Source organism: Arctopsyche grandis, chromosome 4 (assembly GCF_051622035.1).
Source record: "Arctopsyche grandis isolate Sample6627 chromosome 4, ASM5162203v2, whole genome shotgun sequence".
Taxonomy (NCBI): domain Eukaryota; kingdom Metazoa; phylum Arthropoda; class Insecta; order Trichoptera; family Hydropsychidae; genus Arctopsyche; species Arctopsyche grandis.
This window is the reverse complement of record NC_135358.1, coordinates 36,534,163-36,822,520: the sequence shown is the minus strand read 5'-3', so window position 1 is coordinate 36,822,520 and position 288,358 is coordinate 36,534,163. Positions and strand designations below refer to the sequence as shown.

General features: G+C 34.5%; 4 protein-coding genes and 2 non-coding genes across 6 annotated transcripts; 4 read left to right on the top strand and 2 right to left on the bottom strand.

Annotated features, from left to right (window-relative positions):
* Window positions 1–47,832: 47,832 nt before the first annotated feature.
* LOC143910680 (ATP-binding cassette sub-family G member 1-like) lies at window positions 47,833–55,736 on the bottom strand. The gene is made up of 12 exons (XM_077429261.1): window positions 55,486–55,736; window positions 51,232–51,371; window positions 50,770–50,893; window positions 50,475–50,664; window positions 50,255–50,400; window positions 49,933–50,171; window positions 49,726–49,839; window positions 49,453–49,649; window positions 49,033–49,201; window positions 48,840–48,940; window positions 48,599–48,754; window positions 47,833–48,512 (listed from the first exon to the last, which is right to left on the bottom strand). The coding sequence occupies exons 2-12, from the start codon at window positions 51,338–51,340 to the stop codon at window positions 48,168–48,170; spliced, it is 1,890 nt and encodes a 629-aa protein (XP_077285387.1). The 5' UTR covers window positions 51,341–51,371; window positions 55,486–55,736; the 3' UTR covers window positions 47,833–48,167.
* A 5,775-nt stretch (window positions 55,737–61,511) lies between these two features.
* On the bottom strand, window positions 61,512–96,198 carry LOC143910679 (ATP-binding cassette subfamily G member 4-like). The gene is made up of 9 exons (XM_077429259.1): window positions 95,778–96,198; window positions 75,778–75,895; window positions 66,807–66,993; window positions 66,177–66,328; window positions 65,467–65,705; window positions 65,258–65,389; window positions 64,763–65,152; window positions 64,413–64,669; window positions 61,512–64,319 (listed from the first exon to the last, which is right to left on the bottom strand). Exons 1-9 carry the CDS (start codon window positions 96,010–96,012, stop codon window positions 63,975–63,977), a joined length of 2,055 nt encoding a protein of 684 aa, XP_077285385.1. The 5' UTR covers window positions 96,013–96,198; the 3' UTR covers window positions 61,512–63,974.
* A 4,073-nt stretch (window positions 96,199–100,271) lies between these two features.
* Window positions 100,272–106,093, top strand: Pex6 (peroxisomal biogenesis factor 6). Its single transcript, XM_077428509.1, has 10 exons — window positions 100,272–100,328; window positions 100,626–101,630; window positions 101,734–101,978; window positions 102,047–102,659; window positions 102,737–102,904; window positions 103,972–104,118; window positions 104,200–104,373; window positions 104,456–104,603; window positions 104,678–104,817; window positions 104,892–106,093. The coding sequence occupies exons 2-10, from the start codon at window positions 100,676–100,678 to the stop codon at window positions 105,032–105,034; spliced, it is 2,733 nt and encodes a 910-aa protein (XP_077284635.1). The 5' UTR covers window positions 100,272–100,328; window positions 100,626–100,675; the 3' UTR covers window positions 105,035–106,093.
* Window positions 106,094–106,268: 175 nt separating this feature from the next.
* Window positions 106,269–106,346, top strand: TRNAD-AUC (transfer RNA aspartic acid (anticodon AUC)). Its single transcript has one exon. It is a non-coding gene; the product is annotated as a tRNA-Asp (tRNA).
* An 811-nt stretch (window positions 106,347–107,157) lies between these two features.
* On the top strand, window positions 107,158–107,235 carry TRNAV-UAC (transfer RNA valine (anticodon UAC)). The gene is given in 2 exon segments: window positions 107,158–107,195; window positions 107,200–107,235. It is a non-coding gene; the product is annotated as a tRNA-Val (tRNA).
* A 39,072-nt stretch (window positions 107,236–146,307) lies between these two features.
* Window positions 146,308–288,104, top strand: LOC143910840 (uncharacterized). The gene is made up of 7 exons (XM_077429438.1): window positions 146,308–146,508; window positions 214,536–214,818; window positions 216,978–217,256; window positions 217,705–217,874; window positions 235,117–235,282; window positions 280,787–280,870; window positions 287,947–288,104. The coding sequence occupies exons 1-7, from the start codon at window positions 146,308–146,310 to the stop codon at window positions 288,102–288,104; spliced, it is 1,341 nt and encodes a 446-aa protein (XP_077285564.1).
* The last annotated feature ends 254 nt before the right edge of the window (window positions 288,105–288,358 follow it).

Here is a 288,358-nt window from a genome sequence, read left to right as displayed (position 1 = left end):
TAACCTAACCTAACCTAACCTAACCTAACCCAACCTAACCTAACCATCACCGAAATCAAAGAATTCGACAATTCAAAAATATACACAAAACTCGCTTACCTCACCAAACCTAACCCAGCCTAGCCTAACCATCACCGAAATCAAAGAATTCGACATTGCAAAAATATACACAAATTTCGCAGACCTCACAAAACCTAACCCAACCTAGCCAAACTATCACCGAAATCAAAGAATTCGACAATGCAAAAATATACACAAAACTCGCTAACCTCACCAAACCTAACCCAGCCTAGCCTAACTATCACCGAAATCAAATAATTCGACAATGCAGAAATATACACAAATCCCGCTTACCTCACCAAACCTAACCCAACCTAACCTAACCATCACCGAAATCAAAGAATTCGAGATTTTAAAATTTAAACAAAACTCGCTAACCTCACCAAAACTAACCCAACCTAACCTAACCATCACCGATATCAAAGAATTCGCGATTGTAAGATGTACACAAAACTCGTTAACCTCACAAAACCTAACCCAACCTAGGCTAACTATCACCGAAATCAAAGAAATCGACAATGCAAAAATATACACAAAACTCGCTAACCTCACCAAACCTAACCCAACCAAGTCCAACTATCACCGAAATCAAAGAATTCGACAATGCAAAAATATACACAAAACTCGCTTACCTTACCAAACCTAACCCAACCTAACCTAACCATCACCGAAAACAAAGAATTCGACATTGCAAAAATATACACAAATTTCGCTTACCTCACCAAACCTAACCCAACCTAGCCTTACTATCACCGAAATCAAAGAATTCGACAATGCAAAAATATACACAAAACTTGCTTACCTCACCAAATTTAACCCAACCTAACCTAAACATCACCGAAATCAAAGAATTCGAGTTTTTAAAATTTAAACAAAACAAGCTTACCTCACTTAAACTAACCCAACCTAACCTAGCCATCACCGAAATCAAAGAATTCGAGATTTTAAAATATACACAAAACTCGCTAACCTCACCAAACCTAACCCAACCTAACCTAACCATTATTGAAATCAAAGAATTCGACAATGCAAAAATATACTCAAAACTCGCTTACCTCACCATACCTTACCAAACCCAACCTAACCGTCACCGAAATCAAAAAATTCGACAATGGAAAAATATACACAAAACCCGCTTACCTCATTAAACCTAACCCAACCTAACCTAACCATCACCGAAATCAAAGAATTCGACAATTCAAAAATATACACAAAACTCGCTTACCTCACCAAACCAAACCCAGCCTAGCCTAACCATCACCGAAATCAAAGAATTCGACATTGCAAAAATATACACAAATTTCGCTTACCTCACCAAACCTTACCCAAATCAGCCTAACTATCACCGAAGTCAAAGAATTCGACATTGCAAAAATATACACAAAACTCGCTAACCTCACCAAACCTAACCCAACCTAACCTAACCATCACCGAAATCAAAGAATTCGACATTGCAAAAATATACACAAAACTCGCTAACCTCACCAAACCTTACCCAACCTAGCCTAACTATCACCGAAATAAAAGAATTCGACAATGCAGAAATATACACAAAACTCGCTAACCTCACCAAACCTAACCCAACCTAGCCTAACTATCACCGAAATCAAAGAAATCGACAATGCAAAAATATACACAATACTCGCTTACCTTACCAAACCTAGCCCAACCTAACCTAACCATCACCGAAATTAAGAATTCGAGATTTTAAATTTTAAACAAAACTCGCTAAACTCCAAAACTAACCCAACCTAACCTAACTATCACCAAAATCAAAGAATTCGAGATTTTAAAATATACACGAAACTCGCTAACCTCACCAAACCTTATCCAACCTAACCTAACCATCACCGAAATCAAAGAATTCGACATTGCAAAAATAAACACAAATTTCGCAGACCTCACAAAACCTAACCCAACCTAGCCAAACTATCACCGAAATCAAAGAATTCGACAATGCAAAAATATACACAAAACTCGCTAACCTCACCAAACCTAACCCAGCCTAGCCTAACTATCACCGAAATCAAATAATTCGACAATGCAGAAATATACACAAATCCCGCTTACCTCACCAAACCTAACCCAACCAAGCCTAACTTTCACCGAAATCAAAGAATTCGACAATGCAAAAATATACACAAAACTCGCTTACCTTACCAAACCTAACCCAACCTAACCTTACCATCACCGAAATCAAAGAATTCGACATTGCAAAAATATACACAAATTTCGCTAACCTCACCAAACCTAACCCAACCTAGCCTAACTATCACCGAAATCAAAGAATTCGACAATGCAAAAATATACACAAAACTTGCTTACCTTAACAAACCTAACCCAACCCAACCTAACCGTCACCGAAATCAATAAACTCGACAATGAAAAAATATACAAAAAACCCGCTTACCTCATTAAACCTAACCCAACCTAACCTAACCATCACCGAAATCAAAGAATTCGACAATGCAAAAATATACACAAAACTTGCTAACCTTAAAAAACCTAACCCAACCCAACCTAACCGTCACCGAAATCAATAAACTGGACAATGGAAAAATATACACAAAACCCGCTTACCTCATTAAACTTAACCCAACCTAACCTAACCATCACCGAAATCAAAGAATTCGACAATTTAAAAATATACACAAAACTCGCTAACCTCACCAAACCTAACCCAACCTAGCCAAACAATCACCAAAATCAAATAACTCGAGTTTTTAAGATTTACACAAATCTCGCTTACCTCACCAAACCTAACCCAACCTAACCTAACCATCACCGAAATCAAAGAATTCGACATTGCAAAAATATACACAAAACTCGCTAACCTCACCAAACCTTACCCAACCTAGCCTTACTATCACCGAAATAAAAGAATTCGACAATGCCGAAATATACACAAAACTCGCTTACCTCACCAAACCTAACCCAACCTAGCCTAACTATCACCGAAATCAACGAAATCGACAATGCAAAAATATACACAAAACTCGCTAACCTCACCAAACCTAACCCAACCAAGCCTAACTATCACTGAAATCAAAGAATTCGACAATGCAAAAATATACACAAAACTTGCTAACCTTAAAAAACCTAACCCAACCCAACCTAACCTTCACCGAAATCAATAAACTGGACAATGGAAAAATATACACAAAACCCGCTTACCTCATTAAACTTAACCCAACCTAACCTAACCATCACCGAAATCAAAGAATTCGACAATGCAAAAATATACACAAAACTCGCTAACCTCACCAAACCTAACCCAACCTAGCCACTAATCACCGAAATCAAAAAACTCGAGTTTTTAAGATTTACACAAATCTCGCTTACCTCACCAAACCTAACCCAACCTAACCTAACCATCACCGAAATCAAAGAATTCGACATTGCAAAAATATACATAAAACTCGCTAACCTCACCAATCCTTACCCAACCTAGCCTAACTATCACCGAAATAAAAGAATTCAACAATGCCGAAATATACACAAAACTCGCTTACCTCACCAAACCTAACCCAACCTAGCCTTACTATCACCGAAATCAAAGAAATCGACAATGCAAAAATATACACAAAACTCGCAAACCTTTCCAAACCTAACCTAACCTAACCTTACCATCACCGAAATCAGAGAATTCGAGTATTTAAAATATACACAAAACTCGCTAACCTCACCAAACCTAACCCAACCCAACCTAACCGTTACCGAAATCAAAGAATTCGACATTGCAAAAATATAAACAAAACTCGCTAACCTTACCAAACCTAATCCAACCTAACCTAACTATCTCCGAAAGCAAAGAATTCGAGATTTTAAAATTTAAACAAAACAAGCTTACCTCACTTAAACTAACCCAACCTAACCTTACCATCACCGAAATCAAAGAATTCGAGATTTTAAAATATACACAAAACTCGCTAACCTCACCATACCTTACCCAACCCAACCTAACCGTCACCGAAATTAATAAATTCGACAATAGAAAAATATACACAAAACCCGCTTACCTCATTAAACCTAACCCAACCTAACCAAACCATCACCGAAATCAAAGAATTCGACTATGCAAAAATATACACAAAACTCGCTAACCTCACCAAACCTAACCCAGCCTAGCCTAACTATCACCGAAATCAAAGAATTCGACATTGCAAAAATATACTCAAAACTCGCTAACCTCACCATACCTAACCCAACCTAGCCTTACTATCACCGAAATCAAAGAATTTGACAATGCAAAAATATACACAAAACTCGCTAACCTTACCAAACCTAACCCAACCTAACCTATCCATCACCGAAATCAAAGAATTCGAGATTTTAAAATTTAAACAAAACTCGCTTAACTCACCAAACCTAACCCAACCTAGCCTAACTATCACCGAAATCAAAGAAATCGACAATGCAAAAATATACACAAAACTCGCAAACCTTTCCAAACCTAACCTAACCCAACCTTACCATCACCGAAATCAGAGAATTCGAGTATTTAAAATATACACAAAACTCGCTTACCTCACCAAACCTAACCCAACCTAACCTAACCATCACCGAAATCAAAGAATTCGACATTGCAAAAATATACACAAAACTCGCTTACCTCACCAAACCTTACCCAACCTAGCCTAACTATCACCGAAATAAAAGAATTCGACAATGCCGAAATATACACAAAACTCGCTTACCTCACCAAACCTAACCCAACCTAGCCTAACTATCACCGAAATCAAAGATTTTGACAATGCAAAAATATACACAAAACTCGCTAACCTTTCCAAACCTAACCTAACCTAACCTTACCATCACCGAAATCAGAGAATTCGAGTATTTAAAATATACACAAAACTCGCTAACCTCACCAAACCTGACCCAACCCAACCTAACCGTTACCGAAATCAAAGAATTCGACATTGCAAAAATATACACGAAACTCGCTAAACTCACCAAACCTAACCCAACCTAGCCTAAATATCACCCAAATCAAAGAATTCGACAATGCAAAAATATACACAAAACTCGCTAACCTCACCAACCCTAACCCAGCCTAGCCTAACTATCACCGAAATCAAAGAATTCGACAATGCAAAAATATACACAAATCCCGCTTACCTCACCAAACCTAACCCAACCTAACCTAACCATCACCGAAATCAAAGAATTCGAGATTTTAAAATTTAAACAAAACTCGCTAACCTCACCAAAACTAACCCAACCTAACCTAACCATCACCGAAATCAAAGAATTCGACATTGCAAAAATATACACAAATTTCGCTAACCTCACCAAACCTAACCCAACCTAGCCTAACTATCACCGAAATCAAAGAATCCGACAATGCAAAAATATACACAAAACTCGCTAACCTTTCCAAACCTAACCTAACCTAACCTTACCATCACCGAAATCAGAGAATTCGAGTATTTAAAATATACACAAAACTCGCTAACCTCACCAAACCTGACCCAACCCAACCTAACCGTTACCGAAATCAAAGAATTCGACATTGCAAAAATATACACGAAACTCGCTAAACTCACCAAACCTAACCCAACCTAGCCTAAATATCACCCAAATCAAAGAATTCGACAATGCAAAAATATACACAAAACTCGCTAACCTCACCAACCCTAACCCAGCCTAGCCTAACTATCACCGAAATCAAAGAATTCGACAATGCAAAAATATACACAAATCCCGCTTACCTCACCAAACCTAACCCAACCTAACCTAACCATCACCGAAATCAAAGAATTCGAGATTCTAAGATTTACACAAAACTCGCTAAACTCACCAAAACTAACCCAAACTAACCTAACTATCACCGAAATCAAAGAATTCGAGATTCTAAGATTTACACAAACTCGCTAAACTCACCAAAACTAACCCAACCTAACCTAACCATCACCGAAATCAAAGAATTCGACAATGCAAAAATATACACAAAACTCGCTAACCTCACCAAACCTAACCCAGCCTAGCCTAACTATCACCGAAATCAAAGAATTCGACAATGCAAAAATATACTCAAAACTCGCTTACCTCACCATACCTTACCCAACCCAACCTAACCGTCACCGAAATCAAAAAATTCGACAATGGAAAAATATACACAAAACTCGCTAACCTCACCAAACCTAACCCAGCCTAGCCTAACTATCACCGAAATCAAAGAATTCGACAATGCAAAAATATACACAAATCCCGCTTACCTCACCAAACCTAACCCAACCTAACCTAACCATCACCGAAATCAAAGAATTCGTGATTGTAAGATGTACACAAAACTCGTTAACCTCACCAAACCTAATCCAACCTAGCCTAACTATCACCGAAATCAAAGAAATCGACAAGGCAAAAATATACACAAAACTCGCTAGCCTCACCAAACCTAACCCAACCTAGCCTAACTATCACCGAAATCAAAGAATTCGACATTGCAAAAAAATACACAAATTTCGATTACCTCACCAAACCTATCCCAACCTAGCCTTACTATCACCGAAAACAAAGAATTCGACAATGCAAAAATATTCACAAAACTTGCTAACCTAACCAAACCTAACCCAACCCAACCTGACCGTCACCGAAATCAATAAATTCGACAACGGAAAAATGTACACGAAACCCGCTTACATCATTAAACCTAACCCAACCTAACCTAACCATCACCAAAATCAAGGAATTCGACAATGCAAAAATATACACAAAACTCGCTAACCTCACCAAACCTAACCCAGCCTAGCCTAACTATCACCGAAATCAAAGAATTCGACAATGCAAAAATATACACAAATCCCGCTTACCTCACCAAACCTAACCCAACCTAACCTAACCATCACCGAAATCAAAGAATTCGACAATGCAAAAATATACACAAAACTCGCTAACCTCACCAAACCTAACCCAGCCTAGCCTAACTATCACCGAAATCAACGAATTCGACAATGCAAAAATATACACAAATCCCGCTTACCTCACCAAACCTAACCCAACCTAACCTAACCATCACCGAAATCAAAGAATTCGACATTGCAAAAATATACACAAATTTCGCAGACCTCACAAAACCTAACCCAACCTAGCCAAACTATCACCGAAATCAAAGAATTCGACAATGCAAAAATATACACAAAACTCGCTAACCTCACCAAACCTAACCCAGCCTAGCCTAACTATCACCGAAATCAAATAATTCGACAATGCAGAAATATACACAAATCCCGCTTACCTCACCAAACCTAACCCAACCAAGCCTAACTTTCACCGAAATCAAAGAATTCGACAATGCAAAAATATACACAAAACTCGCTTACCTTACCAAACCTAACCCAACCTAACCTTACCATCACCGAAATCAAAGAATTCGACATTGCAAAAATATACACAAATTTCGCTAACCTCACCAAACCTAACCCAACCTAGCCTAACTATCACCGAAATCAAAGAATTCGACAATGCAAAAATATACACAAAACTTGCTTACCTTAACAAACCTAACCCAACCCAACCTAACCGTCACCGAAATCAATAAACTCGACAATGAAAAAATATACAAAAAACCCGCTTACCTCATTAAACCTAACCCAACCTAACCTAACCATCACCGAAATCAAAGAATTCGACAATGCAAAAATATACACAAAACTTGCTAACCTTAAAAAACCTAACCCAACCCAACCTAACCGTCACCGAAATCAATAAACTGGACAATGGAAAAATATACACAAAACCCGCTTACCTCATTAAACTTAACCCAACCTAACCTAACCATCACCGAAATCAAAGAATTCGACAATTTAAAAATATACACAAAACTCGCTAACCTCACCAAACCTAACCCAACCTAGCCAAACAATCACCAAAATCAAATAACTCGAGTTTTTAAGATTTACACAAATCTCGCTTACCTCACCAAACCTAACCCAACCTAACCTAACCATCACCGAAATCAAAGAATTCGACATTGCAAAAATATACACAAAACTCGCTAACCTCACCAAACCTTACCCAACCTAGCCTTACTATCACCGAAATAAAAGAATTCGACAATGCCGAAATATACACAAAACTCGCTTACCTCACCAAACCTAACCCAACCTAGCCTAACTATCACCGAAATCAACGAAATCGACAATGCAAAAATATACACAAAACTCGCTAACCTCACCAAACCTAACCCAACCAAGCCTAACTATCACTGAAATCAAAGAATTCGACAATGCAAAAATATACACAAAACTTGCTAACCTTAAAAAACCTAACCCAACCCAACCTAACCTTCACCGAAATCAATAAACTGGACAATGGAAAAATATACACAAAACCCGCTTACCTCATTAAACTTAACCCAACCTAACCTAACCATCACCGAAATCAAAGAATTCGACAATGCAAAAATATACACAAAACTCGCTAACCTCACCAAACCTAACCCAACCTAGCCACTAATCACCGAAATCAAAAAACTCGAGTTTTTAAGATTTACACAAATCTCGCTTACCTCACCAAACCTAAACCAACCTAACCTAACCATCACCGAAATCAAAGAATTCGACATTGCAAAAATATACATAAAACTCGCTAACCTCACCAATCCTTACCCAACCTAGCCTAACCATCACCGAAATAAAAGAATTCAACAATGCCGAAATATACACAAAACTCGCTTACCTCACCAAACCTAACCCAACCTAGCCTAACTATCACCGAAATCAAAGAAATCGACAATGCAAAAATATACACAAAACTCGCAAACCTTTCCAAACCTAACCTAACCTAACCTTACCATCACCGAAATCAGAGAATTCGAGTATTTAAAATATACACAAAACTCGCTAACCTCACCAAACCTAACCCAACCCAACCTAACCGTTACCGAAATCAAAGAATTCGACATTGCAAAAATATACACAAAACTCGCTAACCTTACCAAACCTAATCCAACCTAACCTAACTATCTCCGAAAGCAAAGAATTCGAGATTTTTAAATTTAAACAAAACAAGCTTACCTCACTTAAACTAACCCAACCTAACCTTACCATCACCGAAATCAAAGAATTCGAGATTTTAAAATATACACAAAACTCGCTAACCTCACCATACCTTACCCAACCCAACCTAACCGTCACCGAAATTAATAAATTCGACAATAGAAAAATATACACAAAACCCGCTTACCTCATTAAACCTAACCCAACCTAACCAAACCATCACCGAAATCAAAGAATTCGACTATGCAAAAATATACACAAAACTCGCTAACCTCACCAAACCTAACCCAGCCTAGCCTAACTATCACCGAAATCAAAGAATTCGACATTGCAAAAATATACTCAAAACTCGCTAACCTCACCATACCTAACCCAACCTAGCCTTACTATCACCGAAATCAAAGAATTTGACAATGCAAAAATATACACAAAACTCGCTAACCTTACCAAACCTAACCCAACCTAACCTATCCATCACCGAAATCAAAGAATTCGAGATTTTAAAATTTAAACAAAACTCGCTAAACTCACCAAAAATAACCCAACCTAACCTAACTATCACCGAAATCAAAGGATTCGAGATTTTAAAATATACACGAAACTGGCTAACCTCACCAAACCTTATCCAACCTAACCTTACCATCACCGAAATCAAAGAATTCGACAATGCAAAAATATACACAAAACTCGCTAACCTCACCAAACCTAACCCAACCTAGCCACTAATCACCGAAATCAAAAAACTCGAGTTTTTAAGATTTACACAAATCTCGCTTACCTCACCAAACCTAACCCAACCTAACCTAACCATCACCGAAATCAAAGAATTCGACATTGCAAAAACATACATAAAACTCGCTAACCTCACCAATCCTTACCCAACCTAGCCTAACTATCACCGAAATAAAAGAATTCAACAATGCCGAAATATACACAAAACTCGCTTACCTCACCAAACCTAACCCAACCTAGCCTAACTATCACCGAAATCAAAGAAATCGACAATGCAAAAATATACACAAAACTCGCAAACCTTTCCAAACCTAACCTAACCCAACCTTACCATCACCGAAATCAGAGAATTCGAGTATTTAAAATATACACAAAACTCGCTAACCTCACCAAACCTAACCCAACCTAGCCACTAATCACCGAAATCAAAAAACTCGAGTTTTTAAGATTTACACAAATCTCGCTTACCTCACCAAACCTAACCCAACCTAACCTAACCATCACCGAAATCAAAGAATTCGACATTGCAAAAATATACACAAAACTCGCTTACCTCACCAAACCTTACCCAACCTAGCCTAACTATCACCGAAATAAAAGAATTCGACAATGCCGAAATATACACAAAACTCGCTTACCTCACCAAACCTAACCCAACCTAGCCTAACTATCACCGAAATCAAAGATTTTGACAATCCAAAAATATACACAAAACTCGCTAACCTTTCCAAACCTAACCTAACCTAACCTTACCATCACCGAAATCAGAGAATTCGAGTATTTAAAATATACACAAAACTCGCTAACCTCACCAAACCTGACCCAACCCAACCTAACCGTTACCGAAATCAAAGAATTCGACATTGCAAAAATATACACGAAACTCGCTAAACTCACCAAACCTAACCCAACCTAGCCTAAATATCACCCAAATCAAAGAATTCGACAATGCAAAAATATACACAAAACTCGCTAACCTCACCAACCCTAACCCAGCCTAGCCTAACTATCACCGAAATCAAAGAATTCGACAATGCAAAAATATACACAAATCCCGCTTACCTCACCAAACCTAACCCAACCTAACCTAACCATCACCGAAATCAAAGAATTCGAGATTTTAAAATTTAAACAAAACTCGCTAACCTCACCAAAACTAACCCAACCTAACCTAACCATCACCGAAATCAAAGAATTCGACATTGCAAAAATATACACAAATTTCGCTAACCTCACCAAACCTAACCCAACCTAGCCTAACTATCACCGAAATCAAAGAATCCGACAATGCAAAAATATACACAAAACTCGCTAACCTTTCCAAACCTAACCTAACCTAACCTTACCATCACCGAAATCAGAGAATTCGAGTATTTAAAATATACACAAAACTCGCTAACCTCACCAAACCTGACCCAACCCAACCTAACCGTTACCGAAATCAAAGAATTCGACATTGCAAAAATATACACGAAACTCGCTAAACTCACCAAACCTAACCCAACCTAGCCTAAATATCACCCAAATCAAAGAATTCGACAATGCAAAAATATACACAAAACTCGCTAACCTCACCAACCCTAACCCAGCCTAGCCTAACTATCACCGAAATCAAAGAATTCGACAATGCAAAAATATACACAAATCCCGCTTACCTCACCAAACCTAACCCAACCTAACCTAACCATCACCGAAATCAAAGAATTCGAGATTCTAAGATTTACACAAAACTCGCTAAACTCACCAAAACTAACCCAAACTAACCTAACTATCACCGAAATCAAAGAATTCGAGATTCTAAGATTTACACAAAACTCGCTAAACTCACCAAAACTAACCCAACCTAACCTAACCATCACCGAAATCAAAGAATTCGACAATGCAAAAATATACACAAAACTCGCTAACCTCACCAAACCTAACCCAGCCTAGCCTAACTATCACCGAAATCAAAGAATTCGACAATGCAAAAATATACTCAAAACTCGCTTACCTCACCATACCTTACCCAACCCAACCTAACCGTCACCGAAATCAAAAAATTCGACAATGGAAAAATATACACAAAACTCGCTAACCTCACCAAACCAAACCCAGCCTAGCCTAACCATCACCGAAATCAAAGAATTCGACATTGCAAAAATATACACAAAATTCGCTAACCTCACCAAACCTAACCCAGCCTAGCCTAACTATCACCGAAATCAAAGAATTCGACAATGCAAAAATATACACAAATCCCGCTTACCTCACCAAACCTAACCCAACCTTACCTAACCATCACCGAAATCAAAGAATTCGAGATTTTAAAATTTAAACAAAACTCGCTAACCTCACCAAAACTAACCCAACCTAACCTAAAGATCACCGAAATCAAAGAATTCGACATTGCAAAAATATACACAAATTTCGCTAACCTCACCAAACCTAACCCAACCTAGCCTAACTATCACCGAAATCAAAGAATCCGACAATGCAAAAATATACACAAAACTTGCTAACCTTTCCAAACCTAACCCAACCTCACCTTACCATCACCGAATACAGAGAATTCGAGTTTTTAAAATATACACGAAACTCGCTTACCTCACCAAACCTAATCCAACCTTACCTTTCCATCACCGAAATCAAAGAATTCGAGATTCTAAGATTTACACAAAACTCGCTAAACTCACCAAAACTAACCCAAACTAACCTAACTATCACCGAAATAAAGGAATTCGAGATTTTAAAATATACACGAAACTCGCTAACCTCACCAAACCTTATTCAACCTAACCTAACCATCACCGAAATCAAAGAATTCGAGATTGTAAGATGTACACAAAACTCGTTAACTTCACTAAACCTAACCCAACCTAGCCTAACTATCACCAAAATCAAAAAAATCGACAATGCAAAAGTATACACAAAACTCGCTAACCTCACCAAACCTTACCCAACAAGCCTTACTATCACCGAAATCAAAGAATTCGACAAAGCAAAAATATACACAAAACTCGCTTACTTTACCAAACCTAACCCAACCTAACCTAACCATCACCGAAATCAAAGAATTCGACAATGCAAAAATATACACAAAACTCGCTATCCTCACCAAACCTAACCCAGCCTAGCCTTACTATCACCGAAATCAAAGAATTCGACAATGCAAAAATATACTCAAAACTCGCTTACCTCACAATACCTTACCCAACCCAGCCTAACCGTCACCGAAATCAAAAAATTCGACAATGGAAAAATATACACAAAACCCGCTTACCTCATTAAACCTAACCCAACCTAACCTAACCATCACCGAAATCAAAGAATTCGACAATTCAAAAATATACACAAAACTCGCTAACCTCACCAAACCTAACCCAGCCTAGCCTAACCATCACCGAAATCAAAGAATTCGACATTGCAAAAATATACACAAATCTCGCTAACCTCACCAAACCTTACCCAACCTAACCTAACCATCACCGAAATCAAAGAATTCGACATTGCAAAAATATACACAAAACTCGCTTACCTCACCAAACCTAACCCACCCTAGCCAAACTATCACCGAAATCAAAGAACTCGAGTTTTTAAGATTTACACAAATCTCGCTAACCTCACCAAACCTAACCCAACCTAGCCTAGCTATCACCGAAATCAAAGAATTCGACAATGCAAAAATATACACAAAACTCGCTTACCTTTCCACACCTAACCCAACCTAACCTTACCATCACCGAAATCAGAGAATTCGAGTTTTTAAAATATACACGAATTTTGCTAACCTCACCAAACCTTACCCAACCTAACCTAACCATCACCGAAATCAAAGAAATCGACATTGCAAAAATATACTCAAAACTCGCTAACCTCACCATACCTAACCCAACCTAGCCTAACTATCACCGAAATCAAAGAATTTGACAATGCAAAAATATACACAAATCTCGCTTAACTTACCAAACCTAACCCAACCTAACCTAACTATCACCGAAATCAAAGAATTCGAGATTTTAAAATATACACGAAACTGGCTCACCTCACCAAACCTTATCTAACCTAACCTAACCATCACCGAAATCAAAGAATTCGTGATTGTAAGATGTACACAAAACTCGTTAACCTCACCAAACCGAATCCAACCTAGCCTAACTATCACCGAAATCAAAGAAATCGACAAGGCAAAAATATACACAAAACTCGCTAGCCTCACCAAACCTAACCCAACCTAGCCTAACTATCACAGAAATCAAAGAATTCGACATTGCAAAAAAATACACAAATTTCGATAACCTCACCAAACCTATCCCAACCTAGCCTTACTATCACCGAAATCAAAGAATTCGACAATGCAAAAATATTCACAAAACTTGCTAACCTTACCAAACCTAACCCAACCCAACCTGACCGTCACCGAAATCAATAAATTCGACAACGGAAAAATATACACAAAACCCGCTTACATCATTAAACCTAACCCAACCTAACCTAACCATCACCAAAATCAAAGAATTCGACAATGCAAAAATATACACAAAACTCGCTAACCTCACCAAACCTAACCCAGCCTAGCCTAACTATCACCGAAATCAAAGAATTCGACAATGCAAAAATATACACAAATCCCGCTTACCTCACCAAACCTAACCCAACCTAACCTTACCATCACCAAAATCAAAGAATTCGACAATGCAAAAATATACACAAAACTCGCTAACCTCACCAAACCTAACCCAGCCTAGCCTAACTATCACCGAAATCAAAGAATTCGACAATGCAAAAATATACACAAATCCCGCTTACCTCACCAAACCTAACCCAACCTAACCTAACCATCACTGAAATCAAAGAATTCGAGATTTTTAAATTAAAATAAAACTCGCTTACCTCACCAAAACTAACCCAACCTAACATTACCATCATCGAAATCAAAGAATTCGACATTGCAAAAATATACACAAATTTCGCTTACCTCACCAAACCTAACCCAACCTAGCCTAACTTTCACCGAAATCAAAGAATTCGACAATGCAAAAATATACACAAAACTTGCTCACCTTACCAAACCTAACCCAACCCAACCTAACCGTCACCGAAGTCAAAGAATTCGACATTGCAAAAATATACACAAAACTTGCTCACCTTACCAAACCTAACCCAACCTAACCTAACCATCACCGAAATCAAAGAATTCGACATTGCAAAAATATACACAAAACTTGCTTACCTCACCAAACCTTACCCAACCTAGCCTAACTATCACCGAAATAAAAGAATTCGACAATGCCGAAATATACACAAAACTCGCTTACCTCACCAAACCTAACCCAACCTAGCCTAACTATCACCGAAATCAAAGATTTCGACAATGCAAAAATATACACAAAACTCGCTAACCTTTCCAAACCTAACCTAACCTAACCTTACCATCACCGAAATCAGAGAATTCGAGTATTTAAAATATACACAAAACTCGCTAACCTCACCAAACCTTACCCAACAAGCCTTACTATCACCGAAATCAAAGAATTGGACAAAGCAAAAATATACACAAAACTCGCTCACTTTACCAAACCTAACCCAACCTAACCTAACCATCACCGAAATCAAAGAATTCGACAATGCAAAAATATACACAAAACTCGCTAACCTCACCAAACCTAACCCAGCCTTGCCTAAATATCACCGAAATCAAAGAATTCGACAATGCAAAAATATACTCAAAACTCGCTTACCTCACCATACCTTACCCAACCCAACCTAACCGTCACCGAAATCAAAAAATTCGACAATGGAAAAATATACACAAAACCCGCTTACCTCATTAAACCTAACCCAACCTAACCTAACCATCACCGAAATCAAAGAATTCGACAATTCAAAAATATACACAAAACTCGCTAACCTCACCAAACCTAACCCAGCCTAGCCTAACCATCACCGAAATCAAAGAATTCGACATTGCAAAAATATACACAAATTTCGCTTACCTCACCAAACCTTACCCAAATTAGCCTAACTATCACCGAAGTCAAAGAATTCGACATTGCAAAAATATACACAAAACTCGCTTACCTCACCAAACCTAACCCAACCTAACCTAACCATCACCGAAATCAAAGAATTCGACATTGCAAAAATATACACAAAACTCGCTAACCTCACCAAACCTTACCCAACCTAGCCTAACTATCACCGAAATCAAAGAAATCGACAATGCAAAAATATACACAAAACTCGCTAACCTCACCAAACCTTACCCAACAAGCCTTACTATCACCGAAATCAAAGAATTGGACAAAGCAAAAATATACACAAAACTCGCTCACTTTACCAAACCTAACCCAACCTAACCTAACCATCACCGAAATCAAAGAATTCGACAATGCAAAAATATACACAAAACTCGCTTACCTCACCAAACCTAACCCAACCTAGCCTAACTATCACCGAAATCAAAGATTTCGACAATGCAAAAATATACACAAAACTCGCTAACCTTTCCAAACCTAACCTAACCTAACCTTACCATCACCGAAATCAGAGAATTCGAGTATTTAAAATATACACAAAACTCGCTAACCTCACCAAACCTGACCCAACCCAACCTAACCGTTACCGAAATCAAAGAATTCGACATTGCAAAAATATACACGAAACTCGCTAAACTCACCAAACCTAACCCAACCTAGCCTAAATATCACCTAAATCAAAGAATTCGACAATGCAAAAATATACACAAAACTCGCTAACCTCACCAAACCTAACCCAGCCTAGCCTAACTATCACCGAAATCAAAGAATTCGACAATGCAAAAATAAACACAAATCCCGCTTACCTCACCAAACTTAACCCAACCTAACCTAACCATCACCGAAATCAAAGAATTCGAGATTTTAAAATTTAAACAAAACTCGCTAACCTCACCAAAACTAACCCAACCTAACCTTACCATCACCAAAATCAAAGAATTCGCCATTGCAAAAATATACACAAATTTCGCTAACCTCACCTAACCCAACCTAACCGTCACCGAAATCAAAAAATTCGACAATGGAAAAATATACACAAAACCCGCTTACCTCATTAAACCTAACCCAACCTAACCTAACCATCACCGAAATCAAAGAATTCGACAATTCAAAAATATACACAAAACTCGCTAACCTCACCAAACCTAACCCAGCTTAGCCTAACCATCACCGAAATCAAAGAATTCGACATTGCAAAAATATACACAAATTTCGCTTACCTCACCAAACCTTACCCAAATTAGCCTAACTATCACCGAAGTCAAAGAATTCGACATTGCAAAAATATACACAAAACTCGCTTACCTCACCAAACCTAACCCAACCTAACCTAACCATCACCGAAATCAAAGAATTCGACATTGCAAAAATATACACAAAACTCGCTAACCTCACCAAACCTTACCCAACCTAGCCTAACTATCACCGAAATCAAAGAAATCGACAATGCAAAAATATACACAATACTCGCTTACCTTTCCAAACCTAACCCAACCTAACCTTACCATCACCGAAATCAGAGAATTCGAGTTTTTAAAATAAACACGAAACTCGCTTACCTCACCAAACCTAATCCAACCTTACCTTTCCATCACCGAAATCAAAGAATTCGAGATTCTAAGATTAACACAAAACTCGCTAACCTTACCAAACCTAACCCATCCCAACCTAACCGTCACCGAAGTCAAAGAATTCGACATTGCAAAAATATACACAAAACTCGCTAATCTCACAAAACCTTATCCAACCTAACCTAACCATCACCGAAATCAAAGAATTCGAGATTGTAAGATGTACACAAAACTCGTTAACCTCACTAAACCTAACCCAACCTAGCCTAACTATCACCGAAATCAAAGAAATCGACAATGCAAAAATATAAACAAAACTCGCTAACCTCACCAAACCTAACCCAACCTAGCCTAACTATCACCGAAATCAAAGAATCCGACAATGCAAAAATATACACAAAACTCGCTTACCTTACCAAACCTAACCCAACCTAACCTAACCATCACCGAAATTAAGAATTCGAGATTTTAAATTTTAAACAAAACTCGCTAAACTCACCAAAACTAACCCAACCTAACCTAACTATCACCAAAATCAAAGAATTCGAGATTTTAAAATATACACGAAACTCGCTAACCTCACCAAACCTTATCCAACCTAGCCTAACTATCACCGAAATCAAAGAATTCGAAAATGCAAAAATATACACAAAACTCGCTAACCTCACCAAACCTAGCCCAACCTAGCCTAACTATCACCGAAATTAAAGAATACGACAATGCAAAATTATACACAAAACTCGCTTACCTCACCAAACCTAACTCAACCCAACCTTACCGTCACCGAAATCAAAGAATTCGAGATAGTTAGATTTTCATATAACTCGCTAACTTCACAAAACCAAACCCAACTTGCCTTACTATCACCGAAATCAAAGAATTCGACATTGCAAAAATATACACGAAACTCGCTTACCTCACCAATTTTTTCTAAACCCAACCTAACCGTCACCGAAATCAAAGAATTCGACATTGCAAAAATATACACAAAACTCGCTAACTTCACCAAACCTAACCCAACCTAGCCTTACTATCACAGAAATCAAAGAATTTGACATTGCAAAAATATACATTAAATTCGCTTACCTCACCAATTCTAACCCAACCTAACCTAACCATCACCGAAATCAAAGAACTCGAGTTTTTAAGATTTACACAAATCTCGCTTACTTCACCAAACCTAACCCATTCCAACCTAACCGTCACTGAAGTCAATGAATTCGACAATGCTTAAATATACACAAAACTCGCTAACCTCACCAAACCTAACCCAACCTAGTCTGACTATCACCGAAATCAAAGAATTCGACAATGCAAAAATATACACGAAACTCGCTTACCTCACCAAACCTAACCCAACCTAGCCTGACTATCACCGAAATCAAAGAATTCGAAAACGCGAAAATATACACAAAACTCGCTAACCCAACACAACCCAACCTATCCAACACCGAAATCAAAGAATTCAAGATTGTAAGATTTTCACGAAATTCGCTAACCTTTCCAAAGCTAACCCAACCTAACATAACCATCACCGAAATCAAAGAACTCGAGTTTTTAAGATTAACACAAATCTCGCGAACTTCACCAAACCTAACCCATTCCAACCTAACCGTCACCGAAGTCGAAGAATTCGACAATGCAAAAATATACACAAAACTCGCTAACCTTACCAAACCTAACCCAACCTAGCCTAACTATCACCGAAATCAAAGAACTCGAGTTTTTAAGATTTACACAAATTTTGCTAACCACAGCAAACCTAACCCAACCCAACCTAACCGTCACCGAAGTCAAAGAATTCGACAATGCAAAAATATACACAAAACTCGCTAGCCTCATTAAACCTCACCCAACCTAACCTAACCATCACCGAAATCAAAAAATTCGACATTGCAAAAATATACACAAAACTCGCTAACCTCACCAAACCGAACCCAACCTAGCCTAACTATCACCGAAATCAAAGAATTAGACAATGCAAAAATATACACGAAACTCGCTTACCTCACCAAACCTATCCCAACCTAGCCTGACTATCACCGAAATCAAAGAATTCGAAAATGCAAAAATATACACAAAACTCGCTTACCTCACCAAACCTAGCCCAACCTAGCCTAACTATCACCGAAATCGAAGAAATCTACAATGCAAAAATTTACACAAAACAAGCTTACCTCACCAAACCTAACTAAACCTAGCCTAGCTATCACCGAAATTAAAGAATTCGACAATGCAAAATTATACACAAAACTCGCTTTCCTCACCAAACCTAACCCAACCTTACCTAACTATCACCAAAATTAAAAAATTCGACAATGCAAAAATATACACAAAACTCGCTTACCTCACCAAACCTAGCCCAACCTAGCCTTACTATCACCGAAATCGAAGAAATCTACAATGCAAAAATTTACACAAAACAAGCTTACCTCACCAAACCTAACCCAACCTAGCCTAACTATCACCGAAATCAAAGAATTCGAAAATGCAAAAATATACACAAAACTCGCTTACCTCACCAAACCTAGCCCAACCTAGCCTAACTATCACCGAAATCGAAGAAATCTACAATGCAAAAATTTACACAAAACAAGCTTACCTCACCAAACCTAACTAAACCTAGCCTAGCTATCACCGAAATTAAAGAATTCGACAATGCAAAATTATACACAAAACTCGCTTACCTCACCAAACCTAACCCAACCTTACCTAACTATCACCAAAATTAAAGAATTCGACAATGCAAAAATATACACAAAACTCGCTTACCTCACCAAACCTAGCCCAACCTAGCCTAACTATCACCGAAATCGAAGAAATCTACAATGCAAAAATTTACACAAAACAAGCTTACCTCACCAAACCTAACCCAACCTAGCCTAACTATCACCGAAATTAAAGAATTCGACAACGCAAAAATATACACAAAACTTGTTTACCTCACCAAACCCAACCCAACCTAGCCTAACTATCACCGAAATCAAAGAATTCGACATTGCAAAAATATACACGAAACTCGCTTACCTCACCAAATTTTACTCAACCCAACCTAACCGTCACCGAAATCAAAGAATTCGACATTGCAAAATAAAAAAACACAAAACTCGCTTACCTCACCATACCAAACCCAACCTAACCTATCCAACTCCGAAATCAAAGAATTCGTTAGTGCAAAAATATACACAAAACTCGCTAACCTCACTAAACCTAACCCAACCTAGCCTTACTTTCACCGAAATCAAAGAATTCGACAATGCAAAAATATACACGAAACTCGCTCACCTCACCAAACTTAACCCAACCCAACCTAACCGTCACCGAAGTCAAAGAATTCGACAATGCAAAAATATTTACAAAACTCGCTAACCTCACCAAACCTAACCCAACCTAGCCTAACTATCACCGAAATCAAAGAATTCGAAAATGCAAAAATATACACAAAACTCGCTAACCTCACCAAACCTAGCCCAACCTAGCCTAACTATCACCGAAATCAAAGAAATCTACAATGCAAAAATTTACACAAAACAAGCATACCTCACCAAACCTAACCCAACCTAGCCTAACTATCACCGAAATTAAAGAATTCGACAATGCAAGTTATACACAAAACTCGCTTACTTCACCAAACCTAACCCAACCTAACCTAACTTTCACCGAAATCAAAGAATTCGACATTGCAAAAATATACACAAGACTCGCTTACCTCACCAAACCTTACCAAACCTAGCCTAACTTTCACCGAAATTAAAGAATTCGACAATGCAAAAATATACACCAAACTCGCTTACCTCACCAAACCTAGCCCAACCTAGCCTAACTATCACCGAAATGAAAGAAATCTACATTGCAAAAATTTACACAAAACAAGCTAACCTCACCAAACCTAACCCAACCTAGCCTAACTATCACCGAAATTAAAGAATTCGACAGTGCAAAAATATACACAAAACCCGCTAACCTCAATAAACCTCACCCAACCTAACCTAACCATCACCGAAATCAAAGAATTCGACAAAAATATACACAAAACTCGCTTACTTCAATAAACCTAACCCAACCTTACCTAACCATCACCGAAATCAAAGAATTCGACATTGCAAAAATATACACAAGACTCGCTAACCTCACCAAACCTTACCAAACCTAGCCTAACTTTCACCGAAATTAAAGAATTCGACAATGCAAAAATATACACCAAACTCGCTTACCTCACCAAACCTAGCCCAACCTAGCCTTACTATCACCGAAATGAAAGAAATCTACAATGCAAAAATTTACACAAAACAAGCTAACCTCATCAAACCTAACCCAACCTAGCCTAACTATCACCGAAATTAAAGAATTTGACAGTGCAAAAATATACACAAAACCCGCTAACCTCATTAAACCTCACCCAACCTAACCTAACCATCACCGAAATCAAAGAATTCGACATTGCAAAAATATACACAAAACTCGCTAACCTCACCAAACCGAACCCAACCTAGCCTAACTATCACCGAAATCAAAGAATTCGACAATGCAAAAATATACACGAAACTCGCTTACCTCACCAAACCTAACCCAACCTAGCCTGACTATCACCGAAATCAAAGAATTCGAAAACGCGAAAATATACACAAAACTCGCTAACCCAACACAACCTAACCTATCCAACACCGAAATCAAAGAATTCAAGATTGTAAGATTTTCACGAAATTCGCTAACCTCTCCAAAGCTAACCCAACCTAACATAACCATCACCGAAATCAAAGAATTCGAGATTTTAAAATTTAAACAAAACTCGCTAACCTCACCAAAACTATCCCAACCTTACCTAACCATCACCGAAATCAAAGAATTCGACATTGCAAAAATATACACAAAACTCGCTAACCTCACCAAACCGAACCCAACCTAGCCTAACTATCACCGAAATCAAAGAATTCGACAATGCAAAAATATACACGAAACTCGCTTACCTCACCAAACCTAACCCAACCTAGCCTGACTATCACCGAAATCAAAGAATTCGAAAACGCGAAAATATACACAAAACTCGCTAACCCAACACAACCCAACCTATCCAACACCGAAATCAAAGAATTCAAGATTGTAAGATTTTCACGAAATTCGCTAACCTTTCCAAAGCTAACCCAACCTAACATAACCATCACCGAAATCAAAGAACTCGAGTTTTTAAGATTAACACAAATCTCGCGAACTTCACCAAACCTAACCCATTCCAACCTAACCGTCACCGAAGTCGAAGAATTCGACAATGCAAAAATATACACAAAACTCGCTAACCTCACCAAACCGAACCCAACCTAGCCTAACTATCACCGAAATCAAAGAATTCGACAATGCAAAAATATACACGAAACTCGCTTACCTCACCAAACCTAACCCAACCTAGCCTGACTATCACCGAAATCAAAGAATTCGAAAACGCGAAAATATACACAAAACTCGCTAACCCAACACAACCTAACCTATCCAACACCGAAATCAAAGAATTCAAGATTGTAAGATTTTCACGAAATTCGCTAACCTCTCCAAAGCTAACCCAACCTAACATAACCATCACCGAAATCAAAGAATTCGAGATTTTAAAATTTAAACAAAACTCGCTAACCTCACCAAAACTATCCCAACCTTACCTAACCATCACCGAAATCAAAGAATTCGACATTGCAAAAATATACACAAAACTCGCTAACCTCACCAAACCGAACCCAACCTAGCCTAACTATCACCGAAATCAAAGAATTCGACAATGCAAAAATATACACGAAACTCGCTTACCTCACCAAACCTAACCCAACCTAGCCTGACTATCACCGAAATCAAAGAATTCGAAAACGCGAAAATATACACAAAACTCGCTAACCCAACACAACCTAACCTATCCAACACCGAAATCAAAGAATTCAAGATTGTAAGATTTTCACGAAATTCGCTAACCTCTCCAAAGCTAACCCAACCTAACATAACCATCACCGAAATCAAAGAATTCGAGATTTTAAAATTTAAACAAAACTCGCTAACCTCACCAAAACTAACCCAACCTTACCTAACCATCACCGAAATCAAAGAATTCGAGTTTTTAAAATATACACGAAACTCGCTAACCTCAACAAACCTAATCCAACCTTACCTCACCATCACCGAAATCAAAGAATTTGAGATTGTTAGATTTACACAAAACTCGCTATCTTCACCAAACCTAACCCAACCCAACCTCACCGTCACCGAAATCAAAAAATTCGACATTGCAAAAATATACACGAAACTCGCTTAACTCAACCAAACCTAACCCAACCTAACCTAACCATCACCGAAATCAAAGAACCCGAGTTTTTAAGATTTACACAAATCTCGCTAACCTCACCAAACCTTACCCAACCTAACCTAACCGTCACCGAAGTCAAAGAATTCGACAACGCAAAAATATACACAAAACTCGTTTACCTCACCAAACCCAACCCAACCTAGCCTAACTATCACCGAAATCAAAGAATTCGACATTGCAAAAATATACACGAAACTCGCTTACCTCACCAAATTTTACTCAACCCAACCTAACCGTCACCGAAATCAAAGAATTCGACATTGCAAAATAAAAAAAACACAAAACTCGCTTACCTCACCATACCAAACCCAACCTAACCTATCCAACACCGAAATCAAAGAATTCGACAGTGCAAAAATATACACAAAACTCGCTAACCTCACCAAACCTAACCCAACCTAGCCTTACTTTCACCGAAATCAAAGAATTCGACAATGCAAAAATATACACGAAACTCGCTCACCTCACCAAACCTAACCCAATCCAACCTAACCGTCACCGAAGTCAAAGAATTCGACAATGCAAAAATATACACAAAACTCGCTTACCTCCCCAAACCTAACCCAACCTAGCCTAACTATCACCGAAATCAAAGAATTCGAAAATGCAAAAATATACACAAAACTCGCTAACCTCACCAAACCTAGCCCAACCTAGCCTAACTATCACCGAAATCAAAGAAATCTACAATGCAAAAATTTACACAAAACAAGCTTACCTCACCAAACCTAACCCAATCTAGCCTAACTATCACCGAAATTAAAGAATTCGACAATGCAAAATTATACACAAAACTCGCTTACCTCACCAAACCTAACCCAACCTAACCTCACTATCACCGAAATTAAAGAATTCGACAATGCAAAAATATACACAAAACTCGCTTACCTTACCAAACCTATCCCAACCAAACATAGCCATCACCGAAATCAAAGAATTCGACATTGCAAAAATATACACAAAACTCGCTAACCTCACCAAATCTAACCCAACCCAACTAACCGTCACCGAAATCAAATAATTCGACATTGCAAAAATATACACGAAACTCGCTTACCGCACCAAACCTTATCCAACCCATCCCAACCGTCACCGAAATCAAAGAATTCGATAATGTTAGATGTACACAAAACTCGTTAACCTCACCATACCTAACCCAACCTCGCCTAACTATCACCGAAATTAAGGAATTCGACATTTCAAAAATATACACAAAACTCGTTTACCTCACCAAACCTAACTCAACCCAACCTTACCATCACCGAAGTCAAAGAATTCGAGATTGTAAGATTTTTACGAAAATCGCTTACCTCACAAAACCTTACCCTACCTAGCTTAACTATAACCGAAATCAAAGAATTCGACAATGCAAAAATATACACAAAACTCGCTAACCTCACCAAACCTAACCCAACCTAACCTAACCATCACCAAAATCAAAGAATTTGAGATTTTAAGATTTATACAAAACTCCCTAACCTCACCAAACCTAACCCAACCCAACCTAACCGTCACCGGAATCAAAAAATTCGAAATTGCAAAAATATACACAAAACTCGCTTACCTCACCAAACCTTACCCAACCTAGCCTAACTATCACCGAAATCAAAGAATTCGACAATGCAAAAATATACACAAAACTCGCTTACCTCACCGAACCAAACCCAACCTAACCTTACCATCACCGAAATCAAAGAATTCGAGATTTTAAAATTTACACAAAACTCGCTAACCTCACCAAATCTAACCCAACCCAACCTAACCGTCACCGATATCAAAGAATTCGACATTGCAAAAATATACACGAAACTCGCTAAACTCACCAAACCTAACCCAACCTTACCTAACCATCACCGAAATCAAAGATTTCGAGTTTTTAAAATTTAAACAAAACTCGCTTACCGCACCAAACCTAACCCAACCTATCCTTACCCTCACCGAAATCAAAGAATTCGACATTGCAAAAATATACACGAAACTCGCTAACCGCACCAAACCTAATCCAACCCATCCTAACCGTCACCGAAATCAAAGAATTCCAAATTGTTAGATGTACACAAAACTCGTTTACCTCACCAAACCTTACCCAACCTAGCCTAACTATCACCGAAATTAAGGAATTCGACATTTCAAAAATATACACAAAACTCGTTTACCTCACCAAACCTAACTCAACCCAACCTTACCATCACAGAAGTCAAAGAATTCGAGATTGTAAGATTTTTACAAAAATCGCTTACCTCACAAAACCTTACCCTACCTAGCCTAACTATAACCGAAATCAAAGAATTCGACAATGCAAAAATATACACAAAACTCGCTTACCTCACCAAACCAAACCCAACCTAATCTAACCACCACCGAAATCAAAGAATTCGAGATTTTAAAATTTACACAAAACTCGCTATCCTCACCAAACCTAACCCAACCTATCCTAACCATCACCGAAATCAAAGAATTTGAGATTTTAAGATTTATACAAAACTCCCTTACCTCACCAAACCTAACCCAACCCAACCTAACCGTCACCGGAATCAAAGAATTCGAAATTGCAAAAATATACACAAAACTCGCTTACCTCACCAAACCTAACCCAACCTAGCCTAACTATCACCGAAATCAAAGAATTCGACAATGCAAAAATATACACAAAACTCGCTAACCTCACCAAATCTAACCCAACCTAACCTTACCGTCACCGAAATCAAAGAATTCGACATTGCAAAAATATACACGAAACTCGCTTACCGCACCAACCCATCCTAACCGTCACCGAAATCAAAGAATTCGAAATTGTTAGATGTACACAAAACTCGCTTACCTCACCAAACCTAACCCAACCTAACCTAACTATCACCGAAATCAAAGAATTCGACATTGCAAAAATATACACAAAACTCGCTAACCTCACCGAACCAAACCCAACCTAACCTAACCATCACCGAAATCAAAGAATTCGAGATTTTAAGATTTACACAAAACTCGCTAACCTCACCAAACCTAACCCAACCCAACCTAACCGTCACCGAAATCAAAGAATTTGAGATTTTAAGATTTATACAAAACTCCCTTACCTCACCAAACCTAACCCAACCCAACCTAACCGTCACCGGAATCAAAGAATTCGAAATTGCAAAAATATACACAAAACTCGCTTACCTCACCAAACCTAACCCAACCTAGCCTAACTATCACCGAAATCAAAGAATTCGACAATGCAAAAATATACACAAAACTCGCTAACCTCACCAAATCTAACCCAACCTAACCTTACCGTCACCGAAATCAAAGAATTCGACATTGCAAAAATATACACGAAACTCGCTTACCGCACCAACCCATCCTAACCGTCACCGAAATCAAAGAATTCGAAATTGTTAGATGTACACAAAACTCGCTTACCTCACCAAACCTAACCCAACCTAACCTAACTATCACCGAAATCAAAGAATTCGACATTGCAAAAATATACACAAAACTCGCTAACCTCACCGAACCAAACCCAACCTAACCTAACCATCACCGAAATCAAAGAATTCGAGATTTTAAGATTTACACAAAACTCGCTAACCTCACCAAACCTAACCCAACCCAACCTAACCGTCACCGAAATCAAAGAATTTGAGATTTTAAGATTTATACAAAACTCCCTAACCTCACCAAACCTAACCCAACCCAACCTAACCGTCACCGGAATCAAAGAATTCGACATTGCAAAAATATACACAAAACTCGCTAACCCCACCAAACCTAACCCAACCTAACCTAACTATCACCGAAATCAAAGAATTCGACCATGCAAAAATATACACAAAACTCGCTAACCTCACCGAACCAAACCCAACCTAACCTAACCATCACCGAAATCAAAGAATTCGAGATTTTAAAATTTACACAAAACTCGCTAACCTCACCAAATCTAACCCAACCCAACCTAGCCGTCACCGAAATCAAAGAATTCGACATTGCAAAAATATACACGAAACTCGCTTAACTCACCAAACCTAACCCAACCTTACCTAACCATCACCGAAATCAAAGAATTTGAGTTTTTAAAATTTAAACAAAACTCGCTTACCTCACCAAACCTAACCCAACCTAACCTAACTATCACCGAAATTAAAGAATTCGACATTGCAAAAATATACACAAAACTCGCTAACCTCACCGAACCAAACCCAACCTAACCTAACCATCACCGAAATCAAAGAATTCGAGATTTTAAGATTTACACAAAACTCGCTAACCTCACCAAACCTAACCCAACCCAACCTAACCGTCACCGAAATCAAAGAATTCGACATTGCAAAAATATACCCGAAACTCGCTAACCTCACCAAATCTAACCCAACCTAACCTAACCATCACCGAAATCAAAGAATTCGAGATTTTAAAATTTAGACAAAACTCGCTTACCTCACCTAACCGTCACCGAAATCAAAGAATTTGACCGAACCTAACCTAACCATAACCGAAATCAAAGAATTCGAGATTGGTGAGGTAAGCGAGTTTTGTGAAATTTTTTTGATTTTTTGATTTTAAAATGCTTTTTATTATTCCGAAATTATGTTCACAATACATTTTATATCTATTTTAATAGCTACTGATCTACTGATCGTTTTCTATTTTACAATTTTAATTTAATTTGGTTAGTAATCACAGTATTATATTATTCTAATGTTAATCTAAAGCATAAGAGGAAAAAGAGCTCAAAAACCTATTTTCAATCCTTATAAATGTTCATAATACATCTAATACATAATATTAATTAAAGACTATCTAAAGTCGATGACCTAAAGCAGATTGTGTTTAGGTAATCTGTGTTTATACCTGAAGGGTATAGACATTTTGTTGTAATCACCGAGACTCTTCACAAGTGTGTAAGTATGGTTATTAGTGATTCTTTCATAGAATCTACTGGTTAGTTTGTTAGTAATGTCTGTAACAAACGGAATATTATATATAGCATGCAGTTTTTTCAGGTATACTAACCTGTGTGTATTATAAATTATTTTAAGGGATTTATTTTGTATTACTCGGAGCTTGGAAAGGTTAGTATTCGAGGCGTTATTCCATACAGGTGAAGCATAGGTTAATAATGGTAATATGATCGCGCGATATAATTTTATTTTCTTTAGCGTTGATAAAGAACTATTGCGATTAAATATTGGATATATTGAGGATATACCCCGCATCGCCTTGCATTTCGCTGCCTCAATGTGAGGTGCCCATCTCATTCTTTTATCAAATGTTACTCCTAAATATTTTATTACTGACTGCCATTTCAGACTTTCTCCAGAGGGGATTTTCAGATCTGAACTTGGCTTATGTTTTCTAACACTAAAAAATATGGCGTCTGTTTTGGTTTGATTAATTTGAATTTTCCACTTAGTGAAGTGTTCAGTCATTGTTTTAATTGCAAATTCAAGATTTTTAAGAATAGTGTCTGGTTTTTTGCTACTTGTGAAGCAAGCTGTATCATCTGCATATAGGGCTATGTGACAGTTTTTTGGAATAGGTATGTCATTTATATATATGGAGAACAAGAGTGAGCCAAGCAAGCTCCCCTGCGGAACGCCAGCTGCGATTATTTTTGGAGACGATAATTCATTATTTACGCTAGCCACTAGCTTTCTACGAGTTAAGTACGATTTGATGATGAGAATTAGGTAGTTTGGTATTTTGTTAATAAGGAGCTTATGAATGAGTCCATCGTGCCAAACCGTGTCGAAGGCCTTTTCTTTGTCGAGACATAGCATTCCGGTACTTCTCTTCATATTAAAGTTCTTCGTCACGTGTTCAGTTAGTCTTGTTAGTTGTTGGGTCGTGGAATGTCAGTTATCTCTAATTTGTGTTCAATGTATTGTGTCTTAGGTATGTGAAGGTGTTCGGATCAAGTTATTGATTCCGTTAGGTGTATTATGGAGCTGTCGATTTCGGTTTTGTTTGTGAGTGTGGTAGAAGTTAGAATGGTTTGGTCATTTATGTACGATTTGAACTCTCGCCAGTTAGCTCTCCCGTAATCCCAACTATGCTTGATGATTTCCTCGGGTTTCCCGTCGATTGAGAATATTATCGGGAGATGATCAGACGACAGGGTTTGAAGGGCATTTGGTGTCGATATTTTTGGGCAGTTCTTGACGAGGACAAGATCTAGTGTGGATGGTTGTGAGTTATTTGTGGGATAGTGTGTGTATGTATCCGGATGAAGTAAGATTGTATCTGTTAGTTGAATGTATTTAAAAAGAGTTGTGCCTTGTTGGTCAGTGTTTACGCAACTCCATATCGGATGTTTGGCATTAAAGTCACCAGCTACCACTACCGAACTACCAATGTTAAATATTTTGTTAAGATCGGATGCCAATAATCGTTTTTGGGGAGGATTGTAAGTGGATGCTACTATGAGACGGGTGTTGTTAATTGTTAGTTCGATGGCGGTTAGTTCTAAATTTTTTAGTGGCGGAGTTATTACGCGACAATGTTTAATTGAGGATTTTATAAAAATGGCAACTCCCCCTCCATGCTGTTCTCGGTCTTCGCGATAGCAGTTAAAGTTAGGTAGGTTAATACGGATATGAGGTTTTAAGAAGGTCTCGGAGATTAAAACTATGTCAACACAGTACTCACCGATCGCCGACTCTAGTTCGTCAATCTTATTCTCAAGTCCACGAGCATTCCAAGCTAGAATGTTCAGGCGCCTCCCGTTAATCAAAGACATCGAGATATTCGATAAGCATGAGTGCCAGCTCTAGTTTGTCGGTGCAACCGCTGGCCTTGGCACGAATCTCCTGGAGGATCTTCAACATCTTCGTCATAGACGCCATGGAAGTTAGGTCTGTTGTTGGTTGAATGTTGGAATTGGTTGGTTGGTGGGGTTTTTTAGGGATATTTGGGATATTTGGTGAAGGAGTTTTAATGGTCGGTAGCTTTGGGAAGTTATGATCGTTAACGACCGGGATATTTTGTGGCTGCGCCACTGGGAGTTTCCAAGGGTTGGCTTTGAAAATTGATGCTCGATTCTTCCTCGATTCCAGCATTTTCAGATAGCTCTGTCTTTTTGGACAGTCTTTGAAGTTAGTGGGTGAGATCCTGAACAGCCTGAGCAGACAGCAGGGGTAACTATTCCTTGATTGCATTGTGCGGTGAGGTGAGTGCCAGCACATTTGACGCACTTGGCCTGCCGATTGCAGTTTTTCGCAGCGTGTCCATATTCTTGGCATCTGAAACATTGAGTAATATTTTGTGATTTACTAGTATATTTAACGACACTGACCTTTGTGTAACAGATGTACCGGATTTCTTTAATCTTCTTTGCCGATACCGATGGCTCAAAGAACACCAAGTATAGCTCGGTGGCGTTGCTCCTAGGCTCCTTCGTCTTCATCTGTATGACTTTGGTTACAGGGAATCCCTGTCTGATGATGTCATCTTTAATATCAGCTTCCGGCAATTTCGGCAAGCCACGTACGACACTTTTTATTTCCTTTTCCTCCTTCCTGGAAAAGGTATGGAATTGTCGGTCTGGTGTCAATCCATCCCGAAGTTTTTTAAAGTCTTCAAGACTTTTACATTGTATCTTGACATTATTTTGACCAATGTAAGTCATTGTGAAGTCTTTTATAAACTTCTTGATCGACTCGATCATGCTGCCGTGAGTGCCAGTTGCTGTCATGATGATTCATGCGGGATTCTTCCACCGCTTCTGGGGACATCGGAAACTTCCAAGAGCCCTTCAAATTTGTTTTTCTCCTGAATTTTAAATTCAGGAGCAACATCTTTCAAGTTCTTAGCCGTATATTTTGGAAACTGCCACTCGGTCTCCATCTGAGGGGTCTGAAAGCAGCCTGGTTGAGGAGCTTCGGTTGTAGTTATCAAAGCCTTCTTAATTCGCTTTTTCAGGTTGGATCCTCGCATGGTGCCAACATGTGTTCTTTTGGTGTTCGTTTTGTGGGGGGTGTTTGTTGTGTATGTTAGAAGGTGTGGGTTTTTTGACGGTATGGCGTATCGCTGTGTTATGAGCGCTCACAAAGAGAGTACGTCTTCGGCACGTCCGTTCTCACGGAGCGTCGAGAGACGAGAATTTAACAATCTCTAATTCTTTGATTTCGGTGACGGTTAGGTTGGGTTGGGTTAGGTTTGGTGCGGTTAGCGAGATTTGTGTAAATCTTACATTCTTGAATTTTTCGATTTCGGTGACGGTTAGGTTAGGTTAGGTAAGGTTAGGTTTGGTGAGGTTAGCGAGTTTTATGAAAATTTAACAATCTCGAATTCTTCTATTTCGGTGTTGGTTAGGTAAGGTTGGGTTAGGTTTGGTGAGGTTATCGAGTTTTGTGTAAATCTTAAAATCTCGAATTCTTTGATTTCGGTGATGGTAAAGTTAGGTTGGGTTAGGTTTGGTGAGGTAAGCGAGTTGTGTGTAAATCTTACAATGTCGAATTCCTTAATTTCGGTGACGGTTAGGTTAGGTTGGGCTAGGTTTGGTGAGGTTAGCGGGTTTTGTTTGAATCTAACAATCTCGAATTCTTCGATTTCGGTGACGGTGAGGTTAGGTTGGGTTAGGTTTGGTGAGGTTAGCGAGTTATTTGTAAATCTTACAATCTCGAATTCTTTGATTTCGGTGATGGTTAGGTTAGCTTGGGTTTGGTTTGGTGAGGTAAGCACGTTTTGTGTATATTTTTGAAATGTCGAATTCATTGATTTCGGTGATGGTTAGGTTAGGTTTGGTGAGGTTAGCGAGTTTTGTGTATATTTTTGCCATGTAGAATTCTTTGATTTCGGTTATAGTAAGGCTAGGTTGGGTAAGGTTTGGTGAGGTTAGCGAATTTTGTGTAAATCTTACACTCTCAAATTCTTTGATTTCGGTGATGGTTAGGTTAGGTTGGGTTAGGTTTGGTGAGATTAGCGAGTTTTGTGTAAATCTGTCAAACTGGAATTTTTTGATTCCGGTGTTGGTTAGGTTATGTTGGATAAGGTTTGGTGAGGATAGCATGGTTTGTGTATATTTTAGCAATGTCGAATTATTTGATTTCGGTGACGATTAGTTTAGGTTGGGTTAGGTTTGGTGAGGTAAGCGAGTTTTGTGTATATTTTTGCAATGTCGAATTCTTTGATTTCGGTGATTGTAAGGCTAGGTTGGGTTAGGTTTGGTAAGGTAAGCGAGTTTTGTGTAAATTTTACAATCTGGAATTCTTTGATTTCGGTGATGCTAAGTTTAGGTTGGGTTAGGTTTGGTGAGGTAAGCGAGTTTTGAGTATATTTTTGCAATGTCGAATTCTTTGATTTTGGTGATAGTTAGGCTAGGTTGGGTTATGTTTGGTGAGGTAAGCGAGTTTTTTTAATATTTTTGCAATGTCGAATTCTCTGATTTCGGTGATGGTTAGGTTAGGTTGGGTAAGGTTTGGTGAGGTAAGCGAGATTTGTGTAAATCTTGCAATCTCGAATTCTTTGATTTCGGTGATGTTTAGGTTAGGTTGGGTTAGGTTTGGTGAGGTTAGCGAGTTTTTTGTAAATCTTACAATCTCGAATTCTTTGATTTCGGTGAGGGTAAGGTTAGCTTGGGTTTGGTTTGGTGAGGTAAGCACGTTTTGTGTATATTTTTGCAATGTCGAATTCATTGATTTCGGTGATGGTTAGGTTAGGTTGGGTTAGGTTTGGTGAGTTAAGCGAGTTTTTTTATATTTTTGCAATGTCGAGTTCTTTGATTTCGGTGATGGTTAGGTTAGGTTGGGTTAGGTTTGGTGAGTTAAGCGAGTTTTTTTATATTTTTGCAATGTCGAGTTCTTTGATTTCGGTGATGGTAAGGATAGGTTGGGTTAGGTTTGGTGAGATTAGCGAGTTTTGTGTAAATCTGTCAAACTGGAATTTTTTGATTCCGGTGTTGTTTAGGTTATGTTGGATAAGGTTTGGTGAGGATAGCATGGTTTGTGTATATTTTAGCAATGTCGAATTCTTTGATTTCGGTGACGGTTAGGTTGGGTTGGGTTAGATTTGGTGAGGTTAGCGAGTTTTGTGTAAATTTTAAAATCTCGAATTCTTTGATTTTCGTGATGGTTAGGTTAGGTTGTGTTAGGTTTAGTGAGGTTAGCGAGTTTTGTGAAAATTTTAAAATCTCGAATTCTTTGATTTCGGTGATGGTTTGGTTAGGTTGGGTAAGGTTTGTTGAGGTTAGCGAAATTTGTGTAAATCTAAAAATCTCGAATTCTTTGATTCCGGTGATGGGTAGGTTAGGTTGGGTTAGGTTTGGTGAGTTAAGCGAGTTTTTTTATATTTTTGCAATGTCGAGTTCTTTGATTTCGGTGATGGTAAGGTTAGGTTGGGTTAGGTTTGGTGAGGTAAGCGAGTTTTGTGTATAATTTTGCAAAGTCGAATTCTTTGATTTCGGTGATGGTTTGGTTAGGTTGGGTAAGGTTTGGTGAGGTTAGCGAAATTTGAGTAAATCTAAAAATTTCGAATTCTTTGATTCCGGTGATGGGTAGGTTAGGTTGGGTTAGGTTTGGTGCGGTAAGCGAGTTTCGTGTATATTTTCGCAATGTCGAATTCTTTGATTTCGGTGATGGTTAGGTTAGGTTGGGTTAGGTTTTGTGAGGTTAGCGAGTTTTGTGTATATTTTTGCATTGTCGAATTCTTTGATTTCGGTGATGGTTAGGTTAGGTTGGTTTAGGTTTGGTGAGGTAAGCGAGTTTTGTGTAAATCTAAAAATCTCGAATTCTTTGATTTTCGTGATGGTTAGGTTAGGTTGTGTTAGGTTTGGTGAGGTTAGCGAGTTTTGTGAAAATTTTACAATCTCGAATTCTTTGATTTCGGTGATGGTTTGGTTAGGTTGGGTAAGGTTTGTTGAGGTAAGCGAAATTTGTGTAAATCTAAAAATCTCGAATTCTTTGATTCCGGTGATGGGTAGGTTAGGTTGGGTTAGGTTTCGTGCGGTAAGCGAGTTTCGTGTATATTTTTGCAATGTCGAATTCTTTGATTTCGGTGATGGTTAGGTTAGGTTGGGTTAGGTTTTGTGAGGTTAGCGAGTTTTGTGAATATTTTTGCATTGTCGAATTCTTTGATATCGGTGATAGTTTGGCTAGGTTGGGTTAAGTTTTGTGAGGTTAGCAAGTTTTGTGAAAATCTAAAAATCCTGAATTCTTTGATTTCGGTGTTGCATAGGTTAGGTTGGGTTAGGTTTGGTGAGGTAAGCGAGATTTGTGTATATTTTTGCAATTGTCGAATTCTTTGATTTCGGTGACGGTTAGGTTGGGTTGGGTTAGGTTTGGCGTGGTAAGCGAGTTTCGTGTATATTTTTGCAATGTCGAATTTTTTGATTTCGGTGATAGTTAGGTAAGGTTGGGTTAGAATTGGTGAGGTAAGCGAATTTTTTGTATATTTTTGCAATGTCCAATTCTTTGATTTCGGTGATGGTGAGGTTAGGTTGGCGTAAGTTTGGTGAGGTAAGCACGTTTTGTGGATATTTTGGCAATGTCGAATTCTTTGATATCGGTGATGGTTCGGTTAGGTTGGGTTAAGTTTGATGAGATTAGCACGTTTTGTGTATATTTTTGCAATTACGAATTAATTGATTTCGGTGATGGTTAGGTTAGGTTGGGTTAGGTTTCTTGAATTTAGCACGTTTTGTGTATTTTTTGGCAATCTCGAATTCTTTGATTTCGGTGATGTTTAGGTTAGGTTGGGTTAGGTTTGGTGAGGTTAGCGAGTTTTTTGTAAATCTTACAATCTCGAATTCTTTGATTCCGGTTATGGGTAGGTTAGGTTGGGTTAGGTTTGGTGCGGTAAGCGAGTTTCGTGTATATTTTTGCATTGTCGAATTCTTTGATTTCGGTGATGGTTAGGTTAGGTTGGTTTAGGTTTGGTGAGGTAAGCGAGTTTTGTATACATCTAAAAATCTCGAATTCTTTGATTTTCGTGATGGTTAGGTTAGTTTGTGTTAGGTTTAGTGAGGTTAGCGAGTTTTGTGAAAATTTTAAAATCTCGAATTCTTTGATTTCGGTGATGGTTTGGTTAGGTTGGGTAAGGTTTGTTGAGGTTAGCGAAATTTGTGTAAATCTAAAAATCTCGAATTCTTTGATTCCGGTGATGGGTAGGTTAGGTTGGGTTAGGTTTGGTGAGTTAAGCGAGTTTTTTTATATTTTTGCAATGTCGAGTTCTTTGATTTCGGTGATGGTAAGGTTAGGTTGGGTTAGGTTTGGTGAGATGAGCGAGTTTTGTGTGAATCTGTCAAACTGGAATTTTTTGATTCCGGTGTCGGTTAGGTTATGTTGGATAAGGTTTGGTGAGGATAGCATGGTTTGTGTATATTTTAGCAATGTCGAATTCTTTGATTTCGGTGATGATAAGTTTAGGTTGGGTTAGGTTTGGTGAGGTAAGCGAGTTTTGTGTATAATTTTGCAAAGTCGAATTCTTTGATTTCGGTGATGGTTTGGTTAGGTTGGGTAAGGTTTGGTGAGGTTAGCGAAATTTGAGTAAATCTAAAAATTTCGAATTCTTTGATTCCGGTGATGGGTAGGTTAGGTTGGGTTAGGTTTGGTGCGGTAAGCGAGTTTCGTGTATATTTTCGCAATGTCGAATTCTTTGATTTCGGTGATGGTTAGGTTAGGTTGGGTTAGGTTTTGTGAGGTTAGCGAGTTTTGTGTATATTTTTGCATTGTCGAATTCTTTGATTTCGGTGATGGTTAGGTTAGGTTGGTTTAGGTTTGGTGAGGTAAGCGAGTTTTGTGTAAATCTAAAAATCTCGAATTCTTTGATTTTCGTGATGGTTAGGTTAGGTTGTGTTAGGTTTGGTGAGGTTAGCGAGTTTTGTGAAAATTTTACAATCTCGAATTCTTTGATTTCGGTGATGGTTTGGTTAGGTTGGGTAAGGTTTGTTGAGGTAAGCGAAATTTGTGTAAATCTAAAAATCTCGAATTCTTTGATTCCGGTGATGGGTAGGTTAGGTTGGGTTAGGTTTCGTGCGGTAAGCGAGTTTCGTGTATATTTTTGCAATGTCGAATTCTTTGATTTCGGTGATGGTTAGGTTAGGTTGGGTTAGGTTTTGTGAGGTTAGCGAGTTTTGTGAATATTTTTGCATTGTCGAATTCTTTGATATCGGTGATAGTTTGGCTAGGTTGGGTTAAGTTTTGTGAGGTTAGCAAGTTTTGTGAAAATCTAAAAATCCTGAATTCTTTGATTTCGGTGTTGCATAGGTTAGGTTGGGTTAGGTTTGGTGAGGTAAGCGAGATTTGTGTATATTTTTGCAATTGTCGAATTCTTTGATTTCGGTGACGGTTAGGTTGGGTTGGGTTAGGTTTGGCGTGGTAAGCGAGTTTCGTGTATATTTTTGCAATGTCGAATTTTTTGATTTCGGTGATAGTTAGGTAAGGTTGGGTTAGAATTGGTGAGGTAAGCGAATTTTTTGTATATTTTTGCAATGTCCAATTCTTTGATTTCGGTGATGGTGAGGTTAGGTTGGCGTAAGTTTGGTGAGGTAAGCACGTTTTGTGGATATTTTGGCAATGTCGAATTCTTTGATATCGGTGATGGTTCGGTTAGGTTGGGTTAAGTTTGATGAGATTAGCACGTTTTGTGTATATTTTTGCAATTACGAATTAATTGATTTCGGTGATGGTTAGGTTAGGTTTGGTGAGGTTAGCGAGTTTTGTGTATATTTTTGCCATGTAGAATTCTTTGATTTCGGTTATAGTAAGGCTAGGTTGGGTTAGGTTTGGTGAGGTTAGCGAATTTTGTGTAAATCTTACACTCTCAAATTCTTTGATTTCGGTGATGGTTAGGTTAGGTTGGGTTAGGTTTGGTGAGATTAGCGAGTTTTGTGTAAATCTGTCAAACTGGAATTTTTTGATTCCGGTGTTGGTTAGGTTATGTTGGATAAGGTTTGGTGAGGATAGCATGGTTTGTGTATATTTTAGCAATGTCGAATTATTTGATTTCGGTGACGATTAGTTTAGGTTGGGTTAGGTTTGGTGAGGTAAGCGAGTTTTGTGTATATTTTTGCAATGTCGAATTCTTTGATTTCGGTGATTGTAAGGCTAGGTTGGGTTAGGTTTGGTAAGGTAAGCGAGTTTTGTGTAAATTTTACAATCTGGAATTCTTTGATTTCGGTGATGCTAAGTTTAGGTTGGGTTAGGTTTGGTGAGGTAAGCGAGTTTTGAGTATATTTTTGCAATGTCGAATTCTTTGATTTCGGTGATAGTTAGGCTAGGTTGGGTTATGTTTGGTGAGGTAAGCGAGTTTTTTTAATATTTTTGCAATGTCGAATTCTCTGATTTCGGTGATGGTTAGGTTAGGTTGGGTAAGGTTTGGTGAGGTAAGCGAGATTTGTGTAAATCTTGCAATCTCGAATTCTTTGATTTCGGTGATGTTTAGGTTAGGTTGGGTTAGGTTTGGTGAGGTTAGCGAGTTTTTTGTAAATCTTACAATCTCGAATTCTTTGATTTCGGTGATGGTTAGGTTAGCTTGGGTTTGGTTTGGTGAGGTAAGCACGTTTTGTGTATATTTTTGCAATGTCGAATTCATTGATTTCGGTGATGGTTAGGTTAGGTTTGGTGAGGTTAGCGAGTTTTGTGTATATTTTTGCCATGTAGAATTCTTTGATTTCGGTGATAGTAAGGCTAGGTTGGGTTAGGTTTGGTGAGGTTAGGGAATTTTGTGTAAATCTTACACTCTCAAATTCTTTGATTTCGGTGATGGTTAGGTTAGGTTGGGTTAGGTTTGGTGAGTTAAGCGAGTTTTTTTATATTTTTGCAATGTCGAGTTCTTTGATTTCGGTGATGGTAAGGTTAGGTTGGGTTAGGTTTGGTGAGATTGGCGAGTTTTGTGTAAATCTGTCAAACTGGAATTTTTTGATTCCGGTGTTGGTTAGGTTATGTTGGATAAGGTTTGGTGAGGATAGCATGGTTTGTGTATATTTTAGCAATGTCGAATTCTTTGATTTCGGTGATGATTAGTTTAGGTTGGGTTAGGTTTGGTGAGGTAAGCGAGTTTTGTGTAAATCTTACAATCTCAAATTCTTTAACCCATTTGAACCCACGCGGTCAGTTATGAACTTACACGATGTATGCCAGCGCGGTCATTCACGGCATTTTACAATTTTGCGTCGTAAAATAAAGGGATCACTCAGGCCGGCCGTAAAACCTTTCGTTACGCTTGGTTAGATGTTGGTGATGAATTTTAAGAAAGTCACACGAAATTAAATCAGTTCCTTTTGGAGTTTTGAGGGAATAACATCGAGCGCTTTTCGACTTGCAGATATGTCGAAGAGAAAACATACGTAAGTTTTTTATTTTTACATATTTTTTATTTATCTTTATGTTTCTAATACAGTAGGACTTATTGTATAATATGCATAAGAGAAATTGCGTTTATATATCTCATATTCCTGAAAAAAAAAATCAAAAGTCGACGGAGTCGTATATGACTCTTTGGGATAATGACACATATTTTTTTCCAGAGAATGCAATTTTACTACTGCAGAGATACGGGAAGAAATTGATAATTGGGACGAGTCTCAACTTCCGGATTCCACATAAATACATATTACCACCCCTGGAAAATGATATTCGGTTAAAGAAAAAAGTAGGGTGGAAATCAATCAACCATTTAGTATAAATATGTATAATAAATATATGGGTGGGGTTGATCAATTGGATAACCATATTTCTAACTATAATATAAGTATTAGAGGGAAAAAATGGTACATGCCTATTCTGTTTTGGAACATCAATGTAGCTGTGAATAACGCTTGGATTCTAAGCAAAAGTTTTGGTTGTAAATTTGATAAATTAGGATTTATCAGACAGGTAACAGAGACGTTGTGCAAGTGTTGTGGTCAAAAACGAAAACAATTGGTCCCATTCAGACCCGGCAAAGTTAATCAAAATCAAAAGGAAGTTGGAAGACATTTGATATTGGTCAAACAGAAAAGGAGAAATTGTAGACACTGTAAAAATAAAACGTTTTCCGCTTGTGGTAACTGTGAAATTCCATTGCATGACAAATGTTTTGTACCGTATCATAATAATTAATTATTTTGTCTTCATGTATTTTGTTTTTACGACTTTTGAACCCAAAATCTCGTTTATGACATTTCTTCTTTTAAAAGGGTGCACCCCTTTTTTTTGTTGATGATGTGTATATGTCACAATATATGTACCCACGTGTGTTATGTTATGCGATTTGAAAATATCATTTTATCGAAGAGATGCGTGTTTGTTATTTTTAAATTTAATTTTATAAATTTCTTAACAATAAAATTACAAATAACCAGTGAGAGAGTATTATAACTGATTGTGTGACTCCATTGTGATTTTTGTTTTATTTTAAAAAACATATTTCATTAGCCCCAAAGGTCGTTCACGACACCACCTTGAAAAAAATTAAAAATGTTGAAAAATCAATTAATTATCTATCCCTATCCTATAAAAAATATTTCCCATGAAATAACTCAAAGATTTTGGAAAATAAACGAAAAAATAGTCCTAGGCACATGGGACATGTGTTTTCACGCGAGCTCTGGGTTCAAATGGGTTAATTTCAGTAATGGTTAGGTTAGGTTTGGTTAGGTTTGGTGAGGTTAGATAGTTTTTATTATATTTTTGCAATGTCGAATTCTTTGATTTTGGTGATAGTTAGGTTAGGTTGGGTTAGGATTGGTGAGGTATGCGAGTTTTGTGTAAATTTTACAATCTCGAATTCTTTGATTTCGGTGATGGTAAGGTTAGGTTGGGTTAGGTTTGGTGATGTAAGCGAGTTTTGTGTATATTTTTGGAATACGGAAACATACGGAAACTATCGGAGCTGAAGAGGTTGATTTTCAACTCATCAGAAAATATCACTTGTCGCCAATGCGATGTCGTCCAACTTTTGTGATATTTCGACCACTCTAATGGATTTTTCACCATTTTCTTCGTAAGTAATGACTTTTTCGCAGGTTTCCGAGCTTACAGTCCAGCTTCTCTTAGTCGTCTTCTTAAGGTTACATCACTAATTTCAATTGAAAATTGATCCGAGATCTCTTTTCTTATCTCTACATCAGTTTAGAACCGTTTCCGTAAAGATTATTGAGTTGTCAGGCGATCTTGTCTCTCGGATGACGTCTTTTCGGTCCTGTCCCCTTCTTACGATCAAAAGTTCCAAAATCCGTTTTCTTTTTCATTATTCTTGACACAGTAGATACAGAACGTTCTATTTGTTGAGAAATTGATTGTTATGAATTTCCATAGTCTTCCACAGGCGCGATTTTTATATTCTCCTCCAATGATAGTTGAGTGTATTTTTGCATGATATTTTTATTTTCAACGATTTCGATCCGTTAACTTCGAAAGCTCACACTAAACTGAACTCAAATCGTAGAAAACAATCATATGTAAAAGACCCGATCGTTAAAAACCGCACACCTAAAGGGACAATATTTTTATTGCCCAAAAATCGTAAAATCACAAGTGTTCCGGTTTCCGAAACCGCGACGGTACATAAAATCGTGATTTAAAGGGTCGATTAAAATAGTGGAAGAAAAATCCGGTAAACTGCCAACAGGAGTAAACTGCCACTTTCGGTTAACGGGTTTTCACGAAATTTTATATATAACTTGGCATTAGGTTTATAATTATACATATATATGAAATGTCAGTTCAATACGTCGAAAAAATTCCGATAAAAAAATAAAAAAAACCTCGATCTTATAGGGTAAAAGTACTACTTCCGGTTGAGATTAAAATAATTTATATATACATATACATATATAAAATAATAAAAAGACACACACTTATACACACAGAGCCGCACACATTTTTCTATAGTATGTAAACGTGATCAGTGATCGATTCTGAGTTCGAATTTTTGCATGACCACAAAACTTTATTTATTGTTATTACGTACATACATATGTATGCAGTGGCGGACTGGCCATATAAGCGAACATGCCCGATGGCATGTGGGCCCCACTATCTATTAGAAAATAGGGGCCCTCAGTAAAATTAAATAACTTTTTAACTATTTCACGTGTGTAAATAGACCTAAAGTTTGGGTATTTCAACAAAACAAATTTCTTACGATATACAAAAACAACTAATACCTGCTTTAACAGCCCAAGGATCGGTTTACTTTTTTTATTAGGCTCAAAATGTAAGTTTCAACACTTGCGTGGGCCCTTTTGCCGGGCCCATTTCCAACGTCAATATTATGTATATACCAATACCTATGTAACAACTACCTACTGAAATAAAAATGGTAATAAACAAATTTCCGTGAATAATATAAACTGAATTGCTTATAACAATTTTGATAGGACGATTCATCATCAACCAGCGGTTTAAATTTACTTTATACTTTCAAAATAACATTTGATTATACTTCGACGATATAATAAGATTTAAATACACAATTTTAAACAGTTTCCGAATATAAAATCTATTCCTAATCTAGACACATCCATGTAAATAGAAATATAGGATAGGGGCCCCCTCCCCAAAATCCCGATTTTCGAGTAACATTAATTGAAAATATTATGCATTTTTTTCAGGGACGTAATTTGGGGGGAGGGCATACGGGGGTTAGGGGGAAAGGTCCCCTTTACTTTATTTTGTCTCAAAAACAAATGTGTAACGCTTATTTTTCCGAAAGTTCGTATATTTATTGTTTTCAAGAAAAGTTTTAAATTAATATTTTACGGAATCGGTTCAATCACAAATGGTTTTATTTCTTGTATTTTTATTTTATTTACAGACGTCCATTCTCTCATAAAACAACGAATGAGATGGATTTAAACTTCATGTATAACGAATTCGGTCCAAAAAATTAGTTATTTAATAAAATTGCTTCCTGACCAAAACCTTATCAAATTTAGTACATAAAGAATACAAATATAAATTTTCAGCTTGATACGTTCATGGGTGGAGTAAAAATTTTTTAGCTTTTTTTAAAAAAAAAAACACATTTTTCTACATTATGTAAATGTGATCAGTGATCGATTCTGAGTTCGAATTTTCGCATGATCACAAAACTTTATCTATTGTTATTACGTACACATGTATGTACATAGATAAAGTGAAAAGACAGTCGGTAGAAATTAAGTTAATTGAGAGTTTTTTGGTGACTCAGTTTGATGGTAGATTTTTGTCGGCCATGTGAAGATTTGTAGAAAAAAATTTTTGCCTGCGGCGCTTTTTTCCCTTTTTATATAATATTTTTTATAATGTTTTTCAAAAATAAGCTTATTTTTTTCATATTTTATAACTCAATAAGGTGTATGCAAAGAATATTTTCCATTTTTATTCCGATATAAAAAAGATTTTTTGAAAAAAAATTCAATTTGACCAATCTTTGCCTGCCCCCCCAAGAAAAAGCTGAAATGACGTCCCTGATTGTTTTCTACCGAAAGTAAAAGCCACTTTTATGCCGAATTCTTTTATGATGCATTTTATTTACCTGGGACAAGGGTTAAAACGAAATATACAATGTAATTTATGGATCTATTTTGCTTTTGCCATTTTTCTTGTACCTAAATTTGTATATTCCGATTTTTGAAAATTCTATTTATTTTTTAGCGTGATGGAAAGAAGAAAATTTTGTTATATGGGGGGGGGGGGGGAATTTTTTTAAACATTGGGGGGCCCCCTTTGACTCCTGGCATGCACTGATTTTAGTCCCAGTCCGCCACTGTATGTATGTACATAGATAAAGTGAAAAGACAGTCGGTAGAAATTAAGTTAATTGATAGTTTTTTTGTGACTCAGTTTGATGGTCGATTTTTGTTGACCATGCGAAGATTTTTGAAAAAAAAATTTCACCTGCGGCGCATTTTTCGGCGCGGCTTTTATTTTATAACTCAATAAGGTGTATACAAAGAATATTTTCCATTTTTATTCCGATATAAAAAAGATTTTTTGAAAAAAATTCAATTTGACCAATTTTTGCCTGCCCCCCCCCCCCAAGAAAAAGCTGAAATGACGTCCCTGATTGTTTTCTACCGAAAGTAAAAGCCGCTTTTATGCCGCATTTTTTTATGATGCATTCTATTTACCTAGGAGAAGGGTTTAAACGAAATATACAATGTGATTAATGGATCTACTTTGCTTTTGCCATTTTTCTTGTACTTAAATTTGATTATTCCCATTTTTTTTACCCTTAATTTTTAGCGTGATGGAAAGAAGAAAATTTTGTTATATGGGGGGGGGACAATTTTTTTTAACCCTGGGTGGGCCCCCTTTGACTCCTGGCATGCACTTATTTCAGTTCCAGTCCTCCACTGTATATATAAAGTGTTAATAATGAATGTTATCGATGTCGTTGTCGATCGATATTGGTGTTAGGGCCAAACGTCACTTTGACATGATTGCATACCCGGTTGACGATTCTTCAATCGACTGGCAAATCGACTGGCATCCCGTGGCTCGCATACTTTTTTCAGACTGAATCCAATACATCTAACTGAAGTCTGAGATCTAACCTAGATAAGTTTTCAATAATAAGTGATGTTGTATATAATTGTTAACATAATTTAAATTAGATGTGATTGTACAGGAGTAGGGTTGTCAGATTTCATGCAAGTCAAACCGGGACACTCCCCTCACCCCCAAAAATCAGATCTTTCACTTTTCTGTAGATATATTTTCAATCGAAGTGATAATATTTAGAATACATATACATAATTGATTTTTTTTCCTTCTATTATTAATACATGTAAATGAAAAGTGTTACAATTACAATTAAGAAACCAAAGATAAATAGACTTCACTGAGAGGATTAGTGAAAAAATCTAATAAGGTTTTTGGTGCTTTTTATTCAGCTTTTTATATTCAAATAACAGAAATGTTTTAGTCTTTCTGTTCTGACAGTGTCTATTCCGCGTCTGCGCGTGATGAATCATTCTGAGTGTGAGAAAATTATCGATTCAAGATAAATTGATACACATTTTTTGTCTCCCTTCTACACATAGTTCTCCAGAAAGTATAAGACAGACAAATAGTTCATTGTTGCAGTGTTTACCAGATTGTCTGGTCCAGACATCGACTTTTTGTTTATAGTTTATGTTAATTCTGAGTTAAAAAACTTCTGTAGGAATTTAAAAAGTAGTAAACCGGGACATTTGAGCGTCCCGAAAGGTTTGTTGACATGAGACTTGAGCGTCCCGAAAGGTTTGTTTGGGATACCGGGACATGAGACTTAAAACTGGTGACAATTCCGATTAATCGGGACGCCTGAAAACCCCTGATAAAGTCATATTGATAAAATTTTCTAAACTTTTGAGCAATTTATATACTAACACACTCAATACGAATATAATTGAGTCCTACTATTTATACTAAGTTTCAGAACATTTTGATGCTGGGCTAGCCTCGTTAACACATGTTATCTGCAATTGTGAATGTAGTTTATCAATAAATCACAAACGTATTTACCCAAAATACGTATGAACATACATATACATATAGACATACATGTGTACAAAACTTACAGTTTTTTTGTGTTCGACGGTGATTAAGTCATATTGATAAAATTTTCTAAACTTTTGAGCAATTTATTTATTTAATATAATATTAAGTAGATTGTAGTTTTTATATCATCACATACGTACTTACGCGGCCCAAACCTCTTAGTAATATATTTAATTACATTAGTTGAAGCCGGGATCATAATTTTGATTGAAGTCCCAATCATTGAAAACTCTTTGATCGAAATATTAATCATTAAATCCCACATATTTGTACATTTGTTGTTGAAATATTGTTTAAATTGCCTTTTTATTTTATTTAATAATTATATTTTATATTTTAGTACATGAGGTTTTTTTACTATTTTTTTTATTTTATAATTATTTTTTTATATTTTAGTACATTAGGTTTTTTTATATATATTTATTTTTAGTGTTCCAGAATTTAATTTTTAAATACATTTTTTTTTATTGAATTTTATTTAATTATTTATATATTGTAATAATTTTATATATGTAAGAGGTGTTTTTAAAAAAACGTTTTTTTATTACTGAGCTAGGTCTTTTAGAAATTGAGGTATAATAAAAACTAGTTTTAGCAATTTGAAGGCATTAGCTTCCGATATTAGTACCAATTAAAGTTTTATTTTTATAGCAAAAACGATTTAATGCTAATTGCGATTCAGGTTTATGACTCGCAATATTGAATTTGTTTAAGCTAATTTAAACATGAGCTAATTATTATTTAATTCCCACTGTTTTAAACGGTTATGTCGACTAAATAGTGATTTATCAATACAATACAACATTTTCTAGGTTGAATATATATAACAGAAACGTAAATCCCTAACTGTGGTAAATACATCCTCAAAGATAATCTGAATTGTGAGTGAAAAATTCTATTGATGAATTTCGAAACATTGCTCAATTTACATATTTACAAATAAATATGTATATGTATGTACATTCTATACATCACCTTTTCCACTATTGGGGTTAGAAAAATATATGTTTAATACTTGTATCACAAAATAAACATTTACGTGTAGAATTTTACAAATAAATTGCATATTGGAGCGAAATAACGATAATTTACTGATCGTTGTTTATTTCTTTAATTTTCATATCATTTTTTACATAGTACGTAAGTACATATTTATGTACATACATATATAATATAAATTAGATAATAGATAACTAATTATATAATTATATTACGGGAATTTGAACTCGCTTAATCTATTGTCATCGTATAACAGCTGAGCGATTTAAACTAAATTAAATCGAATATCACAAGTTTCAATAGATTTTATCAGAGATTAGAAATGAAACACTTTTCGTGTGTTTCTGATTAAAACGAAAAAGATATGTTTTGTTTAAGTTTTCGTGAACCGAAATAAAATTAGTAGGTAAAAGTATACAAAAAAGAGATAACTTTCAATACGAATATGAATAAAACCCATTTTTTTTAATTCTCAATTCTGGTATTTTTTTTACTTCAAATATTTTTATTTAAAATAGATAAGAGATTTACATGGATACTTTAAACTTAGCGCCAAAAGTAATTAAAATTTTAGGGAGCGTTCACAGGAGTTATTAACCCAATTGATATCAATCCCTCCAAAATGAAAAGATACTCGGTTCTAACCAAAGGAACATTTTTGTTGAATTTTTGGTAATGATAGTGGTCATCATGGGAAGGTCTTAACTCTATTTTGAAGATTGAAAACAATACATATGTATGTATATGTATGTACACGTGTGGATTTCATAAATTTATAATATTTTCGAAAGACTCATATGTTTTTCTTGAAATGCACATAGACAAATATTAAGAGGCGAATATTAACGAATCGAATCCCACGAGACCAGTGGACACAGATTATTTTATAGTTTGTAGAAATATTTTTTATAATAATATCTCACACATATTTCATAGTAATATTTTATTTTAGAAGTTGATAAATAAAAGTTTTTGATAAATGTATGTAACTTCAATTTAATACTCCTTTATTTTTAAACATTTTTTATGAGCTCTTCTTTATAAATTATTTTTCGGCATGAAATCATATTTATGTTATATGGCACATAAATCAAAAAGGCTAAGAACACCTGTATTAGAAATATTGTTAATATTCTCCATGTATGTATGTACAAACATATATAATATGTATAATACACAAGTAGTGTGCCCGATGAAATATCATCGCATGGGTGTTGACATATTAAGTTATTAAATTAAAAGGAATGTGTCGGTCCTGTGTTCAATCCGCACGCGGTCGAATTTTTTTCAAATATATTTAATTTAATATTTATATTTAATTGTTTAATATGAAGAAAAAATGGTAAAAACTACCTACATATACATAAATAATATAAAACACAAATAGAAAAATTAATTAAATAAATTTTCAATAGATGGCGCTAAATGGTCAGAGACTTGCCTAGAGGAATGTATATAGAAGTTATTTTCTTTCGTTATTTTATTCGTACATTTTATTGGCAGTGTTTTAGCTGTGACGTATGTATATGCGTACATATGTATGTCGAATCGAAACGACTATTATAGTATGGCGGGCGTTATCGCAGATACACACACAGACACACGGAAACACAGCCACACAGAATAGCGATATTATATACATGATATGATATGTATTTGTATTAAAAAAAAACATCAATTATATTTATGGATATATTAAGTCAAATAAAATATTATCTATACGAATACACATAAAATATCTTAGTAAATTATAAAAAATTACATTAATAGTTATAAAATTATCGGTGCTTATGTATATACATATGTAGTTATTAGTATTCCATTAATATTTAGTTAAATAATTAATTTCTCATTAACTAACTATGCTTAATATATATGTATAAATGAAACTTTTTTCATCTAATCCGGAACATCCACCCGTAGATTTATAGTGAATTGATTTATTAATTCAATAATTAATGAATTGATTAATACTGGAGCAAGTTTATTTTTTAATACCAGGCACTGGACTATTTAGTTGTTTATCTAGAATTCCACGCTCTATATTTTAATACTCCAAGTAATATAATTTGTAATAAAACAATGAAGCCGAAAAGAATTCCAACGTCTGTCCAATAATTTCCCTCTTTAGCGTCCATCTCCTTTAAGAATTTCTTTGGTGATTTAAAATAGCAATATTCGACGGAACAATTCAACGGCGGCCTATCATAATCGTACACTGATAATAACAAGCCTTCGAAACCATATCCAAAGTACGAAATACAACTGAATGGCTTCATGTAGTGAGGGATTTCATCAAACCTCAAAAAGAAACCAGAAAATATCAGCATTGGGATAGACATCGCTGGTAGTGAAAATATTCCCATCTGAAAAGATTAATTGACTCAGTAACCATATTAATTCATTATATGTAAACACACACACACACCTATTCATCCAATTAGTGACTGACCTGGACACTGAAAGCTACCCCCATAATAAGGCCAATCGTTTGCGCTATAACTGTGAATATAATACAAATACCCCAAACCATTGAAATTCGGAAATCGTCTCTTGGTTGATTCGTCATGTAATATGTGGTGACTACGAAAATAGTCGGACAAAGTACCTGAAAGCAGTCGTAAAACATTATTATATTAATTTCAGCTCACGAAATTTTTCCCCAATATTTCTGTTTGACTGTTTTATTTTACCTGTAGCGGAAAATCAGCCATCAATTTCGAGGTGAAATAGGCATAAACAGAATACCAGTTGTTTTGTTGTTCTCTCTCAAACACAGCGGCTTCTAATGGAACTTAAACGAGTAAAATAAGATTAACAATTTGTTAATATATGTATTTATTTATATAATATATTATAATATTGAAAATTCAAGAAGGAGCTTACACGTTAATACAGTCGGCATGGCATTTGAAAAGAAAATAAACATGATCAAGAAGAACATCAATGATGCATTGCTCATTATTTTTGACGCATCATCTCCAATATCATAGTATATAAAACCAAGAATAATCCCAACTACTAAATGAGCCAAAACTCTCATTTTCGCCAATTGCTAAATCCAAAAATTTATAATTTAGCATCAATTTTAGTATAGTATGAAAACTTATTGGTCAATTTACACTTTTTATACATGTGAGATCGTTTTATAATTGCTTAGTGGTAAATAGTTCACAAAATTTTAGAAATTTTTTATAACGACCAATCAGTAGTATTAAATTAAACATGGCCAGTGACAAAACATACAACCTCAGGCATAAATAGCATACGGATAGATTGATAAGGACTAAAATATTAAAAACTTACGAGGTCACGAAATGAACAAAGTAAAGACCGTTTCAATAGAACCCAAAACTGCTTGATATAAGAAGCAGCATAAGTTTTTTTCAGATTAGATTTCTGAATAGCTTTGTTATGCAATATGTCTGTGTCATTCTGATCATCTGATGGAACTATATGATATGACGAAGGTGTCGGTAAACTTTTGGTGCTCGAGTCGCTTGCTACAAATATAAACATTCATCAAATCATAAATCTAGTCCATTGGAACGTTAATTCGATAAACTGAAATATTTTTACCTATTTCTTCTATTGTGTTTGATATTGATGATTCCAATTCTTGACTTTTCGCTATTGATTTTAACCTAAGAGATTCTAAGTTGCCTTTTGGTTCTGTACTAGCAATTTCAAGTGCTAAAATTGAATAATGTATTAATGTAATAATGTTCATTTCAAATGATTATATGTACATAAGTGTCCATTTCAATTGCCTGGATAATATATTACCAAAATCTGCTCTATTGTAATACGGCGGACAATTGTATCCGGCAGATTCAAAAACTCCAACCATCTCATTTATATGGCCTCCATATATTATTGTTCCGTCGGCAACAACCAATACATCATCGAACATACTAAATAGCTTGGATGAAGGTTGATGTATAACACAAATGATTGTGTGACCATTTTTGGCTAATGTTTGTAAGTGTGACACCACTTGACATGAAGATACGCTATCTAATCCACTGAAAGAGTTTAATAAGTTTATGTTAAAATTTTATATTAAAAAGAAAATTAATACACAATACATATGTATTGATAATATTACCTAGTAGGTTCATCAAAAAACATTATTGGAGGGTTTGTTACTAATTCGACGCCTATAGATAAACGTTTCATTTCACCGCCAGATAAGCTACCGACTCTGGTACTCATGGCTTTTTGGAGACCTAACAACTCTGCTATTTGAGAGATCTGAAATCATTTATTGCATTTTTTTTATATTTTTTTCAATGTATGATTATGTCAATTAGTAAAAATTATTTTACAATCTCTGTTTTTTCATTTCTAGTGAAAGAGTTTGGTAATTTAAGTTCTGTTGCTATGGCTAATGTTTCTTCAGTCGTTAAAGATAAAAGTAGGGCCGATTCTTGTCCAATATATGATGATTGCCATTGAAATTCATTTGGGTTTATCTCTTGTTCATTTATCAATATTTGACCTGACACATTTTTTTTCCTATAATGTACACATTTAAATTGTAGTTAACAAATACGTAAATAAATAAATTTGAGACGTAAAAAGAAATAGGTACAGTATATACATAATTATCGATAGACTAACTTGTTGCCAGCTAAAATATTGAGAAGTGAAGTCTTTCCAGCACCAGAAGGACCTAAAATAGCCGTTAGTCTTCCAGCATAGAATGATCCAGACATATTGTCCAAAATGACTTTTTGTTCTTTTTCTGAAAAAAATATCATATACATTAAGACCAGCCATTTTAGGTAAACTTAATTTTATTAATTTATTTATATTCATTATTAATTTTAAATAATATTAAAATATATCAAATGAATAAGAGAATTTAATAATTTATTTATGTTTTGGGAATACAAACAAAAGTATGAAAAATTATTTTTAAAAAAGTATGCTTAAAAAATAATTGGTAAAAATATTTTTTGATTTTTAAATCTTACATATATACATGCAAAAATGCAAATTATGTGAGTCAGGAAATGGAGTACAAAAACCTGTCTTTTGGACATGCAATACATATTTCTAATATAACATAATAAAATGTACTTCTTTTGCAAGCCACTTTATATTGGATGCTGTTGAATCTCAGATTTATTGGCTCTGGATTGAAATTCCTCATATTTACGGCGGTAAAGTTTTCCCTTTCTTCGTTCATTGCACTGTTATATGTAGAATTTTTCAAAATTCTATAAAATGACAAAAATGTTTTGAATTATGTATACATATGTACACACATATAATACTATCTTAGTTGTTACATAATTCCTAAATTAAATATTAAATTATAGTACTGTTACATCACATTCACAACAAATATGTATATGTAAATGATGGTAGCGTATACATATATTTAGCAAACTGCTGGTTAGATTTGGGAGCTTTGTGACTCCAAATCGATCGTTTATCTATCAGAGTATGCCAATTTTATCTGATCATTGTTTAAACGTTTCCTGAAAATTGGTAATAGATCCTTTCCTGTTGTCACAAAAAATCTTTGTGTATAATTTGTAGAAATTATGCACAGAAATCTGAAATCTCTTTATAGATGTATCTATAATCTTGTGTATAAAAGTTGTAATAATAATTGTGCACAAAATCTAAAAATAATCCATAGATGTCTCTATGATTATTATTTCTGTACTTGATTAATTATTAGTATTGTATTCGATGTTTATTGAACGTATTGTATACGTTGTCTGACTGGTGGCACGACAAATCAGCGCAAACCAACTTAGCGCCGACCTTTCGGCGCAGACAACTCAGCGCACGGACTATTCAGCGCAACGACAATTCAGCGCAAAATCAATTTTTTCAATAAGTTTTAAATGCGTTTTCGAAAATAATTACTGTTTTGAAATTGTCGGCCATATCTACATGATAATTTCATAAATGCGAATAAATTTATTTGATACTCTTTGTGCCTTGAAATATTACGCAAGCAGCGTTTCTCAACTAAGGCCGCAAAAATTTATATTTAAGCAGGGTTTCTACACCAGGCAGCAATTTTTTTTTTCAAATTTTTTTTTTAGCTATCCAAACTTTTACGTATGCAGGGTTTCTAAACTAAGGTTTGCAAATCGTCATTATGAATTTTGCTTTTGATAAAAAATGGGAGAATCTTTGGTTTTGGATTTTTCCCCAAAAATTTCGATGTTTTCAAATTTTTCATACGTATTCTGGGTTTCTCAACTGAGTTCCGCAAAAACTATTTCTTAAAAAGAGTAAAATCTTACGTATGAACGGATTCTAGACGAAGGTTCGCAAGCCCGTCTTCATGGGTTCTGCTATTCATATCTAAAATGTGCGCGTATAATTAATTCGACGACTGGCTTGTAACACGCTCGCGAGCATGTTGTCGAAAAAAAACTTTGTTTGACCACTGCATTAAGTAATTTTAAATTTAAATTTAAACTTATTACTTTTTGACGAAATGAACATTGAATAATATATTTAGTATAAAATTAATTCTGTTTTATTTGGATTTTATACCGAATATGTAATATGTCTACATAAATTTGTTTACTGATATTGCGCAAAATGTTATTATATCCGTCTTATATTATAAATATAGAAATTTGCATAACATTATTCATAGCATGCAAATGTAAAAATAATAAAATAAAAAATACATATGTACATATGTGAGAGTATGTGAATACGTTTTTGAATGTATTCATTATATGTATGTGTGCAAGGCTTTTTTTTGAAAAAATAGGTGTCGGAACTCACTTATTGTCAAGTTTTTTATTAGATAAGATTTTATTAAAATTATGATATTTATATATCGGTGTTAATTGTCATGCATATTAAGTTATTCAATAAAAAATATTCAAATAAATTTTTTTCAAATACCTTTTAAATATATTTATATTTAATTGTTTAATATGATAAAAAAGGTAAAAACTACCTATCTACTTACATTTAAACAATATAAAACACCGATAGAAAAATTAATTAATTGATCAAATAAATTTTGAATAGATGGCGGTAAATTCTCTGCCAAGGGGAATCATTGGTAGCAAAAAGTATATATAGAAGTTTTTTTCTTTTGTATTCGTATATACGTTTTGTTGGATGTGTTTTAGCTGTGACGTACATATGTATGTCGAATAGAGACGAGTATTAAAGTATGGCAAGCGTTATCTCAGACAGACACACAGAATAGCGATATTACATATATGATAAAATATTTGTTTGAAACGTAAAAAAGGTGCCGGAACTCCGTTCCACCGCGTTACATGACCCTGTATGCATGTACAATATACAAGTTTTTGTTAAATATAATAATCTAATTTTCAATATTTAGTTTCTGTATCTCTTGTGAATGTGCATTTACTGGAGACTTTCACTCTCCATCAAGTAAATGAATACAGGTTATTAACCTCCATAGAACTCGGTGGCTCTACATATAATATATCTTGTTCCACAAGGTTGATTACTTTCGAATGTGTTGATTTTTCTTTAAGCCAGTTTTATTGTATGTATGTATGTGCCTACATTATACATGCATCTACATACATACATACATACTTTTATTTCCCTGGTATGTTTTTTTTATAAACCATAGCAACAAATAAAAATAGTGAAAGCAAGTTCACTTAGTTAATTTTCTACGTCAAAATATTCCAGATTTAAACATTTTAAAACATCAATAAATTAAATTGGCCGTTAAGTAAAGCCTCATTCGTATGTGGTTGGAATATCCTATGTTATAAATAATACATATATCACATGTATTACATACATACATACATACATACATTCACATGTACAAAATAACAGTTTTTATTATATTTTTTAGATTATCAAAAATATAGAAATAATTCGGAAAGTACAAAATTACAATATTACAACAACTATAATATTACAATAATAATATATGTGTGTTCCGGCAAATTTTTTATTCTGCAAACGAATATTCTATATAATATTATTTGCATATAATTTTTTCCAATAAAAAACTTGATTCACTTGAAGAAGTGAGTCGGTCACCTTTTTTTCAAAAAAAAGCCCTGTGTATGTGTATACACATGTGTAAAGGTCTGTTCATATCTAGTCGGCACGTATCGGTAGCAGCAGGCAACCTGCAAGTACGGACAGTATTTTTTGGTACATTCTACATATATGCACGTATTCATACTCCATTTACGCATTCATCCGCGTCATTTAGAATGTAGTAAAGAATACTCTCCGTACTCTCCGCAGGTTGCCTGCTGCTGCCGATACGTGCCGACTAGGTATGAACAGACCTTAAATCGTTTAGTTTTACTTTCAAAACAATTTTTTGCAAATAGTTAGTTTTTCAGAATCTATGAGGATATACAAGGTTGATAAAAACTACTACTAAATTCTAAGAAATAATTGCATATCTAATGTAATTAAAATTTAATGTAAATTCGGCATTGATATGCAATAGGAACCATCTTTATTAATAGTGAGCTATGAATACTAATGCTTCATTCGAATTTTGTATACATATATACATATATAATTACATTTTGTATGACCTTTGGTGCACGTAAAGCAAACTAACGCAGATTTTTTTATAACGCATACAAACGTACAAGATTTGTATCTGAGGATATTTACAATATTTGGAATTTTTATCGAAATTTGAATCTGCTAACACAAATTTTCTCAAATAAATATTTATTTTATTTCTAAGAACGTTTTGAAATTTGATTAAGTACCTTTACCCAGAGAAATGTTTATTATAACATTTCTCTGCCTTTACCTATATATTCTTCATGTTATCAACAGTTTTTAAGTGTTATAATACAATTACACATATGCAATTTAATCAAAGCTTATGATTATGTGCAATAAAAATTATATTATATTTTTGAAATCAGATAGAGATAATAAATACAGCGTGTATAATATTATTCATTGGAAATCGATTTAATAATAGACATGAGCAAATAAATATGACCTACGATCAGAGCAAGGATTGTAGTACTCACCATTAGAATATTAACAGATCACAATTGGTATTGTCATTTATTTGATTTTTGATACACATGATAATATAGTATAATTTTTTTGTTATTTAGTTTAATTTTATTTTAAATTCAATTATAAGATGAACAATGAAAAAGAATACATTTAAACACGTCTATTAGCTAAAATCTTATCAATTTCGCACCGACCCAACAACTATAACCATGAACTTTCAACCCATTAAACTATGTTTTAAAAATATATACACATGCCTGAAATGATTATATAGGAACAATGTACGATAATTCTAACTTCACATTATATTCATCAAAACAATTCGATTTTGTTATTTATATTTACCTGAATTTTTAAAATGTTTTTATATGAACCATTCCTTGTCGAAACGCCTCGTAAATACGACAATCAAAATCAATTGAATTTATCAATGTTGACCCTCACATTTAGATGTAGATAATCTTTCATATATGCTAATAATTAGCTACATTAATTTAAATCGAAATTCCGAGCACGTTAAGTGATTGTTTACGATTGAATTGTGTTAAAAATAAAAGTTGAGTACGTCCACCACCATCGAAGTGATGTTTCATACTGATGGAATCAACTATTAGCTTTCTCGATTGAGATGACGCCCACCACAATAAAAGATAATAGTTGCACTTAAACGACCTCCTCCCAAAGATCACAATATACATACATCAGTGGAGTCAATGTCAAGAGAAATTAAAATAAAAATAAAACGGTCAGAGGCATCTAGGCTGTTTAATGTTTAGGTACTGAGGTTCAAGTGCATACACACAATATTGCAATGTCCTTGATTATAATGTAATACAATACAAGTCGCTGGTTTCAGCCAATTGTATTAAACTTGCATTTTATAATCTAATATGTATATAATTTCGAAATAGACTTTGTATGTAAGTTTTGGGTCGTAGAATCCGTGACGTTATCGAAATAATACAATTTTCTATAACGACGATATCGATATCGAATTCGATGCCGTTTTCGATTTAGATTCCGGTTCCGGATTCCTTTTTCAGGTCCGGTTCCGGATTCCTGTTTCAGTCCCGGATCCCGATTCATTTTTCAGTTCTGAATCCGGATTCCTTTTTCAGTACCGGATCAGGATTCCTGTTTCAGTTCCGGATCCCGATTCATTTTTCAGTTCTGAATCCGGATTCCTTTTTCAGTACCGGATCAGGATTCCTGTTTCAGTTCTGGGTCCGGATTGCTGTTTCACAGGAGCATCATTTGAGGGGAAGGCTGGGGTTTTCAGCCGCTCCCCCTAAATTTGAACGGGACTATCCACGTTGTTTAATGTATTATTATCAATTTGAATTAAAATACTAAACCAATAAAAATCGACCATTGAAATCCTTTAGAACACTGTCAGGTATAAACACGTCGATTTTTCCCAGAAAATAAACTCCCAAATATATTTTCTTTTGTTGTTTGTCTTGCTTTGAAAGATATTTTTTAAACTCGTTTATCCTACGAAAAAAATTGTTGAATAGAATTGCCTTTCTATTACTGAACAAATTATTAAAATAAATAGTTAAAATTCATTTATTTAAATATAATACATACCCCACTCCCATCTAGAAAATCATTCCTTACTGGTCAAAAATTTTACCCGCCCCTGGGAAAAGCCGAAATGACGCCCCTGCTGTTTCAGTTCCGATTCCCTTATATGTACATACATACATACATAAATAAAAAAAAACCATTCGTTTCTGATTGGCTGTCGTATATTATTATATTATTTTTTTGCGATTCAAATATATTTAACTAGCTATATTATCCGGCTTCGTTCGGTATTTGTAATATAAATCGCTTAAACATGACTAATCTAATAGTAAACATTTTATTAAATTTATTTGAAATCACGAACAAACAAAACATATATATTTATTTATTTATTTAATAGGAAAATCTAGTTTTTTTTATATTAAAAAAATACAAAATTGTTAACAAAAAATAATAATTATAAAAAAAAACCATTATAAAATTTTCACATATAGGTGAGAGAAAAAGAATAATTTAAACATTAAGAAATAAGAAATAAAAATAACAATAAAGTAAGATAATTACAAAAACCAAAAAATAAAAATAAAATAAATATATTAAGTCTCTTTCGAAATTAGATATATGTACATATATACCAGAATACGGTGACTGCACCCCCGGCGGCGTCCCATGGGGCTGCGCCCCCTGCGGCAGCGCCCCCATCGGCGTCCCTTGCGGGAACTTCGAGTCATTTGATTCGAAAAAAATCGAAAAAAAAATAAATCGAATGATTTGTTCGATGACGTCATGGATTTACGAACGAACGAAGGTTACAGATATACAAAGTCTATTTCCAAACTATACATATATTATATAAAAAAACAAATGAATGTTTACTATTAGATAAAGCGGTTTATATTACAAGTACCGAGCGAAGCCGGGTAAAACCACTAGTATAATATATTTACTACACATTGCAATTAGTATGTATTTACGTTGTGAGCGATTGTGAAATTCGAAATATTCAGCCTTTAGAATTCATCTAATATGACATTTATTTAAATCAAGGTTATTGTTTCTTTAAAAAACGTTTCGCATAATGATACAGAATCCGGTTATTTGGAACTATTTGTGAAAAACTCGTACTACCTGAGAAGTTATCTTTTCGCCAAGGTTGCTTGGTTAAAATTAACCACTGAATGTACATACATAGGTGAGCGAATATAATTTGAACACAATTGAAGCCATCTTACCTAATAAAAACTAATTATAACAATTTGCCGACCTTGACTATAGACAAAGTACAGATCTTGCCAGACGAGAGGGGAGCTACCAGCCGACGCTAATAACCAGGTTTGTTTACATACATAACTTGACATACAAAATTGTTTATATGTACATATGCGTAATGAAAAAAAAAGGGAGCGATTTCCAATTTCCGATTCAGATTCCGATACGTTCAATTGCATTTTGCTAACTCTCCCGATGTTTCACGCAAAAAATACTCCCATATTGGCGTACTATGTAATTTTGAGAGTTTGGCTACATTCTTTAAATTTTCGGTTCGCATCCATAAATTTCTAAGATTGAATAAAACACATCCGAAAATGTAATAAAACAAACTAAAAAACATTGCTTTGATTCATTGATTCGTTTTTTACAAATAGTTTGTACCGTCTAGTAATTATTCATCGAAAAAATCCACCTAATATAAAAAAAACTCCAATTACATTTACATACATTATGTCAAAAATTCGGATGTGACAGGCCTACGACTTTATCTATGTATTTGAGGAATATAAGAAGGATAAAAACAAAATTCGATAATCGAACATATGTATGTATCTACTATTCTACTTCCGGCTTACGAATTCCGACCAAAACCTATGTTAAATCAAAATCAACTCTATGTTAGTACAAAAAGAATACACATTTTTGACATTTCTAAGAGGAAAATATCCCGCTACCGATTTATTATATTTAGTGATTTTTTTTATTTTCATCACACTTAATTATACTTGAATTTTTACGTGAAGAACACACATGTTAAAGGTGTCGAAAAAAGTAGTGGAAGAAAAATTTTTACAAGAGTACACTGCCACTTCTGGTTGACGGATGCTGACCAACTTTTATACATAACGCTATAATCAGTGATTATAGCTAAAGATTTAGCAGCGGAATTACAAATAGAGTCAGTATTTAACCAATTTAATAGAATGACGCGTGAAACCGCAATTTGACGAAAATACGCAAGACGAGCCCTTTATTTATCCCGAGAAACAGTTAGAGGTCGAGTTTTTAATCCTCTCTTGATGCGGTGATTGATTTTCGCTGATCGCGCAAATTGATTTTGCGTCCAAGTTCGGCGCTAAGTTGGTTTGCGCTGATTTGTCGTGCCACCAATAAATGCAATTAAAAATATAATATTCCATGAACAGTGAGCACCACATAGTAATATAAGAAAACAAAAAGGTAAAATTATAGAAACATATCAGAAATTAAAAAGAAAGACAATGAAGGTGAAAAAGCAAATCAACCACAGATTAGCTTCTTCACCTTAGATATCGCTATGGATATGCTGAAGGAAAGACTCGAAAAGTTAACTTCTGAAATATATATATTTTTAATCAATTAATTTATTAATCAATTAATTTTTAATTAATTTATTCATTCATTTATTTATTAATTAGTTTATTTATTTATTAATTTATTTATTTTTAACTCCGCAAAGTGGGGTTGGGGAACCGTGTTAACCACTTAACTGCCGGTCCCATACCCGGAAAAGGGGGGGGAAACCTATTTTCGATATTTTTTTCTAGGGGCGCCTAGAGGAAAATTGCCCGAGGGCGCCATAGGGTGTAACGCCGGCACTGTCCCGAATCTAATGAAAATTTTAAAAATTCTACGAAAAACTCGGCAATCTCTTTTTAGCATACAACATCGTTGATACGTTCAAATATATGTATTTTCTGATGATGTAAGTTCGAATTCCTCTCAGGATTCGGTAATCCTAGAAACATTAGAAAATTCATCAAATTCAGAGCTGAAGCAAAAATTACAAAGTGCTATTTAATATGTTGTGACGAATAAAAGCCCGAAAAGCCAAGTACTTGGATAACTTTAAAAAACGAACCGAAGCTTTAGATATCCTTCTAAAAACTTTATTAACAATTAGGAGCAGCATCCTACAACGTCTGAAGAACAGACCCCTGAAAGTACTGAAGAATAGTTTTCTGAAAAAGTAAACGAGGAAGAAAATAAAGGTAAAAATGATGTAATGGCTCCCAATGATTATCCTATGGATTTAGCATTGTGGCCAGAGCATATATGTATATATCTGAAAAAAATATTCTACATATGAATCAAATTTAATTGTGTAAAAGCAAATGGTAATAAAGGACTCCGACACAGGTTGATATTTTCAGAAAAAAGCAAATCCATTTATTGTTATGTATGTAAACTATTTTCACAAGCTAAAACTAAATTGTTAACATGATTTAACGATTGGAAAAACATAACACGTAGTTTAAAAGAACACAAATCTTCGCCAGCTCTTTACAAATAGATGTTAACTATCCAAAAACAGTTATCAATTAATGGGCGTAGTTTTACAAAAAGTAAATTAAAACCCAGTTTTACAAAAACTTGAATAAAATTTTTATTTTACATAATAGGCATTAAGGCTCAAATGATATCAAATCATCGAAAATATATTTATTTAACACTTGTCATTCAAAATTGTTGCATAGACATTATTTAAAAATCCGCATTTTTAAGGTGGACACTTTTTCCTTGACCGTTACGGTACATATATAAAATATAAAACAGCAATAGAAAAATTAATAAAATTAATTTTCAATAGATGGCGCTAAATGCTCTGAGACTACTTTCCTAAAGGAAACATTGGTATCAAACAGTATATACATACATATATAGAAGGTTTTTCTTGATCTGTTATAGTGTTTGTATTATATGCGAACATTTTGTTGTGCAGGGTTTTAGCTATGACGTACATATGTCGAATCGACAGACACACAAATACACAGACCCAAATATATAATTTTCAAATATAATAATTCAAAAACAGATTACTGGAACATGAAAGTTTATCTACATATGAAGCATTTGGAACGATGGGTTTCCAAATCTCCTTGGAAACTCACTGGAAAATGGCATTGTGTTTGCTAGGTATAATTTAGCGAAATTTAACTATATAAAAAAATTATAGGAGTTCGTTCAAATAAAAAAGGATAGTTTTTATTAAATATCAAATAATAAGACATATGAGTGTATATGTACATATATAATGGGGCCTATGCAGTTTTAACGTAGAGCCTTCCCCACCTTAGTAAATATGTACATAGGTATATGTAGACTTAAAAAAATTAGTGTGAATGTGAACAAATCTAGTGACAAATTTCGAACCTAGCTGTATGTATTTCCTAACATATGTGTTTATGTATGTATTATAGATATAAATACATCTTACATTTTTTTCACCTTACTTTTCACTCTCGGGTTAAAAAATAAATTTGTATCACAAAATACACGAGCAGTGTAGATTTAGAATTCACAAAAATGCATTTATCATATTGAACTTACAGTAACCTTGTTGATTGATGTTCATTTTGGTATTTCCAGATAAAATTTTGGCAGGAATATTATAATGGTTCACTAATTAATTACATATGTAACGACAACTTGTACTTGTTTAATTTATTGCAATACTATTATATTATATTACAATGCAGTTGGTAGGTAATTGAAAATGTACAAAATTTAATAGATTTTATAATGACACTGGACTTGAATATGTACATATTTCAATTTTTTAAAGTTATTTATATATTATTTTTAATGATTTAATTCAGACATATTCAGACATAATTCACGTCTCGATTGCGTGATACATCTACACATACTAAAAATGGCAGATAAGTTTTGATTTTTACAACAATCAATCATATTCAACGTGTCATACAATTAAAAAATAAAATGCAATTGAAAACGAATCTCGATCAGAAAAATATAACAATGTGTTTCAACTATTTATTTCGCATGAGTAATACAGAAAAATGTGTTAAAGGGCATGTGCATTGAAAAGATTTTATGTTGAATAGTAAGTACACTTTATTTGAAATTTGTGATTCTTATTATTTAATATTGGGAACATTAACAATGTACATTATTACATAAAGATAATTAACTGAACACTGTGTAATAAAATGGAGAAGTAGATTTCGAATTATTCAATTGAAATGTTTGATGTCTTTGGTATAAACAGTAGCGTCACTAGGCCCGTGCAGGGAGTGCAGTCTGCACTGGGTGACTTCATTTTTGAGGTGACACCAAATTGTTCAAATTGAAAAACGCTAATTCGACATATTCGCTGTATAACGGTCCGCGAGCGGCTACAAGTCTCATTGCAATTTCTGTATATATACAGCTTTCTGTATTTATACAGTTACCGTGAAATCCGTCTGGTGCAGCTATATATAGCATCAAATATCAAAATTCCTGAGAAATCAGTGTATGTACCTAAAGGTAAGGTAAACTGATTCAGTCAGACGGAAACGCAATCGAGAAACAACGTGTGAACTTAGCTTCTCTTTTGGCAATTCTCTCTCGTAAATATAAGCCCACTTTAGAGGTCAATCAACCAATAAAGCCCTCTACACGAGGCCGACTTTTTAAAGTATTATGAAAATTATTTTCTGTCTGAGAGACTCTTTTGTTGGATAACGAGACGGTTGTCCAGCAATATAGCACTAGAACAACCGCACATCACTGTTCTATTAAAAAAAGCGTAATTAATTCATAACAATTAACAAATATATTGATAATAAGTAAAAAATATTTTTAGGTGACACCACCCCTAGCGACGCCACTGGGAATAAATACTGATCATTTTAAACGATAATACATCAATGTAAATTTATTTTTACATAATTAAAAAAAAAATACATAATGTATGTCGATCTGTACCTATTATAATATAATAATGTATTGTCACGGTCATTTAATACTCCAAATGCAGAGATTTTGGCCAAAATTAGTCATTGATCTCTATCTGCCATAAATGTATTCAAAAGTGATATGATTTGTATTTACATATGTATATGTATATCTTATCTGATATTATTAAAGTATTTTCTTATTTCGACAGAACCAACGACATGTCTTAGTCGTCTCTATCATATTTTTTCTTTAAATGGTAGGTACATGAGAGATATCAAATATGCAAGTGATTGCACGTGTCTTCATAGATCATTTGTTTTATATAAAAAAAAATTTAATGGCAAATCTTTAATAGTATACATATATAAATGTATAAAAAATATATTTACAAAACTTAATTGCATTATACAAAATTACATACACACTACGTAATACAATCAGTACACGTTTACACTCATAAAGTAATCATAAGATATTTTTAAAATAAGTTGAAACATTAACCTTAATGTAAGATACCCATTTGTTCTATGCCTCCTCAAAAATAAAATAATAATAAAAAATAGTGTATCCCACATCTATCACAGTAAACTAAATTTAATTTTACATCAAATCAATTGTAAGTTCATAAATAATAGCATTATTGCTGTGTTATTACATGAGAATATTATCCTCATATATGTAAATGATTAAAAACTGGAAACGAGCAAATTATTTATTTAGGATTTCATATGTGAATATGTTCATGATATATACAATACATATATTTATCCAGTTTAATCAATAAGAAATACTGAAATATATAATTTAAACGATTATCACAATTTATGTACTCCACAACAATTACAATTTGTTTCAGTGATCAGCTTTAATCATACATATGTACATATGCATCACTATCTTGCTTTTGGAAAACATACAATTTTTTGGTCCATTTATCAGTTCATAAAATATATAATATAGTTAAAATAATTATCCAACAACCAAATCAGTGGAAAAACTTGTATATGTACTAAAAAAAAAATATGTTTATAAAAACACATTAAAAACATTCAAGTTAATGTATGTATGTACAATACGTTTCATATACAAATAATGCAATATAAATTATAATAATTACACGTACATTTTATATACAATACAAGTCACAAAACGTGATCACAAAGTAGTATAAAATGGCACAAATTACACTTACAGATAAACACGAAATATATACATACATGTACATAAGATTTATATTGAAAATATTTCGTTAAATTGTTCAAATAAATAAATCACATCAACCATACTATACATTTTTATTGTATGACATAAGAGAACGTAGATTCGCATTTCATTAAAAAAATATATCTATGTAACTAAATCCAATATCATCGTCTACTTCTAATTCGGTAATACAAAACGTAGTATGTTAACAATCTAACAGCTATGCACAGAGATGAGAGAGCAATTATGGAATAGGAGTAGTTGGCTTCTTCCATATCAACTTCGACCAAGAATTTCGAAGGGTATTTATAGTGACAATATGTACTATTACACTCTAATTTAGTTCTATTGTATCCAAATATGCTTAGCATGGCACCTTCGAGCCCATATTTAAGATACGAAACGTGGAACAGCCACTGAAGAGATGGATGAGCGTCATGTAGATGAACGAAAAATCCCGAGAAAATCGTAAATGGTAACATAAAAAGCGGCCCAATAATTACTCCATTCTGAAAATTAAAGTTATCAAATTATTTTATTTAATTGTATCTACGTATGTACATATAAGTGAAAATGTAGCAAATCCATATATTTTTACTTACTTGTATACTAAATATGGCACCATTTAAAAGGCCAATTCCTTGAGCTACAAGTGAGATCAAAATACATATCACAGTAAAGTAAAATAGGCGGAATAGTTCAAATGGTTGGCCAGTTAAGAAAAACGTTATGACAGCATAAACTAGTGTTGAAACCAACTGTATTGGAGCGTCTGTTAGTGTTACGGCAATGTAGTAAGCTTTCAGAGAATACCATCGGTTAAAATGCTCCCTTTTGATTATCGGTATTTCCATTGGAACTAAAAACAAATATAAATTACACTCACATCCAGCAGTACATACATGGCGATTTAGAATTAGAATTACTCCAACGGTATACCGTAAATACTTACATGAAAGCGCCATTGAGTTGAATGCCGTAAACATCAAAAACATAATAGAGAAGAATATAAAATTGAAATTGTCTCTCATATATTGGGCTTCCATACCAATTTGGAAGTATAAAATTCCCATTAGTATAGCTATACTCATATGTATGAAAAATCTCATATATGTGAGAACTCGATCTCGAGTCAACATTCGAATGTTTCTCAATATCAAAATGGACACTTGACTGAAGAATCTTGTAGGATATAAATGGCGTGATTTGAAAGAGTATTTAGTTTTCGGCGATTTTTCTTCCTTTGACTGATTCGGTGCAATTAGGGTCACCGGAGAAAATGGCGTTATTGGAATGTTAGGAGCGTTCACAGGAGTAATTAATCCATTAGACATCAATCCATCTAAAATGAACGAAAAATATGAAAAATGAAATAAAATCCTAGTACATATAATAATAATAAACGTGTAATATTACAATACCATACATAATTTGTAAACGTACTTACTTATATGAACTGTCGCACTAAAACTAGCCGTATCTCTTTGGTTCCTCCGCCAGTCTTTATTTTTGCCATTTTCTGATTTAATAACTAAATTGTCTATATATAATCCATATTCACCCGTTGAAACTTCTAAAACTGATCCGAAAGTAAAAATGTAAGCATAGGAAAAAGGTAATACGTTGGTTTATTTAATTAAATGATTGTTTACTTACAGAAATCGGCTGGATTATGATATGGTGGACAGTGGAGATTCAATTCCCCAAGATAAGGCACGAGTCCTTTAATGCTACCTTGATATATACATTTTCCATCGGCTACGGCGTACAAGTGATCGAACATCTCCAATAGTAGAGCAGAAGGCTGATGAATAGTGCATACGATTGTTCTTCCTTCACGTGCTAGCTTTTGCAAAAGAGCAATGCATTGTTTTGATGACGAACTATCTAAGCCACTGAAATAAAAGCGATTGCACCACTAATTATTAGTCCAACAGTTAAAAATATGCAATAAAAATTAATTAGTATAGGAATCAATAATAATTTTTGTATTACATATATTAATTTTGTATTTGTATTTTTACACACTATTCTACTAAAATTTTTAAAGTTTATCAAGAATAATTAGCCTATACATTGAATAAATTAGTGGGTATTTAAAAAAATATATATATTAGCGAAACATTACTTTATTTCAAGCAAGGCAATTTATTTTAAAATCTAATTTTTGAAAAAACGTTAAAAGAAGACTATTACAAGCAACTGTAGTTTGAGTTAATAAAAAAATACAGAGACCCATTAGAATTTGTACCTTGAACTATGCATGTACATAGTACATATGTATGTATGTATAAACTTGCGAGTCCAACACCCTACTAAGTACAATATAATCACATATAACTAGAAAAAAACATCCTCTAAATTACCTCGTGGGTTCATCGAAAAACATAACTGGTGGATTACTAACTAGCTCTAAAGCTATTGCCAAACGCTTTTTTTGACCACCCGACAAATTGCCAGTTCTGGTTTTTTTCACAGATTCATATCCCAGTCCAATGGCATTGAGAATTTGACTAATCTGAAACAATACAATGATAAATCTATTAACCACTATGTATAATGTGACAGATATTAGTGACATATGAGATAGATACACATCACTATTAATTCAGTGTACGTATGATAAAACAATGAAATTTCAGGTGTGAGTACATGACATCAGAGGTGAACAAGATGAACGAAAGATATGGGATCTAGTGAGTTATCAGAAGAAAAAAATTAATACAACAGGTGTCAAAGAATCTGATAAAAGATCAGTATAGCAACAATCATATACATATGTAGTGTGCAAGAGTACCTAATACATTTTGATCATATTGTCATTACATATATGTATGACTGAAGAAATACTCCATCAAATTTGATGGATCTATTGTAGTTATTTAAAAAAAATGTATCTATGACAAGAATTTAGTTTAAGTTACATATTATATTTAAAATGAAATCGGTGTTAATCGAAATATTCTAAAAATATGCTTATCACTACAAAGACATACTCGACATTGTTTTTCTTTAAGGTTCATATCGGGAGACAGTTTCAGATTGGCAGCAACGTTCATTGCTTCTTGGACAGTAAGTAAAGGCTGAAGATGGTCATCTTGCATAATATAGCAAGATTGCTGTCTAAATTTGCTGTGGTCTCTTTCATAGCCGTTTACAGTAATCGATCCAGTCCAAGCCGATCTGTAACAAATAAAGCGACATGTTTAGAAATCACTCAATACAAAGCGTTTGTTTTTATTACACATCTAATTAGAATTGTGACGATGAATTTAATTACGATCACAATCCAGGAAGTGGTAATCGCTGTTTTTTCCCCATTTTTTTGTTATGGAATATCATAGCATCCTTTGTTCGATTGCTCATACTATGTATGTAGTTCCGAAGTCCATATATGTACTTGGAGGAGATCAAGTGCTTGTAGTATAATATTATGCGGAATAGTACATAATTATTTAATTAGGGATTCGTTATAAACGTGATTGTGAGGGATTTTATGATAAAAATTCATGGTTTTTCACATTAACACGTGACTATTTGGATTCCAGTTGGACTTTACTGATAAAATTGTTATAATAGTTTTATGGTGAAAAAAATTATTTACAGTGAACACCTATTTTGTTTTGGCTTAGATAAAGAATCAATTTCAACCTTATAAAGGCAAACAAAGAGGATGTACATAATAAGTTTCGAAAAACTTCCTTTGTGCTTATACATAAAGTAGGAGTTTCCACCAGAGGAGGATGGTGGAACTATTTTCATTTCCATCTGGGCTATTTTTATGTAGTTGTAATTCTAAATTCAGGTACACTTTGAGAAGACTGACGCTTTCTTTAGCGAAAAGTTAACAAACAGTCATTGTTAACAATCAGCATATAATATATTATTTGCATATTAAAACTACACGCATGCAATGTACATATAATTTACTATTGTTTCTTGGAAACAAATATCAACACAATAAAAAACACAAAGCGTCAAAAAATGTGTTTTCTATCAATACATCTTTAAAATCTTTTAAGAATGTTAAATCTTTCTTACATTATATATTATATACGAGTATGTCCATATAATAAAGTGAAAAGAACTAAGGTTTCGAGAATTTAGATTGTCATTTTATTAACATTGAATTTTTTTTTCTACCGCTACTTGAATATCTTATCACACCAAAATACCCGACTAATTTGCAAATTTTATCGCTATCTACATTATCTTTAAGTTAATAGTTAACTATTGTAATAAGTTGGGGTAGCCATACGTCCATACGTCACAAGGAAATTTTACCGCCTTTAAACATACTTTGGAACATAGAAATATGTAAATGTATTTTTTTACGTGACGTGTAATTTTGGTCGGAGATCTTGTCTTCACTAACTGAGGGGTGCGGGGGGTTTAACTAGCGGGGAAGTTGTTGGAAAAAATGGTTTTTTTTCCCTACGACGCAGCGGTACCTACCTACCTACTAAGAGAAACTGTGCATGCGCCATGTATTTTGCATGCGCCAAAAGGGAGACCAGTATAATAGTGCGTACGCACCAAGCCAACGAACGGCCCACAGGCCAACTTTTAAAACCAGTAGCGTACAAAATATCGAAATAAAAATTAAATTTAAAAATTGAAATTAAATATCAAAATTAAAACTATTATTATTATATTAAAATTAAATTCAAGTATCAAAATAAAATTATAATCATTATATTAAAATTAAAATTAAATATTGAAAGTTAAAACAGAACATGCACAATTTAAATAAATTTTCGAGATTGACCTAAAATTAGATCATCAACAATCACATACAGGTAATCCTCGACTTTTGTTTGTCGAAGATGTTTTGACTTACGAAGATACGCACTAAGATCGAAAAAAAATCAAAGAATTATTATTTTTACTTCCCCGTAATGCGCAGTTACTGAGAATATATCATGTATTAGTATGGGTGATCCAACGATTTTTGCTAACCCGGGGTGTTGTCGGTCACATCAAACGGATTTTTTTATTCTTCAATTGTTTCTCTCGTCGAAATAAATCAAGTAATTAAATCATTTCAGAGGTAAAATTTATCGGATAATGTGTGATTATTAATTTTATTTCGACGAAAGAAAAAAAACACTTTGACAAATCACCGACATCCGACACCGCCTTTTTTTATGAATTGTTTTTTTTTTTATCAATCATCCACGTGGAAATACAGTAACATCTCGTGACGACTTTAACAATATTTTTTTTTCGCTCGTAATCAGAGAAATTATAATATTTCTCTGGTTTTAAATGCGGTATCGTCGTAATTCAAAACATTGTTGTAATTCAAAACATCAACGATGATCTAATTTTAGCTCAATCTCGCTCTTTAGCTTGATTTTGATATTTAATTTCAATTTTAAAATTTAATTTTTATTTCGATATTTTGTACGCTACTGCTGGTTAAAAAGTTGGCCCAAAATCGTCGTTGGTTTAGTCCGTAAGCACCATAAGACGTGAGGGCGGATCTAGTGTATTATACATCAATGGATGTACCCCTTTTCTAAATCATACAAAATCTATTAAAATAAATTTCTTGTTGTTCATTCTAGGAATACAAGAGATATGTACCTATAGAGTGTATAGCTTCGAAAACCACATAGTTATTACGAAAAACACTTGCATACCCCACTTCGGTGAGGGAGGGTTAACCAGTCCAGTCCAGAACAACGAAATTGTCCTACAAAGAATGAGGCATGGCATACCTATGCTGACTTAACTATTTAGAACTTGGACGCATCTAGCATACATTTGAAAGTCGATTCCAAGTATTTAGCGAACGAGCAAAACGAAATGAATAAACCGGTTGCATCTGATCGTTTTCCTTTGTGTCACAGGTGCATTTTGAGTGCAGTCGCACCGAACAGGCGGCCTTCGGTGCACGCGCACTCGTACAGGGGGTTAACGCTTGGTGCGACAATGCACATGAGTGCGAGCGAGATGACGCTCGATTGTTTTCTTTGCGTCCTTGTCGCACAGTACAAGCGCACTGGAAAACACTAATTGGTCATTCAAGGCAGACACACACACACACACACACAGACGTTCCACAGCGACTCTAAAACTGTACAAACTATAGGTACTCCTCAAAATAACACTCAAGAGATCGATCAAAAGATTCTATTCAACTACGACTCATTCTTTTCAAGTGCAAAGTTCCACATTTTATATGTATTAAATTAAATAAATGATCATGTTGTAATCGTGTGTCAGAATATTCAATATCAGAATAATACAATGGATGGCAAATGGTCGAGCAAACTGAATATATGCACAAAGCTCCAAGTCTAATGTAAACAACTAGCATTAACTAGGCATATCCATTAAGATTAGATATGGATATCGTGTGCCTATTGATTAAATCTTGGTTTTCTATTACACTCCACCAATGTTTGGTCATTCGAAATACACAGGAACGCTCTTATCACCATTTTGTAAATACCTTCATTACAAATGTGTGGGAATTTACATAAGTCAAAGGTTTGTTTTGTTCTGAGTAATTAATAAAATTATATTTACTACTCGGAAGAGTTCTTCTTGATAATAATGTTCATCCAAATCATTCATAAATTCAGTTATATGTTATATATATATATATATATATATATATATATATATATATATATATATATATATATATATATATATATATATATATATATATATATATATATATATATATATATATATATTACTGCCAGTGATAGTCAATTTATGACTTATATTCAATCATTATTATCAAAAAAGAGGTTCCTGATTTAAGATTATGTTAAATCTTTCATATTTAGTTCGTTAATATGCAACATACATACATTATATATCGCAGTAGGTGATCTATTATATGTTGATTAATTGTTAGATGAAAGTGTCTTCAATTACACTGAGCAACAAAAAAAATCACGTTTTTTTCTTACCGGAGCGGAGACTAATTAATCGTTACTAAATTTGACTCACTTAATTCGAATATGAAATGATTTTGGTTGGCTTCTTCTCGTTTGTAAGAATATTTATATAAAAAGCGCAATTTTTACAGATTTTTGGCTTTTGTAGTCTATAACTCAAAATCTATGTAGTATTGCTCTGCCAAAAGTGAGCATTATAATCAATAGTCAGATGTTTTCCATTGATTGTAACTTTTTATTGCTTTAAAATACGTATAATTAATTATCTAGCGAATTTTAAAACCCAAAATTATTTTTTTTATACAGCTTTTTTCCTATTTTGCATTAAACACTGACATAAAAATAAGATAACATTAGAAATACTATCACGAGTATTGAGTAATACCATAAGTATAGAATAATTATTCTATATCTATGGGTAATACATAAATAATGAACAATCAAAAGCTTTTTAAAATCAAAAATTCAAAATGTTCTCATATAGAATCTAGATATTTTCTCTTTCATATGTATGTACAATGGAGTGAATGTCAAATAAACTGTATGTAAGTGAGAAAACTAAATGAATCAATATTCAAAATGTGTAGAACCGAAAGATTGTTTCGTAAACTTTTATATATGTACATTGAATAAAGTTTGACAAAAATTAAAAATAAGACGATTCGGATTTAATTTATACGATATTTCATTTATACAAGGTTTTATACCAATTTCGCAAATTGAAGATTTACAATAAATTTAGTGGATTCTACCCGTGTCTTATATTTAGCAGATTGCGTTGTTTGATTTGTTTTGCATACGTACATACATTATAAAAAAAGTTTCGGAAACTGCGAGCAGTGTTGGCATAAACGTGTATGTATATTTTATGAGTCAGAGTGTATTCACAGAGGTGGGGGAAAAACGTATACAAACTCGATTCGAAAGAGCGTTTGCGGAACAAAGGTTTTGTAACAGTTTATTTTCTTATAAAAATATATTTCATCTTACGAATGAATATTCGATCAACTCGAATCTCTTACGAATGGAAACGAGCATAATTCAATATTTGTCTCGTTTTTATAAGAATTTCGCACGTTTTTTCGAAGGCATACAATATCTACATATAATATGTATTTGTTTTGTTTGGACCTCTTCAACTCGTCGCCCTTCAAATGTCTCCCTTTCCATTTGACTTGGGTTTATCTTCAACATCGGTGGCAATTTCTGTTCAAATAAATTTTTGAGTAGGAAATTGACTTTTTGTACAGTATATGTACATGTGTATGTATGTACATGCATATCTCTGTTGCACAAATGTTTTACAAAGAAATAAAGAGGGGTAAAACATTCAACCAATGCATCAGGTAAAACTAGACAACAAAGATTATGTAGTCGACATAAATACAATAAATAATAATATGTCAAAATAATAGCAGGTATGCATTTTAATTAAATAATAAATCAGTTATGTGTATAAATCATGGATGTGCTCAAGCTTACTTTCACTCACACATCACTTTCATACTTGATAAAAAGACGCATATGCCATTTTGGAATTAAGAAAATATTATATATTTATAAATTTATTCAAATATATTTATAAAGAGGGCAAATATGGAAACGACAACTCTTGTCCTATGAATTTCGTAAAATTTTGACATACTTTGACATGTCAAAAAGATTGAAGGCGCAGACACGGTACGTGCTTTTTATGTACGTGCTTTTATACTTTTGCACATGTAAAAAACCGCCAGCACGCCTGATCTATGCTATTAGGAACCTAGGCCAAAAATATTTCTAAAGGTGTTTTTTTTTTTAGAGGTATAGAACCAGAGAAATGTTATAATAATAGAAGCGCCCTTTCGCGTAAAAAGGGCGTTAATTAAAAATTGGTCGCATTTTTGGGTGTGACCAGTTTTTTCGTGACTGATTTTCGGGTGTGACCAATTTTTGGGTGTGACGAGTTTTCTTGCGACCAGTTTTAGTGTGACAGGTGATGACATGTGACCTGTCACACTATGAAGACATAGTGTGACCGGTCACACGTCGAAGATTAGAAGACACTTTCATTTAATTTAGAGCGACCGGTTATCCTGTTACCGATTCACATTTGACTAGTAATACCGAATCAAAATAGACGTAGCACACAGCAAGTTTCACGAACTGAACCACGATTTTTGAAATGGTCTATTAATGGTGAAATGGCAAACTAAACTGAGCACCAATCAGCTGTCAACTGTCAAATTGGCTGTCACTGAAAAAAGTCTTGCCCATTCGAAAAAAAACCTCTAAAAAAGCACACCTTATTAACATATGTAGGTTTGAAAGTGATCGATAACGGTGATTCCCATATTTGAAGAAATGTAGGAGAAATTTAACGATAAAACCTCCTGTGGTGTGAGATACGATTTTTCACCACATGGGGTCAAGAACGCGCCCGTTCCATACTATGCAGTGTGTTTTCGTTCTAAACACCGTGGCACGCAGCACGTGCCTTTTTTATTTTAGATAATTTTGCACAGGCAAAAATTTATATTTTTTTTTTATAAAATTTATAACTTATATTTTTTACAATTGTACTTCTTAATCTTTTTAGCAGACTCGTCGCTTTGGAGCAATCTGTTAGACGAGTGTGCTTGATTAATTGATTTTTGTAAAATAAATAAATGCTTACATGCCTAGTCTGTACCGTCGCGATCCTTCCCAAAAGTCACCCCTGGAGTGATTTCGGTGATATTTTATCCTTGTGTTGACATATGTAGGTTTAAAAGTGATCGGTAAGATTGATTCCCATATTTGAAGAAATATTAGAGAAACTTGTCGAAATAATAAGATCGTACGAATTAACAATGATATGAAGACACGCCAATCACAGTTGAAGAATACCTAGGCGTGCCGTGCCGCATTTTTTAATGTGTTCTTACCATTAAAGTAGTTCTTAAAAATACTCATTTCAATAACATTATGCAGTTTTTTAAGAAGTAGAAATCACGAAAATAACCAATCAATTCAAATAACAATCCCAAAACCGAACAGTAGCTACGACAGGTAAGGCAACGGTAAGATACATACATATGTACATATATTAATATATGTATGTATATGTTTGAAAACACATTCAATTTTGGCCTTACGAAATTCGTGTATGTACAGTAACGGTCAATGAAAAAGTGTCCACTTTAAAATTACGGTAAATGCAGGTATACTTTTTTTTGGGGGCTGGGGATTTATGCAAAGTCCTTTTATATTATGAATATGATCCTTTGCTTTTATTTAAGTTAGCTTAGCCGTGACTTATGCCAAAATTATGCCAAATTATCCTAAACTGACCGCGGCGCAAAAAACTCGAAATTTCGGCTTTGGCTTTCAAACAAGTCAGCTCCCGATCTATAGCTAGTCAATTTGGATGCAACAAGACATCAGTGCTCAAATACATATATCAAGATGAAATCAAATCCTACACCTCCAGAACGAAAAAAACGTCCAGGAAGACCACAATTGCTGAAGATCAACTTTTGAAGTGTTCCTGTCTTCAGAACGCTTCAAAACTACCGTGGATATCAGATCGGAGTTTATAGCGGCTAGTGATTCTGAAATAAGTCTAGAAATAACGTGACATCACCTTCGTGAATGGGGTTTTTTTGCAAGAAGACCAACAACAAATCCATTTTTCACCAAAAAAATGCGCCTGCAGCGTCTGGAATGGGCCAAAAAATATGAAAATTGGACCCTAAGTAATTGGCAGAATATGATCTTCTCGGATGAGACTTCTGGTCCGATTAAATACGGTGTGTGAGATGCAGAACTGGGGAACGTCTAGGTGACGAATGCTTTTTGCTAACGATGAAGTATTCTGCAGGATAGATGGTCTGGGGTCTTTCTTTTACTTTTGGGTGGGCCAGTTGGCTTTTATTGACGGAACGGTAAACGCAGAAGTTTACAAAAATATATTAAAAATGAACCTGTTCCCATCTATTGAAATGCATTGTGCGTATGAAACACCGAGCATTTTCCAGGACGATTCTGCACCGTGTCATCGCGCTAAATCCGTATGTTTATATATTTTTTAAATACTTTATATCCTAGGCAATATTTTAAATGCAAAAATATTGTACAGATTAAATGTTATGATATTTAGGTGAAAGACTTTATTAAAAAACATGGAATTTTGACGCTGGAGTGGCTGACTTAAACCCGATTGAGAACTTATGGGGCAAAATGGGGTTAAAAGTGAATAACAATAAGCCTATTTGTAAATACCAGCTTATACAAATATTAGAAAAAGAGTGGTATGACGACATTACAGGCGATTGTTTAAAAATATTGGTGAAATCGATACCTTCGAGAATGAGAGAAGTGATATAAAATAAAGGAAGGGTTTCACAATATTATATTAAGTGTTTGTAATGAGTATTATATATGTAGATATAATTTAAGTAAAAAAAAATAATAAATACAGAGATTTTATGCCAAAAAACATTTTTTTCTATAGACAACAAATTTTTTTAAAAAACCCAGTTTTACATAAACTTGAATAAAAAATTTATTTTACATAATATTAAGGCTCAAATGATATCAAATCATTGAAAATATATTTATCTAACACTTGTCATTCAAAATTGTTGGATAGAAATTATTTAGAGCAAATAAATTTAAAAAATACGCATTTTTAAGGTGGACACTTTTTCATTGACCGTTACGGTATGTACATAATAAACTCACATGTCAATTTTGATTTGACAATTGTATAAGAAAATATTTTAAATATATATATTTTTAATTGGGAATCTGTGGTAATAAGCGATTATTAATTTACGCTCAAGGTCCTACATTGATTTTGAATTATAAATTGATATACATAAGTTTGCACTCGACAATATTTCAATATGGGTCAAGACTATTGTCATATCGGAGACTTTATCCATATTGCGACTTCTATTTTTATAATATGTGTATTATGAAACTGATATCACAAATACGTGTTTAATATTATTCAATTTGATAGGTCTTTCACATAATAAAGCAATAAATATCATCTTTATTCAAAAATATAATAATGTATTACGTGTATCCTGTGAGGATGTCCATCAGAGTGCTTTTCCCGGCTCCCGAAGGACCCATGATAGCCGTGAGTTCGCCAGCTTTAAACTCTCCCGATATGTTTTGCAGAATATTTCTTGTTCCTGAAATCAAATAATTGACAGTTGGATTAAATAATCAAACGTACAGATTGATTTCAACATAAACAAATGCTAGGTCAAAAAACAACCTATTAATTAGCAATCGATGAGATTCTATCTGCATAATTAATCAGACGTGTTGATACAAAGTATGGGTCAAAGTGCAAGTTTTTTGCGCACGAGTGCATATATACTAGTCGAACATCTACCAAATAAACCGGATAATAATGTAGAGTTCGAAGATATAGGGAGGATTGCGGGAGAGATAATCAAAGACGATGTTGGTCCATCAATGTACGTTTATTGTACATTAAGTATACACACGTGCGCGTACGCACCTACCGGTGGCCGTCCGGCCAGCGGCTCGACTCCCAACTTTCAGTTGGCGTCACACTTAATTTTACACTCAATTTTAATAAGACTCATGACTCAATGACTCAATGACTCAATGTTACACTCAATTTTAATAAGAATGTATGTATGTGCAAATTCCTCGGATGAATAAAAAATTGATTTCATTCAAAATCATCTATATACATATGTATGTATGTATGTAATACACATGTTGTATCTGAATGCAATTTGGCAGTAAGACAAGATCAATAGATTTTAATCAATTCTATGCGTATTTGAAGCACAAAGAATTATTCAGATACGGCTTCCTAAGATTCTTTGTATAGGATGGGATTAATCATACGACAAGCTTCACTTATGAGAGTGTCATCAGCACGAGAGTTTATTTATACAATTATCACGCAGAAAAGTTCATAAAACTTACACGTACTATCTCAGAGCAGAAGTAAGAAGAATGATTCTAAAAAAATACATTTTAATAATCCTGTTAATTTATTAAGTCTTTTCTGAAAATGTCGACCTTAACATCGAATCCGTATCACCTTGAGGTCTATCGACAACGCTGGTCTATCGACACTGACCATGAAGATCGAGTGACACATTCGTATGCGGACTTCGTTCACGGTGAACGATGGTCGACCATATTCAAGTGCACGTGTCCTTAGTAATTCTCTAATTGTGTTAGATAACCGAGCAACAGTTTTAAATAGTCAAGACATTGATTTTCAAAAAAGGTATTATTGCTTATTAATATATTGTATATGTACATACATATGCATGTTACAGTGGGAGTATATCTTCCAGTTGTAACTTTTTGACTAGTATATATAATATATCCCATATAACCTGGCACTAACTACCGTTATAGTTTAAGTGTATTTTCAATTCTAACATATTTTGACTAGTTGGAATGTATTCCGTCTAACCCACGCAAAATATATTACAACTGAAAATATTTACAGTTCAACTGAGTACATATATGTTGGTACCAGGTGAGATGCAGAGGTTAGGTTTTCGTGAAAACGTCACTCGGCTAGTAAATTGAGTTGGAGAGTCACATTTTTGTTTTGAACACATTCATAAAGTTATCGTAATACGGTATTCATTATCTTTATTCGTAATATCTAGCAAATATCAACGCATTCTTGAATTCTAAAGCATTCGTAAAAACAGTAAAGCTGTCAAAACTGAACTGTTATATTAGAACTGGCGCACATTTTGAAAGTGTATTTGCGCTTGTAGAGTATACTTTACTAGTTGAATTGTATTCGAATATGAATGACCAGTTGGAATATACATATGTACATATTACTAAAGAGCGGACCCAGAGCGCGCTGTTCATTGTTCACATGTTGTAAATGCATTGTTGAAGGTTTGCCGAACCTTTTATACAAAGCAATTACAATAATGGAACAATAGACGGCGCGCTTCCGGTCCTATCTCTACATATTACAACTGAAAATACACTTCGACTGTAACATATATAATAATTTTCCTTGAATTTACAGATCTGTTTATGATTGACATACTGTATGTGTACAATTACAATTAGTGTAGAAATGTATAGGCTGATTATTATTTATGATTACAAAGCAGATGCGATTATACAAGTGAATGAAATTGCAGCTCAGGTTGACTTTCTCCAAGTATTCGCAATGACATGGGCATTAATTATATGCAATTGTACAACATTTTAAAATTCATTTCTAACTAGAGAAACTGTGCAATGTGTTCAAATTCAGACGTAATTATTATTTGGACGTAGAAAAAGTTATCTCGAATGTGAATAAATGGGATATATGTACAGCATAGCACATCAGTGCACGGAAAAGACTACTTCTACTCATACTATACAACAGCGCACGATTAGACAAGTTTTCGTTGAATGCAAGGCAAAATCAGCTAGCGTTTTTTTTTTTGGCCACTGTGGAAATATTCACGCATGACGTGACGTCATAGTGGCGAGTGCACGCGAACTAGCGAATACGCGCATGCGAAAATGAATATTTTCGGAAACGTCATATTGTGACAATATTGACTCGACGATATCGACGCAAGCAATATTACACCGTATCGTCGCGCTCTGTAATGTAAATGTACGCCGATTTTTCCTTAGGGCAAAAACATACAGCGATGAATGGCACATCGCATGCATGGCTCCTCACCGTGGGTGGTTTCCTACATTTCTTCAAATATGGGATACACCGTTAGCTGATTTTGATCACTGGCAAGCAAGAATAAATACAAGCATACAATTTGACCGAAAAAGGTCCACTGACCGAAAGGGTCATTGTGTCATGGAAGGGTCATGAATGGCCGGCACGGCACTGAATGGCACGCATAATTTTTTTCGCATGTTTAAAAGTATCTAAAAAAAACCACGTGCCACATTCACCGCTGTGTGATTTCGCCCTAACACTCGGCCAAAAATTGTCTTAACGTGTCGGAACCGCGAGGTGCTGAATAGTTTAAATAGGAACTGTCGTTTACGTAAGCTGCTGTGCTGTGCTGTAGCCGTGAACTGCTGGGTTGTATGAATAGACTTTAATAAATAAAAAGTGAATATATGTAAAATTGAAATATTAAAAATATATATTTTTTCATTAACGCATTCCTTATCAATTTGACTCACTACAAATATCTATGTACTGTAAACTAGAAAATTACATGTTTGTAGTATTTGATGAACTCATGCATATGATTAATTATATTATGATTCAATAATTCACACAGATATTAAAACGAATGCATATGCACTTAACATACGCTTCCAGGACGCATAAGGAAATTATTTCATAATTACGTACAAATACTGATAGGTTTCTAAAACTTCAAGCAAAATATTTAGAAAATAAACAAAAATCAACATATGTATATGAGCCGATATAATTGAAAGTGGCATAAGTCCACTTTTCTTCATTCCGAGAAATATCTCACTAAACATGAAATTTTGCTTTTAACAATATTTAAAAATACTGGTGGCCTGTAATACGTTTATTCTTCTTTTCCGAGATTCTGGACATATCGAATTAAAAGAATGCGATACCAATTTGTGAATTAAGCCAAACAGAAATAGTGTTTTTGGAACTGAAAATTAGACTTCCCCACTTTGAAATATAATGGCTCAAATGCCTATTCTATAATAGTTCCTAGAAGTGTTTTAAAACAATATAATATAATTGAAAATTATTAAACAAGTGAATAATGAGTTTCGAAAGATTATTTCGTGCTACAAAAAATTAACATTTTTGAAAAGTTATAGATTAAATTGAATATAAATTAGATAAAAGTTAATCTTATGATTCAACCTTCACATCCGACGAGAGGAAGTATCCAAAAATCTTATTAATCTGTTTTCAAATACCTTTGTTAAGACAAAGCACAATACACTATGTACATAGTATAGAACGACCTAAATTCGTACTTCCAAAATTAATCAATACACTGTATCGACTATAATTGATAAGATAAAATTATATTAAAATATGTAACATTCTTACAACATTAGCCGCTATTATTATACGAAACAACCTTTAGCCGTACATATTACACAACTATTCTGCAACTCTCAAACAATCAATCAATGCTATCAAAATTTGCTTCAAATTTCAATACAAAATTACATTTACATATGTACTACATATGTAGTAGAAGTAGTAAATACATAATTATTTATATTTAGGTCAAATAATAGATATGTCTGGTAGTAAATAAGAAGAAATAAAGACGGATAGAGTGAATGATTTGGACGAATGAATGCGGTTTTTAAATCAAAAATGCCACCTTGCCTGAAGAAAAAGAACTTTGATCAATGTGTTTTGCCAGTGATGACGTATGGATGTGAAACTTGGACATTAAACGCCAAGTTGCGAAACACGTATGGAACGTTGTATATTTGGCATAACGAGGAAAGACAGGAAACGGAATACGTTTGTGAGAAGTATGAGAAGGGTGATGGATAGTGGATAGAGTGAAGATATTGAAATGGTAATGGGCGGGCCACGTGGCTAGAAGAATGGACGAAAGGTGGACAAAAAAAGTGCTAGAATGGTACCCGAGAGAATGCAAAAGGGTACGAAATTAGGAAAATGTGTGGGGTGAGATGGATGAGAGCACTTTACGCAAAACAGAGACGAGTGGAAGCGTGTTGGAGATGGCGAATGGCTGTAGATGATGATGATGTACATGAATTTGTCGATATTATAAAATGAACTATGTAACAATAACTATGTCAATTTCTTTTATGTTTCACACAAAGCTAAAGATTATGACAAAGAACTATTCCATATATTGTTGATAGATGCGCTAGCAACAGTGTGTCATATTGATGCATCGTTGCACTTAAAATTTCAAAGGTCAATCTCGCAGATGCTTGTGAATGACATACACGCGCTACTTTTTTTCTACAATTCAATAATTGCTTTCAAAAATAAATATAAAAGTTAAACAATTGGCACCAATTTGTGCAAAAGCCGTATGGATTCCTATAGGATGTTAGAGGTTTTATATGATATATAGACGAGACACTTCAACTGATCTAATATCTGATGACCTTAGGCGGTTCAAATTTAACACGTGCGATACGAGACAGATTATCACAGTGATAAGAAATAGATAACATAAATAAAACATAGACCAGGTCGTTTAATTGAATTCATAGATTGTTTTATTATAATAGGGGAACATTATCTGCTATATTGAAATGTCATGTTATAAGTTTAATAGGTGTCTAGGTGTCTGTATTTCATTGATATTGAAAACATCCAGTGTATCAAATTTTGTAAGTAAATATCATGCGAGTGACTGACTAATTAATTATGCCAAATTGAATTATCCGGTCGGTTCATTATTCATGACGTATCGCACAAAATTCACACAGACAATAGTCTTTGTATTAATACATATATATTATAATAATAATAAAATCCTTTGTCTGATACTGTTCTATAGAAACAAAATTGTGTTAGAATGCTCATAGATCAAATAATATACATAAAAGACATGTACATAGCTAAAAAAAATCACACAGAACTGGTAATATTAATACATAACTGGTTCTATTTACGGCGATAATTAGCAGTGTGTTAGTTCTTTTTATCACACTTTCAAAGATAAAAAGTCGGATTACATACATACATACATATTGAGCTCGGAAAATCTGTCATTCTTTATTTTATTTTACAATAAAAATTAGTTTCACTAGCTGTATTTCAGTTGCGCAGTATTTGTAAGCTGGTTTTAAACCACTTCCACTCTTCCAATCGCTTTGATATTTTACCGACATACGGGAGTTAGCTCTCATTAAATTAATAAGCAAATTTCTCCAACATTAAGCTCGCCGCCCCTACGTAACTTTATTACTTTTTTCACACTATCTCATATTATTTTATATTTATGGTATGATGGATTTATACTACAATAACGCATACAATTCCCGTTCCCGTTCCCGTTCTCATTTGTCGGAAAAACGCAGGCAGCGAACACGTTGGTCGCGACAAGAAAACATTTGAAATTATAGCGTTGCAATGACACTCATTCCCGTTTTTGGGCGATTTTTCTTTCACAGTAATCTTTCCTGAAATCTAATCCTGAAAGTTCCATCGTAATCGGTTCAGTAGTTTAGGAGCTTATTCGAGGCACATAGACAGACAGACATTCATTTTTATTATATGTATGTACATACATATATACAATATGTAGATTGTACTACAGAAAGATATGAGAATTGTTCATATGCGATTTGTTTCATAGTTTTTAATTGAACAAGAACAAACAAGGGCATTGACATCAATTGATTTTGATAGTGTCAGGAACGAACCGTTTTGTCATGATACATACGAGTACGTACATGTTGCACAATGCACATTGATGAGTAACGAGATTTAAGGACATTTGAAAACACATTGCACTCAGCATTTACTATCAAAAACTTCGTAGTTATCTTTGTGGAATCAATGAAATACAATTCTCCAGACTAGACTCATACTATGTAGTTATTTAAAGCCACACAATGAAACACTTACAAACCCATAAACACTGATAAAACTCGTTTATAAACTGTTGAAGAATAAATAGTATATGTATAGCTAGGAATTAGTGGTGTGCCGCGACTTTTAAAACTAGGTATTGCCAAAGTAATATATAAAAATATATTGTTTTAATTATAGTAATCTGTCTTGAAGCGATCAGTATATTTTTTATTTATTTTTGTGCTAACAGAAATATCCTTAGTAGCATACTTTTCTTAACAACATCTTGTTTGTCTTCAAAACTTAATCTTCTGAATGATTTTCAACAATCGATCGAGAATGCAACATTCCAAGGCCACGTTATTTATTTTTGTTTTGAGGGAATCGGGTCCCTTGCTATATTTGTATTCAAGAAGTTTTGTGAAAATTTGTGTTATTTTAACAACAAATAAATATTTCAGAATGATGATTGATAGACACTAATCAGAATATTCTTAGTGAAAATTCCAAACATGCTTGAGCGACGAATAAATTAAAAAATAATATCTTCGACGAAACCTCTATACATAACAATTCGCCAGTACCGCGAAGGGAACAGAATTGAGACGGCGAGTCCGTACAAGCGAACAACGCGGCGGACCCATACCATAACAATCCACTACCACAACGACTGCTTCAAGTAGGATCGATTATAGTATCTAAAGTTCGCTCATTCGAGTGAACAATATAAATATGGACAACGATTTGAATTTATTGTAATTGAATTGATTTCTAAATGAAAATTAAAGATTTTAGGGGACTAGTCTAGGTCCTCTAGTCCAATGACGACACACATATGAATAGTTTGATAATTATTTGGTAAAATTTGAGGTACGTAAACGGCATTGAAACTTTTTACCTATTGCAATAACAAATGTGCATCTTTTTAATATTTGTGTCTGATTCATATTATGTGCAATCATCAATTACAGCTGTTTTTGGTATACTTACATATATTATAAGCGTTATCAATATCGTATAAAAAGACACTGACATTGAGCTATTTGGTGAAATATTTTATGTATGTATATATTTTTTTTTTTACAAAAATATAAAAACTTAACGTCTTTAGATAAGATTATCAGACACAGTTCATAGAAAAATATGTATATATATATATAAAAATATGTATAATATGTAAATAAAACACACTTGACGTCAATTACGTCGGGAAAATGTTTGCCACAGCAATGTTTCAAAATTGGTGTTATTATTATTGCTCGAATATTATCGATTAATTCATATATGAATGCGATTACATTCCGAAAAACTATGAAAATATGCATAGTAAAATTGTTCACAGTTCAAATATGTACGTGCAAATATACTTAAAGAATTTTTTTGCTGGTTTATTAATTGAAATATTTGTTTACTTGGATGATCATAATGATTGGGTGGAATTTTTATGCAGATTTCGAAGGTTTCAAATCTCGATTGGTTTTATTGAATGAGCTGCTCATTAGGCGAGACTGCGTTTAACGCACTGACAATTGGAGGATTTCCTTAAAAACGAACGATTTCTTTTTGCTCTTGAAGGTTAAACATCGGACATTCGAATTTTAATTTCATATTTTATGAAGACGAGAATGTAAATACGCTTGCAAGTTGCGGAATTTTGATGGATTTTCGCGAAAAGCGTATAATGTACATACATATTATAATAATAATATCAAAGACGCGTGTAGCATTTGAACGTATTTGCGATACATGGTATGTATTTTTCATTTTTTTATTGCGCACATGTCAATGTAAGATCACTTCAATGATACTTTCTTGTGGATGAATCGAAATCCCAACATATTTTACGTTATACATATATGTATGGAGTTCGGTCTTTCGTGTCATGCGGGGAAGACGTGCTTCCGCGTTCTCCCCGCTATTACTCGCTTAAACCCGGCTATTGCACGAAATTTAATCTAAAAACTTAACCATTTACTCACTTATTTTACTAATTGCATCCTAGTATAATTTAAGTGTAAAAATAAACAGCAAATCGGTCGTAAAAAGCGGTTTTATATCAGTTATTTCGAAAAATTTTGTGCTAATTTTTGTGTCGAATTTGAGCAAAAGCATATACGAACGAGATACATCTCCTTACCTGAATACAAAAAAAAGGGTCCTTCGTCAGGCAAGGTTCGGTCCCACAGAAGCAATAAATCTTCCACATAATTGCTTCCAGCCAAAAAATCTTTAACGAACTTTACTTAATAGAATAATAGCAAACAGAAACGGTGTTTCCCAACTGTCTATCAGTTCTTTTCATATTTAAATTATATTAAAGTAATTCGTGTAATTTTATATTCTTTACTAAAGTTATTATTAAAATATTAAATTGCAAACCGCATTCACATATATAAATCCGTTGTCTCCAAAGAGGCGTCTCACGATAAAGATCTGTAAAAAAGTAGTATAACAATTGCTAATCTATTATTATCATAACTAACTACTTTTACTTACAAAGTAACCCTGTTAAATGGCATGTAATACCTCGTAAGTGATCCAAGTGATACCTAGGATGACTATCTGTCAAAGCTGACCACAGAGAAGAGTCTATGGCGGTAAGAACTCACTCCTTGAATGGAAATCTCTCTCAAGTACCGCCTTTTTCTCAACACATCTTGGATAAATGCGAGAAAAATAATATCCAAACCTCCAACAAGGTAAGAGTGACGATGGATGATAGCTTAGCTAATAGAAACCTGTATTTAGCCACGTACAATGTAAGAACGTTATCGAGTGAAGGAAGTGTGCTTGCATTAGAGAATGAATTAGAAAATATCAAATGGGATATAGTAGGACGAAAACAGCAAAACCAAATAATCCTAAAAAGTGGTAACTGTCTCTACTGGAGAGGGCTACCAAATGGTAGAATAGGAGGAGTAGGGTTTCTTATCAATAAGAGAATAGAAAGAAATATTATAGAAATAAGCGACATATCGGAACGTATATGCTATATAGTATTAAGAATCTCGAGCAGGTACACTTGCCAAATCTTCCAAGTGTACGCCCCCACATCTAGCCACCCAGACGAGGAAATAGAAGACTTCTACGAAAAAATACAGGGCGCATACGATAATAGCCGTCACCACTTTAAAATAATCATGGGAGACTTTAACGCAAAAATAGGACAAAAGGCAAATACAGAAAGAGCAGTAGGCAATTTTGGTACCGGCCAAAGAAACGACAGAGGCGATCGCCTCATAGAATTCGCAGAACACAACAGGCTCTTTATCACTAATTCATTTTTCAGGAAAAACACCAACAATAAGTGGACTTGGGAAAGTCCTAAAGGAGACAGAAACGAGATCGATTTCATCCTAACAAATGCCCTGCACTCCGTTAAAGACGTTAGTGTTTTAAGTAAAGTAGATATAGGTAGCGATCACAGATTAGTCCGTGCCAAGATGGCCATTAATATAAATTGCGAACGTAGGAAATTAATAAAAGGATGCAGTAACTCTCCAGATTTCGCTCAACTAAGGTCTAGGAAAAAGGAATTCGAACTCGAACTTGGAAATCGATACGGGAAATTAAACCCAGAAGCAGACATCGAGGAATTGAACACTGTAATTAGTTCGGTTCTAACCTCAACAGGTAAGAAATTAGGTGGATCCAGGAAACAGATTAAATTAAGCAAAATTTCAGCGGAAACAAAAAACCTAATTAAGCATAAAAGGAATTTAGATAGGGATAATAATAAGCAAGAATACAATCTAGTAAATAAGGAAATTAAAAAGAGAATAGTCAGGGATGTCAGGGATTTTAGCAGCAAGCTAATAGAAAATACCATTAAGAATAACCGTAGCCTGAAAAAGTGCAAACAGGATCTTTTCTTAGGCAAAAACCAAATGATCGCAATCAGATCAGAGAGCGGAGTAATAATTAGGAATAGAGAAGAAATCATAGACAGAGTTTACACGTTCTATGCAAAACTATACGAGAACGACAACGGCCAATTCCCCGCTCTGGAATCGACACACGGCCAAAGGGTTCCTGCAGTATTGCCTAGCGAAGTAGAGGCCGCGCTAAAAACTGCAAAGAACGGTAAAACCCCAGGGGAAGATAATATTCCCATTGACTTACTAAAATGTGGCGGCCCCCCCCTAATTAATATCTTAGCTAGGCTTTTCAGCAAATGCATCCAGAACCAAGCTATACCAGAAGGATGGAATAACGCAACTATCATTTTAATACACAAAAAAGGCGACAAAAGCGATATCAAGAACTACCGACCCATTAGTCTACTTTCAGCGGTCTACAAGCTCTTCACGAAGGTTATTACAGAAAGGCTGAAGAATATCCTCGACGAGAACCAACCTATAGAGCAGGCAGGGTTTAGGGCAAATTTCAGCACAATGGACCACCTCCAAGTAGTTGGCGAACTAATCGAGCGCGCCAACGAATATCAACGGCCATTGTGCATCAGACTAACACAGCTGGACAGGGAAAGTAGAAAAGTAGGATTAAAAATTAACGTAGATAAGACTAAACCAATGTTCAATAGTTATTGCATGCCTGATAGCATCCCCTTAGATGATAAACCAGTAGAAGTAGTAAATAATTATTTATATTTAGGTCAAATAATTGACATGTCTGGTAGTAAAAATGAAGAGATAAAGAGACGTATGAAATTAGGGTGGAGTGCATTTGGACGGATGAATGCTGTTTTTAAATCAAAAATGCCACTCTGCCTGAAGAAAAGGATCTTTGATCAATGCGTTTTGCCAGTGATGACGTATGGATGTGAAACTTGGACACTGAACGCCAAGATGCAAAATAAAATCCAATGCACTCAAAGAAGTATGGAACGCTGTATGCTTGGCATAACGAGGAAAGACAGGAAGCGGAACACGTGGGTGAGAAATATGACAAGGGTAGTGGACATAGTGGATAGAGTGAAGAGATTGAAATGGCAATGGGCGGGTCACGTAGCTAGGAGGATGGACGAAAGGTGGACAAAAGAAGTGCTTGAATGGTACCCGAGAGAAGGCAAAAGAGTAAAAGGAAGACCGCAAGGAAGATGGGTGAACGAAATTAGGAAAATGTGCGGAATGAGACGAGTGGAAGCGTGTTGGAGAGGCCTTCATCCAGCAGTGGATGGCGAATGGCTGTAAATGATGATGATGATGATATATGTATGTACGTAGTGATAATAGATGTAGTTTTGTGATCATGACAAAATTCGAACTCGAGATTTTGACTGATTCGAACTCAGAATCGATCACGTTTTCCCGGTTTAGAAAAAAATATGTGTGTTAGTATGTGTGGTTGTATATTTTGGAGATATTTTGAACACCTTGAGACTTAAGGCTAAGTCCTATCGAACTGAGATTTAATATCGGTTACCAAAATGCTTATCGATGTGACGTTAATCTTTGTCAAAATTTTAAGTTTATCGTAGCACCTCCCTTTAAAGTGTACTATTTTTTAGATCTAATTATGTCCTAAACCGCTTAATGGATCAGACTGAAACTTTTTTACCAGTAATTGAAATGATAAATTTCGTACACTGATATTTTTACCTCAACCAGAAGTGGTACTTTTACTCTAGAGAATCGAGGTTTTTTTTGTTCAGAAACCTTTCAGTGTATCGAACTGAAATTTCATATCTATAAGTTTTAGTTTAATGCCAAGTCATATATAAAAATTAATGATATTTGTCAATTTTTTTATTTCACCACGTTTATAAGGATTGGTTTTCTATCTCAATATTTTTTTTTTTTATCTAAATGTACTAACTAAAGCGGTAATTGCAATTTAAATGTTTTCGTTGTATATATGGTTGTATCGCGTAATATGTTAGGTGCAAGCGAGATGGCATGTAGTCAGACCGCTGTACTCTGTGAGGTGGATTATATGCCATCTCGCTTGCACCTAACATATTACGCGATACAACCATATATACAACGAACACATTTAAATTGCAATTACCGCTTTAGTTAGTACATTTAGATAAAAAAAATATTGAGATAGAAAACCAATCCTTATAAACGTGGTGAAATAAAAAATTTGCCAAATAAATGAAAAATAGCACGGGAAAAAAATCCGTAAAAAAAAATATATTTTTGACTTTTAAAATTCGCTAGACAATTAATTAGAAGTATTTTAAAGCAATAAAATATAACAATTAATAAGAAAAATATCTGACTATTGATTACAATACTCAGTTTGAGCGTAACAATCCTAAATTTTGAGTTAAAGACCGCAAAAGCCAAAAAACTGTAAAAATCGCGGATTTTTTTAAACGCTCATATCTCGTAAACGATCGCCCACCAACAAAAATCAATATTGTAACGTACGCCGCGGATTAAGCGAATAGAATCCCAGAGACTGTGACCGTTCAAAGATTATCTGTAACGGATACCTGTTAACGGATCAACTAAATGCATACCGTGCGACTGGTATAAGTGGGTTTTAAGGATTAGCGACAAGCTAAGTGCATGAAACAATGATTGCACTTCTCATACCGTGGGAATACATATCCGAATACGTGACTATACAGTAGGTAAACAGATTAGACGTCCTGAGAGATCTACCCCTTATAAGGCGGTACGTAGGCGATATCATGTCATTCTGGACTTAGCAGTGACACTGCGTGTATCTCCTGAATCATCAATAAATGCTGTGAAACGACTGTTGGCTTTGACTTGGATCCTCCACCCACCCGTACGCAACAATATCATATTCGAATTCAGTGGGTCAAACTTATTAAAGATTGGCTAGTCTCCGCTCTGGTATTTTTTTTTGTTGCTCAGTGTATTTAATGTGTATAATATTTATAGTGATGTTAAGTAATAAAATTTTCTATAACCGAAAGTAAAACTTTTGTTTTGTGTGAGTTTCCCTACTTTAGCGCTTAAAATTGTATTGAAAATGATCTCATAGCCGGTATGTGTGCGTCATTGTCATTTTTTCTATACTTCTTATATTCCTCAAATACATAGATAAAGTCATGGATTAGTCATATACGAATATTTTGATATTTTATTCTAATTAGCAATTTGATAAAAAATAAAAAAAAATACCTCAACAATATTTGATCCCAAATTGATAATATTTGAATGCCAAATCATACATAATGTATGATTTTTAAATAACAAACAATATTTTTATATTATTTTTTTACATCCGAAATCTGATACGAAGTTATAATTTTATTATATGTAAATAGTGCCAAATGTACATAAATATTATTGTATGTTTTTTTTTATATACATACATATTTAATTTACTAAACAAAAAATATTTATGCAAATCGATTTCATTTTTTACATGTAAATAATTGGAACTCGCAAAAAAATTCTGTTGTATCAAATTATATACATATGTACACACGATCTAAGCAACTCCTTGAAATATGCCATACTTGCAGTTTATAATAGAAAAAAATAGCTTGGATTTAAGTGAGGAAATGAAACACGTGGTTATAGAGTTATGTACATATGTACTTCATACAACAAAACCTCATAAAAATTCACGACTGACAACAAAATCAATTGATTTGATTACATTTCATCACAAATCACCTCAAAATCTACTTATGTATGTATGTAGGTTTGTATTTTTATCAATTGAATAGTACATATTAGACTTCGGTCTTGTGTGTAAATACATATGTTGATCTTTTGGATAAGAAAAATTTAAACACGTTAAAAAACTTGGTTTATATTACGGAATTCATTTTTTTAAACTTGAATGTTTTATTTCGAGCACAAAGTTCTAAAATTATTACCTTTATATGTATATTAGGTTAGATAAAAAAAAAAAAACAATTTAAGTTGGAAAAAACGTTATTTATTCTGTTTAAAAATATATATTGGATTCAAAATCGATCATAATAATATATTAATAGTAAAAACTAGACGTAAAAGCAATATTATAGCACATTGATAATAGACCGGAGACGTGCGGATACTAACGATTGAGGGACGCGTGACAAAGTTTAATATTTTTTTTCACACCTTAGCAATGTGAAGAAACATCCTATGTGAGGTTTTTTAAATGTAATATTATTCCATTTACATGATGAGGTAAATAAAAATAAATCTACAATTTAAACGGTGTATAAATTTAAAAAAAACCTTAGAAAATCGAAAAAAAATCATCATTTTCACATAGCAGTGCAAAAAAGGTTTTTAGAATTTTTATATTGTTTTTTGCGAATTCCTCATGATACAGGACAGTCTTTTCTAAACTAAGCTGTTTCGAAATTCCAAAAAAAATCACTGTTTCCACAGTACTATTGTACCCTAATGTATGTATGTACAACATATGTATGTACATACAGACATATGAACTAATAAATGTAATAAATAATAAACGATAATTTTTTATGTGACCTACATATGTAAATACAATTGTAAATTAAATTAGCAACAGTATAGAAACAAAACACAACATCCATATTAAATTACATACGATTTATAACGCAAAAAATTATGAAACGTGCATATATTTACACACATATGTAATATGCACTAGCATATTAAAGTTAACGTAGGTACATAAACCACATTGAATTAACGCATTCTTGATAAGCTAACAATTTATCATGGATCATATTCACAATCGGTAAAATTATAATGTTTATATTTAATTATTTAAAAATTGACTCTTCAAGGTCTGATGTAAAATTAGCAACGGCATCAAGACGTAAAATATAGCTTCTGCGACTTCTGCGATGTAGATGAAAGAGCAAGAGGAAAAGGGAGGAGGCAGACCATTTGAAGAGGGAAACGTGCAAGCGCATAGATGCAAATTTGCGCATTATTACTCCATAATTCGCAATGTCCACGTGTCCAACAATTGCGCACTAGCCAATCCCGACAATTACGTAATATTTGCAGTCGGGGATTTAAAGAACATTAAAATGCACCGCAGGGGATATCAAGTGAGACACGAATGCGCTCACTTCGTTATCATAGTACATATGTACATACATATATACATATGTAGGTAGAGCACTCATCGATTTAACTTTTCAGACGGACGCCGGTTATCTGGATGGATTATCCAATTTTATCGAAGGAGACAGAAGCCCATGGAAACAGTTGGAAAATGCGGCAGTTTGATTTTGCACACACATGTACATATATACTTGGTACGTATGTACTTGCCTAAGCAAAATATATATTTTCAACGCGGCGCTTAATTTTAGCAAACGTAGTAGATTGCATTTTGAAATGCGATATGGAAATTGTTAACAAAATTCATATTCGTGTAATACACATATTAATCTAATATATAATTTCGAAAGACACTTTGTATGTAAGTAAGTATTATTGGTTGGATAATGGTTGGGAATTTCGAAAACAAGTCGAAATTTCCATGACGACATGGGGATGGGGGACGGGGGCGAAGGCTCGGGGAGCGCCGGGGGCGAAGGCCCGGGGGGCGCTGGAGGGGAACTTCATAAATAAAAATATTTTTTTTTATTCAAATAAATTTAATAAAAAAACAAATGATTATTTACTATTAGATTCGCCATGTTTAAGCTGTTTGTATTCCAAAGACTGAGCGAAGCCGGGTAAAACAACTAGTATATAATATTTTATACATTTTTAATGAAAACATACAAATCGATACCCTATAACACACTGAGTGGTACGGGACGTCATATTCTTTGGCTCACCGCTCTGACCCGTTTATCAGTGGGGGTTCCCCAAACAAAATTCGGGTACAGTTGCACGTGCATAATGCATACTAGTGCATGCATCCATATGCAATCGAGATCAGACAAGTTTCTCCTACATTTCTTCAAATATGGGATTCACCGTTATCGATCACTGTCAAGCAAGGGTAAAATATCACCGAAAACACTCCAGGGGGTGATTTTTGGGACTGTATACCATGTATATGGGCTAGGAGTGCTGTCTTTTTTTGTCGCAAGTTTAAAAGTGCCTAAAAAAGAACACGTACCACGTACCACATATATATGTATATGTTTGAGTGTATGTGTACATCGTTTCTGATTGGCTGTCATTTAATATTCAAATAAATGTTCACTATTAGATGAGACATGCTTAAGATTAAGACATGTTTATTAGATGAGATGATTATAGATATTACAAATATCTTATAATATATAATATGTACATATATTATAAAAGAAAGGGGTTGCAATGACAATTGCTAAATCATTTTGGCTTCAAAATTGAACATAACGGATCAAAATGCAGTTGACGGGTCGGTCGCATCTCGAAAAACCGGTATTTTCGTGTACGAAATGAGATTCAGACCAAGAGCAAGAAACACTTCTTCGTTGAATACAATCGTGTGAAGTTGATAAAATATACAAACCAGTTTGACCGTAAACAAATTTGATCGTTTCATACTATGAAAATTATCGCTAAGTACACTAAAACAGAAATCATTTCGTTTTATCGATGAATATATAATATACATACATATGATTACCATTTTGTGTGCGTGTGATACCTCATTCCACCAACTTGCAATATCGCAAGACTCGTTTTTCCAACTTTTTTGGTGTATTTCGTCGTCGCGTTTGTATATGTATATGTCACAGTAGGGAATTATATCAGCAGTGAAATTATAATTTCACTGAAGTTTTATTGAAATCGTTACCAGCTACGTTCAGTGAAATCATATGCAATAACATTTTCACTGGCCCCTATTAGTGAAATTATAATTTTTGCCAGTTGAATGATAGTGCGTCGCCAATACGAATCGCGCCACCACACGTTACAGCCCCACCCCTACGTTAGGGTTGGTTTTATTTATTTAATATTAGGATTTTAGGGTTGGTAGTACGTTGTAATTCGAATTCGTACGTTGTAATTCGAATTGCAAATTCACTAACTTTGAGAAGTGAATTTATAATTCTATTGTTATATCCGTACTCACTTGAGCTTGAGTCAGTGAAATTATAACCTCACTAGTGAAATTATAATTTCACTGAAAATAACAGTTTCACTGTAACATACAAAACACATATCCAAAAATGCTTTACACAGTGAAATACGTATTTTGCGAGATCAACATTAATCATTAATTATTATTTTGAATAAAAATACCAATAATCTTATTTTACTACCGCCATCTATGTTTAAAACTAAAAACTGGATAAATGTCAGTCACTTTTCAGAAATTCAAATTTCAAACGCGTCTTACACGATATTTTTGCACCATCGTAATGGCGGAGGATCCATTTACTTATATTGATGACAAAAATGAGCAATATGGCAAAGTATGAAAACGATCGGATAAGAGGCAAATTTTTTCCTGAATTGTAATCGTGAGTGAAACGTAAAGGAGGTATGTAAAAAAATACAGTAAGATTAATTTTTAAACGAATTTTTTAATATTTTAACCACTTAATCGCCACGCGTTTTTAAACACCGATTCGATTATTTTATGTTTGTGTTTAGTGTCAACCCTTGACACTACCTCTTGAATACATATTGACACAGAAAAATATTGACTTTTTTCAATTTCATTAGTATCACAGGATATTTTTAGATATCACTGCGAAGAAACCAAAATTAATTTTGAATCATAGTCTTAAACAAGAAAGAAAGATTAAGTGGTTAGAGGTGTGCTTTAATAGCTTAAAAATCTATGAATGATCACAATATGTCTCGTATATTATATATGTATACAAAATATATACAAAAAACATTGTGTATACAAAAAACATTTTTGTATACACAATATACAAACCCCTGATTAAGCAGACGAAAAGTTGAGCAAACGAGTCTAGAGATATTGTCAGTTGGTAGAACGGAGCGCACCGGAATTTACTATACATTACGATACATAATACGTTTTGAATTTATATTATTCGTTGATGCTAATTTAATGCGTTCCGAAGTCAATTGTCAAAAATGATCGAAACACAAAGTTCAAGCACGGAAAGGGGTTAGTTGCGTTGCATAGATTTCGATGGGTCAAATTCCAAAATTGCACAAATGGACTGATCGTTTTAATGTGTACAACTGCTTAAAATACTCAACTTCGTAACGACTAAATGAGACGAATCACATTAGCGTGCAATCACTTATCACAGTAGTATGTATAATATATCATTGTTGTAAATACTAAATTATCAGTTAGTGGACTATCACCTAAGCGTGAAAGCACGTGCTCAACAAATTCAATGAAAGCAAATGTCATCACGGTGACAGTTCGCCGATGCATTTTTATCATCAGGGTCAAATATGTATGTATGTATGTACATATCTCCATATATGTTTCATTTTTAATATTCACTGTATTTTATTTTACAAATTTTCCTCTCGAGTTGGAAAATTCCAAAATGAATATACATAAAACGATATAAAATATATATACATACGTATTATACGTATCATTCAATAATAAATGCTGTTGCTTCTTCTGGCAAATGTAAAATAGAATACTTATTTTATGAGAAACACAAACTATAAAAAATATATAGTAAGAATTGATTTTTAAACGTTTTTTAAATACTCTAAAGGTGTGTAAAAATCTATAAATGATTACAATATGTCATGCGTATTAAAGATATTACGTACATGTATATAAACAAAAAAAAAATGTATAAAATATACAAACTGCTCTTCAAACAGACGAAAAGTTGAGAAAACGAGTCTCGAGAAATTTCAAGTCGGTGGAACGCATCACACTGAGAAATTATATATTGCAAATATGTATACTCATTCAAAGCGAGATTGATACCTTCAGAATATATGTATGTAAATAAAAATGGGATAAAATTAGCGATTTGTAAAATGCACTATGTATATGAAATTAGAGAATATTTATTTATATATTTATACCGGGAAGGCCTTACAAGTAAGCCCAATGCCCCTTCTTGACCAATATATTTACATAAATATGTAAAAGAAGTTGTAAAGTAATATATTTTTACAAGTTTTTCATTAGTTTTTTATGTGTGCTGTGTAAAGTGAACTATGTACATACATACATATGTATAAAGTTCAATCAAGCTAATTCTTAAAATGAACCAACATCAAAGGCAAGGAAGTCTGCTCCAAGTTCTTATATTGTCGTACGAATTTTATTTCAATTTGGAACCAAAGACGTAAACGTAAACGTAGCATACATTTTTATCAAAGAAAAACTAATCCTTCATAATCGATGTTTCAATATAATAAAACTAAAGATTTGTGAATTAAACTTAATTTTTTTAATACTGAATTACATTCTGAAAGAAACAAATAATAAGATTTCAGACTTTTCCGTAAAATTTTAAATAAATTCTATATATATTTTAATATAGAATCAAAATTCCACCTAAATAAATACGCATCTAGGAGTGAATGGCATATATCAAATTTTACACTTTCTAGAGAGCATGGTGTTTGTCGACTGTGTCAACTATCGTATCGTTTGCGTATTTAAATTCGAACCATTTTGTTTGTTTTGATTAAAGTCTGTCAATGGCCACAACCAGGAGACAGATAGTGCGTGCCATTGTTTCGACATTCGGAACTTCTGGGTCGCGCACGACGAAAACGAATCGACAAAAGAACAACAATAAATAGTAGTATGTAAACAACCTCGTCTGAAGATGCCAGTCTGCACACTGTAGGAGAGATCGCTAAAGCTGAGATCAATCGTGGTCGTCTTCTGGGATGCCTCCTGCTGGGTGTACGAGACATCTTTGTTCGGCTCGATCTTGATAGGCGGCGGTTTTTTCGATTTGTAGCTGATGGAGTGGGTGTGGAAGGGAAGGCCCTCCGGGATTCCCGGAATTTCCGAGGCTCCCGAGGGCTCTCCAGGGCCGTGCGGCATGGCGATCACTGTCCCAACCAACAATCACTGTCCCAACTCGACGACGGCCATCACTCGCGATAAGATTAAAAACGGAGCGATTAGCGAGTATATTGTGACGAGTGATGAGCGACAGTGACTCCCCCGACAGTGACTCCACCGAGTCGACACCCGCCACCTACTGCTTCTGCGGCTGACTGCTAGCTCGCTCAGCTGCTCAGCTGCTTGCTCATACGAAGGTCGACAAACCCCACCAAAACGCAACACAACAAAGAAAGCGGGACAAGCACATGTGTGCGTAACGTGTATACGTCACACCACAGCTTAGCTTAGCTGCTGGGCGCTTCCGCACTCGATGCACTTACAAACTACCTAGGACCCTATTTTAGAAGAGGATCGTTATCGACGAGGTGCGTTCGTGTAGCGACAGGGGAGAGGATGGGATACGTACCCAGAAACTGACTAGTCAGTACCATTCTCTCGAATCTGGTTTCAAAAGTTTCGCAAATGCACCACCTACATACAGTGTCAGTGCTGTCACCCTAGTGGTTTCCATTTTTTCACCGATAACAGACGGTATGTGAAAGAGATGGCTGCATATGTAATGGCATAGTAAACAAGATCATGGTGAACAGACGGGGTGAGAAAGAGATGGCCGTATACGCAATGCCTGGAGCGCATCATCGGTTTACGGAATATCTGTGAACGAGTTGTCAGGTAACCGTATAAAACTATAGGTGCTACCCGGTTTCGCTCGGTAAATGGAAATTATATGAAAACCACGAAAAAAATCTTCATTTGTTTTTTTTTTTATTAAATTTATTTGAATCGAAAAAAAAATTATACATATATATAATTTTTTTTCTTCGATCAAATAACGGTTTTCCGGAAACCCATGGAATAATCACAAATACAATTATTACAATTCCCCTTAAATGATCAATTTACTTATAAAAATGTATCCCATGTTGTTTATTGTGTGTTTTTGAATGTATCGTGCAATTTTTAACGATGCACTTGCCCAGAGAAGTTTTTATCGGACATACGTCGACCATCAAGCATCAAATACGGCTGATGCTAAAATTATTTAGGATTGTCTGTGGACAATCGTCATTTGACAACAATATAACGCCTAAAGCTACATATATATAAAACCGAAACGACGTATGTAATTAATTTATGATTGGCTGGATTGGTCAAAGATATAATAGAATAAAGATAGACCCCAAAGAAAGTTCTCAACAACTTTTATATTCATGAAAAAAAAAACGATTTTTCTTAAAGACCGCTACCGTCAAGAGTAGCATACAAGGAGACTACGTGACGTCATACGGAGTCCACCAAACAGAGATTTTCACGGCACTCCACTGCTACATATACATATATATTTAAAACGCGTCCAATATAATTTATAAAATACGCCTACTTGAGATTAAAATACTATATTTAAATTGAATTGTTCCAAATGAGGATCGCTGTTTATATGTTTATATTTTATCTAACGTGATTTGATCCCAATACGTATTCAGTATTCTGGATCAATTTTATTGAGCCATCCATAAAACACACGAACATGTTCTAAAAACTATTAGAACGTTATCAGGGATGCTGAGTACATATAAGCTAAATTTTTTATCAATATTTCATAAAGTAATACTCAATAAAAATTTATTCCTCTGAACTGGAGCAGTTATCAATCCCTTTTTTTTAGTAAGTCATATTTTTATGACTGCGCAACGTATACGTATTTGTAGTTCAAAATTTCTCAAGATTCGCATGGAACTGACTCAGTATCACAAAACATATGTACATTTAATCTTAAATTAAATCCTTCTGGCATGAAGTATCGCGCAACGTATGTAACATAATTTTCGTTTCTTTTATATTGCATAGAAGCGTCAGCCAAACGGTTTATATTTTTCCTAGAATAAATAACAAACCGATTGGGATTTCGGGATTTATATTCAAACAGGGATAATTCCAAGTAAAACTCGAATTTGGTTTATTTTATAAAGTTAATAAATAGTAAGTTTCATAATCCTAAGAGTTACAAATGTATGTATATAACATATGTATGTATATACATACGTATCTGAATCAAGTGTTTTCCAAATTTGATTGTGTTTGTAATGCAATTACAAATGAAGGCTGCTGTTTATATGCAGTACGCAAAGCAGGTGATTATTATAAAATATCAATCTACGATTATACGAGTATATTGATGATATAAATAAATTTGCTCATGCGTAATATGAATTGATTGACGATTACTGTTTGTTTGAAATGACTTGAGGCTCGCGGAAAAAGAGAATTTTCTAGCCAGTAAGTTACTAACATGATGACTATAAAATTGTGTATGTAAAAGCGAGAAGATAATGTATTCTAAAGAATCTGGCGGTTACGGTGTTGCTTAATCGTAAGTGTACTCAACTTTATTAGAAAAATCCAGAATTTTAATGTTAAATCACAAGATTTAATTTTAAATGATCAATGGCTACCTTAAAACTGGAAAAAATATTTTTAAGGAATTAGTCGAGTAGATATTGAACAAGTAACATTAAAAAGGAAGCCGAGTGGAGTTAAAAAATAACAATAACGATAAAATTGCAATGTTGTCTTTAATTTATGTACAAATATGTAAAATAGACGATGCACATTAATGTTAAAGTGGGTATTAATAAAATAAGTTTATTAAATTGGAGAAATAAACGTTTATTTATTTTATTTATTTAAATTTAAGTTTGCACCATTGTGGCATTAGAGTCCCCTGCGGAACAATGGTCGAAAAAATACAAAGAAATGAGAAAAATTTAAATATATACATTTATATACACACAGACAAAAATACTTGTATATATAATCATAAAAATCAATAGGATTATAATAATAGTAAAAATATCAAATAATAAAATACAAGGTAGGGAATGTCTTGCATATTCAGCCAGCACCAATATATAAGAACCAACCGCAAATACAAAACATCCCTGCGAGGCCCAAATGGGAGAGAGAAGATCAAAATTCTACTCATCCATTCACATTAAATTATGAAAATAATGATGAGCGCAGGCTACCAGACAAATGGGTTAAAATAAGCTCCGATAACTTATGCTCACTGAGGTGGAAAATATCACATTCAGGCTCAGCAACAACGATTTTATTGAGAAGTCGGATAGCTCTTGGAATATGAACTATTCTATAAAGCACTGTGCAGGCAGGAGGTACAACCATAAAATTATGTCTGCCACGCACATAAAGTTCCAACTGTTCCAGCAACGATGGCCATGACGTACTATCACGTAGAAGCTGGAGAACAAAACGAATTAAGGTCTGTTCATACCTATCCTGCAAGTACGGACAGTATTCTTTAGTACATTCTATATGGACGAGCATGAATGCGTAAATGCGCATGCGCGAATGGACTATGAATACGTCCATATAATGTACCAAAGAATACTATCCGCACTTGCAGGACACCTGCAGGATATCGGTCGTGCTGGATAGGTATGAACAGACCTTTAATGATAGTTTTTCCGAATTTCAAGAGAATTACACCCAAGCATACCCAAAAGAAAAGAAGTAAGGCAATGATATGGGTAATACCCATAACCTTTCCTATATAGGAAACGAATAAATGCTTTTTGCACTTTCACAATCATTAGAGAGTAATTTGCTTCACGCGAATTCCACACAATCGAATTATACTCTAACTTGCTTCTTACAAGCGAATTGAAAAGTAAGCGAGAAGATAAAGGGTTGGAGAATAGCTTAACATGTCTCAAGATAAATCCGAGTCGACGAAAGTTGATTGCGTTACTTTCAAATTGCACAAAAACACTAAAGTGCAAGAAAAATGTATAAACTTGAATATTGTTTGATTTGGATCTTGTACTATTTTTTTTAAATAATAATTATTAAGACGATAATTCAAAGTAGGAAAAATTTATTTTGCAATAAAAATATACATGCACATATGCACATATTTATATTTATATATGTACATATGTACATATTTAATTAAGCATGGCAGTTACATATAAGCATTATTGTTTAACATTAAAATATCGTAATTTTTTCCTTTTTAGTAATTTATTTGGTATTTAAAAATAGCATTTTCTAACTAAAACTTCTAAAATAGAAAATATAAGCTGCAAAAACTGCAAATTATTAATATTAAATATCATATGATATATTTGTACGAAAGTGTTCACACTTACTTAAAATTGACAGATCATCGAAGTGGTGATAATTTATCTGAGGTTGGTACCACTACAACAACTGTCAAACTCTGTACTTGAACTTTGTATTCTATTTTATATCATGTGCTTTGCTATATCAATGTATTTTTATATTTTTGTTATTTGATTGTAAAACAATATATATATATATATATATATATATTTCATGAACAATGTATTTCACAATGTAATTATAATTCTTTATTCACACTTAACCTATAAACATTAGTTCATGTTGAAAATTTGTAACATTCCGTTGAATTGAGCTGTAACTTGAAATTTAATTTAATTTTGTGTTCTTTTGTAAAATGGCAGTAGCTAAAGAGATATCCCTTGCGAGATATATTCTATCTTATATTTGCCCGAGGCAAAATACAATATTATTTTTTGTATATTTAGTTGTGAAATTCACACTGGAAACGAATCAACGGAAAAAGTATGGCAAAATAATGTCTGGATCAAAATTTGTGGTGAAATGCATTCCACAAGAACTTCATAGAAGTGTTGTATTGAAAAATTTGAAAGAGGTCAAATATAATACCGAACATCAAATAATTGTGCCAATCACTTTCTTCGATGTGTTGTATGAAGAGAATATATTTTATCGAGATGAAAATTCGCTGTGGGTTACTGCTATAGTAACCAAGCACGAGAAAAAGAAATTCAACACTGACATATCGATCGTTAAGAATTTCATAAGAAAAGAATTTGGATGTAAAAAATCAATTGATAAAGCCGAATATGGAAAGTCAAAAGATTTCGTAGAAGTCGAAAGAGTTGTTCAAATAATTCCATTCGAAAAATTGAATGAAAGCGAAGTTTGTGTGACACACGTTGAATTGTTCAATTTAAACACCACTGTCAGTGATATCCAATCAAGAAATGAAAATTTGTATCTGAGATTTCTTCCTATTAAGCATATGATGTTAGCTCCTAGTTTTGCACAAAGAATAGTATTAGAAATGGTGAGAATTCCTATGTACATTGGCACCGATTTAATCGACACTATGGTCGGTGTTTACTTTGAGACGCCCAAATATCTGCACACGGGAGATTATTTCGAAATAGATCTTGTCGAGAAATTCACGAGACACTTACATTTTAAGTATTTGAATTTGGTCAAGTATATAAAGAAGTTGCGCTTCAAATGTAAAATGATCGGTAGCGATGAAAACTCTACGAAGGGCTATTTCGTGGTGCGAGGAGAGACTGAATTGTTGCAAGATGGGAATATTAACTCTTTTATCCCTCGAATCAATTCCGTATGTATTAAATCTCATGACAGTGTGTTGAATAGCGTTGATTGCATTGATGAATTATTCTATGGTAATTGCCCTTTTGGACTCGATAGCTATTTAAACAAACTAAAGATTGCCGTTGAGCCATTTTTGATAAATAAAAAAGGTATGTGATCAACTTCAGGTACAAATTTAATTTCAATGACTATTTGTGATATTGATTATTTGTTATATATCAGTAATGTTGATTGTGATTCTATTTTTTTCAGTTAGTCCTATTCATAATGAATTGAAATGTTCATTACAAGCAGTATTTTTACTAAGAGGTGATTCTGGTAGTGGATGTCGATTACTAGTAACGCTTTTAGCGGAACAAATGGGCTTACATTTTATATCAATGAGCTGTTATCAAATCATGTCATCTACGGCTAAGCAAACTGAGGCAAAACTGGATGCTTTAATTCAGAAAGCTAAAGACGTAGCACCAGTAATAATCTATATAGAGAACTTTGAGGTATAAATCCAAATTTATATTAGTTCATATTGAAATATTTTATTAAAACATTGCTTTTTTTTTAACAGATATTTGGCATGACAGCTGAAGGTGAAGAGGATGTTAGATTAACGGCAAGTCTCCAGACTAAATTGAAAAATTTATTTGATAATTTTGTTAAGTATCCTGTGATATTCATCATCAATTGTCCTCATGATACTGAACTGAAGCAAAATTTATCGAGAATATTTTTAGAAGAATTTCAAATTAAAAAGTTGACGAGCCAAGATAAATTAAAGTTATTTAAGTGGATGATAATCGACAAAGATATATCTCTTTGTGATTCAAAATATGAATTGCTGAAAAACATAAGCGATTGCTTGCACAAAGAAAGCGTTGTTTCTTTGGATAAATTAAAAACTGAAAGTGTTCAGATATCGGAAGAAGATGTTGTAGAAATGGATTCAACTGTTTATCTGTGCGAATTGTGTAGGCGTAAGAAGTATTATGATGACATTTTAGAGAAGATTATATCAAAGACTGAAGGTTTCCAATTCGGCGATATTAATTCATTGATACATTTAGTGTTGCAAGATGGATACATAAATCAGATGAAATTTTTGGCAGAGCAAAAATCTTATGAAGATAATGTCGTACCAAATATAAAATTAATACGAGAAGTTGATTTCGACGTTGGAATAGGTTTCTTTTGTTTATTTATATAATGTATACCTAAATACTATTGAATAAAAATTCATCTGTTTTTAATTTTTTTTTAGATACATTACGTTCGTTGCAAAATAAGAAATTAGCTCCTTTGAAGATTCCAAAAGTTCAATGGGATGACATCGGTGGTTTGGAAAATCTAAAGAAGGAAATAATTCGTACAATTGAATTGCCACTAAAATTTCCTCACATGTTTGCCAAGAGTGGCCTCAAAAGATCAGGTCAGAATATTTTAAATTTCAAAAGTTTTCCCAAGTTTTGAATTTTTTACTCACCAGAGTGGAGACTAATCAATCTTTATTAAGTTTGACCCACTGAATTCGAATATGACATAATTTTTATCGGTTTCTTCTTGTTCATGAGATATAGTAAGCGTTTAAATAAGAACCCAAATTTCGTCAAACGAAATCAGACGTAAAGATCGAAAGCGAAGAAAGAAGAGTAGCAGTAATAAAAAATGAGCAATTTTTCACAGACTTTTGGCTTTTACAGTTTTAAGCTCGAAATCTAATATTGCTGTACCAAAAGTAGTTGTTGGAATTATTATTCAGATATTTTTTCTATTGATTGTGTTTTTTTATTGCTTTGAAATACGTATAGATGATTATCAAGCTAATTTTATCGTGCATTTATTGGACCAGTTCTATATTTCACTACGTTTACAAGAGTTGGTTTTTAATTTCATTATATTTTTATTTTATGAGAAATTACTAATTCGAGCGGCAAATGATTTTAAATTACAATATGAAATGTTCACCCATAAGTGAGCGAGTGAGATGGAGTGATGGGCTCTCCAGTCTTCATCTCGCTCTTGCATCATGCATACAACAGCATTTTTTTAACTTAATTTAAAATCATTTTCCCCTCAAATTAGTTCGTTTAGATAATAAAAATATATTAAATAGAAAAATTAGCGAAATAAGCTCATAATATTATGGGAATAAAATGTGTAAGAAAAAAGTATATTTTTGACTTAAAATTCGATAGATAATTAATTATTGAGTATTTTTAAGCAATAAAAATCACAATCAATAGAAAAAATATCCGACTATTGATTTCAATACACAATTTTTTGCACAGCATTTTGAGTTGCAGCCTGCAAGAACCAAAACTCTTTAAAAATTGCGCATTTTTTTAAGCGCTCATACATATATGTTATAAACGAGAAGAAAGCAATAAAAATCATTATCAGATTTGAATTCAATGGATCAAATTTAGTAACGATTGAATAGTCTCCACTCCGTTATTTTTTTTATTGTTACTCAGTGTTGTTTATTTTAATTTTTAGGTATTTTATTATGGGGTCCTCCTGGTTGTGGAAAGACGTTGGTAGCTCGAGCTATAGCGTCACAGTTAAATGCTAATTTCTTAAGTATAAAAGGCCCTGAACTTTTAGACATGTACGTTGGACAGTCAGAAAAAAATATGCGCGAAGGTAAAATCATCTATCTTTATTGAAATGTGATCAACAGTTGAATAATTTAATACTGTATTATCCATTTTTGTATTGCATCAGTGTTTGCAACGGCTCGTAGTTCAGCCCCGTGTGTCATATTTTTTGACGAGGCTGAAGCCGCAGCCGGTAGTCGTGGAGCAGCGGGGGATTCCGGTGGTGCTGCTGATCGACTAGTCAGTCAATTGCTGGCTGAATTAGATGGAGTTGCTTCAGCTCAGATCGACTCTCCAAATGGTTTATTTTTATTTATAGATATCAAACGATAGTATTCATATGTAGATTGTCTAAATTTTTACATATGTTTTATTTATTTTAGCTGCTGTAGTAGTAGTGGCAGCTACTAACAGACCAGATTTGGTCGAACCTGCCTTGATGAGACCCGGAAGAATCGACAAGTTGATATATGTGGGTCCTTACGTTGGTTTGACTGATAAAGTTAGGGTCTTAAAGGCGTCATGTCGAGGGTAAGCATATTCTATTATGTTTGCTATGCGTATTCATAATTTGAATTTTTTCTATTTGAGAATTATTTTTTCAGGCATAATCTAGGAAAATCTGTTGATTTGGACGCCGTTGCTTCAAACCTACCTGAAAAGTGTACCGGAGCTGATCTGTCGTCCATAGTAAATCATGCTCGACATCAAGCTCTAGTAAAGGCAGTTCGAAACGCTGAATCTGGTTAGTATTTTATATGTTTAATTTCAAGATATTATATGTTTGATATAATGTGCTGAATATTTTTGATGAATTAGGTTCAATTGATCCGGCCAAACTGAGCGAAAATGATATAATGATCGAACAAGAAGATTTGCTCTCTGCTCTGGTGGATTTTGTACCATCTATATCTAAAGATGAAATGAATCATTACGAGTCTTTGAGGACTAAACTATCATAAATGAATAAAAAAAAGCACAATTATGACTTAATTCGCTTCCTACAAATTACATGTTATATCTTAGTTTTTTCAATTTTGTATATTTTATAAATATATGAAGCTTGTTTTTAATTTATCATAAAATCACTGCGAGTATTCAATCTGTGATAGTTACATTATTATACATAGAAAATATAATTGAAGCTATTTTTAATGTGGTTTTTTTTTATTTTTATATTTAATTAAATACCAAGGCATCTTAGGTATTTACGCTGTTTATTACACTTTTTCCATTTTAAATGTGTTACATTGTACTAGATACGAGCCGATGATGAGGCAGGTGTTCTTTATTTAATACCGTACCTAGACTTGGAAATGGCACCTGCTTAAGCCGAGACCTTTTGTAAAGCATTCTAAATGTCAAGCGACTGTGAACATATTGAATGTGACGGCATTTTATTAATATCAAATATTCTTATTCAACATATTAGTACAATACGTTTCTTAAATGCAATGCATTTTGTTATAAAATCTTGGGTTAATCAATCTCCAGTTGAGTTTACGTATTCTAGAATGAATGGAGACACGTTGATATGCTCTGGAGATAATAATGGGACGTGCTGCTAAATCGGCATATAAATAAATGGTCATTTGTGATTTAACGATTGCCCATCCGCGTGTCGAGTGATTTGTGGTGCTTTTTGCTCTTGAAGGGCGCCGTTTTGCGTCCCGGCGCCATCGGACCTCAATTAAAATTTCTCAATACGTACACACTGTTCGAAAGACTCTATTGAAAATCAGCACTGAAATTAATTACTATTTGTTTCGAGAGTGTCCTTCTTTAAAGAGGAGACCACACGAAATGGACCACAGTATGGTGGGGAAGGAGCGCAGAAACCACCTATGGGACCCTTGGGTCAGACAGGCGCATAGTGCAAAACCAGAGCGATAAAACCAACCATCCAGTGACGTAGGATTTGACTTCAATTAAAAACGAGACAACATAAAAAATATTAATACAAGTACACAATTGTACTGGACATCGGATAGGATTATCAACAAGAAAATCAAAAGATGTAGAAAATCAAAGAAAAAAAGATGTAGTTATTTTCAATATATTTTGAAAGAAAATTATTAACAATTTTCGATACATTATCAGTACGTGATAAATTAAGAGATAATTCATTTAATCATATCTATTTCAAAAAGTTATTTTTAATGCTTATATTTGGAAACATAAACGAGTGTGTACACAGGCTCGTTAGCTCAATTGGTTAGAGCGCCAAGCTTTATCAAATTTTGGAGGTTGGAGGTTCAAATCCTTCACGAGCCATAGCTTTTTTATATTTTTCGATAAAAAATACTTTCCCCAAAATACATGTGTGTACATGTGAATGTATATAGTGCTTTTATGTCATTAGAGCGTAATATAATACTATTGGATAAATAAAGAGACTAAAGTACTAGTAAAGAATGTACTAGAAAACAAATATAACTTCACGGAGTCTACAAACAAAAACTTACATACACACATACATGCATCCATACAAAGTCTCTTTCGAAATTATATATTAGATTAGATTAACATAAAGTAATGCTCAATATTTGCAATTTTATTTTCCGGATTTTAATCTTTTCTTTTGATTTCAAAATCTTTATATACTAAGGATTGTAAATAGGTTTTTGAGCTCTTTTTCCTATTATGCTTTAGATTAACATTAGAATAATATAATACTATGATTACTAATCAAATTAATTTAAATTGTAAAATAGAAAATGATCAGTAGATCAGTAGCTATTAAAATAGATATAAGATGTATTGTGAACATAATTTCGTAATAATAAAAAGCATTTAAAAATCAAAAAAAAATATACTAAAAGAACATAATTGGCTCAAAATAATGGATTATACAATCAGTGGATTTTCTTTGTATGTATACCTAATAGTATATGTACGTATAAATAGTATACGTATAAGATATACCTAATAGTATACGTATACATATTGTATAGGTAATTCATTAAATGTTTTTTTCCTATACATATGTACTTATAGAAATTATTTTGAAAATTTAGGATGAGGAAAAACTATTAACAAATTAATAGGTGAGACTTATTAGGAAAATCGATGATCAGTGGTCGTCGGCTCGTTAGCTCAATGGGTTAGAGCGCCAAGCTTACTGAAAATTTGGAGGTTGAAGGTTCAAATCCTTCACGAGCCATCCTTTTTTCTTATTTTTTCATCGATCAAAAAATTCTATTCAATTCCTATATGAAAATACATGCATATTTACAATAAATAAACACGAAATTAAATTTGATTATCCGTTGAAAGTGTTATAATATTATTATATTCATACAATAATATTTATTCAAATATGCAAATAAAAAAATAGGTACCTGGATAAAATTGAAAATAAAAAAAAAAGAAAATTGATCGTTGGCGTCGGTGAGTCACTCCATGACGTCAACGACTAGACAAGCGTGTTTAGCACTAGGAGAGCGCGAACAATATATGTACGTAATTGTGCCTAGATAAATCTAAAATTTGCGCACGTCGATGAAAAAATATATGGTTCACGGGCCGCCACTGCACCTCCGGTTACGATAATGTCTCATTGTTAATTGTCGGAGCGCGCCGCGCCGCTATCGGTCGGATCTCTTTGAATATTCAAGAAGCCGGTCGGCTTATCGGCACTTCTTGTACTCTTCTTGCGTTGCTTCTGGTTTTCAGTCGACTTTTCCAATGTCCGACCGCAAATCGCCATAGATCATAGTGAGACGAATCCTACGACTCACTCGACCGACCGACCGCAAGCAAATAGTTCAACTTTTCAAACCATCAAACCATGCGTCGTGTTACTCAAAACGCGATCGACATATATTCGATAAGAAATCCTGCTTTTATTTTACATACATACATATCTACATACTCCAATTTTTCGAACGATTTAATCAAATATTACACATATGTATATCAGCAGTGGTGTATATACAGTAGCTAAATAAAAAAGAACCAGGTCAGTGTTTAATTTTTACGACCACCCCACCCCCCGCTTTTTTCCTTACTAAAAAAAAGTTGTATCTTAATATTGGTAGTTCAAATATTTATAAAAAAAATCAAATAATAATTAACAAATATTCTTACTTGAAATTATGATGTATTTTTTTATATTTCATAAAAACTTCCATAATGCATCCTCTTCAACATCTTGTCTGATTTTGCAAAAACCGTGTTTGTGTGTCAACAGCAGTGGCGGACTGGCCATACAAGCGAACATGCCCGATGGCATGTGGGCCCCATTATCTGTTAGAAAATATGGGCCCTCAGTAAAATTAAATAACTTTTTAACTATTTATAGGATATTGCAACTTTGGGACCTAAAGTTTGGGTATTTCAACAAAATAAATTTCTTACGATATACACAAACAACTAATACCTGCTTTAACAGCCCAAGGATCGGTTAACTTTTTTTATTAGGCTCGAAATGTAAGTTTCAACATTTGCGTGGGCCCTTTTGCCGGGCCCATTTCCAACGTCAATATTGTGTATATACCAATACCTATGTAACAACTAACTACTGAAATAAAAATGGGAATAAACAAATTTTCGTGAATAATATAGACAGAATTGCTTAAAACAATTTTGATACGACGATTCATCATCAACCAGCGATTTAAATTTACTTCATATTTTCAAAATAACATTTGATTATACTTCGATGATATAGTAAGATTTAAATACACAATTTTAAACAGTTTCCGAATATAAAATCTATTCCTAATCTAGACACATCCATGTAAATAGAAATATAGGATAGGGCCCCCCTCCCAAAAATCCCGATTTTCGATTGACATTAATTGAAAGTATTATGCATTTTTTTGAATTTAGTGATTAATGAGATACTAAGGATCTATGAGTGCTACGTTTATTTCTTATGTATGTTACTTTTGGGTAACTAATAAAATAGTCGCTGCTATGTGCTTTGAAGAAAAACAAAAAAAAACTTTATCTATTGTTATTACGTATGTACATAGATAAAGTGAAAAGACAGTTGGTAGAAATTGAGTTTATTGATAGTTTTTTGATGACTCAGTTTGATGGTCGATTAATGTTGACCATGTGAAGATTTGTGGAAAAAAATTTTCACCTGCGGCGCTTTTTTCTCTTTTTACGTATTTTTTTATAATTACTTTTTCAAAAATAAGCTTATTTTTTTCATATTTTATAATGCAATAAAGTAAAGGATATTTTCCATTTTTATTCCGATATAAAAAAGATTTTTTGATAAAAAATTCAATTTGACCAATCTTTGCCTGCCCCTCCCCCCCCCCCAAGAAAAAGCTGAAAAAGCCGCTTTTATGCCGCATTCTTTTATGATGCATTCTATTTACCCAAGACAAGGGTTAAAACGAAATATACAATGAAATTTATGGATCTATTTTGCTTTTGCCATTTTTCTTGTACATAAATTTGTTTATTCCCATTTTTGAAAATTTCATTTATTTTTTTCCCTTGATTTTTAGCGTGGTGGAAAGAAGAAAATTTTGTTATATGGGGGGGGGGGACAATTTTTTTTAACCCTGGGTGGGGCCCCCTTTGACTCCTGGCATGCACTGATTTCAGTCCCAGTTCGCCACTGGTCAACAGCAACATTTGCTTTTAGCAATTCTAAAACCATGTATGTATGTATATAGGCAAGGAAATAAATTAATTACAAAACCAGGGGCATGGAGTTGATAAAAATTCTATTCTGATTCTTTTACAATACGACTTTAACTCCGGTCAAAAGCCACGACTCCATAACTACGATTTTGACTCCACGGTCATTTGAAAGATAGTTCTATTGAAAATAAGCAATAAAAAATCTTTTTTCAGTTACCAGATAAGAGCTAATAAATATTTATTAAATTTTATCCACTAAATTTAAATATGTTAATGATTTTTGTTGATTCGCTATCGTTTATGAGATATGAGCGCTTAAAAATGCACAATTTTTACAGTTTTTCGGCATTTGTGGTCTTTAACTCAAAATCTAGTATTGCTATGTCCAAAGTGAGTATTTTAAACAAAAGTCAGATATTTTTTCTATTAATTGTATTTTTTTATTGCTTTAAAATACTTATAGTTAATTACCTAGCGAATTTTAAAAGTTAAAAATATGCTTCTTCTTACACATTTTTTTTCCGTAATATACATACATAGATATGTATAGGATATATTATGAACTTATTTCGCTAATAAACCACTTCACCACGTTTGGGTTTTTTTTATCTCACTATTTTTACTTTATCTACATATGTAGGTACGTAGTAACAATAGATGAAGTTTTGTGATCATGCGAAAATTCGATCTCGAGATTTTGACTGATTTGAACTCAGAATCGATTATTGATCACGTTTTCATGATCTAGAAAAAATGTGTATGTGTCTGGGAAATTTTTTGAACACCGTTAGTCCTATCGAACTGATTCTTAGTATCGGTTACTGAAATTATTATCGATACGACGTAAATTTTTTTCAAATTTTTAAGTTGACCGGAAATGATACCTCTCCTTATATGTAAGTGTCCCCTTTTTTTTAAGGTTTTGAATTCAATTATCCCCCAAACCGCTAACTGAATCAAAATGAAATTTTTTCACATATAATAGAAATTATAAATTTTATAACCTAATGTTTTTTAAATATTTTTATCTGAACCGGAAGTAGTACTTTTACTCTAGAGAATCGAGGTTTTTTATTTTTAAATATCCAAGTTTTTTATGATTTAATTGAGTTATAAAATGTTGTCGTTGATGCCTATTTTATCAATAATTGAAAACCAACCCACCAAGAATTCGCCGACTATTTATCGATTCTTATTTGATATATTTACATATGTCTACAAAAACCATATATTGACGACAAAAATAAAAACCTTTCTTTGAAATGTTGGTCAAATAAATTTATGATTTATTTTATTTATTTAGCTAAAAACAGTCACATACAATTATTTAATAAACACATATAAACAAACAGACCTAAATTACCATAAATTTTAACAATCTTATGAATAAATGGCAGTTGAAATTAAACAATATACTTAATAACTATGAAATAATAACAATAGATATACTTAATAACTATGAAATAATAACAATATATGTACTTATTAACTATGAAATAATAACAATATAGTTTAAAGTATGAAAGTAATGCAACAACAAATGTATACTATAAACCAGTGGTTCTCAGGCGAAATTTTACCGTGGCCGCACAGGTGATAATAGTGGTCTCATGGAAATGTCTGGTGGCCGCACCAAATTTAATCAAATAAATTAAAATTACAAAAAAAGTGGATCAATTTATTCATAAAATAAAAGAAATTTTAACATTTTGCTATCTATTTATTTAATAATAATGCAAATGGAAATTGCTCAATACTCCTTTCTTCCAATGCAAGCCGCATTGCTGATTCTAAGTTTGCGTCTGTCAGCTGGTTTCTAAATTTGTTTTTAATAAAGTGCATTATACTGAATGATCTTTCGCAATATACGGTAGTGGGAAAAATAGACAATATTAATAAAGCAATTGTTGCTAAATCTTTTATATTGGTTTGTTTCATTGTCAACGTATATTTCCGACCAAAATTTTTGAACCGAAATATTATTAAAATGGTTATTAAGTACTTGATCATGACTAATTTCTAATAATAAATATTTTACGTTAGCCCAGTTAATTAATCTCAATACTGAAAATGATTTTAATCTATTTTGTAGTACTATGAAATTTTCATTTGTCATCATAATAAAAGGGGAAGATACAAAAGAAACAGTTTTGAAAAAATTCAATTCTTCGAACCTTTTATCAAGTTCCAGATTCAGAGATTTAAAGCACTCTTATTTTAAGTTTTAATTTTAATTTTGAAGTTGTGTCTGTCATCTTATCTATGAAATCACTAACAGAAGATAAAATTGAAACATTGTCATTTTCAACTTCTTTCACAAGGCTTTTCGCTATATTTTTTAGTTTGTCAATGATGAGCATGGTTTCTATTATTGTTAAGTTACTTTTTTGTAGTTTTTAAAATACATAATTTTTTTTTTAAATATTAGTATTATTTACTATTAAGTCGCTGGTGGCCGCAGTAGAATCCACTAGTGGCCGCACTTGAGAACCACTGCTATAAACTATGAAGTTTATGATGATAAACATATCCATCGTGAACTTTGAGCCAGCCAGCCAGCAGTACCACCAAAAGAGACCGAGGGTGCACTGTGTCCAGTGCAGGTCACGAAAACGATCGCCAGCATCTCGATAGGATAAGGATGGAATTTTCCATTCTAATGCAAGGCTTGCGTCGCTTGCGTCGTTCTGGAATCGGATGCGGCACGCTCAAACGCCATCGTGTGTGGATGTCGGTGGTCGATAAGGCTCAGGCGGCCGCGTCACCGGCCCGGCCCGTTTGTCACAATCGGCCCTCATTGTCGGCGGCCCTTTTGCCCCGATCACCCCATCAATAAGATCGATCGAGCCAGCCACATCTCTCGGATAAACGATCGCCAATTTACCGGAACGCCGGGAGATGCGCACGCGCAGATTGTCTGCCTGCCGCCTCTTCGGATCCTGCTGCTTCTACTACGCTCTGCTACTGCCGCTGCTGCTGCTGCTGCTTCTTCGTTTGCGAAACGCAGGTGCACTCCGCACAGTTAATTATTGCCGCGGGCGCGATTGATGGTGAATCACTCGTAAGTGATGTTCTTTTTCCCGTTTTTTTGGTGTTGCTACCCAATGTCTGACGACATATTCGACATGCTATTCTCAAGTACGACACCGGAATGCTTTAGAAACATTCTTCGTCGGTCTCAAAGACGAGCCTGCGCTGGAGCGACGATGAAAATTGAGTTATCAAAAGAACATGGTTTGGATTTACAATGATGTCAAATGAATCTCAAATGTATGTAATTCCGAATAAAAATCTAACCCTGTTTGGGGTTTTTGGGGACTGTTATGTATGTGAGAATGTTTAATTGCCTTGCGTTTGACAGAGTGGAAAATGGGAATATAAAGTGGTAGTACCTATGTATATGTTTGCAGTTTTCATAAAAATATTCTTTAGTACATTCTATGTACATACATGTAGGAATGATTTTTAAACGAGCCGAGCCGTATGTGTGGTTGGTCAAACTGCTAGGGATAAAGTATGTGTGTGGTATGCATGGGAGAGACCGGATGCGTGTTGTTATGGTCACTTGTTGGAGAGCAAGCCCAAAGACATGTTACAATAAATAGTCTGACACTTAATCTGTGCGTTTCTCTTGGAATCCTTCACATCCGGATCCTATATACATATATGGACACATTCATATTTTTTTTTTTTTACATAACTAAGGTGACATTACAGAATACTCTAACGCGTCACTGTGATCAGACATGTACATAAGCATAATACAAATAATATATAAGAAATTTAGCGAGACATCTACATAAGTTATAGACAATAAATTGTTGAAATCATATTTAAATAGTGGGTAAGATGGTTTTTGCCAATTTGATGGAGGAACCGATTCAACAATGAAATCAGATAAATTGGCAAGCTCTGATAGGAAATGATTCACTTGGAGTCACAAATATCCAAGTCTGACCAGCAGCATTAAAGATTAGCACGAGATCTAACCCGGTAACCTCTCGGTGCTAAACATAAACGCAAACACCGAGCCATACTGCTGACTAATTTGAAATTTCCAAGTCTGACCAGCAGCATTAAAGATTATACTCAGAATAAATTATTTTCAATTGAGGCCAGCTCACGGGATCGAACCCGGTGACCTCTCGGTGCTTAATATCAATGCAACCACCAAGCCATGATGCTGGATAAATATATGTTCTGCAATGTGTGTATGATGCCTACCGAAACAGCAGCAACCGACACGATCTGCATATCTATTTATGTATGTATGTACATGTCACCGAAACTTATCAAGCAAAATCAATTTCCTTTGGTCATTGAGGAAATATTCCCGTATGACATGACGTCATAGTGGCGAGTGCACCCGTACTAATGAAAGTGCGCATGCGTATATGAAGATTTTACCTTGCACTCGACCAAACTTGTATGAGCGTGCGCTGCTGTATAGTATTTTCGGAAACGTCATTTTGTGATAGTATTAACGATACGACGCCAGCAATATTGCGCTGCATTGTCGCGCTTTGTAACGTACATATTATATATTATATGTAAGCCGATTTTGATTTGCACTTGTCCAACACAAGCATGAACGTGCCCAAAATGGGTGGTCTTTTCCGTGCAGTGCTGTGCTACGTTGTACCAAATAGCTTAGGTATACATTTTTTTCCCAAATACATTGATGCCCTTAATAAGCGAAATTGAAGGATTTTTATTAGTTTTTTCTTTGGTTTTTGTTCCTTGTGCTTTGTTTCAAATATCCGACGTTCGAATCCAAAGCGGAATCTACTGTATTTGTTTTTTATGCTCAATAGAATTTATACAATACGTCATAGTGAGATAGAAACACTAAAAAAGACGTATGTGTGATCAGAATTTCTATTAGACTTACAAGTTCACACATTGATCTATAATCATCTCAATGAATTTTTCTATTCTATTCAGGAAAGTACTCGTATGTATGTAGGTACATATTATATATTGTGCAGCGATTAGACTCACATATCTTCAGGCCATTGCTCTATGATCACTTCTGTTTGATTAGTAAATATTTATTTATTAAACACAGAAACATACAGAATTACAACATTTTTTCAAAACAATGACACCAAAAAAGTTTCTACATATTTATTTATCCATTAAATATTAGTTCCAACCATAAGCGCTACTCTAGGCTGCCTACGGCGACACTCAAGTACCCAATACCATAATTAAACATAAAGATTATACACAAAATATGAGTTGAAAACACTGTGCGACAACAATTTTAAAACGAACTTCAAATAAATATTCGTCGAAATTAAAATTGATATTTTAATTTTTTCATATATTTTGGAGTGTTTTTGCTAGGGCGGTTTGTCTCACGCGGATTTGACGTCTCGCGGTTATGTCTGGGCGGTTACGTCGGGGCGGTTTTGTATCGAGCGCTTTTGACTGGACACCAAAACAGGAGACATTAAGTATAGAGACTTGTGAATATAGAAATTAAGCTAGAGTTATTTGAATTTGAATTTGATTTACACCCGTATTTATTTACAAATTACATATAATATTTAGTATCCAAAAATATGAGTCGCACCATAAATGGATCAAATTAAAGCAACACATATGCTACAACTGCGATCGCATCTACAAAGGACTTTTTAGGGAGCGCCCACAAATGCACAATGTCCTAAAACGGAATCAACCAAAGTTTAACCAAACCAAAACGATAACAAAAAATAAAACAAGCAAATTGGGTCTTTATTCAAATACTCGGCAATAATAAATTTCACCGTCATTGTTTGCGGTCGCGACGAAAGAGAAATGTGGGAATATAGAACCGGAGAGGCAAAGAAACCGACCGTCTCTGTGTGACCGGTTTTTACCGCGACACAATACACATGATGCATATACGATATGCCCATTTAATCGATACACTCCTTGTGTATACTACATGCACTTTAAAATTGTGATAATTTCACTTTGGAACAACCATTTCTGCATTCGTTTGCACACGCTCGCACTTTCTCAAATGAACTCGCGTAGACACACTTCATGTATGGCCTGTGCGCTTTTTTTCACAATTTTATGTAACCTCTTCATATGAGGATTGTGCTCCAGAGTTTTTCAAGTGTTTTTTTTTCTTCATTGCGTTTATATTTTAAGAAGCTCCGACATACAGAAGCGATGCAATTCGAAATCGGAGACCATAATGATTGTGAAGATCATTATCGACATGGATTACGTTGTTTATTCAACGGCAACAATTATACTTGGGATCGGACATAAATTAAGTATCTATTCGAATCATATTCGGGTAGCTATAATCGTTGCGTAGGCAAGCAGGAATGCAGTAATTGGTGTCGGAGGGCCGATTGGTCTCCCTTAAAAAGTCCCTCCGTGTCGGGGGAGGCTCGTGATTGCGACCGCGCTGGACCTCACCTGCCTCGGGCCGCAATTCGGAGGTCCCATTATCGATGGATCTTCTGGATTTGAATTTCAAATTCGACAGCCGGTCCAGACCAACTCCGGTAGCCGGTCGCCTGTCGTCCAAACGCCACACCCTCGAGGGCTACTCGTCCTTGTGCACGCTATCCAGAAACTAAGTGGTAAGCTACCGTGGTCAATGAGTGGGTATGTACCTATCTGTGTACTCGGTTTCTACATCTGCAGATCGCATCACTTCAAATCCATACCATGTGACAATTTATTATTTTCTAGATACATATTTGTAAGCTTTAATTTTTTTTTATATTTTCAATTTCTGTAATTGCTAAAATGATAAGTAGGACTAATCAAAAAACCCTTTGCTTCATAATTTTGTGACCAAAATAGCCGACAGTCTTAAAAAATTGAACTTGCAATGTGATGAGATGAACGGACGAAAGGTGGATGCGGACTCTAAAAGTGAGGTGAGTGGATAAAATAAGGAAAATTTGTGGGTTTAGTTGGATGAAACGCTCAAAACACAGTAAATAAAAGTGTTTTGAAAATACCTTCATCTAGCAGTGGATGGTGAACGACTGTTGATGACGATTATAGAAAAATATCCTATATATGTAGTATGTATGTACATACAGTATGACACAATGGAATATAAGAATTCAGATTTCTATTTTTTTTTCTTTTTTGTCTTGAAATTTGCTTATCTTAGTTCATTTTCATATTTTATGACAGATATCCGCTAATTTTCTAAGATGAACATATATGTCTCCATGTATATATATATATATATATATATATATATGTATATACACAAAACTATTCAATCGGAGATTATAAATCTGATTTCTCAAGACTTTTTTTCAATTTAAATTTTCTTTGACATAATAACGTAATTAAATTCAATTAATGATCACATTATAAGTACAAACATACCTGATATTAATGTCGTGGAAGATGAGTGTAAATTTAATTAAAGTGTGAAAGAAAAGCTACATACATATGTATGTACATATGTGTACGTAACTACAAAAGCTGTATTTATTAAAACCAACAGCATTACACCAAAAAAGTTTCCAAATTACAACAATGAAAAGAATAAAAGCATTGAATAATCGTAGATATGGGATATACATATGTGTATATGTTTTTTTTTCAAGAAAATGATCAAACAATAGAAATTTAAAGCAAGAAAAGGAACAACAAAAAAGATCAATACGTGGGGAATATTGTTAAAAGAAGAGCAAGATCTACATATGTACATATGTATATAAAAAAATAATTACAGGAATTGTTGTTAGACATAATGAAATTGTGAAATAATGAAAAATTACGGAGGGATCTGATTGGACATTGGAATAAGATCTTGCTTCATAAATAAGAACTCTCAATTATATAATTCAAAATCTTAAACGAAAAATATAAATCATAATAAAAGAAGAAATCTGGAATTGCAGTAGGAATGAAGTGAGTTCTAAATTATTAAGACATACGAGATAGAAAGGATCCCAGACAGTACTAGCAAATTCCAAATGAATCGTCTTACTGTGTAGGTACACATAATCAATTCAACGTATAGCAGTCAATTTCTAAAAATTGGTAACGTCGGTAATGCCCTTATCTAGTAGATCGATAAGCATCGTGCGGTCCACGTAACGGAACAAAAGGCGAAATTCGATGTTTTGGGAGTGTGTCTGCAAGTCTGCGAGTGTAGAAAATGGGATGTTCGGGACCGCCGTAGGGTATCGTCGGCTAATTATACGCCGATGCCATTGTTGGGAGTCCTGGAGTGATCCTCGGAGGGCCGGCGAGACGGCGTCCTTATGGAATCCGAACCTTTTGTCGGTCCACTATACTAATTCAATATTAACAATCGACTGTTCAGGATATCATCCGCGAATACAGGACCACCGAAGTCACGGTAACCTTTTCCACGATCGTCCTTTGCAAATGGAAGGACAATAGACACACAGTCTGACCTACGCTAATTGGTAGACGGTGTCTTTCAAGCATTTTCGAATAAAATTTAAAACACCAATTAAATGAATTTTTGAAAATTGAATGACAATTACATTTTTTGAAAGACGATACAATTGATTGATTGATTCACAACATTGGGTTCAATTCGAAGAATAATTCTGGTTGGATATTTTAACATCAATCAAATAATTATTGGATTTTCCTAGCACAATATAATACTTGGTTATTATAAATCTACACATGTATACCTACATATGTACATATGTACATATTAAAACGAATGTCTGTTTGTCTGTCTTTTCGTATAGGCTCATAAACCACTCAACCGATTACGATGGAATTTTCAGGATTTGTTTTATGCATGTCCAGAAAACTTACTGTAAAAAAATCTCCCAAAAAAGGGAACGGAAACGGAAAAAAACGGTAATGTTAGGGTAAAATAAACAAACAATTTAATAATTTCAAATGTGTTCGCTGCCTGCGTTTTTCCGAAAAATTGCAAAGGGAACGAGAACTAAGGTCGATCGTTTCCTGTCAGAGTTTGCCAATTTATCTGATTTCATTGAAACGGTTCCAATGAATTGGCAATCCTGCCCATTTCTCGCAAAATTCAAGTCTACAGTATTTTGAATTCGCAGAATTATAAAATGCTGCAAATTTGTCTATAGATGTCTCGAAAATTTCGAGCTTTTCAGCATCTTGAAATTCGGCGATTTATGTCTCTATAATGGTTTGTAAAATTACTCATTATACAACCGTTTGTCGATGTTTGTAATTGGCCAGGAAGGCGCATTGGGATCTATCTATTAGGCTTCCTGGTATATACAAATATCTACATACATACATACATACATATGTAAATAAATAAATAATTTTAAAAATTATAATCATTTCCTTATTTACTTGATTTTTCATTATGTCCGGAATGGAACGAATAACTATGAGAAAGCTTAATTTAACCTCTTTTTATTGTGACACATTTTGCTATCAATAAATGTACTTCTTCTTCTAGAAATTGAAATGGCAATGGGCAACCCACGTAGCTAGAAGAATGGACGAAAAGTAGACAAAAGAAATGCTAGAATGTAACCAGAGATAATGTTGAAGGTCCAAAAGAAGATGAGTGGATGAAATTAGAAAAATGTGTTTGGTGAGATAGATGAGAGTTGCACAAAACAGAGATGAATGGAATCGTATTTGATAGGTCTTCATCCAGCAGTGGATGGTGAATGGCTGTAAATGATGATGATGATGATGATGGTATGTACATCTTCTACCTACTATATATGTACATACATCTTCATTCTAAAAATATCGAGAGTAATCAATGGCGAAAGAAATTGATTAACGAATCTATAGGTAAATGATATCACTAAAAGACGACAAATTAGTGTGTTCCGGGCGATGTACTGTTAGGTGACAATCAATAGCATCAGTGTATTTTAATTTTACTCCTTTTTATAATGAAATGAGTGTTAAATATTTTTCCATCATGATATTAGTTAGAATATAGTAGGTATTATATATTATATTCTCTTATTAGATCTTGCAACCTATCAATTGATACTTAAATTTCAAAGTGCTGCGTTTTGACAAATACAAATATTTAGTATTATTAAAAATATCGGTTATAACTTTCGTTCGACTGTATGCGAGTGGGCATCGGTCAGATTGATCTATCACGAATTGTATTTGTGAATTCTAATTGATTAGATTAGGACGTATAAGCGATTCGATCACGGAACGGAATCTATCGACGGATGCCTCATTTCGAGAATAGAATGTATAATTATCGATTCAAATCAATTTTTTACACAAAATCACCGGGTTCGAATCCCGAACTAGAATTCTTTTTACCGAATCATAGACACACGTTAATATTATACTCGTGGCCATTTTTTCCCCCGACCAATTTGACCGACTGGATAGTTGAACGGAAGCCGTATCATTACGTGGATCGTTCAAAGTTAAATTAAAATGTATTTTTTCAACAGTAAATACAACACATAGTAAAATTGAACACTTGTACAATGTTTATTATTAATATAAATATAATATGTACAAACGGAGCATAGATAATACATCTATGTATGTAGGTACTTATGTATGTTAGAGAATTAGAATATATTTATTAAAAATCAATATCTAACACTCTAGATGGCCACTCACACGAGTGCATTATGTTGCTATAAACAAATAGTATACGAAATTTATTGGTCATTGTATATTTAACGTATCGGTATATCTCGTTCACGTATCCGTTTATTCTCGATTATTGGCCTTCCATTGAATATTATCGACCGGTGTCAATCAATCCAATGATGGCCATTCTTTTTTTACACATCGCACTCTCGGGATGTTAATGTTTGTTATTGTCAGACTCACGAACGTATGAGAAGCAATCAGCAGTAGCATCTATTGTCCGAAAGAGAGTAGGTACAAGAATATGAATAAAAAAATAAATAAAAAACATCAACAACGACGATGTTCTAATAATAAATTGATCATAAATCGACGTTTAGCAGTTTCTACGGCTATAAAATAAACGCTACTGTTTTATTACATATGTATATATTACATACATATGTACATCATTACATACACTTTGACGTGATATGTAAAAATAATCCAATTTCACTTCGTTTACAGGTCTTTCATTTGACGAAGGCTCATCGTGTAAAAAACTTATTGCTAACAAATTGGCAATTGTGTATTCCGGTAAAAACAAAAATTTTAAATGGTTCGGTGACTATTTCGATACTAATAATAAACCTTGCTGATGATTCGGAGGATGTCTTGAGTGATATGAAGATTTCTTATGATATGATTTTATGTTGTTTTTTTTGTTATACTTTTTATTTATTTATTTTTTTTATATCGAAATATAAAGTAATTAATTAATGAATTACGGTTTTTATTTTATTTTATGCCTATATGTGTAGGTACCATGAAATCAAACCGAACAATTTTAACTGCTGGCTAAACGATGTTACGTACATATGTCAACACATGGATTAAATATCACCGACAACACTCCAGGGGATGAGTTTTGGCCTGAATGGCGATGACATACATATATTGAACGTGCTAGCGGCTTTCAACATGTGCGAAACATTTAAAAATAAAGTAAAAAATAACGTGCCGGGTAACACTCTGATGTATGCGCTCTTAAATCAATGGATATGTGCACAAACATACTACAAGTTCCGAAATCGGTTAGCCGGTGAAACTACTTTTTTCACATAATAAATTAATTGGTTAATTTGTAATTAAAACAATACATATTTTGTGGCTGAATTTATACAGAAAATATAGGTACATGTCACTCGGAATTTCCAAAATATGTTTTTGTTTCATGTTAGATATATGTACATATTTTTGAGATAAATTAACTGACCCTTTTAGACTCAATGGTCACCCGAAAATATATATTTACAAATGAAAGTTAAAAAACGTTAAATTTGCATATTAGCATAATATATACATATATACATACAATATTAACATAATGGCATTAGTTTTTAAACCTACATCGATATATAAAGAACGTAAAAATCAAGACCTACATACATACATACATGCATGTGGGTATAGACATTATTTTCTCCAAAAAAGAAACTGAATTGTAAGTAAATGAACATTTTTAAAATTAGAATCATTATTTATCTTCAGACTTTCATTCTTTATTGAACCCTATATTTATTTAATAAAATACCTAAATCACTGTCATACCATAAGTAACTCACTAATAACTATAATTTTAAATTCATTTAAATGCTACAATACTTACATTTTCCTAAATATCGGTTAACCGATTAACCCACAAGAAAATTCAACGAAAACCGGTTAGCATTATTTTCCTGTTATTTGGTTATACATAATATGGTATAATATCTACATATATACATATATAAGAATGTCTGTTTGTCTGTCTGTCTCGTATAGGCTCTTAAACCACTGACCCGATTACGATGGAACTTTCAGGATTTGTTGTATGCACGTCCAGGAAGCTTAATGTGAAAAAAAATCGGACAAAAACGGGAAAAACGGCAATGAGTGACATTGCAACGCAATAATTTCAAATTTTTTCGCGTCGCGACTTGCGTTGTTGGGGTAAAATAAACAAACAATTGAATAATTTCAAATTTGTTCGCTGCCTGCGTTTTTCCGACAAATGGGAACGGTAGCGGAAGCAACACATGTCGGGTTCAGCTAGTATGATATAAATTTAAGTTTGATTGCACGTGGACTATTACATGTACATATAACATGCCAGTTGGCAGTGTGCCGAGCGGTTTTTCCTCCGAGTTTCCACACACAGCGGGTACATTGATGCGTGCGTATATCGTGGGATTGTAGGGAGTGGAAGTGTATGTAAACGTAACCTTGAACTCGAGTGCTGCAGACGTACGATTTGGAGCAGTTGCGATGATGAAGGTCGTGGTCTTTCGTGGTGTTTCGTGGTCGTGGTGTGTTGGTGGTAACAGAAAACCAGTGGCAGGCAAGCTGGCCGTGCGGTCTGCGGTGATTGGCATTGCCGCACCGCACCGCACCGGTTGATACGTATCTTCGTCTCCAGATCAGGTTACACCAGCTACACCAGCTACTCTCAACATCGTCATAATGGACGTGCGACGCGCATTTCAAATCGGACACGTCGCAAAACGGTATCGCACTGTTTTGAACTGAAAATCGAACTGAAACGGCCGACCCGTCCGTCATGTAACACTGGTGTTACACCTCCTCAATTTCCAGCACACGCGAGCAATGTTGAAGATTATTCATTTTTTAATTGGATCCATCCGAATTTAGTCCTACACATTTTCCACACACATCAATATAAACAGGACACAATCCATTTATACTTTTCCCAATTATGAAAGAAAAATTTTGGAATTCAGTCTCCTTTAGAAAAATATTATCAACCTTCAAAGCTTACAATGCTCATTGAGCAATTTTTGCCACCACTTTACCGTGTTCTCTCTTTGGTGTTACCATGGGGCTGTAGCGCATCGCAGATATTTGTAGAAGGGCACGTGCCTCACTTCGAGGCCATTCTCAGGATGAGAGCGGCCTCCCTACGTTATCTTGTATTTTTATCGTCAAATTGTGTTCGGTAGATGGAGCTACTCCACCGTCCGCCATACATTCACCTTCAATTGAATAATTAATTATTATTATATGTACATACATATATTATTATTACTTATTTATTTATTTATTTGGAAAATTTACAGTTTATGAAGTTACATAGATTGATAGTAAAAAAACATAATTATGTTAAGTAAACCATTAATAATTTTCACATATAGGTAAAAAAAAGAAAAGCTCAAACATTTAAAATAAGAAACAAAAATGATAATAGAGTAAGATAGTTAGAGAAAACAAAAAGAAAAAATAGAAATAACAGTATAATAAAAATATCAAAATAATAAGAATAATAATATGATAAAAATTATGAAATAATAAAAATAATATAATATATAACAAAAAACAAAAAGACAAAATAAATACATCAAAATAAAAATTCATAATCACAATCATAAATTTTCAATAAAATTAATCATCGAAAAACAAATTTGCAATAATCACTCTAGCTTGTATAGCATTAATATTAAATAAGTCAAACATAAAAATTGTTAAAATTAGTGTGTTGACGGTGGAGCTTGCACGTCAGATGAATGAGCTTCTTCCATAATTATAAAAAGTATTAGGTATGTAAAGGAGCTCATTACATCTAGTCATTCTATTTGGCACACGCAATGATAGTCTGCTCAATAATTGAGGACAGTCGATCGAGCCGTTAAGGATGTTCAAAATTGTTGAGATGTCATCTATCTCCCTTCTTTTGACAAGTGGAAGTAGATGCTGACACCTACAAGCATCTTCATAGGAAGTATAGGATAATCCAAAACGGCTACTGATGTACCTCAAGAATCTCTTCTGAATGCGCTCCAATTACATAATTTTATTATATTTATTTATTCTATAATTCATTTTTATTATCTATAAATTATTTATATGAACTGTGGGAATTTCATTACATATATTTTCCCTATCGTCTGGAATAAAATTTTATGATTTAAAATTCAAATTTTGAAATGTTCTAAAATTTTTAAACCAGATTGTCGACCACTATTTTATTGCCAATTAATCACTAACCACTTGTCGATTGTATGTACAATAGATACAGGGACGTCATTGGGGGCCAGGTCAGAAACAAGCATGTTCATTGATGACATCTTATACTATGGATAGCTTTTTAAAATGTGGATTTGGAGACGAATTTGGAGGATCCCTTGGACGGCAAAGCAAACCAATGTTCCAATTCTGAAAGAGTTGCAGATTAAAGATCGTCTCTCAAAAATATGTTTGTGACAAATTCTCCAGAGACGAAACTACAGTAGCATGGAAAAGCTTGTTGTGGTTGGTGCCGTAGAGGGGAAGAGAGGAAGAGGAAGATACAGTAGACTGATAAAATCAGGTTGGCTCTTGGCTGTTCTTTCGTCGATGAATTCGAAATGCCGTTTCCAGAGAAGATTTGAGAATAGTCGTTAACCATACCCCAGCTTATGGAGGTCACGAACCTCAGTATTGAGGGACCGACTATAAAGAAAGATTACTAAAAGTTTGGCCAGAAGAAACAAGCTTAACATGCTGATCAGAAGTTATATATGTATGTATGTATAAAGTAAACTGGCCAAAGTTTCCTCGTCCTTGAAAAAAAAAAACTCAATATCACTTTACATAAACTTCCGTAGTAGCAAAATAAGGCAGAACTAGAAACTTATATTAAATATTAGCAATTTTTGTCAATTTGGTTATAAAGCCATTAAACCAGATTGTGGACTAGTTAATAGTAGGTAGCAAATAATTTCGAAATATTGAAATCGAGCAGAACTAGAAACTTAAATACCTACTCGAAAATTATCTGATATATGTATGTAGGTACATATACACGTATGTAAATATGTAAATAGAAAAGACAACCATTCTTATTGTTGGGTCTGAGACACTGAACGATAGAAGGTATCCGATGAAAGTTTTGTCGGCGTTACCAAAAGGGAAATGGTTGCCAAAAGGACAAGTAAGAGTCAATTGGCGAAGATTCCACGGGTCCATAAAATTGGACGGTAAAAGATAAGATCTGTAGCAGATGGGCAGAAGCATTGGGTCTTCAATTCAAGCAGGATAAAAAGTCGATATAAATTTAACTGTTTAGACAAATCACAGTTTGAGAGTTTCCATATTATAATCACACGGCTGTATTACAGGCGCGTCACACGCACAAATCAAGGCATATCAAATTACCAAAATAAACGACATTTTCCCAAATTTACACCGAAAACTCAAGTTTGAAAACGTCAATAACTTTAATCGTCGCTTCGTTTATTTTTCATGGTTAATTTCACGAATGAAATGAAGCTACACATTAAAAATAATAATAATATTACATAATCTCACATGAATTCCATCCATTAAGATTATTTTTAACCTTCCCTCACCGAAGTGGGGTATGCAAGTGCACCAATTTTTACGTTTTTCGTAATAACTATGTGGTTTTCAAAGCTATGTATACGCCCTATATTTCTTGTATTCCTAGAATGAACTACAATACATTTATTTTAATAGATTTTGTATGATTTAGAAAACGGGTACATCTTAAAAAAATACATTTATACATTTCTACGTTCCAAAGTATGATTTAAAGGCGGTAGCGATAAGTCATGTTTTTGACTGTTCGCTTGCTTGCACATTCTTGTTGATCGATGAATCAATGCGAGAGAAAGAGACAGCTATATTTTCGTAAGCTGTTGTTTTCGTCGCTTTTGGCTCGTGGCTATTGAGTCATGCAGTCGCCTGTTGACCTTACCTATGTGCATTTGCGTGTTGATGTTTGTCAAAAGCATGCTATAGGACTAAAATAATTAATAAGATATGTATTGAACCCATTTGTAATGAGAAAAGCTGTATTTTGATTAAAAATACTGGGGTCTTAGTCGACTCCGGTTCGGGACACTCGTTCGATCTCGACGCTCCGTCCTTCAAAGGTTAATATAATATATGTAGTTCTAAACCGTCACGTCGTTATCTGGAGATGACGTCAATCAATTCGATTATTGATCAGTGTAGGTGGGGTGCAATGCTATCAAATCGAATCGAATAATCATCATCAACGTCACGCATAATATTATTTGATTTAAATCACCGCGACGAGTGTGTGCAAGTAAATAGGAGGCGTAAAATATTGATCAACTTTGATCGTTCGATAAAGGCGGATGCACACCGTCGGACAGATTACAATACAGCATCGGCACACCTGTTCAATTAAAATATCGTGTGTCGGGGGATGTGCTACCGGAGTGTAGTTATCGCCCTTCTGGATCGACGAATCTGCCGACCATTAGCCATCACGAATAATAAATAAAATAAGTAAAAAAAAACACGGGGAGGTTTTGGAATGTCTGAGACATGTGAACCACAGCTGTCAATGCACCCGCGTATTGATTTACAATATTTGGTAACACGAGATCAAAACTGTGAGTCCACGGATGAGTATCATACCATGAAGCGTAAAGCACAGCCATGCCGATGCTTTCACACCATCATTATGTTACTTGTGTTGTCTTTCAAAAATTCTCAACAATTATACAATTCAGTCATTTATTCTAGAAGTAATTATTATTTTTTGATTATCACAATTTGGGTTCCAATCCTTTCTATAAACCGTTAACGTAAAACTATAGATATTTGCATGTCAAACAAATAATTAAATATTTAACTACATATACACATGAGCCGTTATATTTGAAAGTGGCATAATTCCACTTTTCATCATTCCGAGAAATATCTCGCAAACAATAAATATAGTTTTCTTTTATTACCAACAAAGCATTTAAATCTCTTTGATTCCTACTCCGCTCAACAAAACCCTTTAATGATCCTTATGTACTTAAATTACTTTATTTTTCCTTTGTAAGGTCTCACCTTGAATTTGCCTCAATTATCTGGTCACCTTTTTATTTATCCCATATTAATTGTATTGAGAAAGTTCGACTTAAATTTATTAAATCCTTACGCTACATTTTTCCTACCTATACCCATTCTACTGTTTCCGACATTTTAAAAATCCTATCTTTTAACAACCTTTCTGTCAGGCGACGACATACTGATCTTTCTGTCAGGCGACGACATATTCGTCTTTAAGCTCATAAATGGTTTCCTTGATTGTTCTGATTTACTGAATAAGGTTAATTTCAGAATCCCAGTTCGGTACTCTACACGCGTTGCACTCTTTTCACTTGATCCTTTCAATACTAATTCCAAAAAATATTCTTATCTGCAGCGCGTTTATCGTATGTTTAACGGAGAGCTGAATGAGGTTGATCTATTGGGTATTTCCCTACATCAATTCAGATCTAACATCACGAGAATCTTGACCGATTGATTCATTTCTTCTCCTATTCTATTTTATAACCTTTTTCCAATATTTCCAATATTTTTATACTTTAGTTTAGTTATGTAATGTGCTATTTAATCATGTTATAGCTTTCATTATTTTCCCTTTCATTTGTTTATTTTGTATTTACCTTTTTCATTTGTTTATTTTGTATTTACCTTTTTCATTTGTTTTATATTTGTAAATTTCAATTTCTTCTTATATTCTATTTTATAACCTTTTTCCAATATTTTAATACTATAGTTTAATTATGCAATGTTCTACATATTTTGTCATGTTATAGCCTTTATTCTTTTCTTTTTCATTTGTTTTCCTTATATTTATATTTTCATTTTTTTTATAATCTTTGTAAAAATCTGTTATTGGACTCGGATGTTACACATATTATATATATTTACTATTTGTTTTTTATACATATCTATCTACATCCTGTTGTCTGTTGATTTTTCAATAAATAAAATAAAATAAAAATAAATAAAATAGTTGTTTGTGTTTAGCAATATTTAAAAAGACTGGTGGTCTGTTATCAGTGTCGTAGACCCCGTAGACCCCGCAATGCGGAGGAGGGGGCGCTGCAAAGCGGCGCCCCATTTTCACTGATTTTTTAAATTTCTCTGTAAATTTTTTTGTAAATCATTATTTTTCAACCTATTTGCATCTCGTTTTATTTTATGTGTATACATACATATAACTGGGGCTTCTATTTTACTCTTGGACATATACCTATATATATATATACTTTTCTAGTGTTAAAACAAATTAGTACTATTTTCTTGAATAACATTGAAAACTCCGCGCCTGCATATAGGGTAAATAGTATGACAAAGACAGTTGAGGGAATATAATAAAGAGATTAAAATGGAAATTTGGGCAGGTGACTAGAAGAACGGGTGATAAATAGACGACAGAAGTGCTCGAATGGTACCCGAGAGAACATACAAGTTTGAAAGGAAGGCCACATGGAAAAATGTGTAGTTGAGATGAGAGTTGCCCAAAACCAGAGACAAATGGGAGTGTGTTGGAAAGGTCATCATCCAGCATTAGAAGGCGGATGGCTGTAAATGATGATGATAGTATTATAGTAGATATATAGGTAAATGTAGATTAAATCTACGATTAGAATATTAGCTTTAACCCTTAAATAAAATTTACCATTCTTTAACTTTACTTTAGGAGAAACTTTTTTGGTCCAAGAAGTTTGCTTCAACCCCTGGGTTGATCTTGATTGTAGAGAATTTATTCGGAGTATTTCTGCAATGCTGCTGGTCAGACTTGGATATTTGTAACTCCAAGTTGATCGCTTCCTATCAGAGTTTGCCAATTTATTTGATTTCACGTGTTGAAACGGTTTCTTATCAAATTGCCAAAAACCCTCGTAGCTACTATTTTTCACCACTATTTGAATATGATTTATAAATTTATATATGTATGTATAAGTTTAATATCGTGTTTTGCTCAGGGTCAAACCGTAATGGCTTCATGGTAAAATATAATATAATAATATAAAAAAAATGCTACAGATAGATGGCATATATGTAGTTAAATATTTAGAATGCACATTTGATATTTTTTTTAACAATAAATATTTGATAGCGTCTCAAAAATTATATTAAATAATATTTTAAAGTTGTAAAAAAACTCTACATCCTACATACATACATACATACATCTATGCTTGCATTTTATATTTACTTCTTTATAATATACAAAAATACTGATAATAAAACATTAATACTCACAGGTTAACGGTTGAAATTATACAAAGTTTAATCACACTACTTGTTCATAAAATGTTATTATCTATGTAAATTAATAATATTTATTATATCTCAAAGTGTATACAAAGATATGCCCGGGGGATTTTTTAATAAAATAATGATCCGAACGTGCAATTGAAAGGTGAATCTATTCTGTGAATTTGATCTCTGCCATTTTGACCTTTAAAAGTGATTTTTTGCCGATGCGAAAAAATTCGCTTTCGCGTGTCGACTTTGCGTGCGTAACATAGGAGCTTCTACCGTTTCGAAAATGTGGCTCAAAGTCGTGATTTTTCCAACGAATCCAATTTTCTCGTATAATATGTATATGTATATAATATAATGGCTATGTAGGAATGTCGGTCGAATCGGTCGAATTAAATGGCTCTCAAATATGACATAACACACACTCTCATACATAATATGAGAAAATACCGTCTCAAATTTATAGGTAGATTTTTTTCGTCCGCTAAGCAATAGCATTCGGTAAATACGTGCTTTGAGCGTTAAAACAATATGTCATTATGTTGTTTTTAAATTAATCGTTCCCCTTCGACCGCAATGGCCGACATCCGTCCATTTTTACAGGAAATTCGACTTCGCACAGAAGCAGTTTTAATATTGTCGTGAGACCGTTTTCTTGTTGTGTGTTTATTTATTTTTCCGCTTACCTATCTATCTATTTTATTATAAATATGTACATACATACATCCGAAATTGTATGGGAATCGTTGGTTAAATGCGACAATAGATTGTAATTTGACGTAATGATACTTACGTACATATATTACGAATATTATTGCTTCGGAAAGTTTTTGTGACGAGTATGAATTACACAAAATTTATTATAATTATGTACATATGTAAGTAGAATACATGTAATATGTCTATGTATAATAACTACCGTGTAGTAAAAAATATTGATTTAAACTATCCGAAGCCGAAAATCATACATACCAGAGACGTGCCGCCTTTGAACTACATACATACATACATACATGGACTAAGTAGTCCCCTAAAATCTTTGAACTAAAATTTAAAAATATCAGCAATGCAATTAAAATAAATTCAAGTCGCTGTCCATATTGAAATTGTTCACTCGAATTAGCGAAGTTCACATACTGCAATCGGTCCTACTTGAAGCAGTTGTTATGGTAGTGGATTGCTATGGTATGGTCCGCCACGTCGTTCGCTTGCACGGACTCGCCATCTCAATTCTATTACCATCATGGTACTGGCAAATTGTTATGTATAGGCGTTCCGTCGAAGACAAAATACTTTTTAATTTACTCATCTTTTCAAGCATTTTTGGAATTTTTACTAAGAATATTCTGATTTGTGTTTATCAATCATCATACAGAACTATTTTTTCTGTTAAAATAACACATATTACGACAAGGGACTCGGCCCATGAAACTATTCCCTCAAAAAAAAAAAAAAAAAAACAGTGCGGAACGCGCGAAAACAATTAATGAGGCATTGGAATGTTTTATTCTCGATCGATTGTTCGAAAAATCATTCAGAAGATAAAATTTTATTTAAAAGGTAGGATACATAGAAAATTTATTTTAACACAATAATGCAAAATCATACCCATCACTTCAGACAGATTATTATGATTCAAGAATTAAAAATATATTTATATATATACATATATACTTTTTTGTCCGTACCTAGTCAGAGAAACGGCTTTGTGTTTCATACTTAATTATGAAGTTTCCACCACAGTCGTTTTTTTTTTGTTGATTTTTAAATGCTTTTTATTATTACGAAATTATGTTCACAATACATCTTATATCTATTTTAATAGCTACTGATCTACTGATCATTTTCTATTTTACAATTTAATTTAATTTGGTTAGTAATCACAGTATTATATTATTCTAATGTTAATCTAAAGCATAATAAGAAAGAGAGCTCAAAAACCTATTTACAATCAACCACCACAGTCGTGTGTGGTGTTTGGTGTATGAAATATATCTAATAAACGTTTGTTCATATTTCAAAATGTGTCGTTAAAAATTGCACAATGCAAACCAAAAACGTCTGTAGCGAAAACTAATTAAGTATGTATGTCGGTAGCCCTAAAGTCATCTTCTATTATTATTAAATTTCTCTGTATCTAGTCCCCTGTTTAAAAAGCCACCGATAAACACGGGTCGATGTTCTAAATTCTCCAAAAATAATGTTTTTACTTATTATAACAACGTCCTTTTCAAATCCAAAATTGAACAAAGCATTGCTCACCAACTGACCAGTCAGAGCAAGCTACGACTCTAATCTCACCCAGCATTCGTCCAACGAACAAAACACTGCGATTAGTCGACCACCCTTTCACACGTTTTCCACCCACCCCAAAATCAGCGCAAAATTAAAAATCGCACATGCGGCTCGGAAGGCGCTTTTCGCTCGTAAATCAGCACTTTGCGACGCGTTTTCCTGCCGATAAGTGGCCACTACAAATTGGAGATTTAGAAGTAAATACGCTCGGCCTGCTATTACGACCCATCAAGATAATCGATTACTCGAGGCAGATAAATTTCAACCGGGGCGTAAGATGGGTAGCGTCGAAGCGCTCCTTACCCGGCCCGAATTATGCAAATTCATCTCGGCCCGAATATTAATAACACTACATTGGAATATTCAAAACGCGGCCCACGCTACTCGAAAAAACCGTCGATTTAATTCAAAACCGCCGCTCAAATTCAACAACATCTCTAGCCGGACTAGAGTCGATTTGCATTTCACTCGTAAATCACTCAGAGTCGATACCCAGGTATGTGTGCCTTAATTTTCATTTAAATCCACGTCGATAGGAATTTTAAATGGCGTGCGTGCGTTTCGAATCTTGCGTATTGTTCCGCAAAACCCCAACTAAAACGCTCTCGTAATTACGAAAATATTCCTCGGGGAACGATCGAGTGGTTAAAAATATGCAAATCGGCCACACGACACTGCATAACATCACGCATACTGTCAATCATGATTTTATCGATGAGAGTGCATAATGATGCCTCCGAAACGTATCGAATTTTCATATAAAAAAATAAAATAGGTATGTAGATACTTTCAAACATGAAAGATATAGCATTAAGTTCATAATATAATATAATATTCTCTATCCACTATAAATCACACAAAAAGGTTCGCTCCTTTTTGGATTAAGATCGATTAAATCTTGTTAATCTTCTAACATATTCAATTATTGGTAATAATTTAATGGAAACATCATATAGGTATCTACACACTCGTACGTTTGAGCATCCTATATTTTCCAAGTAAACATCATCATCGTTTACAGCCGTTCACCATTCACTGCTGGATGAAAGCCTCATCAACACGCTTCCATTCATCTCAGTTTTGGATAACTCTCATCTATCTCATCCAACACATTATTTTCTAATTTCATCCACTCACCTTCCTTGTGGCCTTCTTTTCGCCCTTTTATATTTTCTCGGGTAAAATTCCAGCACTTCTCTTCTCGACCTTTTTTTCCATTATGCAATTAACGTGACCCACCCATTGCAATTTCAATCTCTAGAAGATGTGTATTAATAGTAAAATGTGTCACAATAATAAGTGGTTATACGTATGAAGCCTTCCGATAGTTATTCGTTCCAATTACGTACACAATTAAAAAACTACGTACATAAAGTAATAAGTAAATATGTAAATGAATCTAATTTAAAAAGTAATTCGTCTAAATATAGCTTTTTTCCTCAATTAAATCAGTAATCTTGACTCCAAACGGATTACGGGGTACTTTTTTGACAGTTGTAATATTGTATTGGTTTATTTGTTTCCCGTCATCTTCCGGAAGACAAAAAAAAGATAATTAACAGTAATTAGAAACAGTATTCATCCAATAGATATATGCCAATGTTTAGTGAAAACATATCAAAATAGTCTATAGAAGGTCACATGGGCCATCCTTGCAACCTTTAACATTTGAACATTTCTTTCGTCCATCTATCGTCTATTTTAGTACCCACCTTTATTTTCTCCAGTAGAATCACTAGGGTTGGTGTCGCCCTCCCCCCCCCCCCCAACCCAAAACCTCGAATTTAGAAAGGAAAAAATAAAAATAATATAATTCTTCTTCAGGGCAGATATGAGACTCTTAGCTTGGTTAGCCAAGAAACATTGCCGCCACTTTCTTAATGGCTCTAGATCTGATCTGGAGTTCAAAATGAAAACGGCCAATGCATTAAATCATCGCCCTCTTGTTTTGTTCTTGAAAAGTGAGTTCAGCGTCCCTTGTTTGCTTCCCTGGCAACTTATTTTAAACCCTAGATTTTCTCTCTATTTGCGATTTCATGATCATGTGATTGTAAAAGCCCCTGTTCAATTACATGCTTCACTAGGTGACCACGCTTCTACATATAGTTATCTACTAGCTTCTAGTAGATAATGATAATAATCGCACCCCTAGCCACCCTTGAGTTTAAATGCCCTTTAATTTATTTTTTTGCATTATATGGACGAGTCGTGACAATTAATTTAGAATTTGTACTATTATATATATTTTTCATTTGGTGTCATCCCCTTGATGGTGACACCCGCACCACTCGCCACTGATTTTTTCCACTTTAAATATCAACTATCCCTGTTATACTTCGCACCCACGTATTTCATCTCCTATTTATGCCGAGTAATTAAACTTATATACATGGTGGTAAATAAGACACATTTTTTTTCAATCGGGCATATTTCTATTAATAATTTTCATAAACAATCAAATTATTTTTAATGACAAAATAATTATTTTTCAATTAAAAAAAATCATTAGTAATAAATATAGACCCACTAACAGCATTGCTCAAATTTTCATTAATAAAATTATTAAAAAAAAACAATTGCTGGAGGGAGGGCAGGATCCGACCGCTCAAAACTAGTCACTCGTGAATTATAAACAGTAAACGATATATAAAACTTGATTGATATTCTAAATATTCTAAAACGTTTAAATCAAAATAGAGGTGTTTACGAACACGATGGCACACTCGTTAAATCGCTTACGAATAACTTGACCACATTATAATTCACTTGTCAGGAACGGTTCAGGTGTAATAACCGTTACGGCCATCCGAGCGCAAACTTAGAGATGACAAATTGATTCCGATACGATAAAGAGGAAGAATTTGATATTCGGATGTCTCAAATTTTTTTACAACAGCTACGATACTTATGTACATGGTGTTTATTTTTCAACGTGTCATTAAATCGCCATTTATCGCGGTCCTAAATATCTATGTAGCTACGAACGTCATTTCAAAACCGAAATCCGTCGAAACCGAATGTCATTTTTTTAGTACCTACATTACTAAAAAAATGTACATTGCAATGCTGTTATTTAATCCCGGTCAATGTTTATTATATCGATCGATTCGGGTATGGTTTTTGAAATAAAACTGGGACAGCATGTATTTGTTGTGCATGGATGACAGGTTGGGCAACGAGTGTAGTGTGTAGGACCGTTGCGATGGCGGCAGATCGCGGCTCGAGATGAAAGTCTAAAGTCGGTTTCGATCCGATATCGGAGTCCGTCATATCCGTCTGTCCGGTGACAGTTCGGGTGACTTGTTCCGCAATATCCACGGCTACATATGGTCACCGCAAGCACGCGCTGCTGATTTCCGCCAACTCGATTCGTACGTGGCCAATCAAAGCTCCCCGTAGGTAGGAGTGCGTTGCGTTTCGAATTTTATTGTATAGATGGATGTGTTAAATGCAGTGTTAATATTGGTTTGGGGTCGCGTTTGTGCTTTTGATGTTAATCGCGCGGTTAATGCAACTGTCAGCCCTGCTCAAACTGCAGCCGAGGTGACATTCGTCCTCTTGTGCTGCATCGGATTTGTTAAGATCAGGGATCGACAAGGGATTTTCATATTCAGGTCGTTCAAACGAGAGAACCTCTGAACCACCTCCAGGTATGAAAAATTTTATATAATTCGAGAATTTAAAATGTATAATAATAATAATAATAATAATAATAATAGCTTTTATTCCAGACGATGAGGAGAATAGTGCAATCCCCCAAAAAAAAAAAAAAAAGTATTGAAAAATAGTAAACAAAAAATAAATAAATAAATACATAAGTAAATATATAAATATTACTGATAATAAATAATATTAATAATAAATAATAATAATAATAAATAATAATAATTATAATAAATAAATAATAATAAATAAGTCTAATAATAATAAATAATAATAATTTTATGTCTATTCAAGGCGGTCGGTGTAGCAGTTCCATCCATCGAACATACAATGAAGAATGCAAATGAGAAGATGCAGCAGCAAGAAGACAATTAGGCGATAGAAATATACGAAGACGTAGAGAGGCCGCTCTCATCCTGAGAATGGCTTCAAAATGAGGCACATGCCCTTCTACAAACATTTGCGACGCGCTACAGCTCCTAGGTAACCCGAAAAGAGCACGGTAACAGTTGTTGTATTGTACCTTTATCTTCCTCATCGTCTCCCGCTTGTATCTGGTCCATAATTCACCAGTATAGAGGCTAGTACAAAAGGACATAAATAATTGTCTCTTAACCTCTACACTGGAGTGGAAAAATCGTCCAGCCAGCATATAAAAGATATTTTCGTATACAATCGCATAAAAAAATAATTCAAATCCTGACAGAAATTAATTTTCACATACCTCCATAGGTTTACAAACTTTGTTTCCTATTATGTTGAATACTCTAACACTTGAATAAAATAATACTAAGGAAAGTAATGTGTAAAGTAGACATGCTCACTGGAACAGCAACAATTACATTTAATAGACCTCAGACGTATTTTTAACATAATTTATGAACAATAGAAAGCATTTAAAAAAAACAACACACATAAAATGATTAAACATTACTACATATAGATAATGTTGAATATGTGTATGTATGTACAAATTGATTCCAATCAAAGTTGTATTTTTCAAATTTAATCTCATAAAGAGCGGTAATACACAGTTCATTATATCGCAAAAAGTCAAATGATTCCAGATCACCCAAGTAAGGGTGCAATTAAATATTAAAAATGCCACCATATGTTTATTGGTTAAATCAATTAATTAAAAAAGTTTTGATTAGTTGAAGACTGGACGAATTTTCGCAAAAATAAACCAACATATCTATGTAGTTCAAATTAATCCCTGGTCTGTAATTCCTTTTTATATATGTAGATATTGCTCTTTTTAACAAAATTCCCTTCATATTGATCCTTTTGTTGTTCATCTTTTGCTTTGAATTTTTATTGTTTAATCATTTTTTTAGTATTTATGTAGGTACATATATCCCACATCTATCACTATTTAATGCTTCTCTTATTTATTAATTTTCAATTACTGCTTTTTTGTGATAATATTTTCTTTTTTTTTGCTATGGTGTCATTATGAGATCGCCCCAAGGCGTAATTTATGTCCAACTTTGTACATATGTACTACATATATATAAACTTATAAAATTATTATAAGTTTCAAGTTAAATTCAAATAATGGTGACAAATGAGGGTAGGTGGCCAATTTTGTAGGAACCGTTTCAACAAATGAAATCAGATAAATTCACAAACTCCGATAGGAAACGATTGACCATAAACGAGTCACATACATGCATACATATATTCAAGGTCTGGACAGCGACACGGGATCAGGGCTCGAACCCATCATCCCTCAGCTGTTAGCATTATACGCTAACCACTAAGTTATGTTATATATAATACGTTGTAATGTTTGTTTTTGTTTTATTTTAATAAATAAATAGTTCAAAGTGATATCGATGAAGGATGTCAAAATTTTGAAACTCCATATGATACGAAGTTTAAATATTGGAAATCCAATATTCAAAGCATGCATTTTTTTCCTTATATGAACAGCTTTGATTGGCTCGATTGAATTTACTTGAATACTATCTATGGCATATTTTCATATGAAAAATTTCATATGTAGGCGAAGAAAATAACAATTAGAGATCCCGAACGATATAAAATATTTGAAATGAGTTTTTATGGCGTAAAATTGAATAAGAAAAATAAACGAATGGGAATGTCTTGGCGTGCGCGCCCGTGTCACACGGATTTATCGTTCGGTCGTATTCTTCGTGGCTAATGTATCAAATAAAAAACCTGTCAGATTACGGACCGACGACTTTTATTTTAAGGCGACCTGTCGTCTCGATCGGAATTTCTTAATTCCACGACAAGGAACCATATGGGATTGGGCCAACTATACATATATAATTTGACGCAAATCCTCTTGTTCGAGGAGCTCCGCGAGACCATCACCAGCGAGCTTTTAAATCTCTTCCACGCGATTAAATATTTCATAAGTACATAGATATGTATGTACATACACGATTTTAGTATTAAATTCAAAATAAATAAACCCAAAAATCAATCGTTATATTACTAGAACGCAAAAAAATGATTTGAATACTCACGTTGGTAACTGTGTACTGATCTATCAACCGAGTTGAATTTGTTATGACATTTGTACTAATGTTTTTTAACACAATTATCATTACGTCAATCAGCGTATGCGACGTAGAAAAAAATGGTACAGACCTTACTGTCTATTAAATTTTGGTGTCATTAAAAAATCATCAATTTCGACGTGTTTAGGAGAGTTATCCTCGTGGAATTGTTTTTAGGTCGGATTATCAACAAAATTGGATACCTAATTTATAGGACATCACCATTAAGGGTCTAGGAATAGCGTAGGGACACTATGAGAGTTCCCACAACCATCAAATCATCATTTGGAAGCAGGTAAGAATAGCCTAAAATAATAACCCAAAAAATTGCACCGTATGTTATTATATTTCACCTCGAATTATTATAATATATTATATAACTCAAGTGCAACAATTGACACCTATGAATATTCTATCGAAAACCTCAAGCGGTCATTGATTCATTAGAAAACAGTTGGGTTATTGACATTATAACATGAACTCTATTCAATAGCATTCCATAATTAGAATTGAAGGTGAGAGTGATCCGTTGGGAATTTTTCCCATGTTTTTATCAAGTGGAGCTCTCGTTTTTATTTTCATATTAAAACGCGTGCATTACACACTAAACGAGGATATTGCGTGACACATACTCAATACTACGACAAAAAATACGTGTTTACGTATGTGTGGGGAATCCTTTGTCTCTTGACAACGATCCTTTGATGTCAGGAATGCAACTGCATGTCTCGAAAAAGGTATAGCGTGATATCCTTTCGTCCTTACGATACTATAAAGATGATTAGATATTTATTTTGATGGATATTTAATATTTGAAACACTATCAACAACTGTCTCTTTATATAGGGGAGACCGGGGCCAAAAGTAACACGGGTCACAAGTAACAGCGCTAATATCTCCTAATCTTTGCACTTTTTCAAAGATTCGCGAACAAACGTATTGTCCCTTTTCCCTCGTCGTCCTTTCTCCAGAAGCTCGCCGGCGTCGGCGTAAAATAAACGTGTGGCGAGCGACATTTGACGTTTTCTGGAACTCGAGTAAGTTTTTTGATTTTTTGTATTTTTGTGACAAAATGGATTAAATCTCAAGATCCTTAATTGAACTAATAGTAATCAATACTTGCATTATGTTATTATCGATTATAATAAGCCAATTAAGTGTATCTATCATTGATGGAATGTATTTCGTCCAAATGGTTACAAAGTTGCAAAACATGGTTGGGGTCGAAAGTAACTGTTACTTTCAACCCCGTCTCTCTTTCGGTCCATTATTTTACAAAGCTTGATCTAATCGTAACGTTATTGTTGAATTTAAGGATGCCACGGAATAGAATCCGAACTACGACGAGAGGCCTGGCGCATCAGTCCATGTATGAAGCTGCTACTCAAGATACTATAAACAATATTCAAGCTGCAGCTAAAAAAATCAATTTGTGCCACGTTCTCTATTCCGATACATAAAAAAAAAAAAAAATTGGCAATTGAAGAAAAAAAATCCAAGAAACAAATGAAGACAGCTGAAGTAAGATTAAGATAATGAATCCAAAGAAAGGGGCGGATAGCTAAAGGAAAAAAGTCTATAAAATAATCGTCTGATGGTGAGGACGATTGCTTCTGCTTGCTCTGTGTGGAATCGTACAGTAAGAGCCGATCCGGAGAGAATTGGATTCGATGTCTTGATTGTAAGGGTTGGAACCACGAAAAATGCATCAAAGGGAATGCTACTTGTATATGCTATAATTGTACATATGTCTGACTAGTGTGTATTTTATATAATACTAGCTGGACCCGGCATGCGTTGCAATGCCACAATAACGCATGCAATTCCCATTCCCGTTTTCGTTCCCGTTCGCATTTGTCGGAAAAACGCACGTTGGTCGCGACGCGAAAACATTTGAAATTATAGTGATGCAATGATACACATTCCCGTTATTCCCGTTTCCGTTGAAGTTTTTGTTCGATTACTTTTCACAGTAATCTTCCCGGACATGCATAGCACAATTCTTGATAGTTCCATCGTAATCGGTTCAGTGGTTTAGGAGCCTATTTGAGATAGATTGTATTTTTATATTATATTGTATTAATAAAAATGTTTACTACCTACTACCTACTTTTTATTATTTGAAACCAAATTAGCAATCATATCGTACTGTTCCTTTCGACCCCTCTAGGTGTTACTTTTTACCCGTGTCGGGGTCAAAAGTAACGATATGCCCTCGAAAAACTTCTAATATCCTGAAATGGCTATACATAATCAAACCGACACTGATGTATATTATAAACCAAGATCTAAGCTACCTGTGTGCCTAATCAGTTTTATTCTACAGTTTTTAGATTTCTCCCAATGTTCTCAAATGTCGAAATTGTTACTTTTGACCCCGGTCTCTCCTACACTCTATGAATTATTAATGAACAATTATAATTCAAATCGTAGTCATTCAATAAGCGTACATATGTATAACTATATACATACATATATACGCGTATATATATGTACATTTACATATAGAATGTGTGAAAATGAAAGTGCACACAGTTCAACAAATCATTCAACGACGATTAATCTTCAATGAGATAAAAATCTGTAAAATTTTAATTATATTCTGTGAATGTACATCCTAAATGATAAAAAATCATTTACCGGTCGTTATGAATTCACACGCTTATAATTATTAGTAATAAAATATTATTTAATGACGAAAGATGCGCGTTAACGTGTTATTTACATTTGATTCAATCTCACGAATTGACCGAATTTTATTCATAAACAATCCATTCCGAGGAATGATTCTTTATTTATTAGGTACAATAAAAATATCACGCACATTTTATATGTTAATCTTTAATTGGTACCTACTGATACATACATAGTACATATATAAACGAGCTCATCGCAGAAATTAAATCAATTAAAAAAAGTTTACTCGGTTAATGAATCAAAATACATATACATATGTAGTGTTGTATGCTCTTCTAAAATTTATTTTTATAAATTGTCATTCAATTTCCACTTTCAACTACATTATATATTATTAAGTAGAGTACAATCTGATGTAGGTAGGAATCGAAAAAGCGAATACTTATGTATACTACAATACTAAAAGAAATTTATGAAGGAATATGATATTTTCTAAGCATACTTATTCAGGTTGTTAAATTAATCTGTCAAACACCAAAAAGTATAATAAAAGTGCAAACTGTAGAACACGAGCCAAAACAGCAACGCTGAACATTCAATACTCTCTTCGTTGATTATTATCAAATTGAACGCTCGTTCCCGATGAGCTTTTTTGTGGGCTCGTGAAATACTCGATGAAAAGAAATTAAACGTCAATGGTGAGGTCGAGCTCTCGTCAAACTCCAGGGGTCCAACTTCTGTGCATCCTCCGGTTATTTAAATATTTGTACACGCGCTTATCGCGCCGACATCTATTGTGGTATGAAACATCACGAGTTGCGCACAGGATGTGAACGATAAGTGCCGCGGCGAGAGCAGAACGAGATTATATCGATGATCATTACTTTTTTATCCCCCTTTATGCCTACGTACGTATTGTGCCGTTGAGTGAAATCGTGTCGATCATATTTTCATTGTGCATGAACGTCAATCAAAGCGCACTTTTCGTGTGTTCACAATTATTTGTATAAAACTATGTACCTACATATATTTTATACACACACACGCAAATTAAAAGAAAAATCACAATGAATAGGATCTATTGTAACATTATAAAATTATAATATAATTTTCTATTTTAAATAGATCAATGTGAAAACAATAAAGTGGAAGACAAACCACACGGTGTGATGGAACGACACGCAATACTGCAATTTGGAGGCACAATTAAAACAATGATTGATTGCTCTATATTGAACTCATAGGAATTAAGTAGGTAGGTATACATCTAACAATGTATATAGTCAAATAAGATGTGTTTAAATATAAATTAAGTACAACTATATACATACAACCAATCAGACCAACAGACACGTTAAAAAATTTATTTACTAAGAGAAAGAATGAATCAAATTCATAGCTTTCTGAATATGTGTGTATGGTCAATTAAAATTAATATTACTAATATTGACAAATTCAAAATGTTTTGTTGAATTAATTAATTTTCAACAAAATCATTTACCGTTCTAATATGCTTAGGTACATACGTACTCGTAGGTAAATGTACTTTTACAATATCAAATCACTACCTGTCAACTGTGACAGGTACTCATTCTGCGTAGATAGCGCGTACTTAATTTACATGTGCAAAAAATGGCGATTTAAATAGGGTGTAAATTATTCTACATACAACATATGAGATTCAAATATATACTGAAAAATTATGTTAAAATAAATTAAAAGTGGAAAATCATCATACCATTTTTCAATGAGATTCTTTGGAAAATGGAAATTTTTTTGAAATCTAATTGGAAAAATTTTCACCACCATGCAGATTCCATTAAGAATAAATTTTCACATATTTGTTTTGCTAAAAAGCCTTATATGTACGTATGTATATTGAAATAAATTACCCATTTTTTATTCAAACGTTTAATAATACACTACAGATACAGCAGATGTCTCGAATTTGTGAAGCTAGTTATTAGTACGAGCTTATTTCATCTACGTACGTATAACAATATTTCAGTACGATCATTGTGCATTATCAACAACGTGAATATTGCAGCGCTGCGATTGGTCGATAGAGCTTTACGAGGCGGAGTCTCGTTCTCCGATTGGTCAGAAAAGTGAACGCCTCTCCGCGAGTCGCAGTGGAAGGGGTTTATTCACCTGCCACTTGACAACACACAAAACAATACTGATATCAATTAAACCATCTTTATACCGATACCAAAATTGATTCTAATATTATTACTATGCATCTGCATCGTATGTTTTGCTTGTGTCATTTTAGAAAAATCATCAATTTCAGACTGGAACCTAGAGGAATGTGACGATCCTGAACTACTGTCACTACCGGTACTTCATTTAAATTGTGACGGAAGTGCTAGTCTGTGTTTTTTTGCATTACGAAATGCAATAATGACGCTCGTCCAAGGCTGCGTGGACTGACATTGACTGTTGGCGTTGAAGTCAAGTGGTATCGCGTGTAAAGCGGAGCACACACAACACGTGGCGACCGAGAGTAAGGTGCACAGGCTGATACCGCGTCGTAACCTTTACACTGCGTCATGAGGGACGTCAAGTTGTGCAACGGTTGCAATAACCGCACACTGTATAACGTTGCGGTGGTTGTTGGTACGATCCTGCGCGAACAATGCAATAGCAGATATCGATTTCTGTCCTCGATAATGACAGATAATCAATCGGTCATTTTGAAACGACCTGCAGTGACGAGACAATGTTGCGCGATTTGTTCGATGCGAAAAAAATAGCCGCAGTCACACTCCATCGAGTGCGCATTGTAATCGAATTGATTTCGTAATCAGATGCAATGAGTGGAAATTTTAAAAATTGTTAATCGATTTTTATTACATGAATTGTCTATAAAGTTTCAACTGAGGTTATTGCTCATACTTTGGGAGTATATACATACAAGAATTAAGACAACATATAAAAAAACCTAATTAAGAAATCACCAATTCTCTCCGTAAACTTTGATCATGAGTATGGCAAAGTGCTCAATCTACCATAGCGAGAGGGAGGGGGGGGGGGCGAAAAGGGAAAAACGATCAGAACAGTGTGGACAAATGGGACAGTGAAAACAATAGACGTCACCGTGAAGGAAGATGCAGTATTTTCAAACGTGTCAATTTTTCACCATGGTAATGGCGGACGTCATTTCCACTTATATTGATGACCAAACCGAGCAAAATGGCAAAGTTTGAAAACAATCGGATAATAACCCAAACTTTGTCAGACGACAAAATCGATTCTGAACTAATAAGAGGTTAGTAATGACCGAACCGAGCAAAATGGCAAAGTTTGAAAACGACCGGATAAGAACCTAAACTTCGCCACACGAGCAAATCGTTTGCAAGCTAAGAAGAGGTATGTAAAAATGATATTTTTCACTAAATTTAAATGCTTAGACGTATTTTTAAGCAAACTTGTTTACGGCCGGTGAAGTAAATTAGTTTGATGGTGACATCGGCGTCACAAATATTTTTCGATTGTATCCTACAATTTGTAGGGATCGTTATCTTGCATCATCTTCTTTCTCGTTTGCCCAGTACTGAGCGTCGTGGTCATTTCTATCATCTGGAGTCCGATAAACGACCCCCTTCCATTCCTCCCAGTCCTGTGCCGAGTTGAAGGCAGTTCTTTAATTTCGTCTGAACATCGTCTGAACAGACCGTCCTCTCGTTCGCCTTCCCTCTAGTGTTCCAGTGACTATCAGCTTCTTTAAACTCTCCACATTCTTCTTGACAACTTGGCCAAAGTAAGAAAGAATTATTTTTCTACATGGAGAGTCTCTCTGCCGGGTCTTTGAGGATGGAAGATATTTGTGCATTCTGCAGTCCATGGAATGCACATCATCCGCCTCCACCACCACATTTCGAAGGCATCTATCATGTTATAACATAACTATATTTGCAACGATTTTATCACGCCAAAACACCCAACATTGGTCAGTAAATTCTTTCCAGAAAATTATTAAATTAGATTAGAGTGAACAAAATATTTATAATTAGTCAAAAAATCGTTGATAAAAGATTATTAGATCCCAATACTGTCAAGTAATGATTTGAATACTGAAAAATTTGCTACACTCAAAGTTTGATACAATACGAAAAATTGGGTAAAAGTCGGAATTTTCGACAGGGCGGATCCTCTAGGCTCGGACCAGCTCCTTCCTGTCATTGGTTGCTCTTTGCGAGTACTCTAGTATTGCCGTGCTCTGAATTAATTCGAATTTTACCTGATGAAATACTCCGACATATACTGCCTGGTTCACATATAATTTCGGACGGTTGGGCAGCGTACGGAAATGTTCCGAATTTCGGTAAAAGTGGTTACAATTTCGTGGATCCAAATGATAATGATAATGTGGAAAATATGTGGATGCGTGTGAAAAGAAAGATGAGGCGTCAATTTGGCACAACGCGTGCCCGTTTTGATTCATATTTAGATGAATTTGTAATGAACCACAACCGAATGCGTGTATATTCCATTCGCAATATGTGGAATATTACCGTACGCCGCCCAACCGTCCAAAATTATATGCGAACCAGGCAGTATATGTTGGAGTATTTCATCAGGTAAAATTCGAGTCAATTCAGGGTACGACAATACAATGACAGGAAAGAGGGAGTCGACCGAGCCTAGAGGGTCCACCCTGTCGACAATTCCGACTTTTACCAGACCCAGATATTAAAAAAAACAAACGTTAAAATAGTTTTAGACTAATTAAAATACGCCTTTTAGTTTAAAAAAAAAACAAATTTCATCGATGATATTTTTGAAGCATTTCGCGCGCTAACTATCCAAAATATATCTAATACGTAAATAAAAAAATCATTTTAAGAATGTAGATACATAATATTTAATCCGCACGCGACTCCAATAAAATAAATCAACAGAGCCTTCGTCATCATCACTTACTTATACATATATTCAACCAGAAATAAAATTAAAACTCGATCAGATTTCCATCCACATATGTAGCTTCGACCCCCTTACGACATGTGAAATTCCACCTGTGTGTAAGTTACGCATGACGTACACGCAAGGTTATACGTGACGTATGGAGAGAGACGACAGGTAGCTGCGGGCACCCTCAACGTGGGCAGGTGGGCAGGTGGGGCGGAGTCCGTCCAGCGGTGGGGGCGGAGGCCTGAGCCCGCCCGAAGGTCAATGTTAAGGAGCCGGCGAGAGCCACCTCAGTAGCCGGCAAGAGACACAGACGCGCGGACAAGACGCAAACGCGCGCCAACACCAACCATCCAAACCACAACACAACACAACACAACACTACCCATGTGATTTCATTTACATTATACATACACCTGTATGTGACTGTGATTGTGACCGTTCCAGTTCGTGCGATACATCATATCTACATTATTATTGTTATTATTTTTCATTAAAAACCAACCCATCGGACACATATACATAAAATCATCGATCATAAACAACGGACGTTCGATGCGATTAATTAAAAAAATTTGAGAACGCTCCTCCACTGTTGTTTATTATTATTATTATTATTATTATATCATCAAATATCGATTCGGTTTTTGTGATCGCTCGTGGGCGCTAATGCGATACGACAATTTTCGCCGTCGTAATTGGGCTCTCGGTCGAAAGCGGGTCCGTCTTGTGAAAACCTGATTCCCAACGACTGTCAGTGTTGTGCTCGGACGATGACAATAATTTTAATTGATGCCTAATTCGGTATCTTGAGTTTTGAACTTGACAGTTCGGGCGAACCTCTAGTTAGGGGACGCGCGCGCGTGCGATCGTACCCGATAAACAAACTCACCTGTCAATTACAAACTTTTTCGATGTCAGTTAAGTCGTATCACAGGAGCGACGGTCTGGTGACCAGCTTCGAGGAGCGACTCAGTGCTAAGATGGAGACTCTGGTGCTGATCCCTCAGGAGTTCGCCCTGGTCGTCACGTCGGAAGTGCGTTCCAGGACTCGCGGCATTCCCGAGTTGACCGCCAGCGTCTGGACCACTGCCCAGGTGCCCAGGGGAGCTCTTTGCTATCCGTTCCAGGGCACAATCAGGATAGATAAATTGGAAGTCTACTCCTATGTCGCCGAGGATGATGTAAGTTTTTATTTTTTATCATTTGTTCAATGCATTATTCAAAACAGATTCAGTGCATAATACCATTAAATTAAGTTTAACATCTGAATGACAATAGCTGGTTCTTTGAAATATAAATAAACGACAAACTTTTAAATTCAATTTTAAGCAAAAGATCATCCAAAATTATATAAAACCGTGAAATTACTTATAGAAATTTACATACTCGTACATTCATCAACATAAGTTTTGAAAAATGAACTTCAATGGATAAAATTAAATAGGACTAAAATTTTTTTTTTCATTTTAAAATCAATATACATATGGATGTATTAGAATTTGGTTAGGAAAAATATGAAAATAAATTATTTTTTTTGTAACGTGTGTATGTAAACACAAAAATATATACATAATAGTATTTTAACATATCCATTTAATATTTTACATAAGATTTCGTTGAACTAATTAAAATAATACTGGAAGAGATCGACCTATTTAAACACAAATATGTTAAAAATCGCTTAAAATAAAACAATAAGTTATGACTTTTAAATTATATTATAATCATTTAAAACTGAAACCATTCATAACGACTGATTCGGAAGAGTTTATTTGACACATTATAAGATAAATAGGAATAACTGTATGAGCAATATAATTTAAAACTTAGATAGATATGTGCTTATGGATATCGAAATATTTTATCTATCATGATATCACAATATATGTATTTCATCACAGTATATGTATGTGTCATACGATTTAAACACACCACACTTTAACCTAAACATATTTACTAAGAGATTAATAATGTGCATATGTACTTTAAATTAATTAAATGTTTTTTTTTTAATATTAAAAAAAGTCCGAGCAAAGGGCCCTATTGAAATGTTGTAATCGAAACGATCATGTTAAATGCGCAATAGTACATATATACCTACATATTGTAGAATGACCGTTAAAGTCGGCGGTATTGTGCACCTGTTTTCCGTTACATTTTATTAAGGGTAAGAATTCACCTGCACCCATCCGTCTACTTCTTGTAAATAACACTTGTCTTGTAGAGGCTCGGAGCGAGCGAATCGACCGGAAAACGTAAACAGACAGACACACACTGACCAACCCTCCATAAAAAATGTATTATATTATATTATTATTACACGCAATATAACGTTCACGAGGGACGCTTCCACTATCCTCGCTCGATTAGGGACACTTAGGTTTGTTTCCCAATACAACGACGCAAAATTATTTTACGATTTGAAATCCCAATATACGCCAATATTATATTATACATAATCTACCATCATAATAATGAGTACGAGTGTTGATTTAAGCCGTAATAAATAATGGTTCAATTTTCAATTGACGATTGAATCAATTTGCCGGTAGGTTGCCCACGGCGCGTTAAAATATCGTAACTTCGCGGTATATGGTTTCATGATTTTTCACGGTTGGAGAGGTGTTCGAGCATTTAAATTAAAAGTGTGTTATATGGGTTATGCAGGGTTAACTGAGCGTGTAACCGACGACATTGCGTAGGGGGAAATTCACCCCAATTAGCTCATTATCGCACATTTACAAATCTAGGGGGGGAAATTTAATCAGATCTGATTTAAAAATTTTGATATGAAAGGCAAAAACTATAACTCCATAATAAACGTAATAGAGGTAAACAGCCTCTGCCATATTGTTTTTTTCTCTCTCTCTCTCCTTTCAATAGACAATAGATTCCGACCATAACAATGAGATTCGCAGCGGCAACGATTTCGTTTTCGTTTTATCAATTAAACGAGCTTTGGAGCAAAATGGCCGCGTAATTAGAATTGGAGCTGCGTCTCTCGAGCACAATTCAATGGGTAAGCAAGTTTTTCATGCGACTGCTTTTACTTCTTCACACACTCTCTCGCCTTTGAAATGCGTTCGTAGAACAAGAAGAATGACGCGCACTTGCACTTTTTCCACACCCGAGTGCTCTTAATTGATATTATGATTTATTATGACACCATGTAATCCCCCAAAGTTACATCGATACCACCATCGGAACCAAATTACTTCAAGTGAAACATTTGTGCAATAGTCATTCACATCCGCGCTGGAACATCCATTCACCTACGATGCATTCAAAGTTATTACATATAATGTGATACACTTCATAAATACAACCTTTTAAGTTGACGCTGAGGTATTGTAGAATTTGAAATCAGTTATTCCAGCGTTGAAACTGTTATAAATCATCTCGTCACCGCGCGACGACAAAAAAGTCGCACTTGGACATCATTAGCATTCTCATCAGAGGCGAAAGCGATCATAGTCTTGTAACGAGTGTAATAAAAACCGCCTCTGGTACATCATCGACGGTTCACATTGTTACATTATTATAGAGCGGTCGATCGGCAAGCTCTTCACATTTTGCCATGAGATGTCGACCACTCAACAAGTCATCGACATCCACCGACAACACCAGAGTTTCTATTTTATACAAAATCAACACGACGATGCACTCACCCAATAATACAATTTCCGACTCAAATTACGACTACCATTGCACTCTGCTAATCTTCCGCACGTTCGGTTCTGATGTTACGTTCCAAATAAAAAGCGCAAAATAAATATGTACAATTCGTGACGAAAGAAATTACGCTACTAAGTAGTCTCCGTCGTGTGTTCGACTATCAAATTAATGAATCCATTTCAAGATGGTAGTAGTAAATTAAAAAAAAGCTTTTATCCAAACGAACGAATCTGATTTTATATAACAAATACACGTTTGATTGATGCGTTCGTTACGATCTATTAATTTTTAATATTTGATGTGCATCAAACAGAAGTGGGTACCCATTTACTAGTTATTGATTTTTTAATTAGATATCTATTAAAATTGCGTTGTCATTATAAAAAAATGTTTGAGTTATTTGAACTTACATAGATACATAGATCATTTCATAATGAAATAGATATTAATGTTTTATCAAAATAAGTAAAAGTAAATCAGAAAATTAGTTAAATTAGCATGTTATACATTCAACCATTAAATGCTATATTAAACAAAAAAAATAGTCATGTCTGAAGAAGAAAGTTCTTGATCAATCGAATGAAGAATAATTTATGCAAAATTTGGACGTTGAATGCTACATATGTAGATGACATAGTGCACTTAAATAAACGTTAGAATAGTTAGAGCGATATAATATATCTATAGAAAGTGATACATAGTTGGTGAGAAGAATGACAGTAGATAAAGTGGGGCGAGTGAAGAAATTGTACATGCTTGAAATTGTATAAACTATAAGTTTAGACAGAAGATGAACAAGGAAGATACTACAAACGTATGTACCCATTAAATGGTATCCAGGTTAATGTAAAGAAAGCAAGAAAGGCTTACGATGAGCTGATTAAGTATGTGAGAGAATTATTGAAGTAGTCAAGGATGGTGCATGTAGTATGTATGTACATATGTACATACATATGTAAGTGATGATATTTCAGTTTGAAAAATGAGAGCCGCATTGTCATAAAATTGTGTGATGCTGAAACAATCGAGGTTAAAATACGCATAGATAGCGTCAATCACCCGTTGGCTTCATCGTATGTGAAAATTAAGCACAATAGTACGATTTCGACAATCGACTAAGCCTTACATTGATTGATTCAATATTTTAATTGAAAAATCCAGTGAAACGATGGTGGCACGTAAGAAAGCACACCCGAGCAATATGTGAAAAGAAGTTCTTTGCCCCACAGCGGACGAAACAATGGAACATCGCAGAAGAAACGCGTATATATCGCAAGCACTTTCGTTGTCGATCTTCTTCGTTTGAATACAATAAAAACGTGTGTAAGCATCCATGGGAAAGAGACGCGGCATTATATGGTATAGGGGAGGTGGCATTAGTTTCGTTTTCATCCGATGAAGATCACTGAACCTTGTCAAACGAGAGAAACTCCACTTTAACCCCTTAACGATCTGCTAGCTATCTACATACAATGCGTACACCTGCGGCTAACGGCAACCATCCGGATAATTCCCCGGATGTCTTGTGTCGCCTTTAATTAAATTTGATCTCGTAAAAATGGCGTTTAATTAATACCCATAAATTGCAACGGATTGTCTCGTACATATCTGCATGATTGCCGAGAGTACATCCACCACGGCCATTAATCATCCTCATATCTCTCTCTCTCTCTTTGCCTCTTGTATGATACGTAATGGTTGTTTTGTTAAGGGCTACTAAGCCTCCGGAGGAAATGATGATAGAGTCTTCAAGTTTAGTTATCCGCGGTTAATACACGCTGTGACCCGAAAGGCTAATTTCGTTTGCAGAACATACACACATACATACATACATGTGAATATAATTCGCATAACTCTGTATGCCACCAATTACCTGTAGTTCAAAATTTACATATGTATATTACCATTAGACGTGTTAGATGAGAGTTTGAATTGAATATTATTTCATTAATCGTAGCAGTGGATAAAAGTCAATGAAAATTTTCAATGCATTTTGTCGGAAAATATTATAACAATACTGAATGCGATCAGACTTTACATACACTTAAAGTTTATTGAACTTCATATACCAATCATTAGATTCATAATTCAATTGAACAATTAAAGCTGAAATTTCTTAGCAAAAAGCCCGATACAATCCGATAAAGTCGTATGTTGAACCCGACTGCGCTTACACATGCACTCATCCAAACAATTAATTATTTAACAACAATAAAACTAGTTTTTTTTTTGCATGCGAAGCGCTATTCTCACGTTACCTAATTTGGTAAAATTCTGCTATAATATACGACGGCGTTCGCGATAAACAGCGTGTTCAAAATTTAAAAGAAAATAAGAAGCTTTTCACGCGCCGATCTAGAAGCGGCGATAAGAGCGCGCTAGAAGCACGGTTGTTTATTAACCCGTCAATTAATCAACATCTTTGTAGCGAATAAAAAAAAACAACAATATAGGTAGGTATACATATAAAACAAAATTACTTTTACCCGCCGGGTAACATACGACGCGTATAATCGGTATCGCCGAAAGTACAATGGCCGACGAATTAATTAAAATGTAACACAATGAAATCGCACTTTTACCCGATCATCTGAGCTTATTTCAGGCTCAGAGTGACGGACGCCGTGTTTTGAACAATCGTGAGAGTTTGATGATCGTTCGTCCGTTCGTTGAACAAAATCATAGCTTATCGTTTTCGTTATGTTACATTTCGGACTGCAGGTTATGCATATTGTAATTACTCAAAAAAATTAACGCGAGTTTTGACGGACTTATCAAGATGAAAACATCTCATGACCACTATTGTTTGTGTGTGTGTGTATGTTTGTGGATTCGTACGATTTATGTACGAGTTATTATTATTAAATTTCATAAATTTTCAATGCAGGTAGCAACGTTCGCCGTAGTAGGTATGTACGTAATATACGACTTCCTAGGATATTTTGCTACTTCGTTTGAATTAACGATTATTTTATTCAGCTGATTAACGCGAGCTGTTGCCGAGTTAACTGTACGGCAGAACGATAAGATTATAATTTATAGATTGTACGAATATACTTGTAAGTTGAAAGTAATACAAATTAGTGTTTTGCGTTTTTAATTGACCGTAATTTTTATTTTAAATGTATACAACTTTTGCTATCGCTCGACGTTTAATTTTGAATCGATTACTATCTTATAGATATTTTAAAACGACAATTTTACATCACAAATTTTTATATTTATTTTATTTTAGACATATACACCAGAAAAGCTTAACATATGCATACACCAGAAATGTGCTTCCTGACCAATTATAAACATCGATAAACAATTTATAGAGCAATTTTACGGAGCATCACAGACACGTCTATGAATAAATTTGACAATAATTTTTGCTTCTTTATAAATCGGTAAATTTAAGATGCTAAAAGCTAAGATTTTGCGAGAAGGTTGCCAATTTGTTGGAAGCGTTTCAATGAAATCGGATAAATTGGCAAACTCCAATAAGAAACGATCGACCCAAAGTCTGGCCAGCGTGACCACTCACTTGAATATATATATCTGAAATCGAATAAATTTAACTCTAAAATATATATGTAGGTACGCGTTTTCTTCAAAACTAAAAAAGGTGTTCTGTAAAGCAGTCCTTTTCGGAAAAGATAAATGTACCAATATATTCAAACGAAAAATATACGTAACTGTGACTAGAAAATACTATGTACCTACATAGTAAAAGATACATATGTAGATATAACAGTAGATCTAAATAATCTTAGGTCTAAATAGTATGTATGTATATATCTAAAATCGATTCATCTAAATTCTGTATTTCCTTAGCAAGATACTATTAAACTACTTTATAGTATGAAATGCGAGGTTTAATTTATCGACAAAATTATAGGCAATGAAACGGTTATCTCAATTAATTCCTATACTTTACGATTGTTTCACATCTCAAACCCTACTAATTAAGTCCCCGTATAAAAACAGCATTTACATAGGGCCATTATTCCAATAATCTGGTGAAGATTTGCGTAGCCCTTAGCTACGGGGAATATTAATATCGGTAATAGCCGAAGGTTCTAAAGCTCACTTCTGCAATCGAAAAACATTGATTATCATTATACATCGTCAGATTATAGACACTGCAACAATGTACACGTCGGCACACATAAATCGACGCCTTTTATTAGCGGGGCCCTCGTTTCGAACATACATATAATAAATTTGCATATTAAAGATTATAGACGTTCGTCGTGTAAGTGCCGACCAAGTTGTATTGTAACCGAAGCGTTCGATATACCCACATATACATATGTACATATGAATGTATACGTACATGCATACATTCACCGGATAATTGCGGTCTAAAAATTAGATCGAGGAAGTTGTTACGGGGCCCCGGTCCGTTAAAGGCGCGCCCTTTGCACATGTCGTTAAGATTCGTATGAATTTCAATGAACTCTCTCGTCGTTATTTTAACACATTGTGGCCGGACTGAGTGCTATCGTTTGGCTGCAGCGATTCGAGATGAAATTCGATTGCACATTGTGAATGCAGTCCGCTTTGTCAGCGAGAATGACAGTGCGATGAAAGGAAATAATATGGCTATATCAAAATATTATAACTCGTGCCGATGTGAATATTAACTCTACGAGTGTGTTTGTCTGATAGATATGAGAATTCAGCATTCATGGTACGCTTTATATGTAGTCGTGCATGTGCAATATACATACATACATAACGGAAACGTTTAAATTGATCATTCGCACAAGTGCTAATGGAATTATGTAGGTATAATACATACTATACCTATGTACATACATATGTACATGGGTATGAAATTTATAACTTAAATAAATAATTCATATTTTGATGCAAAACGCCTTGTTTGATTGCTTTGGGAAAAAGATAAATTTGTTTTGTTGTTAATTAAAGTTAATCTATGTAATATATAATTTCGAAAGAGACTTTGTATGTAAGTATTTATATATGAATGTACATAAGTATCTTTGGTTGGGAACTTCGTAAACAAAATAAAGTTTCTATAACGACAATTCAATTGGTTGAATATTATATTTTTTTCGATTCAAATAAATTTAATAAGAAAACAAATGAATATTTAGTATTAGATTCGCCATGTTTAAGCTTTTTATATTACAAATACTGAGCGAAGCTCATTCAAAATAACATCTTTATTTTTTTCATAAATTCAGATTCAATTCATACTAATTTTTATATATTAGTGTTTGTGTTGCAGTGTATTTTCAGTTGTAATATATTCCAACTGGCGTTTATTAAGGTAATTCATATTCGAATACAAATCAACTAGTAAAAATCTACAAACGCAAATAAACTTTCAACAATGTGCACCAGTTGTAATATAACATCTTTGACAGTTCTGATGTTTTACGAATGCTTTAGAATTCAATAATGCGTTAATCTTTGCTAGGTATTACGAATTACGGTAATGAGTATCGTATTGTGATAACTCCAAAAAATGTGTTCAAAACAAATATGTGACTTTCCAACTGAATATATGTACTTACTAGTCGGGTGATGTTTTCACGAAAACTTAACTTTTCCATCCTTAACTTTTCCAATCCTGGTAACAACTTATATGTAAAGTTTAAATAGGTACATATATTTTGTATACATTCCAACTAATCAAAATATATTACAACTGGAAGATACACTTCATCTGTAAAAATTATACTTTGCTACATTTACATAGTTAAAATCATATTACATATGTATATGTAGTAAGGTGAATCAAAGTTACGCCGAAATGCTACATATATCCACTGACATTTTTATCCTGCATTGAAGTTAATATCATAAAAAAATAACAACGTATGTAGATAATAAGTAAATTTGTTATGCATATTATGGATTAAAATATTGTATTTATCGTCCTAAATACATATTATAAAATAAAGATAAATTATCATAAATAGTTTGTCTCGACTTCAGTCAGAAAATACATTTATTCGCACGTCGAAATGAATGACTCATATAATGTAATAAAGTTCAATAAATTAAGGCTTTCAAAAATAATTGTATTTTTAATGAAAGCGTCACTACACCACTAAATTATGTCCAGCTCAATGTTAAACAACCACCAGATATTTATGCGTTTTATAAACACTATATGTGGGGCTACGGGCATATCTATGGCACCTTATCGACGAATTCGTAGCCAGGCGCTTAGAAAAAATGTAATTAATTTTTTAAATTGACAATTCGGCGTCGTTTAGCCGGTTATTAATTCAAACCAATTACATATCTATAACTACCGGTTTTCGTCTGCGGCGATGGTCCACGGTGGCCCGACAATAATTAAGCGGAAATTAAGTGGAAATTACGCGTCGGTCATTTGTCTTCTTATTTACAGGCAATTATTTGTTTACCGGTCACGACTTTACTACATCTAACAAACAGAGACGACATGGGCTTTGAATGAATGGAAGAAGCTCGCAAAGGGCAGAGTGGGTGATTACAAAAAAATAACAAAAAAAAATTAACGACGTTCGACGGTTGAAAAAAAGCATAAAGAATGGCAGGTGATTTTGGTAGACCTTTTGCTGCACCTTATTAAAAATTGTGTTCTAATTTGGTAAGGTAAGGTGTGGTTCTAGGGTGGACGAGCCTTCGCATACGAAAGCTCCAGTCTGCAAACTTTAATATTACATATTAAATATTTAATACACAACTATCTCACAAGAACGAGAGTAAAATTATTAATATATGTATGTATGTATAATTTCATGCTTTGATTAAAAAAAGTTACGTTTCAATTAATAAGGGACATCATACATACTTGAAAACATTATCGATCACCATCTAGGAATGCTTCAATAATTAAAACATTCCATATAATGTAATAGTGGTCTAACTTTTTTACACTTTAATTAAATTTCATAAACATGAAGCGCTAATAAATAAAACCAGTTCCAAACATTCGTTAAGGCTGACAATGTATCCATCCAATATCTAACCGATGTTATCAGTTGCTCTGGTTTATGTTCGAATATACGCGATTTGCATAATGATCTTGTTTAGTCGTTTCCCATTTAAACTCCATTTTTTTTCCTTATCGGCGACATTTAAATGTTGGAGCTTTCGTTTGGTGCAAGGGTACTGCGAGAGCACACCAGCGATTATTATCTGTTAATGATTTTTTAACCTGCATATTCATTTTGAGGGTAGTTTTTTTTCACATGACCATTCACAAGGGGATGCGTCCCATTGAACCATAATGATCGTTGAAATAAAAAAAAAATCCATTCCACAGTTATTCAACCGCAAAAACCGGGTCACGACTGGGGGCGAAATCGCAAACAAGTGCTAAATATCCTCAGAAGGGAAACCTTTGTAGACATGTGAATGAATGTTTTTTTTTTCAAGTATAAAATCCAAAGTGCTTTTTTGTTCACCTGTGAAAATAAGGTTATGGCTTCGTAAGGATGCGAGTGACTTGTCGAACCTGTAACGTAATCCCTTTATCTGAATTTTACCCACGTTTGGCCGCGTTACCGTTAAGCTGCAATAAAAGGTAATAAAACGAGGGTTCTCAGGGGTGAAGGTTTGCTGTCAGATAAATCTTCGCGTTCTTATTTGCTTCTTTTTTATTTCTTCTCTTTTTCGACCTCGCGCGACCTGAACGTCGTCATATCCTCGAAACGATACGACATCGCATAAAAGTTCGTCTCTTTCCTGAGGTATGACCTCGCGATAAAGTCTTTCCGATGTACATATGTGTGTGTAAAGAAGTTTCTTGACCACCGAAGCACTTGGAGGTGTTGACCCGCGAGATTTGATATCTTAGTATCACGCTAGCGGTTGCATCTGATGATGCATGGATTGCAACGAGATTGCAAAAAAAGATAAATACCAAGTTCATGTTTTATGGCAAATTTTTCTGAGAAAACAATTTACACTTAGTAGTTTAATAAACATCGAATCATAATTGGCTTGATAAAAAATAAAAACAAAATATTAAAATGAAAAAAAGAATCAATTACTCACTGTTTCAATAATGTAAACTGCACTATCTCAAAATAATGATTTATTTAAATATAAAAAAATCATTATAGTTACTTTACGTTACTTCTAATAAATTATTATCATTCATTTGAATAAATTAGCTAAAAACCGTTACTGCCTATCTTTACCTTTTTTTCACACGTCGCCTTCTTCTGTGATTTTTTTTTTTACTTTACTTTATAAGTTTCCATCTTATCTCAACATAGTCCGTAAAATATGACATTGCAGAGTGTGCTTAAAAGGAGGAATAAAACAAAAAAAAAAAAACAAAACTAAAACCGATATATAGAAAAAGTCGACGAAAGATAAATGTGTAAACACATTAGCTCAGATCCTCGGTTAGCGTCTGGACGAGACGTCGTTAACTAATTACCATCCAGTGTTTATCGATAGACCGTGAATTTGGTCAGAAGATGGATAATCGCGATCTAGGCGAGCACTATGGGTATATAAATTAGACGAATAGCCCATAAATAACCTCGATGAACACCAACGAGCACCCACAAGCTTTGAGACGACAACACCTCACATTCGAGGGCCGATCAATCAACGCCGTCTCTCAAACAATACCGCCAACTGGTTCCTTTCTACACACATACACATAGTCTACCTGCATTTCACCGGAGATATGCTTTTTGGATTTTAGCGATATTTTATTGTATATCCCAAGCTCGGATAGATGGCAAGGCCGTGGGATACGACCGTTCCGAATATACATATTTTTTCGACGTTTTCAGATAAATCTCGACGCATTGCGAGCTTTCCGAAAGTCGTTTACGGTGTCGATAGCTTCTACAAAATAGATTTATACGCATCGAACGAAGTGGGTTAACGAGAGAATGTTCTTCTCATGGAAGAGCAGAAAGCGCTCACAAAAGAGGTGTCGTCGAAGTTTTGTTTTAATACGTTCGATGGAATCGAATCGAATGCGCCGTTTCTTGATATTGCTAAAAGATATTTCCACCGTTTGATGGAATTGGAATGCAATTTATTATCGTATGTACATACGTACGTATAAATATGTAGATATAAAGCGTAAAAGTGGTATCTTTCAATTTTGGTCTAGTTGAGATAACATCCTTTCGAAGAAAGCAATGAATTTGTATCAAAAAGGTCAAGATACATAGATTTTGCTACTGAGATTGTATTAAATACTCATTTATGTACATATTTTAAACAAATTAAAATAATTCCAGACCAATACGAAAATTTTTCGACAATTTTTTTCTATCTACATATTAGATATACATACATATAAGCTGTACATAAATACATACATGTATATATGTATATTAGATTCATTCAATCATCAAATCCAATATACATACATATATAATAATATATAGTCCTTACAACTTGAACCAATTTAAACACAAAATTTATGAATATAAAACACAGGTTCCATATGACGTACTATAATGCTAAAATATAATTTATTTTGATAATTTTAAGTATTTATTTTAATTGCGCTTTTGATTATTAATTATTCGATAAATTTTAAAATGATCGCAGTTTGAAAAAATCCTAAAATCTATGATCAATGTCAGTTCAAATATTCATCACATTATGTATGTATATATTTATATATTTATACCTACATACTCAACTTTAATTCAAAATATGTTCATCTTTGGATTAGTTAAATCTCTTTCACCATTTAATTTCAAAGAAATGTTCTTGCCACATTTTAAAGTAGATTAAGTGCAGAAAAATCTTGCATAAGATCAAATGAGGATTTAACAATTGTGTTATCAATCAGGAATGTATATATGTACTTGAATGCTACCCAAATAGATGCAGACAAAACTATCTTCATTTCAACAAGACTATTAATATTGGAATTTGTAACGTAATACGACTCAAAGCTTCTGTCAAAAGCTTTTCACATTGATAGACATTGAAGCAAGGCAGAATAATATACATATATATCGTGAAGTGAATGAGAACACGAGATCATGCAGATGTCGAGGATGCTCGAGGTCGCGTCCTCCACCTTGCACTACCTCTCGAGGGTCAGCAAATTTATTTTTCAACAACGACAAGAAATGCCCGTGCACTCCGACCCGCATCCTTGCAGATGTCGTAAACGAGATTTTTATAATTGGACTTTACGGTGAGCTTTCAGAAAAGCATTACACGAGAATTTACCATGAGATCGTTTTACGATCGGTTCGATTTTAGTTTCGGCCATACACTCATATATCGTTTACAGTATAATACAGTTGGCAATTACCAGAACATTACCCGACCGCTGACTGGTCGAAGGCCTAGGTCTAAAACCGCAACACTGTTTAGCCGTAATATATGGTTTCGATCCCACAAAAGCCATGCTCAATATCCGCCTGGAAGGAGAGCTGTTTTTTTGTGTGTTTGCAGTCGTTTATTTTTTGGATGCTGCCTATTGAATTACATCACTTAAGGTTTCACTCTAAGCGCAACGGTTTCAGGCGAATATGAAACGCGAACTGGATTTCACAATTGTAACGATTAAAAAAATAATATTAAACGCCGATGCGATCGGTTGTCAATTTCTGACAGTGAAATCTTGTCGTGCTTAAGTGCTCCAAGAGCGCAATTCGTGACGTTAACGTGAAAATCGAAAGATTCGACAAATGTTGATGTAATTAATTTGAGAAATCGAAAGCTTTCAGTTCGAAAAAAATGTTCTAGTTAACAACGACGATGGTTTGAAAGATAAACAGTTATTTGAATTTTTTAAAGACTTACATCATGTTTAAATGACGTAAATAGCATCCTTCCTACCATCATGTAGGTAGACAGACAGGTTCAAAATCTTCATGTAAATCTTCTGAAAAAATCAAATTACAACAGTCAAACTTAGCCAAATAATTTGGAAATATTACTATCACATATCGGCTTGGAATTGTTTTAATTTTATGAAATAAAAATGTATTGTTTATTATGCAAGAGAAAATATATATACAATTCCTAAGATCTTTATACGAGATAAGTTGCCTAAGCAACAGCTTACATATAATAAGATTCCAGAATCATCGTATAAATGTCTGACATTTTTTCGTAACTAAGAAAGAAAAGAAAAAATAATTGAATATCATTTTTAAAAAAAAAATAATTTTAAATAAAAAAAATGAATACATTAATTTTCAATACTTTAAAGTTCAACAGAATTAAAAATATGTTTGTTGACACAATTTCATTACAACTGAAAACTTCTTTTTCCTTTTTGTATCTTCTAAATTATAGGGAATAGTTGTGCAAACTGGGTGGGTCTAAAGCAGGCCTTTAAAGTCGCTTCAAAATTTACCGAAAAAAATGAGAGTAAAAAAGTATGGGACGGCCGCACATAAAAAAATATGTACAATTCGACCATTTTATATATATTGTAATTAATAATAAATTCTTGACTATCATTCGAATTATTAAATTTCAATTTATTAGTGGATTTACTTCAAAAAAATTGCAATTTCTAGTTGACATATACCGTAACACCATTAATTAAAGAAAACAATGAAAATGAGTTGGAGTTGTTGATTTTTTACGATTCCGAAAAAGTGTATAGCAATTCATAAGAAAGGTATGCTAATCATTAACGACAGCTATACAAATTTTAAAATTCAATCACTGAATTTAAATGGCAAATCCATAAGTTGAATATCAAACATGATAGTACAGGAACACGATTCTCATGATACATATGTATGTATGTATGTACATGTATTGATCTTCAACTCTTGGCCGCCGATTTGACACCTGAAATATCAATTTCGTGCGCTAACTACGTCAATAGTCTCAATTAGAAAGTATTTAGTAAGGAAGTACATAGCTCGAAAATAAATAAAAAAGCGGATCACTTCAGCTACGAGCTCGTCTTCCTCACGACGCGACGTATGGAGTATTATGCTTAATGTTTAATTTTTTTTATTTATTTTTTTGACACATCGAGAACATATTTCTTCTTTGCCGACGCGTGTTGAATACATTTACCACGTAAATGGTTCATCATCGACGTAACCACTGGCCAGTGGCCGGCCACCCACCGCATCTCGGATGAATTGGAACACGTTTGTTCGGATGCATATGTACGTACATACGTACATACATAGGTACGATTGTACACGAGGGGGTGCAAGAGGTCACACCGATGCGATTCGACTTGTTGTTTACTTGTACGGGAATCATTATCCTGGTCGTCAGCCAGTAGTCAGGACACGGCTAATAAAGTGCATCGTATCAATTAAGCTCACGCCCACATCCGTTCGGTTCGATCTGTAATTGCAACATGAAGAACACACACAAACAAATCGCGAACATGTGTATGAAGAATGCATGACTGCGATGAAATGTTATTAATCTCTTCATAAGAAGTTTTTCGTTATCAAATTGAAATTTTGAGCAATTTTGTACGTTAAGATTTTTACTTATTTTATTTTATTCAATCAATCATGCACACTCGTCTTAACGGATTGCTCTAATCCGACGAGTATGTTATATAAAGATTCAGAATTGTTAATTATATATTTACATTAAACACGACATCTATGGTCAAAAATTATACAAAGTATTATACAGGGCAAATACAAACAATGTTTAACATCCACAGAGACATCTATGGACAAATTTGCAGCATTTATACAAATCGAGATGCTGAATAATTTTTGCGAGAGAGATAGGGCAGGGATACCAATTTGCTGGAACCGTTCCAATGAAATCAGATAAATTGGCAAACTCTGATAGAAAACCTTCGAAACCTTTGAAACGAGGAAACAGGGATAGAACCCGTGATCACACAATGGAAAGCATTACTTGCCAACCATTGATCTATGCTGCTGGTTCAGAAGATACTAAAAAGTGTGGCATGGGTCTCTTCATGTCTCTTCATGGCGTATCTTCATGTCATTGTTAATTCGTAAGATCTTATTATTTCGATATTTTTTCTACATTTGTCAAACCAAAGTCAGTACAAGGACAAAATATCATCGAAAACACTCCAGGGGTGAGTTTTGCTAAGGATCGCTATGGCATAGATTAGGCATTTTTTCCATATACATATAAAACTGCCACTAGGTGTATCTGCACTTAATCTTTTGATAAAAGTCGAAGGTTTTGTATCTAAAATATTTTGTGTTCCACTGATTGTTATTAAAAAAATAGATGAAAAAGGATTATTGATATAGAATTATCTAAGCCACATTTTTTCACATCTAATGTTCGTTATCCACTCTTTGTTAATTTTCTTTCAGGAAAAAAATCAGTGGAAAGTTGGTTCCAAAAAATGATCAATTCGCTGTGTAATATTTATAAATAATTTTATTAAATACATGTATTAATATTGTATAGTATTTTTACAAATGAAACGAGATATTTCCTTTCATTTTCTCAAGTTAAAATGCCTGTCCGAATATCAGTTTGCTAATTTATTTGCTTTGAGAAGTACAAACCTGAAACGAAGTCAGTGAAGGGAATATACATAAGTCGTGAAAGAACCAATGAAAAGAGGCAAAATCCCAGTAGAAGTTTCGGAAAAATTTTTGTCTAGATAATGCTAGAAAGTCATTACGTTATCGAAAAGATCCTCAGTGAAGATTTTGTCGTGTGTAAATTTTGGCAGTGAACCAATTGTCGGGTACATTTTGTCGTTGAACCTTTTGGAATTGAACCAATTTTTGCAGAACCTGAATTACTACGTAGGATAGGAACATAATAGGTGGTGTAAATATAACATGGAACTTTCTTAAACATTAATTTGATGATATGTGAATATCCTGAAAGGCTTTTTAGTTAGTAAAACAAGAACCCAAGGTCTAGCATTGTGTAAATATACATACATATGTATGAATCATATATATCGTGTTAGGTATTAGAATATGTAGTAGAAAAGGTTCAGCCCTGGAGAGAGGAATTCAAGTTATGCTCAATTGCTAAACATTTGGACCGAAATGTCCCCGCTTTGTGTCGGCAAACGTCCGCCATCAAATTAAACCAGAAGAGGAGGACCCGCGGATAGAACAATGCTTTCGACGGGGAGGTTCAGATGTTGGCGCACAGATAGTGGCTAATCGCGCGCATCAACACAATGGGGATGCTCCCGTTTTAACCCTCCGCAAAACTAATGTTTAATACATCCCATCGGGTACGGGCCAGCGATCGTAAAATTCGATCTTCGAGACCGGCTACATTTTGCATACAATGGTCGTGTTTTCACACCGAACGCAGCGGGAGGTAGAATTCTCCGGTACGAATTCGCAAGCGGCAACACTTGTCTGAAAAACGCTCGATCTCATCATCATCACGGTCGTTATCACGAGTCGTTAGCGACGATTTTGATAGATGCTAATGTTGACATTGATATACTGTATATTGACGATTGTTGTTTTGATTGCAAATACTGTTAAAATCATTCGAACGATGCGTGTTGCCTGAATCGATGTGATCATCTTTACCGTATGAAAAGTCGAAAAAAAAACCTCACTTTTCAATCATGGGTATTTCATTTTAATATATGGATTGAAATACTATCATATATTTTATCTTTATATTTCATTATATTAATTTCCACTTCATATCCAGTTTTCTCCAGAAGACAAGGAGAAACCATTGAGTAAGTACCATTTTCGATGATACTTTGCTAGTTGTTCGGATAAATGCATTTAGGAGAGTCGCACTCTCGAGACATCCAAACTTTGAAAAAAGCTTAAGAAAAACTTACACCGAGAGGTATTTATATGTTTTCCGAGGGTGTTAACCCTTTTTTGTGAAATTCTGTTGCTTAAGTTGTTCTCGAGCGCTTTCGAAAATTAGGATGTCTCGAAACTGCGCCACTATTCAGTGCAATTCAATGCATTCTTCTAGGAACTACTTTTCCATATAATAGACAGAAAAAATATGTAGCATTGTGAAATCTTTTATTCGAATATCCAGAAAAATTAAATCATTTTAAATATGGAATCAAAGATTTGATGATTATATTCCTGTTTATAGAGGTTTTTAGCATTATTTGTTTTCCACTATAAACATCGATTCCAATTTTTTTTTATATTTGTACCGATGTACAATGTATCATCCAGTAAAGATGTACCTATTTATGTATCGATGTACATTTGTATCATCCAGATTAATAATAAACGATTAAAAATAAATTCATATCAATCAAATATTTCCAAGATACATATGTATAAAGGAATATGAAAGGTTTTCTACCTTTCAGTGTTATATATGTACATTTGTACCTACATTGTGTATTTATGTAGGTACATAAAATCTTTACAAACGGTAAATTTATGACTCTGTAATTAATACGTTCGTTGATTTCTATATCATATTTTATTATCATAATATGTATGTATATATTTCTGGTTTTGTGCATCAGTTGTGTTTATGTATGTATATATTTCTGGTTTTGTGCATCAGTTGTGTTTATGTACATTTATCCTTTTTTAATGATTGTATTACTATAATATTTTATGCCGATCGTTAATGTTTCTACTGAAGCTTAATATATTTTATATATCATTAAGGCTTATCAAAAATATTAATAGTACGAGTGAAAGCTAAAGATTGCACAAAACTATGTATGAATATTTGTATAGGAGCGATTTTCCCGTAGTCGATGGGCAGACACGGTTGATCGGTCTGTATACTTAAGCAGATATAATATAGGAAATTGTATCGGTTTTTATGCGCGTGTGTTTTACAATTTTTTGTCGGTCACTGTGATGACGGTATTAACGAGAAAAAGAAAGATTGCGGTATCGTATACAAACCAGTTCCAAATATTCGCTAATCTCCGCTCGAGTGGTGTTGACCGATCACTTGATACATTGGTACTTACGTGAAGTTATCTTTAAGCGTATCGACTTGCATTTTAATTTTTTTTTTGTTCCTTAGTAATTATTTTAGGAAAGGCTCTAGCATTTGTACATATGTTGCTAAAAATTTCATCGAAATTAATAAATTAAATGGATATTTTTGCTGTGGCGAAATGAGATAAGCATGTATTAAACTGTACGCCCACGCTATATTGAACGCCCACGCATTATCGTGTTAGAAAAAGAAAAATATTAATTAATTAGTGTATAGATATTAGAGATAATGATGTCAATGTCTTAGAATGTCGACGATGGTTTTTATTATATTGTTGTTCTATAAAGCCAGAGGTTTTGATTAAGCGTAGGTTCATACTTTTATCTAACAAATCTATCAAATTTTATTACTTTTGTATTTATGAATATTGAATAATCTTAACCAACTTTGCACAGTCTCTACTACACACAAACATACATATGTATATACATTTGTACATACCTACTATATGATTTAGTAAAACTTATAGAAGAGCTATTCTCAACTTTTTTGAATCGCAAATCTTTTAAAATACAGTTTTTAGCAATCCCACAGCATATGGTAGAAATTATTTAAACTTCTATGTCAAAGGTATGAAGTATGTACTACATACATATGTCCTATATTTACCCCTATATTGCTGAATTTTCTTATCGATACTAATCAATTACTTAGGGTTGATCTTGTGTAAATTATCTTTCCGTTTTCATATTGATTTAATAATACGCAAGGCGTAGGTATAGGAATTTGGGTTTCATTTTTAGACTATCCTATAAGATTAGACTCTAAATGTTGCCTGTTGCCTTGCTTTTCAATTCATTTGTAAGAAGACATTTGGAATTTGGCAATACTGTTTCGAATCCTTTCGAATTAATAATTTAGAATGCATAACCTTTTTCATTTTTGGTTTCAATGTTATTTATTTATTTTTATACAATTTCGCCATAGTGACTTTATAGATTAGCTCCAAGTCGTCAATATGCCTAAATACTTAACATCACATATACATATGTACATATATTAAGATACATGCATATGTAGGTCAAAAATAAATATATAATGAAATCAAAGTACATATCAATGATTTATTAATTTAGGTAGTCAGATAAATATTCATATAATGCTCTGTCAACTAATGTAAATACATATGTAGTTTATTAATATTTAAATACTTTGTTTTCTCTTTTTATTTTATTTTCTCAATTAATCTAATGATTTTCAGAATAATATATTAAGAGTCATAATCCATCTCATTTTATATATAAATCCTGTGATATGTGTTTATGTTTAAACATATGTTAGACCTTCTTGGAGTTAATTAAATAAAAAATAAATAAATAAAATAAATAAATATGAATTTTACGTGAATTACGTAATATGTATCTTGTCAACGTCGAGCGTTGACGACTTGTATAGATCTTCGGCACGCGTAAAGAGGAGTCGGTACAAAAAATCGGTACAAATTAAAAATAAATTAAAAAAAAAGCACACACACCAACATGGTGACAACGTCTAAAAAATTCGATCATATCGAAGTCCATCCGGAGACACCCGATTTTTTTACCTCGAACCGCACATACTAGTTTCGAAAAATATTGTTCGTATCGTTCGCTTGTCAATCACTGTCACATCGGCCGGCTTAAAGGGGCTTAACAGCAAAACCGCATACTGCATAGTTACATTTTTATTTATATACACTCGGTACCGTTACACTCGCATGTAAATGTCAAATTTCAATCTGAACTACTTCGTCGTCCCTAATTAATTATCCGAGTTGGCGCCACGCGATGCCTCAAATACTCCAAATTCGCCCCGATGCGATAGTGCGTTTATGAAACATTTGAAACACATACATTGTTTCACTAATACTGATTTATAATACGCTGCCTCAATTTTGGGTTCATGTTGTAAGTCACTTTTCAAACCGATAATTCATTTGAAATTAGACTATATGGAATTGTATGGTTTGAGTTATGTACGCGCGATTTGTTCCTTCTCTTTTGTACGCCCGACGAAATGGCCCCCATACACGCCACAATCCATCAAGATATTATAACATAATAGACTTTTCGAATGTGGCGATTAGCGTTTTTAATTAAATCACACACACACACACACACACACATACACATTGGGGCGCGTGTGTTAATTGGAAATCGACAAGAAGAGGCCGTGGTTAGTATCATTTGACGCAAAAGGTGCCGTAAATAATAGTCCGATGTCAATCGGCTGTGAAAAAGAAAGCTTCAGCAATGCAAAGGTGCATAATAACAATGCCAATTTAATTGAAATAATCACCCGCGAGGTAAGATTCGATGATCAATCATGCAATATTGAAAATGCCGTGCGAGCTTTTGCTTTTGTCCGAGATCATTTTTCACTCGAAGGGATGCAAGTGAGGTAATTGTGAAAGCATCACGACTAAAACTCACATTATTTAATGCGTGTATTGTCGATCTTTGTACGTAATAAAGTTCGTGTCGATTTGATTAATATTTAATAATCGTATCGGTATTTCATTAATGCGTATCTTCGATCAGATTACGCGCGGGCGTCATTAAACCGGGACAGTTATTCGAGGAGAAGTTTAGATGAACGAAAAAAAAATTGGAAATAAAAATATAGTGAGTGGTCTCACAAAATGGTTGAGGCAGCACGTTTTGCCAATGCAAAGAGGAATGTGTATCTTTTTGTCTTTCTTTGATCTGGAAATATAAATTGTGCGCGTGCGCCGAGATTAATTTGTGCTGCCGACGAGTTGCGCAACGCATTTTTTTCAACAAAAAAAAGAAAATGTAACGCATCTCTGTATACAGGCCGCTAGAAAGTCAAGTACGACGGCGACATGTAAATCCGTATCAGTCGTTAGCCTAAATAATTTTATTTAGCAATTTAGATTTGTCAATTAACACCTTCCGGACTTACCGACAAATGAAACTTTCATTTGAGTCTGTGAAACATATTCGTTTTTTTTGCTTCAAATATTTTATTTCTACGATATAAAATATTTTTCTCCCTTTCCTATGTTCTTTTATACAAATCTATATTACGTCAATTGTAACAGGTTCAAGACATAGTATGAAATAGCTCTCATTCGACTTAAGTGGCTGTTATATCAATATGTTTTTTCTATTCGTGGAATTGCAAAACTTCACAGATCATCTCTACATCATACGCTGTAAATTATTTAAGATATCTTGCCGAGATTACATACATAAGAATAGCTCAAATGATGTCGACAAGTCGTTTGACATCTTTCAGTGAGAGAGATTAACTAGGTATAGTTAGAAAATGAGAACGATTTCAAGGAGATTAAAATTATTTGTATTGGTAATTTCAATAAATTAATGAAGAAAATGCATTATTCAAAAAATAAAAATGTTATCAAATTCTATATTTTTTGCAATTTTTCATCGTTTTATAAATAGCCTTTTTACGGTTGAGTTGTTTATATTTATTTTGAAAATAAATACATTGATACTTTCACAAGATTAATATTATTTAAAATCAAAACTTTTAGACGAAGTGAGGATCACTCTAATGTACATACATATATGCATACATATGTAACCAGATTCGCCTACTAATTATTCCATTAAAAATCAACAAAATGTGTAGATAACACGCAAACACAAAAAAAATACATTTGCTTTAAAATTTATGTATTTTAAATACCCCATTACACTAATTGTTCAAATGGACGTGTTGTTTTTTTATATACACGTCATTAACATCACGAAAACGTTTTCATTCATAAATTTGTATCAACATCTATAATGCGATCATTTAAATAAACATAATTGACAGTTAGAAGTGGTGGATATGTGCCGACAATCATTAGTGCATCGCAATCGAATCTTATACACATATATGTACCTACTTAAAAATAAATTCGATTTTTTCGTGTCGCGATAGTGGAGTGATGATGGCATGATTTATTGCGTGCGCGACCGACGCAATGTGTAACGTGTACGGCGCTACAAAGCAGCCAATATTACACGACTATCCAATTAATTAACGACGTGGAACAATATGGAGATACGATCAGACTGACTTCTTTTGACGGTGAATATTTCGGTCAGGGGTCACCAACAGTCACGACGGCCGGCAAATTAATAACTCACACACACGCGTGACACGGCACTCACGAGTTGATCACTCCTGCATGATTTCCGTAATGGATATATCGTCCCGTCAATTGGTGCACGAAACGTTTTGATGATTTTTTTTAAATATATTTTTATTTTTGAACGTTACATATTGGTTAAACGGAGTTTCACACGATGTCGGCTAAATACGTGTGATCTAACGAGACACGGCTCTCTCGTCTCGGGGTGAAAATTTTCGTTTCGGCTGAAACTATCGCCGAGGCAAGGTCATGGTTCATACGTACGAGATTTTTCGAATGTGTTGACCTTAAAATTTTAAGATGTAGTCAAATCAATTTGTGATTTTTTTTGTCGGCCAGGTCGAGCGGCGCCATGTATGGTATATGTTTGTCCTATATGTACATACTCGTATATATAGAAGTGGGACATTATTTAACCCGAAATTTATATCTTAAAGGTTTCTGTTACTAATATTTTGAGCTTAAATTCATTTTAATCCAAAGATATGTGCATATATTCCGCCGTTTGTATTCATATCTTATTAAAAAAAACTGCACGAAGTTAATATTATCAAGAAAATCCTATTTGGATTTGTTCTTTTTTAATTTATATGATGCCATTACGGGTTGCTACCTATGGTATTAAACTTGTGCATATATAAATTTATAGATTATTAATATTGAAATCATATTCAAATAGTGAGCAGGATGGTTTTGTCAATATGGCAGGAACTGTTTCAACAATGAAATCGGATGAGTTTCCTATCAAACTCTGATACACTACATAAATACTTTTGAATAAATTCACAAATACTTTTCAATTAAATTCAACTCGGTGGTTAACATTAACGCAACCGAGCTATGTTTCTAATAAAAATATAGATAAACGGCGTTCAAATAGTTACAAATCCCAAAGGAAAGTTGGTTTTTTAGTAAACAAATACATTCATATGTATATTATGAGATATATACACTTTAGGTATAGACTTTTTACATTTTTAATCAATACAACCCCGTTGTATTACTTAAAAATGTGTTTAAAGCTTTTACAAATATCCTTTTCATGTCGTCAATACAACTTTAATTAATTTGATCGGTAAAATACTGGAATGAATGACTCGTTGTCAATATTTATATACTGAAATCCGGATTGACTTTTTCATATTCAAATTCACTACTTCCATTTGAGTTTTTTATCAAGATTTTTTCTTTCCTACATCTCTCATTGCTGACGATCCTTATCATCCAAAAGTTATTTGTTACTTTATCTATCAGCAGCATATCTGAAAGCTTGTTGAAGCTTTGTACATATGTACGTATGATACATATCTATACTTCTTGATTTGATTGGTTCATTGCAGCATTTATCTTTTTCTCGAATGTATCCACCTATACTTAAAGTGTCTTTAATAAAGGCTTTCTTTCTTTAGAATGGAAAATAGGAAAATATAACAGATTGGCGTGTTATATACATACATACATACATAAATACTTAAAACCAATGAGGAAATCGAATCAATTTTATCGATTCATAAAAAAAATTAAGAAGCTATCACTAGCACCATCTTCTTTACGTTGACCTTTCTGGAGAGAAATAAAATTATTGCCTAAAATCTTAGGCAGTAGAAATGAGCTTTAATTTAAATCAAATGATCAATTTACATAATATCGTCTCTACTCATAGTTCATATGTACTATTATTTTATTACATAAATATTTATTATATTATTTTATTTCAATCAAGAATACACACTCGTCTTAACATATTGCTCCATAACAATGAATGTGGTATACAGATTAAGAATTATTAATTATATATACAGGTATACACCCATATATTTACATTAGAAACGACATCTATGGTCAAACATTGTATAGAAGTATTGTAAGTATTATACAAGGCAAATACAAACATCGATTAAACATTTGCGAGAAATAGGTATAGGTTGCCAATGTGTTAGAACTGTTTCAATGAAAATCAGATAAATTGTCAAACTATGATAGGAAATGATCGACCTGGAGTCACATATCCAAGATCTGGCTAGCAGCAACTGGTGGGATTGAACCCGTGACCACTTTATGCGAAAGCATTATATGTATGTTAATATGCTGCTGTAATATAATGAAATTGAGACGCTATTGAACATATACTTTGCAACTAATAGATGTACAATGTACATTGAAATATTTGATATGTACATTATATTATTGGTAACGGCTTATTGATTCGATGATTGCAACCAATTTCGATTGTCAATCAAACGAACACACGAGGTGACTGGAGGCAAGGGGAGATATGTACAACAATGTACCATACATACGTATGTATGTACATACTAGGAACAACTGAAACCGCGTTGAAAAAGCAGAACGCGTCAACGGCCGCCTTGGTCGAGCTTCGGACAAGATTCAAATTACATAATCGTACGTGATTCGAAACACAAACCGCAGAATAACATGATTTATGATGTTTGCGTCTGGCTCTTCGCCCCTCGGTCCCGTTTAACGGTGGTTTTGTGCCCGCAACCACTGCGTGTTTTATGGTAGAGTTCGATATTGATTAATGAAGGCCGCCATCTGTTTAGCAGAGAACCGGTGGGTCGTTGGGCATTTATTGAAATCTGTAACTCCGTGCCTCACGATCGAGCCATGGGGAAAAAATACCATAAGCCATATTATGTACACTCCTTAAGCACTTACCAGAAATTGTCGGATAAAAATCGAACAAAGTACTACGCACAAGGGTTTGCGCCAAATTGGTGTACGGCACAAGACAATTGTTTTTTTTTTATTTATTTATTTCATTTGCCGTTTTGTATCTCGGTTGAATGGATGCCGATGGCTAGTTTAATGTTTTTGTCGAGACGCACCTGATCGTCGCGGAAAACTAGACCAATCTTGAGTGGCTGCCGATGCTGCGATGCTGCAGAGTCAACGTCCACTTAAACTGTTACAATTTATGGTCGTTTAAAACAAAATTTACGGTTCAAAATTTGCGACCGATTCGGTCAAATCCGAACGCCGAAAAGAAAATTCGCTCTATTTATTTTAATTTCGTTCGCTTAATTTATGTGCTTTCAAATGGCATCGCGAAACTTGGACCAATGCCTTTTTTCCGGTGTCATAAAATTATCGAATTTATGATAATCATAAATTTACGCTTCAAATTCGTGCCGATTCCGTCGAATACCTACACGGATTGTGTCAATGGAGAATTTACGCCATTTTTTTTTTATTATTTTCAATATTAATTTATGTACTTTTAAATGGTAACAGCGTTTGAATGTTTTTCATAGAAAACAGATTATCGAATGAAAAATGACCGTCTATAAATTTAAGTTTTAAATTTGAACTATCATTCTAATATATATTATGTTTTAATTTGTCTTTACGCTATGAAGCATAAGAGTTTGAATTTATAGCCAATTCATATGAAATAACTGTATTTTATATTATTTTAATACACATATACCTACCAGTGTCTTGTAAAGACACTATGACAATATGACACTGGCCAGATAATAAATGTTTTATTTTATTTTATTTTACATAGATATATACCAGAAAGGCCTAACAGGTAGACCCCAATGCGCCTTCCTAGACAATTAATTACAAACATTGTAGCATTTTTATGACACAAATCACTGTATTTCGAGAGGCTAAAGAACACGAAATTAACAATTAATTAATTTATTAATCCAAAGAGACATCTATGGATCTGGTCTTGTACATAATTTTTTACATATTGTACATACATTAAATTCAGATATTTGTGACAGCTTGTAGGATGATTTTTTGCCAATTTGAAGGAGGAACCGTTTTAACAATAAAATCAGATAAATTGGCAAACTATGATAGGAAACGATCGACTTGGAGTCACAAATATCCAAGTCTGACGAGCAGTATTAAAGATTAGCACGGGATCGAACCCGGTAACCTCTCGGTGCCAAACATAAACGCAACCACCAAGAATAATACACATTTTATATAAACATATACGTATAATATATATAAAAGACACATTTCATTTTATTTAACAAACATTCACATGCTACCTAAAATCTTCAAAGAAACAAAAAATAAAGAAGAAAATAAAAAACATTAAAAATTGAAAATTGAACAAAATTTAATAGGTTTAAATTATGTACTCTAAAAGTAAACAAAACTTCATCTATTGTTACTACGTGCATAGATAAAGTAAAAACATTAAAAAACGCGGCTAGATAGTACGTATGTGTTTGTTTATTGATTACGTACGAATTAAGCAGTATTTTTGTATGCATTTTGTACAGATATATCCTAATTCGTACTTCGTTGAAATATTTGCATGATTTTGTTCGGAAGCGTGTGTGCAAGTACCATTTTTTAAGTGGCCTTTTTACTACGACTTTTCCGACAGCCGTGTCGAACGGGACGACTTTAATGAAATCAATCAATATAGTTTGCTAAATTATGCTCGGTCTATTAAGTCTAAATTTCATGACGGGTGAATATAGATAGCGTGATTGAAAAAATCGTCCAGTCACGGCTGTGTGTTTCTAAGAAATTTTGACACCTCCCAGCGACCTCTTAGGAAATCAATAGATGCGATTAAATTCGCTTCACTTCCGTGCAATTCTGAAATCGTCATTGTTGGGAGCGATCGTTAACGAAAGGCACGATTCGAAATGCCAATCTTAATCGAAAAAATGAAATCGAAACACTATCTAATGCGCATTTTCCGAGCTTTGATCCGGCGCCAAGTGGACGCTCTTAACTGCGATAGATCTTTCTACTTATGCAAAGTGCGAACCAGTTAAAGTTATCCGATCGTTCAACCGCTCGATACATATATTTAAATCTACGGATGTACGTATAAATTAAACATATCTAAGCAATATTAATCGGTCAGCTTAGATTGAGATGCGTCGCTTGTATACACGTTTTTTATACTGAATTTCACTCGTTAACTGCGAAATTTAACCGCGGGCGCTCGTTCCCTATCAATCAGAGTAATTGAAATTTCCTTTTTCGCAATCCTTTTTGTGCGATTTTTGTTGCACTTTCACCGTTTCAAATTATGGAAATGTGCAAGTAAAATCGCGATCAAATCCATATCGCATTCGAAAGTAGCTTCAGTTGAATAATCGATACACTTTCAAGTGTATAAAAAGCCGTGTGATTACCAGTATACGTACACACACACACACACACACAGTCACTGCACTTGACCGCATTATTGCAAAACTGCATTTCATTGCTGCAAGTTGCACGGCCGCTATTAGAAGTTCAATGTTCTCGCTAGCACACAAGGAACGAAATTGCACCACATTTTAATTTTTTATCATTTCAGATTAAAAGCATATATTAGTTTTTATATACGCTCTCATGCACAGTGTCGTCGCAGATCAGAAGAAAAAAATTGTTTATATAGTATTCATTTTCAATTCGACATAATTTAACTACCGGTTTTGTGCGACTTTGAAGACTCGAGCCGAAACCGGTATGTCGAAATTGCAATAATGGCACTCGAATCAAAGTGACATTTGATCGGTAGGAAACGTATCCCCCTTCGAGACAGGTTGGTGGGTACGTACGAGTATCTAATATGATCGCTCGGTTTATCAATGGAGGCTGTGCGGCTGGTCATGCGTCTCATCGATGATCTATAACAAAGTGACTTGCATCCTTCGAGATCGATCTCGCGACAACTTTCTCCGCAACTTCGAAATGCGGTTTTTCCAGTGGCGTTACACCGCTGTTACGACGCACTTGATATAATGCACTTCGGTTCGATATGCGCTCGATGCACTCTCGTCGCATAACGAGTCCGGAGCAATCAAGTTATTGAGTATAGGTAACAAGGGGTGGGGTGTCTGCAGCAACCTGTTCCGATGAAGAAAATCGATAATAATTTCCAATACTGTACATATAAATTATCAGAGTGATAGCAAATTACTATCTATTTAACTTCTTTTTTTTTTGATACCATAACGTAGACTTGATGTTATAAATAGTAACCCTTATTGATAGTATGAATGTGGTAGGTTGATGAAACATATAAATAACCTATCTTTATCGAAATTTTAAGGAAAGGTCTATATTCATCATCTTCTTCATATTCTACATGTCTGAGGGTCGTGACTTTCCCGTCTACTGACTTCCATTATGCGACCCTTTAGACACCCCGCAGCTCTCAGTGACTCAACTACAATTTTCCGAGTCTATTTTCCCTGACCTGGTCACTCCATCTTGTTGGGGATATTCCTCTTCCTTCGATGTTACCCTAAATGTTTCCCAGAACGATCAGTTTTTCCAGGCTGTCCTGGACTCACTTCCTAAGTACTAGAAAACACGCAAAAAACAGATGGATCATAGCCTATCGCCATACCTAAGCTCATGCAGGATGGATGCATTGGTTATTCTCGCTTTCATCAATATCTCCACTCCGTATGAAATATGTATATATCTTAGTAATCTTCGTAACCACCTTACTGTCAAACCACCAGTTATATTATTAAAAGTCTTCAAAGGTTGACTAAGCAAATTAAAATCGCAATCAAGAAATTAATAACAATTTTCAGAGCATTACTTCTGTGTTTTTTTTATATATCTTTATATTAATCAGATTGTGATCTGAATGCCTGCAAAGGTCTCCTATGGAAAAGCTTTCTAGCTACACTATAGGAATCTATGGGATTTTCAGACTTCACTAATTTTAGCTTACTGACCCTGCAAAATACTTTTCAGTATAGTATATGTATATAAATTATACATATTTTTTATTTACATTTTATAAAATAAATTCATAATGTGTGCCATGGTAGAAATTACCCCAAGACAATACATTATTTTTGTAGCATTTTATAAGATTAAACAAATTCAAGATGTTAATTAATCAAATTTACGAGAAACTGAGAGGGAGGATGCTGATTTATTGCATCCCTCACAACAATTAACTAGAAATATTGGAAAATCCTAGCAGAAGACGGTCTATCTGTGTTTTTATCAATAACCACAAGATCTAGCCAGCAGTTTTGGCCGGGACTTGAACCCACGACCTCTACTGGTATGCAATAGCTCTTTCGGAGCATTAAATATGTATTTTGCTTAAATTTTTAGTTTGATGTATTATTTATTTTATGTATGCAAAAGCTACTTGGTTTTGTATGATGGTTCCTTTCAACGAGAAAAGGAGCAATATCGATTTTAGAATTAGTTCTGCAATGACTGGTGAAATAATTTCACCCGAAAGTAGTGTAATCACGCATGCTAAAAGAACACACCGTTTGAACTCGTCCAATTTAGCAAAAACACGAATCGTGCGTTAGGTGGTGGCTTAGCACACACACTTCTGAAAATCGCGTACAAAAATTGCAACTCACGCTGAGATTTGAACCCGCGAATTATCGCTCGTAAATCTCCACCGGCGATACACCAGCTGTAAGCTCGATCGCACAGAAAAAAACAAAATAGAATAAACTTTATTAGAAGTTCGCGTCGTATTGCGCGCTACGACAAAACGATACATTGCTGAAATGTCGTTCGATTTTCGACGATCGATCAAATATGCAAATTTTCGACCACCCGCCGACGAGCAGATCCAGCAGACAGGAAGGAAGTCCAAGACGACACACTCGAGTGTAGATTATACATACATACATATTCAGCTTCTAATGAGTTCGATCCGCGACTTGAGTTACAATCGCTCCAGGGCGCCTTGCACACACGCCAAAACAGAAAAAAAATACACATGCTAAAGACAAAACATGTCGGTTTTGCGCTCGCCGGTCGATAATTGCTCCAAGATTATAGGTTTCTTTTTTTTACGGGCCACGCGCGACACACTTTGAGCACCGGCGGATCTCTTGCTCGGATTTGACGCTAAACGGTCCGTCAACGGTGAAAGTACGGACAGATGCCGGACGTCCAGAACCTCCACTTAAGAACACCCTACAGTCATTGGGATCATCGATTGAAACTCTAGCCCACTTTGAAATCGACCTGGTCCTCAATTTGTTAATAAGATTTGATTAAGTCCGTGCGATATGGCCAAAAGTTGATTTGAAGTGATGAACAAAGATCAAGATGAAAAGGCAGATCATCATGCTGTTGACATAATAACAATTAGAATCATATGGGAAATATTCTTATATAAATCATAAAGAATACAAAAGACAATATTTAATCGTGTACTCATACATACATTTCAGCATAAATAAGTTGTGCAAAAAAAAGAGTGATTAATGTAATATGTCAGCACAAATTCAAATTGATTTAATTCTATTAACACTAATTAATTGCAAGTGAAATATATCATTTACATCGAAGCGACGGTGTCGCATTTAAGTTGATATATTCAAAACATTGCACTTTATCAGAAAGGAAAACAGTTCATATAACGGTGTCAGGGCTTAAGCCTGTTAAAAAAAGTCATTTTAGATTATGTTTCACTTACGAACATGAACTTGAAATATGGATTGACATCTCACAGATCCACATTCTTCGCTTTTAAGTCACTCATACGTATACATTCATTGCTTGCATTTTTTTTTTGTAATAGAGTAAAAAGCTCGCGACAAGAACAACCCGATGAAGTCACATCAGCAAAAAAACTTTTTTTTAATTATAATTAATCGAACAACAATTAAAATGAACGGCAAATACTTCCGCTCTAAATAGATTAAAGTTTTAACACACTCTTAACATCTATCATTAGCGGGTTTTTTTCTCTATTAAATTAAAACTGAGTTTATCACTAATATATTGATGAAATTTTAAACGTATTCTTATATGAAATAATTTATATTGTACATATGTATGTGTATGTGTGCGTTGATTGACAGGGATCGAGACCGCAAAAGGGTCACAGTTTAATGATTTTGATTGTGTCCGAGCAGTGATTTATTACCGGTGGGTTATTAGCGCAATTGAATATCGACACATGAATCCGAAATTAATTGAATTCATTAGGGGCTGTGTCCGTCAGATTTGAAAAGGGCCTCGACGGCGACTCGGAGGTCCGCGCAGATTCCGAGGTTTGTAATTAAACGCGCGTAATCCATCAGTGGCGAGGCGCACGCCACTGGTCTGAGCTGTGAGCTCTATATGTATGTAAGAGGTTCATTGGCCGGTTATGATTAAAAAGTATCTTCGGAGAGCCCACACGAGCCAAGCCCCGGTAATTGATAGCGCGGAGCGTGCCCGTAATAAATACGGTTTCTAATGAGAAATCGCGGACGCCCACGCCCGGGCCCCCGAACGCCAATGTCACGGATTTGCTCCCAATCGCAGTGCCTCCAGATTGCAGGTTCTGGCTGTCTAGGGTGAGCCCTTCAACTTATGATATCAGCCATCTATGTAACATTGATTAAACCTATGCATATGGATGCAAACTTTGCAAAAGGTTTCATGACAGATTGCTCCAGTTTTTTTAGATCTTATCTTCTGGATCGTCAACAATTTGTAGCCTTCGGTTCCGCTTGCTCCCGTGTCTATATCGCTGGCTCAGGAGTTCCACAAGGCTCTAACCTAGGGCCCTTGTTATTCAATTTATTTGTAAATGATATTAGTATTAAACTGGTCAATTGTTGTTTCTCACTATACGCTGATGATTTAAAGCTCTATTTGAGTCTCGATTCTGAACGTTCTTGTGAGCTTTTACAAGATGATCTTAATGCTCTTCATGATTGGTCGTTAACTAACTGTTTGCCTCTTAATGTCTCCAAGTGCAAGGTTATGTGTTACTCCAGATCCAGATCCATCATTTCCATATCTTGTTGGTAACTTTTTATTGAACTGGATCGATTCAACTGTTGATCTTGGGGTTGCATTCCTGAGTGACCTAAATTTCTCTGTTAATATCGACTCTGTGTGTTGATCTGCCTCACGAATGCTTAGGTTTTTCTTTCGTAATTCTCGACACTACCATAATCCCGCTGTTTTGAGATTGCTGTACAATGCTCTAGTTAGGAGTATTTTGGAATACGCCTCTATAATCTGGAATCCTTACACTAAATCTCTATCTGTGAAGCTTGAACTTGTCCAAAGACAATTTCTCGTCTTTGGACAAGTTCAAAGACGATTTCTTGAACTTGTCAAAGACTGCTTTATAAGGAGCAATATGGGATTTACCCATACTTATTTCCTTCAAAATTCGTCATGGGTATGGTCGGCTACACTTTTCTTGACCACAGGTGGAGTGTTGCCCTCATCAAGTTCTTGTTTTCCATATTAAGAGGCTGTATCTCCTGTCCGTCTATCCTGGCTGAGTTGGGCCTTCATGCTCCAGAGAGTGTGATATGGACCAGCCATCGTCCCCTTTTTCAAACTCCTTTGGCTAGAACTGTGGCATTCAGTTATTCTCCCATAAGAAGACCCCAATGCGCCTTCCTGGACAATTAATTACAAACAATGCAGCATTTTATTATTACATAAATCACTGTATTCACAGAAGCTGAAGAACACGAAATAACAATTAATTAATGAATTACAGAATTAATCCATTGAGACATCCATGGATTTAGATTTTGTACATAATTTTTACAAATTAAATACACAAGATTTGTGACAACAGGAAAGATGATTTTTTGCCAATTTTGAGGAACCGTTTCAACAATGATCATTGACAAACTCTGAGTCACAAATAGCCCCAAATCTAACCAGCAGTATGGCGGATCGAACCCACTGATCACTAGTCACCGGACCCTGAGGGGGGCGTGTATTGTTCAAATGTTGTAAATGCATTGTTAAAGATTTGCCGAACCTTTTTTACAAAGGATTTACAACAATTGAACAATGAGCGGGGCCTTGGCTATCCTACCAATACTGATCACTTGGTGCTAAGCATACACGTTATCATTAAACCATACTGATGGCTATGTCGAAAATATATGTATGTAGAAAATAGAGAAATGATAGATGGATCTTTGTAGAATTGGGTATTGCATTGTCTGATTGAATTATTGTATCGCATTCTTGTACAATTGAGGCAAAGTGTATGATGTTGAGCATCAAATGCTTCCATCCTCTAAGAATTGTGTATTATTTAATGACTTTCTGCATTTTGTTTGAGGTTCATTATTTTTTTGTTGTTATTTATGATGTTTGTAGTTTAAATTGATTCGTCATAGTTGACGGAGAGAATTGGAACACGGTAGATCTCAAATACATGAAGCTGATCTGTTTTCATACAAGTGATTCTAGAGAAAATTATAAAATTGACAATATTTTAATGTATTATCACATGTACGTACATATGAAAATAATATTTAAAAAAGCAATTCAAGTGTAAAAAATATTTTTGTGTCATTGATTTCATTTGTGTTATAATTTTCATGCTAAATTCAGTTTATGGATTGTTTTTTTCGATTTCTAGGATTTAAATAGTTAAAATCACTTGTATTGTATGCAGTCTCATAAAACAACATATAAATATATGACAGATATCAGAAATATTTGCATTTATGAAAATATCAGTAATAGTGTAGAAATGTTAAATTTTTTTTTTAAATTTAACAATGTTAGCAAATATAAAAATAGATATCAAAATAATTAATTATTTTTTAAATAAAATAAATGAAAACCGCTTACAAAAATAAGTAGATTCAGTCATTTGTTTTTTTTTTTTTGTTTGCTAACTATACCGAAGAAAACCATTGTAATCAACTAATATTTACATATACGTTTGGTTTTGATTCATCAATTCGTTTGCATCCTATTTTAAGTAAGTGAATCATTGTCATTAAATATTTAAAACGTTTCGTTCTTTTGTTGTACACATATGCAGGTGCATATAAAAATAATAAATGCAATATGAAATAATTTTATTCTGAAAAAACGGCCATTAAACGATAACTAATTCAAACCAAAGAAATATTACTAATTAATGCGAACATTTACGATTTCTTAGCGCATGATTATTTTACGATACACGCATTAGATATGCGAAACGTTGACATCTGACGAAGAAGATCAACTAGTGCGTCCACTTTTTGACATTCCGAAATCGTATTTCGGTACACTTACTAATTTTTTTGCTGCCACAGACAAATAAATAACGCATGAGCGTCAGTCAAGGGGCGATTTATGTTATGACTTTTGGTAAACGCATAAATTCCGACCGTGCGAATTTCCAATTTTTTAATTTGCAAAATCTCACACCCACATTGCACACTGCTTATGTTAATTCAACAACAAGAATTTACCGTTTCGCGTCGACAGCCTCATTTCGAATTACTTCATTAGAGCAAAATTCAATCCAGTCCACCGGTTCGCGTCGATAATATAGTCGTATATTAATATCGACTGACTTGTTTATGCATTAAACGTTTTGGCGTCGAATAATCCGGTAGCCAATGGACGCACACAAATCGCGAAGCTTTCATAGGAAGAAGAATGAGATCGCATCGGGGAAAAAAAATACATCGTTGGAAAGTAGCCGAGGGCGAAAAAACTTTTGTCGTGTTTATTAGGCAGGTGTCGCCGAACCACCGTCTTCAATTAAATAAACAGTGAAATGTTCACGCAGTTAAAATTTAATTCTTTGGTCACCTAGAGCGGTTCTGGCCAACAAATATTTATGGCCAATAAACAGTTTTAATTACGGCCGATGATTTATCTCGAGCAGTACGCGGTGGACGAATCTAATCCAGGTTCCGTTTAATGGTCGTACCGAGCGAGCCCCCGCATCCATTATTTATTATTTATCTTTTTTTATATACATACGTTATATATGTATATATGTATGTACATATAAAGACTTTTTTTCTGTCTTCCGAGGCGAATTTCTCGTTCGGCCGTTAAGAATAAAAATAAATTAACAACACAGAGATTAGTGTACAAACATGTGCGCGGTCGCCGATCTTATCGGTCTCTCTTGATGGGAAGCGTGTGGATCGCAATCAATAAATGACTACTGTGCAACACGTCCAAGGGAACTTTGAACCATTTTATATTAATTAAAAAATTCCTTATGATTTTTTTCCCGAACACATAATCTCAAAAAGTAACGTCTCTAAATTCGGCACATAAAAGCTTCCGTTTCCATTAAATTTTCCGCCAAAGTAATTAAACAATGATGGTAAATCGATCGTATATGTATGTATGGATGGATGTGTCGTAATCTTTAAATTAGTCCATTAAACCTTTAAAAATAAATTGATGTGGCTTTTCTTACATACATATGTATGTGTTCAAATAAAATTGGAATGTTCGCTTGGCGTACATACATATGTATTTGCAGTACTCATTCCGTGCATGCACTCTTAGACACATATCTGAGCTTTATTAAGGGGGTGTAATAACAACCGGGAAGTAATGCAGATAATCGTTAATGACATTGCTGGACCAGCACTCGAAAAGACGATGCACTAACCGCACTGCAATTACGGTCGGGGTTCAAAAAATCGCGCGCGGTTAACTTTAACTGCAACAAATGCACAAAAGATCAATGTAACACATTTATGTATGTATGTATGTATAATTCCGAAGTACAAATTGTTCACAATTTGCTCTCGCAATTATAATACGGTTGGATGGCGATATCATCTCTCTGTGTGTGTGTGTGTGTGTATGTGTATAATATGTATTTATATAAAACTATAATAGCTAGATTTATTCGTTCGTTCACTACCGTTTCATTTCGCTAATATTAGTGTCGATTTAAAGCGCGAAACGTGATGCTGTAATCGATTTGTACGAGAGTCGTAATCGAAATGTGAAAAAATTGATCCATTAGTACAAGGAATATTCTATTTAATTAAAATACACATGTATTATGCTATATATGTAGTCTTCGGTGTACGAATTCGATGGTCTGGTTTGTAAAAAGCAATTATATATAAATAATAATGTAAGAGAGACGTGATGCGTACGATAAAGTATAATAATAAGACTAGTCACGAGCCGAAATGATAAATACATTACGTGTGCATCCATTTATTTATCTGTACATATGTACATACATATATGTATGTATATGTATCTATCTATCCGTTTGCATCGATTAAATCATTCACGAGAAAATGCGAGGGGGAGTTGAGTTGGGAGCGTGGATTAGAACGTGGCATAGTTTGACGGATTTGCGGAATTTCCCTGACATTCCGAGAATGAGACGGCCTTGGTCGTCGGTTGAGCTTGGACTTGGAATCTTGGAGGTGCACAAAAAGCGGCAGGTGATAGCTCTCCTTGGTGGGTTCGTGGCCCGTTTGGAAATGGCACTGTCAAGATGAAATATGCGGTCGATTATGGCGGTTGGCCGAAATCGTGGCGCACATCGCCCGAAAAGCGTGCTCGACACACCCACGCGCGTCACTAACCCTTTCAAATGTTAAAATACCCCTTAAACCAATCGAAAGGGTGGTTGTTGTCGGCCGCGTTAGATGTGGCATCTGGTCTAATCGCCTAATGTGAACGCTCCGTACAGTTTCTAATATATTTTTATGTGGGTGGATTTTCATTGTAAAAAATATTTTAAATTATACAATCTTATTGAATATATACGAATGGATATTCTACATACATATATCAATTTGATCTAGTATGGTAGCGTTTGTATCCGACTTTTAACTGAAAGTTTCTGGTTCTAAATCCTGTTAAAAGTTGTTTTTTTTATTAAATCAAGCATTGCTGTAGTTGTCCTTAATACTTTCCGCCATTTGTGATTGGAATGTGTCAATTTCTAGTTGAGCTTATAAGAAATCTCTTAGCAAACTAATGCCACAACAAAAAAATTCCTACTTCACGTATAATTGCTTATTTTTTTACTAGCCTCTTCTTATTAATTAATATATATATATTTTTCTAATAATGTCAGTATAGGTTGCTCCTGAGCGACACCTATGGTATTAGCCCGGTACATACATATATGTGTATGTGTATGTGTATATATATACGACTTGGAGTCACAAATATCCAAGCACAGCATATCTAAATGCTTCCGAATAAATTCTTTTCAATCGAGGTCAACCCAGGGCTTGAACCCGAGAACCTTCCGGTGGGTTAACATTGACGCAACTATTGTTTTGTATTTTATCACTGTTTTGTTGTGGTTACGAAAGCTATAACAAAGAATCTTTCATCTAAAGTATTGCACCATTTGAATAACTATGTATGTATACATATGTATGTATGCACATCACATCGGAGCGAAAAACGTGAATTTTGGACTTTCGTCGATGGATCCAGAGGAGAACTAAATGAAACACTTACATATAAATAAAAATCAATGGTTTATAACAATGTCCTGTGCCTCCAACCAATCGATTTATCTCGACGAAAATTTCAAAAAAGTATGCTTTTTCATATATCTCTTTTCAAAAAGACGAATGTCAATGGAAAATTTATAATAATAAACAAAATGTGGAGTGCTAGTTTCTTTTTTTTATGTTAATTTTCCATCCCCATAAGGCTAAATTTCAACTACTTGATTAACTGTTTTTTAAGCGACAACATGAGGACTATACGTACCTATCTTGTATGTAAAATCATATCGATTGCCCCCCGAATGTCTTGTAATACACGTTTCCGGCAACACAGATATGTGCGGTATGTACATGTGTACGTATGTACATTCTTAAAGACACTCTTGAAATTAAATTCGAACGCAGCCGCCGAATTACAAAAGTTGGATTCTAATTAAAATATCGTGCACGTACTAACCTATGTAGATAATATTTTTTTCGCCAGACGAACGAATGTGTGCGCTATAAATTGTGTACGCGTAGTAATGGAATCGATTTGTCAGATAGTGTTTCTTGCAAGCTAAAAAGCTGCCGTTGGCCGTGCACCGGCCGAGATGCGATGCGATCGATAATGAAGCCGTTAAAACGAGCTCCGCTACAAATTCCTTACCCCCGAAGGTCTCAAAACAGGGACCTCGACAAGACCTCACTTCAAACTCACGTGTGTCCACTACTCTTGCATACATACATGTAGTAAAAGTCGTACACGTGCGACACGTGCCGTTCGTCGTATAACCAGTCCGGTAGCTGCCAAACAGATGGAAATTTTAGATAAATCCCCCCCCCCCCCTCCGTGTACAGCTTTCACCGCAAAAAGCTCTCAAATTTGAAATTTCACGTAGAAAATGGCCAAATAAACGGTCGTCGTCCGAAATGTGTAATGGACCTGTCGTGCGGCGGACGATTGACCGCGAGCGATAATAATTGCATTTGAAAATATGTGAACATTTATCGGGAGCGACGTATGTATGCTGTGTATAAATGTATGTACGTATAGAATCGTTAACAATATTTAATTGTGATTTGGTCCAATTTGTTTGGATGTTGCCGTTTCGTGATCGCGTGTTCTGCAGCTCAGTGTAGAGCTTTGTATAATACATACGTGGTTGATGTACTGTTGTCGATATCTAATTCATTATTGTACTATTTGTATCTGTAATGAGTGTTGTTTTAATAGTCGTTATTATTTACAATGAAAGCTTTGATAGCCCACGTATGAGATAATGTTGTTGAAAATGATTCATATGTCATTTATGAAAATATGCTTATAACGGCGTGTTTTTGAAGATAATAATAAGTGTAATCTGAATATTTCAAAAATATACATGTATAAAATAAAATCGATCAGGAAAACTGTGCTTTTTATTATCTCAGTAGTATACGGATGATTTTTTCCTTGTATTCGTAGACTATGTAGTTACATTTATCAAAGCTGCAAACAAAACCAAAACCAATTCAGGTCACATTCTAAATAAGTAAATATTGTTGTAGGTATCGACACGATTTTTCTACACACACACACATTTCTAATGAAAAGTAATAACATCGGGGTGACGCCTTTTAAAATTAAAAATATTAACATTTATCGCTGTCTACTGCAATTTTATTCGTATACTGAAATCACGAGCATTCTTTCTAGCCGTGAAATGGGAGGAGGGCAACAATTATACCCATCGAACTTTTATCACGATTTTTTCGAAACTAGAAGTGTAAATTATAGTGATCGCGATTCGTCAGAAATTGTTGCTTATTTGCCCGACACTTATGGCCTTTTTTTTTAATGTGTATCAAATAATGGCCGACTTCCTCGTTTTTCCGGTGGTGGTGCACACTCTAATGCCGTTTTTGTTTTTTGATATTCGTTATTGAAAAACGGTACGGGAAACTCGTTTGGACATTGTGCAAGTTCGGCATTCTTTTTCCACGCATTTAACGACACGTTCTTATGTTTAAATAATACGTTTCACACACGACGGGGTCACAAATTCCTAGTGTGGATCTCGTTAGGCGTAATTGAACGTTTAGTTCGTTTCAGTGCGTCTTAATCATACACATCTCGCGGTTATATTGCAAGAAATAAACACCTGGGTACACGTGGTGTAAGTCGCCTTTAATTTAATAAGACTGATTGGTATGTAAATCGGTTATATCTATCGTTTTTAATTTCGAGATGTTACTCTTAACAGATTATGCGGTAGCTTCGATTCATTGAATCAACTTGTAGGATTAAAAATCGACTTTCTTAAATAAATTACATAAATTAAAATTTTAACCAGTTTATATTATTTATAGAAAATTTTAGTCATCTTATCTATGAAATACAATTTGAAATAAATAATCGATGACCTGTCAAAATTTTGTTGTATTCCTTAAATACAATCTGCATTTCATTAGCATTAAAATGTCACTCGGCATAAATTATTTCGCTGCATAACGAATTGCTCACCTGAATTGAAATCAAACATTTTCAAGGAGTATCTTATCTTAATAATATTGAAATTTGTTCAACTGGTTTTTAATGTTTTTCTTAAGGATCGAGAACAAGCTTGAATCATTTTTAGACCGTGTCGATTTTTTTTTGTATTGAACTTTTGCTATACTTTGGTAGACTAAGTGGAAACATTTTAAGTGCGTATATAGATTCGGCGAAGATACGTAAAATTTATCGTATACCGCTTTCACAACTAAAAAAGCAGTGAATCATATTAAATGTGACCCATTTCAAGTGAACGTTTAACAAAATTAAAACAGTCCATCACGTCACATGGTTTTATGACGTCTATAACCGATCGCAACGTATACTTTTGGGCTCGTGAAAATAAATCAGTAAGTCACGAATACGTATCGATGGGTGAATTATTTATCGTGAAAAAAAAAATAGCCGACAACGAAACCCACCCGGCCTAGAAACGGTTAACGGGCGTTTCGGTAGCCGCGAGATATCGCTTTTCGTGATTTAATCTAATGGTTGATCACGAATTTTAGAAAGATACGATTTCGTTAACAGCGTCCAAGGATCTCTGATAGGTCATAGATGTGATTAACTCTATCAAATACTATAAATACCGTACAATGTTATCTTCACCGGTGTGTTCGGAGTCGATGATTCATTGTTTGACGTGCGATGCTTTATATTTTATACACCCTTTAAATTTAAATAGTCGTAAACATCGGCAATGAAATAACTCACAAATGTGCAAAGGACGCGTCGAGGATCTATCTTCTTGTTCACTATGTAATAACTTGTATATACATTGTTTGTTATAGACATACATACATAAAAGTTTAATTTGCTAAATCTATTAGGCAGATTTTTGGGGTGTAGGAAATAAATATCAGTCAATTTAATCTGTAATATTGACTTACAAAAATATTAAATATTACTAACGAAGAAAATTCACCCCTTTTACCATACACCGAATCGTAATAAATACACTGTTGTTCAATAAAAACTGTCCGTGTATATACATATGTAAATGATAAAATCTTTAGAAGTATGAGTTAATTTTTCCAATCAGAGAGATCTTCATTATTCGTAAGCAACACTATTTATTTTATAACAGAGACACATTTTAGTTATTGACTTAGTGGTTTTATTATTTTAACTACCAGTATTGTATGAAAACTAAATTATCGTTTATATATACATATATACAATGTAGGAAAGTAGTAAAGCAGTCAATGTTAACAGGACTATTATTATATGAAAAGCAAGATATGTGCATGAAAATGTTATTAGAAAAGTTTGTCACCAATGGAGCTAAACTGCATAATTAAGATCCTGAGAATACTAAGATAGCAATTTAAAAGGAATTTGTCTTTCTAGAAAAAAATCAAGTGATAAAATTAGTGATAGATAAAACAAAATGAATTCTACCATATCAAACATTGTTATCTTTGCCTATTCATTCACAACTATGTTATAGTAGTTGTAATCTTAAACGTACATGCACCCTAATAAATTAGTTGAACATGCAAATTGTTAACAATGATTGAGATAGTAAGTGAGTGTAAGCATCTGTGACGTTAAACACGTGGTTGTGGAACCCCATCGTTTTTCCGGTCGGACGCGTGCGCTTTTCACGCTCGTTGCGCGTGCGCTATGGTAATTTTCCGGTCAGCATATGTGCTTAATTTTCACATCACACATACAGCGGGCGCTAAATAAAACTCGTGTAAAATAATTAATCACGTTGGAGGTACCGCTGGGGTTGCAGGGTGTGTGTGTGCTGTTATTACGGCGGTGCAAAGTGCGCTTTCATTTAGCAAATTATTGCATAAACACGGAGTGCTGGCTCGATTAGGGCAAATTGTGGTCATGTTGCGCACACATTACCTCAATTTGTGGGACGGGTTATCTCCTTGTCAGCTAAATTATGAGGAGATTGTGTGGCCGCGTGGGGTCACCCTAGCCCCGGTGAGCTTTCAGTGGAAATTGCCGTTGAAAGCAGCGAATCATTATTGGCCGAGTGGTCGTGTACGTTTCATACAATTTTAAGATGAAAATTTGATTGATTGTTGGTTTGTGATTTAACTGGTGAAGAATTGTTAATTGATTTGTTGCGCAAAAAAAAATAACGTAAAAGCTTTGCCGAAAATTTAATTAGACTTTCGAATCTGATGCATTCGTTTGATCTCAATATGCATCGTCGAATCGAGCGTTTTAAATTAAGGAAGTGACGTTTTTAAATAATGGTGTGCGGATGCGACAAAAGACAGTTTGTTTTCGATGGTGATAAATCTTGATGGCCTAGTATAATGTAAATGTATTGATGTTATAATTAACAGCTATAAATTTTTTGATAAATTATTTAAATAAACTGAACGCAGAATAATTGAATATGTATATTGTAATTAAAATGATTTTGGTGCGATAGTAATTGAGTCGCTTTCGACAGTGATTTGCAATTGAAAATTCCGGTTTTTTTTTAACCCTGATAGAAGTCGACGTTCATATATTAGAATTGATGAATCTTTTAATCAGATTTTATCAATTTTATGTGAGTCATTTGTTGAAACGACGTCATCTTATCGATATTTATTGTCATCTATCCCCTTCAATAGACAATTAGACAGGTCTTGCGCAAGTATCTAAATCCTTCTTCTACTTTTAATATTATATTTAAAGTACTAGTTTGTTTGTTGGCTTTGCACATTAGCAGTTTTTAATTTTATACTACCAACTTTATCAAAGAAACATTCATATTTATATATGTAGGTACATAAGAGATTTAATGTGATGAAACGTGTCGGAATCTCTTTTAAAAACATGTTGAAAAATTAAATAATTTATTTTATTAATTAATACGAATTTGAAAAGTATTGTTTATTTATAAACGCGATAAAATTGTGATGTTGCAGTAGAAAATGTTCGTTGAATAGCAGCCACATGAAATCGTGCTACAACACCTGTACTAAGTGGTAACAATGCGTACGGCTACACCTCCGCACGTCTACGCCTGAAACCCGGTAGTTTGTTCAGAAATTGCGATGAGAATACACTCTTAACACGGGTAATGAGATTTAAAAGCATCGCCGACAACCAGCTTAAAATATAAATCGTTCAAGAACTGCCGTGGCTCATTAAGCGAGAGAATCGGAACAATAACAGTGTGCCCTACGTACGTATTATAGATCATGTGCAAGGTTCAAGCTACGCCCGCCAGTGCGAAATGTTTGATAAATAGCAATTGTTAATATTGGCGAGATAATTAATAAAGTTTATTTGCTTATTTATTATTCAGAATGAATTCAAAACACTTGCCGATCACTTTATGGGCTTCGGAGTTAATTAGATCTCGTCCGCATACCATTAAACTATCTCTTCGTGGCTCGATAGCTTAATAGCACATAATAATATCTTTGTATTATATACCTATACAATGTACACTATGGACCGAAGCGTACATTTAATATAGCATATAAAAAATATATAATGCGCATTGTATGAATATGAATGGAATGTACGTGGGCGAAATTCCAATAGGAGGTATTTATCCGCACAATGTACGTTTTGCAAACGTGCCGTAATTAATACGTAGTGTCTAATTTTTAACGGTGATTAAATCGTAATTGTATGTGTGTTGTGTGTCTGCGTTTTTTCTTTTCGTGAAATATCTAGATTGATTTTTTGTGTGATGTAAAAAATATTGAATAAGTTCAACACCCATTTAAGTCGATTTTTATATATGGATTGTTATATCATTCGAATACATTAAATTGATTTATACTTTATAGTTTTAAACAAGTTTTTGATTAAATATTGATTAATGTACAAATTAATTTACATAATATTGTTGACATTTTTTTTAATGGAAACCTTGATCAAAATCGATCAAAATTTAAAATTATTTCAAAATAATATCATTATTAGTCAAAAATAGTAGACTGTTTAAAGAACATCGACGTTTAAGTTACGCGGGACAAAGTTTCAAATTTTTTTTTCATACCTTGGCAATATGAGGAAACATCCCACATGTGGTATGGTGAATTGAAAAAAATTACTAAAACTGAGCTTAAATTAACAAAAAAAACCTTCGAAAATTGGTAAAATTTACGATTTTCACCAATTTGAATGGGTTGGCAGTGTAAATATACATATATATATTAAGAATTTTTTTTTTCTCATATCTCATGATACAGAACATCTTTTCTGACGAAATGTGTTTCCAAATTACAAAATTCGCTGTTTTCGATGTACACTACATTATATGTTTGAAAATTCTGATATGTTATCTACATATATGTATATCTATAAAAAATGTATTTATCTATACTTCATCATTAAGTATATGTATTTCTAATATGCTATTTATATATTTTTTAAATATGTTTTTTAATGTTTAATTTTTATTGTTACAGGTGAGTACCAATGTCAAAATCCAATTCATCCATGTATGTATGTATGTGCTTGTATCCATAAAACACTAAATTAAACACCTACATATTTTAGAGTATTAAAACAAGTTTCATATTATATACAAACATATATTTTTTACCTACATAAAGACTAACTATTTTTTTTATATAAATGAAATTAAACAGTATGTATGTACCTATAAATGATCTTTAACTATTTTTAAATAATTATACTAAAAACGCTGACACTGTTGTATAAAATATTTTTGTTTGTATATCAATATACATATTTTAAAAAGTTTTTAAAATTTGGCTATACCCACACAAGTAGAAACTTTCAACGATATTTAAATAGGGCGAGCTCAATTTTGAACACGTAGATAACAGATCAGATGGGTACTGCAAATGAGTTGAAAGGTTCAAGGGTTGAGTGATTACATTGTCGACCTTACAATGTTATTTAGGTTGTCAAAAAATTTCCGCCATGATTTTTAGCTCGCATCAGAGTGTTGTTTTTCAGCGTCGGTGAACGAATTTATACGGTTTCAAAAAACGCATCCCGGCACACGCAACACTTGTTTATTATTATTTGTTGGTGTCGATGGTGGTGGTGTTGGTGGTGTTGGTGGTGGTTGTCAGCTTCTGATTGCAGCTGCCGTGGTAGCTGGCGTGACGGTAATTGCCGCAAGAAGTTAACGCATGCCCACGGCAAACCGAACCGGAGGAAATTCGCGACGTTTCAGCCACCAAGTACTTCTCTCTCTTCAACTCTTTGGCTGTCGGACGAGAGGGCAAAAAAAGCATATATAAACCTCGGGCCGGAATTATTTGGCAATTAGGAAGTTGTTTCGTGTAATTGTTTTCGAATTAAGCGCGTTTATGTGCGCCAAATGACGCAACTTCAAAACGGTAACATGAGCTTTTTCACCCATCGAGCTTAATTTTTGTTCGTAGTTTCATACATGTATTATATATACATACATATATGTAGGTATACTAGCTGTATTACCCGGCTTCGTTCGGTATTTGTAATATAATCCGCTTAAACATGACTAATCTAATAGTAAGCATTTTATTAAATTTATTTGAATAGTTTTATTTTATATAAATTTATTTGAATACTCTTTTGTTTTTTTATTAAAATGACTGTCACGAACAAACAAATATATATAGTAAGTCTCTTATAAAAAAATATATCTACGCCCCCGGCGTCTGCACCCCCTAGGGCTCCGTCCCCGACGTCTGCGCCCTTTAGGGCTTCGCCCTCGGCACCTACGCCCCCGGGATCCTTTGAATCGGAAAAAAGCGAATTATTTGTTCGATGACGTCACGGATTTCTACGACCCAACGAACGAAGGATACATACATATATACATATATATATATATATATATATATATATATATATATATATATATATATATATATATATATATATATATATATATATATATATATATGTACATACTAAGTCTCTTTCCAAATTATATATTAGATAAAGCGCTTCATATATTTTAATATTTGAAATAATAATTATGTATATACACATTTTTTCTGAAACATTTCGTTGTGTCTTTTCAGGTCTGATATAAATATGTAGGTGGTCTTTGCATATGAATTTCAAGATTGATAAGAGGAATTTTTTCATTTTTCATATGTAATCTCGTTAAAAATTACCTACTATGGGCCAGTGCCGAAGGCTTTGAGCGTATCAAAATTGAACGACACGTGCTCTTTCATTCTAAATTGAATGATTTATCATATCGATTGATTAATAGCGCAACGTCAATATATCATTTTTGATACGTGCTACAATTTTGTAAATTGTTTTAATAAAATTTCAATCGCAATAACAGTAATCGATACGTTCATAAATTTCCACGTACGAGGGCTTAATGACATTTCATTATTTTTCATCATATTTTCTATATACATATATGTATATGTATGTAGTATATGTGTACCTAATACTCGAGTAAGAGCAATTCGAATCAAATTTTATTCTTTCGCGATTACGTTTGATTGTCAATTAATTGTATTGTTCGAGATAATTTGCCGATCGTTTTATGTGTGTGTGTGTGTATAAAAAATCCCAAATTGAGCATCAAAGCGTATCATAATCGTTATTAGGCGTTCAAGAAATCAAATAAGACGAGCGAAGAGTTCACCGGATGATTCATAGCAGAAGTGCGGTCCGTTCGTACAGCCTCGGGAGATCGCCTCAATCACGCCATACCGATTTTCAAAAGCTCACAATTCCATCACCGTTGAGCTATTCTACAGCTCCAATTCCGCTTCTTATATTTTATTTCACTCTTTTTTTTTTGGTACATATTCACCTTCAATACGCGGCTGTTTGTCGGTTTCTTTTTTGGGCATGTAGTTACATGCAACACGCGCATGATGTATGTACGTGAAATTTTACTCGGCATGCGCCGGCAATACTATTACGATCTTGGCACGCGATCGTCTCGCCGAGGGATCATTACGTTTCCGTTTCGCATCTATGTATGTACATACGTGTAATGATAAAAGAAAATGGGAAAAAACGGGTAATTTTTGACGCTGCACGACACACCGACATTTGTCCGTATGATACACGAGTCGAATTTAATGATTTACTTAGGCGCGTGCCATTCGGACATCATCGCATGTTGTTAGCACATCATCAAAGTATGTTTGTATGTATGTATAGTAGAGCTCGCGCTTCGAATCTGTCCGAAAATAGTCGCAAATGAAATAATGAACGAATTATGTCATTAGTGCGATAGAAAGGCTTTGTATTTCTATTGCTACGAATCGCTCTCTTCCCATGTGTGATTTGATGAATGGGGGTGTGTAATTTTTTTTAGATGGATGCAAAAGTCTCGACTTTTTATTTAGAATTCGATGTTTTATAACGACTTGTTATCATGATTTTAATTTAAATAAGTTTTAACATACCTGTAAATAAATAATTGAAGAAAATTCTTCTCTAGCATTTTCGTCTTATCAGGGGAACGTTAAGTAAACAATTTCATGGATGTTAAACAATATTAATGACTCAAACAAGATTAAAGGTATATATATCTACTTAAGGAAGCTCTGAGTGACTTTTATTTTCAAAATAATTACGGAAACTCAATTTATTATACGGAAAATTCTTCGTTTTCCACGAAACTCTCATAATCCTTTTAGTGGGGGGGTCGACTCCTCATAAAATCATTCTAAGAATAGTATTTTATATAAATGAATGACTATACATAAATAAGTAGACTACCAGTGGATGAAAAATTTTAACAAAATATGAAAAACATTCGTAAATGCATTATAATTATATTTCACATTCATTTCATTTTGTGAGGCTGATAATTAATGTTAAAAAAAATCATTCTATGGTGATGTTTTTAAGATGATTCATTGGATTTAGAGGTTAGAAAATGGATATGAAATTATAGTCCTTTGATTTTCCTATGAAAAATGATGCGAATGCTAAAACAGTTTGCACCCCCTGGTTTAGAATGTGCCCGCTGTTAGCGGTGTGGTCTCTTTTGCATTCACTTTTCGATGTTGTTGCCGATAAAAGGGACTGGCGAAGAGGCCCTCCCTTTATGTTGTCCGTGATTGCCATACCGGCGAATAAAGCATCCACAATGCCAATCGTTCTGACACATCTGACTGCACGGGAATGATGTATGATTCTTCGGTAATTATCTCACGAGTCCGCGCCCCATTGTCTCCGACCGAGTCGAAACTCGTTCGTTTCACATTTGACCGTAGAATTTCTCTACCCATCGCACGTCGCTCGAGATCACCCACAAATCGGACGGTTTACTCCACTTATTCGTAAACAGGCGTCGGTGATCGATGGTCGGTGTTATCTCGTGGCATGCTAATTCTGGGCGCGGACCCCGAGGCCCTCTGCTTGGGCTCGGCAGCCCTGCTAATTATATTTCCATTATGGTAGCTGACCGCTGCTGCCTGGACAAGAATGTGCTCCAGCATAACCGCTGAACAGCATGCGAGTGTGAGTACTTGCCGTACGACTTGCAATCGCCACTCCAAACAGAAGCGCGATGTGTGACTCGTCAAAAGCTGTTTTGACACTGCATGACTGCTGAAACATATTTTATAATCGAATTTTTCATTTATTTTTTGTGTTACGGATCTACATTTATGACTTTCGTTTTCATTTGAACCTCACTTAAAAATGTTTGCTTTGATCCCGATCAAATGTATTTAAATTTATATAAAGTAATGTTTTCACGAGTACATATATGTACATATGTATTACATACATATGAATATGTATTTTAATTTAGATCGATAATGTATCATCGTGTGAAATTATTTCAGATATATGTATGTATGTACATACATATAATCTTTCTCTCCATCAAATAATTAGAAACATCAGTTTGATATTAAAAGTATGATAAAAGAAATTGGTTTTCTAATATGTAGATATAATGTTTATATACACAATTTCATAGTATGTCTGTATATGTGCGTACACACGTGTATGTATGTATGTATGTATCTTAGCAGGAAACTCAATCATGCTCTCTATCGTTAATTTTATCGAATTTATTGCTATTTCAGCAAATGAAAAATATTGAATAACAAGTACAGACATTGTTAAAAGCTGTTGGAGTTATAAAGTATGTCATAAAATCGTCCAAACTCGATTTAATTATTATTCAGTAGAAGTACATTAGAAATGGATTCAACCGACACTCTGACATCCGTTTTGAATCGGTCACATTAAACGAATTTTATTACAATTTGTTTACGAAATCGAGGCTTCGCATTCTCCTCCGAAACTGAACCATGAAAAAAAATTCATCATCGGTATTTTATATTTTTATATGTTTGTGTGCTCGTATTTTTTTTTAAATCAACCGTTAAAAAAGTACGCTGGACTCTTTTCGTGGGTGTAAAAAAGAGGCGATTTTATAGATTTTTGGCGGCTCCTAGCTCCTATAAAAAACAGCTAATCAAAAAAATAAAACAACAGAAACATGCCTATGGTGGATATCCATAGCAAATTAAAAAATAATTTCTCTAGTGCCATAATTGAGGAAGGGAGAAGTGTAATACGTTTGTATGGACAAGGCGCTGGTGTCCTGCCCTCTTAATATGAATTTTTAAACTCGTCATTAACAGTTGAATTGCAATAGAAACGGACTTACATACATATGTATGTATGTATGTAAGTGCGTTTAATGAATTTGAACAGTTAAAATGACGGGCATGATGGGATAATATATAAAATTAACGAGATTTTTACGAATGAGATGCAGAAGCTGCATTAATATGATTGTTAATGCAACCATTACCGTCAAACGGAAAGGCTGCTGCATCACTTTAACGGCCCGTTTCTTCTCCCAACCAGCTTTTAACGACCGCTCGTCGCTGTCGTTAAATAGATTTGAAAACGGTCTTTTTGAATAATTGCTTTTTAATTGGTATATCGAACTTTTCACGCCGTTTAGCCAACGATATTATCTCAACGCGCCGGATAAAAAAAGTATATATTCATAATATTATACATACATACTCGCGGCTATGCATATAAACAGTGTTAATAATATCTGATGCGTTGTTGTGTTTTGGTGTAGTTTTTTTTTTTATTTTCGTCGACGATCACGCCTTATCCATGTCTTTGCAATTTGGAAGCGATCTTCATCGTGAAGGCGGCCTGTCGACGGCCGCTTTTGGTAACGATTCAAAATCACGCTTTCCATTAACGACCGTGTCATTTTCGGGTTGTTTTCGACCCTCGTAAATATTTAAAGTGTTAATTTGTTCGATAGGAAATTGTATCGAACTCTTCGCCGGTGTGTTGTGTAATTCGAATAAAATGATATGTACATACATACATAGATACATTGTATGTATTTATGTTTTTCAATCAAAATATTAGAACACCTTTTTGATTCAGTCGGTTGATTTTTGATAATTGTAAACGCATATAATTTTTTTTCTTATTGCATGTGAACTGATTTACTTTTATTTTATTTATTTAATTATGGGTATTATATAATATTTCATTTATAAAGTTAGGGTTATTATAATACATATACATAAGAGTTAGGATAATACTATTATTAATTTTTTTTCCAAAATTTTTACAAAGATGTACCTACACAAATACCTTCAAGTATAGATTGAAATTGTATTAGTTTTCCAAAATCAGTAAATATCTTAAACATATTATACTTTTTTTGAGGTGAGAAAATACACTTTTTTTTAGCTTAAATATTGAGATATAAATACTTACATATGTATATGTATGTACAGATAATAATACGTATGTATATGTAATAATAATATGTAAGTATTAATACAGTTCGTTGAGTTAGCTTTGCAAAAAGGATCCATACCTGGAGAGTAATACTTAGACCAATTTAAATATCCGTCAATTTACGTTTACATTTATCATTTTCATAGAAGTTAGAATTTATTAAGATTTAACCTGTGTACTTGGAAAACAAGGGATATATCGTAATAAGCAAACTTTGTAATATAGCTGTTTAATTTAGACTTATTTACTGGCTATTTTCTATTTATTATACATATGTACATATATTTATAGACATATGCATTAAAAAGTTATTTTCATGTTTTCCGTTAGCTATTAAACACTACTATTAAAAATGTTTAAGTATCTAATATTTCGAGCACCAATTTCGCTTTATGATGTAATAAATATACATTTTCATTATAGATCTATATTTTTTCATACGTTTAATAATTCCTTTGCAAGATTTAAATGTGTTTCTATTTGCCATAACAATTTGATACATTTATTTGTTCTAGCATGCAAATACATTTTTATCGATTTTTCATTAAAACGTCAATAAATAATTTTTAATTTGACACGTGTGCATACATTTCGTTAAACAGTGAACCGACTGTGACTTAAGAAATTTCGATTCATTGAAAATCGTCTATTTAAAATTCAAGGACAGCTTTTAACGGATAGATAAAGCTGAAGATAGTGCCTAAATAAAAAAGTGGTTCTGTATGAGATAATAAATTCGAGAAACGTCCGGTGAAAACGCCATAAGTTACGAGAAGGGCGATAAATTCCTTAACAATCCGTTCATTCAGGTTTGCGTTCGATCCGCTCGTTGAGGTTTCTCGCCCATTCACCTGTAGGCGAAATATACATACAAACGTGTACGCTTTAATTTTTTTGTTCTTCTTCTTCTTCTGCTTCATCTGAGCAGTGAGCTTTTTTTTATCGAGTCCGAAGGCTGCTGCTGTTAATTTACCGGTAGAAGAACAGTAGACGGCCCGAGGCCCGTGAAAGTCGTGCAGTATGATCCCGGGCTCACTTAGTGGCTATGCGTGCACGGACGCCACTGAACCCTAAAATGCCCACAAAACGTAAGGATAATTACAAAAATAAATTCGTTAGAATATCGGCTACCAGACATGCAAAGGATTGGGTAAATAAAAAGTGAAAAATTACTTCGACCGGGCGATGTAAAAATTTACATATTGTTTTCCCGCTTGTTAGGGTTTCGGTGATCGTCCGGGACGGGTTCCATTCGTATTCGGATGACATTTGTAAAAACCGAAGAGTCGTTTCGGAAGATGTGGAAACGCTCAAGGGCTTGCTCATAAAACATCAAAACTGACGCGCGAGTTTTTAAATGTAAATTATGTTTCTTGGAAGAAAAATATTATTTACGTTCATGCTAAAATATTATATTGTTTATTGTTTGTGATTGGCGTTTCCTGCATTCGTTCATTGAATTTACTCGGCGTGTTGCATTTTCATTTGAGAATTGTACTTGACTTATCTTTTTTTGGTTTCCATGCGATTAATGCATTATTTAATTGAGAACTACCCGATTAATGGCTCAATTTGGAGTTTTACAAAAAATTATGAAACCAAAACACTTTCTACGCACTTATGAATATCGCATTTATGAATAATTGGGTTTATATAAAGCTATTTTTTAAATAGCTATTTACAGATTTCATTTAAATGCACTTCTGCACTTTAAATGCATTTTTAGAAGAGCAGTAGAAATATCCTGGGGGGAAAACGATAACAAAACCCTCTCCGTGACAGTTAAGCAAAGCCTGACAAATTGGCAATCAATAAATTGAGTTCATTGGTCCAATCATGTATACCTACATGTGAGTACTAAGCGAATTTATTTAAGATTTCTATGGATTTTTTTTTTTTTTTGATGCCTTTAGGCATTTTCGTTCATCATATATATTATTGGACTAATGGACTTAATTTATCATATGTGCCTATATTCATGTATTGACGATGGCTGTAAAGTTCACTGATTTAATTAAACTTTAAATATTCACTTACATATGTACCTTCTAATTCAATGAAATCCTATACGTTTTTCATCTAATTTATCTAATCTTAGGTAGTATTCAATATATTTAGGATCGGTTTGATTTGACTTGCTTATTTTTTTTTTTAAATAGATATCGTTTAAAGATTGATTGTAAACGGAATCCTCAATAGATATTCTGTTCGCTTTGAAAACACACTAGGGAAGCTCGCTTACTTGTTTGCTTGCGTGCGTGCGTATTTGCAATTTTAATGTTGATTTCGAATATTTTTACCGTACGAGATTTTTATACGAGACAGTGAAAAGTTTCGGTACACGCATCTTTCGCGATATAAATCGTCCGCATCTTATTTGCATGCGAGTGAAATTTTCCGAATAGGCCTCTCCTCTCTCATTGTGGTCGTCGGTGATGTATAGACTTCTGTCATCGAACGGTAAGTCGTCGTCTTCTGGCCACTTGATTCCCCTCGAATTTGACAATGGCCGACGATCTCGCCGCGAGTGGGTATATTATATACAAAAAGCCATTGTGCAATGGCGTATTCGTATCGCCCGTTCATCCGAGGAGGAGGTGAGCGCATAAATAATGCGCATAATGGCCGCCATCACCGCAAATTTAAACATAATAAAGCGTACGCATCACCTGTTCAATATATTACGCTACCCGATTTTTCGAGATGAGTCTTCTCGGATGAAGAGAAAAAAAATGTGTCTCGAACGTTACCAGAATTTCGCCGATCGTATTTCGACAGCGCGCCGATTCGCCATTGCTGGTTTTATACGCGAAGACATATCTCGGATTCGATGTGAATTTAGGCGCTTAAATTCTTCGCCTTTGCTGAATTTTGGACAACGTGACGTTAATACGCAATCGAAAGGTGTATTTAATTGAGAGAAAATCCCAAATCTTCAAACTACATCATTGTACATACATACATATGTAGAAAGGAGCCCAATTCCATATGAATACCGATCGTTTGGATAATTTATATTATATGTATGTTTGTATGTATGTACATACATATATGGCACATGTTAGTGGTAGGAAAAAAATGCGATTTAGTTCGGAATAGTTGCGGTTTTTTTTCAATATGACTTACTTAAGAATGGCCGTATAAAAATAGGCAATAAAGTTTAACGACGTCGAAGGTGAATGAAAAAATTACGGAACGCAATCGACGACGACGCTCCAATGATTCATATCTCTGTGGAGCGTTTATTAAAAGTGTGGAATATATTACTTGTGTATTATGTATGGTTGTAAAAACAATTAAACGTGCGCGATCGAATATAAATTACGGTCGTAAAAATTGTTAAAAAATTCAAATAAACCGTTGTGACATTGAACTAGTCGACGCGGTCGAATTCTATCGATAATTTATTTGTTAAACATTTTTATTTAAATTTTTTTTTTATTAGAACACTTTTGCTTTTGATCGTGTTGCATTCTAGATTTACATACTTTAGTTCCTTTTAGTATTGTAATTAAGCCATGTAATAAAATGTAGGTGTCTGTTATGTAAAAATTGGATAGAATTCCTACCCGTATTCAGTCACATGATTTTATAAACTTTTCTGAATTATATTACATAACTTAAAAATCAAATTAATGGATGATTGGCCTGTAATATGCCAGTTGAGATTTGTAATAAATAAATTAGATAATTACTTACATATGTATATAGTAAATCGAATAAGTATTTGTACTGATACATTTTAGTGAGACGCTATTCTGCCTATATCCTACTTTTCATTTAACAAGATTATCGTTACATTTTTTATTCCCCTTCCAACTTATCGATTGTTTTGGAAACAATCTTGGATTCAGTGTTGTTCATATAATGCTGTGAACTGTTTTTTTTTTCATTTACAAGTAAATAAACATAGGTATATCTAAATAAAATATACGTACATATGTACATATTATATATAGATTGAATGTTCATCTTCTTCTTTCTCGTTTGCTCAGTACTGAACATCGTGGTCATTTATATCATCTATGATCCGATGGACAATTCACCTCCAAGGTGAAGGCAGCGCTTAGGGACGATTCTGGTCGTTCTTTAATTTAATCTGACCATCGTATGGAAGTGTTCCGGTGATTGCCAGCTTCTATACACTCTTCACACTCTTCCTGGCAATATAGCCAAAGTAGGAAATAGTCCTTTTTCTACATGTTGTGGAGAGTCCCTCTGTAAATGTCAGCTCTTTGAGTATCGAGATGTTCGTGCGTCTTCGTTAATTTAGTTATTGATTGTAGATACATTGATATCGATATACTTTTTCTGTACATATGTATGTAGAATGGTATATATTTTTAAGTGAGTAGGTTTATATGTATGTTTATAGATATGTAAATAAAAAAAAACTGTCCTATTATGGATTGGTCAACGTCAAAAAAACGTCACATCTGACACAGAAGATCAATATGACCTGCATTCAGATTTTTTTGTCGGTACCGTTCTCGCGTGATCTCGCACATCAAGTTTTTAATTTGAAATTTATTCATATGGTACCGAACGAAAGCATTCGATAGCATCCGCGGCGCAATGAAGCGGTCGCGTTTTTCACAGAGGATCGCGCGCCGCACTCTCGCGAGGGCGGTTCAAAAATAAGAGGGCGAGGGGTAAAAAAAGGAAATGAAATGAAAATAAAGAAATGAATAAAAAGGGCTGGTGGTAGCGCGAATCAATCAGGGGCCGGTATGGTGGTTGGCGGCCCTAACGAGGTGGCTGCAATCACACGCCGGCATTCCGCGCGGCCGCAACACTCGCCGGCCGGACACGCAAAAAACTATGAAATTCGCGCGATTCCACCGCCGATGGGCAAAAACGGACAGTGGCCGCTTCGGAACGGCCCTCTTGACCATATTCGGCCATCCAGGCGTCGTGTTGCTCTTTGTCGTCGACGTCGTCGCGCCGAGGGCTTTTGCCGACCGACCAAAAAGCTCCAGCGCGCGACTGGTATTGCACCAAATGCCGTTCCCTACATCCAATGTCTATTTATGTATACATACATACATACATATATACATACATAGTTCCATCACACAATAGTTGAATGTCTGTTTTACGCCTTTCCAATGATACTGTGGATTTCACGTAGTTTTACATTATAGAAACAACCCCTGTGGGTAATTGCAACTTTGTAATTTCTTTATGATTGTACCATGAAATATTACTTTGTAAAAAATGCATTATTTTTAAATCGTGTTCAAAACAAAATTTTCCTCGAATTTATTTATTTTTTTTTTTATTTATTCTAAACAGATCATTGTGGCTTAACAGGAATTCCTAAAGCGCCACAATGGTCAAAAAATATAACACAAAAAAAACAAAATAACAATTAAACATAAATTAATACATTTGAACATAAACATAAATACATCCATACATAAAAATAAAAAATATAGCATAAGGAATGCCTTGCACCTACAGCCAGTTTCAATAAATATGTAAGAAACAACTACAAATACAATACATCCCTGTAAGGCCCAAATGGAAGAGAGTTAATCAAAATTTCACTCATAAATCACAATCAATCATGAAAACAATGATGAGCGCAGACTACCAGATAAATGGGTTAGAGTAATTTCCGACAATTTACGCTCACTAAGGTGGAAAATATCACATTCAGTCTCGGCAGCAACGATTTCATTAAGAAGTCGGATAGCTCTTGGAATAGGAGCCATTCGAAAAAGGACTGTGCGGGCAGGAGGTACAGCCAGCAAATGATGATGTCTACCACGCACATAGTGAATAGGGACATAAAGCCCCAACTGCTCCAGCAACAACGGGCATGACGTATTACCACGTAAGAGCAGGAGAACGAAACGAATTAATGAGAAGTTTCTCCGAAGTTCAAGGGAATTATACCCAAGCATGCCCAAATCACAATGCATACTAGCTTTACATATGTATATCTACAATTGTTACTTATTTGATTTCTGAATATAAAAAAATTGGACTGAAAAGACTATTTGCTAAATTGATAATTATATGACGTCAATTTTTATTACATACAAAAATGTATCCGTATATATAATTTGTACACATTTTCTTCTCTAAATTTCATTTATCTCTTTATTTTTAATAATTTAATGAATCCATCAGCTATATTTCATTATGCCTATTGGTGTATTTATGTGTATATGTAGATATATATTTATTTATAGTTAGTTTTGGACCATTGTGGCATTACAGGAAGAACCTAATGCGCCACAATGGCCTACATTTGATAAAGAAAAACAAGAAATAAAATACATAAAATAAAAAGCAATAATGAGAAGGCAGAAAAACATGATAAAATGAAAAAATAGCAATAAAAAAAATAGAAAACAAAAATAACAAAGGTGTAAAAATCATATAAATAAAATCCTCAAATTCTATTCTTAGTTTCGCAATGAACAAAAAAAATAAAAAATACAATAAAATCACAACGAGGCCCAAATGGAAGATAGTATATTTAGATTCCACACATACATACATCACATTAAAATTAAGTAAATAATGATGAGCGCAGATTACCAGATAAATATGTTTAAGTAATATCCGATAATCTACGCTCACTTAGGTGGAAAATATCGCATTCAGGCACGGCAGCAACGATATATGAATCAATCGGAAATAAAAGAAGATTCGTTTTATCTTCTTAACATGTGCATACATACATATAATACATATATACTCATTGTATATACGCTGTAGTTTCCCCTGAAGACGTTGTTAAATTTGATGATATGTATGTTCCCAATATTTTATCCAGTCACACAACCATAGATATTTACAACACACAAACGATTGGAGTGATGTTTTCTTTGATGAAAAAAGTATTTTTTGCAACACAGATAAAAATTCAAATTAAATCATCGCACTATGTATTAAAGTTGTCGCCGTCTTGTGTGATGATTTCGTGCAATAAATAAATCCCGTTTCGCGGACAGTCGGCAGGCTGCAATTTACGCCGGCGATGTTCTTTGCGTCGAAAAAAATGATGTTTTTTGGCGACAAAAACGCCCATGTCCGAAACGACAATGACAGGATTTATATGACGGAGAAAAAAATAAATTGGATCTAGAGCGAAAAGTAAATAAATAAATAAATATAATATATATAAATCGGGGCGAAATTTGAACGAGAGCGAGTGAGGTGGGGTGAGGTGAGGTGAGGTGAGGTGAGGTGTAGGGTCCCATGGCTCGTATATCTTGTGGCCCCTTGTATTGTTTCGGGTCATTGTTGTCGCTTCTGTGTGGATTACCGCCGCGGCGGCTGCAACACAAAGGGGCGAAGCAGATTGCCGCTTGTTGCCGCCAAACTCGGACACAGGTGGTCCTCTTGGTGGTACTCTCCAGCCTCGGAGGGATACCTGCCTACTGTATACTCCACCTCGTGCTTTTTAATTTGCCTTTAATTGTCGATTTTGATGCAAAAATGGTGTGCAAATTTATGTACGATTTGGTGCTAAATGCTACATCATTTGTATAAATTAGATGTTATGACAGAAAGATTGTATCTTTGTTCATTATTGATTTTGATTATTTTATAAAAAAAAAAAATATTTGAATATTGATCGTTCGTTACAATAGTATTCCAATTATATGTAATTTAGTAATGGGTTACACACTACATAAGGTTATTATTGCACGTGATCGTTTTCCTTAGATTTCACTTCATCCAATTTAATCCATACTAAAAATACTCACTTACATAAAAGTTCTAAAAAATTAAAAAAAAAAGTTATAAATACTGTGTTGCAAATGATTAATATGTCTTTTTTGAGTATAGAGGTTCATATTATGTACAGCCAGCAGCGTAGAATAGTAGATTTCCACTAGTAGCTGTTGGCCAGACCTTGGTTTGTGACTCCAGGTTGATCGTTTCCTATCAAAGTTTTCCAATTTCTCTGATTTTCATCAAAACGGTTCCTGTAAATTGGAATCTCTGTTGCGAATCTCAAGTTATTCAGCGTATTCGTCAATTTCTATAACAAAATGCTGCATATATGTCATTGTTGATGATGTTTGTATGAATTCGCATTGTATAAAAATGCTTGTATTGATTGTATTATTGTATTGTATCTGTATTAATACACTCATCGCTTTAGTGCGATGTGTAAAGCCGTGCGTACATGTTCGATAGAAATAAAATGAAAAATTCTAAAAATTCTAAAAAAATTCTTTTCCCATTGAAATTGAAAGAAAGTGTACATAATGTGTATGGTGTTTGAGAATTCAACGAAGAAATGCTAAAAATATATACATACCAATAAATGTTTTGCAAGTGAGTTTGATGCAACGAAATATAAAATATATTTTATTTTAATTTTACAATTTAATTCGAAATTTTTCTTTCGTATCTTTTTTTTAATCAAAATATGTAATGTTATGATTTTATTATTTTATATTATAAGAAATTTTCCATATACTCGCTCTTTTACTATGATTTTATAAAATAATTTGAATTATTTTTTTTGTTCATTCACTTTCATGGATTCTACATATGTATGTAGATATGTGTATGTACATATGTATGTAAGTTCTGCACGTAAAATTTGTCCCTTTCACCGCGTTTTATAAACGAAAATCTATACATATATAATACTTGTATAAGAGCGTTTCTGCGACGTTTTCATCTTAATTCAGCGGGATAAGAGTTGTTCTTTACAACATATTTAAGATTCCGTCAAATTCCCGTTTCTGTCCGAGTCGCGGCGGGTATAAACAATGCGCTGCAGTATGGACGTTGTCGTCAACTCTTCTTTTGTGCGATTCTTTATGGTGGGGACAGGACAGGAGAGGACAGGGGCACCGCTCGTCACCGGCCATTGTGTTCGGGTCCTGAGGAGGGCAGCAGGACGAGACCGAACCCCGAAAACGCAAAAACGTATAAATAATTCAAAAAAGCCGCCGGCACAGTATCCGCCGATCGTCTCGTTATGGGAGCGAGCGGCTCATAACCATCGAAACCACAAATCTACTCCGCCAATGCTATTGACGTGCGCGCCCCAAAAAAACCGCACTTCTTTGGCCGCACATCAATGTATGTATGGACCATGTCGAATTTTCCCTTTTTGTCTAGCTACGATTGCGAGCACTCTATATGGATCGTACATCTTCATTTCATAGTGAATTTTCGTCTTATTAAACTGGCATCTTCATTTCAAACGATGTCCCTTCACTTTATCATAAAAAAATTGGAGTGAACAATCAAAATGGTAGATAGCTAAAGACAATGGTCTTTTATTGGTGGTGGATGTAGATGATTTACTATATACGTACATAGAGGAACCAATACTAATACCGGTAGAAGCTTGCTACAAAGGGAAGCAAAACTTTGCGATAGGGTGAATTTACACCGGTGGGTCTGGTTTGACTAGGGTTGCCAGATGGTATCCAAAAGGAGGACATGTCCTCCTTTTCCATGTTTTGTCCCCCCGTCCTCCCTTACCTACTGTAAGTCCTCCTTTTTGCTAAACATCGGGCGGGACTTATTTATGATGATTTAGTTTCATGCATTGAGTTCTTGAGCATCAGAGATATAGAGATTGACGATGTTAAGCTACACGATCAATTTTGTAACTTGATTTCATTTCTTAAATCAAAATCAGATGAAGATGAAGCATATTATGATTTGAAGTTGCATGAGCAGTGGACAATCTACTTCAAAAGTGTTAAAAACATTGAATATTTCTCAGAACTGCTCAAGATCTGCGAGTTTTATTTTTGTATAAGCGCACATAATGCAAATGTGGAAAGAGTTTTTTCACTGATATTACTCAGTGGAGCAAAGAGAGGAATAGACTAAGTGTTCAGTCAGTTAAATCTTTAATTCTTACTCAATACAACATCAAAAACATGACATGTGAAGATTTTTATAATTATTTGTTAAAAAACCAGGAACTTCTTTCCAAAATTGGCAGCTCAGCTAAATATGATTAAAATAAAGTAAAATCATATAAAAAATTCCTTTAATTTCTGAATGTCCTCCTTTTTTACAGAAAATCCTCCTTTTTAGACCCATCTGCCCTCCTTTATCAAATTATCATGTGGCAACTCTAGGTTTGACCAACTCTCGTTAAATGAACTCCTTGTTACTGTACTTGAATATAATTTATCATCAATTTTGAATAATATGCATATGTATGTAATGAAACCAAAACCTTTTAAATTCTAGGATAATAATTAATTTGCATTTAAAATTAAATGTTGACATAAGTCGTAACATATTGGAAAATGTTTTCAAAATGATTACTATGTATGATGATCTTAGTACCAAGTATAGAAACGGTGAGTTCATTTAACGAATCTGCACATATGTAGAAAGGACAGTCTAAATCAACTTTTCTCGATTGACGTTGTGGAAGATCTGTTGCATGACAGACTGTAATTTGACGGACTGTTTTTCGGAATCAGTTCAGACCTGAGAATCATTGGAGAGACGTCTTCGAGAATCTTCACAATTGCACTTCTTAGTCATTTTTTTTTCTTATTGCTGAGAAAAATTATATGTTAAATACGATTCTATATAAAAAAACGCCAACCTAACTCCTTTCAGTAGACGTAGTAGAACATCCACCAAAAAATTAGACTTTAAAATAACATGAAATTTTTTTTGATCGGGTTTTTTCGCACTCGATGATTATCAACTATGTAAATCAGATAAAATCAGCGAATTGTAGCTGAAGTCGTCCAATTAGGATTTTAATAACATCCAAACCTAGCCAGCAGCTATAGCAATCAGTGCTCGAAAATCTTCACTTAATTGATATATTATTCAAGGGTGGAGGCCGAGCAAACGAAAAGAAACAAATTCGATTACGCATTTATTAATTCTAGGATCTATTTAATACATTCGGGATATCGTTTACTTATCGATGCACAAGATCGAATCGGATGTTCAGATATCATCGAGCAGTCGACCATCCACAAAACGAAACGGTGGACGTCGATCGGAATTAAATGAGTAGAGCGCGGCCAGGTGGGTGAGCCGCAATTAAAACGTATTAGTTTTTCACACGCTCTTCGCGGGGATGGCATAAATCAAAAATTTCTGTGAGTGTTGTGTGTGTGTGCTTTTTTTCGGTAGCTGGCTAACGATCGGCTCTTTGTTATTACGCAACGGGTCCCGAGAATATAAATAGGTGGCTGGACGTAAAAAAATTGGTAGCTATAAAGTTGGCAGGACCGAATTGGTTTTATGGGGCCCGTCGGTAGTGGTCGCCGATGCTGCTTCTGGGGCCCCGAGCGGTGGTGGACCACGCCCTCGCGGGGCCCTCGTCGGAGCCCCCGCAGATAGATACCGGTTAATTAATCCGATGTATTTATAATGCAAGAGGGCCTGCCTGTATCGGTGTCCGTATCTGGGCCTGAGATCGACCACGGTTGAAAAATGTTAATAACCACTGGCCGCCGAAGGGGATGCGGCGAAGAAACGGTCAATTAAAAAGGATGGAGAGTGCGCGGTTTCACTAATTGCGCAATGAGATGTGTGCCATATTCTTTTTGACGTGGAACTACTTCTACAAGTTTGTGGTAACAATGTCGCCTTTATATATGTACATATACCGGGTTACCCCTTACAATAGATCAAGAATGATGCTTTATCATAACAATAATTAATTGAAAGTCAGTCTGCAGCATTGTGTTCATTGAGCTATGCGAAAAATGTATGAAATTTTGTATGAAGTTCCCATTTGTTATTCCAGTTATGTATGTATGTATGTTCACAAAGAATCTTTGTAAAGCAGCAACTCTATTATACATTCTTTTGGTTGCAAATCCATGTCGACCTCGTTATTATTATATTTTATTAAAATTTAAAATAATATTTTCTATCAAGCGGCACTGTCTGGCAAAGTTGGGCATTTCTGAATGTTGTCCGGCGTTACTCGGGAGGATGAAATGGCTTAAAAAGGCTCTGATCCATCTAGGGTTTAAATTCATGGTATTATTTACCAAATTTGTTGGTCCTAAGTTGAAAACTGCGGATTCACTTAGGTATGTATGTTTGTAAATATGTATGAATGGATGTATTTTGGTCATACGTACGTATTAACATGTATATAAAAAAGTATATTAATATCATTTATTTGCATATTCTTAGCCCTTTTCCCGCGGAAACTTTCGCTGTACTTTTTTAGTGAATTAATAAATCGAGCTTACGACCATAAATATATGTACATATATTGTAAGATTTATTTAAGTGACCAAATATATATCAATTGACACCTGAATGGTTTTAAATAGTGAATCACGCCTGAATTATTTTGTTTACACAGTGAGTCACGCCATTCCCGCAACTGCCATTTTACACATGACGTCTGTGGCGGTCATGCACGGACAAAGGGTACAAGATTTTTTTTAATTTATGAAAAATTTTGTTGAAAATGTTTTGAATCTGTATTGTTCTGAAGCTTTTGTAGATTCGGGTGTGTAATTGAAATAGTACTTGAATTAAATATACATATGTATGTATATAAAGTGATGTAGTGCTATTTGGCTGATATGAAGCTTTCTCTCTGTGGTTTATTAGATGCATTAAATAGATAAGAGCTTTTACATGGAATATATTTTTCGAGCTGCGGGCTATCGTCGTTTAGTGTTCGATAGTGATCATAATTATTGTTTTTAGTCGGTAGGCATTGAATCGTAAGAGTCGTTTATGTCTTTATAGATCCCGTTCGGAAGGTACCCGATCTAATTTCAATCAATGTTTTCAAAGTTATTTACGACCTCGAAAAATAAAATAAAAAATACGAAAATTGCAAACGCTGCTCTTTCTCTCTCTTAGTAGTAAGTAGCTCAATGGGTTAACGTATTCGTTTAATTTAAAGGATGATATTTATTGCAATAATAAACTATTTCGAACTTTCACACAGTCCATGAAATGTTGATACATTACTTTAAGTAGGTTGATGGTTTTTTATTTTGTGCAAAATATGTGCGGGAAAATCTTCGACTCATTCTCGATATGAATTTTACGATTCCGGATTCGCTTATCGAGATTTATTTTGAAAGTTTCTATCCATAATAATAATTTGCAAAGCAAAATTGTATAGGCTTAGATTTAATCTTAGAGAACGGCTAGTAGGTGGTGATTAAATGAAAAGAGCACACATTGCTTATTTTTTTTCATCTGAATTACTTCACTAATATAAAATCCTGCTAACCGTTACGTTTACTAAAATTTTCATATCAATAAAAGCTGGCTGGCATTTATATACAACTTCAGGTTGCTTTTTAATATACAACTTCAGATCAATATTAACATACGATATTGTGCAATTAAAAATGGCGAAACATGCACATGCACTCGTTGATTTAACGTGTCGAGCACGACCGTCATTTTGTACGTTCGCGTTCAGTATGTAGAAAATTAATACTCACACGTGTATAAAATTAAATTGCAACAGTTCCAATGGCAAGTGCAAGTGTATTCACTACTTTTTTTTTACATGTACGCAAATCGTGACTCGAAAACAAAGCTCACAAATGAGCTTACAATAAGATCAATTTTTCTAACGTCATCTCGGCGCTTGTTCGCAACCGCACGTGGCCGATAATATCTCTCATATGCACAACATAGGACGTTTCAATTAAACGCACCCGTATAAATCTCATAAGCCGGTAGTTTTGCGAATAATAAATTCCTTACATGGGGCAGTGTCGGCACCCCACAGTGCCGGCAAACTGGCCAAAAAGTCATCCTCGACCCGAAATCGAAACCTAACGTTATTTTTTGGCGTACGACAAGACGTTTTTGCCCGTTCGCGAATTAATGCCGGTGTTTATCGGTTTATCTCGGAGGTCCCGAAAAACCGGGGGGGCCTCGAGGGGGACCCGTCGCTAATTCGTATTCGTCGGAACGAGTCGCGGTCCAGTCGGGGCCCCCGGGGATGACACCTCATACATTTTAAAATTTTGCCGGTAGTCCGGTAACTTGGCGTAAACTTTGCAATTTTTTCCCCGTTCCAAAACTGCGCTTTGTCGAAGTTGAAAAAATATAATATATATATATATATATATATATATATATATTGTGTGTACATAAATAAGTGGGTGGTTGGTTAGTCGTTATCGTGTGCGATTCAACAGTTGCAGTAAATCGAGATGATGTTTGTCGTAAATTCGAACGCGATTTACGGACTACTTCCAATGTCGAAAATGTTCGCTTGTGGTAAATTTCGATTCTGCCTAGAGTGGAAGTATTAGTTGTGATTCTTTGGAATCGATAAAAGTGTGAGTTTGATGGGAATCTAATTCGGTAGTCGTTAATTTGCATCTAGACCACATATATCAACGTAATGTATTAGCCTTTAGTAATAAATATAATATGAAATAACTTTTTTAATTAAATTTGTATGCATGTAATTAAGAATGATGAATGAGAGCTTTTGAACTCTTTTTATTATTCGTCTCTTAAGTTGATTTTTAAATCTTTCATCCAGGCGCTTCTCCGGAATATATGTATGTATGTACATATAAAAATAGACTGACTTTCCCAGTCCTTATTTGCTTCCAATCTACATTTACTTGCTACCATATCACATATCCTAGATATGTATGTACATATGTATATAGATTGACTGAGCAGTCCGTTTTCTTTAGAGTTATTTTAACGTTTGCTCATGGTTTCAAGACATGTCTGTTTTGCTTTATTCTGTATCCACTTAATTATTATTTGAGTACTCTATTCATATTCCATTTGAATATCTATTTGAATGTTCCACACATAAATAAATTATAATACTATTTTCAATCGTAATCAATATGTGCCATCTGGATCACGCTTTTCGCCCAATAGCTTGTCTTCCAATCTCCTATTGATATTCCAAAGATACAACATTCCATGCATATTGTATCCTCATACAACCGATATTACGCAGAATTCTTATAGCTAAATTTAGCATACATCGATGACAATCTGTCATGATTTTTAATCTGCTTTTAATACATGCAAGCAATCTATTCGTACAATCAAACTACATAGTACATACCAATAGTACATAATATCAATTAAAATTGCACATCACGTTCAAACCAACCGCACACACGCGTCCACCGCGAGAACGCTCAGCGGGAGGACGTGTCTCTCTAGCAAGAGGACTTTTTTTGCAACACATGTCCTGAGCACTTTTTGTATACACGTAAAGCGACAGCATTAGTTTCGTGTGCGACAATGTGTCGAGCAAAAAAGTCGACAGTACATCAATTACGCGGTGCGAAGTTATGTTGTTGCGGACGCATCAAGCCCCGGGGTCCTGCGCCACATGAAGAAGGTCCTCGAGGGGAAGACCGACGACATCCGCAACCTCCGAGTGTTCCCTCGTCATCAATCTTCCTCAGACTATCCTATGCGATTCATTTTTTTGCACTCGATGATAGACGCGACGCATCCTGTCGGTTGCACGAAGCACTCACGAACTCTCTGGGTCACACAATGCGCTCTCACACAATTAGCTAGATCTATTTGTGGTAATTTTTCCAATAGGAATATAACTGGATTACATGAAAAATAGAAAACTTTTGTTATAAATGATAGGTATTTACTGAAAATTTGTATATTGGACAATTTACTACACTACGAGCGGCAGGTCAAAATATTCCTAAACAGTTGACCATAAGCTTTAGTTTCATAACGGTGTTGTTCTTTACCTCGACAGCTCTTTCATCGATTGTAAATCTATTTTTGATTACAGTTTTGTCATTTTTCAATATATTCTCAAAATTACATACATATATCTGGAAAAAGAATTTTTGTACGACAAAATTGAACGATTTGGAGTAATAAAACCACTAGCTACGGTATAAATATCGTCGATTGCGATCTCTACGACCAATAAATTGGGGAAACTATTGGTTCAACTGTATATATTTATATATGCATATATCCTTACATTTTATTACTTAAATTTAATAAACTGTTAACGTTTTTTTCAATACGAAAGTGGATTTATACATGAAAATATCACTATCAAGTCACTGGTATCGAAAACAGCCAACCGCAATAATTATTTATTTATTTACAATGATTCTGTAAATTTGATTTTTTTTTTCAAGATAAGAATTGATAAATAAAATATGTAGGTTGATGAATGATTGTACATATCGTTGGTATAAATGGTCAAAAATGGGATGTTTTGAATTTATTAAGAATTTGTCGAGTCAAAAAATGTTTTAATTTAGGTAGGTCATAAAATAGAGAGCTTCAAACTTCAAGATTTACGAAAAAATCGATTTTCTCAAAACAAGGATTTCTGACTTAAAGATTTCTGTCTGTATACCGACAATATTATCGCTAGAATATTTTCATCTCCGTAAATTTTAAATTGATATTGATCGCCACTTGGTGATAAGCTAGCATCATATACATACAATACAACTGTAAAATATTCTACATCGACTATTTGCGATTTAAGACTTGCAAGATATGACTACGAACACAATGGTAGACGGTAACTCAATTGACACCCTTCTTATCGCCGTCAAAGATCGTACTGGATAAATTCCAGCATCACGATAATAATACGTAATAAGATCCGTAAAGTTTGTCGATTGTACCCGAATCGATAGCAAAACTTTACGAACCCTTTCAATAAAAAAACGCACTGCTCAAATATTGCAAATATCATTTATTTTACTGCAGATAATTTTAGTGTCCTTCTGTGTGTGTGGTCTTTCGGTAGAATTATTACTTAACGGTCGGCAATTATTACAACTTTACTTTTATGTTTATAGATCGTTTAAGTGTGCGTATTTACTAATGCGTTGTTTATTGCCTTTATTAATTAAATGGATAATTTGCATCGTTGATTACTTTACGCAAGGCATGGAAAACTTGCATTGTTTCCGCATAGAATTGAATAAAAAATAAATCATTTTGTTTTCGAAACGTTCCGTCAGAACTTCTTGCAGTTGAACATTTTATCAATCAATCTTTCAAGAAATTATAGTCAAATTAATACTTGAAATAATCATTTATATGTAATTATATTATAAAAGAGCCATCGAGTTTTACAACTGAATAGCTATACTAACGATAATATATAATAAATTAGATAACATCCGTTAAGGGTATGTAGTATGATCTTTTCATTATATATGTACATACATAAGTACCCAACAGTAAATTTTACCTAGAGATGTTTTTTTTATGCCTATATTAATAATTTTATTATTTTCTTTTCAGATTCGTCACAGATTTGGCCTGTATGATGAAATCTCTTCATCGGGTGGAGTACAAGTGCGCCACTGCAATTGGGTGCGTTTTTTACGCGTTTCAGAACAATATGGTCCCCAAGTCAACCTCGTATGTACAAAAGTTAAAGGAGAGCCAATTTATGAGGCTGTTAAGCCCATAGCACCCCATACGGAATTGGTAGTGTACTATCTGCCCGAGAGACCGGAAGAACTCTTCTTCGTCCGGATGCGAAACACACTCTACAGACAGACTATGGATTCGATATTGGAAGGTGAGTCGAAAAAGTAAAAATAAAAACGTACGAAAAAAGTACAAGAATGAACTAATCCGTTCTAGTGTCGGAGACACAATGGGTCGAGGGCGTTCAAGCAAGTAATTACTTGGATTCCGAATGGGTCTTCGGCTCTTTTTGGACCCATTCGCAATCAACGGTGCGCTTTGTCGTCGACAATGCGTCCAGTGGTGATGGTCGCTTTGACAAGTGCTGGGCACGCCGCGCGCGTGAAAATCTCTCTGTGCCCAAATTGAAAATGTGTGGAAAATCGAGACGATTGTCGAATGGGTGCGTGACGTCATGGAGGCTGCGCGGCGCGGCAAAAGGCGGTTTTGCCCCGGATGCCCGGAGGTCTTGGGATCGCGTCCCCGCGGTTCGCGGTAAAATGCACCAACGGGCAAAACCATAAGTCTTCCGCGTGGGAACTCGAAGAATGTCCTTTGTGGTCGCCGCCGGTCGCAGTCGCCGATAGGACAAATTCGCCAAAGGCCGAAGGACTCGTGCTGGAACTTTATCCGGGACTTAGATCGCGCAACCTCTGACGCTTTTCGATAACAAACATACTTGAACATATCAACCACTTATGTATGTACAATAAAAAACAGTTTATAATCAATTCAATTCTTAAAACATAACATATTATATCGATTATATATATATATATATATATATATATATATATATATATATATATATATATATATATATATATGTACATACTACATCCTACAGAATATTGAACTATGTATTATATTTGAGAACTGTCCTAAATTTAATATTATCATGGAAACCAATCGGGTTATCATTTTATTTAAATTGAAAAATAATGTATTTTTGTATATGTATTACATATGAAAAATAAAAAAAGTTCATATTTACAAAAATAAACTAAATCTTCAATAAAAAAACTTATACTGTGTTAAGAATGATACTATTTTGTAGTGTTCCCACTGTCAAAATTACGAAATATATCATTGGGTTGGCAAAAAATAGTACTTACCAATTTTAACGTAGATCTGCCCCTACAGCTTTCTATGTCAAACAAAAATTATAATTTTGATTCAAAACATTACAGATGATACCAGTAAATTTTATATAAGAAACTAAAGATTAAAGTAATTTTTAGAGAAAAATGAGAACTTTTTAATCATTTTTTAATCTTCCCTCCATTAGATTAAAGCTCTACTTAAATAACTCATTCTGTAGCCGTATACAGTGTTATATGACAGCACACTAAAACATAATTTTGGACTTTTATAAGTTATTTATTTTTCATCGAGTGAGTTAAAGGTCCATAATAATAATTTCTACTATTGAGACCATTCTAAATTTTACATCATTTTATTTATTACATATGTAATCTGTATTTACGATAATTCAATAATTAGTTTTAGTAGTTATATATGTATGTATATTATATATATATATATATATATATATATATATATATATATATATATATATATATATATATATATATATATATATATATATATATATATATATATATATATATATATTTATATTATACATATATCTATGAGAGAAATTAGCATGAAAGCCTGATGATTTGATTTGAATGATTGGAACTAATGTATTATTCCATCCAATTTTGAATAGACCTTATTATATCGCAATTTTTGTTCGAGTAAATTTTAAATGCGTTCGAGGCGATCACATCGAAGACGTTCCCTTTTGTCCGAGCATTTCAAAACAAAATTGTCCATTAAGTTTTTGCCTGCAATCAGGCAACACCCTCTCTGTTTTTACACGACAGATTCGGGTGCAGATTCCACTCTATCACGTTTCTGGGAACGGTTCGATAGCTACATAGCCTTTTGTAACGATCGTCACCGATTCCCTTTGATCGTCGAAAAAAATAGAAGATCGACGTAAAAAGTACGAAAAAACGGTGCGAGAGCCGTTACTACGCAGCAGAGGCTTGTTCAAGCAAAATAACGTTTCCATTGTGCGGTGCGCTTTCGGTGGAAAACAATTGTGGCAGTGTTGACAATGGCCGCTGCTGATCCTATCGACCCGGGCCGGCCCTCACAACGATCGTAAGCAGCGGGCAATCTCGTTTCGGACACAATGTCGCGTCAATCATCGACAATAGTCAAATTTAACACTGCTTAATTGTCGTATGCCTCTTTCAGACTCACCGTTGGACTTGTCGATGTCACTGCTGTCGAGGGTTCTGCTGCCAATATCGCCACCGAGTGGCACAGAAGACGAGCATAAATCCATTTCTGGCGATTCGCTTGTGTCTTCGGCTGCCAGTTCTTCCGGAGACATCCTAGAGACGCCGATCAGTGCCCAGAGATCGCCGAAGACAAGGCCTATGAGGGGTGAAAGGGCCCTCTTACCGTGCGAAGTCTGTGGGAAAGCCTTCGACAGACCGTCCCTATTGAAACGACACATGAGAACACACACAGGTATTAATTTAAATTGATAATATCCTATATGCTATGTTAAATCTCTGTCTCATATCCCGTGTGTGTATTTTCACATCTTTTGACTATATTATCACAAAAAGTATCCAACTATTTTAGTACATACATACATATATACAATTTTATTTGTAATTTGGCATTCCATTTAAAAGCGTTTCATTATGTATATTTGAAAATAAATTCCTTCTTCTAATTAGAAACAAAAGATTTTTCATTTAAATAAAATAAACAGTCTTCATTTATTTATCGTTTGTTTGGCTAGTTACAAAATTTTTATGAAAAAGTGGCGGAAAAACTATGTAATCTTAAATTCAATAAGAAATAAGTAAGGGAATTGAATATTTCATTCAAATTCACCAGTCGACAAATAAAGACGTGCACGTAAATACATAAATAAAAGCATTTCTGATTAAATTTCGATCGTTTTCAGGTGAAAAGCCTCACGTGTGTATGGTATGCAACAAAGGCTTCAGCACCTCGAGTAGCCTCAACACCCACAGGAGAATCCATTCTGGCGAGAAACCTCACCAATGTCAACATTGCGGCAAGAGATTCACGGCCAGTTCGAACCTCTACTATCACAGAATGACACACATAAAGGTACGTGTCGTATGCACACGCATTTGATTAGTCGTCGAACTCGCCCTTGAATACTTTTAATCGGTCGTCGCTGTGTATTTTTATCTGGCGTGTCGAAACGGATCTAATTAGACCAGTTTCTGGTTTCAGGCCGCATAATGACGCGTTCGATTGATCGGAAGTGTAACTAGAGGAAAAATACCAGATGTGTTGATAACGAGAGATCTTTGTACTATTCTTGAAATCCGTTGGGCAACGGCTCGCATCCAATTACCTGTACCAGTCGCGTGACGGCTCCTCTCGCAACACTGCTTGTCGTATTTACGAGGCGTCTTCAGACCTCTATTGCTTCAATTTACGTGTGAAGAATTACATCTGCTCTCATATAAGTCACCCTCAATGCCCCATTCGATAGATACATAGCTAGTGCGACTACCTAAAATACTATATTCCTATTCGTGGGATCGTTTCATTCCTTTGAGATTGATTGCCTTTATATAGTTTATATTTATATATAATGCATCCCTAGTACTTTCAAATATATATATACATACATACATAGGTACTATAGAATATCAAATTTTAGAAACGCATTATGATTAGATTACAAATATCATCGTAATGCAGCATTCTCTTATCAACAATAATCATTTGAAAAGTTTTATCTAGCATGATCCAAATTTTAATTGCATTTAAATGAGAGTAGAGTTTTCTAAATTTAAATTTCTAAACAGAAATTTTTAATAATCAAAAAAATCAAAATAAAATAGCTACAACTCAAAAGAAGAATAGCTTCGAATAAATAATTCAACCATATCATAAATATAACTTGAAAGCCTTATTTCGTAGTTCAATATATTATGTATGTACATATATCTACATATTTACTCCAGAGCAATCTTATGATGTGAATGTTTCATGTTATTAAAAGTATATGTTACAGTGATTTCATACTAGCAGTGAAAGTATACTTTCAGTCGTTTTAGACAATTCATATTCCGATTACTTTACATTTACTTCTGATACTTACATATATTAATGCTGTATCTTATTTTTCCACCTCGATATCTTATTCAGTGTATAAATGTTTTGATTACGTAAGAAGGAACATTAGACCAATTATTAGACCAACTTTTGCAGTTTATCAAAATATAGCTTCATATAAAGACCGTTTGATACCTGTATGGATTACCCTATTTGTTATAAATTTAATAGTCCTCCTTCCTTTATTCCAATTGGTGTGTTTTTATCATTTAGCGTCCAAGTTGACAGCATGTTTTCAATGTTCTGATTTGTTTGATATGCTTTCACTGACTGAGTTGACGAAAGTATATTTCTACTAGTGAAAGAACTGGGGAATATAGAGTCACTGTAACATATCTAATATATAATTTCGTATACTATAGATATATGTAAAGTATATCAAATGTTTTTATTGATCTTTTAAAATTTTATGAAATTAGTCATTTCCTCTTTCTTGTATACAATATTTAATGGCAAAAATAGTAAATCACCGATTTGGACATTAAGATGAATAAAAAAAGGTTGCGGGATGTGAATCATTAACGCGTTCCGGGACCGGAAGAGCATGCCGTCGGAAAATTAATCATTTTCACGTGGATTCAACTTCATTAAGCTCAATAAAAAAAATTTATAACGTGCTGATTTGATTTCCTATGCCCGTTTTTCTGCTATTGTGTGGGGTGTATAACATTTTACGGGCACCAACTGACACCGTTTATCCTTTGCGAAGTCAGAATTGCGCTGTTTCATTTCTAATTTGTGAAGATCGGAATTGAATTGGTTTTATCTTATGTGCGTACCACGACGGTGAGGAGCTAAACTCGTCGCCGTTAAACTTGATGAATTCTCGCGGTCGCGTTCGCCGTCCAATCGATTTTATCTAGACGTCGCGTATAACGTACAAACGTAATGGCTTCATTTGACGCCAATTTATAGTGTCGTTAGTGTTGGGTCCGAAATTTATTGTGTCCCAACGAAAAGAAGAAGCGTCGATGTGAAAATACCCCGAGGACACTTTTTGCTTGAATTTTCCGTGAAAGTAATTTTCCGCATTCGATTCGACACACTTTAAATGCATTAACGTTTTATATGATTTCGAATTCTTTTCAAGTCATGTGAAATATTTACTAGATTCATGTAAAACCTTTGTAATATATTGAACAAAGTGCTGTTGTGTCTTTTATATTATGCTATATTGTATTTTAGATCACGTTGAAAATACGATATATTTTTTTTTAATGATTTAAGCTTCCCCCATGCTTATAAAGAAAACCTAGCGTAATATCCGAAGCACCTGTAGAGAGCATAACGAGATGTTCCTTTCATCGACGTCGATGGAACAAAAAAATTTTTTTAACATAATGATCATCATCCTCACAAACAGTCAGGAACCCATATGTCGCGGGAACAAAACGTGCTGACATCCAAATTGTATTTTTTTTTATTTATTATATCGAATGTATAAAGGATATTATTATTATTATAAAAACCTTAGGTCTTGAACATATGAAGTTCGTATAAAATTACACATATTAGTAGATATGTTTATACATCTTTATAAGGTTGTATGTATGTAAATTAAACGTACGTTAAGTTGCACATGTCCGAAGGCACGCAACTCGATCGTTCGCTCTGTTATCTTCTTCCTGCGGTTTGGTAGAATGTCGTAAGCGAGGCTGAAACTTGAAAACCGATCGGCGAACAGATAAGTTTGTAAATTAATTTAATAGCGTTCGTCGTCGTTAAAATCGATCTAATTTGCGTCACCGTTTTTTTATTAGCGAGAGTATTAACGATGTGTGTGTGTGTAAATTGCTGGTCGGCCAACGCAGCCCGGTGTATTACCCACTGGTCGGAGCCATTGTCCAGCAATAAAGTGCAAACACCTGCTTGATTTGTCTTCCTTCCCGCATGCTCACCAGCTACGTAGCCCATAATGACCGTCCTTTGTTACAAAACGGGCACCTTGTGGCCGCTCTTTGTATTCGGATTTCGAGCTACGTATGCACTACTTCTACTACTACTACTACCGCTCGCGCTGGATTAATAATCATTGGGTGAAAATCGAGGCGGTGAGGTATGTTGACTTTTGCTATTGCCACTGACACCTTGCGGGAGCCGCGTGTCCGCCCCCATGCAAGTTCTGCTTCGACTTTGTCGAGTTATGGGCTTTGGAGTGGTGCGGTGGGCGACACTCATCCTGCTGGCCATATTGTGCCGGCTGGTCGACTGGTTTCCGTTCTTTTTTGGTTTTATTTCTGCCGGTTCGATCTGATGACTCCTCATGCGTTTGTCTCTCCTGCGAACACCTTGCCGTCGTAGCGCGTGCAACAATTTCAGCAACTTTGTTGTTCTTATTTATATAAGACGTCTTTTTGGAGTCATTATGAATAAATAAAGCACTCGTGACATTCTTCAGTGTAAATTCAGCTATGATTAAAAATTAAATGAACGTCATCACGTTATAATTTTTAAAATTGGATATAATTTTTGAATCGATCAATTCGTTGACTGCGTATTAAGATAATTTTGGGTAGGTATTATCAGTATGTGGGACGGGTAATTAAATTATTAAAAACGTTTTGATAAAAATATTATTATGTCGGTAATATTGCTATGAATATTCAGTATGGCGACCCTACCTTAAATATATGTATGTACATCACACAAGCAAGGTAACCGGTACGGATTATAAGTAAATTAAATAAAAAGTCGTGTTTGACGTCAATCTTTCGATAATGCCGATAATTCGCGATAATTAAGTTCAAGCTAATCGGCTTAATAAGACAAAATATAATAAAAATTGCGCTTACGTTTTAAATAATTGGAATTTAAAAAAAGTTTAAGTTATATAATTCAAAAAGTTACAACATAGATAGATGCCTACCGTGTTATCAGTTTTAATTCTAAAAAAAGTTATAATTGCATGTGGATATATCTTTGCATATATATTTTTATTTATTAATGTTTTTAAACCATCGACAGTAAAGAATTATCGACGCAAAAAATGTGTTATCTTTAATCATAATATGTAGTTGTTGTTGTTTCAAACTTGGTATTCAAGGCTCAATTTTCAATAGGTCACTGAATTGCTAAATCGACTTTAAGTGATCCAAATCGATCCATTTCGGAGCTTAAATTTAATTTATTGTTATTTTAAGCGATTTAGTATCGGGTTTTTCTGGTCGAGCTGCCACTTCGACATTGCCATATTGTCAACGCATATTTAAGAATATTTTTCACTTATTTTTTTATTGCTCGAATTAAAGATTGATATGTGGTATTAGCGTCAAATGTATCGCTATTTGAGTTTCGGTGTCACAGTAAACAGCGAATGCGCGAAACACCTGCACACACGGCAGTATTGTTAAGCAAAACGATAAATAATCAAAGCGAAACGGGACAAGTCCGCACTCACGTAAGAGCCGATCACTAAAATTGCTGAATGGGCATTCCTGCATAAATGCAGTTGATATAAGAAAAGAAAAATAAACAGTGACAACAACAGCAACAACAACAACAAACGACTTGAATGCACGTCGTCAATCGCAAATCAGCGGTAGATAGCGGGCAAGAGTGATGCTCGCCTGTCAACGGACGGGGGTATTGTCTCGTCTCGCGGCCAACGACAGCATCACCGGTTGCATATTATCAATTGCCGGTAAAGCGGAGGTGATGCCGGATAGACGTTGTCCGGTGTGTTATTTGTACGACGTCGTGTATCCTGTCCGAACAGTCGGAAAAGCCAAGTTGATAATCCGAAAGACTCGAACGCGTGGTTAAGCGTCAAACCCAAACGAACATTACATACACGTACGTATTGTACATACATACATACATAATGTATGTAGTATATATTTGTTTTATTTATTAGCATTCATAAACAATGTGTTTATTATATAAAATGGTTCGTGCGTTGCTTGTCGTGTTGGATTTTTTAATGTGTCGTTCTGCGAAATAAATCAATAGCGCAATCGATCGAGCGACAAATAACGAATCGAATTCCTACCGAGGAGCATTCATCGCGCACAAGTAGGTAGGATTCAAAGCTCGACGACGATACCGTCGTATCTGGTATTTAATAAGAAGAACAAGAGCGAATAAAACAAAAACGCTAGAATCAAACTTGAAAAACAAAAACAAAACAATATATAAAAATAAGACACACAAGCGCCGTACCGTAGATACAAATCGGACAATGAAAAAAAATAAGAAAATAAAAAATATACCGGGCCGTGAACAGAAGCCGACAAGAGGTAATAATATAGATGTGAAAATTCAAGCTACTATATTGAAATACCCGGGGTGGAGAACAGTAACTGATATTGATAAGAAATGAATAATCGAGTGTCAAAGTCGGAGGCATACCATTTCGTCGAATGCCTAATGATTGTCATCGCTGGCTTTCCGGCCGTCAGCCGCTCGACGTCGAAGTGGACTTCGACGTTCTTGTATTCAAAGCTACATTGTCGTATACATACATATGTATAATATAATATTTTGCATCGGTGAACGGTCGACGGTGGAGATGATGACGGTGCGATATCGACAAGAATTTTCTACGAGAATCTCCCTTACGTATGACAAAAAGTTTGACTGATTCACCTTGAACAACCCCTGTAGAAGACAAACACGACAATCTCTTTTTTAACGCAAGGTTTTCTCATAAACGACTTGTTCGCATTTGAATTCACCTGTGAGGCTCATATGTGAAAATTGTGATAGTAGAGGACGACGATGTGCTAACGTCGCCGTTCGGTAAGGGCCGTCCATCCGCTTTCTCACGAATCAAATGGTGATTCGCTGTCGGCAGCGGACAATGGCCAAACTTGCCAAGGAGTCAAAGTTAAGTGGTAACAACAAAAGAGTCGGTTGCGCATAAATTAAAACACCTGTGGAGCGGGCGCCCCCTCACCCCGACGTCTGAGCTCACCGGAGCGTGGCTTCCCACGCAACACACAACAACTACCAGGAAAAAAACGCATTAAACAAATTACGCGTCTTATGGGTTTGAGGTCATCCGGGGCAGACCCCGAGATCCCGGTGCCACCCCCACCCCTCCACTTGAAAGACCTCACATGGGAACAAAATGTCAATTTCCAACTGGGATACGATTCCTCCTCTTGTCTCTATACCACCTATTCTATAAGGTCAATGTTTATGGTGAAGGCGATGGGCTCGAGTTCAGTCGAGGGTGGAGCTCGACCCAACCACGCGTGACGGACCTAAAGGAGTGCTCCTTGACTGTAAGTGAACCCTGAAGACCCCAGAGGCTCGTGAAAGCACATATGCTCATTTCCCATAACGACCCACCTACAATGTTAAACAGGCTATTAGTGATGACCCCTAACTGGACCGCAGACCGGCAATTAAGCACGTAAAAGAAAAACGCAATCGCTGCTAATTGGAGCTGTGAATACACAACGATTGAAAATTGTTGTTAATTATAACTGATATTATACTAGAGATGATTTTTATTTCCATATGAAACTTACTCAAATATGGGTGTTAAAATTTTTGTATCGACAGTTCAAAACGTACCCGTTGTTTTTATTATATTTATTTTCAGCTTTACGTGATTTGGGTAAATATGAAACTTTTTGGTTTGATTAAATCCACATGTTGACACTTTTAATCCATCTGCTTTAATTGTGTTCGAGATTTGGTAATTAAATATAACTTACATTATTTTCCCTCCGAGTAATTAAATGTTGATTTATTCTGGGAAATATTGGTTTCCAGAATGCGTTAATGTTAATATATTCAGTTCCTTACCAGAATATAAGAATATGTACATGCATAGTTCTCACGCGAGTTAAATACCGTTTCCTTGAAGAACAAGAAGGGTGACGATAAAGACAATAACTTATTCGCTCCGGTGCACAAGTCTAATTATCCTGACCCCAAGGAAAGAGGGTGACTAATGTATATAGTCCAAACAATGATGCGATGACTTGGGTTGTATTTTTAGACCGATGAGATCATGCAATTTAATCCCATTGACTACTAAATAAATACTGTACATTTTTTTATTGCGCTATCGATCGATATTTAATCTGACATTTTTTACGTCAAACTGGTTGTCATGCTCGCTTTGTCGTCGTCGTAACGAGATACCCAGAAACGGCCGTATGTTAATCTCTTCCACGATCATCATCATCGTATTCCCAGAAGTGTACGAAACTGAAGGTAACGTACCGTGGCATACTGTAAAGACAGTTCGCACGATTATCAAGTAAATGAAACATTTTCTCACACGGCGTCGCCGTCGCGCGACTGAGGTCCTCCGAGGACCTCTGAGTCGCTTCGGATGACCCCCCTCATTGTTGCGCGATGATTATCATCTACCCGAAATTTGCACCCGAGTCGTCGTACCATCTTCACGGTGACTTTGAAAATTGTTTTTCAAGTGTAGGTACATTTATGTAGACGTGGGCGCTATTGTTCGTAGGTTCTCACGGCAATGCGGGTTATTTACCGAATTCTCGTCATAATAACATTTTTAAAGAACAACAAATAGCCTACCGAACGTTTTGGGAAAGTGCAGCAGGTTCGCAGTCGTCGAGATTTCTATCGCATTGAGGATACATCCGAGCGAAAGTGCTCGAAATCGGTGTGTTATGGATGAGTATGGCACGTATTCGGGGAAGCTGTCAAAATGCTGTCATTGTTATGACAGGAAGTTTAGCCAGTTCACTTTGTGGCTATCTGTGTGTATAGTCGTTGGCCGCGTGGGAAAACTCGGTTTTTCAATAGCAGACCGACATTTCGAATCCGAATGTAGGCGTTCACATCAACCGAATCATAATTATCAACTCGTGTGAATATTGGATGTTGCTTTATATATTATACATATATATACATACATATATTTTAAATTGCATTGCGTCTAGCTTGAGGATATCCTCTAATAATCTATTAAATACAGACGCATTCATCGATCGTACGGATATGAGAGCTTCGGGAGCGATTAATTGTAAAATATCCATAAAAGCGTGAGTTTACTCCAATATACATACATACATATACATACATACATACATTGAAATTTGAATATTTCATAGTGCCGCCGTTCTCTTATCAATATCGTTCTCTCTAATAGCTTTTACAGCTTTATTCAAATTAATAAGTTGTAAGTTTCTTCGTCTGACCCGTTTATCGAGCGTAGGTTTTCTTTTGATGATTGCCGAAATATTCGCAAAAAAAACATATAGATTTATCGACACGCCGATTTGAAACCCCATTAATTATCTAAATTAGGAGTGATTAGTGTTGGAGATGTAAATTTTTCGACGAAACAATAAATCTGAATGTTTATTCATTTTTGGATAGTTCTCGAATTAATTAGTCGTTTGAAAAGTTTTTCATCCGATCTTCCTTTTTTATATTATTTTATTCGATTCCTTCCCAGACTGATTTACTACATTAATATACCCTCGATAAAGATGTTTTCGTTTACGTTTTACGCAGAAATGGATTGCGATTTTGTATTTACGTACATACTTATGTATGTATGTTTAAATTTTCATTGAGTTCAATCTATATATGCCACTAAAGTACCTATATGTACGTAACAAATAGTTGCATTCAAAGTGATAGATTTCTAATTTTATTACTATTACTATTATTGATTCGATTGTAAAAAGCAGTATTTTAACATTGGGAACAGATTGGAACAGATCGAGCCGTTAAGCCTCAATAAATATTTGGATTGGTCTCTATGTAAATTTATTGTGTTATTAAAGTCGATGCGGCGAGCGTGCGCGCATTGAATCATACCCAATTTCATATCAATATATTACGGTTTAAAACAGTTTCGTTTCGCGCAGTCGGACATAAATCTGGAGCAATAAAGGCTTTGGAGATTCGGACAGTGAATAATATAGGGGCCATCCGTCATAGAGAACGGGTGAAAGGAAACGCGGAGGAAACGCGCCGTCATCCGCGGGTCAAAACATCGAACCTTTCAATGGGGACGGACGGACACTCGCGGCCAATGATTTAGAGCGCTGATTATACACCTGCTGTCCGGAGAGCGCCCGCGATATGCAAATGATGTTACTGTATATTAGGCAACCTGTCGATTGATCGGCCCAAACCAGTTTACCGATCGTCCAGAATCAATCACCTCTCTTTACGAGCCACCTCAATCGGCACGTCGACGTCGGCCCATTATGGCGACTGTGGCCGGAAAACAGACATAAAACCGGAGGAGACCCTCTAAAAAAATATCATCTCCTCCCCCTCCTACTCTTCCTCTTATTTGTGTGTGTGCACGAGCGTATGGAAAGAAATTGTCTCAAAAGGCGGCTGTGACGGTCGATCTTCGACGGCTCTAGAGTTCGGGTTTGATGACCCTCGCGGGAGATTAGCGCCGTTCCTGGAAGTGCGACTCATTGATAAGCGTATCGGATCGCATTTATAGTGTGATATCTGTTTACAAAAAAATTGCTTCACAGATCTTTAAATGTTTAAAATTATCTTAGCACCTTTTTTATTTTTTATATTTTTAATAATTAATATTTGATTTATGTAATGTCAATCGTATCTTATGTTCATATACATGTATTATATATTTTATAACAAAATCATAAAAAAACAGCATTATTATAGCAAAAATTTTACTACAATACTTTCTAAATCATTCAATAAGGTAGACGTGAAGCACGTTATAAGATTAAGGAATTGGAAAGAGAAAAGAAGATAATGTGGTCGTATTTATTATTTATTAATACAGTAATACTTATATAATAGTTTTCATCTGCATTACATTGGCTTGGAAAATCCATGGAAATTCAATATATTATATTGTATATGTACATACATACATATTCTTATAAAACTTTGATGCAAAAACTTGTTTGTTTTTCCATACATGTATAATTTTAAGCCCTTTTATCAATCTGCGAAATGTTGCATAGTTAGATACTTAAGATAAGTAAATAAAATTTTGACACTCCATTTATATCCGCCTAAACAAAGTTCGATAATTTATAAAATGATTTGCAATTTATACATACATATGTATGTATATCTGTATACATTGATGCATCTATGTACATATGAACTTATAAAGAAAATGTATGAAAATACATATGTATATAAACACAAATAATAATTATTATATACATATGTACATACACTCGTACATACATATGTAGTAGCTCATTTTTTCTCCGTTATTGCGCAGCAGATAAAAGAATAAAATTCTAAGTCAAAACAGTAGATACTGTTAACATTATTGCGAGTTTAAGGTCATAAATCAGATTATGAAAAAAGCGGTTATATACATACAGAGTCATGCGAAAATTGTCGATAATATTCGTGCGTGGGTGAAAATTCGTAAAAAATTTACATTTTACAATGTGCAAAACGGTAAACCTCTCGGCAAGCATAATATGTAGATATATGGCTATCGGTGAGATATTATAAATATAAAGCGAAGTAACGAAGCGTGTTGAATGGCCATTACATTTCGTAGTATTAATCGGCAGTTATCGTTTATTATCGAGGATAGATAATCGCGATCGAAATGGCAACTGGGGTGAAAAAAAAAATCGTATCATACGATATTTGGCGCTATACGTTTAATCGCGTTAAAACTTCCGCACACGGTCGCTTTACCACTGAGCTTTAAGCTCACCGTCTCGTAAAAATGTATGTTATTATCCGTAGTCACAAAAAAATATCGTCAGTACTTATGGGTATGTGTATAAGCTATAAAACGGTGTGCGGTTATTTCAGATCGATTTTTCCTCGGTTGTTTAGTGCGAACACTTAAAAATAATTATATGTTTCGTAGAAGATCTATTTAATTCGGTCGCTCTCTTTTCTAGTCCTCCTAGTCTGCCTCGGCGCATACTGAAGTCGTTATTTCGTCTTGTTTATTGATAGATAAATTACAAATTGTATACTCGATAACGAGCTGATTTTAAATCGATCAGTGAAGTTTTTTTTATATAATGCTACATACATATGTGAGGGAGAGACTACTTTCTTTTATTTTAAAAACTATTTTTAAATTTCTACGTTTTTTCAATTATGATATTTTGAGGCTAGTTGTGGTTTAATTAAAAAAATATTTATGATATTATTTATGCTGTATGCGAGAGGAATTTTTTTATTCAGCAATATTCACATGCTGGACCATAGCACCAGCTTTGGTTAATATACGTACATTGTATGTATATCGAGTGGGTTAGATCATTGCGAATAAATTTAAAATCCGACACGAGCATTAATTCATTAAACCGCTGGCATTTTTCTATGCATATGTGTCTATAATAAAAAATGAATAAATTGAATAATTCGGTGTAGGAGCGGCCTTTTGGCCGGAGGGGGGGTTCTCTCGAGTGCAGGAGCCGATCTCGCCTGGTAGGAAGCGATTAATCAATGGCCATCTCGTATCGGCTCGATAATACCTACAAGTGCTTCTGTATTGCCTGATCTCAAGGTCGACACTGTTGATTTGTAAACGGAGAGCACTCTCCCTGTATCTGATGAGGCCATGGGAAACCCCGAAAATGCCACCGTCTTTCTATCTGGGGAGAGCTTTAATTGATTCGAGACGTCTGCGGCCCGAAAGCTCGTCGTCGATCAGCGATCGACGGCGCTAGAGAAGGGGTTAAAGGCTAAATTATGGTGTTTTTTCGTTGGCTTTTTTTCGGTAGTCGGTAGTTATGTCGAAGTTAAATGTTGCGCAAGTGTCGTCGGTCGCAACCGGTAGACGCAGCTCTTATCTAACGCGTTCGCTAGTAGATTTACGAGATTTATCGATCGGAATTCCCGGTTTAATTTGAGAATTCCGACGATAAAATTTAAATTGGAGTATTAAAATATTTTGATTGGAATCGAATTAATGCACGTATGTGTTTGTCGTCGCCGTTTTTTGGTTCATCGCAAACTTTCCATGGAGTTTTTACTGTGTCAACTTATATTATATACATATGTATGTAAGTTGTTCACACAATGGTTCGACATATGCCTTAGAATCCTTGACAGCTATGTACATACGTATGTACATATAATAAGGTTTTTTTTTGTTGCCTGCTATAAAGATTCATATCTGCATAGCTTTGCATTGAATCACTTATATAAGGAAAATAATATATGACATAGATGTATTGAAAATTGAAACACTAGACCTCTATAATAAAATGTATTCATTTAAAAAAATGCATCAATTCAAAAGAGAAAAATGAGACGACTAAGAATGATTTGTGAATCAAATTTTAGCTAGATTGTAGTTCCAATATGTTTTTCCTTTTACGTTCTTTGTTAATATTATATAATTGTTTGAAAATAAATTAGCTAGAGCGTGTTTTTATTTTATTTTATTTTAAACAAGCAATAAGAGGCTTCAAATTAAGTGAATGAAATCTCGATGATGTAGGGCAATTTTGACATTGAAATTTTGACCCAAATATGAGAAGGAGGATGAAGAAGCAAAGAAAACCGCTACAAATTTATTCAATCATAAATAAATAATGCAATTTACTACTACTTACTATACAGCTGTTTATTTAATAATTAGTTTAAAAATCTGTATGAGTCTTGATTTATTTATTTTTAGATATCATTTTGTTGCATTGGCTGATTGGAAGATAATCCTAAACTAATCATCATTATCTATTCATAAAACATAATAATAATTGGATATTTAAATTTTATTGCTGATATTTCATATGAGCGCAGTAGCTGCTTAGGTAATAATGCAGGTATAAAACGCTAGCCTCGCTATGTAAACATTTTGTTGTGTTTATTTTTTTTCTCTACTAGAATAGAAGACGATGGCCAGTGAATGAGAAAGAATTGGTAAAAAAGTCTCAATCGATCCAAACATAGATTGGTTCTGGCGCCTCGACGAACTAATCGAAAAGCCTCGCGGACGCGCAGCAATGCGGCAACAAAAACGGCAACAATTTTGACTCTTTGTGCGGACGTCAAAACAATACTTTATTTCGTTCATTTAAAATTTAAATTTCGACAAATAAATATGGCGTCGTATCGACGGGTCACGAGCTACCGAACGCACGGTTAATGGATACTCAACTAACACCTTACCAGCCGAACTATCGTCGAATTAACATATTTTTTATATTTACCCGAGTGTATCTTACATACATTAAGATAAACGAAATCTGTTTCGGTGTTAAAATAAGCGACGTCGTTTATCCTTGTCGATGGTGAGTGCCGGTTGCAACCGATGATGTCCGACATCATGCAGTTCTCTCCTGTGCGGTGAAGCTTTGCGCATGTCCATATGTATGTAAATTCAGCACCGACTCGTAAGTGATGTAATATAGTTGTGCTCAAAACAATGTCGGCAATAGGAGAATCATCTCCGGCTCCCGATTCGGAGTGGACGTGTTCCCCGGTCGGAGATACAACATACATATCTCTGATATACGAAAAGTTGTTATCTCGTGTACCCGCGCCGAGCCACTGGTTCTACAACTTTTGAAGCTCGGCCGACCGTGGCAATTACCGCCAAGACAATGCGATGTAGTATGCGAGTTCCGTTCAACACTGCTACCGTTTGTTTGCTTTGTTGTTAATTGTATTATCGACGATGACGTATCTACGCGTAGAGACGATAATAAAAAATCGATGTTTCTTTTCGTATGTACGTGTATGTTGTTGTTGATTTTGATTGATGATTTCTAGCAACCGCGAGTTGCTGAAAATTTATGTAGACGCATTTAGATTATTTTGATGTTTTAGGTCTTGTAAGTGTCACGTTTGATTATACATATGTATTCTTTGAAAAAGGCTTCTAGAAAAAATTATACAAAACCTGGCTCATTGTACATATTTATTTGCAAGAACCTCCTCTCGAACTGATATTGGAAAAAGCCATCTCGATCTTTTTAGTGATCTTTCTGTTTAAAAATTCAGAAAGGGTGTCAAAAAATAGGATGTAAATAAATTAGGTGTAAATTTCTTTGTTGATAATTTTAAATATATACATAATATTAGTAATTTAACATAATTGATCGATAGGGATTAATCGAAATATTAAAGGGAAAACTATAGATTTGCTTAAAAATAATAATCAATTCACATACATACGTTGTTAATATTAAAAAGCATATCTTTCATTAAAATTTTCTTATTAATTTGAAAATAAAGTTGTTAGGATATACATATTATACTTATTATTTTTGATTTGATTATTTTGATGGGAAGCAAATTTTAGTTGGTAAAATTTACAATTGAATAAAATTAAATTTCAAATCTAAATTTATCCGTTCATATAATAATTTGATGTTTCATAAATGATCAGTAGATGATTAACCTCCTTGTTACTGTTCTACATACAATGAACTCCTAACTATTTTCGCTAGCCGATTGATTCCCTATCGATTAATGCAAAGCCCCACAATACGATACCGTCTCCAGTCAACGGGGTGGTCCGAAAATATGCGAACGTACAAATTAAGCATGCTAATTGATGGTAATTTTATGTAACACTGCCGTCTACGATAACACCTAGATGTGCGCCGACACATGACATTTATTTATATGAGTTCGTATGAGCATTAAACACACCGCACCGCGCAAGATTAGATATATAGAAATATTCCCGGTCGAGATTTCTCACACGAACGATCGATACGATACGCACTTATTTATAGGTAGGTATCTAATGCGCACTGTACTAGGAAAAACCTGATCTCGCCGCGTGAATTACGGTTCGGCGTCGCGCTTTGAGGGCCGCTGGCGTATATTATGTGTATTTATATTATACGCGAGAGCATATGGACCGGTAAGCGATTTTGCGGCAGGTGTAACGCAGCAGCAGTGAGGAACCGGTGCGCCGGTTGAAGTGATCAGAATGTGTCGGTTGTGTGTGGCGTATGATTCGCGCTGAGAATACCAAACCGTGGGAACCCGTCGAAATTTATGCAAATGCGGAATGTCCGTATGAGGCGAAAGTTGTGTGCGCTGCGAGCGGCGAGATTAATGGACCACTTAGGGGCCGGAGCCGTATTAGATTGAGTTTTTATCTTGAAAATTTGTTTTGACAATGAATGATTCATCTTATTTATCACGGTGCCGGACTCGATTTTTACGCGGAGGCGCCTCTTCCAAACTCGGAGAGAATCGATTTTTGACGAAAAATTGGCCGTGAATCGGGGATGCAAATTTTCGCATATTGCCGGTGCAAGTTTTCAATCAATTGATAGAATTTTTTTAATTTATAATGGGTCATATAAAATATCAAGATTGTTTCCAAAGTCGATACCTAAATTTGAGTCTTCATGACAAATATGGGTACGAGAATTTTTAAACTACTCATAAATAAGAACAAATAACGTTTGATATGTTTATAATTGTTAACATGAATCCCTTCGGGCCTGCAAGTCAAATTTTTATCCTCTTACTAAATATGGCAGGTGTATATATTTAGGTTCTATAATCAATGTTTGAAAAATTTTGGTAAGTGAACAGTCATTACCAGATATCAGCGTTCAATAGATGCTTTTCGCACAAAAAACGGTTTTTTCTTACAAAAACCATGCTTTTTGCTTTCTTACTTTGAACACTTATGAATCAGTTCATTGTTATTTGAAAAACATCCATCCAACGCCGATCTATGGTCATTACTAAAGAGCGGACCCAGAGCGCGCCATTCATTGTTCACGTGTTGTTAATGCATTGTTAAAGGTTTGCCGAACCTGTTTTACAAAGCATTTACAATAATTTAACAATAGACGGCGCGCTCTGGGTCCGCACTTTAGTCATTACACCTTTGGTAAGGTTTGCAAATGTTCTAAAATATTCATTCTGTTGCGACTACTACTACTTTACTGGGCGATGTTTTTTTTTTGTCTGCCATATGTTATTTTGTCTTCTGAAAAAGTAATGAACAGTCTAGAAATTTGAATTTGAACATTTTTTGTCTGGAAATGTTTATGTATTATCAGAAATAAATCCTTATTCTATGTATGTACACTATAATATTACGTAATTTGAATTTGAACTATGATCTTCTCAATCAATAGTCAAATAAATTTTGGGATATACCTACCTATACATCTCTAGTTGGAATAGAAGTTATCTATCATGGGGAATATTAGTTTGTGAAAATCGTAAATTTTGCCGATTTTCAAAGGCTATTTTTTTAATGTAAGCTCGGTTTAAGTAGTTTATTTTTTTCAATTCACCTCATCATATAAATGAAATAATTCTGCATTAAAAAATACCTCATATGGGATGTTTTTTCATATTACTAAGGTAGGAAAAAAAATCGAAAACTTTGTCTTTCGTCCATTGTCGATGTTTCTCTTATATTATTTTTAGAACATATTATTTTTTAAAATGCAGAACATCTTTTAAAATTAGATGGGTATCCAAATTCCAAAATTAGCTGTTTTCGATATACCCTATTGTACATATGTATAAGTTTGAACTATACTGTTCGTAGGCGATTTATCTATGTATGTATATACACATATACATACATATGTAGGTATATATTTAGAACCGTATGTTGAAAGCACTTATGCATTAGCATTAGAAGCAATCAATACCGGCATTTGACACTAATGCATTAATCATGCCAACTTGCATAGCTTCTCGCTGCAATAAATGAGCCTATGTAGAGTGTGTATTTTCATTGTAACAACGACTCCGACACCTGAACAGTAGTGCCTACATTGTACGTGCACATTACGCCTTGCAATTTAGCTAAATATCAAGACCATTTTACGAGTCGAATCAATCACGGAGAAGTTACCAGTTTTATGCGTGTCACACAACGGTGCAATAATGCGATACTCGAGCAGGGTATATAATGTGTATGGGATAGATTAAGCACACGTTTTTATGAAGCGCAAGCATTGGCAGGTTGTTTCAGCGGAGACTCTGAGGATCGCTTACGAGTCCATTACTGGCGTGGGCGGTTGAGCCGATTCCTGTAGAATTAGTACAGCGCTTGATTAGCATACGGCAGACGATTCGGTGTTATTTATTATTATTATTATTATTATTTTAGGGTCACCATAAACAAACGTGAAAGTCGAGAACTATGCAATTTATAAAATTATTCACGGTCACCGTCAGACACAATTTTAATAATACGGTGTTTGATTTATGATTGTTTGTACAGGTTTGTTTGGAGTTATTAGTGTGTGTGTGTGGTAGTCCTCGCCTTGGGTCGCCGTGTATAATTGCGTGTGGATCCTCGAAATTGTGCTCATGTTTTAATGTCTTGTTTTTTTCTGTTTCTTTTCAGGAAAAGCCTCATAAGTGCAGCTTATGCGCTAAATCTTTCCCAACGCCTGGAGATCTGAAGTCGCACATGTACGTACACAGTGGTTCGTGGCCGCACAAATGTCACATCTGTTCGAGAGGATTTTCCAAGCACACCAATCTCAAAAATCACCTCTTCTTACACACAGGTATGTAGTTGATGTTTGTCGGCAATCGATATATGTTTAAAATATTAAAAAAAAAGTGTTGCCTTGTGAATTTATAAATTGTTTATTTACATAGACGGGAAATTGGCGCAGTTGCTATGTAAACACGCCCGTTTACTTACGTAACATTTAATGAAAAAATATCTCACAAACCATTTATTTATATTAAAATATACAAAAATAATATCCGACACACAAAATTTATTGGTTTAATAAAAAATAATAGATTTGCGCGGTGTATAATTTGGATTGATAGGTTCAATTAAGTCATTAAAAATATTGATATACTGTTCGACTACTGGTCTTGTGTGCGTTCGAGCCGAAATGCAAATATTACAAAAATATGCGCCATATTATGAAATTCAATTTCGCAATAACAGTTCTGTTAAAATGGAATAATAATAATAATAATAGTAAACATAATGGACGATCCGACTTTTGGAAAGAGATTGATCTTGCGTGATGTAATGTGAAGGCATTATTAGTTGGAGAATATTAGTTCATAATCGAGATCATTTATCGTGTCTCGCTTTTTAAATGATTCATTAAAGTTATATAGATTACGAACTGGTTAATTGAGAAAGAGCGTTTTAAATAATAGAAAGAGAAAAAAACGAGCGAAATAAGAGCGATACGGAAGACTCACTGGATAGCGTTAGAAAGTGCAAAATTAATTGACAAAAATTGCTTTCGTTTTAGAACATTGATTGAGAGCTTGAAGCTTCGTAGTGAATTTTAACGGGCTCGAAGATGATCGACGATTGTCTTAAAATCGTATATCTATATTGAATTTACTGTATACATACATATATATGTAAATCGTTTCATTTGAACATCCGATATGTTTTTTTTTAACATTTTATATACATAGCTACATAAATGGTGTAATATTTTGATGGGTAATTCATTTGTAGTAATAATAATAATATTATATTAAGAAAAATTAAATGAATTTTGCAATAGAATTTTCCAAAAAATTCAATAAAAGTGTTTTCCAATTGTTTTTGTTATTTTATATAATAAATTGTCGGATTCGTCAATAGCGTTCTTTACATACTGAAAAATGTAATTGTAAAGGCGTGGGCGAAGTCGAACACTTGTATCGGAAATCTAATCCCATAAGACTATTGGATAGAGTAGACCGCGAACGCGGACGTATGCACGTTATCAAAGGTTTTATTCGATTCGATAGTGAATAATTCAGCGCATTCCGATCATGGCCGTGTCCGGGCGCGTTTTGAGATAACGATTGGCGGGAAAAGGCGATTTATTGTGCGGCCTATGCGCGCGCACGGGATGCTGCTCCAAATCGGGCGAGCACGTTCAAAAACGGCATAATTGGCATTAACAAAGCAAACGGACTCCGTGAGCTGTCCATCCACACGGAGACCCACCAATCAACCACCCGAACGAATTTAATTTATTCAAAAAGTAACGAACGACACGGCATTTTTTATTGCATGTAACTCTTTTCACTAGTGCCATCACCAATTAACCGTCGAGTTCGTCAGCGGCCGACACTGTTGAGGGCTGTTTCCGGCTGTCCGGCGGCTGCAACCCATACGTCAGCCCATACATGGGGTCGCTCTTCGGGGGCAGCTTTAATTGAAACAGTTTCTGTGCACAACCACAACGTTTGGTCGTAATGAAGCGAAACAAACGGCCACATTCAGCCTATAATTCCGATCGGCTGGCACGCGAATGTATCGATTTCTGACGGGGACAACGGTGGGTTTGTGGCGCTTCGTACTGGTTGTTGCTGATGCTGGGCCCTTTATGTGGTCCGACTGTCTGCCTAGTGGTCCCCTATCGCCTTCGCCATCTGCCCTACCCTCTTATCTGGACGGTTTCTTGCGCGTGCGAGCATCGTCAGTTCAAAGATAGACCTGCTGTAATTTATGCCGGCTGGGATAACGTCACGAAGAGGGCAGGTGCTTTCAGGTGTGTGAGGTTTGATTTAAATTTGAATGTGCACTGGATATTTACTGCTTGCGATGTGTAAGGGTATTATATTCGTGCGTGATCTGGGTATCTTTCCATTTGTGGTTTGGATTCACTATGAGAATTACCCTTATATGTAGATACAAAATGTGGTTCCGAAAAGGTACGGAGAGATTCGATTGGTAGCAAGAGAAAGAGCTCTGACAAGCTGAATCATGAGGCAATAACAATTGGAAATATATCATATGTATACACAATCACTATTGCGATCTGTGACATTTGGGCATAGCCTGAAATTAAATTTTTAAATTAATTTTGAATAATATTTATAAATTGTGCAAAGTCTTATCATATACATATGTACATTGCATCTACAATGAAAAAATCATGATTCGATTAAGCCAAGATGCCAAACCCAAACACTATTCGTTCCAGTGTTGTTATCTGTAGTAGCAGGAATTACACAAATAACCATGCAAATGTTTTAGCAAGTGATTACGTGGCCGACTTTAAAGATATGCTATCTTAGTAGAGTACGCGGTTAGGCTAGGGTTTTCGAAACGGAGGTGTCCCTTATCGTGCGATAGTCCCGGCCAAATTAATCGTCGTGTTAAAAGGCCAGCGATCGAGAATGTGTGGGCAGAGTGGGTGAGTGGATGGCGTGACCGAGTCTGCGCTTAATTGTGAACGAGCCACGGACGTCTTCATTTATTCCGCGGCAGTGTGTTCTCGTGTGCTCTTTTACCTTTTGGCCGTCCGCAAATTGAACATCTTTGTCGTCGGAGGAGGCCGCTCGGTCTGTGTTCGGACGGCAACAATCTCGCCCATTAATTTAATTAATTCTTGTCGATTGCTCGACCGCCACCGGTTTTTATTATGCGGAGGGGCTTTACCGAGAGCCGTGCGATTTTCGGACAATTTGACACCTCGAAAGCCTTCGGTTTATTTATTGTTTTACGCGTACGTCGTGTACTTGATCAAAACACCACGGTTGCATTTCTCATATGTATACAAAAAGACAATTCTTTTAGTTTGACCATTGGATTTATAGAATAAATTTTATATACCAACTTCAGAATGTATGTACATATATATAAAAATCGCATCCCTTTCAGGATCTCATTATTTTGCTTTAGAGATACTAGTATGTAATGCCTATTGCTAAAAAGTTTTTAAACTTAACCTACTGATGTGAATTCTATGCATTAATATCATTTGATGGTTGTATCTCTTGTCCGCACAGGATTTTGTAGGATGGCTCCAAATCCAAGAGCTATCCGACTTCTTAATGAAATCGTTGCTGCTGTGCCTGAATGTAGCATTGTCTATCGGAGATAATTTTGACATATTTGTCTGGAAGCCTGCGCTCATCATTATTTTCATAATTAGATGTGATGTATGAGTGGAATTTTGAGCTTATCTCTTCCATTTGGGCCTCGCAGGAATGTTTTTTATTTCATATAACATATATTGGTGCTGGCTGTGCAAAGATGCAAGACATTCCCACTATTTTTTTATATAATATTTTTACTTTATCTACTATTATTATAATGCAATTGTTTTTTTTTTAATTGTCCATAAATGTATTTTTGTCTGTATATATATTTTTTTCTTAATCTCTCTGTATTTTTTCGACCATTGTGGCGAATTAGGGACTCCCGTAATGCCGCAATGGCACAAACTTAAATAAATCATGGATAAATAATACAATATCTCCAAGTTCAACTAAAGTATAAGTTAGTATAAGTAAATGGGACTATTTATTTTTGACTTCAAGTCGTCATCATCTATCATTTCATTAATTCAACGAAAATAAATTAGTGACAATAGTCATTTTTTAACGTAGTGACAATAGATGCAGTTTTGTGATCATGCGAAAATTCGCACTCAGAATCGATTACTGATCACATTTTCATGATATATGTATGTAGAAAAAATGTATGTGTGTGTGTGTGTGACTATGGATTTTTGGAGATTTTTTGAACAACGTTAGTCCTATCAAACTGAAGCTTAGTATTGGTTACTGAAATTCTTATCGACACGACGTAAATTCTTTTCAATTTTTTTTAAATATTAAAAGATACATATTAGATGTTTGTAAGTAGATTCAATATCAAATAATTTTTTCATTATATTCATTTCATTGATGAATTGTTTGTTATATTCACACATGCGCTTTTATTTGTCTACTATTTAGTACAAAGTAGCTTCGAATGATCATGAAAAATTATAAATTAACCAATTCAGACATATCGTGTATATATGTATTGTAGAGCCTCACTCAATCTCAAAAGTACATATGTGTGTAAAGCCATAAACGAATTAATCGTCGCCACAAAAAAAAAGAAGGAAAAAAATCGCTCGTTTCGATTTTGATGACTTTGATATATCGAACGGTGGTAGTAAAGCGGGCGATGTTTCGACGAGGACAAGACGGTCGGTCAGAGTGGTACATAGTGAAGTGGTGCTTCTTAATCTGCTCGTTCGGCGAAGGTCTTTTCAGCGGTAACGAGCGGCGATCGGCATACGCATGTAGGGCGACGAGAGTTATCTCGTCCGTCTCCGAGTGCCCTCACAAAGGGCCGGCTCGCTATCGGCTACCGTTGCCGTCGAGGACCGATTTCCCTAATAAAGTTGTCGGCGCCCTTATCGAGACCGAGGTGTGTTAATGGCGGCGGCCGACTCGTGATGGATCGCGTCTCGGTAGCTCACCGACCCGTGGGCGTGACCCCTCTTGTGATATATTACCTTATGCAATTAACAGGCGATACCTTTTTGTTTTGCTGCCGTCGACCCATCGACATATTTTTAAACAAGTGCGACCGGAATTTTAATCAAAGGCGTAAACCTTTGTTCGCGGCGAGTTTTAATCGAAAATCCCTCCCCCTCCTCCTCTGCTGCGGCCGGTGTATCTATATGGATCGGATCATTAATCAATTCGCCTGTCATCCTCGAGATGTATATATGTATGTATGTAGTATTGGGTATTGTGTGTGCGTTAGAGGATCTCTTAATTTTTTTCTGTTTTGTTTTGTTAATCAAGCGTAATCCGTGGCGTACGTTTCGAGTTGATCAAAATATGTATGTAATACACAGTTGCCCACTACCGAATTTTTTTTAGATTAGCGTCGAGCGTTGGGTGAAATATGTTAATATAATTAACGACTACTGAATTATGTCTTAATTACAATTTGGTTAATTTTTAGTTACGGTTTCGTTTTACAGATGCGGCTAATTTTATTTAGATTCATTACATAAGAACATCTTCTTCCGGTGACACTTCGTTTCTGCGTGAAAGTGTGTGTAATGATTGTAAATTTCTTATCAACCTAAAATGTTATAATTTGTCTTAGAATATTAGAGCTATTATATTTGTCCACTTTTCTTCATTTCGAGAAATGAATATCTCGTGAAACATTAAATATATCTAATGTTTTGCGTTTTACAATATTTAAAAATACTGGTGGCTTGTAATAAGCTTATTCTGCTTTTTCGAGATTCTAGACATATCAAATTAAAAGTAATAATTTGTGAATTCAGTCAAATTGAAATAGTACTATTCAGTAGAACTGAAAGTTGAACACTTTATAAATACATATGTATACATATATGCTTTTAATGTAGATAGGTGTCACAATATTTAATACTTATTTCTGTACTATAATTGTGTATTTATGTACCTTTTGAATTGTATTTTGAAAAACTTGAATTCGCAAATTCAATTACAATATTACGACATTCTTTTGTAAACACATACAATTCATACATATTTATATTTTATTTCCTTGTCTACAAATTAAATTTCCATAAAACATTAGCAAGGTTTTGGAAAACGGTTTTAAAAATATATTTGTTATGTATATTCTAACGGCCAATTTTTTTTATTATGAGTATAATGTCGTGAAACTCAATGATTTTGATTAATGTCTTCCTCTCAAGATAATTTCTTCTAAAAAAATAAAGTAAAAAGGTAAATTAAAAGGTATTAGAAATGCAAAATCGGTTCTCGCTCGTTCAGGGCGTCAACTGACAGCGTGATTGTTTTTCAGTGGCCATAAAGACAGCAGCAGCTTTCGCAAGACGTATTGCTTGTGCATTTGCACATTTTTGCAATCAGCATGAGGCCGGTCACGCAAGCTTCCTGCAGACGCCCCCGCGGCCACAACACACGAACGCCAAACCCTCACAAAAGCTCCCAGAAAGCTCTAATTCTAAAATTGCGAGATTTTAATCCCCGAAAATTAAATTATGCCGTCCCAGAACACCATTAAGCTTCGCGGATGATAATATATTTTAAAAATCTACCACATTTAATTTGCATGCTCTAAACGCTTGTTAACAACATTTATTTCCCATGCGTAGGTGTGTATATGATAATTAATTATACGCATAAATTATTCACAACGTAATTAAAACTTTATATAACAATAAAGCGAGAACGATACAATTTAATCAAATTTATAATTATTTATTCACAATGTAATTAATATATTATATTTTTGCGTCCCTGAGAGTGGCATGGCGCTGCCGCATCGACAATTAAGACTTAATGCCACGGGAATTACACAGTTGTTCTATGTAAATCAGTTGTGCTCGTCGTTTATTTTGCAGCAGCAGGAGCAGCCAACCCACTCGACGCCGAGTGCAAAGTGGCAACCGAGGTGACCTCGAGCAACCCAAATTAAAGCAAATAGTACCCCTCTCGCATACGCGCACTATTTATAATAATATATCGAAATCGCGCCGTAAACAAACGTTGCGTCTCTCATCTCGGTGCACTTTTGATTTTATCACTCGCAGTGGGGCCGGTGTAATAAAGCAGCTGCTGCTGCTGCACTGTGCAAAGGGACGTTTGAAGGTGCAAAATTATTGCCCCGCCAACGGCGTCCGCTTCCCGCACCAATTATACCCTCGAAGTACCTTCAGAAATGCTCGTCGTTGTTGCCAATGATTCTGCTGATGCTGATGCTGCCGTTTCGTCCGGTATTCGGCTGATTCCTTCGCGCTAATGACGCGTGGCAGTTCTGCGTTGGAAAAAAGGCGGTAATTGTACCATCACTCAACACGCACGACCCAGGAATCTGCCCTCGAAGTGTGTTAATAGTCCACAATACTCACGCTCGGTGTATATCATTCATACCTGTAGCATGTAACCAATTAAATATTTTTCACATTACTTCAACAATACAAATTTTATTGTATTACAAAATGTGATCGATATGAGTTCTTTAAAGTACCTAACTAGTATTGAACTTTCTTCCTTTTTTGGAACATAATCTAACCAAATCTATTCTGATAACGCCTTTAGACATGTCGCATTGATCGTTTGGACAAAGAAGAACTATGAGTGTACACGTTAGTTGAAAACTAGTCTTACTTTATATATAACATACAGTATTCGGAATAATTTAAATTTTCTTATACATACGAATATTTTTTGTGAATTTTGAACACATTGGAATATTATAAAATTTTTAACGTTACCATTTATTCATTATATTGAGCATAGTGCGTTTTTATTGTCTCTTGTTTATTCTTCTCGATAAAATCGTTCTCATGTGTATTATCTGAAATCGTAATTCCTGGAAAAAGTCGACGTAAAAACTCAGTGCCGTGGGAGAATTTTAGTGCCAATTCGGGATGAACGTGTCGTTAAAGGACCGAAGCAACAATTTTGGCGTCGCGCACCCATGAATTCTGTTCGTTTAATGTCTCAATTCTCGGCAAAAGGAAGAAAGCCATTTTATTGAAGCCCGTTTTAGTTTGTTCGCTTTTTTCATTGGAATCCTACGACGCACGATTATAGCAGCTACGAATTCGAGATGGTTCGCTCGTAGCTCGTCGCCTTTTGAGTTTGGCTTGTTTACAGCAATGGCTGCGAGCGCGCCACATATCTGCCACACACGAAAATTGCAAGAAATATACTGTTTCGGCGCTAACAGGCCTGAGTGCTCTGGCGCGAGTTATTGCCGTTTCTGTCCGAGAGATTTGCGATCCTCCGGATAATGTAAATCTCTGCTTGGAGAGCCCTAGCAGCCCCTCATCTTCATGCGCTATGCAAATGTATTTCGCATTCTCCCTCGCCCGTATATTATATTAGAGGCTGTCGACGCATTGCAATGCTTAATTGTCACATCGACTCATATCCACCTCGGAGCAGATTATTTATTGTCAAGTTCACCATAAAAGAATTATGTTTGCACTGTAAGTGGGATTTAAAAATACCTTGAACGAATAATTGCAACTCATGTATAATATCATTCTGATGAACTCATTGCATTTGGCTTCAAGTTTGAGGAAACAGCCGCAGAAAATTACACTTAAATCTTTTTTAATTCACGTCTTATGAATCTAATGATTATTGACATACCGCATCGCATTTATTTAAAACATTGATTTTTGTAAAAGATCGTGAAAATATGTAAACATTGAATTCGTCAGAGACTTTACTGAGCGTACAAACGCGAAACCCTCTACGTAATGTATGTGTGCATATGTATATGTGTATATTCGTATCTAATAAAAGTACACAAAACGAACATCATATGAGTTGATTGAAAACTTTCGATACTTCAAATTGTAAAGATACCATGAAGCCTACATACATACATATGTATGTATACTCACTGTGCAATAACAACATTGGCTTAGATACAATAACGACAAAGTTCTACGTCTGTGAAAAGTGAAGACTCACTCTGGTCCAATTCAGGAGTCTGATGAAGGGTGATCTTAAAACTTTAATTGGAATTCTCCAAGTGGACGTAGACGTACATTCGGCGCCTTATGGGCTCTGAAGCCAAAGTGCACAGTCATAGCCGGTAATCGAACCGGCCTTTGTGGCTCCAGCCACAAACATCTCGCACTCGATTATAAACAAAATTTCATAGAATCCATAAATGCTAACCATTGTCGGGTTTAACAGGACTCTCCACGCTCGTACTGTATCCAGAATATCCAATTTTTGTTGACCACCATTGACCACTTCACGTTCTCACTCACGTAACACCGCACGATTTACTATTGAAGTGGCGCATTCTTTGATTATGAATTTCAGATACCTATGTATGTTCATACATACATATGTACATAAACCACCATTGCATGTAAAAAATCCATTTTTGGCACGAAAACCTTAAACGATCAATTAATCAAGACGCATAGAATTCTTGTGAATGATTAAAAAATCATTTGTAGCAATAACGTGTACAGAAAAAACGAAGGATTGGAATTTTTAAATTGTTTTCATACACAAAATGGCAACGGCATTGTGTGGTCTCGTCGTTCGATAATGATGATCGACATCGGCATATTTTTATTCGTTAAACGTTTGATCGGATTTTGTATAGTACCAGTGAATTAATAATCTTTAACTACAAGGAGATATGTACATATAATCGGCAAATTTCGGTACGAGATTAAATATAAATTAGACTGGTTATTTATTTTGTATAATGCACAAATCGATAAAGTTAATTACCAAATATAAATACTCCAATATAAAGAAAATGACTTAATAATATAAATTTTACGCACAGCGGATAGACATCCGCTGCTAACGTTTCGTATACATAATTACCGTAATTGATTGCTCAATACAGAAAATATTGTATTATTATAATACGATAAGGAACGGCGGTTTAAACGGCTAATATTCTTAAGCCGATTGATGAACTGCCATCAATACAAAATAATTATGCTTACGCAACGATTACACTATGAACCAGCGTACAGCAATAAAAGTAAAATAATTATGAAAAGTTTATTGTTATAAAAAACCATATTCGTTTATGAAATATATATATCCGTTATAAGTACAAGAATTTTATATTATGTACAATGTTAGCGAACAGTAAAAGCAAATAATCGTATTGACTTCATCTATTTTTATTGTAAAATACGGTGTATTTTAAAGCATTATCACTTTTTGAGATGTCAAATCAAAAATGTTCACGCACGACCATTGCCAGTTTAACGGTGTGCCATCGTCAATTTCATTGCAGACAAACGAAAGCTCTTCTCACACCATCTTCTTTTCTGGTGAAAATCGTCATCACTACAAATTAAAAAAAGACGAAAATCTTTGAAACACAATAGTAAAAAAACGAAGGAGAATAAATTATTTCGTCACGCTTCTTTATCCGTGTCAGAAAGATAAATCATCCATCAATATAGCCCGTCATCGCTACCAATAAAGTCCTTTTTTTACAAACAAATATTTAAATTTGATCACGTAATGTATTTTTTGGTATTGTAGATATAGCACGTATAATATTTGCATTTTTTTCGTCGCGAATTTTCTACTGGCAAAATATGTATTATATGTATAAAGTCGATTTAGGTAGTTTAGCTCCGCGGGTAACTCGGCTCGATGCAACCGAAGTGCACATCACGCCAAAGTAATTTATATATTTTTCAATAAAATGGCGTGCAAAGTGGTCATGAATCCGCATGATTTAGTTAACACGACCACTGCGAACTCACTAGTGGTCGGTAGTAACTCCTCTAACACTTTTCAGGGGTGTACTGTTTCGAATGCACCCGATGCATTTCAGAGTTGAACCGTTCGTTCGAGGGGAATTGTTTCACATCGCGGCCTCTCGCGAGGCTGTGGCACAAAAGCAGATCTAATTAGAGATTGTTGGTAAGAAATGGCCAATGGTTTGTTGAGCAGTTGAGCTGGTCAAATATATACGATTCATATTGTTCGTTCGTTCGCAATAACGGTAAAATTGTTCGATGGATATAAACAGACTTATCTATGTTCATTAATCAACGTTTAACGATTTTATTTCAACGCTCTGCAATACTTTATGATTAACGTTTTCCTTTTAATAAGAATCTTTCATTAAAAATTCGACGCCGATATCACACCACTTTTTACACCCACGTTTGTGTATGGCAAATAAAAAAAAACATAATCTGACATGTAATCAAACTAAGATGCATTACAGTTTACTTTGGATATGACAGAACGAAACTAAATGGGTTTTCGGCTCGTTTTTATTTTTAATTAGCAAATACAGTAACTACATATTTACAGTGTTAGCAATTGCATTATAAAATAGTCGATAGATTTCCACATTTCGGATAATTATTTTTTTAGTTAAACTTCCCAATACATCTGAATGATAAAGCTTGGTCAGATATGTGTATGTATAATTTGATGTTTAATTTAAATAAAAATAAAACGTACTTCTTCGTATTTACATTCTTTGCTGCCCAATATAGAAGAAAATGAGAAAGATGGAAGGATTTGAGTGAAATTTGGATGAGTATTGGACAAGCTGTTTGGTAGGCCAGCAATGAAAACGAAAATCTGAACAGCACTACGATATTATTATCAGATGAAAGATTGAAGTTGACGTTTCGGATGAAATTTTTCAAAAATCCAATTGAATCTGCAATGCGAGCGTAATTGGGAGTGTGTTTGCTATATCAGCCCCTGGGTCGGATCGAGGTCTCCCGCTGTTAAGCATCGGCAATCGCTTAAATTAAGATATCTTCAGCATGAAGAAGTCGAGCTTTGATGGCGTGATAATAAACGCTTTAATATCGGCCACGGGAGCTTACGTAGTTAAAAAAAAAATTAATGGCTCATACGGTCGCGCAGAAGACGTTTTCATTAACGGCCGCCGCTAATGTTTTATTGGCTAATTGAAAATACGAATAGTTAAATTTACGACCGGGAGGAAGTTGCTTATAAATTTTCGAACTGAACAAACCGCGATTTTTTTTTTCAATTAAATACGTACGTCTATGAATGAAAATTGTTGATTCTATTCGTTGCACTCCGTTTTGATTCGGACAGGATGTCGATTTTAGTCGAGTAAAGCACGATATAAAATCAATGATTTACGAAGGCGGCTTTAGTACTCAAAATGGTATTATCGTAAAATCGACAACGTGTTGCGGCCAATAAGATTCATAAAATATTGCTAAAAATATATACCTATGGCTTATTATAACTTGAAATATGTATCGCCTCATACAGATGTGAAGTATTTTAATTGTATATTTGATAAATATAACAGCAAATACTTTTCTAATATTATAAATATCTATATAGACATATTCTAGCGATCTTTTTCAACTATAATATACATACATATTTAATTCGAATTAGGTCTATCTTTGCCAGCGCAACTATCTATCTATCTATCTATCGATAGAAGCTTTATCAGATAGCTCTATCATTAAAATTTGAAAAATATCTTGCAAAACGACTTGGATATAACCTTAAAATGGGCATCGTATCACGCCAACACAATATTAACAGCCGACAACGACGCGTCAACTCGCATTTCGCCATATATTCGTGTCGTTATTCGATCTCGCCGAGCTCGTCGTTACACTGTCCTTCTGTAAAGGGACGTGTCTGTAACTGGAATTAAATATATTTGCCATATTGCGTCCTGAATATAAGTGGCTTATCAGCGATACAGTTGCGACCGAGACCAACGAGAATTATGACTACGGACGATGGCTGTTTACGATTCCGCGTCAACGATAGAAAACTTCATTTTAAATTGAATACAATTGATTTACACAACGATAAAATACGCGCTAAACACTTGTCAAAGCTATGTTTTCAATGATCGTATCAAAATGTTTAAATATTTCATTGAATTTATATACATTTTTAACTGTAAATGGAAGTGTAGCTCGTTTTTATGTGAAATTCAGATTAATGGCGCCTCTTTTTTTTTTTTGGTTTTTACTTTGTTGTCAAATTGGAACCTTCGTGGCACGGTTATTTAGCGATTTTCCAAGGTATTTGTGTTTCCACGAGTGTCTTCTTTTCGTATTATTGGGGCTCGGTAACAGGTGAATCACGCACCTGCCGCCGTTCGGGGTCCCCTTCTTTTTCAGAGGCACACTTATCATTATTGCCGGGGTGCCTATCTACTTCGAGTCATCAAACGGTTCTATAGCGAATAAAAAACGAATAATAAAAATAAAGAAAAACGATTCTGATCAGTCGAAAAAAATGACGAAAAAACGGTCATCCGATGCTAATGCATTTTTGACAGTAAAGCTCCCTTCAAAAACGTGAGCTTAATCGATGTTTAAACATAGATATGTATGTACATCATTCGATATTCAAATTTTATTTATATACATATCATGATTTAAAGTCGATTTTTTTGCGAAAAATTTAATACATGATAGTTTATTTAGTGAATAGTTAATTTGTATGTATGTATAAATGTACACGTGTAGATATGTATGTATATTGATACAAAATAAATATATGCAATTTTAGTCCAATTTTGCCATCTAGTACTTTAAATACATGTCGAAAAGATTGAATGACTGGTGAGACGTCAAGCGTGAAAATCCTTTTTTCCGGTTTGTAACGCTCATTTTCCCCAAAGCACCCCATCTTGCCTTTCATTACGAGTCGATTAAAAATACCGTTAGGGTTTTGAATACCATTTACGAACAAAATCCAATAAATGTAAAACCCTTCACCTTGATTATCAACATTTTCAAATGTCTTATTATCATTAAGTTCCTTTCGTTGTAAAAGGACTCGCCGTAATAAACGCTTGAAATTAAAGCATATTGCATTCGTACGTTACGAGCAATGAAATACCCGTTTTGCCCGCGACATGTGTTCTGAATAAATAAATATATAAATATTCAAGAGTTGCCATATAAACAGGAGGTGCAGGAAGGACCTGTACAGGTGTACTCGATCAGATGAACTCAACCTTTTCATAATTTCACAACAAAAAAATCAATTCACATATCTACCGCATTTATTATTAAATATTAAAACCCGTACGGTAAAAATTCCAATCAAGCTCATATAAAAAAAACCGATCAAAATTTTCATTATTTTCATATACAGATTATCAGATTGAGATAATTAAGATCTTATGTGGTTGATGATCGCTGTCTCTACGTAGCACATGTGTCCGAGAAACGACGGCCGTTACACATAAATGAACATTTGGCTGATATGTTTGTGTGTGTATACTTTATACATAATATAAGTAAGTTCAACATGTGCATCAGTAGATACATATTCAAGTCATCGGCTATCCGCCTTTGTGCGGTTTATATACTTATATTACATGTAGCTCCGGTCACGACACAGCCTTTTATTTCGCCCTGAATTTCCCTACAACAATGATAACAATAAAACGATGATAACAATAACGGATGCAGCTCGTGTACTTCGCGAGTACATTCGACATAATTGGCACGTTGCACACTTTTCATGTTTTAATTGTTTTTTTTTTTGTCGTTTCAGGTGAGTGCTCGTGATAAGGCAGTCGATACAATATCGGTAACGTATTATTTGTATTCCAAGATGTATGTATCTTATGACGATGCTCTTCATACATATATCATTCGAAGAGTCGTTTCCACATAACGACTGCGGTGGAACAACCTGTGGTTAAAAACAATTTTTCCCGTGCATATTTCTCTTCGCCAACGCCTTATGCTAATTCGACTCCGGACAGTTTCGCCGATTATTAGATCGAGCAGATAACGCGCATTCTGAGTAAAATAAAACGTGGTGTAAATCATAGGCGAACGACCCGATGTTTATGAAGTGCCTAATGTGGCCGCACAACTGTCGAATCTTTACATATGCATGTACATATGTACATATGTACACGTATGTAAGCCCGGAAGCGATCGGCAACTGTGGCACGCGAGCTTAGATTCGTATCGGTAGAAATCGATTGACACTCTTATGTACGTATCGCCGACGAAAACACGTGTTCAATTTTTTTATTTTCTAATTCAATCGACGATTAAACACGATCGGAAAAAATATTGCCGCGACGCTAACGGTTCAATTAATATTCAATGCGTAATCCGGTCCCAATTTGTATGAAAGGTTTGGCGCCTCTTTTTCTTCTCGGTGCGGTCTCGTATTTAATCTGAGGCGTTTTGAGTTTGCGTTTAGGATATATTGTTCGCCGATTTATGCGTTTGCAATAATGGATGTGACCATTTTGATGGCCTATTAAATTTGCATGATGAAATTGTATGTCGTTATTGATGTTATAAAAATGTTATCTGTAACGTTTATTACCGTTATTATAGTAATTACTTTTCCGTATTAGTAGAGTGAATGTTTTGTTCTAGAAATATTGTATCAATTACATTATAATTAGTATGGTGACCCAAAATGCATCCTAAACCAGCTATTTGGTTCATTTTTTTTTTTAATGGAGATAACGATAAGTGATATTTGGTGACCGCCTTTTATATTATGTGACAGTAAATCAACGTCACTTCAAATTCTGTTGATAGATTTGATATAATCCGATGTCTTAATTCAAAATCTTTTTCATTTTTGTTATAGATTCAATTTCATTATTTATGTACAGATTATGAAAGTAGTGATAAAACAGTAGAAGTAGTAAGTAATTATTTATATTTAGCACAAATTATAGACATGTCCGTTAGCAAGGACGAGGATATAAGGAGACGTAAGAAATTAGGATAGAGTGCATTTGGGCGAATGAACGCCGTTTTTAAATCGAAAATGCCACTTTGTCTAAAAAAATAGATCATCAAACAATGTTTTTTGCCAGTGATAACATGTGAATGTGAAACTTGGACATTTTCCACACAAAGTCCAATGCACTCAAAGTATGGGACGCTGTATGCTCAGTATACCGAGGGAAGATGGGAAACGGAATATTTGGGTGAGATCTATGACAGGGTAGTTGGTTGAAAAGAGTGACGAGATTAAATGGCAATGAGCAGGTCACGTGGCTAGAATAATAGACGAAAGGTGGGGGAAAGTGCTGAAATGGTACCTGAGAGAAAGGAAAAGTGGTGAAATTAGTATTGGATGGATGAGAGTTGACCAAAACAGAGATGAATGGAAGCGTGTTGGAGAGGCATTCATTCAACAGTAAAATTCTGCTTATCTTATAATATTTGAACATCTAAAATCTCTTATTAATGTAACAAATGTAAAATCGTGAATAAAGGTTTGTTAATGACTAATTATAGTAATCAATCCTTCGTCAGCCTTTAAAATTTCGGATAATGGTTAGTTTTGATTGTGACATATTCCCTTCAGGAGTACAGCTACAGGCATACGTATTCTCATTTAGAATAATCATTAAAATCAGATCACTCCAAGATCCCCACATAATCTCCACACAGCCTATGGCAACCGAAGTCTATTCAACACTGTATATTTACTTATCATCAACGTACGCGGCGCTTCGCTCGGGATGGCACCGTCCCTTTTAACCCTTCGGTGCGGCAATTTGCTCATTACAACGACACTATCTCTGCGCACCGTACCGTGGTAGGAGGATATAGCGACGGCGAGTGGCGTTATCGGTCGGTCGTCTTGAGGCCACGGGGCATCCGGCGTCCCTTTGAGGGCCACTCGGTTGGCCGCGGCCATTTCGCCGCGATAAATCACGTTCGGCGCCCGATATGGTAGCGTTGGCCTGCGGCGGCGAAATGGCCGCACCACATCGCAGCGAACGACTGACGATAATCATACCGATTTATTGCGATGCACTATTGAGACATCCGTAACTTTTGAACTGCACTGTGTACTACATAAATGGACCTGCCTGTGTGTAAGGGTTGTGGTGCCCGAAGTCCGATTTCTGAGGCAGCAATAATTTTTTTTTATAATATATACATAGAACATGTATTTTAATTGTAATAGTCCTTTTTACAATCGAGCAGAAATACTGAGTCAGACTAAAAATTGTCTTCATTAGATTCGTGGATGTATTGACGTGTCATTTTTAATATGTTTGTTTAAATCATTATAAATGTCATATGTCCAATCTTTATACATTCAACGAAAACACTCACCTCAGAGTTCACTCGCTTAGACTCAAAAAATAAAAAATCTAATAAATTGATCAGAGATTCCTTATTTTCAAACAGAGTGGTTTCAGTTTGGAATAGTCTTCCCTGTGAAATTTCTGTTAACTTTAATATTTTTAAGAATAAGCTTGATGCATTTCTAAAAACTTAAAGGATTTCTGTAATTGTTCTTTTCCAATATCTTATTTCTGTTTCTTGTTTACTTTTTTTCTCATTTAATTTACATATATGTATCTATGTATAAATCAAACTCCTTGGGTCTATCAGCTTTGCCGCCTCCCCCAAATATATTAAATAAATAAATATTTGCGTCCCAATAGGTCGCAAATGCAACTTAGCTGGAGTTGTATAATGCAACCAATCTAGTAATTTAACCCTATGAGTTTTTCCAAAGTTGGAAATTTTTTGTGAATGAAACTGATTGTATCGTTGTTATTAAATAATATTACTGTGGTCAAACACATACATATATCAAACGTACATACATATGTATATGATTGAATAGTTTTGAATTAGACTCTCTGGCTATCTGATTTTTATGACTTATACTCAATGGGGTTTTCATTGGGTGCAATTTATCATAAACATCTATAAATAGTATATACAATTGGTTTCGGAGGTAATAGATGAATCCAGAAGCCACAGAACATGCTGTTTTGTTTCTATTTTTTTTCTCGAATATTCAATTACCGATAGTTCAAAAATATATAAATGGTAAGTGAAAGTTTAATAAAAACAAACAGGAGATTTTCGAAAAATTTTAATTTCGCATAAATGTTTTTTGGAAACCCTTAAAAACCTGCTGGTTAAGAGCACTGTATAAGGGTAGTGTGATCCATTGTGTGAAAATATCGGTCCAAATGTATCGAGCGCGATATTCAAATCGTATTCAAAACGGTCGGTCGCATCGACGGATCTACGATTATTATATTGTATTGTAAATAAGAAAGTACGTGGTATGGTTTGAAAATTCGTTGCGAAAGTGGCCGATTGTGAACGTAATTTGATTTGAACCCATGAGAAGCTGACACATGTGCAAATAGTTGGCATATTTATAGTTGTCATTCATGCTAGATTGCTAGTTGTATCATTATGTGAATGCATAATAAAGTAGTAAACTTAAAAAAGTTTCAAGTCATAAAAAACTGAGAATTTTAGTTTATTTTTTAAAGATGCTAATAGCATCTTGTGACATGTTTCGACAAATTGTCTATTTGAATATTTAATGAAATTTCTGTGAATGATTATATGCAGCGTATTATGGAGGAATAATGATTGGGATTGGGATTGTTTTTTGGTGCCAATTTTTTATAGAATTTATTGCCAAGTAATATTTTGCTGTCGACCTATTTCATTTCATTTTATAATTATAATGCGATGTTAGAATTATTTATATAAAAAACTAAGATGTTTTTTTCAATTTCAAATTATTCGAATATTTTTTTATATAACGGATCGTTTCAATTAATTGGAATCCGTTATTTTGATTTCGCCCGTATTTTATCCTGTCGAGTTTGAAAATTCTAAATATATTGAGGTCATGCTCGCGTAATTTTTCATCGCGTACAGAATTCGTTCAGAAAATTTTTCCCGCGCTATATTTTTCCTCGACGGTTAAATAAATATATTGGTGCGTTTTTTATTATTATTTCGAAGCCGATAGAAAATTAATCTTTATCGTCCCGGACGAAATTTATTGGTTAGTTAAATCTAGACTACCGGTTTCGTTTAGGCATCCCTATCGCGCTCGGAATCTTTTCGAAATGCGGTTCTGGCTATTAATCAAGCGAAAACTATGGGCTTATTAAACGCACTTTAACGGCTCTCAGAAATTTACATTTACGACACATAACATATAAAAATATATTTTTTTAATTTTTTAGCGGTCCTTTAGTGTTTTTGATTTCCGTTTTTCTTAATTTTCCGAACGTTTTTACGCGGCAATAAATCATACGCGCGTACGTTGTAATTCGAAAGTGTTTAATTAGTATGCTCGTCGACCGGTGATAACGTACACTTATAGAACGAAAAAAATATATACATCGTAAAATCGCTATACCTACATAGTGCTCTGATTGACTTTTCAAGTTGTTGATGCAGCCCGTCGATAACTTTTTAATATGTGCTTATCTCGGCGGACGTAAAACGAAATTTTATGCATTTCGACTGTTCGGCGGCTATCGCTATTTCTGTGATCGCTAATTAAAATGTTCACAAATTAAAATAGTACAAAAAAATAATATATACGTACAAGGGTATGAATGAATCGATGATGAAACCAGTAGTCGTCCAATTTTTAATTATCATTATGTCCAATACGATCGGCAATAAAATTGACATAAAACCGCCTTACGTGAACCGATACGACGGCCGCTTTAATGATTTATACAACTCTATTATCGTTTATATACAAATCTGTTTTTATTTGTTTGACGTTGTCAATTTGTGTAAATCTATTCGCTTTTATAAACGGCGAGATTTGATCATAAATTTGAATATTATAATATATGTACATAAAAATAGGGTGAATGCTGATAACATCGGACAAAAATATAGACATGGAACAAGTATATTTGAATAATGAGTAGGTGGTTACTTTTACAACTTCATGAAAATCGTCCTCAATTCAATAATGTGTCAACTTTTTTCTTAAAAACATATATAGATACTACAGATACTCAACATTTTTTTTTAGCTATATTCTAAATGCTCTTTTCTCTTGCACATACTATCTAATTTTATTTTATTCCATTACGAATATCTAACGTACTCTAACTTTCATTTTATGTATTTCATAATGTAATCAATTCTTAAATTTACTATCATTTTAATATATTACTATGAAATTATATAAGTGTAATTAATTATAAGTAAACATTGTCTGTCGTGATAGTTATTTTTAAATATTCAAAAACGCGTGCGATCTTACCCGCCTTCACCCAACGCGAATTAAGCGCTTAAAGCGAGTTGAAGTTAGCCGTAGTGAAAATTTAACATCGAAATAATTTTATGAGGCATTCCAGCGAGTATGACCTCACTGTTGAGAGACGCCGATCTATCAAAAGCCAACGGCGGAGGTAACGAGCTTTCGGTTTAGAGCTTTGAGCTGCGCTGAATCAATATCGATTTTTTTCGAATCATCTCATCGCTACCGGCATCGATATCGATACAACCTTACATCACGTCGTACGCATAATAATAATAATAATAATAATAAAGGTTGATACGTGGGGCCCCATATACGCGGCATCCAATCATAATTATTGGTCGGATGGTGGCGCGAGCCTCTGCCCCTCATAGATATTCATGGAATAATTCGTGTACACGGGCAACAATCAGCCGGGGACCCGTGGTTAATGGATATTGATCGCGACCGCGATACACAAGACCCGTAATAAATTTCTGTATCGATGGGGCTCAATCTGCTCGGCTGCATAATTTCTCATAAAGGTTTTGACCCCGTCGCCCCGGCCGCGTGGAATGATCGCGTAGATTGGGGCGCGGATACCGAGGCCAATGGCGAATTTATAACGCGGTGGCACGCGACCATCTCGCGATTTAAATGGCATTTTCAAAAAAGAAATCGACACGGCGTTTGTTGGTTCTTTTTCATGTCGAAAAACAATTTTTGAAAATCGATTATGATCCTTTCGGGATTCGCACCTTGCGAAAAGTGGTTACTGGTATGTATTGTACCATTATTTTGGTTGGCTGGTGGTGTACATTCATTAATTTTGAACTGTTCAATAATTCAATACAAATACGTTTTTTTACTGAAGTTGAAATTTTGGTTAAAATTTAAGTTTAGTTTTGGTGTTTGAAATAGGATTTAAATTTTGACATTTCGTATCGTCTTTTAATTTTTTATAATAATAATATGATTTAATGGAATGGATTAAACTACATATGTATGTATGTATGTAGAACACGAGATTACGAAAATTCACTAAGAAACTTTAACGACTGGGTAATAACGAAACCCAAAGCATGACTAAAGCTTTTCCCATAAATTTGTTTTATTGATTCGTAATAAAAATTACATTTTATTTTATTAGAAGCATTTTATTTTAAAATCCAATACATAATTACCTGATTAATTTATAAGCGCGATTTATATATAAAACATAACAACTTTTATGAAAAGTATACTTATAGGTAGGTACATATTTTGTTCAAGTACATTGTAATTCAACAAAAATTAAAACTTCATATATAATATGATAGTGTTTTGTGGAGTATAAACGTTATGAATGGGTTTGTGAATTCACATGCACGGCAAGCAAGTGCATCACAATCGATGCACTTGCGCAGCGCGATCGCCGCATTGAAGACAAGGTTTCGCATTATTGAATCGTCCGTCGCGAACATGCATACATGTATGTACGTATAGGTACACGGTGCACACACATTCACGGTTACATTAAACAAAATACATAATTTATGTAGCGTTTAATAAAGCTGGAGTGTGGGCGGCTCCGCTCACCTCCGGGGGCACCTAATAAAGATAAAACAAAAGCATTAAAAAATGATCCGACGGACCGAGAGACTCCGTGTACGAACCGATGATTTATTGCCACTTCTAATATGCCATACTTAGCTGGAACTGGTCCAAAACGACTTCACAATAGACCATCAATACCATTCCAATGCAACACCGAACCCATTCTGTACTTACGCTCGAACAGGGCGATGCATTCGGTCTTACGTGCATACACATACCACATCATTCTTATACAAAATCATTCTTGTAAAATTAAGGTTTACAACTGAAGCATCTTTCTGTAATTGTGTAATGGTGTGCGCTATTATTACGAATTTACAAAGGTCATTACGCGACTTTACGACCGGTAAAAATTTAATACTGCCGCCGTTTCCTGTTTTAAGACGTATCAATTCGGTAATGGGTACGCGTCTGAAAAACGGTTGGCTATTAAAAAAATTGTGGATTCTCCAACTCTAATTCAACAAAATTTTATGTCTTTCGTTTTATGGAACGTGATTACAGTGGTGTACATATTTATTATTGACAAATATAATTACTCCGATCGATGCGTACGCAATTTCTTAACGTGTGGGTTTTTCCGTTTCGGTATAATTTACATAAAATCACTATCTTAAAATGGATGAATTGGTCCGAACTTTGAATATCATTTGATATTTTTTATGTTATAAATTGGGTTATTTATTTTTTTATGGCAAACGATATTACAATAGATTTCTAATGGTAGCTGAGGAGATTAAGAAACATACGTATACATACATTAATATATGAATATTCCATATGCATAGAACTCTTCATCTGTATTTTTAAAATACCTCAATTCATGTAGTTCTTTCTAGAAAGGATTATTTTTTGGAAAGAAGCCTCAAAAATTCATAAATACAATAATCCTACAACATAGATTGTTCTTAAGTGAAATTTGTGGGAATTTAAGGATGCTGACTTGAATAGAATAAGATAATAACAGAGTGAAGCTAATAAAAAGCTTGTAAAAAAATTTAAACAAACAGATAAAAAATGAATAGTTATTTTATAAAAATAATACTAAAGAGCAATAGTTATTTTTAGTCAATCTATCATTTATTGAAAATCGTGATTGTTTATGATTTCATAAAAATTATGTCGGCATATAAATAAAGGTATATGAAATAACTTGATCAATGCAAAGGTTTTTATTTGAACTGTGTATGTATGTATGTATTAATGTTACAATACATATATAAAATATTTTTGATCACCAAGATCATAAGAATCTGGGGAGCTGTTTATTTATCTATTTTTGATAATCTAGGAAGTCTTCCTCCTAAACCCAGCTGACTATGGTAATTTTGCATACACGATGCGAAAATGTATACTGATACTAAACTTTATTTATATAATGTATAAAATAAACAAAGGTTCCGTGGATTGAATTCGAACCGGTAGCTTTGTCTAACAGTCGACCGATTCAAGCGCCGCCATTCCAACCACTGTAGTTCATTGTTAAATCAAAGACACCTGCTGAAAATGGAACCATTTCGCCGAGCGGAGGACCGGCACGACGTCCGAGCCCATCGCAGCAGTTAAACGGCAATTAAAAAGCGAGACGATTAATGAAATGCGATCGGAGGCAGTTAACAATCTCGCGGAGCGCGATTCTTCGTGATGGTAGGAGCGCACTTCTTGCACGATTCCTCCGCCACGTGACCGAACTTATCGTACGCGCTCGGCTCGCATTGCCACGACCATAAATCTTGGTGCCAACATGCGATGCAGGCTAATAGATTTATTAAATAATGACCCCGCGGCCGAACTGGATTAATTATTGCCGAGCTGTGTGTAAATATCGCCTGCGAACTATTTTCGGTATATATAACTATTTTTTTTCTTTCCATTTAGGTATTTATTATTAATATTTTGACCGTGTTAATAATTCTTGTACGCCCATGCGCGTTGCGCTGTGGCTGCCCCGTGTGTCGAATGGGCGGCGCAGCGTGAAGCGCGAAATTCGAAAACGGTTCGCCAAAAAAAGTAGATAAATTATAAAAATGACGACCATTAATTATCGGAAACGCGTCACAGGATGTCGGTGCTTTTCTCTCTGCAAATTATTTAATTCTATCGATGTACAGTTGGGACGTAAATTGCTATGGAGCCGTAAGTCACGGTCTACTGCAGTGGTACAGTAATCAGCATTGCGCTATAAATTTAATGGTTTTAAATAAATTGATGCAATTTTGAATTAAATTATTTATTATAGTATTTATTAAAAAAATTATACCATTAGAACTCATATAAATATATAATTTATATCAACTAATAGTATATGTTTGTTTACTCTCAAAATACGACAATCTTCCATATAAAATTAGCTAGTAATATTATTTTTATTCTTCTTTAAGCCACTTTCTGTTTCTTTTACACTGCATCGTTAAATCATCAGATGGAATCATCTACAAAGCTATTTGTACATGATCCCACCCGAAAGTTAATACTACATATATATGCCCAAGGATACAACTTAGCCAGCAGAATGGCTCGGCGGTTGCGTTTATGTTTAGCCCCGAGAGGTTACCGGGTTCGATCCTGTGCTAATATTTAATGCTGCTGGTCAGGCTTGGATATTTGTGCTCCAAGTCGATCATTTCCTATCGGAGTTTGCCAATTTATTTGATTTCATTGTTGAAACGGTTCCTCCATCAAATTGGCAAAAATCATCATACTCGCTATGTAACAAATTACAATATGTAAAAATTTATGTGTAAGTCTAAATCCATAGATGTCTCTAGCAATTAATTAATTAATTGTTAATTTCGTGTTCTTAAATACAGCGATTTATATAATAAAATATACTGCAATGTTTGTAATTAATTGTTTGGGAAGGTGGATTGGGGTTTACCTGTTAGGCCTTCTTGGTTTATGTGTATGTAAAATAAAATAAATAAAAAATAATAATAACTTCAACATATGTATAGTATGTATAGTACATCACCTTAAAATACTTTTTTTTTTTGTAAAATTTTAAATTTAATTGTCCTAGTCAATTGAAAAGCTCTGAATGTAGAATTTTTAGATGTGTAAAAGCGTGCCGGAGTGGGTTTCGCTCGTGCTGAAGTGGCTGAACTTGAGGTCACTTCCTCGTGCGCCGGACACGCTCACTTCAGGTGTTCGAAAACCCAATAAAATACCCATTTTCACAGTATGTGCCATAAACAGCGCTCAAGTAAACAAAGATAGCAAAAACTGTATTTGCAATCTGTTTACTTGAAAATATATATACACACATATTACAAGAAAGTAACGGACAGTAGAATTTTAACGCGGCTTGAAATATCCTACTCATTTTCTTTTGAATATATCGACGTAGAATAAGATTTATGAATCGTAAATGTAATGCTTTGTAAATTGATCTCAATGTCGATTCACGCGTCTTCTATTATGGGTTTTATTTACCGCCGATAAACGTTCCACAATAATTTCATGCAACGATCGTAAATATTTATATCTAATATATCGTCAATTTATTATATTGTATTGACAATCTAAATATTACAATGTGTGCACAAAAAATGTACATGAATCATTTTATGCGAAATTAATGTTGTTATGTGCCGTTTTAAACATCATACTGTAACTGTAGATCCAGTTCACTATTTTGACAGTGTCGTAAAATTGAAATGCATATTTAACAACCGTAATATTTGCATATGTTAAAAATTCTAATTCATATTTTTAATTTAAAAGCTTTTCATTTTTTTTATCCAATTGATATACCTATACATAGTGTATGTTTATTTTTAAATATGAATACCTAGTTGTAATTTTTTTTCCTAATCATCACTTTTGGCACATAATATCTCATTAATTGTGAAAATTAATTGCTTTAATTTCTTTTTACTCATCAAAAGCAACAACTAAATTTTCAAAAATACGTATTAGTTAATAGTAAATTATCCATTCATTTAACGATACAAATGAATATATGTATGTGCTTCAGAAAGGCAACAAAACCGATAAACCCAATGGGTTTGATAATACACACAGTAGGATAGAAACACTAATATCAAATAAAATAATAAAAATAAAAAAATAAAAAAAAAATCAAAAACAAAGAAAACACGAAAAAATATATTAGCAACTCAAAATAGAAGAAAAAACGAGTTAAATTAACAAGAAAAACTTAACTTAATTAACTTAAAATAACTACAAAAAAACATTTATTTTTTAGTAACTTGAAGTTACTAATTAACTGTATTGACTATTCTCAATTTTAGCCAATCTATTTGAAAAGAAGGATTCTACGATTATTTTGAAGTAAATATATTTTTTGAGTCTGGGATTATGACCTTTAGATGAATGTTACTGTTTAAAGTAGGGAAGTTTATCATCGGACAATTGTAATGGTTATTTATTATTTTATAGACTTCAATCAGATCATCTCTCATCCTTCTCGTCTCCAAAGTGTAAAGAATCATTATTTTCAATCTCATATCATATGGAAGTGATATATGTACATATGTATGTAAGTTCGGAAGGCATTTTGTAATTCTTCGTTGAACTGTAACCAGACAACAAAAATAAAATCTTCAACTTCTTCATTTTATAAATCTTTTTTAACTTTACATACATAATCAGATTTGCATATTTAGCTACTTTCTGTTCGGTCAAACGAGATTCTAACGTAATTACATTTAAAAAAAATATCCAAAGTTTGACTTACTTACTAGGACATTATCCGTATACATACGTACATACAATGTATTAGGTCGTCCCGGAATTAATGTCGTTTTTCATAGTAAAATTCGAGCTTAATTTTTTTAATTATTTATAATTCATCAAGATATATATCATCAAGAGTCAACATTGGATTTGCGATATTCATCAAGAGTCAACATTGGATTTGCGATATTCATCAAGAGTCAAAATTGGATTTGCTTCGATATCCGCCTTTAGAGATGCTTAATCCTCTTTAATTAGTCCTTAGTCCGCTTAGTCTACTTCGAGGCTCGTCATCCAAGCTGAGATTGCCTGATTGAAATTTCTTAAGCCAACGTTGGCATTTCCTTACATCCAGTATATCACCGTATACATAAGTATGTCGCAAATGAATTTTGAAGCCTCTACGGTACTTTTTTTCGCGTGAAACAACAATAACATACTGCTCCTTAAATGAGCTTCTGATGGACACGTCTCTATCATTTTTGTGGATGGGGTAAAAAAGATTTTTTTTGTTCAAAAAAAGGAAAGCAACGAATGCAGAAGAAGAAGAAAAAAACAACAAGACACGTCTTCACTTGTCAACGAACCGAAAGACACCGAGTCAAAATTGCATATTACAAAAACGACATTAATTCCGGGAATACCTAATACTATCCAAATTCGTATTTGAATTAATTTGATCATAAAATCATAAAAGAAACAGAAATTGATTGAAACGATAAGCTCGTCATAAACGCCTACACATACGGCTCGTCCTAATAACTGATTTAATTTGAAGGCTTCGACCTAAAATTCAGTCAGATTTGGAGGTATCCACTTAACGCACCCGCATACATATATCACAACACACATAAAACAGAAATCTTTGGTTTATGATAAATAACGATCGCGTCTTAAATCACCGAGACGCAACCGTCGCGGTAATTGGGCGTGATTGCGCGCCCCGCGGCACCCGCCGCCACTGCTACCGATCTTCCGAAGGCTGTATGGAACCCGGGGCTAATTTTCTATTATGGCCCCGACGACAATATATCCTTTGCAACGTTCGTAAAACGGCGCCGAAGATGAATAATCGGTATCGTGTCGTAGGAAAGCGCGTAATACCGCGGCCAAGCCGATCTTCAGTTTCGCATGTTAATTACCTACGTGTCTTCGGCTATCGTTGCGATCGTACGTATGTATGAATATGTATATTATGTATACGTGTCTATCGCTGATGCTGTTTTTCGATTGCAAAATATTGTAAATTAAATCGTTCTGTAGTGCAACACTGTCGTTTGTAAATTCTTTCGGGATAATGGTACGCGAATAAATTCCTACCTTAACGCGATTGAGTAATTCGGTTCTAATATATGTACATAAATGAAGGATTGCTTGAAGAAAATACGCAAAGCTTAATGATTTTAGTGATACGTATATTATATTGGTGCTCTTTTTTTTACATTCAATTACTTATAGATATATTTTATAAATGTGTCCATGGACGCAGAAATTTTGTCGAGAATTTTTCTCCGTGGGGTATCTATGAAATATTATCATAGTTCGATATCCTATGGGAGAAAAATCTTTATTTTACAGTCGTCACATTTCCGAGATTATTTTGAAAGTCCCTTGGTTAATTTTGCTATTCTTTACAACCAATTAAAAAACTGATTTTGCCTTAAAATTGTATAGCATATCAACATTTGTATCATATTGCAAGTGTAATATGTACCTACATATCTGGTCATCCATAGTGAAATTTCCACTGATGTACATATATAAAGCTTCTTTGCTGTAAATCGCGAATATTTCATTGTATGCTTCGTATTCCATTACTTTAATACACTTCCTTTATCTATTTAAATTACAACAGCATTTATTGGTTAATTGTTAGGTGGACGGAAAGCTCGCATGTCCTTGCCGCGACCGCAGTCTCCTCCCACTGCTCTGGAGCTGTTATCTGGAGCACCACAACCAACAACGGCAAAGGCATCTCACCACAGGTTCTATACGCGTTTCGATACTTTGTCCGGCCATAATGTGCAAAACGATCCGACGCAATTACGACCGATTACTTTCAATGGAGCGTCCCGTATATACATACATATGTACATATGATCTCCTACGTATCGGAAAAAAGCGATCTTCGAATGTGTATGTGTGTGTGTGTGTATTTATTTTTTGTGTTGTTTTTACGGGGGCCACTGGATTAAAACGAGCGGATAGAGTATGGGCGCGCCACGGGGCCCTCGTGTATAATTTACTAGCGCAGTAGCCGTTCAGAGGGAGTATAATATATCATTATGCATTCATTATTGCCTTCGAGATGTGAGTGGGGTGGGCCGGATGCTGCTGCGTCCAGTGGCGTCCTCGACCACCTCTTTCAATTAAATGATAATTAAATTCGAATAAAAACATCGACACGTTCATCTTTCATCGCTGTTACAATAAGATCATACAAACGCACTGATTTGATATATTTTTTTTTTATTGGAATATTTTAAAGTTTTAATGCTGTTGACAATCAATACATATAAATTAATAAATATTTTGTCATAGTGAAATGATAAGTTTCCTCAATGCATCAATGCGAACGTTATCTCAATAGTAATATTGGTATTAATTTTATTTATTTAAAATTTTTAAAACGTGACAAGACAGTGACAGACAGACAGACAAAGGACTAAAAACGAACATAGATACACTGAAAATTTCGCCGAATGTCCATTTTTCGAACAAATTACCAAATGTCTTAATATTGTACCATTTAATTGCATTGACTGATTTCATTGAAACGATTTCAACAAATTGACAACCCCTTCCTAATTCTTTTCATGAAAATTTGAGTGATCCAGCATCTCGAATTTCACTGATTTATAAAATGCTGCAAAAATTTGTCTCTGTGGCTGTCAATCGTTCGACCATAGATGTCGTGTTTAAGAGGGCTGGATACCCGAAACCTTAATTTTGTTTCCGTTCTTTTCTTCGATATATACATATATATTGAGTTAATGTATATATTGAGTGAATGCGACAATATATACATATATATATATATATATATATATATATATATATATATATATATATATATATATATATATATATATATATATATATATATATATATGAGTGAATGCGATAGTTGCGCTTCCACCATATAATACCTATTTTAAATCGACAAAATCGAGGTTTCGTATTCTCCAGTTTTCTCCTCCAAAACTGGACCAATTAAAAAAAAATCATCATCGGTATGAGAAAGATATTTTCTATGTTTGTGTGCTCGTATTTTTTTTAAAAATCAACCGTTAAATAAGCACGCTGGACTCTTTTCGTGGGTGTCAAAAAGCGGCGATTTTATATATGTTTGGCGGCTCCTAGCTCCTATAAAAAACAACTAATCAAAAAAATAAATCCACAGAAACATGCCTATGATGGATATCCATAGCATATTACAAAATAAGTTCTCTAGTGCCATAATTGAGGAAGGGAGAAGTGTAATACGTTTGTATGGACAAAGCGCTAGTGTCCAGCCCTCTTAATAAATGGGTTTAAATAGTTCTTTATCTGTATAGCACACTCGTCGCGTTGGAGCCATATTTTAAACGAGTGTGCATAATTGATTGAATAAATAAAAATATAAACAAAATATTGCGTAGAAGTAGCTAACTTTCCTATTTTCTTGCTTTTCCTCACACCTGTCATTGAATTGTGTCCATCAAGAGTACTATTCCGAGTGGTTGTAGTAATTTTATATTATAATAATTAAAATTTTGCAATATATTTTATAATAATAACAACACGGGGCGTTTCGTTGCATCGATTTAGCGATCCGAACTGCAGTGTCGGTGCAGATGCAATACCGATAGGGGATGTCCGCCAACTGGCCTCCACATCCATTGCACATCCTCATCTGCTACCTCCATACCACACTCTTGTGCCTCTCACCTCTACTCGAAGCCCAAACAAATTGCCGATCGCCGCCGTTGATTAGTTGGAAGCTCGTGAAAGAATTTTTCATAACCCGATAATGTGGCTCTATATACATATATGTGCATATGTATAAACATAATATACTCACTTATGTGAGGCTACTCGTTTCGGTATACCTAGCATACCTGCTTCGACCCTTCGCATTGGTTTAATAAATTTGTTTTGAAAATTATCAACGATGAGTGTTGTTGTTGCGTGTGCCATTTTACCGCTCGGTCAATTTACAGGTCTAGGTGAAAATTTTATGCGCGTTCGTAAAACACGGTGCCAATTTTATTGCTCCACATTCGAATCCCGACCAATTTTCTCGTTGAAATTAAAACTGGCCTCGGAATGTTTTAAGCGCGTCTTACCGAGCGAGAAAATAAACAATAACAAGTCGAACTCCCGTATAATTAGGGAACATGGCCGAAATGTTGAAGGAGGAGGTGGAGGGTATCCTTACCGGGAGTCATTGACTACTCGTTGCCCATGGCCCCCGGTGCACGCCGTTATGGTTTTTAATAAATAACTTTCATTATAGTCAGGTGCATCTGCTCGCATGCTTGTTGTACATATATGTGTGTATACGTGCACGAGCTTTCGTACTTATTTTATTATTTTTCAAACCGCGGTAATAACGAACGTATAAAACACAGGTAGCGCATCAGGAAGAATGCTCGTTATATTGTTGAACATTTTCAATTTTTTATCGCATATCCAGTACTTCAAACCAATCATTCCAGATCTTCCTGAAATACATTTGACTAATACTCAAGACTAAGATTTTATGTTATATTTTAGTAATATTTTATTTTATTTATACAATCAATCATGCACACTCGTCTAAAAGATTGTTTAAATGCGACGAGTATGCTATACAGACTAATAATTATTTATACAGGTATACACCCATTTATTAAACGCGACATATGTGGTCAAACGCTTAATAGCCACAGAGGCATCTATGGACAAGTGTTTGCATCAAAAGGGAAAAATCGAGTCGTTGAATAGCTCGAATTTTTGCGAAAGGGATACGACAGAGTTGCTAATTTATTAGAAATCAGATAAATTGAAAAACTCTGATAGGAAACAATCGATCTTGTAGTCACATATCCTTGCTCTGGCCAGCAGCATACGGGATAGAGCCCGTGACCACACAATTAATAGAATTACATGCTAATTCCATTCATCTATGCTGTTGCTATGAGACGGAAAGAAAATATATGCCGGAATTGAACAAATTTAACAAGTTTTTGATAAATGTGAAAATATTATATTAATTTATAGCTCGTTTTAAGATCGGATGTAATTTATTTTGAGACGGAATAGCCACAGGTAGGTAAATCTAGCTCAGGTTATTATTATGCCAATATGTTCCTTATCGAAGTATTTTGATTATACATTGATACATCGTTTGTGCAATCCTGAAAAGTAGTCTTGATTTATTGTTGATACGATTTGACACGTCTCTTCGCTGGGTATTGTATTAGTATACTGTACATATAATCAATATCGTTCGTTTTTTGGTATGTTTGCTGATGTTATCTGATTTGAGTGGCTTTGTATGTATAATCATCGCCTACCTTTCCTGTTTGTCTTCTGCTGAATGTTATCTATATACGTATGTCAAATTACAGGTGTACATTTTTCTGTAGTGATAGTCAAATAGTGGTAATTGAAGTTTAACCGTTGGCGAATAAAAAATATCAATTTAAAGCTCATTATAATTTTGTCTCAACATAATGATCTGGCTAAAACAATTGTCAATTGTGATTTACAAACATCTCGCGATGTGATGTTTCCTACCGGGAGTAATTGCTTAGTGCTCATAGTTGCTTTTAGCCCGGGGTATTAATTACTGAACTAAATCTTTGGGCAACATCTTGTCTGAGGTGGGCGCGGTAGACTAGCGAGTTTTTTTTTATTCGTTGTTATTGCCACAAAAGAGTCTTCAGGAGGTGATTCGAGACTAACTTTTACGCATCGGAACGACGTTATAAAAAATAATTTATTCGATAAATTGCCGCAAATGCTTAGAAAGGACGCTGCGAGCTCTCTTTCCAATGGTGTTTGAATAATGATAGTCAATTTATACCGCAATAAAAACGGTAAACGCTTTCTTCGACTCACTCGAAGGCGGGACAATAAGGCGAATTTCACATTCAATTACGGTTCAGAAGTCACCGACAATCTCTAGACGGCTGATTAGAGAACGTATCCATCATTCGATTTATTAAATCGAACCTTTTTGTTTCTTCGCGCGAAGACAAATGGTCCGATAGTGGCGCGTCGATTTTCACACCTCCGGAAGACGCTGATTTATATCGCTCGATCCAGTTCATAGTGTATGTACATATGTACATATGTATGGGGTTCGAATTCAAAAGATTTTCGATCAATACGTGATGCTCTACTAGGAAGCAATAAATCGCCGAACGGGTGTGTAGGCAATGCCATGGTGTTTTTCGGGTAATTTAACGGTTGTTAGGCGGAGGAAATCATTCGCACCCGACGAAATAATAACCAGCTTCGGTGCGATTACGCATCGAATAAAGCAAAACTATGGAGTTTTAATTGTCGGGCTGGAATCGGTAAATTTACATATAAAAAATAAATTCGAGAGCGGCACGCTTCATTACCGATCTACCTATCGCCTGGCACTACATATTAAGACCCACTCGAAAATTGATCATAGGGGAGGTCGATTGCCAAAAAAACCATGTATGTACTTCTTCTTCTTCTACTAATTGCTCTCCTTTTGTAGGTTGGTCCATATAGTGACTTATAAATTACAAGTCGCTGTATAAGTTATAATAGTACAAAAAAAGCTAACTAACATTTGTATTGCTTGAACGGACACTAGGATGCCGCACATTTGGCCGAATGAAATGTTTAATTGTTTATATGTACATTTCATTCGGCTAAACGGCTGATACGTCGAAGTGATTTCTGAATAATTTATCTATTTTAGTGAGTTTTTAATACACAATTATTGATTTCCAGCCCTCTTAATGGACTGGTGGTTACCTTAAAAAAGTATGTATTTGTGCGTCATTGTCAAATTTTATTTTATTTTTATTTTTATGCTTTTTTTAGTAAAGCAATTACATTTCAATTAAAATATATAAATAATAATCTACATCAATAATTTCTTTTTATTTTACTTAACCCTTTTTATCGTCATCATTTACTGCTGATTAGAAATAAATTAAACGGGTTTGGTGCATCCGCTCTAAAATCGCCAGATTGACAGAACGGCAGCTTTAACCGTAATTCTCGTTTTCTCGAATGATAGATTGCACATTTTAATAATTGCATCTGTGCACATCGAAAGGTTACCCGTCATCTGATGTGCAATCTATCATTCGAGAAGATGATAATTGCATTTAAAGCAGCCGTCCGTTAATCTGTCGTTCAATTTGTCTGGCGATTTTAGAGCGGATCCAATTAAACAATTCAAATATTCAATCGGCCAAATGTCCATTCAGCCAAAAGTCAACCCACGGTATTTCTACTTCTGTCTATTTACATCATAAAATAGATACTAAGTGCCAGAAAACTCATCAATTTTCATCTCTGTTGTATACTGATTTCACTTTTAGAAAAAATGAGACATCCTGTTCAAACTTTAATTTTGTGACTTGCAAACCAAAATCTTAAATTCTTACAATATTTACTCTATATTTGATAGAATCAATGTCTATGTAAGTTTCTATTGTTAATAAATATGCAGCTTGAATAATTTTCATTAAAATGTTATTTAAAATCAAGACAAGAAAGAATTTTATAGATACAAAGTACGTCCATACGTCCATAGATGATCAATAGGTGCTCCAAATCGAAAATTTAAGAAGTGTTTTCATCTTAGACAAATTGTCTATATGTGACGTAATGTGGGGGCTTTCGATCGGCGCTCTTTTGATTGTTCGTGACCTTATCATTCATTGCTTATATACAATGTATTATAGATAGTATGCTAGTGGTAGCCCCGTCAACAAAAACTCTTTTGAATTTGTTATTTTTTTATATTATATTATATAAAAACTACCATATAGATATTATGTTTATATTGTACATGATAAATGGATAATACAAGAAATGCGTGTATCGCGTAACGAATCCACTGCTATCACAGTCTTCCACAATCGAACGTGCCATGTATCGATTTAAAATCGTGTACTGAAGTGCTCGCTTATGGCGATTGTAGCACCGGAAGTCGCTACGGGTGTCGAACAGTGCAGCCAATCAACCGGGATGAATAACACGTCGGTATGATAAAGACTCGCGCCGCAGAACCAGATCAGAAACTGTATCATTTTCATCTCGGTCGAGAAAATTATCGACATTTTCGAGGCGTTTCACACATTCGTGCCAGCTCGGCAATCTTTCGGCGATTTCGTCAGAACGTGAAGACGAAGAAGCGTGATCACTGTTTTTTTTCCCCCCACAACAACATTAAAAATGAGAATCAGGATAATCATCGGCGACATCGGCGCAAAGGGTTAACCACAATGGACGCGTGTCGTCCTCGACTTGCAACAGAGTCGGTGTATCATTTTTCCTAGAGATTATTGTTATTAGGTGGTCGAGCAACGATCCGCTAGCGAGTTTTTTTTTATGTTTTTCTTTTTGTTCTTCTTCTGCGGTGTAATTACAGCCATCGGTAGCCAGAGTGAGGTGCCCCATCTACCATTTTATTACGCCACTACGTGATGTGGGTATTAGTGGCGGTACTCGAGGACCTCCGCAACTACCTACGGGTGGGTCTCGAGACGTCTCTCCGAAGAGCGCCAATTCATCAATCAACAATTTCGTTCATTAATTCTTTCAACGGAAGCCCTCCCCCGCAACCCCTCCCTTTTCTATCTAAATAGACTCCGTATTAGCGCTTGATTAGGTATTCGTTGGAATCGCTTTCCTACGATTATTCATCGTCGAGGATTGCTTGTCAGAACTGTGCATGGGATAATTCATGGCTTGTATTCATTTTAAAAGTTGTTTTATTTCGTCAAATTAGTCAATATTCTTGTTAATACTCGTACACATTAGGAGTTCTGATTTAACTTTTCTAATATAGACTATTTAACATTCGAATACTTTCCAAACTGAACAAAATTATTTGTTAAGATTTCAAATGTACATACATACATATAACATACATACATATGTAATACATGCAATAAAATTGGAAATAAAAATTTGTCCAATGCAATATTGAAAAAAATGAGAAATACTTTTAATTTATTAAGTTTTTAAAGTAAGTATTTTAAAGTTTTGATATTCAATGTTTAATTTATTGAAAAGCTTGGAATACATGAATTCAATTTGTATCAATATTTCCCGGGCTTTTTCAATTCCTAGAACACGAGACGAAGCTCAAGATCATTCGATCACTCAAGATTCTTCAGATCCGGAGAATGATGAAAAAAATTTTTTTTAATTAAATTTTTTTTCTTACAAAATGAAAAAAATAGCTTTTTAAGAACACCAAAATATTTAAATGAGAATCCGAAAGTAGACTTTCCATCCATATTTGGTATAAACATTTTCCAGCAATGAAAAAAACTCTTTCAGTTTCGGGCGAAGGTGTTTTTATTATACTTTATATCTTTCTTTAAGTATCTGTTTTTTCTCCTGCCACTGTATATTTTAATTTATTTTTCAAGTCAAGGCTATTTTTTATGATTTACATTATTATGTAGATTTGTCTTTGATAAGTCCTTTTTATTCATACATCGTCAAACACACATTTGTCTCAGCTTCATCAGAATCTAAAAGTTTCTTTCATTGTGGAATCGTTAATACAAGAAGAATACACTCGCTTTCATCATAAGATATATGTATATTTGACTTAATTATAATATTTAAAGAAGGTTTTGATTGAAATATTTTTCCAATGATTCAGCATAAGAATCCCCGAGACACGGGACATAAAAAATTACGTGAATTGGTCCCGGGTCGACCCGGGCAGAAACCCTAATCGCCATGATTAAACTTTGCATCATATTAGGTATTTAATGTCGATTATATTTAGAGAGTTTCGTCAAAAGAGTTCGATATATAATATTTGTTTTTATTACTTTCAAATGAATAGGAACGCCTATACAAAAATTATAAAATATTATTTAGTTTTGTTATTAAATTAATAGCTCAATCCAGTTAAAGTATGTAGATGATGCTTAAGATGCAAGCATCAAGTTTGACGGCCTTGAGGTTGAATGCAATTGCCAGTGCATCAGTACGTCGCGTCGCGTCGTGTGTAACTCGGGAGACCAGCAATCGGTGCACTGACGACGATACGCCTAGTAATTACTGAGTTACGCGTCGAGCCTTCCACCTACGCAAGGAACGCCCTTCAGAAAAAGCTCTTCGAGGCTTTTTTCTCTCGATACGGCCCATTAGATCCACCGTAATAATCCATCGAAAGCGTGGAGCTTTTCTAACCCAATAAAAAGCGCGTAGAAGCCCTTAGTGGGGGACTATCGACATGTTTTCTTTTATTTTTGCATGCGAGAGTAATTTAGCTGCTCATTAATGGCCCCATTGTACTTCGGGAGAATTTTATACTGGCAATTGTCGACGCTTTATCATTGCAACACTCCTCGGTCTCGGAATGAAGTCCTCGTTTGAGGGGCGCCAAAGGAGCCGATGCGAAATAAGGCCACCGAGGGGCCCTCTTTCTTATTGGCGCAGTAAATATTGGGGCGGTCGGCATTTCCATCCAATTAAGATAAACCACAATCCGTTTGTAATCTTTATATAGTTCGTGATTGTTTTATACTCGCCGCGAGATCGCTGCTCCGGCCAGCCGCTGATTGTGAGACCTCGGAATCGATTATAAATTCGCGTTATTGTTCGCCATTTCGATGTTGATAATTGGTGTAGTGTCACGAACACAGTAGCTACGATCCTATGTGTCGAGAAACATCTCGGATTCAATTCCAATTTACAAACTACTTGTATTATGTACAAATGTTGACTTGATTGGTTCAAAAGAGATTAGCTTCTCTTAATATATACATAGGTATACATACATACAAATACATATAGATATACCAGTTGACTAACGACCCACGGAACATATTGCAACGATTGGTAAAGTTAAATGAAGAATCTTGAATTATCATTAGACCTTTATGGAATTTCCAACGGTGGCTTTGCAATTTTCTGTTTACAAAAGGCTGTCACTGCTATTGCTGAATCTGCACCTTCATCTCGTTTCGCACACGCCTCTTACAAATATCTTCAGACTGCCTTTAGCTATCAAACAATCGATGAACTTTGTCACCCGAATTTCACTCATCTATTTGAATATTACCAGTAAATTTTCTCAGCATACATGTATTATTTTATTATCATCACTTTAGAAGAAGCATGCTAGATTTCGAAGATGAACTTCATCATGAACTAACAGCTTGTATAACCTCATGTAATTAAGAGTTTGAAGGAAATTATTTCTTCTGTAATTTCATATATAAATAAATTGGTATTCATACATATATAAATAAAATAAAATATTGCCTTTTTTGAAAACGTAGAAACACAAATCTACCATTCGTATCAAGTATGTCAAATCCACGTGATAACTCTGGAACACATACATTTTCCCGATAAAATAGCATCCAAATTTAGTTGTCTTCTACGTATGTGTAATAGATGTTTGACCACGTACAAAATTGGCACGAAAGCATTCCACAAAATATTCTCATAAGCTAAGCGTACACCGCCTGCACTGAAAACTTTTAATCATCACAGTAAAAATGATCTCAAAGCCACCGACTTGGTACGAAAGAGTCAAGCCCACACTCGTCAGCAGACCGGCCGACATGTCATACAGTGATGGATTGCCGTGTAATTACAAGAAGCATATACGCACATAAATCATACGAAACGAAAGCATTATCCGTTGTTGTGTTGTCGACGTTTTGTTTTTTCACTTTTATTATAACATACATGCATACATATTTTTATTTTCGCCTATACACGCGTATAACAAATCGATTCATATCGTTCGTGCATTTTTGGACCGATTCGTTCCAGATATTATTCACCTGTCGTGCACGCACGCGAATAATTTAACGGTAACGCTATCTGCATGCTCCCCACTTGTTTCACGTCGAAACGTATTTAATCAAGCTTTCTCGGTTAACATTTCGACGTCGACAACGACGACGCCCATTGCGGGTTCGGCTCGTAATTGCAGATGTAATCGTCGACAACAACACAACAGTAACCCATTGCGGAATTGACCCGTTGGATGTGTGCTCTACCTTCGCAAACTGATGATTTAATACGAGCCGGTCGAAGACAAGAGCCATGTGTCAAGAAGCGAACGTTTCGCATTAACAATATATACATATAAGTTGTGCACTATAAATTATAATAAATTAAGCGCCATCTATTCGAATGGAAGGCGTTTGCCTTTTCGTACCTGTCTTTAATGTGTTCAGTGTCAATGTGTCTCAATTTATATATGAAATGATTAATGGCTCACGATATCTGTCGTTGACGATGACAGGGATAACTATTTGTAATACATACATAATATGAAAAAAATCGAAGAAAGTTTACGTGGGTATATTTAATTTTCACATTTCAGGGTATATATGTATGTATGTTACAGTCTTAATGTTCACATTCCGATTCGTTCATGAGCATTCTAGTTTGTAAATATAAGTTTTAGTTTAAGTGCTGAAAGTCAATAGCTATCTTCAAACAGATTCCCACCAGGTGTTGCATGAAACTATTAGCTGTCAAAACGACAAGTATTTAAATGGGAAATCTTATGAAAATCTCATTACATCGTTGTAACTATAATCCCCGTTTCTGCTGATATTACAAATATTGCAGCCTGGGTTAAGCTTGCATACATATGTACATACATAGAGGATGGGACAAATGATAGAGACTACTTGCCTTATAGCTTGTGCATGAACAAAGTGCATAATACGTTTGTCAATTTGTCCTTTTGTGTACAGTATAACTGGCCAGATTGATTCGTGTATGAACAAACTAGTACGTTCATTAACGAATGAAATGTACACTTGGACTGTAACATATACATATAATAGTATAAAAGGTCATAGAAACGACTGATACATTTCATAACGGTTTCCTCTGACAGCCTTAGTGGGATTCAATTTTTTATTTATTTCTTTTTCTGTCGTATTGTTATTTCCAATTGAAAATTTGAATTAATACATTGATGACGATCGTCTTTGTGAATTTTTGTCACTCCAGTGATAACTTTTCTACTAATAATTGATTATTTTTCTTGTTCTCTTGATGCCATTGGCCGTCCCATTGACGTATTGATATGAATATATTCCTTTGTGACTCTTAATAGTTTTTTGACTCCGTTTTATACATTGGGCTAGGAGGATTATCAGGTTTTCCTTTTACGTTTATTTAACGTTTAACGTAACTTTTACGTTTATTTTAATAATCATATAGTTAGGAATAGAGATATGTATATGTACATAATTATAAAACGAGAAATAGGAATAAATTAATTATAGGTAGAGTTAAGAAAGCTAAAACTGCAGGAGGTGTTTTTCACAGAGGTGTTCAAATGTATAATGCCCTTCCTGAAGGCATTAGAACTTCTAATAACATTGATGCTTTCTTGAAGGGTGTTAATGGATACCTTTGTGGAAGATGATTTATAATTTTTTGTTATAATTTTGTTATTTTGTGTTATGTGTATTAGCAGTTTGCTATATAAATAAATAAATGATCCACAATGTGATAAAGTCTGAGAAAATAGCTACAGATAACGATTCATATTATGGACATTTCTGATGCACATTTTGATAATATATGTATGTAATACATTTTGATAATATATGATAATATATGTCACACGTCAAAATTTGTCATTTTTCAATACAGACTATTGAAATTTGAATATGATGAACACTTCCCCGCAAGTGTAAAATGAAACTATTGCTCTGTGTCAACCGTAACTTGAACTAGACAAACGACATTTTTCTAGCGAAAAGAATGATTTTTTCTGAATATATGCAATCGATAACTCAAAAATCGCTTTTTTTGACTAGTGACGTTTTTCTTCCGGACTGACGAATTATCCTTAAATGTGTACTTTTAAGCACAGGAAGCTGAAAAGTGATTAAACATTCCAATCGATTAAATTATCGCCCAATCCACGTGTAGATGAGGTGCAGCCTCGTCAAATTTTAAGATCATCGCTTCCGCTTAATTGTCGATCGGTCGGTTAGTTTTAATCGCAAAAGCACTAAAACGGCCAAGAGTCGCCAACGACGTTTATCAGATTGGCCAAGGACGACGTTCATTAGGCGGTCCTCACCATTCACAGTATATGTATGTATGTACATACGCGGAGGATTTCTTAATTAAGCCTCAATCGGGGTCCCCTTCGGTTAAATTAAGAGTTCTATCTGTCGTGTAGTCGGACTCGAACCGCACTGATGCAACATCCATGTTAGCATATTTTATCTCCCTCGTCCGCTCTTAATGATGCCACGACCGGCGGAGCTTTTAATTGAACTTTGCGCGAGGACTTTTCGCGGTGGATGTTTCTAAGTCAGCACACTTTACAAGGGCGAACCGTAAATCATGATCGAGGCTGATGGACGTATCCCGGTCTGCAGACAATAGGAGCCCGTCTGATCTAAATCTGTCCAGAGGGCAGACTAAAACCATCCGTCTTCGGCTCTCTATCTCCCTCTGCAAACCCTCTGGATCTGGAACGGAGCTTTCGCATGTATGTATGTACATACAATTTTGCCCCAAACGCATCTGTTGGAATACTCAACCGTACACAATAGCATAGGATGCTTTTCAAACATTCAATATATCTATGTATTGTACTATTCAATATAAATAAACTATAAATCTTCTTGTGACGCACATCAAATATTATACTACATAGACTATTTTGCAAAAGACCTTTTTGGAAAATTCTCATACTTAAATGAAATTTTCTTCTGCTATATATGTATGTACATTAATCTAATATTAAAATGTGTGTGTTGAAATTCCTTGGTTGAAAAATGCAATGTTGTAAAAATTGTTTAAAAACCTTTAAGAAACACTGGGTTAAAGCCTTATATTATAACTAATTACTATACAAATGCACAGTAATTTATTCAGCGTATCTCAATTGGCTTAGCCTTCTATGGAATCCTTTGAATGTGTTTTTGTAGTATACATCACACTATTTGACTTGTTTTTCAGTCATTAAAGCATAATAAAGTATCTTCTTAAAACATATTTAAAAAATATTAACGTATAAAATTTATAATTTCTATTACATAAACATGTACATGAAAAAAAATTTCAGTCTGATTCGGTCAACAGTTTGGGGGAAATTGAATTAAAAAACTTTAATAAAAGAGGACAACTATAAGGGAAGGTTCCATTTCCGGTCAACTTAAAAATTTGAAAAAAAATTTCGTCATGTCGATAATAATTTCAGTGATCGATACTAAGTTTCAGTTCGATAGGACTAACGGTGTTCAAAAAATCCCCAAAATTCACAGACACACATACTAACACACACACAGGCACACAGCACACACATTTTTTTTTCTAGATCATGAAAACGTGATCAGTGATCGATTCTGAGTTCGAATCAGTCAAAATCTCGAGTTCGAATTTTCGCATGAACACAAAACTTCATCTATTGTTACTACGTACATAGATAACGTAAATATTGTATTAACCGAAATTAACTTAGATATAATAATAAAGTAAGAAAGGTATTCATGTTTTCATATATAGTTATATTATACATAATATGACGGGCTGAAAACCAGACTGGTACAAGTGACATTTTTAAAAAAAAGTTGGTTTAGTGCTAAATAATAGCATTTCATATATGCTATTATTTTAGCACTTAAACCAGATTTTTTTTTAAATGTCACTTGTACCAGTCTGGTTTTCAGCCCTTCATATGTAGGTTCATATATTTATGAGTAAGGGCTTTATTTAAGTAGGTGTTTTCAATTAATTACATACGTTTTACAATTACATACATCTACTATATAAAACACTAAAGTTTGTTCGTATATGTATGTATTTATGTATTTATGTACCTACGTATTTTTCGTCAACAGTATATTGTTCTGACATCATCGAACAAATAATTCGCTTTTTTCTGATTCAAAGGATTCGAAGTTCCCGGGGGCGTAGGCGCCAAGGGCGAAGCCCTAGGGCTCCACCCCCTAGGGGGCGCTGAGGTCGAAGCCATAGGGCTTCGCCCCATAGGGGGCGCAGACGCCGAGGGTGGAAGTCCAGGGGGCGCAGACCCCGGGGGTGTACATATATTTTTTTATAAGAGACTTACTATATATGTTTGTTTGTTCGTGACAGTCAATTTATTCAAAAAGTCAAAAGAGTGTTCAAATAAATTTATATAAAATAAAACTATTCAAATAAATTTAATAAAATGTTTAGTATTAGATTAGTCATGTTTAAGCGGTTTATATTACAAATACCGAGCGAAGCCGGGTAATAAAGCTAATTTAATATAAAATATATACTCAAATGTATAACGAATACATGTGTATATAGACTGTAGTGCTATTTATTATTATATGCATGTTATTTATATGTATGTATGTACATTAGCAAGTTCATAGAGTGAAATTCCACTAAGTTTTAACCATTCATTCGCATGTATTACATATAAGGAACAAACAAACAGACAATCGATATTAAAGTTAATTAGCGTAAATACGCATTCCTTGTTTCAATATCAATTACGCGAGCAATAATCAACGTTTCAATTATAGAACAGAGCAATTTTCATTGCAACAAACATATTGCATAGAGATCTATTATATTGCAGATTCTTCGTTGTTTTTCTCACATCATTTCGCAACAGCATCTCGAGAAGGTCTCGACGACGACACGCATCGAACGCAAATCCTTCTCGCGCAAATGTTTCCAAACTAATTTATGTAACGAATGTGAGACGAAGCTTTTGAGATTTGCAGGGTTTTTGCAGGCAAACCGCGAGTCTCCCAAACGGTCGGCCCCTTTTAATGCCGTCTACGCTTTTTTATTCGCCTGTGTCGTTCATTTGAATAATGAATTTAAATTCCCGTTTCGGTTTTAAAAAACAACCGCATAACGGTACTACTCTCCCGGCAAGGACAATGCCGATTTAAGCCCTCCGAAGAAAAAGGGCACCTAAGGGGAGCCGAGATGTTATTTATGCAGACCAGCATGCTATCGGCTTGTTGCAAATTTGATTAGTACGTGAAACCAAAGCTAAACATCCCGAGTGTGTATATACATAGATAAAAATACATACATACATATGTACATATGTATATCCTATATATATTTTTCATTTTTTAAGAGACTTTACATGGATGTTACATAAATTAATTACTTTAACCGATACATTTGCATTCAAAGATTCGTGATTTGATTTAAAATGCATTCCATTCGTTTATAAATTATTCAGATGAAACATTTCTTGTGTGTATTCCTTATACTGGTTGAACTAAGCTTTTATTTCTGAAATCTATCTGCGATAGATTTCTAGTTTCTCTTCAAATAGGGTAGCTATAAGTTAAATTAGAACGTTGTTCCACCTAATTCGATTATTTATATAAATCACTATCCGCTATTATGTTCGTTGTACATTCACATGCCACGGGCCAAACTTTTCAGTTTATTACTTTTGAATATGGTTCATGTCAAGATCAATTCTTTTAAATAAAGAGACAATAGGACTTTTTCCTTTCAATTAACCACCATAGAATATTTTGTTTCGATGATTCCATGTCGACTTTTATTTGTATCAAAACAACATTCACTTCTGACATCTCTGCAATATTGTATACAAATCATTTAACTTTTCTACCAATTCGGTCACTGCTTCCTGGTTTTATTTATTAAGAACAATCTAAAATTGTATAGGTATTTACTTAAGAAGTAATAAGCAGTTGTGTCATTCTATATATGTACATATATAGCATTTACGCATCATGGCCGTTGTTCGATTTGTTTTTTTTCTTCATTCTTTTCCTCTTCATTTATAAGAACATTTTATAGACCACTTTTCTATAATTTTTATATATTTGTTATGATATAAATACAGTCTGGATTTTGCTATAAAAACGATTTTTCAATTATATAAGTGAATATATACATATGTACATACCTCTACGATATCTCGTTTTTCTTTTTACAAACCTCTTTTATGTTTCACTTACGATTATTATTCCCTTGGGTATGTTATTTGGATTCAACGCTCGACAATTGCAGTAGGGAAAGGCGTTTTTCACATCAAGCTTTTCTATTTTTCTACTACTTTTTAATACAATGTTTTTTTATGCAAGGAAACTTTTTTTTTTGAACGCCTTTCAAATAAGTATGTTGCTTATTTTATTTTATAAATTATTATTTGTGACGCCATTTATGCAAGCAGGAACAATTGGATAATTGAAAATGTAAATAATTCTTCTTATCATTATGTATATCTTTCTGCTTGAAATTTCCTGTGCTTGTTTTAAAATTTATTCTAAAATTAAATAAAATCACCGTAATCTATTGTTTTCTAAACTAATTATCATATGCATTTTGAAGACTTACTTACTGTACATGTGTATATGTAGATAGATAGAGACGTCTTTATATGTACACTTTATATGTTTGTAGAGATACATATTTCTGCAGAATATAAACGATGAAATACGGGTTCTATAAATTCTGAATCAAATATATAATATAATATGATAGTAATAAATATTATTAGATTGTCGTAGTCCATGCGTAGGCTAGGCACCTTTGCATAAGCATGATAAGCCGATACATTTGTACCGTTTCGGTTTAAAAATCAGAGCTCTCACACAGCCGAGAGGAGTTCCTCGAGGTCCATTCCAGTGCTTCATTGTTCTGCGGCGAGGCTGGAGAGCCACAAAGAATAAAAATATGAACAAACGAGCGGAGAAAGGAACATGAGGCGGGTGTTGTGTGTTGCACGCTGGCCGGGACCACAACTCGGCGGTGGTCGCCTTTGCTGCTTCTAATGCCAGACCGCCAATAGATTTATGAAATTTATATGGCAGCACAGCCAGATCACGATTCCTCCGATGTCGATTGTGCTCCAATACCCAATCCCCCCATTTTCACGATGGCATTATCCATTCAGAGCCGGGGAGCACTTCTTTTTTGCAAAACTCTCGGGGTATGCACATACTTACATACGGTGGTGGTACCCCCTTCGGCTCCGACTGACTTCGCATCTATTAGCATAAGTTGTCGGTTTTGCAACGGTAATATGGTATCATCACGCGACGGTCAAAGGGGACGAATACGATTATAATCGACAGCATCGTCATCATCATCATTAGCAGTTTTTGTCCACGCAATGGAAGCGCGCGATGTTTTTTGCGGCGAGCTCGACCGTTCCGCTTGCATATTCATCGGCACGCTCCAATGTAAATCGTTTAATCGAAAATACACTCGATAATTTTCATTTCAAATATGCTTTATATATGTGTGTGTGAATTTCTATTGAACGAGGTTTTAATAAATTTATTTCTTTCTAATTTCAGGGGATAAACCACACGCTTGCGAATTATGTAATAAAAAGTTCGCCCTGGCCTGTAATTTGAGAGCACACATGAAAACCCACGAAGGTAAGCCCATGTTTTTTTTTTTTATAATTAAATAATACATCTCTGGGATTGTGAGGAATGCGAATGACTGCTGTAATACTCTTTCATTAAGTTTATAAATAAAAAGTAGTGAAAAACATTCTCGCAATGACGTGTAATGTTTTTATTTGATTTTATGCTCGTATAGTACTGAGATCGTAAAACCTTTTTAATGCGTATTTATAAAGTAAAAATTCAATAAAATAAAATCGTTAGTATAAAATTTTTATATTTATACATATATTTTTTTCTTTTATGTGCTATAAAATTCAAAAAAATAATTGTAAATATGTACATGTATTATTTTATATATGTATATATATATTTATATTGTATCTCATGTAGATTATTATATGTGGAAATAATGTTTTATAATATTCTGTATTTATCACCGACTGAGATATATTATTAGGAAAACTGTGTGATCGGCAATTTCAAAATTAAATTAATTTTTGTCTAGCAATATAAACGAAGTGTTTATACATTTTTACAACGATAGTAATTAAAATCATCGGTTCATTGTTGAAAATCGAAAAAAAATCGAATAGTGCTTTCAGTGCGGCAAAGGTTAACTGGAAGAGCTCGAAGTAATTGCCACTGTATCGATTAGGCTTTTTTCGGAGGCTGAGAAAGCCAAGAAACGATCACAATCGCATTATAGTGGGTCCGTTTCAATTACACGCTCGGTAGACGAGTAGCGTGCTCAACAGTGAGCGCTTGGCAAAAAATCTACACATAAAATATAAAACAACGAGAAAAATCAACTTAATTAGCTCGATAGTTCAAATCCAAAACTCTATTCGGAAAAATTCGACGGAGGACGATTCGGTTCATTGTTTTTACTGCGTCAATTATTTACCAGTTAGGCTACGAGGGGTGTAATTTTGTATGATTTTTCTATTTAAGCTTAGCCTAATCACACGTCGGTGTCGATAATATGACTGTGAAAAGGTTCAACAAAAAAACGGTCCACGGTCACAAAATTGATCCCTGCGGGACATCTAGATTCTGGGCGAACACACTAGCTTTTTATTACATTTTTTTCAAAACAGCTAGATCTAGAGATAGATCAAAACAAGTCAATTTCGAGCACCGGAAGAATGTGAGCGACTGTCAATGATTAGTTTTCAATTAAAAATACCAGTTGATGTTTTTCCTAACAAGACTAGATAGAACGTATTAAATAAACAAACACATATGTACGCATATTTTCAATTAAATACTAATTATTATTAAATGGTTAAAATAGGAATCAGATACCAGTACAGATCATATTGTTCGTTGTGTTTGATCCCATTGTGGTGAAACCGCAGTGTTTTATTCTCTGCTCGGTAGGTGATATTATCATTATCCGAATGTAATGATAGACGTGTTCCTTCAATCCGTCGGATACATATTTTTTACGGATCGAATAATTCTAGGCTCGAGATATCACTAAGAAGAAATAATCATCCAAACATTCAAATTTTGAATAGTTTACATCAAAACCGAATATTCAATTATATTCGAATTTCATATTTCACATCTTTTACTTATCAAATATTTTCAATTCAAGTTTGTCCCCACTTTTATTATTATTTTTTATGTAGCCTTTATTTATTCTCATCTTATATACATATTAAGACAGCATCGTTGCCGTATAATTTTAGATTTTTATTTATATAATTACAAATTTAAAATCGCGCTTACGTTAGCAACTCTTTGGGCAATTTTACATTTGTTTTTTTTTTAGTTTAAATTTGGACCATTGTGGAATTACAGGAGTCCCCAATGCGCTACAATGGTTGAAAAAATACAAAGAGATGATAAAAATAAAAATATATAAATATACACTTATACACAATCATAAAAAAACAATAGCATTATAATAACAGCAGATAAAGTAAATATATCAAATAATAAAATACAAAGTAGGGAATATCTTGCACATACATATGTACATATAGCCATCACCAATATACAATATATAAGAACCAGCCGCAAATAAAAAAAAAACATCCCTGCAAAGCCCGAATAGAAGAAATAATATCAAAATACATTTATATGGACATATCTATATACGTACAGATATCAAATTTCAATGAACATTAAAAGCGTAAGTGCAGCAATTACACTGTTCGACAAATGACCACTTTTTTTTGGTTCAGAGACAAGATATGACTTTTCTTATAGATCTATGCCCAGTGAATACGAATCTGGTAATAAAAATTTTGATTGGCTCGAGATTCGGAGATATACATACATACATACATATGTATGTATGTGTTTTTTAAATCGCGCGATTTTTCTATATCTTGGTGTTGTTCGGTCGATGTCTCAAAATCTGTCAATTTCCTGTTCAAAATATTGAAATCTATACTCGGGTATTTTATCTTTCATTTGTAGTACTTTTCAGTTTTCAAATATCTCTAAGTAGTTGTCCAGTTCAAATCAAAAGTCAAAAGTACGTATTTTCACTTGAGATTTTTTCCCACTGTTAATACTATTTTATATTGAGTATTTTCTATTGAAACATGTTTATTGGGATAGTGTTCTAGCCACAGTATTTTTCGTTTTCGTTTAAAAGGGTTAATTGAAAGTATACCGCACTAGTATTTACACGAATCTGAATTGAATTAATAAGGATAATATAATATATTAAATTGTCTTTATATGATATTTAAATAAAATTCCACTTAGTAAAATCTATTCTTGTGGATTAATAACAAAAATTGGTTTATTTTATCGAGGTAAGCGAGTTATCAATAAAAAATTGAAAATAGAAAAGTATGCCACGTCGAGCCAATCTGCGGCGACGCCAACAATAGGGCACCGCCACAGCGGGTGCTGATCAATAATGGTCTCAACACACAAGAACGCTCAACAATTTTGATAGATCGCTAGAAGCTATAGAAGCCAAGTCGAGGACATTAAAAACAACCGCATAAGAGCTAACCAAAAAAATCATAATAGCGTAATACTTATCGAAAATATCGGTGTGTTTGCAAAGCAAAGTTGCTTTTGTTGAAGTATTGCATACAATATCTACATAATAGGACTAGTCGATCGATACAATTTTCAAATTCATATTAATTCATTTAATACCTATCAAAATTTATCTGTCGGTCTGTTTCAAGATAAATTGACAAATATTGTACATATAGCCAGCAGTATGGCTCGGTGGTTGCGTTGATGTTTAGCACCGAGAGGTTACCGGGCTCGATCCCGTGCTAATCTTTATATTTGTGACTACAAATTGATTCCTATCATAGTTTGCCAATTTTATCTGATTTCATTGTTGAAACGGTTCCTCCACCAAATTGGCAAAAACCATCCTACCCACTTTGTCACAAATGTCTGAATTTGATTTATGTACAATATGTAAAAAAATATGTACAAGTTTAAATCCACAGATGTGGCTATGGATTAATTAATTGTTAATTTCGTGTTCTTCAGCCTCTCGAGCGATTTATGTAATAAAAATTGCTGCAATGTTTGTAATAAATTGTCTAGGAAAGCGCATTGGGGTGTACCCGTTAGTCCTTCCTGGTATATATCTAAGTAAAAATAATTTTTGCACGTCAAAACGACATTTAATGTCAAATTAACTTCTCTAAAATAGCTCACGCGACCCAATCGGGGTCCTGTTACTTATTTATTAATAAATAGCAAATTGTTAATGAATTATTTAACTAAAAATTGAAAGTGAATTAAAACTAACAACTATAATATAACATACATTGTTAAAAACCCTAAAATAATATAATATAATTTCAATCATAGCATTTTACTAAACTTACATATATAATTACGTCATCTTCCACAGAGGTATCCATTAACACCCCTCAAGAAAGCACTAATGTTACTAGCACCTCTAATTTGCATTGTATATATATTTTAACACCTCTGTGGAAAACCTATAGTAAATTTATTTCTATTTCTAGTTTTATAATTATGTATGTCTCTATTCCTAACTTCTATGTATATGATTATTAAAAAAATTGGGTAATTGATTCTTATCTAGCTTATATACAAATTTTGAAGTGCTTAATTTAATACTATTTCTAATATGCAACCCATTTGACGTTTGATTTGCCGGGCGGACCTCGATTGGGTGGTGCGAGCTATTTTAGAAAGGGGCGCTATTTTTTTTTTTTATTTGCAGGGCGAAATGTTTTAGAGATGGTCATTTGTATATTATGTCGTGATAAATGGTGGCAAATTTGTCTGGAAATAGGGCTATTTTGCCGGGCCGATAAATGGTGCCCGAAAATTAAATAAATAAAATAAAATATGTACGAATACATGAATAGCATTTTATATGTATGTATGTATGTGAGTATTTTAATTGTTTGCGCGTTTCGGCTTTCGCGTCACGTTTTTTCATTAAAACGCAAGTATAAATTAGCGGCGCGATTAAATTCCGCGTGTCGGGCGTCTGAAGTCCGGCTACTGGACAGCTGCCCTCCGGCATTACAGGACTCGCTCGCAATTAACCCGTCCAGAGGGCCGCCAGCAAATCCGCCCTTAGACGTCCGCCCATCTGGTAGCTGGCAGCAAACATTTAAACAACAATCACTGCACTGCACTACCCGCTCAATGGAGGTACATCATTCGGGACGGTCGCACTTATTCGGCCCATTCTATCCCACACAACTTCCAAAATTTCAATACAATTTCCCATACATACGGGACCGTAGTCAAGTGTCGATCCACTTAAATGAACTCTGAAACATGATATAATAAAAGTTTTTTAAGAACAAGCCTCTCCCATGTTTTGTATATAATATTAACACATTCAATGCGGGACGGGTATTAATACCCTTTACGCCGACTGATAATTACTTACGGGAAGTGTTTTTTTTTTTTTATATAGCGTAAACGATATTTTATCTCTATCGTAATGGTGGAGAATCCATTTACTTATATTGATGACCAAAATGAGCAATATGGCAAAGTATGGAAACGATCGAATTTTTTCCTGAATTGTAATCGTAAGTGAAACGTAAAGGAGGTTTGTAAAAATATTGCAACCCAGAATGAACATACATACATACTTAGAGGATGGGACAAACGATTGATAATACTTAAACTTATGCCTTATAGTTTGGGCATGAACAAACTAGTTTGATTGTCAATTTGTTTTTTTGTATATGTTACACCGAGTCCGTGAAATTGTCTATTACACGCATTCGGCAAGAGAATTGCCGAATGCGTGAAAAATGCAAGCATGTTGCCCAGTTCACGGATTTGGCAAATTTTTTGGCGAATGCGTGTATTCGGCAAGAATTTGTCTGCTCAAAGCATGGAGTCGGCAAATAGACAGCAGCGCTCCGGTGTTGTTTTTTAGAACTGGACAGCGTGGACAAGTATCAAAGTGACAGCTGAATGAGGATGTTTAATTTAGTTTAATTTACATATTATTATGTATAATATGACTACATACATATGTTTCGATCATCTCATATGACTTTTACATAAATTAATGCCATTTTTATACATTTTGATCAATATTTTAACAGTGAAACATATGTATGTAGTCATATTATACATAATAATATGTAAATTAAACTAAATTAAACATCATTATTCAGCTGTCACTTTGGCACTTGGTTATAATATAACACGCTGTCCAGTTCACGCATTCGGCAAAGAATTTACGGAATCCGTGAACTGGGCAACGTGCTTGCATTTTTCACGCATTCGGCAATTCTCTTGCCGAATGCTTGTAATAGACAATTACATGGATTCGGTGTAACATATACACTAACTGGCCACATTGGTTCGTATATGAACAAATTACATAGTATGACAAATGAAACATACACCTGAACAGTAACGTATGCATACACTATAATAAAAATGTTTTACCGATCATTTCAAATTACATATGGTATAACTTATTATGTTAGTATTTATTATACATAGGGGTCGAATTCCAAATCTGTAATATACATAGAAATACTGATTCGAGATGCATTTTAGTACAACGAATGTAGTTCAATCAGATATTTTACGATCGATTCCTAATGTATATAATATTTTTCAAGTTCCAAATTCAAATGACGTTTATCCAATTATGCGTTTTTATATTGTGATTGCGTTGTTTTTTGGAAACGTAAAAAAACGGATAAAAGTCCCGAATTAAGTCGGTTATGCGAGTTTTAATAAGGCGCGGCGTCGTTTACCGAAATTGGCCGGGTCCCCTTATGCGACGGCCGCTTTACCCCGAACAGATTATCTAATGATGATATTGTCTCGTCGAAGGACTCGCCTCAGGCGACTGGCGAACTCCTGAGGACCAATTTAAGTTGCATTAGTGACGGACGAAAGTCCTTAGGCCATCGCCTTCAATGTCTGGTGCCGTAATGACGGCGCACAATCACGTACACACGTTGAATATGGAAAAAGCCACGAGGTGGTTAAATTATGTTAATGCGATATGGGTATGGCAAAAAAAGCGGTCACAAAAAATCACGAAACGACAACAACTCGTCTATAATAGTTGATTCGATAGCTCTTTTCAAAACGACGGACATTATCTTTCAAAATTCCAACCACGATCTGTCAATTGTTTTGCAATGCTAATAACAATCGAGTACATCACAATGTGAAATTTATTTAATTGGATTAGTATTCGCCTGTCAATTTTTTTAAATAACATATGGGTATAATCGATTACCTCTCCATATAATAAAATCTTCTCTAATATATTTCGACAGATTTTATTTCGTTCAGTCAAACACAAACATTACAACATTCCAATCTCAATATCTGTAACCTTATTAAAATTTCTTGCCGTTTTTTTTTTGCCCCAACCTCTGTGTTGAGGTACTAAATTTCAATGACCGATACTGTATATACATATGTACGATATTTATATATAGTATAGTTGGGAGTGTAACATATTTTTAAATTGCAGCATTCCGAGAAAAGCGCATACATGTAATTTGAACCTGTAGTAATTGTAGCGTTTATGTTCAACTGTTTCTAAATTGTATAGGAAATGATCCCATATTTGTGTAGTTTTAATTTAAAAAACCGCTTGTATTAAATTTTTGTTTTTTTATTGTTCACAGGAGATCCGTTAGAAGAGTGTGTGCGCTGTGGAAAAGTTTATTTGGGTTCGAATCCGGATCAGAGTCCTGGTCTATGCAAGTCTTGTAATACGAAACCGCCCAAAGGACGATTCAGCGAATCGGGAACCGAAGAGGATTCCAGAGAAGTCCCTGATTGATCTCGTGAAATGTCACAAAACAGACAACGAAAGTGTTCTAAGGATCACAATTTTTTTTAATCGAAATATAGTGAAAATTTTTTAGATTGTAAAGAGGCTATGTGATAGTGGAAACATGTACAAAGTTTTTAAATTAATCAATACGACATTGTATATAATATTCCTTCGACTTTTTATGCCTTTCGATTACAAATTAAATATCTTATATTTAATTATTATTATTGTATAAATTTGCTATTTATATGCGCTAAATT

Bases quoted from the DNA above. Each gene is read 5' to 3' on its own strand.
- LOC143910680 (XM_077429261.1), bottom strand. From the start codon at position 51,340: ATGAACGAAGAAAGGGAAAACTTTACCGCCGTAAATATGAGGAATTTC. The intron at 50,665-50,769 runs GTTAGTCTATCG...TGTACATTATAG, and splicing joins AATATTTTAGCTGGCAACAA to GAAAAAAAATGTGTCAGGTC. The intron at 48,513-48,598 runs GTCAGTCACTAA...TAATCTTTTCAG, and splicing joins GGGTAGCTTTCAGTGTCCAG to ATGGGAATATTTTCACTACC.
- LOC143910679 (XM_077429259.1), bottom strand. From the start codon at position 96,012: ATGCCGCACGGCCCTGGAGAGCCCTCGGGAGCCTCGGAAATTCCGGGA. The intron at 66,329-66,806 runs GTATGTCTTTGT...GTATTGTTTCAG, and splicing joins TTAAAGAAAAACAATGTCGA to ATTAGTCAAATTCTCAATGC. The intron at 64,670-64,762 runs GTAAGTATTTAC...ATTTGTTTTTAG, and splicing joins CAACTCAATGGCGCTTTCAT to TTCCAATGGAAATACCGATA.
- LOC143910840 (XM_077429438.1), top strand. From the start codon at position 146,308: ATGGAGACTCTGGTGCTGATCCCTCAGGAGTTCGCCCTGGTCGTCACG. The intron at 214,819-216,977 runs GTGAGTCGAAAA...TGCCTCTTTCAG, and splicing joins TATGGATTCGATATTGGAAG to ACTCACCGTTGGACTTGTCG. The intron at 280,871-287,946 runs GTAAGCCCATGT...TATTGTTCACAG, and splicing joins ACACATGAAAACCCACGAAG to GAGATCCGTTAGAAGAGTGT.
- Pex6 (XM_077428509.1), top strand. From the start codon at position 100,676: ATGTCTGGATCAAAATTTGTGGTGAAATGCATTCCACAAGAACTTCAT. The intron at 104,119-104,199 runs GTAAAATCATCT...GTATTGCATCAG, and splicing joins AGAAAAAAATATGCGCGAAG to TGTTTGCAACGGCTCGTAGT. The intron at 104,818-104,891 runs GTTAGTATTTTA...TTGATGAATTAG, and splicing joins AGTTCGAAACGCTGAATCTG to GTTCAATTGATCCGGCCAAA.